The sequence below is a fragment of the Pinus tabuliformis genome, chromosome 9 (assembly GCF_031772625.1).
Source record: "Pinus tabuliformis cultivar Carrire ecotype Pingquan chromosome 9, CPIR1, whole genome shotgun sequence".
Classification (NCBI taxonomy): domain Eukaryota; kingdom Viridiplantae; phylum Streptophyta; class Pinopsida; order Pinales; family Pinaceae; genus Pinus; species Pinus tabuliformis.
In genome coordinates, this window is record NC_142307.1 from 537,103,677 (window position 1) to 537,323,737 (window position 220,061).

The 220,061-nt window shown below is 36.7% G+C and overlaps 4 protein-coding genes across 6 annotated transcripts; all 4 read left to right on the top strand.

Moving 5' to 3' along the window:
- The first annotated feature begins 76,092 nt into the window (after positions 1-76,092).
- LOC149149630 (uncharacterized) lies at positions 76,093-79,482 on the top strand. The gene is made up of 2 exons (XM_089438880.1): positions 76,093-78,167; positions 78,323-79,482. The coding sequence occupies exons 1-2, from the start codon at positions 78,091-78,093 to the stop codon at positions 78,867-78,869; spliced, it is 624 nt and encodes a 207-aa protein (XP_089295006.1). The 5' UTR covers positions 76,093-78,090; the 3' UTR covers positions 78,870-79,482.
- Positions 79,467-189,963, top strand: LOC149149631 (alcohol dehydrogenase 1-like). Of its 3 annotated transcripts, XM_089438877.1 has the most exons (11): positions 79,467-79,521; positions 79,617-79,702; positions 79,788-79,858; positions 184,711-184,796; positions 184,882-184,952; positions 185,041-185,120; positions 187,519-187,655; positions 187,970-188,016; positions 188,127-188,452; positions 189,501-189,622; positions 189,841-189,963. In XM_089438877.1, exons 3-10 carry the CDS (start codon positions 79,819-79,821, stop codon positions 189,557-189,559), a joined length of 846 nt encoding a protein of 281 aa, XP_089295003.1. In that variant the 5' UTR covers positions 79,467-79,521; positions 79,617-79,702; positions 79,788-79,818; the 3' UTR covers positions 189,560-189,622; positions 189,841-189,963. The 3 variants fall into 3 exon arrangements, with proteins under 3 accessions (XP_089295003.1, XP_089295004.1, XP_089295002.1); XM_089438876.1 differs by lacking the exons at positions 79,467-79,521; positions 79,617-79,702; positions 79,788-79,858 and adding exons at positions 183,625-183,956; positions 184,250-184,615; XM_089438878.1 differs by lacking the exons at positions 79,467-79,521; positions 79,617-79,702; positions 79,788-79,858; ... (6 more) ...; positions 189,501-189,622; positions 189,841-189,963 and adding exons at positions 181,188-183,261; positions 183,417-183,956; positions 184,250-184,588.
- LOC149149632 (uncharacterized) lies at positions 80,650-83,543 on the top strand. The gene is made up of 8 exons (XM_089439108.1): positions 80,650-80,758; positions 80,922-81,058; positions 81,163-81,233; positions 81,373-81,430; positions 81,475-81,529; positions 82,425-82,561; positions 82,876-82,922; positions 83,033-83,543. Exons 1-8 carry the CDS (start codon positions 80,650-80,652, stop codon positions 83,526-83,528), a joined length of 1,110 nt encoding a protein of 369 aa, XP_089295234.1. The 3' UTR covers positions 83,529-83,543.
- Positions 83,863-86,707, top strand: LOC149149633 (uncharacterized). The gene is made up of 6 exons (XM_089438875.1): positions 83,863-84,175; positions 84,748-84,869; positions 85,272-85,327; positions 85,680-85,883; positions 86,123-86,191; positions 86,307-86,707. Exons 1-6 carry the CDS (start codon positions 83,865-83,867, stop codon positions 86,397-86,399), a joined length of 855 nt encoding a protein of 284 aa, XP_089295001.1. The 5' UTR covers positions 83,863-83,864; the 3' UTR covers positions 86,400-86,707.
- Positions 189,964-220,061: the final 30,098 nt, after the last annotated feature.

The following is a 220,061-nucleotide window of genomic DNA, read 5'->3' on the forward strand; positions in this document are numbered from 1 at the left end:
TGTAACTAAGTAATTTTTTTTTTTGGAGTGAAGTTGATACAAATGGTATCAGAGCCCAGGCTCACATACTGAGACTTCTGGGTTATTTTAACAGTCAATTAAGTTATGATACTTTAATATTGATGAAAGAAAAATAAACTGAGTATGGTTGAATATGAACACAGAGTGAGAGAGTGAGAGATTGAGGTCAGCACCAAGGGTAAGATGCGGAGGAGCCCCAGATCACCAAACCAGCTGGAAGTGCCTTATGTGGAGGCCAACCCAAAATTATGGTACAACTGGGAGAAGAATCATGACAGGCTAATGCTGCCCTACTCGAAACAGTACAACAATTACGGGCAGAGATGATGAACCTAAGGATGAACAATGAACGGTTAAGGCAGGAAGGAACGAGAGAAGATTCTTAAAAGTCAGTTCGACTGACAAAATCAGTGGGGACTAGACCCCAGTAAAGAGAATAGGGAAAAGACCCAACTGCCCATAATGGGGAAGATAATGCAGAATCCACAGAAGGCCATAAAGAGGAAGAGAAGGGTGTTCATATAATGTTTCTGATCAAAGGAAGACTAAAAGATAGAAGATAGAGTTACAAGGCGAGTTCAAGAAAATTAAACCCTTGCCATTTGAAGGATAGTCTGAAGAAGCAACAGAAGCTTGGCTCATAGACATGGGAAAATATTTCAAGATTTATGAATATACTGTCAAGCTTAAAGCACGGCTAGAAGTTTACCAATTACGGGAAAAGGCCACCCTCTGGTGGGAGGAAATTAAAACCATGAGAAAGATTGATGAGGAACAAGTAATGTGGCAAGAATTCCAAAAACATTTAAAGATAAATATCTAATGGAACGTTACTATGATGAAAAGGCAAAAGAGTTCCATGAGTTAAGACTGGGAGCCTTGACCATGGACGAGTATGTAAAATGGTTTACTTCCCTACTATGATACGTTCCATATATGCAATAGGAGAAAGCTAAGAATTAGCAGTTATTAGCAGTTTGCCCAAATTCATGAAGGAAAACTAGAATTCGATTATCCTAGAACAATGGACGATGTAGTACAAAAAGCCACATTCTGTTATCAGCAGATGAAGTAGAAAAATTAAGGATCTAAGGAGCCATCGACAAGAAAATGAGAAAATTACCCCCAAAAAGTAGCAAAAAGTCATAAATGGCAGAAATAATCAACAAAGGACTTTGGAAAAATTTGCAAGAAATTTACCCAGAGCTCAGACATACACGGGAATAGACAACTTGAAGGAGTTAGCAGGACTGCTACTGAATAGCCACCAAAGCTGCCACTGCAATGTTGGGTATGTGGGGAAGCACATTATCACAAAAAACTAGCTGCAAAAAGCTCGAACTGAACAACTTTTGAACATGCAAGAAGCTTCTACAGTAGGAGATATCGCAAGGAGCATGCCCAGAATTAATGCTACCTTGGACGATCATCAGGCGGAATACCAACCCACCATGATCGAATGTGAAGGTATGATTGCTGATCAACTTGTTTCTATTTTGTTTGATCTCGATGCTAGCCTAAGCTACATTAGTCCTAAAGTGGTAGAAAAATGTCAGCTGCAAAGCAGTAAATTTAAGAAGTCTTGGCTAGTTCAACTAGCCACCGGAACAAAAAGGAAGGTGTCTGCAAAAACATAAAATTTCCCTATAACAGTTTCAGGACAACCCATCCAGGTTGATCTGAATATCCTTCCCCTGGGTTCATATGATGTATTAAAAGGGATGGACTAGGTGGAAGCTCGCTGGTCCTTGGTGGATTGCAAAGAAAATTTGGTAAGTTATCTTACCAAGTCAGGACAATGAAACGAAATTCAAGGAATCAAGAAAAATATCAAGTTATGCCCTATTATGGCTAACCAACTCAAAAGATGAATAAGGAAAGGTGCCAGATCTATGATGTCCAGGTAGGGTACAACAATGACAAAAATAAGATTACCTCCTTAGAGAATATTCCTGTAATTTAGGATTTCATAGACGTATTCCCTTAGTCCATTCTTGGGTTGCCACCAAGATGATATATCAAATTTAACATTGAGCTACTGCCTGGAGCAACCCCTGTTTTGAAAGCCCCCCACTGTATGAGAATTCTTGAGTTAACAGAACTTAAAATTTAACTTCAGGAGCTATTAGATAAAGGTTATATTCGCCCTAGTGTGTCCCCTTGTGGAGCCCCTGTGTTATTTGTACAAAAAAAGGATGAAATATTAAGATTTTGCATGGATTATCATTGGCTAAATAAGCTGACCATCAAGAATAAGTACCCTTTACCTTGTATCGATGATTTATTTGATCAAGTGCAGGGAGCTAGTGTGTTCTCAAAAATCGATTTAAGGTCTGGTTACCATTAGATCAGAATAAAGATGAAGATCTCTGTAAAACCGCATTCCGAACTTGTTATGGACATTATGAGTTCGTGGTACTGCCTTTCGGCCTTACCAATGCTCCAGCCACTTTCATGAGCCTAATGCATGACATTTTCCAGCCATTTCTAGATAAATTTGTACTAATTTTTATCGACGATATACTAATCTATTCAAAAAATCAAGAAGAACATGAGCAACACTTGAGAACAGTATTGTAGATTTTGCAAGATAACCAGTTGTACGCAAATTTTAGCAAGTGCGATTTTTATAAAAATCAAATCCAGTACCTAGGCCATGTTATATCAGCAGAAGGAATAACGGTGGATCCAGAGAAGATCAAAACTATTATGGAATGGACCACACCGAAAAATGTTGTTGATATAAGATCCTTCTTGGGCATGACAGGGTATTACCGCCAATTTATTAAAGGCTTTTCAAAAATATCCTTTTTGATGACTGCACTTCAGAAAAAGGGGCGTGCTTTCCATTGGATAGAAGAATGCCAGCAATGTTTTGAGCAGCTAAAACAACTGCTTACAACTGCTCTGGTGCTGAAAGTAGCAGATTCGAAAAAATATTTTGTGGTATGCACAAATGCAAGTAAGGACGGTGTCGGTGGAGTATTAACTCAGGAAGGAAAGGTCATTGCCTATGAGTCACGCAAATTGAAGGATTATGAACAACGCTACTCTGCTTACGATCTAGAGTTGACTGCAGTAGTGCATGCATTAAAAATGTGGCGACACTACCTTCTAGAGAAGAAATTTATGTTATTAATTGACCACAACAGTCTGATAAATTTCTTTAATCAGTCTAGTTTAAATGTGCGGCAGGCTAGATGAACTGCATTCTTAAGTGAATTTGACTTTGACATGAAGCATCTCAAAGGAAAAGAAAATCAGGTAGTAGATGCTTTCAATAGAAAATTACATTGCATCTATGAAGTACATTCCAGTCAAGCACAATCTAACCTACCAAAGGTTATCCGATAGACATCCCTCAAAGATCCAGAATCTTCATTCCTATGGCAGCAAGCTTCAGAATCTCAAGCAAAAGGGGAACAATGTGAGTATGCAATTAACCCCGACAAATTGTTAATATTCAGAAATAGAATCTATATTCCTAACCAAAGCTCTGTGAAGCAGATGTTATTAGGTGAGTTTCATAGGAAGCCTTACATCGGCCACCCAGGATACCAAAAACTGTTTTCAGCTATCAAGAAAAGTTATTTCTGGCAAAGCTTAAGAAAATATGTGGCTGGGTATTTATCCAAATGCTTAGAGTGCCAATTGGTGAAGGAGGAACATCAACATCCTGCGGGTCTGTTGCAACCATTACCCATTCCAGAATGGAAATGGGAGACAATCACTTTAGATTTTATCACTGGATTACCTCGTACTAAAATGAAACATGACTCAATCATGGTTGTGGTGGACAGGTTGAGCAAGGCCACTCATTTCATTCCTGTAAAATCCACCTATAAAATGGTGGAGATTCCAGACATATTTATGAGAGAAATCTTTTGACTACACGGGATACCCCAAGTGGTGATCTCTGATAGAGATGTAAAATTTACATCCACTTTCTAGAAAACTCTCTTTGTAGGGTTGGGTACACAAATCCATTTCAACACTACCTAACATCCCTAGATAAATGGTTAGACAAAGTGAGTGAATCAAGTCTTGGAAGACATGCTGAGAATTTTTTTAATGTAACAACCACAAAAATGGGAGGATTACCTCCACTTGGTAGAATTTTCCTACAATAATGAATATCATGAATCATTGGCTATGAGCCCTTTCGAAGTACTATATGGAAGAAAGTGTTGGGTACCCACAGACTAGAACATTCTAGATAATAAATTAGCATTGGGCCCTGATATGTTAGCAGAAATGAAGGCCACCATTAAGAAGGTTCTCCATAACTTAGAGGTGGTGTAGGAAAGGCAAAAGGTGTACGAAGATAGAAGAGGACTCATAAAGAATTCCAGTTGGGGGATCACGTGTATTTGAAGGTTAAACCCTGGAAGAGAACTTTACGATGGAAAGGTTGTGCCAAGTTGGCACCACGGTACTGTGGACCCTTTCAGATTTTAGAACGGATTAGGCTTGTGGCATACAAGCTAGCACTTCCAGGCCACATCTGAGTCCACAATGTCTTTCATGTATCCTTATTAAAAAAATACGTTTACGACCCTCGACATATTATTAACTGGGAAAGTATTCAGGTAATGATAAAATGGAATCAATATGTTAAGAATTATTGTTATAGGAATTTTTCTGACAACATATTATGAATGTGTAGGTAGAACTCGAGGGAGAATTTCTGGCAGAGCCTCTTTGTATCATCGATCGGAGAGAAACCACCTTGCGGAGGCGAGACATCACCCAAGTTAAAGTGTAGTGGAAGCACTTTGGCCTGGATGATTGGGAAGAAGAGGAAGCCGTGTGAAAAGCTTATGCTACACTGTTTACATAGAGGAAGAACACCAGGGATGATGTTCCTCTCGAGGGGAGGGATCTGTAACATACAGTGATACATCATCAATTGTTTTTACCAAGTTTAATCACCACTATTAATTTTATTTCTGATTTAATCTGAATTATTAAAACTATTAGGCTAAAAAGCCAAAAAAAATGTTGTTAAGCATTAATTAAAATATTTTGGATCAGTTTTTTAAAAGACTAGAGAAACAGTTGAATTAACTTCTAAGAACAGTTACAACTATTCCTTCACCCTTTTCCTTTAAGAGGAAAAGGGCAGAACCCTAGAGGAGGTTGGAGGAACTTGACTATGTTGAATTCTTCCTTGAACTGGGAAAACTTAACCAATGGGAAAGAAAACTGTGATAATAGTTGTGGGTACAAGACTTGAGGCTGGACAGAGTCCTGACACCCAAGGTACCCAACTGTTCATCACTGTCAGAAGTGGAAGAGCTCGGAGGGGGAATCTGGACGTAATTGCCAGTTCCGAGGCTGGGTGGTGAGACCTTCCAAAACAAAAGTTACATGCATAACAAGAAAACAGATAAGTGATATTACCATGTCAATCATTATTACTAAAATGGATAGATTGTTTACTGTTATAGCAGAAAAGTACATTAATAGACTAGCAAAAGTAATTAACATTTATCGATTCTGGATAGAGCAGGAAATACTGTCTTGATTCTATGCTTTATTAGCAGATATTTACTTATAATTAAAATATGCAAAAGTAGTGAATATACTAGATTACTAGGGAAGATATTTTCAGTAAACAATTTAATGATTAATTTCAGAAGAACATGTTAAACAAACGTTAAACCAATATTCCTTTCTGGTATTTCTGTAAATTTCTGTAACATTGAAATTTCACAGTTTGTGGAAAAAACTCACACCCACGCAAAATACAAATATCAGTTCTCAAAATGCACTCTCGTAATCTTTTTTATCATTGACAGAAGGAATTTTCATAAACACATAAACGATAATTACCCTATAGTTTACATTGCTTATAACAACAACCTAGGGTTTATTGGCCCTTAGATGAGTTTGGGAAGGAACTCACCAAGAACCAAGTACCCAGGTACTGATTAAACCCTAAACCTCTGAACTATTAAATATTAATTATACTTAAACATAAATTGAAAGACTTAGTTCCAGAACCCAGCATCGATGGCCATAACATGATATCACAGTTGAACTGGAAACATACAAAACCTTAAAATCAATTCATTTAAACTGATACGACATAGAACTGTATTTCATAAACAAAATTTATCAGAAGTCGAGTTACCGTGACAGACTTGATACATTAGTCTAAACATAGATAAATATACAAAACTTATGCCAAGAAATGTCCTGTAGATTTTCATAGAAGTAATGCAAGGAATTACTGAACCAGTCCCAGTACTGTGTTGGCATTTCCAAGGTCGACAGTCCCAAAAATAACATAAATACATTCTTTATTGAAAGAACACACTCCGACCGTAGCCTTAAACCCTAGCTATCAACATTCCGTGAAACTTATGTCATGGAAAAATTGGCTCGAAGAGCTCAAAGCACAAGATGAGTTTAGAATCCAAAACCCACCCGGGAAACAAAGAAAGAAGCTTGGTTTAGTAAGGTGGTCACATTCCACAAGCCACATGTTGAACGAGGGTTTAGAGCGATCATGAGTGGGCTTATCTACACAGGATAAGCTGATGGCCGGGACCCGAAATCATGCAAAGTCTAGAATACCATATGAAAACCTGTGATAGTGAGGTGGCTTACCTGAGCGGGCACTAGACATCCCTCAAAGCGGTGGTAAAAACTGCAAATGCATCAGGCAGCCTCAGGAAAAACGAAAATGGAGAATAAACTTTAAATGTCACTACTTTGGAATTGAATCATTTCTTACCTCTTGCTTCCGCAGAATCGACCCTCTCCACCGGGGTTTTAGAATCCATTCCGAAGACATTACACCTGTTCTAGAGCGGCCCAAAAACCCATCAGGAATCCTCATGAACCACCATAGTGCACCTTAGCATCGACAGAGGAATCTTAATGGAGAAATGTTGAGGTAACAGTAACAAGGGTTTGCAAAGCACCTGGAGTTTCGAACAAAAGCCTGACTGAGCGATGCACCAAGTCACCATAGCAGAGCCGAGAGCCAAGCTGGGTCATGAACAAATGAACCTCCCTCACCACTGGTAAGGACATTATACTTCCCTGCCAAACCTGAAGGATCGAGATTGTAGATCTTAACGGATCCAATGGCGGATGGAAAGCCAGGTGCAATACCTCGAGACCCTTACGGGAGGCTGTATTTAAGTGCATTAACACTGCACCAAATGGCCAGAACGGAGATGAACAAATATGGCAAGAGAGGACCTTGAGGCTCTCCTGCCTTAATGAGAAGGGGCCTACTCGAGGTCGATCAGCTCGAGGTAAGTTAATGCAAGTTACAGCATGGCGGTTTACGTGGAGTTCCAACGACGAGACCAAGCGGAACCACAACCACTTTGAACTTAAACCTTAAGTAGTCATCAATCAAACATTTGACATATCATTAATATCTTGTAAAAGTTTAATATATGAAAGGGTCTGGTCCACATTTGAGTAATTCATAGTTACATAACTAAGTAAAAAAAAAATTGGAGTGGAGTTTGTTACACATTTTTTTGTCTTTTCATATGTGGACTCTTTTGAGAGCAAACCCTATAACAAAATATATTTGTATATTTTCTTGTGCCTTCTTAAAAAAATGCATGAGTGTATTAGAAGATGTGTATATAAAAAAACAATATATAAGAGAAAGTAGATGAAGATAGGAGGAATATATATATATAGATATAGATATAGATATAGTATAGATATAGATATATATATATATATATATATATATATATATATATATATATATATATATATACCTTTTGAACTATTACAAGAGTTACATGCTATTGGAATGCTATAAAGCATTTAAAGTTTGTAATTTGTTATATGCCATTAGAATGTTATAACGACATTTATAGAATTATCATTTTTATTTTATTTGAAAAGACATATAATATATTAATTAGATATAGTCCATGGGGCTTTGGATTGATGGTGAATGGATGTACTGTTAAGGCACTACTTGTCTTAACTCAACTTGTGATAGGTCACCAGTTCAAATCCCCCGTGGGTGCTTAGGTACTATTATATAGAGAAATATATATATATATATATATATATATATATATATTTATTTCTCCAAATATTATTTCACCAAATAATATATATATATATATTATTTCACCAAATAGAATAACTATTTCATAAATTCCATAAGTGCTAGCTTACCACATGTCTTTGGAGACTTGAACCCACAACATATCTTTGGAAACTTGAACCCACTCCGCTAGGGAAATGAAACATGTGCTATACCACTGTAGCTAAGTTCCTTGGACTAAATTTCGGCATTGGATACAACATAATATGTCACCTTACTAACCTTAACGTGGGTGAGGAGGATAACAACTATTCCACTCAAAGAGCACTAAATTGACTCTAATAATAATTTTCTTTTTCTATTGATTTGAAACATAGAGATACATCATGTCACTTACAAGAATTGAACCTATATAAAAAGAATTCCATCTAACACTGCATATCATAACAATTAAGATACCCTTATAAAATAATTTTTTCATTAGAAAAAATAATTTTTAATTGATTAGAAATAATTTAATGAAAAAATAATTTTTAATTGATTAGAAATAATTTAATGAAAAAATAATTTTTAATTGATTAGAAATAATTTAAATTATTTTATAACATATTATTATAATAATATTGTTGAAAATTATATTTTTAATCAAAATATTTATTCTTTTCATAAAAATATTAATATAAAAATAAATATTACACCATATAAATATAATACAAACTAAAAAATTACTATATTTAATTTCAATTTCAAAATATTGTAATTTAATAAATTTTATAAAAAATATATTATTAAATTTAAAAATTATTATATTTAATTTTAATTTTAAAATATTGTAGTTTAATAAATTTTGTAAAAAATATATTATTAAATTAAAAATTACTATATTAAATTTCAATTTCGAAATATTGTTATTTAATAAATTTTATAAAAAATATATTATTAAAATTTTAATAAATAGAGAAAAACGAACAAAATCGCATGAACGAATTCTCTTAACGACTCCATGTCACGACCCATCGACAATATACAAAAATTTTAAAAAAATATTACAGAACTTATTACTTTTACTATTCATCCATCCGATCATAGAATAAATATGTATGCAAGGCATCGTTCTCCACTGCTATATTTACATATACGTATACCAACCCTGCTATAATAAGGTTTCTCCCTTGGTTTAATGTTACCTGACCCAATTGGCAACCTTTACGAAATTAAAGGCTAAGTTAATGGTTATTGCAATCACCGGTTGCTGCTCCGGCCAGCTCCAGCGCCAGGTGGTGAGCGTAATCTTAACTCACTTCACCTACCTTCGCCAGGTGGCTAGTGCCGTGCTGAGTCCACGTGATTCCTTGGTTGAAACGCTAGAGTTTACGCGCCAAGCTCCCAGTCGATTGAACGGTGAGGATTGCATGTTAAGATCTAAGGGCTTGAATTAGCCCAAGGGTTTAGTGGTGATTTATATACCACTGAGCTACTTCATTCGGTTCATTTGCACATGTTTCGGGAGGCTGAGTACTGCTCAGCTCGGCGGTGTCTTCCTCGCATCATCTACCAGGTCTGCAACGCTATTCCAGGTATTTCAATGACCATAGCCCGCCGATTACAGGTCTTTCCTCAGCTGTTTGGATTTATATATATATGTACAGTGCTTTTGTTTACTGCCCGGTTCATTAGTTCTGGGATACTTCAGTCATGAACTAATCTCAAATGCTTTCACTGTGTCAGGTGTTTACATCACGATCCTTCAGCCGTTCCAGAAGCGAATATGCGACCGTGGCACTTCCAGGTATTTACCCCATCATAAATTGATGCAGAGCTTGCGCTTCCACCTGATGGGTGAGGGTTTATTCTTATGCAGTATGTCTTATGTTGATTCTCTTAGCCTGAGGAGTTCCTCATGGCGGTTTCCCTTTAATGCTTCAGGGTTTCTTCACTCGGACAAACCCTGGATTCGAAACGTGGTCGGCCATTTCATGCCGGTGCCTGCGTTCTCTTTGATTTCTACAATCTTATGTTAAGAATCTGTTTGGGCAATATGCCAGGGTTGTATGTATGTTTATTTAAGAGTCCACGGCCTCCTAGCCGGGACCGAATCGACTCAATGAACTCAGGATATTTACTCCTCTCTGTTTCTCATATTGTCGAGAATGTTGAATATTAAATCACAAGTTTTTGTCTGTATTTATGGAGGAATGAGAGTCTTCTTCGGCTCTCTGGACACTTGGGTAATCATACTGTCTTTATACCCATCAGGGTTTCTGTTTATCATAAGGTTAATATATATTCCTTTGAATACGATGTATAAATTTGTTCATCTGATACAGTTGGCACTAGTGACCTGTCTTGTTTATACGCATATAATATTGACTCAAAGACATATTTGAGCTCGTCTTATATTAGAGGTTATCGTATTTCCTTTGGTTCACAGAGTTGCGTTTGTTTTATTTAAGGGTTTATGGTAACAGTCATATATTTGCTCATTATACATGACTTATAATACGGCGGTTGCATGGCCGTTTACCACAGCGGGGTTCTATTACCCGGGGACATCATGTCGCCTTTATGTGGATAATAGTATCAACCCCTGCACTCTGAGCCGAATGAGTTCTGGCGAGTGATAACACAGTGGTGACTTGTACTTGTTTTCGAATGTATATGACATGTAAACCCTTGTTTTCGAATATATGAAATGTAACCCTTGTTTTCGAATATATGAAATGTAAACCCTCGGTATAGGGTTTGACTAAATCTCTTTGTTACGGCTTCATTATATGTTATGAACAACAGTACTATTTCAGTATGTTATTCTTGTTTGCTCTAGAATCGCAATGATTCTCTTGGCCGTTCTGAGTTTTCTATAAATCATTCTACTGTTATAGTTTTCAGTGAATCTTTCCGCTGTTATACGGTTTAATGCATCTTTATATTATGCACTTAACTATCCTGCATACAGTTATGATCCTTCAGGACTCGTACGATTTTTATATGAATAACATGCTTCAGCTTCTACACAGATGGCATGCATTAGTTTCTATACTGTTAATATGCATCGGTTTTCATACAGTTAACTTGCAATGCATACAACAGATGGTTTCTGTTCTTTTGCTTTAATAACCAGTTCTAAATGCTCATAGAAACTGTTTCTAATATTAAACATTCTTTTACCTCTAGGGTGTGTTTTGGATCTGTATTCAATTTATGAGTGGACCAAAGTTTTTTTCTCACCCGGTCGATCCATTACCAGAGTTCAGCGAAGATGGTAGAAAAGAGTAAATACCACAACGCAGGTCACGACTAACATCGAACTGTGCTCTGCAGCGGAGTGGTGAAAAGTGTAAATACCACAACGCAGGTCACGAGTTCGATAGGCTTTACTACAGAATGCAAAGGCGGTACTTTATAGTACCCCACACCTTTTCATATATTAATTTTTATTTAATTTCTGCAATAGATCCTCTCTCGTACAATAATCCATAACATTGATCTAATTTTTATTTAATTTCTGCAATAGATTATTTAAGCATGCTGCTGGTAAATAGTTCCATTCTTTTAAATTGCTTGCCACTTTTTATTTTAGTTAACAGATTCCTAAATCAAGAAATTATTTGTTACCCTGTCTTGCCAGCCTTGTTCTAAATCTGATGTCATAGATTTTACAATCTTTTTGTTTATCCCTGTAGGGTAATCTTTACCACCATTCCTCGGTTGTAATTTTTAAAACAAGCTTAATAGGAATAATTTGATAACCGGAAAGAGCAGTCACCCAAACCTGTTCACCCAACACTTTACAGGTCCTTTCACGCGTAATGTGTACCACTCGTTCCCTGATATATAGGGATACATTTCTTAACCAAACAAAGAAGGCTGCATCGCAGCTAGTCCCTGCACATAATTCGTTTTATCTAGCCCATTTAGCTTCCGAGAATATAGCCTATTTCGTAGTGGCATTGGCATTGGCCTCAATTTTGCTTAGTTGAGTCGGCATAATAGCTAACACAAATATTTATGCTCTGTCATCAATAGTTATTCATACCATGCCTTGCTACGCAGTTAATAAATATGATGAGACCCCTTCGACGCCCTTAACACAAGCACAAGGGAATTTTTATTAGCATGGTTAAAACAATGTGTATCGTCCACCATACAATGTATATGTGATTCATCAACCTCGTTGTTATTTATAAAGAAATGTAAGACATTTCAAGTATGTCATTGACTTCACACTACGTGTTAAGTAATTGCGCACGCAGGAGGATCATACAACATGGGATATATCCACCATTGGGGTTATGAAGACGTGACATGCCTATAACTCGAGGAGGACATCGGAGAAAGAAACTAGAGGAAGGTAGTTAGAATGCCTGATTTCTCTTAGAAAAGGAGTTAAGATCTCCAAAAACAAATTTAAAAACTAAGCTCTCTCAAGTTCTCATCTCATTCCTGAACTACTTCTCATCGACAATTACTAATGGATTTGGAGAATACAATTCTTGTTGTAATAGATATGACATGAATTGACACCTGAAGTTTTGATTTGAAAAATATTAGATTTGCTTTTAATATGTGGATTGTGATAGATGGAGTTAATCCATTTCATGTTTTTTGTTCCCATCTTTTCCACTCTACCTTATTGGTCTGCATGCAAACAATTTGGTGTTTCTCTTCTCATTCCTTTCTAGAAGATGGCCTGCTTACCTGTATGTGCCATCTGTGTAATTTTTCGAATTCTCTACCTTTAGGTTATTGGCGTGCCTCAAAAATATGTGATAGGGCAAACCATGCCACCACCATGAGCCCTTGATGCAATAAGGTCAATAAGTTTACTTACCACAACAATTTTCTCTAGTCCCTTAGCACTCATATTCACATGGTATCGAGGGAATATCGCCCATATACTAGGTCTTTGTTTCAATATGCTCCACTAATGCTAAGCAAAGAGCCCGAGTCAGGGCACAAAATCATAAAACACAGTTTTATAAAGTCATGTGTTGTCCAGTCAAATAATGCCTCACCCAAGGCCACCACATGATCATCCGCGCATGCCTACTAATCAATTATTTCCTTAACCTATTATGTCGGCAATATTTCACAAAAATAAAGGTTTTTTTTTTTTTTTTAGCTTATATATGACAGAATGGTGGCCCTCTTAGCATATTTTTGATGAAGTATTCATACCTCTTGACTCGGCCCTATCACTTTTCTTTGCATAAATTATGATAGGAAATAGACCCATGCCATAACAAGCTTTGTGTAATCTCACTTTACTGCCCTATGCCTAACGCATATACATATATAATTTGTTTTATTTATGCTCATCCAACATTCCCTTAGATATTCAATCAACTACGAAAATCATTAGGTATCATAGAAACCTTTTAGTTGCCATATCCATGCACATCAATACTTTGTTTTATATGACTATGATAACTCTGACTAGGTAAAAAAGGATGAAACCAAAATAGAGCCCACTCACTCATAGTTAAAATTATTTGGGTGAAGTTTCTATTCCTCACCGATAGTTGCATGGTGGTATAACAAACACCATTAAAAGTCAAAGAAACAAAATATTCCCCCTATGCACAAAGGTCACTCCAGTCGAGACACATCATGAAGGATTGACTGATTGTTTTGGTAACATCATGTAGTTTTAACCTGCACCTTGTTGCCCATCTAGAATCTCAAGTCCACACTTGCTCATATGCACTCATTATTTCAATATACATTGTATCAAGTCTGATTTCACCATGTAAATGAATGTTTCCTTTTTCATTGTCGGGACTTGAAGTTTTTAATACTCATCCATATTTTGAGCCAACTTACCTTGACTCTCTTATGGTTAATTAACTGATTTTTTTTAATCCTTTTATTATGTCTCAGTAAAGCCCAAAATAAGAACTGATGCACAACAAGTTCTTTTCTACATCATACATAACACTTTCCACTTCCCATTTTGTAACAACATTCCATATTCAAATCATTTTTATAATCATCAAGCATAGTTATCTGCAAGTAAATGACCAATTTCACTTATGCATCTGCTCGCTATTTATAGTTAGTCTCTTACATAAATTCTTATTTGCATTGATATTTATGGATATTGTTTAAAAAAAAGGAGCTTTGAATATTGCCTTAACTTTTACTTTTTCACTCCCTTCTGTAAAATATATCTATGTTCCATATATGCATTGGTCATATCTTCCTTGTGGCATAACCAAAAGGGAAGACACCTCGAGATAAATTGTTTACATACTGCTCTCCCTTACAATTCCATGATTTTGATAAACAACTCATATCGACATAGAAATGTTTTAGTCCTCCTATTATGTTATTGTATCACCACACATGTTTTACTACACTAGTCTTAGATGCATGCATGTACAATTCCTTTCCCATTTTATTTCATATTTCGCTTATGTGTATATACAAACACTCCAGTATTATATCAAACATGATTATAAATAGTCTTTATTTTGCTATATTATAATTAGGGGTTTGATAGCTGCATAACAAAATTGTTTTGATTACAACACAACATGAGATTTTTTAACATAGGTTCAAGAGGAAATAGAAGGGGATGGAACAAACTAACTAACATGTCACGGATAGAGAGAGTAGAAACAAAAAGATCAAATTATCTATTATTTTTGATGCAAACTTTGAGGAATTTAACTACTTAACTCAAACTGAGTCACTTGTACCTTGGAGGTCCTCCTCCCCCTCCTCGTACTCCACATGCATCACATAATATGCCTTTGCCTCACCCAATATAATGTAATTTCCTAAACCTTAGGCTCCCCAACAACAACTATCTTAGAATGATGGATGGGAGGCCAACCCTACAAGTTTTGCCTCTAGATTTTCTCATTAGCTCATTTCTTCTAATCAATTTGTGCATATTATCATTACTCATCTTCATATACCATTTTATCTATTTCATGTTACATTATTTCATGATCAAGAACACCTTGACTCCCTTGCATAATTGGCTTGGGTAAATTTCATGCATATGTTATGCCTGTACACTCCCCTTTTGAGGCTACCTCATATAATACTTTATGGACAAAGTCGGGGACCCCACTTACTTTGAAAAATTAATCAATTAAAAGAATGATCCCTCCTAAATGCCTTCTCCCAATTAAAAAGAAAATACATTTATAATGATACACAATTAGTTAATAGACGGTTTTTCCTTGCAACTACTCAAGGGAGGTTTGAAACTAAATAGAAGGTAAGAAGGGAGGATGGAAAATGCTAGTGAGAAGAGTTATGCATAAATTCTGAAAGTTGTCTTTTTTCCTCTAATTCATTATTTCTATAGTACTAGAGCTTACTTGTTATGCTCACAATGAAAATACTTTCAAGAGCGACAAGGAGAAAAGTGAGGTCATCTAATTTCTAGTTCTTTTCAAAGGCTATTGTTTATTTCTTGCATCATTTACTATTGTTAGAAGGTCTGATATTTCTTTTGTATCAATGCTAATTGGAATAATTTTGTAGAAATCTTTGTTTTTCAATCTTATTAAAAGAGCTTGTGTTTCCCAACTTTGTATGAATTCTGTTAAATCTTAGACATTTTAAAGTGATTTCTTGTCCCAATTTTCACATAAATTAGTCGAAACAACATGTTGTACTCTCATTTTATTAATAAAATTAGTATTTTTGACTACTGATATTTTTAGCATATTTTCTCCAATGAATTTTCTTTATATATTTTTTATTTTTTCTTGCAAATTTCTTTGATATCAATAACATAAAATTATTATTAAATTCACATCAGATTTTACATACATACTTGTGCAACCTATGGATAGTAGGGCATGGTTTTTTAAAAATATGTCTGTAAATGTTGGCTGTTATTTTTTCTTGATTTCAAATTATTAACTTACACCAATAAATATAATCGTACATTCAATTTTCTTTTCGCTTATTCAACCATTGTAAACATTTTTTTTTTTTTTTTTTTTGCACAAATATGCTAAACAAATTTATCTTCTTCATTGTAAATAAAAGTTGTTGTAAATAAATTGTATTATAATTCTGGGCATTAAACCCTAGGGTTAGTCCCATTATCTCACTAGCCTAGTCATATTAGAGGGTGTTAGAAACATAGCATAAAAGCTTTGCTCGTCAACAAAGGGGACTCAGATCACAACCCTGTTCTTCTAGATATCAAGCCTTTTCCCTAACAACTCACCAACCGCTTCAAATTAAATCCCTCTTGGTTCAAAGAGCCTTCCCTTCATGAAGCTTTAAAACATCATTAGATCCCTTTCTCCTCCCTTATATCTGAATCCTCCTCCATTTAGTTTCAAAAAAACCTCAAATGGTCTAAACAAATAATATCCTAATGGGAAAAACACAATAGGAGGATGACACAAAAGCTTTGGCTGACATTGAGTCTAATCAGAAAGAATCATATGATCAAGGATTCTCTTGGGGTGCTTTAGTAGAACTCATGGAGGCTATCAAAGAAGTGGAAGAAAAGTAAATGAAGTTTTTCTTTAACAGAGAAAAGGAATGAAGGATGAAAAGTAGATCCCTTTGGCTTCAAGTAGGGATGAAACTAAATATTTTGATCAAATTTCAAACTAAAAAAGAAACTATAAATATTATTTGGGGTATAAAGAAATATAATGGCTCCTTAGCCACATCTTTTAATGAAATTTCCTCTTAAGGATGTATATACTTCAAATGGATATTTCAACAAGAAAATTGTGCTACAATTGTTGAAATTGTAGCAAGGAATCACTTATTTAACTTGCGCCTTAGTCAAATATGCTAATTCTAATTCAGTGTCGTAGATACTTGAGTTAGTTGTCAGCTAATAAGTGTGATGTGGCCTATCACTGAGTTATTGTTAGTAATTCAAGTTAGATGGCTTTTAGTGAGTTATGTACTAGTTGATAGCTAAAATTTAGCTATCTAGTGGAGTTAAACTCTAGTGTCTATCCGTTATCTAATCTCTAGTTCTAGAATAGAGATAGACTTGAGTTCTTGAGTTTAGTTGAGTAGTTTAACTATTGTTAACTCAACTGAATCTCAATTAACTAGTTGTAGCTACCAAATTTAGCCCTAGTAGGTCATGTAATTCAAATTTCCTATTGAGACTAGATGAAGCCACAAATCTATTTATTCATTGTACACAAGATGTTCTATGTGAGCTTGAGAATAAAGTAGAGAAATAGAGCTTGAGAAGCAGACAAAGAAATTATCTTAGGACTTGCATAAATAAATAGGATAAATTCCTGTTTTTTAGGGGCGGAATTACGCTAGGAAATAGGAGCTCCTAGCAGGCCTTATTTTCCTAAGTGTTGGGAAAGTCTTGTGTAGAGTTGATCAATATTGCAGGGAGCTTTAGGGTTGAAGAAAATTCTATGTAATAGGTCATATTTCTCATTTGATTTAATACAAGCAAGAGGGGTTTTTCCCAGTTGGGTTCCCCAGATAAATTTTGCGATCTATGTGTGATTGTGTTTCTATTCATCATTTTCCTTCTGCATAATTTTTGTTAGAGAAATATTGTGTCTTTTGTGATTAGTTTTCTCTCATTATTAGTTGCAAGGTTTCAAGTATTTTCTATATCGAATCAGAGAAAAAACAAGATAGAGACCGAGTTCCTTGATCAGATTCAAAGCGAGTTGAAGATTAGATTAGTTGGTGCATGAATTCTAAAGGTGCAGGAATGATGTCATCTTATGATTTGAGGATAGAGCATGCATGGGAAGGGAATTCAATTTTCTATGCATGGAAGGACATAATGGAGGTTGTGTTAGATGATAATGGGGTTTTGGAATACATCAAAACGGATATTCCTAAACCTCTTGCATTAGATGCACAACAACTGGCTCAATGGAAGAAGGACACTACTAAAACTAAGAGGATGATTCTAGAAGGATTCATGGATCATATTGTTCCAAATTTTCATGGAAAGGATATACCATTATGTATGTGAAAGGACCTTACTGATCTATTTGAAAGAAGTAGTGATTCCAGAGAAATTTCTTTGATGAACGAATTGAGGATTGAAGAAAAAGGGTATGATGTAGTATTTAGCAATGGGAAGGCCTACCTTTAGCATTTTTCTTTAAGTTAGGTCAAGTAGATTGGTGTCAGGATCATGAGCCTCTACAAATTGGAGGTTTTTTCATGTACAACCTTGAGGATCAAGGTAGATAATTCTCATAGTAGAGATGTGGTGGTTGAATGATAGCAGGATAGAACTATCAAGATCAATCCTTGGCTAGTATCTTAGTTTCATTCTAAGCTAGTTGGTAGTTGAGATGACTAGTAGGATGATGATGGAGACTAGTTAGAGACTTCAAGCATAAGGAGAGTTTGAGCCAAGTGGGCAGAGGATTTAGTTAAGGGAGCTCAAAAGAGAGTTGAGTCTCCGAACATCAAGAAGCAGACACCCAGATTCATAGGGTACATGGCACTCTCTAGTTAAGAGGGAGAAACTACAACATCAAATAACTTAACAGAGGTGAAGATAGATCCAAGTGGAGGAGGTTCTTCCAAGAAGCCCTTCCTCGCTAAGAGGGAGTGTTGAAATTGTGTTAGGTCCCTATATTACTAGTGTAGCCCCTTATTGTTATTAGTGAAACCTCCTTATTGTATTGTTGTGCCCATGTAGTCCCCATGTTGTTATTATTATGCCCCATAGAAGCCCACTATTGTTATTGTTGTGCCCCTACAATATTATTGTTATGTAGGCTCTGATTCTATTGGGACCCATTAGACACCTATATATAGAAAGGAGGTCTTTCATTTGTATCATCCAAGAATTATTCATTTGTGTAATGTAAAGGAGGTCATCCCATCGAAGAGGCTGATTCTGAAGACGTTAATCTATCTTTTCTTTTATCTTTCTGTGAGTTGGTTTCATAACATTTGGAATGAGAGCTTTAGATTCTAGGGTTTCGCTGCTTCCAGCAAGCCATCGTGAAATTTTCGCTATAACTTGTTTTCCACGAAGTTTTAGAATTTGAAATTAAAACCCATTTGATCCAAAATCATGTTGAACCTTGTATCCGAATTTTTAGATCTTTCGTCGCTATATTTTCAAATATATGATCTAAGGAAGTTATGGTTTTTTCAGACTCTGAATTCCATCTCAAACACGTGACCTTGGGAAAATCGTCATAACTTTCTATCTAAGCATCGGATTCAAATTTCGTAAAAACTAACAGAAAGAAGACAGACTGTAGTTTGTTGGGTACTGTTTTCAAGGTCGAAGGTTGTTAAAATTGGCAACTAGTGTCGAACTCCATGTGGGTCATCTTATTTTTGGCAACTGATATTTTTCTTGGATCCCTCTCATCGAGAGGTGTAGGATTGATCTAAAGATCATTCGATTCCGATAAGTATTCATGGAGTTATGAATTTATTTGTGTTATAAGAAAATTCGTCAAGGTTGGCCAACAACCAAATAAACCCCATGTCCTCAACGTTTTAGTATAAATAGAGGTGGCCTTCAAGTCATTTCAACACACTTGGGATCTCTTCCTCTCTCTACTTGTCTTTGGGTTTTAATAGGAGGAGATATCCTAAGGAATAGCGTTGCCCTGATCCAGAGGGCACAAAGTCGAAATTGCTGGAAAAGCCGAAACTGTTGGAAAAGCCGGAACAGCTGGAAAAGTTGAAACTGTCGGAAAAGCCGGAAAATCTGGAAAAGCCGGAACTGCCGGAAAATCCGGAATTGCCGAAAAAGCTGGAATAGTCAGAATTGCCGGAAAAGCTAGAACTGCTGGAAAATCCAGAAAAGCCGGAATTGCCGGAAAAGTTGGAACTGCTGGAAAAGTTAGAGTAGCTAGAAAATCTAGAAATGGAAGAATTTCCGGAACAGCCGAAACTACCGAAGAAGCTGGAATTTCCGATACAGCCGGAACTGCCGGGAGTTGCCGTAACCACCGGAGCATCTGTCTCTGAAGGAGAGCAGCATGCAAGGGACAACTAACTAACATTGGGACAGTTGTATGGTACTTATCAACAAATACACCAAGCATGCAATGTTACATCTAGCATGCAAGGGACAACTAGCATACTTTCGGAGCATCTGTCTCCAAAGGAGAGCAACATGCAAGGACAACTAACTAACATTGGGGTAGTTGTATGGTACTTAGCAGCAAATACACAAAGCATGCAATGTTACAGCTAGCATGTAAGGGACAACTAGCATGCAACAACAAGCATTCTAAGGACAACAAGCATGCTAGGGACAACAAGCAAGCAAGGGACAACAAGCAAGCATGCAACAACAAGCATTCTAAGGACAACAAGCATGCTAGGGACAACAAGCAAGCAAGGGACAACAAGCAAGCAAGATGTAGCCAACACATAGGCCAAGATGGCAACATGGTGTAGCAATGGCACATAATGCAGTACAATGATGGGTACAATCATGATTAATGAAGCATGATGAGATGCAACATAGTGATGATGGGTGTAGCATGGTGCTGCGCAGTGAGGTGTAGCATGATGACGAAATGCAGCATAATGATAGGTGAATGAGTTAGCTTGGAGAATTAGTTGAATCAGCATGTCTTCAACTGATCACATGTATCATCTTCTTAGAGATGATCTATGCTCTTGTCTAGATAAGTCAAAGTGTTGGCTTCTGTTGTAAATGTACTATCTCTCTCTCTCTCTGCTGAACTATTGAAGAACATATAAGAAGAATTGATCAACGGTTTCCCCAGATTGGGGTTTGTCCTTGGCTAGCGCCACATCTTGTGTCCTCTTGTCTTGGATTGTCTTTTGTGATTTATGTTTATGTTCTATCTGCAGTTTACTTTAATGCTCATGTGATTGCTAATCTGGAAAAGATATGGAGCTAACTGTGAAAATTGAAATAAATTTCTCTAAGCATAGAACATACCTGAAATTAACATGGTATCAAAGCTGAGGTGAAGAAAATGCCCAAGCAAGAGTGAAAGAGAAATCACCGAAGATAGTTGGGAAAGGACAAAAGGATCATTGGATTCCTCATCCCTCTTCAAATTTACCAAGGGTGAAGTCGAAGTAGAGAATATTATTAGAATGGCTCAGCGGAATATGCCCTACCTAAAGATCACTTCATTGGAAGACCGGATCTCAGGGTGGAAGGAAAGGTAGATAACTAGTTCGGCCATTATGCGAAGGAGTGTCCGAATGGCAGGGACACATCACTTGATGATGATAACAATCATTCCAGGGACATCTTCAATGATCAAAGGAATGACAGGTAATTCAGGTCATCAAGGAAATGGTCGAATCTTCATAGAAAGCAAGGAACCACAGGTATGAAGAATCAAATGTTGTTTCTGATAAGATAAACAAGCATTATCTTGTATTGGCCCTCTCCTTCAGATTCTTTGGGAATTTGGCTTATAAATTGTAGTGCTTCAAGGCACTTCATCAGATAGATGGGTGCACTCTCTAATTTGGTAGAGATGGAAACAATCATGGGATTATACTTGGAGCTTATGCCACATATCCCGGAAAGGGCGTAGGGAATGCTAACTCTCAATTGAATAAGGGTAACTCGATTCATTTACAGAATCTCTTTTATGTACCTGATCGCAAGAAGAACCTAGTGTCCATCTCAGAAATGGAAGTCAAAGGTTTTAGGGTGGCATTCATTGATGGAAAGGTACGTGTTAAAAAATATAATGTTCAAGTTGCAGGATGGTCCATTGGGGATCATGTCAATTGACATATCACATATATAACACCGGAGGTCTACCTATGGGGCCCTACCTGATGTGAGTCAAATGGTGATAGGGATGTCTGAATTCAAGTAGAGCATGAAGGTACATGTCTGAGATTTACCGAAGGAAAATCTTATAAGGGGACCATTCCCCTCATGCAGCAGGTCCACAGGTTTGGAACAACCTGAGGAGTTTGAGATTCATGATCGGGAATCTCATGTATACAGGTGGAAGAAAGCCCTCCATAGCTTGAAGAAAAACACCTCGGGCGTAGTATGAGAGGATTGATAGTTGTCTGATGAAGCTGAGATTCACTAGGAGTGAAACCGATCCAAACTGTTACCCAAAGGTTGTGGATGATAGACCTCTCATACCGGCACCTTATGAGGACAACCTATTTTTGATAGGTGCATACCCTATCATTTGCAGAAGTAAGAGGGAGTTGGATTCCGGATGTGGAACAATAAACTGCAAGCTTGTGACTACCTCAAGGATCTTAACTTTCAAAAGTTATATGGTAGTGATGTCAGACCAGATTTGGGAAATGCCTCTGAATTTCATAAACTCATTCGTGTTGATGTTCTTGGTGAACTTCCATCTGGACATATGTTTAGCAGTTAGCATGGTGAGCTCATATTTGGTTGAGCCTGACTGGATTGGTGCCAAGAATCTTCTGAGATATCTTTAGGGCACAATCTCTCATGGATTGAGATACACTGCTGGAAATATGAAACAGCATGATTATTCGAATGTTGATTAGGCAAGCAATGTGGAGGATCACTAGAACACTTCTCACTGCTGGTTCTCTTTGGATTCTGCTTCGATATCATGGATGAGCAGGAAACAGAAGTCAGTTGCTATAAGCACTGCCGAGACCGAATACATAGCTACGAGTGTGATCTAGTGTGAAGCTGCATGGTTGCAGAAGCTCTTAAGTGAGCTGTTTGTACACAAGATGAATAACATTGTGATTCTCTGTGACAACCAGAGGAGGGATTCGATTATTGAGGAATCCTGTATTTGATGATTGCTCTAGCAGATAGACATAAGATACTGCCTTATCTGCGATATGGTAAGTCGATGAGCAAGGAGGCTCCATTGCATTGAGACTGATGTACAGGTCACTGATATTTTGTCAAAGCCCTGGGGAAAGGTCAAATATGTGACTTTCCTGAACGACTTGGAGTCGTTGAGAGACATTATTATAAAGGTCCTACATGTTGCATGCATTGAGCTCTGGGAGCTCTGGGGGGCTTGGGGTACTTACTAGAGCAACATACGACCATAGGGAAACTCACCCTCCCCTGGTGGTGTTATATGAATAGGATGATTAGTTCTTCTGTGGGCCGGGATGATTAGTTTTCTTGTGGAAACTCTGGAACAAGATTATTAGTCATTCTGTGGGCATGGATGATTAGTTCTCTCGTGGCAACTATGGAACAGGATGATTAGTTCTCCTGTGGGCCAGGATGATTTGTTCTCCGTGGCGACTATGGAACATGATGATTAGTTCTCTTGTGGGCCACGATGATTTGTTCTCTGTGGCGACTGTGGAATGGGATGATTAGTTAACCTATGGGCTAGGATGATTAGTTCTCCATGGCATCCACTGACAGGATGATTCATTCTCCTGTTGACAGGATGATTCATTCTCCTATGGAGGCATCCTACCCATGTAGTCTAGGACTCATGGGAAGTACCTCTGATCTGATGAATGAGTAGGGAAATGAGGATAGGGACCATAGTAGTAATATAGATGGACGCATCGTTGTATCTATCATACTCCCTATGCTAGGATGACCTCCATTGATCTAGGATTAGTATGAGTGGTTTGAGACACTCTCTTGTGACATTGATTTGGGATCAATGAAACTGATCTGGGATCAATGAAACTGATCTGGGATCAGTATGAGTGGTTTGAGACACTCTCTTATATTGATATGGGATTAATAAAACTAACTTTCGGTTAGTAAGGGTGATGTGACACACTCTCTTCAGATGAAATTGACTTCGGGTCAGTAGAGAATGGTATGAGACATTCTCGATCAATTCTTCTTCTTCATGGTTCAGCAGAGCAGAGCGAAGCAGAGTAGAGCAAAGCTCAGCAGATCAAAGCAGAGCAGAGTAGAGCAGAGCAGAGCAATTCAGGGCACTAATGGCAGAGATAGTACAATCGGACATATGGATCAAAGGTTGGAGTTCTCCCTAGTTGAGAGGGAGTGTTAAAATTGGAAACTAGGGCCAAACTCCATGTGGGTCATCTTATTTATGGTAGCTGATATTTTTCTTGGATCCCTCTCATCGAGAGGTGTAGGATTGATCTAAAGATCATCCGATTCTGATAAGTATTCATGGAGTTATGAATTTATTTTCGTTATAAGACAATTCGTCAAGGTCAGAAAGCAACCAAATAAACCCCAGGTCCTCAACATTTTAGTATAAATATAGGTGGCCTTCAAGTCATTTAAACACACTTGGGATCTCTTCCTCTCTCTACTTGTCTTTGGGTTTTAATAGGAAGAGAGATCCTAAGGAATAACGTTTCCCTGATCCAGAGGGTAGAAAGTCGGAACTACTGGAAAAGTCAGAACTACCAGAAAAGCCGAAACTGCTGGAAAAGCTGAAACTACCGGAAAAGCTGGAAAAGCCAGAAATGCTGGAAAATTCAGAAAATCTGGAACTGCCAGAAAAGCCGAAATTGCCGGAAAAGCTGGAATTGCCGGAAAAGACGGAACTGTCGGAAAGGCCGAAACTGCTGGAAAAGCCAGAACTGCCGGAAAAGCCAGAAAAGCTGGAATTTCCAGAAAAGCCAGAACTACCAGAAAATCCGAAACTACCGGAAAAGTTGGAACTACAGAAAAAGCCGGAACTGTCGGAAAAGACAAAACAACCAGAAAAGTTGGAACTACTAGAAAACCCGGAACTGCCAGGACTATCGGAACTACCGGGACTGCCGGAACTGTCGAAACAGCCGGAGCATCTGTCTCCAAAGGAGGGAAGCATGCAAGGGACAACTAACTAACATTGGGACAGTTGTATGGTACTTAGCAGCAAATACACCAAGCATGCAATGTTACAACTAGCATGCAAGGGACAACTAGCATGCTTTCAGAGCATCTGTCTCCAAAGGAGAGCAACATGCAAGGGACAACTAACTAATATTGGGGTAGTTGTATGGTACTTAGCAGCAAATACACCAAGCATGCAATGTTCCAGCTAGCATGCAACAACAAGCATACTAAGGACAACAAGCATGCTAGGGACAACAAGCATGCTAGGGAAAACAAGTAAGCAAGGGATAACAAGCAAGCAAGGTGCAACCAACACATAGGTTAGGATGGCAACATGGTGCAGAAATGGCACATAATGCAGTACGGTGATGAGTATAATCATGATTAATGAAGCATGATGAGATGTAGCATAGTGATGATGGGTGTAGCATGGTGCAACGCAGTGAGGTGCAGCATGATGACGAAATGCAGCACAACGATAGGTGAAGGAGTCACCTTGGAGAATTAGTTGAAGCAACATGTCTTCAACTGATCTCATGTATCATCTTCTTAGAGATGATTTATGCTCTTATCTAGATAAGTCAAAGTGTTGACTTCTGTTGTAAATGTACTATCTCTCTCTCTCTCTATCTCTCTCTCTCTCTCTCTCTCTCTCTGCTGAACTATTGAAGAACATATAAGAAGAATTGATCAACGGTTTCCCTAGATTAGGGTTTGTCCCTAGCTAGCGCCATATCTTGTGTCCTCTTGTCTTGGCATGTCTTCTGCAATTTATGTTTATGTTCTATCTGCAGTTTACTTTAATGCTGATGTGATTGCTAATCTAGAAAAGATATGGAGCTAACTGTGAAAATTGAAATAAATTGCTCTAAGCATAGAACATACCTAAAATTAACAAAGGTTAAAAAAGTGACACGTGGAACTTCGTACAAGTTTGCTCTACTGAACGATTCTATAATCAGGTCATCATGGGAGATTGGGCATAACTATTTCTTGGAAAGAGGACTTAGAGATCGTACCAGGAAAGAAAAATGTGTGTATTTTTTAAAATTTTCTTAAGTTTTGTTTGAAAGATTAGTTTGAAGTGATTCAAAGGGAATAAGGAAGCATAAATATCATTAATTTACGACCTAAAGAAAGAAAATGGAAGCATCTAGTAAGTAACTCGAAATATCTACTATGACGCATGAAGAAGAGAAAGAAATGAAACATGATATATTAAAATTACATGGCCAAGTGCATCAAATTTCTCTCTCACAAAAAGTAACAGAAGCTAAGATGGATGGTTTGAAGAATCTGATGGAAGCTAATATAGAAGCTATAAAAAGGGACATGTCAATTTTTAATTATGGTTTGAAAGCAGACATAGAAGCAATGATGAGTGTCAACATAGGGGAGTTGAAGGAAGGTTTGGCAAAGTTGCTAGAAGAAAGTTGTCCCAGTGGTGACAAGGAAATCCATGAAAATCATGATGAAGACAAAAAAATATCAATTTTGATTTTAAAGATTCCAATGCAGTGTTTAAAAACCACCACATTTCAAAGATAGAGATGAGGAAGTTTGATGGAAAGGATCCGGTAACTTGGATACTACAAATGGAGCAATATTTTGATCTAATGATTTGCAACCCTCAGAAAATGTACGCATTGCATATTTATATTTAGAAACCAATTAGTTTGTATGGTATAAATTGCTTTGTTCTCATAAACCACTTGTCACCTCGTCAATTTTTACAGAGGAAATGATAATACATTATGAAGATAAAAAGAGAAACACCTTCTTTAGCCAATTGATAAATCTCAAACAAAAGGGTTCAATGGCGGATCACATAGAAGACTTCCAAAAATTGAATATTAGGGTAACCGATATTCCAGAGGGGCATAGGATTAATGTCTTCATAGGGAATTTAAAAGATAACATCCAACATGAGGTTCCCCTTTGGGAATCTGATTCATTGGATAAGGCATTCAGGGTGGCAAGAAAAGTTGAAAGCAAAATTATGGCAACAATGAAGTCTACCACTCACAACTATAAAGATGGAAGTGTTGTTGCTCCTAGTCTTCCACAACCTACAAGGTTGACACCACAATAATTGGAGGAAAAAAGAGAAAAAGGGCTTTGTTATAGTTGTGATAGCAAATACACTAAAGGTCATAAGTGTGCTGAGAAGAAATTATTCTACATTGATTGTGAAGAGGAGGAAGAAAAGGAACAAGAAACGTCAAAAGAGGAGGATATACACCAATAACTAACCCCAGTGAAAGAATAAATGATTTCGACCATATCTTGTTATGCATTGGCAGGAATTAACACTCCTAAAACTGTCAAGATAGAAGGATATACCAAGAAGAAAAGGATAATAGTGTTGATTGATTTATGTAGTGCCCATAATTTTATTCATTGTAAGATAGCCAAGGAATTAAATTGCTTCCTATATGAAACACCAGAGTGTCAAGTGATGGTTACAAATGGAGGAACTATAAATTTCTCTGAAAAGTGCCATAATATCAAGCTAACAATGGGGGAATATGTCTTGAATAGTCTAATTCTTTCCATTCCCATGGGTGGTGCTAATGTTGTACTAGGAGTCCAATGGTTACAATCTTTGGGGATGATAACTTTCAATTTTTAAGAACTTTTCTTCATTTGTTTTGGTAAGGAAAGGAAGTTGAATTAAGGGGTATCGCAAGGAAGCCAAGAAATATAATTAGATCTAATGGCATGACAAAGCTTCTGAAGAAAGAACAACGGGGAATAATTGCACAATTATGATCACTAGGGGTTCAAACATCAAAATAATATATTTCTCTAGATCTCCAAAAAGCCTTGGACAATCATTCCAAGGTGTTTGAGAATCCCAAAGGCCTCCCACCTATTTGTGATCAAGATAATGTGATTCACTTGATTCCATGAAGTGTTCCTCCAAACATTAGGCCTTACAGATATTCGTATGACCAAAAGAGTGAAATTGAACGTATGGTTGCAAAAATGCTAGAGGCTGGTATAATTTAGCCTATTCAAAGTTCTTTCTCTGTTCCAGTAGTATTGGTTCACAAGAAGGATGGATCATGGTGCATGTGTCCGGATTATAGGGATCTCAAGAAGCTCAATATTAAAGATAAATTTCCTATTCCTGTTATTGATGAATTGTTGGATGAATTACATGGAGCAATTTACTTCACCAAGTTGGATCTTCGTTCAAGATATCATCAAATTAGAATGAAGAATGAAGACATTCTGAAAAAAGCATTCAAAACTCATGAGGGTCATTACGAATTTTTGGTCATGCCTTTTGGCCTTACTAATGCAACTTCAACATTTCAAGGTTTAATGAATTCCATTTTCAAACCATTCCTTAGAAAATTTATATTAGTATTTTTTGATGATATACTAATCTACAACAAGTCTTGGAAGGATCATGTTCAACATGTTGACAGGGTGCTCAAATAGTTGGAGGAAAAACAATTGTATGAAAAAGCCTCCAAATGTTTCTTTGGAGTACAAGAGGTGGAATATTTGGGTCATATTGTATCTCATGAGGGTGTTAAGGTAGACCCTAACAAAATTAAAGCCATTAAGGAATGGAAAGTCCCCACAACCATAAACAATCTTCGAGGATTTCTCGGGTTGATATGTTATTATCACAAGTTTATCAAGAATTATGGGAGAATAGCAGCACCTATAAAATAATTATTGAAGAAAGATGCATTTTCTTGGAATCTAGAAGCAACTAAGGCCTTTGAACAGATTAAAGACGCAATGGTCCTGGCTATGCCAGACTTAAAAAAAACCTTTATTGTGGAATGTGATGCCTTAGGAAATGGAATTGGTGTTGTTTTAATGCAAGAAGGAAGACCCATTTCTTTTGAAAGTTGTCCAATCAAAGGAAAGTATTCACACAAACCTATTTATGAGAAGGAAATGTTGGCAATACTACATGCACTAAATAAATGGCGACCTTACCTAATGGTAAGACACTTCAAGGTAAAAACATATCATGATAGTCTTAAACACTTTTTGGAACAAAAATTATCTTTAGAAGAGCAGCAAAAATGGGTCACAAAGATGTTGGGTTATGGTTTTGTAGTCATCTACAAAGAAGTGAAGCAAAATGTTGTTGCAGATGCACTCTCAAGAATGGATGAGGATGTGGAAGGATTTGTTTGGGTCATTTCTATTACCCAATCAGATTGGATAACCGAAGCAAGTGTTGAATGGAAGAATGATGAAGAAGTGTGGATGCTCATTCAAAAGTTGCAGCAAGATCCTAGTATATCTGATACATTTAGCTGGAAAAATAATTCATTATGGTACAAATATCGCTTATATCTTTGTAAGAATTCCCAACCCAAACAAAATATTCTTTTTGAATTGCACTCCTCTCACTTAGGAGGGCACTCATGATTTTTAAAAACTTACCACAAGGTCAAGAAGGAATATTTTTGGGAAGGCCTTAAATCTGATGTTCAAAAGTTTGTGGTGGAATGTTTGGTTTTCCAAAAAGATAAAGTTGAGACAATTAAGACCCCAGGTATGTTACATCCTTTAGCCATTCCAAGTTAATGTTGGGAGGAGGTTTCAATGGATTTTATCACATGTTTACCCAAGTTCGAAGGAAAGAGTGTAATCATGGTGGTAGTTGATAGACTTACCAAGTATGCACATTTTTGTGCATTATCTCATCCATTTAAAGCCAGTACAGTTGCTACTACATTTATGGAAACAATTCAAAAGCTACATGGAAACCCAAAGATTATTATAAGCGAGAGAGATCCCATTTTCATTGGAAATTTTTGGACGAAATTATTTTCTTGTATGGGTACTCAATTATTTTTGGATGGAGATAGTGAAAAAATGTTTTGAAGGATATCTTTGTTGCTTTGTATATGATAAAAAAACATAATGGGTCAAGTGGTTACCTCTTCCTAAATGGTGGTATAACACTTCCTTGCATACGACAGCAAAAGTGACCCCATTTATGGCACTTTATTGATATCATCCACCATCCATCGCATCATCTCTAAGAGAAAATTCTAAGGTTCAAGCAGTGGAAGATCATATCGAGCATCAACAACAAGTTCTCCAAGTTTTAAAGGATAACCTTACTTTGGCACAAAATCAAATGAAACAAAAGTAAGATCAACATTGCAGCAAAATAAGTTTTGATGTAGGGGACTAGGTATTTTTACAGCTAAAACCATACAAACAAATTTCCCTCATGGAGCATACTCTCTAAAATTCAGATCCCTTGCTCTAGCATAGGAAAATGGAATTAATTAGTCCCCATGGGTGGGGAAAGGATATGGAAATTCAATTGCCTCCCAAATATAAACTTTTTATGTAGGTTTTACTCAAAAATAAAGCCCCAACATTGACAATCAACAAAAAAAATATTTTAGTGGGTTCAATATCTCACCCCTTTGTCAATTTTATTTAAAAAAAATGAACCATTTGTTCATTGGTTTTACCTTCACACACATAATATGGGGAGAAATTTGTCTTCCTGAAGACAATCATACACCTAGGAAGGTCTTTCTATAGATCTATGTTTCAAAATTTGGTTTATTAGGGACTCAAAAAGTACACCATAAATCTCTCCCACTTATCATCATATGGGGGACTTAGATGGAATGAAACAAAGCCATTTTTTAAGACAAGGCCTCATCCTCTTATAAAGGTTGGTCTCCATACTCTAGCTATTGCAATTTGTTTAAAGCAATAATATCCTCTAAAGCCTTGAAAAAATCTTTCAAAGATTGATATTCAGAAGGAATTCCCTTGAGCCATTTTTTATGGGGAAACCCAAGGCTCTCCCACTATCGATGGAGCAGGGGGTGTTCTACATACTCATGTTAACATTTTTTTGACTTTCTGCAAATGTTTGGATTGCTTCAAATAATTTTGTGGAATTATTTGCAATAAAGCTAATCATATAGTTAGCACATGAGCAAAAGATTACTCATCTACATATTTATGTGGACTCTCAAATTGTAATAAATTGGATAAAGGGAACAACATAAATAAAAAAATACTCTCTCCATCCCCTTTATAAAAAAATATGTTAATTGCTCCTTTTCCCCCTAAGATCACCTTCGACCATTTTTTAGGGCATAGGTATTCAGAAGAAGATGTAGCTTCTCAAAAGCTAGGATGGATATGGACCAAGACACATACAAGATCACTAAAAACAAATAAGGACAACAATATGAACTTCTTCTCAACCTTTGGGTCTAATTCACACTTCTCATACTAGCACACATTTTTTTCTGTCTTTTCATATGTGGACTCTTTTGAGGGCAAACATTGTAACAAGATATATTTGTATATTTCCTTGTGCCTTCTTATGAGAGTGCATGAGTGCATTAGAAGATATGTATATAGAAAAATGATATATAAGAGGAATTAGATGAAGATAGGAGGATTCCATAATTTTTGTTGACCTTATAAATAGTTACAAAAGCATTCACATTTTGTAATTTTGTTTATTTATCTAAAGAAAATATATATATATATTTTTTAAAGGAATATAATATATTAATTTAATATTATCATTCTTTTTTGTCTGAGGGGTAGTTCAATTGAGAGATCCAAGGTTCAAATCCCTTGGATTGTGACTCAGTTTACAGAGATGAGAACAAGCGGTAGATCCCATAAATTTACTAGTAGCTAAGTGTAAGATGGAAATTATTATCATTCTTTTTTAATACAATATTTGTCATTTTCCCTAAAAATATTAGTATAAAATATATACATTATACACTAAAAATGCAATACAAATTTGAAAATTATCATATTTAATTGCAGTTTTAAAATATGCAATTTAATAAATTTTATTAAAATTTCAGCAAAATTATATTATTAAATTTTAATAAATAGAAAAAGTAATGGAAAAAATTGGCACTATTTCATCAAATAAAACAACAATGTCATAAATAACATAAGTGCTAACTTAAATATTCCGAATATAAATATTAAAAAAAATTGAAATTTATCAATAAATAGACGAAATATGATCCAAGGCACATGCAAAATCACTCAAAATTAATAAGAACATTATTATAAACTTCTTCTCAACCTTTTGGTCTAATTGAAACTTTTCATAATAGCATACCATTTTGTAACAAACTTCACTCCAATTTTTCTTTTTACTTAGTTATGTAACTAAGTAATTTTTTTTTTGGAGTGAAGTTTGATACAAATGGTATCAGAGCCCAGGCTCACATACTGAGACTTCTGGGTTATTTTAACAGTAGATTAAGTTATGATACTTTAAGATACTTTAATATTGATGATAGAAAAATAAATTGAGTATGGTTGAATATGAACACAGAGTGAGAGTGAGAGATTGAGGTCAACATCAAGGGTAAGATGCGGAGGAGCCCCAGATCATCAAGCCAGCTGGAAGTGCCTCATGTGGAGGCCAACCCAAAACTATGGTACATCTCAGAGAAGAATCATGACAGGCTAATGCTGCCCTACTTGAAACAGTACAACAATTACGGGCATAGATGATGAACCTGAGGATGGACAATGAACGGTTAAGGCAGGAACAAGAGAAGATTCTTAAAAGTATGTTCGATTGACAAAATCAGTGGGGACCAGACCCCAATACAGAGAATAGGGAAAAGACCCCAACTGCCCATAATGGGGAAGATAATGCAGAATCCACAGAAGGCCATAAAGAGGAAGAAGAAGGGTGTTCAGATAATGTTTCTGATCAAAGGAAGACTAAAAGATAGAAGATAGAGTTACAAGGCGAGTTCAAGAAAATCAAACCCTTGCCATTTGAAGGAGAGTCTGAAGAAGCAACAGAAGCTTGGCTGATAGACATGGGAAAATATTTCAAGATTTATGAATATACTGACAAGCTTAAAGCACGGCTAGAAGTTTACCAATTACGGGGAAAGGCCACCCTCTGGTGGGAGGAAATTAAAACCATGAGAAAGATTGATGAGGAACAAGTAATGTGGCAAGAATTCCAAAAACATTTTAAAGATAAATATCTAATGGAACGTTACTATGATGAAAAGGCAAAAGAGTTCCATGAGTTAAGACTGGGAGCCTTGACCATGGACGAGTATGTAAAATGGTTTACTTCCCTACTATGATACGTTCCATATATGCAATAGGAGAAAGCTAAGATTTAGCAGTTTATTAGCAGTTTGCCCAAATTCATGAAGGAAAAACTAGAATTCGATTATCCTAGAACAATGGACGATGTAGTACAAAAATCCAGCATCTGTTATTAGCAGATGAAGTAGAAAAATTAAGGATCTAAAGGAGCCATTGACAAGAAAATGAGAAAATTACCACCAAAAAAGTAGCAAAAAGTCATAAATGGCAGAAATAATCAACAAAGGACTTTCGAAAAATTTGCAAGAAATTTACCCAGAGCTCAGACATACATCGGGAATAGACAACTTGAAGGAGTTAGCAGGACTGCTACTGAATAGCCACCAAAGCTGCCACTGCAATGTTGGGTATGTGGGGAAGCACATTATCACAAAAACTAGCTGCAAAAAGCTCGAACTGAACAACTTTTGAACATGCAAGAAGCTTCTACAGTAGGAGATATTGCAAGGAGCATGGCCAGAATTAATGCTACCTTGGACAATCATCAGGCGGAATACCAGCCCACCATGATCGAATGTGAAGGTATGATTGCTGATCAACTTGTTTCTATTTTGTTTGATCCCGATGCTAGCCTAAGCTACATTAGTCCTAAAGTGGTAGAAAAAATGTCAGCTGCAAAGCAGTAAATTTAAGAAGTCTTGGCTAGTTCAATTAGCCACCGGAAAAAAGAGGAAGGTGTCTGCAAAAACATAAAATTTCCCTATAACAGTTTCAGGACAACCTGTCCAGGTCGATCTGAATATCCTTCCCCAAGGTTCATATGATGTATTAATAGGGATGGACTGGCTGGAAGGTCACTGGTCCTTGGTGGATTGCAAAGAAAAATCTGTAAGTTATCTTACCGAGTCAGGACAACGAAAAGGAACTCAAGGAATCAAGAAAAATATCAAATTACGCCATATTATGGCTAACCAACTCAAAAGATGAATAAGGAAAGGCTGCCAGATCTATGATGTCCAGGAAGAGTACAACAATGACAGAAATAAGATGACCTCCCTTGAGAATATTCCTGCAATTTAGGATTTCATAGATGTATTCCCTTAGTCCATTCTTGGGTTGCCACCAAGATGATATATCAAATTTACCATTGAGCTACTGCCTCGAGCAACCCTTGTTTTGAAAGCCCCCCACTATATGAGAATTCTTGAGTTAACAGAACTTAAAATTTAACTTCAGGAGCTATTAGATAAAGGTTACATTCGCCCTAGTGTGTCCCCTTGTGGAGCCCCTGTGTTATTTGTACAAAAGAAGGATGAAATATTAAGATTTTGCATTGATTATCATTGGCTAAATAAGATGACCATCAAGAATAAGTACCCTTTACCTTGTATCGATGATTTATTTGATCAAGTGCAGGGAGCTAGCGTGTTCTCAAAAATCGATTTAAGGTCTGGTTACCATTAGATCAGAATAAAGGATGATGATCTCTGTAAAACCGCATTCCGAACTTGTTATGGACATTATGAGTTCGTGGTACTACCTTTCGGCCTTACCAATGCTCCAGCCACTTTCATGAGCCTAATGCATGATATTTTCGAGCCATTTGTAGATAAATTTGTACTAATTTTTATCGATGATATACTAATCTATTCAAAAAATCAAGAAGAACATGAGCAACACTTGAGAACAGTATTGTAGATTTTGCAAGATAACCAGTTGCACACAAAGTTTAGCAAGTACAATTTTTTATAAAAATCAAATCCAGTACCTAGGCCATGTTATATCAGCAGAAGGAATAACGGTGGATCCAGAGAAGATCAAAACTATTATGGAATGGACCACACAGAAAAATCTTGTTGATATAAGATCCTTCTTGGGCATGACAGGGTATTACTGCCAATTTATTAAAGGTTTTTCAAAAATATCCTTTCTGATGACTGCACTTCAGAAAAAGGGGCATGCTTTCCACTGGATAGAAGAATGCCAGCAATGTTTTGAGCAGCTAAAACAACTGCTTACAACTGCTCTGGTGCTGAAAGTAGCAGATTCGAAAAAATATTTTGTGGTATGCACAAATGCAAGTAAGGACGGTGTCGGTGGAGTATTAACTCAGGAAGGAAAGGTAATTGCCTATGAGTCACGCAAATTGAAGGATTATGAACAACGCTACTCTGCTTACGATCTAGAGTTGACTGCAGTAGTGCATGCATTAAAAATGTGGCGACACTACCTTCTAGAGAAGAAATTTATGTTATTAATTGACCACAACAGTCTGATAAATTTCTTTAATCAGTCTAGTTTAAATGTGCGGCAGGCTAGATGAACTGCATTCTTAAGTGAATTTGACTTTGACATGAAGCATCTCAAAGGAAAAGAAAATCAGGTAGTAGATGCTTTCAATAGAAAATTACATTGCATCTATGAAGTACATTCCAGTCAAGCACAATCTAACCTACCAAAGGTTATCCGATAGACATCCCTCAAAGATCCAGAATATTCATTCCTATGGCAGCAAGCTTCAGAATCTCAGGCAAAAGGGGAACAATGTGAGTATGCAATTAACCCCGACAAATTGTTAATATTCAGAAATAGAATCTATATTCCTAACCAAAGCTCTATGAAGCAGATGTTATTAGGTGAGTTTCATAGGAAGCCTTACATCGGCCACCCAGGATACCAAAAACTGTTTTCAGCTATCAAGAAAAGTTATTTCTGGCAAAGCTTAAGAAAATATGTGGCTGGGTATTTATCCAAATGCTTAGAGTGCCAATTGGTGAAGGAGGAACATCAACATCCTGCGGGTCTGTTGCAACCATTACCCATTCCAGAATGGAAATGGGAGACAATCACTTTAGATTTTATCACTGGATTACCTCGTACTAAAAGGAAACATGACTCAATCATGGTTGTGGTGGACAAGTTGAGCAAGGCCACTCATTTCATTCCTGTAAAATCCACCTATAAAATGGTGGAGATTCCAGACATATTTATGAGAGAAATCTTTTGACTACACGGGATACCCCAAGTGGTGATCTCTGATAGAGATGTAAAATTTACATCCACTTTCTAGAAAACTCTCTTTGTAGGGTTGGGTACACAAATCCATTTCAACACTACCTAACATCCCTAGATAAATGGTTAGACAAAGTGAGTGAATCAAGTCTTGGAAGACATGTTGAGAATTTTTTTAATGTAACAACCACAAAAATGGGAGGATTACCTCCACTTGGTAGAATTTTCCTACAATAATGAATATCATGAATCATTGGCTATGAGCCCTTTTGAAGTACTATATGGAAGAAAGTGTTGGGTACCCACAGACTAGAACAATCTAGATAATAAATTAGCATTGGGCCCTGATATGTTAGCAGAAATGAAGGCCACCATTAAGAAGGTTCTCCATAACTTAGAGGTGGTGTAGGAAAGGCAAAAGGTGTACGAAGATAGAAGAGGACTCATAAAGAATTCCAGCTGGGGGATCACGTGTATTTGAAGGTTAAACCCTGGAAGAGCACTTTACGATGGAAAGGTTGTGCCAAGTTGGCACCACGGTACTGTGGACCCTTTAAGATTTTAGAACGGATTAGGCCTGTGGCATACAAGCTAGCACTTCCAGGCCACATCTGAGTCCACAATGTCTTTCATGTATCCTTATTAAAAAAATACGTTTACGACCCTCGACATATTATTAACTGGGAAAGTATTCAGGTAATGATAAAATGGAATCAATATGTTAAGAATTATTGTTATAGGAATTTTTCTGACAACATATTATGAATGTGTAGGTAGAACTCGAGGGAGAATTTCTGGCAGAGCCTCTTTGTATCCTCGATCGGAGAGAAACCACCTTGCGGAGGCGAGACATCACCCAAGTTAAAGTGTAGTGGAAGCACTTTGGCCTGGATGATTGGGAAGAAGAGGAAGCCGTGTGAAAAGCTTATGCTACACTGTTTACATAGAGGAAGAACACCAGGGATGATGTTCCTCTCGAGGGGAGGGATCTGTAACATACAGTGATACATCATCAATTGTTTTTACCAAGTTTAATCACCACTATTAATTTTATTTCTGATTTAATCTGAATTATTAAAACTATTAGGCTAAAAAGCCAAAAAAAATGTTGTTAAGCATTAATTAAAATATTTTGGATTAGTTTGTTAAAAGACTAGAGAAACAGTTGAATTAACTTCTGAGAACAGTTACAACTATTCCTTCACCCTTTTCCTTTAAGAGGAAAAAGGGCAGAACCCTAGAGGAGGTTGGAGGAACTTGACTATGTTGAATTCTTCCTTGAACTGGGAAAACTTAGCCAATGGGAAAGAAAACTGTGATAATAGTTGTGGGGTACAAGACTTGAGGCTGGACAGAATCCTAACACCCAAGGTACCCAACTGATCATCACTGTCAGAAGTGGAAGAGCTCGGAGGGGGAATCTGGACGTAATTGCCAGTTCCGAGGCTGGGTGGTGAGACCTTCCAAAACAAAAGTTACATGCATAACAAGAAAACAGATAAGTGATATTACCATGTCAATCATTATTACTAGAATGGATAGATTGTTTACTGTTATAGCAGAAAAGTACATTAATAGACTAGCAAAAGTAATTAACATTTATCGATTCTGGATAGAGCAGGAAATACTGTCTTGATTCTATGCTTTATTAGCAGATATTTACTTATAATTAAAATATGCAAAAGTAGTGAATATACTAGATTACTAGGGAAGATATTTTCAGTAAACAATTTAATGATTAATTTCAGAAGAACATGTTAAACAAGAACGTTAAACCAATATTCCTTTCTGGTATTTCTGTAAATTTCTGTAACATTGAAATTTCACAGTTTGTGGAAAAAACTCACACCCACGCAAAATACAAATATCAGTTCTCAAAATGCACTCTCGTAATCTTTTTTATCATTGACAGAAGGAATTTTCATAAACACATAAACGATAATTACCCTATAGTTGACATTGCTTATAAAAATAGCCAAGGGTTTATTGGCCCTTAGATGATTTTGGGAAGGAACTCACCAAGAACCAAGTACCTAGGTGCTATTAAACCCGAAACCTCTCAACTATTAAATATTAATTATATTTAAACATAAATTGAAAAACATAGTTCCAGAACTTAGTATCGATGGCCATAACATGATATCACAGTTGAACTGGAAACATACAAAGCCTTAAAACCATTTCATTTAAATTGATACGAAATAAGACTGTATTTCATAAACAAAAGTTATCAGAAGTCGAGTTACTATGATGGAATTGATACATCAATCTAAACATAGATAAATATACTAAATTCATGCCAAGAAATGTCTTGTAGATTTCCACAGAAGTAATACAAGGAATTAATGAACTAGTTCCAGAACTGTCTTGGCATTTCCAAGGTCGACAGTTCCAAAAATAACTTTAAATACATTCTTTATTGAAGACATATACTTCAGTCGTAGCCTTAAACCCTAGCTATCAACATTCCGTGAAACTTATGTCATGGAAAAATTGGCTCGAAGAGCGCAAAGCACAAGATGAGTTTAGAATCCAAAACCCACCCGGGAAACAAAGAAAGAAGCTTGGTTTAGTAAGGTGGTGACATTCCACAAGCCACATGTTGAACGAGGGTTTAGAGCGATCATGAGTGGGCTTATCTACACAGGATAAGTTGATGGTCGGGACCCGAAATCATGCAAAGTCTAGAATACCATATGAAAACCTGTGATAGTGAGGTGGCTTACCTGAGCGGGCACTGGACATCCCTCAAAGTGGTGGTAAAAACTGCAAATGCATCAGGCAGCCTCAGGAAAAACGAAAATGGAGAATAAACTTTAAATGTCACTACTTTGGAATTGAATCATTTCTTACCTCTTGCTTCCGCCGAATCGACCCTCTCCACCGTGGTTTTAGAATCCATTCCGAAGACATTACACCTGTTCTAGAGCGGCCCAAAAATCCATCAAGAATCCTCATGAACCACCATAGTGCACCTAGCGTCCAAAGAGGAATCATAATGGATAATTGTTGAGGTAACAATAATAAGGGTTTGCAAAGCACCTGGAGTTTCGAACAAAAGCCTGCCTGAGCGATGCACCAAGTCACCATAGCAGAGCCGAGAGCCAAGCTGGGTCATGAACAAATGAACCTCCCTCACCACTGGTAAGGACATTATACTTCCCTGCCAAACCTGAAGGATCGAGATTGTAGATCTTAACGGATCCAATGGCGGATGGAAAGCCAGGTGCAATACCTCGAGACCCTTACGGGAGGCTGTAGTTAAGTGCATTAACACTGCACCAAATGGCCAGAACGAAGATGAACAAATATGGCAAGAGAGGACCTCGAGGCTCTCCTGCCTTAATGAGGAGGGGCCTACCCGAGGTCGATCAGCTCGAGGTAAGTTAATGCAAGTTACAGCATGGCGGTCTACGTGGAGTTCCAACGAGGAGACCAAGCGGAACCACAACCGCTTTGAACTTAAACCTTAAGTAGTCATCAATCAAACATTTGACATATCATTAATATCTTGTAAAAGTTTAATATATGAAAGGGTCTGGTCCACATTTGAGTAATTCATAGTTACATAACTAAGTAAAAAAAAAATTGGAGTGGAGTTTGTTACACATTTTTTTTTGTCTTTTCATATGTGGACTCTTTTGAGAGCAAACCCTATAACAAAATATATTTGTATATTTTCTTGTGCCTTCTTAAAAAAATGCATGAGTGTATTAGAAGATATGTATATAAAAAAACAATATATAAGAGAAAGTAGATGAAGATAGGAGGAATATATATATATATACCTTTTGAACTATTACAAGAGTTACATGCCATTGGAATGCTATAAAGCATTTAAAGTTTGTAATTTGTTATATGCCATTAGAATGTTATAACGACATTTATAGAATTATCATTTTTATTTTATTTGAAAAGACATATAATATATTAATTAGATATAGTCCATGGGGCTTTGGATTGATGGTGAATCGATGTACTGTTAAGGCACTACTTGTCTTAACACAACTTGTGATAGGTCACCAGTTCAAATCCCCCGTGGGTGCTTAGGTACTATTATATAGAGAAATATATATATATATATATATATATATATATATTTCTCCAAATATTATTTCACCAAATAATATATATATATATATTATTTCACCAAATAGAATAACTATTTCATAAATTCCATAAGTGCTAGCTTACCACATGTCTTTGGAGACTTGAACCCACAACATATCTTTGGAAACTTGAACCCACTCCGCTAGGGAAATGAAACATGTGCTATACCATTGTAGCTAAGTTCCTTGGACTAAATTTGGGCATTGGATACAACATAATATGTCACCTTACTAAACTTAACGTGGGTGAGGAGGATAACAACTATTCCACTCAAAGAGCACTAAATTGACTCTAATAATAATTTTCTTTTTCTATTGATTTGAAACATAGAGATACATCATGTCACTTACAAGAATTGAACCTATATAAAAAGAATTCCATCTAACACTGCATATCATAACAATTAAGATACCCTTATAAAATAATTTTTTCATTAGAAAAAATAATTTTTAATTGATTAGAAATAATTTAATGAAAAAATAATTTTTAATTGATTAGAAATAATTTAAATTATTTTATAACATATTATTATAATAATATTGTTGAAAATTATATTTTTAATCAAAATATTTATTCTTTTCATAAAAATATTAATATAAAAATAAATATTACACCATATAAATATAATACAAACTAAAAAAATTACTATATTTAATTTCAATTTCAAAATATTGTAATTTAATAAATTTTATAAAAAAATATATTATTAAATTTAAAAATTACTATATTTAATTTTAATTTTAAAATATTGTAGTTTAATAAATTTTGTAAAAAATATATTATTAAATTAAAAATTACTATATTAAATTTCAATTTCGAAATATTGTTATTTAATAAATTTTATAAAAAATATATTATTAAAATTTTAATAAATAGAGAAAAACAAACAAAATCGCATGAACGAATTCTCTTAACGACTCCAAAAATTGTGAATATACAAAATCAAAACTTTAGCATTGTTTCAGGTTGTTCTTAACTTTAGCATTGTTTTAGGTTGTTCTTTTCCTATGATAATAATAAATTATATATTGTATAGATAAAATGAGTTTTTCATCACAATTTTTTAGTTAATTTTAATTAATATTTAACAAAATTGAATTTAAGTGGTTTAATTCTATAATTAGAAAATTTAAATTTTTCAAAATATTAAATTTATTTATATATTTAAAAATATCTTCTACACTGTAAATTTAGCATTCTAATTAAAATTATATTGCAAAATTTCATTAGAAAAACACTATTTTTTTCTATCAATTAAATTAGACCTTATATCAATGTGCAATAACATCAAATAATTAAGTTAACTGGGTTGACAATATACTTGGTAAACTTCTCTCAACTATGTTTTGAGCGTTAGATTATTAAACTATTTTATTAAATTCAGAAAAAAAAAATATTTAATCAATTAACAATAATTAAAAAAAAAAACTTATCATTATAATTCTAAATTTATTAACATTAATTTCGCGGAATATGAAATATTCGAGAATCCTACAACTCACCTTCCATTTCAAAATTGCTCTTGCAATTCCCAGCGGCTTTAGGTTTTGGGCCAACTGGCATATCTGAATCGTTCAATAACCTCGCCAGGGTGTGTTTTGGATCCATCACCCGGTCGATCCATTACCAAAGTTTATTTCTCACCCGGTCGATCCATTACCAGAGTTCAGCGAAGATGGTAGAAAAGTGTAAATAACACAACGCAGGTCACGAGTAACATCGAACTGTGCTCTGCAGCGGAGTGGTGAAAAGTGTAAATACCACAACGCAGGTCACGAGTTCGAACTGTGGGTTTACTACAACAGATTGCAAAGGCGGTACTTTATAGTACCCCACACCTTTTCCTGGGAAAGTTGACTTGTGCGTCGGTAACATTTCTCAATTGAATTCTAAGAATTTCTTGGCTGTACCAAATGGTGTTTTCATTCCACATTTGTTTGTTTGTATCTAGAATCGAGTTTCGAAGAGGACCAGACCCAGACCCGACTTCTATTACGCTGTCTCAACCTCTTGGATCCTCTCTCGTACAATAATCCATAACATTGATCTAATTTTTATTTAATTTCTGCAATAGATTATTTAAGCATGCTGCTGGTAAATAGTTCTATTCTTTTAAATTGCTTGCCACTTTTTATTTTAGTTAACAGATTCCTAAATCAAGAAATTATTTGTTACCCTGTCTTGCCAGCCTTGTTCTGAATCTGATGTCATAGATTTTACAATCTTTTTGTTTATCCCTGTAGGGTAAACTTTACCACCATTCCTCGGTTGTAATTTTTAAAACAAGCTTAATAGGAATAATTTGATAACCGGAAAGAGCAGTCACCCAACACTTTACAGGTCCTTTCACGCGTAATGTGTACCACTCGTTCCCTGATATATAGGGATACATTGTATCAAGTCTGATTTCACCATGTAAATGAATGTTTCCTTTTTCATTGTCGGGACTTGAAGTTTTTAATACTCATCCATATTTTGAGCCAACTTACCTTGACTCTCTTATGGTTAATTAACTGATTTTTTTTAATCCTTTTATTATGTCTCAGTAAAGCCCAAAATAAGAACTGATGCACAACAAGTTCTTTTCTACATCATACATAACACTTTCCACTTCCCATTTTGTAACAACATTCCATATTCAAATCATTTTTATAATCATCAAGCATAGTTATCTGCAAGTAAATGACCAATTTCACTTATTCATCTGCTCGCTATTTATACTTAGTCTCTTACATAAATTCTTATTTGCATTGATATTTATGGATATTGTTTAAAAAAAAGGAGCTTTGAATATTGCCTTAACTTTTACTTTTTCACTCCCTTCCGCAAAATATATCTATGTTCCATATATGCATTGGTCATATCTTCCTTGTGGCATAACCAAAAGGGAAGACACCTCGAGATAAATTGTTTACATACTGCTCTCCCTTACAATTCCATGATTTTGATAAACAACTCATATCGACATAGAAATGTTTTAGTCCTCCTATTATGTTATTGTATCACCACACATGTTTTACTACACTAGTCTTAGATGCATGCATGTACAATTCCTTTCCCATTTTATTTCATATTTCGCTTATGTGTATATACAAACACTCCAGTATTATATGAAACATGATTATAAATAGTCTTTATTTTGCTATATTATAATTAGGGGTTTGATAGCTGCATAACAAAATTGTTTTGATTACAACACAACATGAGATTTTTTAACATAGGTTCAAGAGGAAATAGAAGGGGATGGAACAAACTAACTAACATGTCATGGATAGAGAGAGTAGAAACAAAAAGATCAAATTATCTATTATTTTTGATGCAAACTTTGAGGAATTTAACTAGTTAACTCAAGCTGAGTCACTTGTACCTTGGAGGTCCTCCTCCCCCTCCTCGTACTCCAAATGCATCACATAATATGCCTTTGCCTCACCCAATATAATGTAATTTCCTAAACCTTAGGCTCCCCAACAACAACTATCTTAGAATGATGGATGGGAGGCCAACCCTACAAGTTTTGCCTCTAGATTTTCTCATTAGCTCATTTCTTCTAATCAATTTGTGCATATTATCATTACTCATCTTCATATACAATTTTATCTATTTCATGTTACATTACTTCATGATCAAGAACACCTTGACTCCCTTGCATAATTGGCTTGGGTAAATTTCATGCATATGTTATGCCTGTACACTCCCCTTTTGAGGCTACCTCATATAATACTTTATGGACAAAGTCGGGGACCCCACTTACTTTGAAAAATTAATCAATTAAAAGAATGACCCCTCCTAAATGCCTTCTCCCAATTAAAAAGAAAATACATTTATAATGATACACAATTAGTTAATAGACAGTTTTTCCTTGCAACTACTCAAGGGAGGTTTGAAACTAAATAGAAGGTAAGAAGGGAGGATGGAAAATGCTAGTGAGAAGAGTTATGCATAAATTCTGAAAGTTGTCTTTTTTCCTCTAATTCATTATTTCTATAGTACTAGAGCTTACTTGTTATGTTGACAATGAAAATACTTTCAAGAGCGACAAGGAGAAAAGTGAGGTCATCCAATTTCTAGTTCTTTTCAAAGGCTATTGTTTATTTCTTGCATCATTTACTATTGTTAGAAGGTCTGATATTTCTTTTGTATCAATGCTAATTGGAATAATTTTGTAGAAATCATTGTTTTTCAATCTTATTGAAAGAGCTTGTGTTTCCCAACATTGTATGAATTCTGTTAAATCTTAGACATTTTAAAGTGATTTCTTGTCCCAATTTTCACATAAATTAGTCGAAACAACATGTTGTACTCTCATTTTATTAATAAAATTAGTATTTTTGACTACTGATATTTTTAGCATATTTTCTCCAATGAATTTTCTTTATATATTTTTTATTTTTTCTTGCAAATTTCTTTGATATCAATAACATAAAATTATTATTAAATTCACATCAGATTTTACATACATACTTGTGCAACCTATGGATAGTAGGGCATGGTTTTTTAAAAATATGTCTGTAAATGTTGGTTGTTATTTTTTCTTGATTTCAAATTATTAACTTACACCAATAAATATAATCGTACATTCAATTTTCTTTTCGCTTATTCAACCATTGTAAACATTTTTTTTTTGTTTTTTGTTGCACAAATATGCTAAACAAATTTATCTTCTTCATTGTAAATAAAAGTAGTTGTAAATAAATTGTATTATAATTCTGGGCATTAAACCCTAGGGTTAGTCCCATTATCTCACTAGCCTAGTCATATTAGAGGGTGTTAGAAACATAGCATAAAAGCTTTGCTCGTCAACAAAGGGGACTCAGATCACAACCCTGTTCTTCTAGATATCAAGCCTTTTCCCTAACAACTCACCAACCGCTTCAAATTAAATCCCTCTTGCTTCAAAGAGCCTTCCCTTCATGAAGCTTTAAAACATCATTAGATCCCTTTCTCCTCCCTTATATCTGAATCCTCCTCCATTTAGTTTCAAAAAAACCTCAAATGGTCTAAACAAATAATATCCTAATGGGAAAAACACAATAGGAGGATGACACAAAAGCTTTGGCTGACATTGAGTCTAATCAGAAAGAATCATATGATCAAGGATTCTCTGGGGGTGCTTTAGTAGAACTCATGGAGGCTATCAAAGAAGTGGAAGAAAAGTAAATGAAGTTTTTCTTTAACAGAGAAAAGGAATGAAGGATGAAAAGTAGATCCCTTTGGCTTCAAGTAGGGATGAAACTAAATATTTTGATCAAATTTCAAACTAAAAAAGAAACTATAAATATTATTTGGGGTATAAAGAAATATAATGGCTCCTTAGCCACATCTTTTAATGAAATTTCCTCTTAAGGATGTATATACTTCAAAGGGATATTTCAACAAGAAAATTGTGCTACAATTGTTGAAATTGTAGCAAGGAATCACTTATTTAACTTGCGCCTTAGTCAAACATGCTAATTCGAATTCAGTCTCGTAGATACTTGAGTTAGTTGTCAACTAATAAGTGTGATGTGGCCTATCACTGAGTTATTGTTAGTAATTCAAGTTAGATGGCTTTTAGTGAGTTATGTACTAGTTGATAGCTAAAATTTAGCTATCTAGTGGAGTTAAACTCTTGTGTCTATCTGTTATCTAATCTCTAGTTCTAGAATAGAGATAGACTTGAGTTCTTGAGTTTAGTTGAGTAGTTTAACTATTGTTAACTCAACTGAATCTCAATTAACTAGTTGTAGCTACCAAATTTAGCCCTAGTAGGTCATGTAATTCAAATTTCCTATTGAGACTAGATGAAGCCACAAATCTATTTATTCATTGTACACAAGATGTTCTATGTGAGCTTGAGAAGAAAGTAGAGCAATAGAGCTTGAGAAGCAAACAAAGAAATTATCTTAGGACTTGCATAAATAAATAGGATAAATTCCTGTTTTTTAGGGGCAGAATTACGCTAGGAAATAGGAGCTCCTAACAGGCCTTATTTTCCTAAGTGTTGGGAAAGTCTTGTGTAGAGTTGATCAATATTGCAGGGATCTTTAGGGTTGAAGAAAATTCTATGTAATAGGTCATATTTCTCATTTGATTTAATACAAGCAAGAGGGGTTTTTCCCAGTTGGGTTCCCCAGATAAATTTTGCGATCCATGTGTGATTGTGTTTCTATTCATCGTTTTCCTTCTGCATAATTTTTGTTAGAGAAATATTGTGTCTTTTGTGATTAGTTTTCTCTCATTATTAGTTGCAAGGTTTCAAGTATTTTCTACATGGAATCAGAGAAAAACCAAGATAGAGACCGAGTTCCTTGATCAGATTCAAAGCGAGTTGAAGATTAGATTAGTTGGTGCAAGAATTCTAAAGGTGCAGGAATGATGTCATCTTATGATTTGAGGATAGAGCATGCATGGGAAGGGAATTCAATTTTCTATGCATGGAAGGACATAATGGAGGTTGTGTTAGATGATAATGGGGTTTTGGAATCCATCAAAATGGATATTCCTAAACCTCTTGCATTAGATGCACAACAACTGGCTCAATGGAAGAAGGACACTACTAAAACTAAGAGGATGATTCTAGAAGGATTCATGGATCATATTGTTCCAAATTTTCATGGAAAGGATACACCATTATGTATGTGAAAGGACCTTACTGATCTATTTGAAAGAAGTAGTGATTCCAGAGAAATTTCTTTGATGAACGAATTGAGGATTGAAGAAAAAGGGTATGATGTAGTATTTAGCAATGGGAAGTCCTACCTTTAGAATTTTTCTTTAAGTTAGGTCAAGTAGATTGGTGTCAGGATCATGAGCCTCTACAAATTGGAGGTTTTTTCATGTACAACCTTGAGGATCAAGGTAGATAATTCTCATAGTAGAGATGTGGTGGTTGAATGATAGCAGGATAGAACTATCAAGATCAATCCTTGGCCAGTATCTTAGTTTCATTCTAAGCTAGTTGGTAGTTGAGATGACTAGTAGGATGATGATGGAGACTAGTTAGAGACTTCAAGCATAAGGAGAGTTTGAGCCAAGTGGGCAGAGGATTTAGTTAAGGGAGCTCAAAAGAGAGTTGAGTCTTCGGACATCAAGAAGCAGACACCCAGATACATAGGGTACATGGCACTCTCTAGTTAAGAGGGAGAAACTACAACATCAAATAACTTAACAGAGGTGAAGATAGATCCAAGTGGAGGAGGTTCTTCCAAGAAGCCCTTCCTCGCTAAGAGGGAGTGTTGAAATTGTGTTAGGTCCCTATATTACTAGTGTAGCCCCTTATTGTTATTAGTGAAACCTCCTTATTGTATTGTTGTGCCCATGTAGTCGCCATGTTGTTATTATCCTGCCCCATAGAAGCCCACTATTGTTATTGTTGTGCCCCTACAATATTATTGTTATGTAGGCTCTAATTATATTGGGACCCTTTAGACTCCTATATATAGAAAGGAGGTCTTGTCATTTGTATCATCCAAGAATTATTCATTTGTGTAATGTAAAGGAGGTTTCCCCCTTGAAGAGGCTAATTTTGAAGTCGTTTATCTATCTTTTCTTTTATCTTGTGAGTTGGTTGCATAACATTTGGAATGAGAGCTTTGGATTCTAGGGTTTCGCTGCTTCCAGCAAGCCATCGTGAAATTTTCGCTATAACTTGTTTTCCACGAAGTTTTAGAATTTGAAATTAAAACCCATTTGATCCAAAATCATGTTGAACCTTGTGTCCGAATTTCAGATCTTTCGTCGCTATATTTTCAAATATATGATCTAAGGAAGTTACGGTTTTTTCAGACTCCTGAATTCCATCTCAAACACGTGACCTTGGGAAAATCGTCATAACTTTCTATCTAAGCATCGGATTCAAATTTCGTAAAAAGTGACAGAAAGAAGACAGACTGTAGTTTGTTGCGTACTGTTTTCAAGGTCGAAGGTTGTTAAAATTGGCAACTAGGGTCGAAATCCATGTGGGTCATCTTATTTTTGGCAACTGATATTTTTCTTGGATCCCTCTCATCGAGAGGTGTAGGATTGATCTAAAGATCATCCGATTCCGATAAGTATTCATGGAGTTGTGAATTTATTTGTGTTATAAGAAAATTCGTCAAGGTTGGCCAGCAACCAAATAAACCCCATGTGCTCAACGTTTTAGTATAAATAGAGGTGGCCTTCAAGTCATTTCAACACACTTGGGATCTCTTCCTCTCTCTACTTGTCTTTGGGTTTTAATAGTAGGAGATATCCTAAGGAATAGCGTTGCCCTGATCCAGAGGGCACAAAGTCGAAATTGCTGGAAAAGCCGAAACTGTTGGAAAAGCCGGAACTGCTGGAAAAGTTGAAACTGGCGGAAAAGCCGAAAAATCTGGAAAAGTCGGAACTGTCGGAAAAGCCGGAATTGCCGAAAAAGCTGGAATAGTCGGAATTGCCGGAAAAGCTAGAACTGCCGGAAAATCCAGAAAAGCCGGAATTGCCGGAAAAGTTGGAACTGCTAGAAAAGATAGAGTAGCTAGAAAATCTAGAAATGGAAGAATTTCCGAAACAGCCGAAACTACCGAAGAAGCTGGAATTTCCGATACATCCGAAACTGCCGGGACTACCGGAATTGCCGGGAGTTGCCGTAACCACCGGAGCATCTGTCTCTGAAGGAGAGCAGCATGCAAGGGACAACTAACTAACATTGGGACTGTTGTATGGTACTTAGCAGCAAATACACCAAGCATGCAATGTTACATCTAGCATGCAAGGGACAACTAGCATACTTTCGGAGCATCTGTCTCCAAAGGAGAGCAACATGCAAGGACAACTAACTAACATTGGGGCAGTTGTATGGTACTTAGCAGCAAATACACAAAGCATGCAATGTTACAGCTAGCATGTAAGGGACAACTAGCATGCCACAACAAGCATTCTAAGGACAACAAGCATGCTAGGGACAACAAGCAAGCAAGATGTAGGCAACACATAGGCCAGGATGGCAACATGGTGTAGCAATGGCACGTAATGCAGTACAATGATGGGTACAATCATGATTAATGAAGCATGATGAGATGCAACATAGTGATGATGGGTGTAGCATGCTGCTGCGCAGTGAGGTGTAGCATGATGACGAAATGCAGCATAATGATAGGTGAATGAGTTACCTTGGAGAATTAGTTGAATCAACATGTCTTCAACTGATCTCATGTATCATCTTCTTAGAGATGATCTATGCTCTTGTCTAGATAAGTCAAAGTGTTGACTTCTGTTGTAAATGTACTATCTCTCTCTCTCTGCTGAACTATTGAAGAACATATAAGAAGAATTGATCAAGGGTTTCCCCAGATTGGGGTTTGTCCTTGCCTAGCGCCACATCTTGTGTCCTCTTGTCTTGGATTGTCTTCTATGATTTATGTTTATGTTCTATCTGCAGTTTACTTTAATGCTCATGTGATTGCTAATCTGGAAAAATATGGAGCTAACTGTGAAAATTGAAATAAATTTCTCTAAGCTTAGAACATACCTGAAATTAACATGGTATCAAAGCTGAGGTGAAGAAAATGCCCAAGCAAGAGTGAAAGAGAAATCACCGAAGATAGTTGGGAAAGGACAAAAGGATCATTGGATTCCTCATCCCTCTTCAAATTTACCAAGGGTGAAGTCGAAGTAGAGAATATTATTAGAATGGCTCAGCGGAATATGCCCTACCTAAAGATCACTTCATTGGAAGACCGGATCTCAGGGTGGAAGGAAAGGTAGATAACTAGTTCGGCCATTATGCGAAGGAGTGTCTGAATGGCAGGGACACATCACTTGATGATGATAACAATCATTCCAGGGACATCTTCAATGATCAAAGGAATGACATGTAATTCAGGTCATCAAGGAAATGGTCGAATCTTCATAGAAAGCAAGGAACCCTAGGTATGAAGAATCAAATGTTGTTTCTGATAAGATAAACAAGCATTATCTTGTATTGGCCCTCTCCTTCAGATTCTTTGGGAATTTGGCTTATAAATTGTAGTGATTCAAGGCACTTCATCAGATAGATGGGTGCACTCTCTAATTTGGTAGAGATGGAAACAATCTTGGGATTATACTTGGAGCTTTTGCCACATATCCCGGAAAGGGCGTAGGGAATGCTAAATCTCAATTGAATAAGGGTAACTCGATTCATTTACAGAATCTCTTTTATGTACCTGATCGCAAGAAGAACCTGGTGTCCATCTCAGAAATGGAAGTCAAAGGTTTTAGGGTGGCATTCATTGATGGAAAGGTACGTGTTAAAAAATATAATGTTCAAGTTGCAGGATGGTCCATTGGGGATCATGTCAATTGACATATCACATATATAACACCGGAGGTCTACCTATGGGGCCCTACCTGATGTGAGTCAAATGGTGATAGGGATGTCTGAATTCAAGTAGAGCATGAAGGTACATGTCTGAGATGTACCAAAGGAAAATCTTATAAGGGGACCATTCCCCTCATGCAGCAGGTCCACAGGTTTGGAACAACCTGAGGAGTTTGAGATTCATGATCGGGAATCTCATGTATACAGGTGGAAGAAAGCCCTCCATGGCTTGAAGAAAAACACCCCAGGCGTAGTATGAGAGGATTGATAGTTGTCTGATGAAGCTGAGATTCACTAGTGAAACCGATCCAAACTGTTACCCAAAGGTTGTGGATGATAGACCTCTCATACCGGCACCTTATGAGGACAACCTATTTTTGATAGGTGCATACCCTATCATTTGCAGAAGTAAGAGGGAGTTGGATTCCGGATGTGGAACAATAAACTGCAAGCTTGTGACTACCTCAAGGATCTTAACTTTCAAAAGTTATATGGTAGTGATGTCAGACCAGATTTGGGAAATGCCTCTGAGTTTCATAAACTCATTCGTGTTGATGTTCTTGGTGAACTTCCATCTGGACATATGTTTCAGTTTAGCAGTCAGCATGGTGAGCTCATATTTGGTTGAGCTTCACTGGATTGGTGCCAAGAATATTCTGAGATATCTTTAGGGCACAATCTCTCATGGATTGAGATACACTGCTGGAAATATGAAACTGCATGATTATTCGAATGTTGACTAGGAAAGCAATGTGGAGGATCACTAGAACACTTCTCACTGCTGGTTCTCTTTGGATTCTGCTTCGATATCATGGATGAGCAGGAAACAGAAGTCAGCTGCTATAAGCACTGACGAGACCGAATACATAGCTACGAGTGTGATCTAGTGTGAAGCTGCATGGTTGCAGAGGCTCTTAAGTGAGCTGTTTGTACACATGATGAATAACATTGTCATTCTCTGTGACAACCAGAGGAGGGATTCGATTATTGAGGAATCCTGTATTTGATGATTGCTCCAGTAGATAGACATAAGATACTGCCTTATCTGCGATATGGTAAGTCGATGAGCAAGGAGGCTCCATTGCATTGAGACTGATGTACAGGTCAATGATATTTTGTCAAAGCCCTGGGGAAAGGTCAAATATGTGACTTTCCTGAACGACTTGGATTCGTTGAGAGACATTATTATAAAGGTCCTACATGTTGCATGCATTGAGCTCTGGGAGCTCTGGGGGGCTTGGGGTACTTACTAGAGCAACACACGACCATAGGGAAACTCACCCTCCCCTGGTGGTGTTATATGAATAGGATGATTAGTTCTTCTATGGGCCAGGATGATTAGTTTTCTTGTGGAAACTGTGAAACAAGATTATTAGTCATTCTGTGGGCATGGATGATTAGTTCTCTCGTGGCAACTATGGAACAAGATGATTAGTTCTCCTGTGGGCCAGGATGATTTGTTCTCCGTGGTGACTATGGAACATGATGATTAGTTCTCTTGTGGGCCAGGATGATTTGTTCTCTGTGGCGACTGTGGAATGGGATGATTAGTTAACCTATGGGCTAGGATGATTAGTTCTCCATGGCATCCACTGACAGGATGATTCATTCTCCTGTTGACAGGATGATTCATTCTCCTATGGAGGCATCCTACCCATGTAGTCTAGGACTCATGGGAAGTACCTATGATCTGATGAATGAGTAGGGAAATGAGGATAGGGACCATAGTAGTAATATAGATGGACGCATCGCTGTATCTATCGTACTCCCTATGCTAGGATGACCTCCATTGATATAGGATTAGTATGAGTGGTTTGAGACACTCTCTTGTGACATTGATTTGGGATCAATGAAACTGATCTGGGATCAGTATGAGTGATTTGAGACACTCTCTTGTGATATTGATATGGGATTAATAAAACTAACTTTCGGTTAGTAAGAGTGATGTGACACACTCTCTTCAGATAAAATTGACTTCGGGTTAGTAGAGAATGGTATGAGACATTCTCAATCAATTCTTCTTCTTCATGGTTCAGCAGAGCAGAGCGAAGAAGAGTAGAGCAAAGCTCAGCAGATCAAAGCAGAGCAGAGTAGAGCAGAGCAGAGCAATGCAGGGCACTAATGGCAGAGATAGTACAATCGGACATATGGATCAAAGGTTGGAGTTCTCCCTAGTTGAGAGGGAGTGTTAAAATTGGAAACTAGGGCCAAACTCCATGTGGGTCATCTTATTTATGGTAGCTATTATTTTTCTTGGATCCCTCTCATCGAGAGGTGTAGGATTGATCTAAAGATCATCCGATTCTGATAAGTATTCATGGAGTTATGAATTTATTTTCGTTATAAGACAATTCGTCAAGGTCAGAAAGCAACCAAATAAACCCCAGGTCCTCAACATTTTAGTATCAATATAGGTGGCCTTCAAGTCATTTCAACACACTTGGGATCTCTTCCTCTCTCTACTTGTCTTTGGGTTTTAATAGGAGGAGAGATCCTAAGGAATAACGTTTCCCTGATCCAGAGGGTAGAAAGTCGGAACTACTGGAAAAGTCAGAACTACCAAAAAAGCCGAAACTGCTGGAAAAGCTAAAACTACCGGAAAAGCTGGAAAAGCCAGAAATGCTGGAAAATTCGGAAAATCTGGAACTGCCAGAAAAGCCGAAATTTCCGGAAAAGCTGGAATTGTCGGAAAAGATGGAACTGTCGGAAAGGCCGAAACTGCTGGAAAAGCTGGAAAAGCCAGAACTACCGGAAAAGCCAGAAAAGCTGGAATTGCCAGAAAAGCCAGAACTACCGGAAAATCCGAAACTACCGGAAAATTTGGAACTACAGAAAAAGCCGGAACTTTCGGAAAAGATAGAACAACCAGAACAGTTGGAACTACCAGAAAACCCGAAACTGTCGGGACTATCGGAACTACCGGGACTGCCGGAACTGTCGAAACAGCCAGAGCATCTGTCTCCAAAGGAGGGAAGCATGCAAGGGACAACTAACTAACATTGGGACAGTTGTATGGTACTTAGTAGCAAATACACCAAGCATGCAATGTTACAGCTAGCATGCAAGGGACAAATAGCATGCTTTCAGAGCATCTGTCTCCGAAGGAGAGCAACATGCAAGGGACAACTAACTAACATTGGGGTAGTTGTATGGTACTTAGCAGCAAATACACCAAGCATGCAATGTTCCAGCTAGCATGCAACAACAAGCATACTAAGGACAACAAGCATGCTAGGGACACAAGTAAGCAAGGGATAATAAGCAAGCAAGGTGCCACCAACACATAGGTCAGGATGGGAACATGGTGCAGAAATGGCACATAATGCAGTACAGTGATGAGTATAATCATGATTAATGAAGCATGATGAGATGTAGCATAGTGATGATGGGTGTAGCATGGTGCAACACAGTGAGGTGTAGCATGATGACGAAATGCAGCACAACGATAGGTGAAGGAGTCACCTTGGAGAATTAGTTGAAGCAACATGTCTTCAACTGATCTCATGTATCATCTTCTTAGAGATGATTTATGCTCTTATCTAGATAAGTCAATGTGTTTACTTCTGTTGTAAATGTACTATCTCTCTCTCCCTCTCTCTCTCTCTCTCTCTGCTGAACTATTGAAGAACATATAAGAAGAATTGATCAAGGGTTTCCCTAGATTAGGGTTTGTCCCTAGCTAGCGCCACATCTTGTGTCCTCTTGTCTTGGCTTGTCTTCTGCAATTTATGTTTATGTTCTATCTGCAGTTTACTTTAATGCTGATGTGATTGCTAATCTAGAAAAGATATGGAGCTAACTGTGAAAATTGAAATAAATTGCTCTAAGCATAGAACATACCTAAAATTAACAAAGGTTAAAAAAGTGACACATGGAACTTCGTACAAGTTTGCTCTACTGAACGATTCTATAATCAGGTCATCATGGGAGATTGGGCATAACTATTTCTTGGAAAGAGGACTCAGAGATCCTACCAGGAAAGAAAAATGTGTGTATTTTTTAAAATTTTCTTAAGTTTTGTTTGAAATATTAGTTTGAAGTGATTCAAAGGGAATAAGGAAGCATAAATATCATTAATTTACTACCTAAAGAAAGAAAATGGAAGCATCTAGTAAGTAACTCAAAATATCTACTATGACGCATGAAGAAGAGAAAGAAATGAAACATGATATATTAAAATTACATGGCCAAGTGCAACAAATTTCTCTCTCACAAAAAGTAACAGAAGCTAAGATGGATGGTTTGAAGAATGGAATGGAAGCTAATATAGAAGCTATAAAAAGGGACATGTCAATTTTTAATTATGGTTTGAAAGCAGACATAGAAGCAATGATGAGTGTCAACATAGGGGAGTTGAAGGAAGGTTTGGCAAAGTTACTAGAAGAAAGTTGTCCCAGTGGTGACAAGGAAATCCATGAAAATCATGATGAAGACAAAAAAATATCAATTTTGATTTTAAAGATTCCAATGCAGTGTTTAAAAACCACCACATTTCAAAGATAGAGATGAGGAAGTTTGATGGAAAGGATCCGGTAACTTGAATACTACAAATGGAGCAATATTTTGATCTAATGATTTGCAACCCTCGGAAAATGTACGCATTGCATATTTATATTTAGAAACTAATTAGTTTGTATGGTATAAATTGCTTTGTTCTCATAAACCACTTTTCACCTCGTCAATGTTTACAGAGGAAATGATAATACATTATGAAGATAAAAAGAGAAACACCTTCTTTAGCCAATTGATAAATCTCAAACAAAAGGGTTCAATGGCGGATCACATAGAAGACTTCCAAAAATTGAATATTAGGGTAACCGATATTCCAGAGGGGCATAGGATTAATGTCTTCATAGGGAATTTAAAAGATAACATCCAACATGAGGTTCCCCTTTGGGAACCTGATTCATTGGATAAGGCATTCAGGGTGGCAAGAAAAGTTGAAAGCAAAATTATGGCAACAATGAAGTCTACCACTCACAACTATAAAGATGGAAGTGTTGTTGCTCCTAGTCTTCCACAACCTACAAGGTTGACACCACAATAATTGGAGGAAAAAAGAGAAAAAGGGCTTTGTTATAGTTGTGATAGCAAATACACTAAAGGTCATAAGTGTGCTGAGAAGAAATTATTCTACATTGATTGTGAAGAGGAGGAAGAAAAGGAACAAGAAATGTCAAAAGAGGAGGATATACACCAATAACTAACCTCGGTGAAAGAATAAATGATTTCGACCATATCTTGTTATGCATTGGCAGGAATTAGCACTCCTAAAACTGTCAAGATAGAAGGATATACCAAGAAGAAAAGGATAATAGTGTTGATTGATTTAGGTAGTGGCCATAATTTTATTCATTGTAAGATAGCCAAGGAATCAAATTGCTTCCTATATGAAACACCAGAGTGTCAAGTGATGGTTGCAAATGGAGGAACTATAAATTTCTCTGAAAAGTGCCATAATATCAAGCTAACAATGGGGGAATATGTCTTGAATAGTCTAATTCTTTCCATTACCATGGGTGGTGCTAATGTTGTACTAGGAGTCCAATGGTTACAATCCTTGGGGATGATAACTTTCAATTTTTAAGAACTTTTCTTCATTTGTTTTGGTAAGGAAAGGAAGTTGAATTAAGGGGTATTGCAAGGAAGCCAAGAAATATAATTAGATCTAATGGCATGACAAAGCTTCTGAAGAAAGAACAACAGGGAATAATTGCATAATTATGATCACTAGGGGTTCAAACATCAAAATAATATATTTCTCTAGATCTCCAAAAAGCCTTGGACAATCATTCCAAGGTGTTTGAGAATCCCAAAGGCCTCCCACCTATTTGTGATCAAGATAATGTGATTCACTTGATTCCATGAAGTGTTCCTCCAAACATTAGGCCTTACAGATATTCGTATGACCAAAAGAGTGAAATTGAACGTATGGTTGCAAAAATGCTAGAGGATTTCTCGGGTTGATATGATCTTATCACAAGTTTATCAAGAATTATGGGAGAATAGCAGCACCTATAAAATAATTATTGAAGAAAGACGCATTTTCTTGGAATCTAGAAGCAACTAAGGCCTTTGAACATCTTAAAGACGCAATGGTCCTGGCTATGCCAGACTTCAAAAAATCCTTTGTTGTGGAATGTGATGCCTTAGGAAATGGAATTGGTGTTGTTTTAATGCAAGAAGGAAGACCCATTTCTTTTGAAAGTTGTCTAATCAAAGGAAAGTATTCACACAAACCTATTTATGAGAAGGAAATGTTGGCAATACTACATGCACTAAAGAAATGGCGACCTTACCTAATGGTAAGAAACTTCAAGGTAAAAAAATATCATGATAGTCTTAAACACTTTTTGGAACAAAAATTATCTTTAGAAGAGCAGCAAAAATGGGTCACAAAGATGTTGGGTTATGGTTTTGTAGTCATCTACAAAGAAGTGAAGCAAAATGTTGTTGCAGATGCACTCTCAAGAATGGATGAGGATGTGGAAGGATTTGTTTGGGCCATTTCTATTATCCAATCAGATTGGATAACCGAAGCAAGCGTTGAATGGAAGAATGATGAAGAAGTGTGGATGCTCATTCAAAAGTTGCAGCAAGATCCTAGTATATCTGATACATTTAGCTGGAAAAATAATTCATTATGGTACAAATATCGCTTATATCTTTGTAAGAATTCCCAACCCAAACAAAATATTCTTTTTGAATTGCACTCCTCTCACTTAGGAGGGCACTCATGATTTTTAAAAACTTACCACAAGGTCAAGAAAGAATATTTTTGGGAAGGCCTTAAATCTGATGTTCAAAAGTTTGTGGTGGAATGTTTGGTTTGCCAAAAATATAAAGTTGAGACAATTAAGACCCCATGTATGTTACATCCTTTAGCCATTCCAAGTTAATGTTGGGAGGTAGTTGATAGAGTGGTAGTTGATAGACTTACCAAGTATGCACATTTTTGTGCATTATCTCATCCATTTAAAGCCAGTACAGTTGCTACTACATTTATGGAAACAATTCAAAAGCTACATGGAAACCCAAAGATTATTATAAGCGAGAGAGATCCCATTTTCATTGGAAATTTTTGGACGGAATTATTTTCTTGTATGGGTACTCAATTATTTTTGGATGGAGATAGTGAAAAAATGTTTTGAAGGATATCTTTGTTGCTTTGTATATGATAAAAAAACATAATGGGTCAAGTGGTTACCTCTTCCTGAATGGTGGTATAACAATTCCTTGCATACGACAGCAAAAGTGACCCCATTTATGGCACTTTATTGATAACATCCACCATCCATCGCATCATCTCTAAGAGAAAATTCTAAGGTTCAAGCAGTGGAAGATCATATCGAGCATCAACAACAAGTTCTCCAAGTTTTAAAGGATAACCTTACTTTGGCACAAAATCAAATGAAACAAAAGTAAGATCAACATCGCAGCAAAATAAGTTTTGATGTAGGGGACTAGGTATTTTTACAGCTAAAACCATACAAACAAATTTCCCTCATGGAGCATACTCTCTAAAATTCAGATCCCTTGCTCTAGCATAGGAAAATGGAATTAATTAGTCCCCATGGGTGGGGAAAGGATATGGAAATTGAATTGCCTCCCAAATATAAACTTTTTATGTAGGTTTTACTCAAAAATAAAGCCCCAACATTGACAATCAACAAAAAAAATATTTTAGTGGGTTCAATATCTCACCCCTTTGTCAATTTTATTTAAAAAAAATGAACCATTTGTTCATTGGTTTTACCTTCACACACATAATATGGGGAGAAATTTGTCTTCCTGAAGACAATCATACACCTAGGAAGGTCTTTCTATAGATCTATGTTTCAAAATTTGGTTTATTAGGGACTCAAAAAGTACACCATAAATCTCTCCCACTTATCATCATATGGGGGACTTAGATGGAATGAAACAAAGCCATTTTTTAAGACAAGGACTCATCCTCTTATAAAGGTTGGTCTCCATACTCTAGCTATTGCAATTTGTTTAAAGCAATATTATCCTCTAAAGCCTTGAAAAAATCTTTCAAAGATTGATATTCAGAAGGAATTCCCTTGAGCCATTTTTTATGGGGAAACCCAAGGCTCTCCCACTATCGGTGGAGCAGGGGGTGTTCTACATACTCATGTTAACATTTTTTTGACTTTCTGCAAATGTTTGGATTGCTTCAAATAATTTTGTGGAATTATTTGCAATAAATCTAATCATACAGTTAGCACATGAGCAGAAGATTACTCATCTACATATTTATGTGGACTCTCAAATTGTAATAAATTGCATAAAGGGAACAACATAAATAAAAAAATACTCTCTCCATCCCCTTTATAAAAAAATATGTTAATTGCTCTTTTTCCCCCTAAGATCACCTTCGACCATGTGTATGGGCATAGGTATTCAGAAGAAGATGTAGCTTCTCAAAAGCTAGGCTGGATATGGACCAAGACACATGCAAGATCGCTAAAAACAAATAAGGACAACAATATAAACTTCTTCTCAACCTTTGGGTCTAATTGACACTTCTCATAGTAGCACACATTTTTTTCTGTCTTTTCATATGTGGACTCTTTTGAGGGCAAACATTGCAAGAAGATATGTATATAGAAAAATGATATATAAGAGGAATTAGATGAAGATAGGAGGATTCCATAATTTTTGTTGACCTTATAAATAGTTACAAAAGCATTCACATTTTGTAATTTTGTTTATTTATCTAAAGAAAATATATATATATATATATATATATTTTAAAGGAATATAATATATTAATTTAATATTATAATTCTTTTTTGTCTGAGGGGTAGTTCAACTGAGAGATCCAAGGTTCAAATCCCTTGGATTGTGACTCAGTTTACAGAGATGAGAACAAGTGGTAGATCCCATAAATTTACTAGTAGCTAAGTGTAAGATGGAAATTATTATCATTCTTTTTTAATACAATATTTGTCATTTTCCCTAAAAATATTAGTATAAAATATATACATTATACACTAAAAATGCAATACAAATTTGAAAATTATCATATTTAATTGCAGTTTTAAAATATGCAATTTAATAAATTTTATTAAAATTTCAGCAAAATTATATTATTAAATTTTAATAAATAAAAAAAGTAATGGAAAAAATTGGCACTATTTCATCAAATAAAACAACAATGTCATAAATAACATAAGTGCTAACTTAAATATTCCGAATATAAATATTAAAAAAAATTGAAATTTATCAATAAATAGACGAAATATGATCCAAGGCACATGCAAAATCACTCAAAATTAATAAGAACAATATTATAAACTTCTTCTCAACCTTTTGGTCTAATTGAAACTTTTCATAATAGCATACCATTTTGTAACAAACTTCACTCCAATTTTTCTTTTTACTTAGTTATGTAACTAAGTAATTTTTTTTTTGGAGTGAAGTTTGATACAAATGGTATCAGAGCCCAGGCTCATGCTCACATACTGAGACTTCTGGGTTATTTTAACAGTAGATTAAGTTATGATACTTTAATATTGATGATAGAAAAATAAATTGAGTATGGTTGAATATGAACACAGAGTGAGAGTGAGAGATTGAGGTCAACATCAAGGGTAAGATGCGGAGGAGCCCCAGATCATCAAGCGAGCTGGAAGTGCCTCATGTGGAGGCCAACCCAAAACTATGGTACATCTCGGAGAAGAATCATGACAGGCTAATGCTGCACTACTTGAAACAGTACAACAATTACAGGCAGAGATGATGAACCTGAGGATGAACAATGAACGGTTAAGGCAGGAACGAGAGAAGATTCTTAAAAGTCAGTTCGACTGACAAAATCAGTGGGGACCAGACCCCAGTAAAGAGAATAGGGAAAAGACCCCAACTGCCCATAATGGGGAAGATAATGTAGAATCCGTAGAAGGCCATAAAGAGGAAGAGAAGGGTGTTCAGATAATGTTTCTGATCAAAGGAAGACTAAAAGATAGAAGATAGAGTTACAAGGCGAGTTCAAGAAAATCAAACCCTTGCCATTTGAAGGAGAGTCTGAAGAAGCAACAGAAGCTTGGCTGATAGACATGGGAAAATATTTCAAGATTTATGAATATACTGACAAGCTTAAAGCACGGCTAGAAGTTGACCAAATACGGGGAAAGGCCACCCTCTGGTGGGAGGAAATTAAAACCATGAGAAAGATTGATGAGGAACAAGTAATGTGGCAAGAATTCCAAAAACATTTTAAAGATAAATATCCAATGGAACGTTACTATGATGAAAAGGAAAAAGAGTACCATGAGTTAAGACTGGGAGCCTTGACCATGGACGAGTATGTAAAATGGTTTACTTCCATACTATGATACGTTCCATATATGCAATAGGAGAAAGCTAAGATTTAGCAGTTTATTAGCAGTTTGCCCAAATTCATGAAGGAAAAACTAGAATTCGATTATCCTAGAACAATGGACGATGTAGTACAAAAAGCCAGCATCTGTTATCAGCAGATGAAGTAGAAAAATTAAGGATCTAAAGGAGCCATCGACAAGAAAATGAGAAAATTACCACCAAAAAAGTAGCAAAAAGTCATAAATGGCAGAAATAATCAACAAAGGACTTTCGAAAAATTTGCAAGAAATTTACCCAGAGCTCAGACATACACCGGGAATAGACAACTTCAAGGAGTTAGCAGGACTGCTACTGAATAGCCACCAAAGTTGCCACTGCAATGTTGGGTATGTGGGGAAGCACATTATCACAAAAACTAGCTGCAAAAAGCTCGAACTGAACAACTTTTGAACATGCAAGAAGCTTCTATAGTAGGAGATATCGCAAGGAGCATGGCCAGAATTAATGCTACCTTGGACAATCATCAGACGGAATACCAGCCCACCATGATCGAATGTGAAGGTATGATTGCTGATCAACTTGTTTCTATTTTGTTTGATCCCGATGCTAGCCTAAGCTACATTAGTCCTAAAGTGGTAGAAAAAATGTCAGCTGCAAAGCAGTAAATTTAAGAAGTCTTGGCTAGTTCAATTAGCCACCGGAGAAAAGAGGAAGGTGTCTGCAAAAACATAAAATTTCCCTATAACAGTTTCAGGACAACCTGTCCAGGTTGATCTGAATATCCTTCCCCAAGGTTCATATGATGTATTAATAGGGATGGACTGGCTGGAAGGTCACTGGTCCTTGGTGGATTGCAAAGAAAAATCTGTAATTTATCTTACCGAGTCAGGACAACGAAAAGGAACTCAAGGAATCAAGAAAAATATCAAATTACGCCATATTATGGCTAACCAACTCAAAAGATGAATAAGGAAAGGCGGCCAGATCTATGATGTCCAGGAAGAGTACAACAATGACAGAAATAAGATGACCTCCTTAGAGAATATTCCTGTAATTTAGGATTTCATAGATGTATTCCCTTAGTCCATTCTTGGGTTGCCACCAAGATGATATATCAAATTTACCATTGAGCTACTGCCTAGAGCAACCCCTGTTTTGAAAGCCCCCCACTGTATGAGAATTCTTGAGTTAACAGAACTTAAAATTTAACTTCAGGAGCTATTAGATAAAGGTTACATTCGCCCTAGTGTGTCCCCTTGTGGAGCCCCGGTGTTATTTGTACAGAAAAAGGATGAAATATTAAGATTTTGCATTGATTATCATTGGCTAAATAAGCTAACCATCAAGAATAAGTACCCTTTACCTCGTATCGATGATTTATTTGATCAAGTGCAGGGAGCTAGCGTGTTCTCAAAAATCGATTTAAGGCCTGGTTACCATTAGATTAGAATAAAGGATGAAGATCTCTGTAAAACCGCATTCCGAACTTGTTATGGACATTATGAGTTCGTGGTACTACCTTTCGGCCTTACCAATGCTCCAGCCACTTTCATGAGCCTAATGCATGACATTTTCCAGCCATTTCTAGATAAATTTGTACTAATTTTTATCGATGATATACTAATCTATTCAAAAAATCAAGAAGAACATGAGCAACACTTGAGAACAGTATTGTAGATTTTGCAAGATAACCAGTTGCACACAAAGTTTAGCAAGTACAATTTTTATAAAAATCAAATCCAGTACCTAGGCCATGTTATATCAGAAGAAGGAATAACGGTGGATCCAGAGAAGATCAAAACTATTATGGAATGGACCACACCGAAAAATGTTGTTGATATAAGATCCTTCTTGGGCATGACAGGGTATTACTGCCAATTTATTAAAGGCTTTTCAAAAATATCCTTTCTGATGACTGCACTTCAGAAAAAGGGGCGTGCTTTCCACTGGATAGAAGAATGCCAGCAATGTTTTGAGCAGCTTAAACAACTGCTTACAACTGCTCTGGTGCTGAAAGTAGCAGATTCGAAAAAATATTTTGTAGTATGCACAAATGCAAGTAAGGACGGTGTCGGTGGAGTATTAACTCAGGAAGGAAAGGTCATTGCCTATGAGTCACGCAAACTGAAGGATTATCAAAAACGCTACTCTGCTTATGATCTAGAGTTGACTGCAGTAGTGCGTGCATTAAAAATGTGGCGACACTACCTTCTAGAGAAGAAATTTATGTTATTAATTGACCACAACAGTCTGATAAATTTCTTTAATCAGTCTAGTTTAAATGTGCGGCAGGCTAGATGAACTGCATTCTTAAGTGAATTTGACTTCGACATGAAGCATCTCAAAGGAAAAGAAAATCAGGTAGTAGATGCTTTCAATAGAAAAATACATTGCATCTATGAAGTACATTCCAGTCAAGCACAATCTAACCTACCAAATGTTATTTGATAGACATCCCTCAAAGATCCAGAATCTTCATTCCTATGGCAGCAAGCTTCAGAATCTCAGGAAAAAGGGGAACAATGTGAGTATGCAATTAACCCCGACAAATTGTTAAGATTCAGAAATAGAATTTATATTCCTAACAAAAGCTCTGTGAAGCAGATGTTATTAGGTGAGTTTCATAGGAAGCCTTACATCGGCCACCCAGGATACCAAAAACTGTTTTCAGCTATCAAGAAAAGTTATTTCTGGAAAAGCTTAAGAAAATATGTGGCTGGGTATTTATCCAAATGCTTAGAGTGTCAATTGGTGAAGGAGGAACATCAACATCCTGCGGGTCTGTTGCAACCATTACCCATTCCAGAATGGAAATGGGAGACAATCACTTTAGATTTTATCACTGGATTACCTCGTACTAAAAGGAAACATGACTCAATCATGGTTGTGGTGGACAAGTTGAGCAAGGCCACTCATTTCATTCCTGTAAAATCCACCTATAAAATGGTGGAGATTCCAGACATATTTATGAGAGAAATCTTTTGACTACACGGGATACCCCAAGTGGTGATCTCTGATAGAGATGTAAAATTTACATCCACTTTCAAGAAAACTCTCTTTGTAGGGTTGGGTACACAAATCCATTTCAACACTACCTAACATCCCTAGATAAATGGTTAGACAAAGTGAGTGAATCAAGTCTTGGAAGACATGTTGAGAATTTTTTTAATATAACAACCACAAAAATGGGAGGATTACCTCCACTTGGTAGAATTTTCCTACAATAATGAATATCATGAGTCATTGGCTATGAGCCCTTTCGAAGTACTATATGGAAGAAAGTGTTGGGTACCCACAGACTAGAACAATCTAGATAATAAATTAGCATTGGGCCCTGATATGTTAACAGAAATGAAGGCCACCATTAAGAAGGTTCTCCATAACTTAGAGGTGGTGTAGGAAAGGTAAAAGGTGTACGAAGATAGAAGAGGACTCATAAAGAATTCCAGCTGGGGGATCACGTGTATTTGAAGGTTAAACCCTGGAAGAGCACTTTACGATGGAAAGGTTGTGCCAAGTTGGCACCACGGTACTGTGAACCCTTTCAGATTTTAGAATGGATTAGGCCTGTGGCATACAAGCTAGCACTTCTAGGCCACATTTGAGTCCACAATGTCTTTCATGTATCCTTATTAAAAAAATACGTTTACGACCCTCGACATATTATTAACTGGGAAAGTATTCAGGTAATGATAAAATGGAATCAATATGTTAAGAATTATTGTTATAGGAATTTTTCTGACAACATATTATGAATGTGTAGGTAGAACTCGAGGGAGAATTTCTGGCAGAGCCTCTTTGTATCCTCGATCGGAGAGAAACCACCTTGCGGAGGCGAGACATCACCCAAGTTAAAGTGTAGTGGAAGCACTTTGGCCTGGATGATTGGGAAGAAGAGGAAGCCGTGTGAAAAGCTTATGCTACACTGTTTACATAGAGGAAGAACACCAGGAATGATGTTCCTCTCGAGGGGAGGGATCTGTAATATACAGTGATACATCATCAATTGTTTTTACCAAGTTTAATTACCACTATTAATTTTATTTCTAATTTAATCTGAATTATTAAAACTATTAGGCTAAAAAGGAAAAAAAAATGTTGTTAAGCATTAATTAAAATATTTTGGATCAGTTTGTTAAAAGACTAGAGAAACAGTTGAATTAACTTCTGAGAACAGTTACAACTATTCCTTCATCCTTTTCCTTTAAGAGGAAAAAGGGTAGAACCCTAGAGGAGGTTGGAGGAACTTGACTATCTTGAATTCTTCCTTGAACTGGGAAAACTTAACCAATGGGAAAGAAAACTGTGATAATAGTTGTGGGGTACAAGACTTGAGGCTGGACAGAATCCTAACACCCAAGGTACCCAACTGTTCATCACTGTCAGAAGTGGAAGAGCTCAGAGGGGGAATCTGGACGTAATTGCCAGTTCCGAGGCTGGGTGGTGAGACCTTCCAAAACAAAAGTTACATGCATAACATTTAAACAGATAAGTGATATTACCATGTCAATCATTATTACTAGAATGGATAGATTGTTTACTGTTATAGCAGAAAAATACATTAATAGACTAGCAAAAGTAATTAACATTTATCGATTCTGGATAGAGCAGGAAATACTGTCTTGATTCTATGCTTTATTAGCAGATATTTACTTATAATTAAAATATGCAAAAGTAGTGAATATACTAGATTACTGGGGAAGATATTTTCAGTAAACAATTTAATGATTAATTTCAGAAGAACATGTTAAACAAGAACGTTAAACCAATATTCCTTTCTGGTATTTCTGTAAATTTCTGTAACATTGAAATTTCACAGTTTGTGGAAAAAACTCACACCCACGCAAAATACAAATATCAGTTCTCAAAATGCACTCTCGTAATCTTTTTTATCATTGACAGAAGGAATTTTCATAAACACATAAACGATAATTACCCTATAGTTGACATTGCTTATAAAAATAGCCAAGGGTTTATTGGCCCTTAGATGATTTTGGGAAGGAACTCACCAAGAACCAAGTACCTAGGTGCTATTAAACCCGAAACCTCTGAACTATTAAATATTAATTATATTTAAACATAAATTGAAAAACATAGTTCCAGAACTTAGTATCGATGGCCATAACATGATATCACAGTTGAAATGGAAACATACAAAGCCTTAAAACCATTTCATTTAAATTGATACGAAATAAGACTGTATTTCATAAACAAAAGTTATCAGAAGTCGAGTTACTATGATGGACTTGATACATCAATCTAAACATAGATAAATATACTAAATTCGTGCCAGGAAATGTCTTGTAGATTTCCACAGAAGTAATACAAGGAATTACTGAACTAGTTCCAGAACTGTCTTGGCATTTCCAAGGTCGACAGTTCCAAAAATAACTTTAAATACATTCTTTATTGAAGACATATACTTCAGTTGTAGCCTTAAACCCTAGCTATCAACATTCCGTGAAACTTATGTCATGGAAAAATTGGCTCGAAGAGCTCAAAGCACAAGATGAGTTTAGAATCCAAAACCCACCCGGGAAACAAAGAAAGAAGCTTGGTTTAGTAAGGTGGTCACAAGCCACATGTTGAACGAGGGTTTAGAGCGATCATGAGTGGGCTTATCTACACAGGATAAGCTGATGGTCGGGACCCGAAATCATGCAAAGTCTAGAATACCATATGAAAACCTGTGATAGTGAGGTGGCTTACCTGAGCGGGCACTGGACATCCCTCAAAGCGGTGGTAAAAACTGCAAATGCATCAGGCAGCCTCAGGAAAAACGAAAATGGAGAATAAACTTTAAATGTAACTACTTTGGAATTGAATCATTTCTTACCTCTTGCTTCCGCCGAATCGACCCTCTCCACCAGGGTTTTAGAATCCATTCCGAAGACATTACACCTGTTCTAGAGCGGCCCAAAAATCCATCAAGAATCCTCATGAACCACCATAGTGCACCTAGCGTCCAAAGAGGAATCATAATGGATAATTGTTGAGGTAACAATAATAAGGGTTTGCAAAGTACCTGGAGTTTCGAACAAAAGCCTGCCTGAGCGATGCACCAAGTCACCATAGCAGAGCCGAGAGCCAAGCTGGGTCATGAACAAATGAACCTCCCTCACCACTAGTAAGGACATTATACTTCCCTGCCAAACTTGAAGGATCGAGATTGTAGATCTTAACGGATCCAATGGCGGATGGAAAGCCAGGTGCAATACCTCGAGACCCTTATGGGAGGCTGTAGTTAAGTGCATTAACACTGCACCAAATGGCCAGAACGGAGATGAACAAATATGGCAAGAGAGGACCTCGAGGCTCTCCTGCCTTAATGAGGAGGGGCCTACCCGAGGTCGATCAGCTCGAGGTAAGTTAATGCAAGTTACAGCGTGGCGGTCTACGTGGAGTTCCAACGAGGAGACCAAGCGGAACCACAACCGCTTTGAACTTAAACCTTAAGTAGTCATCAATCAAACATTTGACATATCATTAATATCTTGTAAAAGTTTAATATATGAAAGGGTCTGGTCCACATTTGAGTAATTCATAGTTACATAACTAAGTAAAAAAAAAATTGGAGTGGAGTTTGTTACACATTTTTTTTTGTCTTTTCATATGTGGACTCTTTTGAGAGCAAACCCTATAACAAAATATATTTGTATATTTTCTTGTGCCTTCTTAAAAAAATGCATGAGTGTATTAGAAGATATGTATATAAAAAAACAATATATAAGAGAAAGTAGATGAAGATAGGAGGAATATATATATATATATATATATATATATACCTTTTGAACGATTACAAGAGTTACATGCCATTGGAATTATTTTCAATTGATTAGAAATAATTTAATGAAAAAATAATTTTTAATTGATTAGAAATAATTTAAATTATTTTATAACATATTATTATAGTAATATTGTTGAAAATTATATTTTTAATCAAAATATTTATTCTTTTCATAAAAATATTAATATAAAAATAAATATTACACCATATAAATATAATACAAACTAAAAAAATTACTATATTTAATTTCAATTTCAAAATATTGTAATTTAATAAATTTTATAAAAAATATATTATTAAATTTAAAAATTACTATATTGAATTTTAATTTTAAAATATTGTAGTTTAATAAATTTGGTAAAAAATATATTATTAAATTAAAAATTACTATATTAAATTTCAATTTCGAAATATTGTTATTTAATAAATTTTATAAAAAATATATTATTTAAATTTGAATAAATAGAGAAAAACGAACAAAATCGCATGAACGAATTCTCTTAACGACTCCAAAAATTGTGAATATACAAAATCAAAACTTTAGCATTGTTTCAGGTTGTTCTTAACTTTAGCATTGTTTCAGGTTGTTCTTTTCCTATGATAATAATAAATTATATATTGTATAGATAAAATGAGTTTTTCATCACAATTTTTTAGTTAATTTTAATTAATATTTAACAAAATTGAATTTAAGTGGTTTAATTCGTATAATTAGAAAATTTAAATTTTTCAAAATATTAAATTTATTTATATATTTAAAAATATTTGCTGCACTGTAAATTTAGCATTCTAATTAAAATTATATTGCAAAATTTCATTAGAAAAACACTATTTTTTTCTATCAATTAAATTAGACCTTATATCAATGTGCAATAACATCAAATAATTAAGTTAACTGGGTTGACAATATACTTGGTAAACTTCTCTCAACTATGTTTTGAGCGTTAGATTATTAAACTATTTTATTAAATTCAGAAAAAAAAATATTTAATCCATTAACAATAATTAAAAAAAAAACTTATCATTATAATTCTAAATTTATTAACATTAATTTCGCGGAATATGAAATATTCGAGAATCCTACAACTCACCTTCCATTTCAAAACTGCTCTTGCAATTCCCAGCGGCTTTAGGTTTTGGGCCAACTGGCATATCTGAATCGTTCAATAACCTCGCCAGGGTGTGTTTTGGATCCATCACCCGGTCGATCCATTACCAAAGTTTATTTCTCACCCGGTCGATCCATTACCAGAGTTCAGCGAAGATGGTAGAAAAGTGTAAATACTACAACGCTCACGAGTAACATCGAACTGTGCTCTGCAGCGGAGTGGTGAAAAGTCTAAACACCAGAACGGCAGGTCACGAGTTCGAACTGTGGGTTTACTACAACAGATTGCAAAGGCGGTACTTTATAGTACCCCACACCTTTTCCTGGGAAAGTTGACTTGTGCGTCGGTAACATTTCTCAATTGATTTCTAAGAATTTCTTGGCTGTACCAAATGGTGATTTCATTCCACATTTGTTTGTTTGTATCTAGAATCGAGTTTCGAAGAGGACCAGACCCAGACCCGACTTCTATTACCCTGTCTCAACCTCTTGGATCCTCTCTCGTACAATAATCCATAACATTGATCTAATTTTTATTTAATTTCTGCAATAGATTATTTAAGCATGCTGCTGGTAAATAGTTCTATTCTTTTAAATTGCTTGCCACTTTTTATTTTAGTTAACAGATTCCTAAATCAATAAATTATTTGTTACCCTGTCTTGCCAGCCTTGTTCTGAATCTGATGTCATAGATTTTACAATCTTTTTGTTTATCCCTGTAGGGTAATCTTTACCACCATTCCCAATTATACTTGCCCAGAATTATATTTTTTGTAAGCTATTCATGCTAAGAATAATTTAAGGCAGTAAGTTAACAAAACAGTAAGAACTGTCATGACATGATTTACAGCAAACAAATACGGTATTAATAGATCAAGGATGAATCGTTAACTGAACTGCCTTTCAAAGGGCCTAACTTGGACTAACCTCTCAATACTTGGCCTTTCAAATGAAAAGCTGCATTAGTTCTTTACTTGTAAGGACAAAGTAGGATAGATTGGAAATCTCAAATTTAAACTTTTAACTCTTGAATTACTTTCACAGGAAGCCTGCTGTATTGTTTTTGATCTTTGAGCCATCAAGCTACATTCCAAACTTCAAAGACACATTCAATCTGAATGAAAATTCTTTAATCACATTTGTTTCTTTAAAACAGCAACTATAAATGATTTAGATATTATGTGGAAAATACAAAAGAAAAGGCATATGTCTGCCTGCTGGTTGTGCCAGTTTCTGCATTTCTGGGCATTTCTGGGCATTATCTTTTTGTTTATCACCTTTTATTGAGTACTTGCCACACTCCCTTTCCTGGTTTTTTTGTTTTGTCCAGTATATGTTGGTTGATTATTGTTCTTCTAATACTGTTGTCAATCTAGGAGTGTATCAGTAATGAGTTTGTGCATTTCCAAACGTCTGCCTTGCAATTTTGAGATGCAGGACTGCAAATTCACATTTTTGGAGTTGATTGGGTTTATCTCTTATGTTTTTGTTATGTTTTTTTGTTGGGATTTTGGAATCAAATGAGTGGGCTTTTTGTCCATTATTTCGCTCTCTTTAAAAAGGCTTCTATGAACGCTTTCTCATCCAATTGCACAAACCTATTTTTTGGTTCATCTATATAAATGATACTAAATGAATTTTATGAAAAGCAACTTACAATTAGTTAATGTTTTAGTTATAGTGTGAACCACCAATGTAAGTGATTTGTTTTAATATTTGCAAATCTAATTCCCCGCTTTTCAATTACCATGTAAAACACTGTAATTTACTTTTCCGCTGGTACACGCTGGTCATCGTGGTTAGTGCCTTCGTCACTACTGAGCTTTATATATGCTTGCCTATCTATATAGGTTTCCTTCTTTTACTAATCCTATCGGCCTCTCTTTGTACCTTTTGTAGCAATTGTCCCAAAAGGTACAAAGAGAGGCCGATAGGATTAGTGAAAGGAAGAAAGGTCTATAGATAGTCAAGCATATATAAAGGTAAGTAATGACGAAGGCAATAACCACGTTGACCATCCTGTACCAGTACATTTTGATATTAGAAGAACAAAACCAAAACCAAACCATTCATATTAATATAGTAAGTGTAGAACGCGTTCATACTTAAAAGCTCAATAGGTTCAATAGATTATTGGCAGCACGGTTTTTTTCTAAATGAAAAGTAAATTACAACGTTGTACATGGTAAATGAAAAGTGGAGAAATTTGTGATTTGCAAATGTTAAAACAAATCACTTACATTACTCGTTGACAGTAGAACTAAAACATTAACATTATTAAAATTTTCAAACCGATTTTAAATTCATGTATTGTATTTTTCAAAGTATTTTGTTTTACATACTTAAGTCCTCAAATATAGTGGTTTTAGATTCCATTTTGGCAAACCCACCATTGAAAACAATATGTATTTCTCTGGCCCTCAAAGCAAGCTTTTACCACTTATTAATCTATGCTCTGTCCAAGATACAATTCAAACTTTCATTTTCAAGCATTTTAAGAGGCAAAACAGTGCAAATATTTTAAATGTTCTATTTACTTGTCTGAATTTCTACAAATAAAATATATATCTTACATCCCCACCCCACCTTTAAGGGGTTTAAAAGGAAGAAAGTTAAAAATTTACATCAAGAATTTGATTCTGGAAATTTCTGCAATCCCTACACATCCTTCCTTTAAAGGGCATTTTACAATTTGTCTTTCGAAAAATGGAAATAGTCAACCAAAATTTTCAGTTATACTTTAATCTGTGTCTCCAGATAACAATTCCCCATGATCGCCAATTCCCACAGAACATTGGTCACACACCAATTGCCCCCACTTAACACTGCTTATGCATCACTCATTCGCAATAGGTTAACAGGTTTCTTTGATATCCAATTCTAACAATAGTTTTAGACCATCTTTGTGTTTTGCTTCCTCACATAATCTGTGTCTCCAGATATTTTTCCTTCTACACTCCCATACTCCCATACACTCATTTTCCTTCTACTCAGACCAATCATCTTCAACTTTGATTTCAAACCAAGAAAGGGGTTCAAGGTTTCTACAATTTCAAATTCAATTAAAATGATTTCAGTTTCTTGGAATTTTCTCTGGAGCAATCTTTGCTGCCCCAAAACTGTTTATACCCTTTTCCATAAGTAGGATACATACGCAGCGACATTTTTCACTCAAACCCTGAAAAAGAACAAGCCTTCAGGGAATTTCGTCTGGATCTTTTATCATTAATGTAAACAAAGAAACACAATTTATAAATTCCCACTGTTTTCTTGAAAAAGGAATCAGAAGAATTTACATTTTAAATGGCAAATATGAATACTTTCGAAATTGTGATGAGTTTCTTCTTCCGTATCTATCACATAAGTAGTTTTAGTGCCACCCCATTGTTGGCCACTCTTCGCCGCTACATCTGTAACCTGGACACTTTGCCTACTTCAATCGCCCTGCACAGTTCAGATCTCTTTTGCTACAGGATCTACGCATCAATTCTGCACTCAATGGCTCCACAATTATAGCCCCAAGCATAATTTGTCAGGGATTACCCTAGATTTGTCACGGTAACAATCTAGAAAGCAAATACTCAAAACTAATTGATTGAATATATATATATAACAATAGTGTGGAGATATTTTCTCAGCCCATCGAAATAACTCATGATGTGGAATACAGTTCTTGCTTTCAGACCTTTATGGACCAACTGACCAACTGAACATATCCATTCATTACCAATAATGGATTCTATGATACATTATGTAATCCATTTGTGGCCTTCTTATCCTAAGAATTGAACATTTAGGAATTATCATACAAGCCTCATTCATCATCCAGGGGCCAGGAAAAACTCTCGTTCAGGAAGTAGTAGTAGTTTACAATTAGGGTTTTCATTCAGGGAGTAGTAGATCTGCATCTTGCAACAATTGCACAACTTCTTTCATAGAAGGCCGCAACGCTGGCAGTTTGTGTGTACAGGATATTGCAATTCTCAAAGTCTGAAGCATTTCTTCCTTAAATGAATTGGAAATCTTCGAGTCAAGAACCACAAGTGCATCTTCCTTCTCATATATTTTTTATGAAGTCCAATAAAGAATATCCTTGTTCTCCCAAACTCTTGTTCAATGGCTCATTTGCCAGTTATGAGCTCCAGCAAAACCACAACAAAACCGTAAACATCGTTTCTTTCTTGCGACCTTCAAGGAGTATGCATGTTCTACCAGGAAAATAGATAAACAAGGTGCAATTCAGGGTTCATCCATTTGCAGAACCTTGTGTGGGAAACATCAAGGAAAAAAATGGAACACATAGGCTAGGCAAAAGGGATGGTAAATTTACTAGGAGCAATGTAATCGTGAGTGCCTACAAAAATTGTTGAATCCCCTCCTCTGTTACAAGCTTGAAGAACTTTTGCAACACCAAAATCAGTAATCTTGGCCTCATAAAATTGATCCACCAAGATATTGGTAGACTTGACATCTCTATGAATAATTGCAGGGGAGCAATCGTGGTGAAGATAAGATAATCCATGAGCCGTCCTTAATGCAATCTTATGTCATGTTGGCCAATCCGAATTATTATTGCTATGCAAAGCTTGAAACAGGTTCCCATTAGGCATGTATTCATAGACCAACACATTAGACTGCCTGTTGGACATATAACAATAGAGCTTCACTATGTTTCTGTGGCGAATGGTTCCCAATGTTTCAACTTCTTCCTTGGACAATCGATGGTCATACTCTCACAGTAAATGCTTCCCACTTCGTTATTCTTCTTCTTATGTTTGTCCGTACTGAAATCATCTATATCCATTTTGGAGGTCGTCCAGAGGTGCTTCACTGCCACTGTTTCATTGTTGTGTATGTCAGCGCGATAAACCTTGCTGGATGCCCCACTTCCAATTACATTTGCTTTGTCTTTCAATAATAAAACCCTAGAAAGCTCTTCTGCATTGAAGCTCAAGTTATGAACATACCTCCAGCCTATCTGCTTGGTGACGAACATACCTCCGGAAAAATACAAGTCCAATGACGAATATTAATGCTGTTGTTATCGCTCAGAAATTGTCCTGGTTGTGGAAGGAGATCTCTGAGATAACCTTTTCAACCAATCTTTGGGTTGGAAACTGACCTTTCCAACCGAGGGGCTCCCTCTCTGAATCAACTACCCAATGTCACTTAGGCAGCTGCTCATGTAATTAAGCAATGGCCAGATCTTTGGTAAGTGAGATATTCAAAAGAAATTTGGTTGGGCAGGAGAGGGTATCCATTGGGCGATGGAGTCACAGGCTCTGGAAGATAACCAAAGGTTTGCTGGATGTTTGGTCGAATGAGCAAAGGCTTGACAGAGGCAAGGTAGAAAAATGTTTTCTTAGACATAAAATTTAAGATCAGTTAACAAATGAAAAGAGAAACACAATCCACTACAAAGGAGCACCTAACAGAGGGCGAATTCCAATGAAGTAGCTTTAGAAGGAAAAGCTTGCACGTATTGATTACTATATTTCAGAGCATCTAACTTGGACGAAATCTGAAATATTTTCCCTTAATAAGATACTGAAGAAAGATAATATGAATGGAAAACAATCACATGAAAGAACACAGACTAGAAAGCACTTTTCACATGAATCTCTATGGCCAAAGCTCTGGTACTTCTGATCCAGAGAATTTGATTAAAGTTCAGAAACACTGTTACAAAAATTGGCCCATGAAATTCCTCAGGACCCAACCCCTGACTATTACAAATCATCCCTTCAATAAACAAAATAATAACCATATGTTACTGGTTTACTGGAAAGAAAATCAATTAAAATCATAACAAATAAGCTAAAAATAAAAGTTGTTGCAATGGATTTGAATTGCTGTAGCTGCTGATGGATTTATCCTATGCCTGAAGATTTGGAACTTTTATTGCCACTTGTGTTTTGACTGCCAACTATGTCCTGCAAATCTGGAATTGCTGATTTGGTGCCAATCAATCATCAGTCCACAAAATTTGGAGTAAATTTTGACCTGCTAATTTCTCTTGGAATGCTTTGTCTTCGATGGATTTGAATGCTCATTTTGTGGCCTAGAATCTGCAGCAAGTTCTTATTTTATGTTCCTCAAAATCTAGAAACAATTTAAGTCTGATTTTATGCCTGGAAATGCTCAAATAATCTCTTTTTAGATGTACTGCCACCTGAGCCTGCCATTTGTTGCTGACAGCCTTTATCCATTTTAATGTGCTCTCGATTGTGCATGCCAAAACAGTCCCTTTAAAGTTAAAAAGGAAATATGACAAGAGAATAATCCTCTGCTTATTTCCAGCGAATTACCAAAGTCAATATTAGTTCGAAGGAATAAGAGTTAGCATAAAAATTTGGAGGAACTGATATCTTCAACAAAATTACTGTCACAATCTCCTCAATCATAGACATACATACTGCAAAGTGTGCAACAGAACAAACTGGTTGCATTCAATGACCCCATTTTTGCTGTCCATATCCTCCCTGTTGGATTAACATTCGATTGCAAATTTTTGTACTCCACTGAGTCAATCTTGCAAAACTATGGTCATATATTGGTCTAATTCAGCATGCACATGATTGGGCTTATCTTTTGGTCACAAATCTATTGAAGCTAACACTAAAGAAATTGGTTCCTTTGCTAGGAACTTTATCTCACCCTATATCTGAGTGAAGTGAAGAATGAAAAGTTCACAAAACAAGTCTCAAAAGGATCGAGAAGCATTCAAAACCCTTCCTCTTGAAGCTACAATTCTCAAAGTCCTCATAGAAAGCCGGATTCAAAATAGCTTCCAATTGATACATTCCAATTCTTGAAATCCTTAAAGTAATGTCAACTTCACAGGGTTGCAAAAGCGAGTTTGAACTTCTCCATTCCTTTATTATCACATTGTTTTTATAACAAGATAACAAGAAACTTGCATAATTGTCTCACTGCAACACTCGATTCTGCTACAAACTGGAGGAAGGATTGAACCATTGCCTCGAATGTTATAACTTTATGGCGATTATGACCCCATAGTTATTCAAACCAGACCTCTAGGAATTTGTAATACCACCATGAATTGTCTTCAAAACTTGTTAGTAAAAGTAAAAGTGCAATGCGCCCACCAATCAACTTTATTTGGCTATTATATCATCCTGTGAGCATGCTTGTATGATGTCTGCATTTAAACTCCTCAGAGAGCTCTATATTCCTGGTTTGGAACAAACAATCCTCAATAGCAAACACAACATATGTCAACAGGGGGTTTCACATGGGCTTTTCGCTTCAAAAGCATTCTGAAGTTTGTGACCAAAGTAGGAAGAACACTTGCAAACTAGGCGTTTTCCTTCATCTCTTCATCTGTCATAAATGCCCCTTAACTCAAATGACATCGAGTGCGTTTCTGACACAATTTCTTCCTGATGTAGAACCATCTCATATGAGAGAACATTTGTGGGACGATCTCTGTAGATATCACTGCAAAGGTCACAATAATTGGGCATTTGATATTTGTTTACAAACCCTGGGCATTGCAGTAAAATCTAGACTCCTTTAGAAAGATGCATACATGTCATTTGGCATTCAAATGCACTAATGGCGTTCCATATTGCTTGTAAACTGGCACATAGGGTTTTGAAAATTATCCTTCGCGGTCCATATATTAACACGAACCTTGCAACGCTTACTATGAAATCTGGATAGAAACCCTGTCCAGCTATTGTGGATCATGAGGCATTACTTTAAGAGACAATTACGAGATCAGTTTCAAAGCAGAGCTGTAGGAGATGGATCACACAACAGAGCAGAACTTTATGCTTTTTGGTAGATTCTGAAAATAGCAATAGAGAAAGGTTTAAATTGTCTACAGGTGATAACAGATTCCAAACACATTGCAGAGAGGTCAAATGGAAATTTCAATCAGGAAAATTTGCAGCTGGCCCATCATTGGACGGAATCAGAGAAGCAAGGAAAGATTCCATGTCATTATCTTTTCAGCATGTCTGCAAGGGATAAATATGAAGGCTGATATATTGTTCAAGTAAGCACTGAGGATGCAGAACAGATGGATGGAGATGATTGAATACAAAGGCATAATAAAATAAATAGCAGGCATTTGTGAAGGAAGCAAAATAGACTGTGAAGAGGAAACAAAATATACTGTCACCTTAATAAAATAAATAGCAGGCGAGCCTCTGAGAGTAACTTTAGGTTTATGGATGTTATCACGCCTATAGCATGAGAGTGACTGAGGCTTAATATATCCATAACATCAGTGGGACCTAGGAACATGATGTTTGAGTGGCTGACATGTCTTCTGAGGTTTTTGTTGCTAATGTGGATTGGTTAGTTGATGTGTTCCATCGATTCCACTTCATTAAGGTCACATAGGAGGTCGAATCCAATCATAGTAGCCTCTCGTTGCATGTTTACCCCGGTTGGATTGTTACTTGGGTAAGATGTGTGAGGAGGGTGTTACACATAGCCCCTTTATCTCATCATGACTAACCTACTTGGTAAATTTCCCGATGCGAGCCTCAACTCCACCAAAGAAATTAGACCATAGGGATAAAGAGAGTGGCTCATACAAAATAGTCTTAGGACCATGCTTGGAAAGAAGAAGTGGCCAACCCAAATAAGAATATCGATAACCAACCATAGGGGGGTATTATCCCAATTTCACCCCTCCACCATGTATCCTCCTCACCATAACCCACATACCCATAAAACGACCCCTAAAACCACTTGGTAAATATCCAATTACACACCTGAGGAAGACTGTGATTATGACCCCCCCTCTTGGATTGCACCGAAAACACTAAAGACAATGCTAAGGTGTCCCGACCTCTAAAGAACCATTTTCCACACAACCACAAACATAATAATAAGCCAAGAAAAGAACCAAACCAGCCACAACACAACAACAAGGTGAGAAAATAAAGATGGGGGCATTGGACTAGAGGGGAACATACCACAAAAAATTTCATATAATCGTTGTTTCTCCCAACTATTTCCCTGACCCCTAGCCACATAGTTACAAACACGCTCCCAAAATCTCCATGCAATCACTATAAAAAGCTCATGAACAAAATATAATCTCTAAAACATAAGAAGGAAACAATAAAAATATTCATTATAAAAAAATGGAAACCAAGGATTATACATCTTATATTCAAGCAAGAAAAGATCCTAATTCTATTGCAAATAGTAAAAAGGAGGGGTAGTGAACAAATACTAATAATGATAAGGAAAAATATGCAAGTTTCTATCCTACCCAGTTTCTCGTCCAGCGTTATTGCATATTAGCCAATTGAGCTTATGAAAACCAATTATGAGATTCCATTAATCTTTAACTTTAGTAAGGCAAAACCACCAAGGCTGGAAGCTAACTGCTACCACTCCTAGGTATATCCTTACCTAAGTTTGATGATCCCTCATGTTAAGCTGACTTTCGAAGCATCTTGCCTCCTAGATCCTTTCACATTTGGTCTTTTTCACTATAGGATGCAACCATATCTCACATAGATACTCGATAGCGTTATTTTTTACTGGAAAATATTTCAGAGCTTTTAAGCTCGCTAGAGCTGCTCCACAATTTGCGCTCAATTGGATTTAATTCTCTCCTACAATGCACATCTGGCATCCATATTGCGCGGGCTTCCGTTTATTCTCGGCGCCGAGAACTTCAGGTTTTCCGTCCGTTTGGTAAGTTTATTCATTCCGTGTTTCTCTTGCAGCAGCAACGCCTGTTAGTTAATCTGTGCATAATAATGCGGGCGGGGTTGCCGGTTAGTGTCGTTATTCTTCAATGGAATACCATTAGCTCTCAACAGGGTTTTCTTTTCCTCCTCCCACTGCAGTTTTCTTTTCCTCCTCCCACTGCAGAAACGATGCCGACTGGTTTCCTTCCCGCAGCCGGCCCCATTTATGGAAACCCTCCCCGGACCAAAATTTGGGAAAAAATTACATAGAGATACAGCACCAAAGTCATTTTACAGCCAAAGTCATTTTACGGACAAGAATTTGCCGATAACAGGGCTCGCCAGTGGGGATTCGATGGGAGCAATGGCTACAAAAGGGTTTTCGCAATCAACGGGCGGATTACATAGAAATAATAGCTGGTTCCACCGACATTTTCCACTGGCAGCCATTCTGCCGTCTCCAATGCGGTCTATGAGAGACTGGTTGGACGCACGCAGACAGCAGATCAAGCCTCCAGCGGCTCAGAATTGGGCTTCACAGGCCGAAGAAAGCTATAGTTTCCAGGTGGCTCTTGCGCTTCGTTTGACAGCTGCATCTTCATGGATGGATGACCTCCATGGCTTTCAAATACACAACTGTTGCAGCACCCCACTGTTCTCTTTTCGGAATACGTTAAAGCAACGGCATATCGCCTCTGGGTACTAGCTAGCCTCAACTAAAGCTTCACAGTATATTTTGTTTCCTCTTCACAGTCTATTTTGCTTCCTTCACAAATGCCTGCTATTTATTTTATTATGCCTTTGTCTAGATCACATCTGAACCAAAAATATCAAATCCCTTGAGATTGAGATACTAGGCTGATGCTAGAGATTCAATTATTATATAGATATATATTTACTTAATAGAGTGATTACTGTACAGCCAGTTTGAAATTGAAATTCGATGAGTTATACGGAATCCATCGACTGAAAATCCAAAATGGTGTGCGCAGTGACTTGACAAATCGACAACCCAACCGCCACAAATTCCTACATAAAACCAACAGGCGCAGGAACCTAGCCGCCGGTATGGCAGGGTGGTTTATACAGAATCCATAGAAAATTCGGTGCGCAGTGACTTGTCAAAACGGAAGAGAAGGAAGGAACCGCCTTCATGCCCACACACGCGTCAAAACGTACAAGTGCTGTGAAATGTTTTTTGATCCGTCGGATATAAATTAAAGGTCTCTGCCCTGCGCAGCTGCGCGAATTCTCTTTCATTACCTTCATACCACACTAAGCCAGAGAAGCATTTTGGTAGATCTATACTTGAAGCAAAATGATAAGCTTTACTGCAAGCGAAGTTAGCACATGCAAAGGTAATTAGTATTGTCCACTGTATAAAGGTCTCCATATGATTTTTTGTTCAGTAAGAGAAGGGTAACTCATTTTCAGTGATCCAATCCTTTTTCAGTGTTAAGCACAAGGGAAGGTCTGGGGAGATCGACCCTTCAAGGAAACCAGCAATCTTTACTGCAGGGCAAGTTCTCGCATGTAAAGGTAATTCAGACTGCCCCAATATCTAAATTCCATTTGGTTTGTTAAGAGAATGATAACCCATTTTTCAGTGTTGACTACATTTTAGACCATTTGGGGAGATCGATCCTTCAAGGAGAATGCCAGGGTCTACTGCAGGCGAAGTTGTCGAATGCAAAGGTATTTAAGAGTGCCCAAATTGTAATTTTCATACGATTTATCCAGTTAGGGAATTATAATCCATTTTCGGTTTTCAATCCATATCCAGTGCTCATGTTGAGAAGAAACCATTTGAGGACAAGGCCGATCCTGCAACCTCCATTGCAGGCGAAGTTATCACATGTAAAGGTAATTAGGACTGCCCACGTTCTAACAGTCTCCATATGATTTACATAGTAAGGAAATGATAATCGATTTTCAGTGTTCAGCACAGTGAATGCATATAGCTTAATTTCTGGCCCATAAGTTATAAATTGGCTTCAACTATATGGTTTGCCATATAGCCTTTTGGAAATGTTTTTAGGACTGTAACAACATACTATTGAAAAATTTGCTATCCTAGGACCTACACATTAGTTTCGAGGATTGGTCTGCTGTAGGATATAACCCATACATATCGTAACTGCAAATGATCTAACTTGTCCAGTATGCAGTAAAACGCTATGAACATAATAACAATAAAATAAACCCTCCTCGGTTGGTGAAGATGTATATCTTGCCAAAATGGGTAGTGTCTTTAGGGGTAGAGAGGATGGAGTAATGTCTTTACAAAATGTTAGATTGGTTAGATTCGTTGTGGGGTGAAATTTTTGAACTCCATATTGGTAGCCAAAATGTAATAGTGTCTCTTAGGTTTCTGAGGATGGATCTAGGTTAGCCAATAAGGCCGAAAAAATAAATCGGATCAGCCAGTGGGACAGAAAACTACTAACAGTGGAGTGCTGATTCTTAGTACTTACTACCATGAAACAATGGAGCAGGTTATTCTTAGTACTCACTACCATGGAACAATGGATTATGTTAGCCAACAGGGCAGAAAACAATGGAGTAGTGGTTCCTACCAACAGAATTTTGATTTTGGTTGGTTGTGAGGTGAAATATTCTTGCCATGTTAAACTTTGTGAAGATGGATATGGTTTGGTCAATAGGATAGTGTCTCTTACTTAATGTTAATGTTAATTGTTGGGGATGGAATTTGTTTGTCATATTAAACTCCGATATTTTTAATTTGATTTTGTTATAGCTGCCGTTGGTTGGGGACTGGGGCAGCCTCTGAAGATTGAAGAAGTGCAAGTGGCACCTCCACAGGCAATGGAAGTCAGAATCAAAGTGCATTATACTGCCTTGTGCCGTACAGACCTTGTATTTTGGGAAGCAAAGGTAAGTTATGAGAAATATTAGCAACTTGGTTTTAAGCACGATAGGTATAAAAAACGCTGGAGGAGCAAAACTTTTAGGTGTTTGATAGATCTATGGTATTTTAGTTTGATAGGCAGCTAGAGGTTTGCGTTTGGGTTGTTTGGATCCCTGTTAGTGCTTGCTTGGTAGATCTGAAGTATGTTTTATTAGGGTTACAAATACACAGAAATATGCAGACATAGACATTTTTCCACCTGGGCTCTAGAGCATCTAGCTTCTTTGGATGCAATTAAATTTTCTTCATAATGAAATGTCTATTATTGCTTTGGTTGCAGGGTCAAACGCCACTCTTTCCCCGCATCTTTGGACATGAAGCAGCTGGGTATCCACTCTGTTCTTGCCATAAAATTTTGTATTCAAAATCATAATTCAATTAGGAGGACAAGGCCGATCCTGCAACCTCCACTGCAGGCGAAGTTATCACATGTAAAGGTAATTAGGACTGCCCACGTTCTAACAGTCTCCATATGATTTACATAGTAAGGAAATGATAATCGATTTTCAGTGTTCAGCACAGTGAATGCATATAGCTTAATTTCTGGCCCATAAGTTATAAATTAGCTTCAACTATAAGGTTTGCCATATAGCCTTTTGGAAATGTTTTTAGGACTGTAACAACATACTATTGAAAAATTTGCTATCCTAGGACCTACACATTAGTTTCGAGGATTGGTCTGCTGTAGGATATAACCCATACATATCGTAACTGCAAATGATCTAACTTGTCCAGTATGCAGTAAAACGCTATGAACATAATAACAATAAAATAAACCCTCCTCGGTTGGTGAAGATGTATATCTTGCCAAAATGGGTAGTGTCTTTAGGGGTAGAGAGGATGGAGTAATGTCTTTACAAAATGTTAGATTGGTTAGATTCGTTGTGGGGTGAAATTTTTGAACTCCATATTGGTAGCCAAAATGTAATAGTGTCTCTTAGGTTTCTGAGGATGGATCTAGGTTAGCCAATAAGGCCGAAAAAATAAATCGGATCAGCCAGTGGGACAGAAAACTACTAACAGTGGAGTGCTGATTCTTAGTACTTACTACCATGAAACAATGGAGCAGGTTATTCTTAGTACTCACTACCATGGAACAATGGATTATGTTAGCCAACAGGGCAGAAAACAATGGAGTAGTGGTTCCTACTAACAGAATTTTGATTTTGGTTGGTTGTGAGGTGAAATATTCTTGCCATGTTAAACTTTGTGAAGATGGATATGGTTTGGTCAATAGGATAGTGTCTCTTACTTAATGTTAATGTTAATTGTTGGGGATGGAATTTGTTTGTCATATTAAACTCCGATATTTTTAATTTGATTTTGTTATAGCTGCTGTTGGTTGGGGACCGGGGCAGCCTCTGAAGATTGAAGAAGTGCAAGTGGCACCTCCACAGGCAATGGAAGTCAGAATCAAAGTGCATTATACTGCCTTGTGCCGTACAGACCTTGTATTTTGGGAAGCAAAGGTAAGTTATGAGAAATATTAGCAACTTGGTTTTAAGCACGATAGGTATAAAAAACGCTGGAGGAGCAAAACTTTTAGGTGTTTGATAGATCTATGGTATTTTAGTTTGATAGGCAGCTAGAGGTTTGTGTTTGGGTTGTTTTGATCCCTGTTAGTGCTTGCTTGGTAGATCCGAAGTATGTTTTATTAGGGTTACAAATACACAGAAATATGCAGACATAGACATTTTTCCACCTGGGCTCTAGAGCATCTAGCTTCTTTGGATGCAATTAAATTTTCTTCATAATGAAATGTCTATTATTGCTTTGGTTGCAGGGTCAAACGCCACTCTTTCCCCGCATCTTTGGACATGAAGCAGCTGGGTATCCACTCTGTTCTTGCCATAAAATTTTGTATTCAAAATCATAATTCAATTAGGCGTGTAGTATTTCCTCCTGATTAATTGCTGGCCAATTCTGGCACTGATTGACAGAGTTGTTGAGAGTGTTGGAGAAGGGGTAACTCACCTCAAGCCGGGTGACAAGGTGCTTCCGGTATTTACAGGAGATTGCAGGGAATGCAAACACTGCAAGTCAGAAGAGAGCAACATGTGTGATCTGCTTAGAATTAACACTGAGAGAGGGGTTATGATAAATGATGGAAAGTCAAGGTTTTCCATCAATGGGAAGCCGATTTACCACTTCCTTGGTACATCGACTTTCAGCCAATACACTGTTGTGCATGCGGGATGTGCGGCCAAAATTAGTGACGAGGCTCCTCTCGACCAAGTTTGTATTTTAAGCTGTGGTGTCTCTACAGGTAAATTACTTGTGGATCTTTTTTTTAATCATCTTTTCCATGCACATGTTCAGTATCAGCCATATTTAGTACTATATCTGTCCATATTAACTATAAGCATTATAGTAGACTGTGACCAAAACGTCCAAACAGATTGGTCAGTGCAGATGGCCGTACCTCCTCTTCTGTGAAAACAAATTTCACGACCTCCTAGGCTTTCTTTCCTTCTCTGACTTTGAACCAACTTCTTATCGGGGTTCACCTTTGCCCTAATAAGTTGGATAGCTTCTTTTTTCAAGAGACCTTGCTTGCCATATTCCACCAGTTCTGTGTGATATTTTCCTATTGAGATGGGCTTATGTAAGTTTCTACCTTTTCCCATTTATATGGTTTATATAAGCTTCTGCTGTAGATTTAAAATGACTTTTTTGTATTTTCTATCTTTTCCTTTTCTATGCCCAAATGCGAAGCCCTCTATTTCTGCTTGATGCCCAAAAGCTTGGTCTTAAAAATCCTCCAATGAGACCATGGTGATCTCTAAAGCCCGTGTCCGCCCTACCAGCTCTCCAAACAACCCCCACCTCATTCTTTCTTCACCATTGATCTCGCCTTTGCTCTGTTCAGAGGTTTCAACAGTCTCGCCCGCCATGGCTCGCGTCCTCGCCATTGTTCTGAGCACTTTGTTTTTGCTGGCCGTATCTGTATCTGCTGCCAGGTCGTTTGAAGAAACGGGGTATATTGATATGGTCACTGACAAGATCCAGAACCTGGAGTCCAATTTCGTTAAAATCTTGGGAACCAATCCCAAGTCTCTACAGTTTGCGGAGTTCGCTGTCAGGTCTGTGATGTGATTTATTCAAATGGTTCTGATAGCTGAGATCTCTTCTTATCTTATCTGTGTCTGATTGGGTTTTCTAGCTTTGTGTTAGAATCGCATTCATGGCCGCCTTGTAGCATGTACTGTTGCAATATGAATGGGAATAGATAGTTATGTATGGGGGTATTGAAGAGGTCGGTTAAAAATTGCATTCAGTGAAAGTTTGTAATACTTTTCTTTCAATCTTGTGCAGATATGGCAAGAGGTACGATTCTGTCCATCAGCTTGTGCATAGATTCAATGTTTTTGTGAAGAACGTGGAGCTGATCGAGTCAAGAAACAGAATGAAGCTTCCTTATACTTTGGCAATAAATGGTAATTTCGCCCTCTTTTACAGTTGTTTGCATCTGTACTGAAAATCTGGATAATAGTCTTAAAATTGGCGACAATTAATCACATAGGCGTTGCTGAATCCCGTCGCAGTAGGATATTATTCATAGAAAAACGCGGAATGACTATGGGGGTTTTGAAGAGGTCGGTTAAAAATTGCATTCAGTGAAAGTTTGTAATACTTTTCTTTCAATCTTGTGCAGATATGGCAAGAGGTACGATTCTGTCCATCAGCTTGTGCATAGATTCAATGTTTTTGTGAAGAACGTGGAGCTGATCGAGTCAAGAAACAGAATGAAGCTTCCTTATACTTTGGCAATAAATGGTAATTTCGCCCTCTTTTACAGTTGTTTGCATCTGTACTGAAAATCTGGATAATAGTCTTAAAATTGGCGACAATTAATCACATAGGCGTTGCTGAATCCCGTCGCAGTAGGATATTATTCATAGAAAAACGCGGAATGACTATGGGGGTTTTTAAAGCCCCGGTCGTTAGGAGAGTAGGGGCTTTACGTGGCGCTTAATCAATTGAAGCGTCAGGAGCAGTAGAAAAGAATATTTTTGGGGCATTTCTCAGTTCCACTGGACAGGGAAGAAGGGCCTGTATATTCTCACAGCTGCCTATATGGACCAGCTGACACTTGGATAACTAATTTTGGTTGTATCTAAATGAATGGTTAATTCCTGCTTTCCTGAAACTCAGCTCAGCCCTTCCTTTTTCATGCAGGTACAACTCTCTGTTTCCCAGGTTCTCAGAATTTCTCTGTTCTGTTTAAATTGCAGGTTAGTGCTCTCGAAAATGGGTAGGCTGAAAAAGAGTGCTCTCTGAATGGTTAAGCAGGTAGTTGAGATGAGTTGTTTTCCAATTGAAAGCAGTATACCCCACAACAGACAGGGGTTCACGTACTTGATAGAACAGTTCTCTGTGGTATGAACAAAGAATAATTGAGTACATCGTCCACTGCTCTGTGTTTTTCGTTGGTTAAATGCTCTGTGTTTTGCAATAAGAGAGAGCAGGTTGGGCTCTAGAGCCCAAATGGGAAGATTCCTTCTACATTAAACAACAAAAACATGTCAGCATTTTAGCCTTTCATCACATTCACATACTTCACTTTTATATCATTTGCATGTTCAGCTTTGGAAGATGCTCCAGACACTCACAATGGGTTGCACACTGCTATTAATCTGTATTCTATTACAAATGGGAGGCAGGAGGAATGTAACTGTGATGGCCTCTGTTGCTTTTCCTGGGATGAAAGAGCAGTATGAGACGCTGAGATTGAGCCCTGGGGCTTCTGAAAAAGATTTGAAGAGAGCCTACCGTCGCCTTGCGTTGCAGGTATGCAAGTATCCATTTGAAGCTATGTCTCTTACTTTCAAGATCAGATATTTTCAATAAATCTTCCATGTCTGAAGCAAATAGAAAAAGAGATATAGGTTTGAAATAGAAATTAAAAATGTCAGACTTCACACATTCTTGAGAATTTTTAAGAAAATTTGTTTGGCAATATCCCTGGTCATATATAATGTCAGAAAACATTAATATTGCACTCATATGTTGATATAATCTGCTTACAGTATCATCCGGATGTTTGCAAAGGAGATGTGCGTGGGGTTCAATTTCACAAGATCAATCAGGTTTATGAGGTAAATTGCCTGCCTAAGAGTAATCTTTATCTATATGCATTTTCATTCTGTAATATGGGACTCTTATGCAGGCCCACGGTTTTCTGATTGTTGTTACTTTTGTGATAATGAGCAGACGTTAATGTCCAGTTTAGCAAAGGCAAAGCAGCAAAGCTATTCTGCTGATTACTCTGTCGAGGGCATGATGGGAATCAATAACGCTTATTAGGACGAGTGGGAAGAATGGATGGGATAAGAAGGAGCTGGAACCCTTGATTATTCCTCTCATATTAACATTTATGCTTGATGAAATTTTATCATAGACTGTGTAGGTGTCTATTGTCCTACCTTGCAAACAGTTATGGCCTCTTCATTACCGATCCCATGTTGACTGTTATGGGCTATCTATAAAATTCCTGCTATTGGCAGAAAAACAACTGTTTAAGAAAGCCCATAAAGCTTCTTCATTCATCTCCTGGAAATACAATATGTTCTTCTAACTGTATAGTTGATTTTATTTATCTTCCGTTGGTTTTTTCTGAGTTGTCTCTCTTTTAGTGAGTCATTTGATTTGGTCATGGGTCCTGATTATTAGACTACCTGTACATATGTTTTGTTCATTTATACTCTCAACTACTTGTACATACCTGTGGGATATCTCTCTGGACCATGTGATTATTATGGGGATCTGCTCTTCATTAGAGAGCTCCTAACTATTCTTCCTGCAATTTGTAATGACACTCATTTAATGGAAACCATTATTTTGATTAAGAGATCTTTGATCATTGAGATGAAATGCTGCCGTTTCATTACGTAATGCAAAATTTCTACATATTTGATCCTTGAGACATAATGAAACCGTTTCATTCCATAATGAATTTTTCTATTGTATATCATCCTGAACAAGGCATTATTCTTGGCTGTAACTATAGGCAATCCCTGCCTGTACTTGCAGGATTCAAATGTTGTTGAGTTTTACCATTAATGTTAATTTTATATGTTTCATCTGGGACTGAGATATATTCAATCAATTAGTTTTGAGCATTTGTTTTCTAGATTGTTACCGTGACAAATCTAGGGTAATCCCTGACAAATTATGCTTGGGGCTATAATTGTGGAGCCATTGAGTGCAGAATTGATGCGTAGATCCTGTAGCAAGAGAGATCTGAACTGTGCAGGGCGATTGAAGTAGGCAAAGTGTCCAGATTAAAACTACTTATGTGATAGATACGGAAGAAGAAACTCATCACAATTTCGAAAGTATTCATATTTGCCATTTAAAATGTAAATTCTTCTGATTCCTTTTTCAAGAAAACAGTGGGAATTTATAGATTGTGTTTCTTTGTTTACATTAATGATAAAAAATCCAGACGAAATTCCCTGAAGGCTTGTTCTTTTTCAGGGTTTGAGTGAAAAATGTCGCTGCGTATGTATCCTACTTATGGAAAAGGGTATAAACAGTTTTGGGGCAGCAAAGATTGCAGAGAAAATTCCAAGAAACTGAAATCATTTTAATTGAATTTGAAATTGTGGAGTGTAGAAGGAAAAATATCTGGAGACAGATTATGTGAGGAAGCAAACACAAAGATGGTCTAAAACTATTGTTAGAATTGGATATCAAAGAAACCTGTTAACCTATTGCGAATGAGTGATGCATAAGCAGTGTTATGTGGGGGCAATTGGTGTGTGACCAATGTTCTGTGTGAACTGGCGATCATTCCATTGGTACAACATGGGGATATTTAATCTGTGCAGCAGTGGGAACTAAGTTACTAACACATCAATGCCTTGCTCACTACCATTTGCAAGTAAAGTTCCAGAAACAACTGCCATTGCATAAGCAGTGTTATGTGGGGGCAATTGGTGTGTGACCAATGTTCTGTGTGAACTGGCGATCATTCCATTGGTACAACATGGGGGATATTTAATCTGTGCAGCAGTGGGAACTAAGTTACTAACACATCAATGCCTTGCTCACTACCATTTGCAAGTAAAGTTCCAGAAACAACTGCCATTGAGGCAGTGTCACATGTGCTTATACTTCTCATACAAGCCTTCTTACAGAAATGCTCTTTGGCTTCACCAACCAGTCCACATACGGTGGATGCACCTTGGCAACAACAGTTTTTAACTATATCAGAGAAATTAGCTTCAGCAGAAAAAGTGTAGCAGGAGGTGGCAGATGAGGCCCACTTATCAACAACCTTGTACATTTCTCTTGCCCTTATTTGTTGCAATATTTCTAGCATAATCGGATCACTACATGAGTATTTGACCCAACTTTTAGCACATCCTCTGACGCAGTGACTGCCATCACTCTAAAATTGCAGGAGGAATGTTAACTATGATATGTGACTTGTGCCTATCATCTGCACAACTCACTTCTGAAATAGTGGTCATACTGTAGCAAATTTGTTGTTGAACTTCTCCTCAGAGAAAATTTACATTATCAAATGCCAAGCTTACTGTCCACATACACCTTTGACATCAATGCTGAAATCACCAACACGTCTCTTTCTCTTCAAGTTTTCTTTCATGCAGTCAATGTCAGATCTGGCAGGTTTGCTTAAGTGCTCGAGACAATTTATTTATCTCTCTTTTTCCAGTTAGTTCTACTTATTACAGGAGAGATCGGACTAGACTATGTTGAACAAGTGCACAAGAATATTACATGTTAAAGGCAGATCCCTGGCATATCTCTTTGGAGCAAAAGAAGCCCCGTCTCCTAGCTTTTAACTTCCTTAGGAAATTATCCAATTCACTTCTTCAAGGGACATCAACAAACAGCTATCAAGGATCATATAAAAGGGTCCCACTGCAGTGAATTGTTCTTCAAAGGACTCCCTTCTGCAGGTTATGGGCAATGAATAAGTTGTTGGTGACAACGAACAGGTACTGCCTCACAGTATAAATTTTACTTATTTTTTGTACATTGTCTTCAGATTCAGATCATAGATACTGTATGTACTTGTGTACCAGATGTAAGTCCCATCCTCTAGATCAATTATAATCATACATGGGTGTTCACGTAATATCCTTCATTCTCTTTAATCATTTATGAATGGTTTGTGGTGATTTGATTGCCCTTCATCCTCTTTTTGATGCAGGCATTGTCCAAGAGTTCCGTAAATTTTGGTGTGCATTCACTCACCATGAAACTTGGGACTTTTTTCACATCCTCCGGGGCACTGTGCAGCACTATGCTTGTTTCCATATTTACTTTAGAAAGTCAGAAATTATAATCATATTGCCTTCGTCACTACTTACATTTATATATGCTTGACTATCTATAGAACTTTCTTCCTTTCACTAATCCTATCGGCCTCTTTTTGTACCTTTTGGGACAATTGCTAGTTTGTTACCCTGTCTTGCCAGCCTTGTTCTGAATCTGATGTCATAGATTTTACAATCTTTTTGTTTATCCCTGTAGGGTAATCTTTACCACCATTCCTCGGTTGTAATTTTTAAAACAAGCTTAATAGGAATAATTTGATAACCGGAAAGAGCAGTCACCCAACACTTTACAGGTCCTTTCACGCGTAATGTGTACCACTCGTTCCCTGATATATAGGGATACATTGTATCAAGTCTGATTTCACCATGTAAACGAATGTTTCCTTTTTCATTGTCGGGACTTGAAGTTTTTAATACTCATCCATATTTTGAGCCAACTTACCTTGACTCTCTTATGGTTAATTAACTGATTTTTTTTAATCCTTTTATTATGTCTCAGTAAAGCCCAAAATAAGAACTGATGCACAACAAGTTCTTTTCTACATCATACATAACACTTTCCACTTCCCATTTTGTAACAACATTCCATATTCAAATCATTTTTATAATCATCAAGCATAGTTATCTGCAAGTAAATGACCAATTTCACTTATGCATCTGCTCGCTATTTATACTTAGTCTCTTACATAAATTCTTATTTGCATTGATATTTATGGATATTGTTTAAAAAAAAGGAGCTTTGAATATTGCCTTAACTTTTACTTTTTCACTCCCTTCTGCAAAATATATCTATGTTCCATATATGCATTGGTCATATCTTCCTTGTGGCATAACCAAAAGGGAAGACACCTCGAGATAAATTGTTTACATACTGCTCTCCCTTACAATTCCATGATTTTGATAAACAACTCATATCGACATAGAAATGTTTTAGTCCTCCTATTATGTTATTGTATCACCACACATGTTTTACTACACTAGTCTTAGATGCATGCATGTACAATTCCTTTCCCATTTTATTTCATATTTCGCTTATGTGTATATACAAACACTCCAGTATTATATGAAACATGATTATAAATAGTCTTTATTTTGCTATATTATAATTAGGGGTTTGATAGCTGCATAACAAAATTGTTTTGATTACAACACAACCTGAGATTTTTTAACATAGGTTCAAGAGGAAATAGAAGGGGATGGAACAAACTAACTAACATGTCATGGATAGAGAGAGTAGAAACAAAAAGATCAAATTATCTATTATTTTTGATGCAAACTTTGAGGAATTTAACTAGTTAACTCAAACTGAGTCACTTGTACCTTGGAGGTCCTCCTCCTCCTCCTCGTACTCCACATGCATCACATAATATGCCTTTGCCTCACCCAATATAATGTAATTTCCTAAACCTTAGGCTCCCCAACAACAACTATCTTAGAATGATGGATGGGAGGCCAACCCTACAAGTTTTGCCTCTAGATTTTCTCATTAGCTCATTTCTTCTAATCAATTTGTGCATATTATCATTACTCATCTTCATATACAATTTTATCTATTTCATGTTACATTACTTCATGATCAAGAACACCTTGACTCCCTTGCATAATTGGCTTGGGTAAATTTCATGCATATGTTATGCCTGTACACTCCCCTTTTGAGGCTACCTCATATAATACTTTATGGACAAAGTTGGGGACCCCACTTACTTTGAAAAATTAATCAATTAAAAGAATGATCCCTCCTAAATGCCTTCTCCCAATTAAAAAGAAAATACATTTATAATGATACACAATTAGTTAATAGACAGTTTTTCCTTGCAACTACTCAAGGGAGGTTTGAAACTAAATAGAAGGTAAGAAGGGAGGATGGAAAATGCTAGTGAGAAGAGTTATGCATAAATTCTGAAAGTTGTCTTTTTTCCTCTAATTCATTATTTCTATAGTACTAGAGCTTACTTGTTATGTTGACAATGAAAATACTTTCAAGAGCGACAAGGAGAAAAGTGAGGTCATCTAATTTCTAGTTGTTTTGAAAGGCTATTGTTTATTTCTTGCATCATTTACTATTGTTAGAAGGTCTGATATTTCTTTTGTATCAATGCTAATTGGAATAATTTTGTAGAAATCATTGTTTTTCAATCTTATTGAAAGAGCTTGTGTTTCCCAACATTGTATGAATTCTGTTAAATCTTAGACATTTTAAAGTGATTTCTTGTCCCAATTTTCACATAAATTAGTCGAAACAACATGTTGTACTCTCATTTTATTAACAAAATTAGTATTTTTGACTACTGATATTTTTAGCATATTTTCTCCAATGAATTTTCTTTATATATTTTTTATTTTTTCTTGCAAATTTCTTTGATATCAATAACATAAAATTATTATTAAATTCACATCAGATTTTACATACATACTTGTGCAACCTATGGATAGTAGGGCATGGTTTTTTAAAAATATGTCTGTAAATGTTGGCTGTTATTTTTTCTTGATTTCAAATTATTAACTTACACCAATAAATATAATCGTACATTCAATTTTCTTTTTGCTTATTCAACCATTGTAAACATTTTTTTTTTTTTTTGTTGCACAAATATGCTAAACAAATTTATCTTCTTCATTGTAAATAAAAGTTGTTGTAAATAAATTGTATTATAATTCTGGGCATTAAACCCTAGGGTTAGTCCCATTATCTCACTAGCCTAGTCATATTAGAGGGTGTTAGAAACATAGCATAAAAGCTTTGCTCGTCAACAAAGGGGACTCAGATCACAACCCTGTTCTTCTAGATATCAAGCCTTTTCCCTAACAACTCACCAACCGCTTAAAATTAAATCCCTCTTGGTTCAAAGAGCCTTCCCTTCATGAAGCTTTAAAACATCATTAGATCCCTTTCTCCTCCCTTATATCTGAATCCTCCTCCATTTAGTTTCAGAAAAACCTCAAATGGTCTAAACAAATAATATCCTAATGGGAAAAACACAATAGGAGGATGACACAAAAGCTTTGGCTGACATTGAGTCTAATCAGAAAGAATCATATGATCAAGGATTCTCTGGGGGTGCTTTAGTAGAACTCATGGAGGCTATCAAAGAAGTGGAAGAAAAGTAAATGAAGTTTTTCTTTAACAGAGAAAAGGAATGAAGGATGAAAAGTAGATCCCTTTGGCTTCAAGTAGGGATGAAACTAAATATTTTGATCAAATTTCAAACTAAAAAAGAAACTATAAATATTATTTGGGGTATAAAGAAATATAATGGCTCCTTAGCCACATCTTTTAATGAAATTTCCTCTTAAGGATGTATATACTTCAAAGGGATATTTCAACAAGAAAATTGTGCTACAATTGTTGAAATTGTAGCAAGGAATCACTTATTTAACTTGCGCCTTAGTCAAATATGCTAATTCGAATTCAGTCTCGTAGATACTTGAGTTAGTTGTCAGCTAATAAGTGTGATGTGGCCTATCACTGAGTTATTGTTAGTAATTCAAGTTAGATGGCTTTTAGTGAGTTATGTACTAGTTGATAGCTAAAATTTAGCTATCTAGTGGAGTTAAACTCTAGTGTCTATCCGTTATCTAATCTCTAGTTCTAGAATAGAGATAGACTTGAGTTCTTGAGTTTAGTTGAGTAGTTTAACTATTGTTAACTCAACTGAATCTCAATTAACTAGCTGTAGCTACCAAATTTAGCCCTAGTAGGTCATGTAATTCAAATTTCCTATTGAGACTAGATGAAGCCACAAATCTATTTATTCATTGTACACAAGATGTTCTATGTGAGCTTGAGAAGAAAGTAGAGCAATAGAGCTTGAGAAGCAGACAAAGAAATTATCTTAGGACTTGCATAAATAAATAGGATAAATTCTTGCTTTTTAGGGGCGGAATTACGCTAGGAAATAGGAGCTCCTAACAGGCCTTATTTTCCTAAGTGTTGGGAAAGTCTTTTGTAGAGTTGATCAATATTGCAGGGAGCTTTAGGGTTGAAGAAAATTCTATGTAATAGGTCATATTTCTCATTTGATTTAATACAAGCAAGAGGGGTTTTTCCCAATTGGGTTCCCCAGATAAATTTTGCGATCTATGTGTGATTGTGTTTCTATTCATCGTTTTCCTTCTGCATAATTTTTGTTAGAGAAATATTGTGTATTTTGTGATTAGTTTTCTCTCATTATTAGTTGCAAGGTTTCAAGTATTTTCTACATGGAATCAGAGAAAAAACAAGATAGAGACCGAGTTCCTTGATCAGATTCAAAGCGAGTTGAAGATTAGATTAGTTGGTGCATGAATTCTAAAGGTGCAGGAATGATGTCATCTTATGATTTGAGGATAGAGCATGCATGGGAAGGGAATTCAATTTTCTATGCATGGAAGGACATAATGGAGGTTGTGTTAGATGATAATGGGGTTTTGGAATACATCAAAATGGATATTCCTAAACCTCTTGCATTAGATGCACAACAACTGGCTCAATGGAAGGACACTACTAAAACTAAGAGGATGATTCTAGAAGGATTCATGGATCATATTGTTCCAAATTTTCATGGAAAGGATACACCATTATGTATGTGAAAGGACCTTACTGATCTATTTGAAAGAAGTAGTGATTCCAGAGAAATTTCTTTGATGAACGAATTGAGGATTGAAGAAAAAGGGTATGATGTAGTATTTAGCAATGGGAAGTCTTACCTTTAGCATTTTTCTTTAAGTTAGGTCAAGTAGATTGGTGTCAGGATCATGAGCCTCTACAAATTGGAGGTTTTTTCATGTACAACCTTGAGGATCAAGGTAGATAATTCTCATAGTAGAGATGTGGTGGTTGAATGATAGCGGGATAGAACTATCAAGATCAATCCTTGGCCAGTATCTTAGTTTCATTCTAAGTTAGTTGGTAGTTGAGATGACTAGTAGGATGATGATGGAGACTAGTTAGAGACTTCAAGCATAAGGAGAGTTTGAGCCAAGTGGGCAGAGGATTTAGTTAAGGGAGCTCAAAAGAGAGTTGAGTCTTCGGACATCAAGAAGCAGACACCCAGATACATAGGGTACATGGCACTCTCTAGTTAAGAGGGAGAAACTACAACATCAAATAACTTAACAGAGGTGAAGATAGATCCAAGTGGAGGAGGTTCTTCCAAGAAGCCCTTCCTTGCTAAGAGGGAGTGTTGAAATTGTGTTAGGTCCCTATATTACTAGTGTAGCCCCTTATTGTTATTAGTGAAACCTCCTTATTGTATTGTTGTGCCCATGTAGTCGCCATGTTGTTATTATCATGCCCCATAGAAGCCCACTATTGTTATTGTTGTGCCCCTACAATATTATTGTTATGTAGGCTCTAATTATATTGGGACCCTTTAGACTCCTATATATAGAAAGGAGGTCTTGTCATTTGTATCACCCAAGAATTATTCATTTGTGTAATGTAAAGGAGGTTTCCCCTTGAAGAGGCTAATTTTGAAGTCGTTGATCTATCTTTTCTTTTATCTTGTGAGTTGGTTGCATAACATTTGGAATGAGAGCTTTGGATTCTAGGGTTTCGCTGCTTCCAGCAAGCCATCGTGAAATTTTCGCTATAACTTGTTTTCCACGAAGTTTTAGAATTTGAAATTAAAACCCATTTGATCCAAAATCATGTTGAACCTTGTGTCCGAATTTCAGATCTTTCGTCGCTATATTTTCAAATATATGATCTAAGGAAGTTACGGTTTTTTCAGACTCCTGAATTCCATCTCAAACACGTGACCTTGGGAAAATCGTCATAACTTTCTATCTAAGCATCGGATTCAAATTTCGTAAAAAGTGACAGAAAGAAGACAGACTGTAGTTTGTTGGGTACTGTTTTCAAGGTCGAAGGTTGTTAAAATTGGCAACTAGGGTCGAAATCCATGTGGGTCATCTTATTTTTGGCAACTGATATTTTTCTTGGATCCCTCTCATCGAGAGGTGTAGGATTGATCTAAAGATCATCCGATTCCGATAAGTATTCATGGAGTTATGAATTTATTTGTGTTATAAGAAAATTCGTCAAGGTTGGCCAACAACCAAATAAACCCCATGTGCTCAACGTTTTAGTATAAATAGAGGTGGCCTTCAAGTCATTTCAACACACTTGGGATCTCTTCCTCTCTCTACTTGTCTTTGGGTTTTAATAGGAGAAGATATCCTAAGGAATAGTGTTGCCCTGATCCAGAGGGCACAAAGTCGAAATTGCTGGAAAAGCCGAAACTGTTGGAAAAGCCGGAACTGCTGGAAAAGTTGAAACTGTCGGAAAAGCCAGAAAATCTGGAAAAGCCGGAACTGCCGGAAAAGCCGGAATTGCTGAAAAAGCTGGAATAGTCTGAATTTCCGGAAAAGCTAGAACAACCGGAAAATCCAGAAAAGCCGGAATTGCCGGAAAAGTTGGAACTGCTGGAAAAGATAGAGTAGCTAGAAAATCTAGAAATGGAAGAATTTCCGGAACAGTCGAAACTACCGAAGAAGCTGGAATTTCCGATACAGCCGCAACTGCCGGGACTACCGGAACTGCCGGGAGTTGCCGTAACCACCGGAGCATCTGTCTCTGAAGGAGAGCAGCATGCAAGGGACAACTAACTAACATTGGGACAGTTGTATGGTACTTAGCAGCAAATACACCAAGCATGCAATGTTACATCTAGCATGCAAGGGACAACTAGCATACTTTCGAAGCATCTGTCTCCAAAGGAGAGCAACATGCAAGGACAACTAACTAACATTGGGGCAGTTGTATGGTACTTAACAACAAATACACAAAGCATGCAATCTTACAGCTAGCATGTAAGGGACAACTAGCATGCAACAACAAGCATTCTAAGGACAACAAGCATGCTAGGGACAACAAGCAAGCAAGGGACAACAAGCAAGCAAGATGTAGCCAACACATAGGCCAGGATGGCAACATGGTGTAGCAATGGCACGTAATGCAGTACAATGATGGGTACAATCATGATTAATGAAGAATGATGAGATGCAACATAGTGATGATGGGTGTAGCATGGTGCTGCGCAGTGAGGTGTAGCATGATGACAAAATGCAGCATAATGATAGGTGAATGAGTTACCTTGGAGAATTAGTTGAATCAGCATGTCTTCAACTGATCTCATGTATCATCTTCTTAGAGATGATCTATGCTCTTGTCTAGATAAGTCAAAGTGTTGACTTCTGTTGTAAATGTACTATCTCTCTCTCTCTCTGCTGAACTATTGAAGAACATATAAGAAGAATTGATCAAGGGTTTCCCAGATTGGGGTTTGTCCTTGGCTAGCGCCACATCTTGTGTCCTCTTGTCTTGGATTGTCTTCTGTGATTTATGTTTATGTTCTATCTGCAGTTTACTTTAATTCTCATGTGATTGCTAATCTGGAAAAGATATGGAGCTAACTGTGAAAATTGAAATAAATTTCTCTAAGCATAGAACATACCTGAAATTAACATGGTATCAAAGCTGAGGTGAAGAAAATGCCCAAGCAAGAGTGAAAGAGAAATCACCGAAGATAGTTGGGAAAGGACAAAAGGATCATTGGATTCCTCATCCCTCTTCAAATTTACCAAGGGTGAAGTCGAAGTAGAGAATATTATTAGAATGGCTCAGCGGAATATGGCCTACCTAAAGATCACTTCATTGGAAGACCGGATCTCAGGGTGGAAGGAAAGGTAGATAACTAGTTCGGCCATTATGCGAAGGAGTGTCTGAATGGTAGGGACATATCACTTGATGATGATAACAATCATTCCAGGGACATCTTCAATGATCAAAGGAATGACAGGTAATTCAGGTCATCAAGGAAATGGTCGAATCTTCATAGAAAGCAAGGAACCCTAGGTATGAAGAATCAAATGTTGTTTCTGATAAGATAAACAAGCATTATCTTGTATTGGCCCTCTCCTTCAGATTCTTTGGGAATTTGGCTTATAAATTGTAGTGCTTCAAGGCACTTCATCAGATAGATGGGTGCACTCTCTAATTTGGTAGAGATGGAAACAATCATGGGATTATACTTGGAGCTTATGCCACATATCCCGGAAAGGGCGTAGGGAATGCTAACTCTCAATTGAATAAGGGTAACTCGATTCATTTACAGAATCTCTTTTATGTACCTGATCGCAAGAAGAACCTGGTGTCCATCTCAGAAATGGAAGTCAAAGGTTTTAGGGTGGCATTCATTTATGGAAAGGTACGTGTTAAAAAATATAATGTTCAAGTTGCAGGATGGTCCATTGGGGATCATGTCAATTGACATATCACATATATAACACCGGAGGTCTACCTATGGGGCCCTACCTGATGTGAGTCAAATGGTGATAGGGATGTCTGAATTCAAGTAGAGCATGAAGGTACATGTCTGAGATGTACCGAAGGAAGGAAAATCTTATAAGGGGACCATTCCCCTCATGCAGCAGGTCCACAGGTTTGGAACAACCTGAGGAGTTTGAGATTCATGATCGGGAATCTCATGTATACAGGTGGAAGAAATCCCTCCATGGCTTGAAGAAAAACACCCCGGGCGTAGTATGAGAGGATTGATAGTTGTCTGATGAAGCTGAGATTCACTAGGAGTGAAACCGATCCAAACTGTTACCCAAAGGTTGTGGATGATAGACCTCTCATACCGGCACCTTATGAGGACAACCTATTTTTGATAGGTGCATACCCTATCATTTGCAGAAGTAAGAGGGAGTTGGATTCCGGATGTGGAACAATAAACTGCAAGCTTGTGACTACCTCAAGGATCTTAACTTTCAAAAGTTATATGGTAGTGATGTCAGACCAGATTTGGGAAATGCCTCTGAGTTTCATAAACTCATTCGTGTTGATATTCTTGGTGAACTTCCATCTGGACATATGTTTAGCAGTTAGCATGGTGAGCTCATATTTGGTTGAGCCTCACTGGATTGGTGCCAAGAATATTCTGAGATATCTTTAGGGCACAATCTCTCATGGATTGAGATACACTGCTGGAAATATGAAACTGCATGATTATTTGAATGTTGACTAGGCAAGCAATGTGGAGGATCACTAGAACACTTCTCACTGCTGGTTCTCTTTGGATTCTGCTTCGATATCATGGATGAGCAGGAAACAGAAGTCAGCTGCTATAAGCACTGCCGAGACCGAATACATAGCTACGAGTGTGATCTAGTGTGAATCTGCATGGTTGCAGAAGCTCTTAAGTGAGCTGTTTGTACACATGATGAATAACATTGTGATTCTCTGTGACAACCAGAGGAGGGATTCGATTATTGAGGAATCCTGTATTTGATGATTGCTCCAGCAGATAGACATAAGATACTGCCTTATCTGCGATATGGTAAGTCGATGAGCAAGAAGGCTCCATTGCATTGAGACTGATGTACAGGTCACTGATATTTTGTCAAAGCCCTGGGGAAAGGTCAAATATGTGACTTTCCTGAACGACTTGGAGTCGTTGAGAGACATTATTATAAAGGTCCTACATGTTGCATGCATTGAGCTCTGGGAGCTCTGGGGGGCTTGGGGTACTTACTAGAGCAACATACGACCATAGGGAAACTCACCCTCCCCTGGTGGTGTTATATGAATAGGATGATTAGTTCTTCTGTGGGCCGGGATGATTAGTTTTCTTGTGGAAACTGTGGAACAAGATTATTAGTCATTCTGTGGGTATGGATGATTAGTTCTCTCGTGGCAACTATGGAACAGGATGATTAGTTCTCCTGTGGGCCAGGATGATTTGTTCTCCGTGGTGACTATGGAACATGATGATTAGTTCTCTTGTGGGCCAGGATGATTTGTTCTCTGTGGCGACTGTGGAATGGGATGATTAGTTAACCTATGGGCTAGGATGATTAGTTCTCCATGGCATCCACTGACAGGATGATTCATTCTCCTGTTGACAGGATGATTCATTCTCCTATGGAGGCATCCTACCCATGTAGTCTAGGACTCATGGGAAGTACCTCTGATCTGATGAATGAGTAGGGAAATGAGGATAGGGACCATAGTAGTAATATATATGGACGCATCGTTGTATCTATCGTACTCCCTATGCTAGGATGACCTCCATTGATCTAGGATTAGTATGAGTGGTTTGAGACACTCTCTTGTGACATTGATTTGGGATCAATGAAACTGATCTGGGATCAATGAAACTGATCTGGGATCAGTATGAGTGGTTTGAGACACTCTCTTGTGATATTGATATGGGATTAATAAAACTAACTTTCGGTTAGTAAGAGTGATGTGACACACTCTCTTCAGATAAAATTGACTTCGGGTCAGTAGAGAATGGTATGAGACATTCTCGATCAATTCTTCTTCTTCATGGTTCAGCAGAGCAGAGCGAAGCAGAGTAGAGCAAAGCTCAGCAGATCAAAGCAGAGCAGAGTAGAGCAGAGCAGAGCAATTCAGGGCACTAATGGCAGAGATAGTACAATCGGACATATGGATCAAAGGTTGGAGTTCTCCCTAGTTGAGAGGGAGTGTTAAAATTGGAAACTAGGGCCAAACTCCATGTGGGTCATCTTATTTATGGTAGATGATATTTTTCTTGGATCCTTCTCATCGAGAGGTGTAGGATTGATCTAAAGATCATCCGATTCTGATAAGTATTCATGGAGTTATGAATTTATTTTCGTTATAAGACAATTCGTCAAGGTCAGAAAGCAACCAAATAAACCCCAGGCCCTCAACATTTTAGTATAAATATAGGTGGCCTTCAAGTCATTTAAACACACTTGGGACCTCTTCCTCTCTCTACTTGTCTTTGGGTTTTAATAGGAGGAGAGATCCTAAGGAATAACGTTTCCCTGATCCAGAGGGTAGAAAGTCGGAACTACTGGAAAAGTCAGAACTACCAGAAAAGCCGAAACTGCTGGAAAAGCTGAAACTACCGGAAAAGCTGGAAAAGCCAGAAATGCTGGAAAATTCGGAAAATCTGGAACTGCCAGAAAAGCCGAAATTGCCGAAAAAGCTGGAATTGCCGGAAAAGACGGAATTGTCGGAAAGGCCGAAACTGCTGGAAAAGCTGGAAAAGCCAGAACTGCCGGAAAAGCCAGAAAAGCTGGAATTGCCAGAAAAGCCAGAACTACCAGAAAATCCGATACTACCGGAAAAGTTGGAACTACAGAAAAAGCCGGAACTGTCGGAAAAGATAGAACAACCAGAAAAGTTGGAACTACCAGAAAACCCGGAACTGCCAGGACTATCGGAACTACCGGAACTGCCAGGACTATCGGAACTACCGGGACTGCCGGAACTGTCGAAACAGCCGGAGCATCTGTCTCCAAAGGAGGGAAGCATGCAAGGGACAACTAACTAACATTGCGACAGTTGTATGGTACTTAGCAGCAAATACACCAAGCATGCAATGTTACAACTAGCATGCAAGGGACAACTAGCATGCTTTTAGAGCATCTGTCTCCGAAGGAGAGCAACATGCAAGGGACAACTAACTAACATTGGGGTAGTTGTATGGTACTTAGCAGCAAATACACCAAGCATGCAATGTTCCAGCTAGCATGCAACAACAAGCATACTAAGGACAACAAGCATGCTAGGGACAACAAGCATGCTAGGGACAACAAGTAAGCAAGGGATAACAAGCAAGCAAGGTGCAACCAACACATAGGTCAGGATGGCAACATGGTGCAGAAATGGCACATAATGCAGTACAGTGATGAGTATAATCATGATTAATGAAGCATGATGAGATGTAGCATAGTGATGATGGGTGTAGCATGGTGCAACGCAGTGAGGTGCAGCATGATGACGAAATGCAGCACAACGATAGGTGAAGGAGTCACCTTGGAGAATTAGTTGAAGCAACATGTCTTCAACTGATCTCATGTATCATCTTCTTAGAGATGATTTATGCTCTTATCTAGATAAGTCAAAGTGTTGACTTCTGTTGTAAATGTACTATCTCTCTCTCTCTCTCTCTCTCTCTCTCTCTGCTGAACTATTGAAGAACATATAAGAAGAATTGATCAAGGGTTTCCCTAGATTAGGGTTTGTCCCTAGCTAGCGCCACATCTTGTGTCCTCTTGTCTTGGCTTGTCTTCTGCAATTTATGTTTATGTTCTATCTGCAGTTTACTTTAATGCTGATGTGATTGCTAATCTAGAAAAGATATGGAGCTAACTGTGAAAATTGAAATAAATTGCTCTAAGCATAGAACATACCTAAAATTAACAAAGGTTAAAAAAGTGACACGTGGAACTTCGTACAAGTTTGCTCTACTGAACGATTCTATAATCAGGTCATCATGGGAGATTGGGCATAACTATTTCTTGGAAAGAGGACTTAGAGATCCTACCAGGAAAGAAAAATGTGTGTATTTTTTAAAATTTTCTTAAGTTTTGTTTGAAAGATTAGTTTGAAGTGATTCAAAGGGAATAAGGAAGCATAAATATCATTAATTTACGACGTAAAGAAAGAAAATGGAAGCATCTAGTAAGTAACTCGAAATATCTACTATGACGCATGAAGAAGAGAAAGAAATGAAACATGATATATTAAAATTACATGGCCAAGTGCAGCAAATTTCTCTCTCACAAAAAGTAACAGAAGCTAAGATGGATGGTTTGAAGAATGGAATGGAAGCTAATATAGAAGCTATAAAAAGGGACATGTCAATTTTTAATTATGGTTTGAAAGCAGATATAGAAGCAATGATGAGTGTCAACATAGGGGAGTTGAAGGAAGGTTTGGCAAAGTTGCTAGAAGAAAGTTGTCCCAGTGGTGACAAGGAAATCCATGAAAATCATGATGAAGACAAAAAAATATCAATTTTGATTTTAAAGTTTCCAATGCAGTGTTTAAAAACCACCACATTTCAAAGATAGAGATGAGGAAGTTTGATGGAAAGGATCCGGTAACTTGGATACTACAAATGGAGCAATATTTTGATCTAATGATTTGCAACCCTCAGAAAATGTACGCATTGCATATTTATATTTAGAAACCAATTAGTTTGTATGGTATAAATTTCTTTGTTCTCATAAACCACTTGTCACCTCGTCAATTTTTACAGAGGAAATGATAATACATTATGAAGATAAAAAGAGAAACACCTTCTTTAGCCAATTGATAAATCTCAAACAAAAGGGTTCAATGGCGGATCACATTGAAGACTTCCAAAAATTGAATATTAGGGTAACCGATATTCCAGAGGGGCATAGGATTAATGTCTTCATAGGGAATTTAAAAGATAACATCCAACATGAGGTTCGCCTTTGGGAACCTGATTCATTGGATAAGGCATTCAGGGTGGCAAGAAAAGTTGAAAGCAAAATTATGGCAACAATGAAGTCTACCACTCACAACTATAAAGATGGAAGTGTTGTTGCTCCTAGTCTTCCACAACCTACAAGGTTGACACCACAACAATTGGAGGAAAAAAGAGAAAAAGGGCTTTGTTATAGTTGTGATAGCAAATACACTAAAGGTCATAAGTGTGCTGAGAAGAAATTATTCTACATTGATTGTGAAGAGGAGGAAGAAAAGGAACAAGAAACATCAAAAGAGGAGGATATACACCAATAACTAACCCCAGTGAAAGAATAAATGATTTCGACCATATCTTGTTATGCATTGGCAGGAATTAACACTCCTAAAACTGTCAAGATAGAAGGATATACCAAGAAGAAAAGGATAATAGTGTTGATTGATTTAGGTAGTGCCCATAATTTTATTCATTGTAAGATAGCCAAGGAATTAAATTGCTTCCTATATGAAACACCAGAGTGTCAAGTGATGGTTGCAAATGGAGGAACTATAAATTTCTCTGAAAAGTGCCATAATATCAAGCTAACAATGGGGGAATATGTCTTGAATAGTCTAATTCTTTCCATTCCCATGGGTGGTGCTAATGTTGTACTAGGAGTCCAATGGTTACAATCTTTGGGGATGATAACTTTCAATTTTTAAGAACTTTTCTTCATTTGTTTTGGTAAGGAAAGGAAGTTGAATTAAGGGGTATCGCAAGGAAGCCAAGAAATATAATTAGATCTAATGGCATGACAAAGCTTCTGAAGAAAGAACAACGGGGAATAATTGCACAATTATGATCACTAGGGGTTCAAACATCAAAATAATATATTTCTCTAGATCTCCAAAAAGCCTTGGACAATCATTCCAAGGTGTTTGAGAATCCCAAAGGCCTCCCACCTATTTGTGATCAAGATAATGTGATTCACTTGATTCCATGAAGTGTTCCTCCAAACATTAGGCCTTACAGATATTCGTATGACCAAAAGAGTGAAATTGAACGTATGGTTGCAAAAATGCTAGAGGCTGGTATAATTTAGCCTATTCAAAGTTCTTTCTCTGTTCCAGTAGTATTGGTTCACAAGAAGGATGGATCATGGTGCATGTGTCCGGATTATAGGGATCTCAAGAAGCTCAATATTAAAGATAAATTTCCTATTCCTGTTATTGATGAATTGTTGGATGAATTACATGGAGCAATTTACTTCACCAAGTTGGATCTTCGTTCAAGATATCATCAAATTAGAATGAAGAATGAAGACATTCTGAAAAAAGCATTCAAAACTCATGAGGGTCATTACGAATTTTTGGTCATGCCTTTTGGCCTTACTAATGCAACTTCAACATTTCAAGGTTTAATGAATTCCATTTTCAAACCATTCCTTAGAAAATTTATATTAGTATTTTTTGATGATATACTAATCTACAACAAGTCTTGGAAGGATCATGTTCAACATGTTGACAGGGTGCTCAAATAGTTGGAGGAAAAACAATTGTATGAAAAAGCCTCCAAATGTTTCTTTGGAGTACAAGAGGTGGAATATTTGGGTCATATTGTATCTCATGAGGGTGTTAAGGTAGACCCTAACAAAATTAAAGCCATTAAGGAATGGAAAATCCCCACAACCATAAACAATCTTCGAGGATTTCTCGGGTTGATATGCTATTATCACAAGTTTATCAAGAATTATGGGAGAATAGCAGCACCTATAAAATAATTATTGAAGAAAGATGCATTTTCTTGGAATCTAGAAGCAACTAAGGCCTTTGAACATCTTAAAGACGCAATGGTCCTGGCTATGCCAGACTTAAAAAAAACCTTTATTGTGGAATGTGATGCCTTAGGAAATGGAATTGGTGTTGTTTTAATGCAAGAAGGAAGACCCATTTCTTTTGAAAGTTGTCCAATCAAAGGAAAGTATTCACACAAACCTATTTATGAGAAGGAAATGTTGGCAATACTACATGCACTAAAGAAATGGCGACCTTACCTAATGGTAAGACACTTCAAGGTAAAAACATATCATGATAGTCTTAAACACTTTTTGGAACAAAAATTATCTTTAGAAGAGCAGCAAAAATGGGTCACAAAGATGTTGGGTTATGTTTTGTAGTCATCTACAAAGAAGTGAAGCAAAATGTTGTTGCAGATGCACTCTCAAGAAAGGATGAGGATGTGGAAGGATTTGTTTGGGCCATTTCTATTATCCAATCAGATTGGATAAACGAAGCAAGTGTTGAATGGAAGAATGATGAAGAAGTGTGGATGCTCATTCAAAAGTTGCAGCAAGATCCTAGTATATTTGATACATTTAGCTGGAAAAATAATTCATTATGGTACAAATATCGCTTATATCTTTGTAAGAATTCCCAACCCAAACAAAATATTCTTTTTGAATTGCACTCCTCTCACTTAGGAGGGCACTCATGATTTTTAAAAACTTACCACAAGGTCAAGAAGGAATATTTTTGGGAAGGCCTTAAATCTGATGTTCAAAAGTTTGTGGTGGAATGTTTGGTTTTCCAAAAAGATAAAGTTGAGACAATTAAGACCCCAGGTATGTTACATCCTTTAGCCATTCCAAGTTAATGTTGGGAGGAGGTTTCAATGGATTTTATCACATGTTTACCCAAGTTCGAAGGAAAGAGTGTAATCATGGTGGTAGTTGATAGACTTACCAAGTATGCACATTTTTGTGCATTATCTCATCCATTTAAAGCCAGTACAGTTGCTACTACATTTATGGAAACAATTCAAAAGCTACATGGAAACCCAAAGATTATTATAAGCGAGAGAGATCCCATTTTCATTGGAAATTTTTGGACGAAATTATTTTCTTGTATGGGTACTCAATTATTTTTGGATGGAGATAGTGAAAAAATGTTTTGAAGGATATCTTTGTTGCTTTGTATATGATAAAAAACATAATGGGTCAAGTGGTTACCTCTTCCTAAATGGTGGTATAACACTTCCTTGCATACGACATCAAAAGTGACCCCATTTATGGCACTTTATTGATATCATCCACCATCCATCGCATCATCTCTAAGAGAAAATTCTAAGGTTCAAGCAGTGGAAGATCATATCGAGCATCAACAACAAGTTCTCCAAGTTTTAAAGGATAACCTTACTTTGGCACAAAATCAAATGAAACAAAAGTAAGATCAACATCGCAGCAAAATAAGTTTTGATGTAGGGGACTAGGTATTTTTACAGCTAAAACCATACAAACAAATTTCCCTCATGGAGCATACTCTCTAAAATTCAGATCCCTTGCTCTAGCATAGGAAAATGGAATTAATTAGTCCCCATGGGTGGGGAAAGGATATGGAAATTCAATTGCCTCCCAAATATAAACTTTTTATGTAGGTTTTACTCAAAAATAAAGCCCCAACATTGACAATCAACAAAAAAAATATTTTAGTGGGTTCAATATCTCACCCCTTTGTCAATTTTATTTAAAAAAAATGAACCATTTGTTCATTGGTTTTACCTTCACACACATAATATGGGGAGAAATTTGTCTTCCTGAAGACAATCATACACCTAGGAAGGTCTTTCTATAGATCTATGTTTCAAAATTTGGTTTATTAGGGACTCAAAAAGTACACCATAAATCTCTCCCACTTATCATCATATGGGGGACTTAGATGGAATGAAACAAAGCCATTTTTTAAGACAAGGCCTCATCCTCTTATAAAGGTTGGTCTCCATACTCTAGCTATTGCAATTTGTTTAAAGCAATATTATCCTCTAAAGCCTTGAAAAAATCTTTCAAAGATTGATATTCAGAAGGAATTCGCTTGAGCCGTTTTTTATGGGGAAACCCAAGGCTCTCCCACTATCGGTGGAGCAGGGGGTGTTCTACATACTCATGTTAACATTTTTTTGACTTTCTGCAAATGTTTGGATTGCTTCAAATAATTTTGTGGAATTATTTGCAATAAAGCTAATCATATAGTTAGCACATGAGCAAAAGATTACTCATCTACATATTTATGTGGACTCTCAAATTGTAATAAATTGGATAAAGGGAACAACATAAATAAAAAAATACTCTCTCCATCCCCTTTATAAAAAAATATGTTAATTGCTCTTTTTCCCCCTAAGATCACCTTTGACCATGTGTATGGGCATAGGTATTCAGAAGAAGATGTAGCTTCTTAAAAGCTAGGCTAGATATGGACCAAGACACATGCAAGATCACTAAAAACAAATAAGGACAACAATATGAACTTCTTCTCAACCTTTGAATATGAACTTCTTCTCAACCTTTGGGTCTAATTGACACTTCTCATAGTAGCACACATTTTTTTCTGTCTTTTCATATGTGGACTCTTTTGAGGGCAAACATTGTAACAAGATATATTTGTATATTTCCTTGTGCCTTCTTATGAGAGTGCATGAGTGCATTAGAAGATATGTATATAGAAAAATGATATATAAGAGGAATTAGATGAAGATAGGAGGATTCCATAATTTTTGTTGACCTTATAAATAGTTACAAAAGCATTCACATTTTGTCATTTTTGTCTGAGGGGTAGTTCAATTGAGAGATCCAAGGTTCAAATCCCTTGGATTGTGACTCAGTTTACAGAGATGAGAACAAGCGGTAGATCCCATAAATTTACTAGTAGCTAAGTGTAAGATGGAAATTATTATCATTCTTTTTTAATACAATATTTGTCATTTTCCCTAAAAATATTAGTATAAAATATATACATTATACACTAAAAATGCAATACAAATTTGAAAATTATCATATTTAATTGCAGTTTTAAAATATGCAATTTAATAAATTTTATTAAAATTTCAGCAAAATTATATTATTAAATTTTAATAAATAGAAAAAGTAATGGAAAAAATTGGCACTATTTCATCAAATAAAACAACAATGTCATAAATAACATAAGTGCTAACTTAAATATTCCGAATATAAATATTAAAAAAAATTGAAATTTATCAATAAATAGACGAAATATGATCCAAGGCACATGCAAAATCACTCAAAATTAATAAGAACAATATTATAAACTTCTTGTCAACCTTTTGGTCTAATTGAAACTTTTCATAATAGCATACCATTTTGTAACAAACTTCACTCCAATTTTTCTTTTTACTTAGTTATGTAACTAAGTAATTTTTTTTTTGGAGTGAAGTTGATACAAATGGTATCAGAGCCCAGGCTCACATACTGAGACTTCTGGGTTATTTTAACAGTAGATTAAGTTATGATACTTTAATATTGATGATAGAAAAATAAATTGAGTATGGTTGAATATGAACACAGAGTGAGAGTGAGAGATTGAGGTCAACATCAAGGGTAAGATGCGGAGGAGCCCCAGATCATCAAGCCAGCTGGAAGTGCCTCATGTGGAGGCCAACCCAAAACTATGGTACATCTCGGAGAAGAATCATGACAGGCTAATGCTGCCCTACTTGAAACAGTACAACAATTACGGGCAGAGATGATGAACCTGAGGATGAACAATGAACGGTTAAGGCAGGAACGAGAGAAGATTCTTAAAAGTCAGTTCGACTGACAAAATCAGTGGGGACCAGACCCCAGTAAAGAGAATAGGGAAAAGACCCCAACTGCCCATAATGGGGAAGATAATGCAGAATCCACAGAAGGCCATAAAGAGGAAGAGAAGGGTGTTCATATAATGTTTCTGATCAAAGGAAGACTAAAAGATAGAAGATAGAGTTACAAGGCGAGTTCAAGAAAATTAAACCCTTGCCATTTGAAGGATAGTCTGAAGAAGCAACAGAAGCTTGGCTCATAGACATGGGAAAATATTTCAAGATTTATGAATATACTGTCAAGCTTAAAGCACGGCTAGAAGTTTACCAATTACGGGGAAAGGCCACCCTCTGGTGGGAGGAAATTAAAACCATGAGAAAGATTGATGAGGAACAAGTAATGTGGCAAGAATTCCAAAAACATTTTAAAGATAAATATCTAATGGAACGTTACTATGATGAAAAGGCAAAAGAGTTCCATGAGTTAAGACTGGGAGCCTTGACCATGGACGAGTATGTAAAATGGTTTACTTCCCTACTATGATACGTTCCATATATGCAATAGGAGAAAGCTAAGATTTAGCAGTTTATTAGCAGTTTGCCCAAATTCATGAAGGAAAAACTAGAATTCGATTATCCTAGAACAATGGACGATGTAGTACAAAAAGCCAGCATCTGTTATCAGCAGATGAAGTAGAAAAATTAAGGATCTAAAGGAGCCATCGACAAGAAAATGAGAAAATTACCCCCAAAAAAGTAGCAAAAAGTCATAAATGGCAGAAATAATCAACAAAGGACTTTGGAAAAATTTGCAAGAAATTTACCCAGAGCTCAGACATACACCGGGAATAGACAACTTGAAGGAGTTAGCAGGACTGCTACTGAATAGCCACCAAAGCTGCCACTGCAATGTTGGGTATGTGGGGAAGCACATTATCACAAAAAACTAGCTGCAAAAAGCTCGAACTGAACAACTTTTGAACATGCAAGAAGCTTCTACAGTAGGAGATATCGCAAGGAGCATGGCCAGAATTAATGCTACCTTGGACAATCATCAGGCGGAATACCAGCCCACCATGATCGAATGTGAAGGTATGATTGCTGATCAACTTGTTTCTATTTTGTTTGATCCCGATGCTAGCCTAAGCTACATTAGTCCTAAAGTGGTAGAAAAAATGTCAGCTGCAAAGCAGTAAATTTAAGAAGTCTTGGCTAGTTCAATTAGCCACCGGAAAAAAGAGGAAGGTGTCTGCAAAAACATAAAATTTCCCTATAACAGTTTCAGGACAACCTGTCCAGGTTGATCTGAATATCCTTCCCCAAGGTTCATATGATGTATTAATAGGGATGGACTGGTTGGAAGGTCACTGGTCCTTGGTGGATTGCAAAGAAAAATCTGTAAGTTATCTTACCGAGTCAGGACAACGAAAAGGAACTCAAGGAATCAAGAAAAATATCAAATTACGCCATATTATGGCTAACCAACTCAAAAGATGAATAAGGAAAGGCTGCCAGATCTATGATGTCCAGGAAGAGTACAACAATGACAGAAATAAGATGACCTCCTTAGAGAATATTCCTGTAATTTAGGATTTCATAGATGTATTCCCTTAGTCCATTCTTGGGTTGCCACCAAGATGATATATCAAATTTAACATTGAGCTACTGCCTGGAGCAACCCCTGTTTTGAAAGCCCCCCACTGTATGAGAATTCTTGAGTTAACAGAACTTAAAATTTAACTTCAGGAGCTATTAGATAAAGGTTATATTCGCCCTAGTGTGTCCCCTTGTGGAGCCCCTGTGTTATTTGTACAAAAAAAGGATGAAATATTAAGATTTTGCATGGATTATCATTGGCTAAATAAGCTGACCATCAAGAATAAGTACCCTTTACCTTGTATCGATGATTTATTTGATCAAGTGCAGGGAGCTAGTGTGTTCTCAAAAATCGATTTAAGGTCTGGTTACCATTAGATCAGAATAAAGGATGAAGATCTCTGTAAAACCGCATTCCGAACTTGTTATGGACATTATGAGTTCGTGGTACTACCTTTCGGCCTTACCAATGCTCCAGCCACTTTCATGAGCCTAATGCATGACATTTTCCAGCCATTTGTAGATAAATTTGTACTAATTTTTATCGATGATATACTAATCTATTCAAAAAATCAAGAAGAACATGAGCAACACTTGAGAACAGTATTGTAGATTTTGCAAGATAACCAGTTGCACACAAATTTTAGCAAGTACAATTTTTATAAAAATCAAATCCAGTACCTAGGCCATGTTATATCAGCAGAAGGAATAACGGTGGATCCAGAGAAGATCAAAACTATTATGGAATGGACCACACCGAAAAATGTTGTTGATATAAGATCCTTCTTGGGCATGACAGGGTATTACCGCCAATTTATTAAAGGCTTTTCAAAAATATCCTTTTTGATGACTGCACTTCAGAAAAAGGGGCGTGCTTTCCATTGGATAGAAGAATGCCAGCAATGTTTTGAGCAGCTAAAACAACTGCTTACAACTGCTCTGGTGCTGAAAGTAGCAGATTCGAAAAAATATTTTGTGGTATGCACAAATGCAAGTAAGGACGGTGTCGGTGGAGTATTAACTCAGGAAGGAAAGGTCATTGCCTATGAGTCACGCAAATTGAAGGATTATGAACAACGCTACTCTGCTTACGATCTAGAGTTGACTGCAGTAGTGCATGCATTAAAAATGTGGCGACACTACCTTCTAGAGAAGAAATTTATGTTATTAATTGACCACAACAGTCTGATAAATTTCTTTAATCAGTCTAGTTTAAATGTGCGGCAGGCTAGATGAACTGCATTCTTAAGTGAATTTGACTTTGACATGAAGCATCTCAAAGGAAAAGAAAATCAGGTAGTAGATGCTTTCAATAGAAAATTACATTGCATCTATGAAGTACATTCCAGTCAAGCACAATCTAACCTACCAAAGGTTATCCGATAGACATCCCTCAAAGATCCAGAATCTTCATTCCTATGGCAGCAAGCTTCAGAATCTCAAGCAAAAGGGGAACAATGTGAGTATGCAATTAACCCCGACAAATTGTTAATATTCAGAAATAGAATCTATATTCCTAACCAAAGCTCTGTGAAGCAGATGTTATTAGGTGAGTTTCATAGGAAGCCTTACATCGGCCACCCAGGATACCAAAAACTGTTTTCAGCTATCAAGAAAAGTTATTTCTGGCAAAGCTTAAGAAAATATGTGGCTGGGTATTTATCCAAATGCTTAGAGTGCCAATTGGTGAAGGAGGAACATCAACATCCTGCGGGTCTGTTGCAACCATTACCCATTCCAGAATGGAAATGGGAGACAATCACTTTAGATTTTATCACTGGATTACCTCGTACTAAAATGAAACATGACTCAATCATGGTTGTGGTGGACAGGTTGAGCAAGGCCACTCATTTCATTCCTGTAAAATCCACCTATAAAATGGTGGAGATTCCAGACATATTTATGAGAGAAATCTTTTGACTACACGGGATACCCCAAGTGGTGATCTCTGATAGAGATGTAAAATTTACATCCACTTTCTAGAAAACTCTCTTTGTAGGGTTGGGTACACAAATCCATTTCAACACTACCTAACATCCCTAGATAAATGGTTAGACAAAGTGAGTGAATCAAGTCTTGGAAGACATGCTGAGAATTTTTTTAATGTAACAACCACAAAAATGGGAGGATTACCTCCACTTGGTAGAATTTTCCTACAATAATGAATATCATGAATCATTGGCTATGAGCCCTTTCGAAGTACTATATGGAAGAAAGTGTTGGGTACCCACAGACTAGAACATTCTAGATAATAAATTAGCATTGGGCCCTGATATGTTAGCAGAAATGAAGGCCACCATTAAGAAGGTTCTCCATAACTTAGAGGTGGTGTAGGAAAGGCAAAAGGTGTACGAAGATAGAAGAGGACTCATAAAGAATTCCAGTTGGGGGATCACGTGTATTTGAAGGTTAAACCCTGGAAGAGAACTTTACGATGGAAAGGTTGTGCCAAGTTGGCACCACGGTACTGTGGACCCTTTCAGATTTTAGAACGGATTAGGCTTGTGGCATACAAGCTAGCACTTCCAGGCCACATCTGAGTCCACAATGTCTTTCATGTATCCTTATTAAAAAAATACGTTTACGACCCTCGACATATTATTAACTGGGAAAGTATTCAGGTAATGATAAAATGGAATCAATATGTTAAGAATTATTGTTATAGGAATTTTTCTGACAACATATTATGAATGTGTAGGTAGAACTCGAGGGAGAATTTCTGGCAGAGCCTCTTTGTATCATCGATCGGAGAGAAACCACCTTGCGGAGGCGAGACATCACCCAAGTTAAAGTGTAGTGGAAGCACTTTGGCCTGGATGATTGGGAAGAAGAGGAAGCCGTGTGAAAAGCTTATGCTACACTGTTTACATAGAGGAAGAACACCAGGGATGATGTTCCTCTCGAGGGGAGGGATCTGTAACATACAGTGATACATCATCAATTGTTTTTACCAAGTTTAATCACCACTATTAATTTTATTTCTGATTTAATCTGAATTATTAAAACTATTAGGCTAAAAAGCCAAAAAAAATGTTGTTAAGCATTAATTAAAATATTTTGGATCAGTTTTTTAAAAGACTAGAGAAACAGTTGAATTAACTTCTGAGAACAGTTACAACTATTCCTTCACCCTTTTCCTTTAAGAGGAAAAAGGGCAGAACCCTAGAGGAGGTTGGAGGAACTTGACTATGTTGAATTCTTCCTTGAACTGGGAAAACTTAACCAATGGGAAAGAAAACTGTGATAATAGTTGTGGGGTACAAGACTTGAGGCTGGACAGAATCCTAACACCCAAGGTACCCAACTGTTCATCACTGTCAGAAGTGGAAGAGCTCGGAGGGGGAATCTGGACGTAATTGCCAGTTCCGAGGCTGGGTGGTGAGACCTTCCAAAACAAAAGTTACATGCATAACAAGAAAACAGATAAGTGATATTACCATGTCAATCATTATTACTAAAATGGATAGATTGTTTACTGTTATAGCAGAAAAGTACATTAATAGACTAGCAAAAGTAATTAACATTTATCGATTCTGGATAGAGCAGGAAATACTGTCTTGATTCTATGCTTTATTAGCAGATATTTACTTATAATTAAAATATGCAAAAGTAGTGAATATACTAGATTACTAGGGAAGATATTTTCAGTAAACAATTTAATGATTAATTTCAGAAGAACATGTTAAACAAACGTTAAACCAATATTCCTTTCTGGTATTTCTGTAAATTTCTGTAACATTGAAATTTCACAGTTTGTGGAAAAAACTCACACCCACGCAAAATACAAATATCAGTTCTCAAAATGCACTCTCGTAATCTTTTTTATCATTGACAGAAGGAATTTTCATAAACACATAAACGATAATTACCCTATAGTTGACATTGCTTATAAAAATAGCCAAGGGTTTATTGGCCCTTAGATGAGTTTGGGAAGGAACTCACCAAGAACCAAGTAACCAAGTACTATTAAACCCTAAACCTCTGAACTATTAAATATTAATTATACTTAAACAAAAACTGAAATACTTAGTTCCAGAACCCAGCATCGATGGCCATAACATGATATCACAGTTGAACTGGAAGCATACAAAACCTTAAAATCAATTCATTTAAATTGATACGAAATAAGACTGTATTTCATAAACAAAATTTATCAGAAGTCGAGTTACCATGACAGACTTGATACATCAGTCTAAACATAGATAAATATACAAAACTTATGCCAAGAAATGTCCTGTAGATTTCCACAGAAGTAATGCAAGGAATTACTGAACCAGTCCCAGTACTGTGTTGGCATTTCCAAGGTCGACAGTCCCAAAAATAACATAAATACATTCTTTATTGAAAGAACACACTCCGATCGTAGCCTTAAACCCTAGCTATCAACATTCCGTGAAACCCTTTTGTCATGGAAAAACTGGCTCGAAGAGCTCAAGGCATAAGATAAGTTCAGAATCCAAAACCCACCTGGGAAACGAAGAAAGAAGCATGGTTTAGTAAGGTGGTCACCTTCCAAAAGCCACATGTCGAACGAGGGTTTCGAGCGATCATCAGTGGGCTTACCTACACAGGATAAGCTGATGGCCGGGACCCGAAATCATGCAAAGTCTAGAATACCATATGAAAACCTGTGATAGTGAGGTGGCTTACCTGAGCGAGAACTGGACATCCCTCAAAGCGGTGGTCAAACCTGCAAATGCATCAGGCAGTCTTAGCAAAATGAAAGTGGAGAATAAACTTTTAATATCAATACTTTGAAAATGAATCATTGCTTACCTCTTGCTGCCGCAGAATCGACCCTCTCCACCGGGGTTTTGGAACCCATGCCGTAGACATTACACCTGTTCCACAGCGGCCCAAAAACCCATCAGGCATCCTCATGAACCACCATAGTGCACCTTAGCATCGACAGAGGAATCTTAATGGAGAAATGTTGAGGTAACAGTAACAAGGGTTTGCAAAGCACCTGGAGTTTCGAACAGAAGCCTGACTGAGTGATGCACCAAGTCACCATTGCAGAGCCGAGAGCCGAGTCAGGTCATGAACAAATGAACCTCCCTCACCACTGGTAAGGACATTATACTTCCCTGCCAAACCTGAAGGATCGAGATTGTAGATCTTAACGGATCCAATGGCGGATGGAAAGCCAGGTGCAATACCTCGAGACCCTTACGGGAGGCTGTATTTAAGTGCATTAACACTGCACCAAATGGCCAGAACGGAGATGAACAAATATGGCAAGAGAGGACCTTGAGGCTCTCCTGCCTTAATGAGAAGGGGCCTACTCGAGGTCGATCAGCTCGAGGTAAGTTAATGCAAGTTACAGCATGGCGGTTTACGTGGAGTTCCAACGACGAGACCAAGCGGAACCACAACCACTTTGAACTTAAACCTTAAGTAGTCATCAATCAAACATTTGACATATCATTAATATCTTGTAAAAGTTTAATATATGAAAGGGTCTGGTCCACATTTGAGTAATTCATAGTTACATAACTAAGTAAAAAAAAAATTGGAGTGGAGTTTGTTACACATTTTTTTGTCTTTTCATATGTGGACTCTTTTGAGAGCAAACCCTATAACAAAATATATTTGTATATTTTCTTGTGCCTTCTTAAAAAAATGCATGAGTGTATTAGAAGATGTGTATATAAAAAAACAATATATAAGAGAAAGTAGATGAAGATAGGAGGAATATATATATATATATATAGATATAGATATAGATATAGATATAGATATATATATATATATATATATATATATATATATATATATATATATATATATACCTTTTGAACTATTACAAGAGTTACATGCTATTGGAATGCTATAAAGCATTTAAAGTTTGTAATTTGTTATATGCCATTAGAATGTTATAACGACATTTATAGAATTATCATTTTTATTTTATTTGAAAAGACATATAATATATTAATTAGATATAGTCCATGGGGCTTTGGATTGATGGTGAATGGATGTACTGTTAAGGCACTACTTGTCTTAACTCAACTTGTGATAGGTCACCAGTTCAAATCCCCCGTGGGTGCTTAGGTACTATTATATAGAGAAATATATATATATATATATATATATATATATATATATTTATTTCTCCAAATATTATTTCACCAAATAATATATATATATATATTATTTCACCAAATAGAATAACTATTTCATAAATTCCATAAGTGCTAGCTTACCACATGTCTTTGGAGACTTGAACCCACAACATATCTTTGGAAACTTGAACCCACTCCGCTAGGGAAATGAAACATGTGCTATACCACTGTAGCTAAGTTCCTTGGACTAAATTTCGGCATTGGATACAACATAATATGTCACCTTACTAACCTTAACGTGGGTGAGGAGGATAACAACTATTCCACTCAAAGAGCACTAAATTGACTCTAATAATAATTTTCTTTTTCTATTGATTTGAAACATAGAGATACATCATGTCACTTACAAGAATTGAACCTATATAAAAAGAATTCCATCTAACACTGCATATCATAACAATTAAGATACCCTTATAAAATAATTTTTTCATTAGAAAAAATAATTTTTAATTGATTAGAAATAATTTAATGAAAAAATAATTTTTAATTGATTAGAAATAATTTAATGAAAAAATAATTTTTAATTGATTAGAAATAATTTAAATTATTTTATAACATATTATTATAATAATATTGTTGAAAATTATATTTTTAATCAAAATATTTATTCTTTTCATAAAAATATTAATATAAAAATAAATATTACACCATATAAATATAATACAAACTAAAAAATTACTATATTTAATTTCAATTTCAAAATATTGTAATTTAATAAATTTTATAAAAAATATATTATTAAATTTAAAAATTATTATATTTAATTTTAATTTTAAAATATTGTAGTTTAATAAATTTTGTAAAAAATATATTATTAAATTAAAAATTACTATATTAAATTTCAATTTCGAAATATTGTTATTTAATAAATTTTATAAAAAATATATTATTAAAATTTTAATAAATAGAGAAAAACGAACAAAATCGCATGAACGAATTCTCTTAACGACTCCATGTCACGACCCATTGACAGCTATACAAAAAATTTTAAATAAATATCACAGAACTTACTACTTTTACTATTCATCCATCCAAGCATAAAATAAATATGATGCAAGGCATCGTTCTCCAAAGTATAAAGGTGCTGCTGTAATTACACATATGTATACCTATCCCTGCTATACTAAGGTTTCTCCCTTGATTAATGTTCATGACCCAATTGGAAACCTTTACGAAATTGAAGGCTAAGTTAATGGTTGTTAAAGTCACCGGTTGCTGCTCCGGTCAGCTCCGGAGCCAGATGGTGAGCGGGATCTTAACTCACCTCACCTACCATCGCCAGGTGGCTAAAGCTGTGCTGAGTCCACGTGATTCCTTGGTTGAAGCGTTAGAGTTTACGCGCCAAGCTCCCAATCGATTGAACGGTGTGGATTACAAGTTAAGATCTAAGGGTCTGAATGCGCCCAAGGGTTTAGTGGTGGTTTATATACCACTGAGCTACTTCTTTTGGTTCATTTGCACATGTTTCGGGAGGCTGGGTACTGCTTAGCTCGGCGGTGACCTCCTCGCATCAACTACCAGATCTGCAACGCTAATTCCAGGTATTCTCAATGACCATAGCCCGCCGATTACAGGTTCTTCCTCAACTATTTGGATTTATAAATATATGCACAGTGCTTTTGTTTACTGCCGGTTCATTAGTTCTGGTATACCTCTGTCATGAACTAATCTCAATGCTTTCACTGTGTCAGGTGTTTACATCACGATCCTTCAGCCATTCAAGAAGTTAATATGCGACCGTGGCACCTCCAGGTATTTACCCCATCATAAATTGATGCAGAGCTTGCGTTTCCGTCTGATGGGTGAGGGTTTATTCTTATGCAATGTCATATGTTGATTCTTTTAGCCTGAGGAGTTCCTCATGGCGGTTTTTTCTTTAATGTCTCAGGGTTTCTTCACTCAGTCAAACCCTGGTTTCGATTCGCGGTCGGCCATTCCATGCCGGAACCTGCGTTCTCTTTGATTTATACAATCTTATGTTAAGTATCTATTTTGGCAATATGCCAGGGTTGTATGTATGTTTATTTAAGAGTCCACGGCCTCCTAGCCGGGACCGAATCGACTCAATGAACTCAGGATATTTACTCCTCTCTGTTTCTCATATTGTCGAAAATGTTGAATATTAAATCACAAGTTTTTGTCTGTATTTATGGAGGAATGAGAGTCTTCTTCGGCTCTCTGGACACTTGGGTAATCATACTGTCGTTATACCCATCGGGGTTTCTGTTTATCATAAGGTTAATATATATTCCTTTGAATACGATGTATAAATTTGTTCATCTGATACAGTTGGCACTAGTGACCTGTCTTGTTTATACGCATATAATATTGACTCAAAGACATATTTGAGCTCGTCTTATATTAGAGGTTATCGTATTTCCTTTGGTTCACAGAGTTGCGTTTGTTTTATTTAAGGGTTTATGGTAACAGTCATATATTTGCTCATTATACATGACTTATATTACGGCGGTTGCATGGCCGTTTACCACAGCAGGGTTCTATTACCAGGTGACACCATGTCGCCTTTATGTGGATAATAGTATCAACCCCTGTACTCTGAGCCGAATGAGTTCTGGCGAGTGATAACACAGTGATGACTTATACTTGTTTTCGAATATAATGAAATGTAAACCCTTGTTTTCGAATATATGAAATGTAACCCTTGTTCTCGAATATAATGAAAGGTAAACCCTTGGTACAGGGTCTGACTACATCCCTTGTTACGGCTTCATTATATGCTATGAACAACAGTACTATTTCAATATGTTTTTCTTGTTCGCTCTAGAACTGCAATAATTCTCTTTGCCGTTCTGATTTTTCTATAAATCATTCTACTGTTATAGTTTTCAGTGAATCTTCCCGCTGTTATAGGGTTTAATGCATCTTTATATTATGCACTTAAATATTCGGCATACTGTTATGGTCTTCCAGGACTCGTACGGTTTTTATATAGATAACATGCTTCAGTTTCTATACAGATGGCATGCATTGGTTTCTATACTGTTAATATGCATCGGTTTTCATATAGTTAGCATGCAATGCATACAGTAGATGGTCTCTGTTCTTTTGCCTTAATAACCAGTTCTAATGCTCATAGAAACTGTTTCTAATATTAAACATTCTTTACCTCTAGGGTGTGTTTTGGATCTGTATTCAATTTATGAGTGGACCAAAGTTTTTTTCTCACCCGGTCGATCCATTACCAGAGTTCAGCGAAGATGGTAGAAAAGAGTAAATACCACAACGCAGGTCACGACTAACATCGAACTGTGCTCTGCAGCGGAGTGGTGAAAAGTGTAAATACCACAACGCAGGTCACGAGTTCGATAGGCTTTACTACAGAATGCAAAGGCGGTACTTTATAGTACCCCACACCTTTTCATATATTAATTTTTATTTAATTTCTGCAATAGATCCTCTCTCGTACAATAATCCATAACATTGATCTAATTTTTATTTAATTTCTGCAATAGATTATTTAAGCATGCTGCTGGTAAATAGTTCCATTCTTTTAAATTGCTTGCCACTTTTTATTTTAGTTAACAGATTCCTAAATCAAGAAATTATTTGTTACCCTGTCTTGCCAGCCTTGTTCTAAATCTGATGTCATAGATTTTACAATCTTTTTGTTTATCCCTGTAGGGTAATCTTTACCACCATTCCTCGGTTGTAATTTTTAAAACAAGCTTAATAGGAATAATTTGATAACCGGAAAGAGCAGTCACCCAAACCTGTTCACCCAACACTTTACAGGTCCTTTCACGCGTAATGTGTACCACTCGTTCCCTGATATATAGGGATACATTTCTTAACCAAACAAAGAAGGCTGCATCGCAGCTAGTCCCTGCACATAATTCGTTTTATCTAGCCCATTTAGCTTCCGAGAATATAGCCTATTTCGTAGTGGCATTGGCATTGGCCTCAATTTTGCTTAGTTGAGTCGGCATAATAGCTAACACAAATATTTATGCTCTGTCATCAATAGTTATTCATACCATGCCTTGCTACGCAGTTAATAAATATGATGAGACCCCTTCGACGCCCTTAACACAAGCACAAGGGAATTTTTATTAGCATGGTTAAAACAATGTGTATCGTCCACCATACAATGTATATGTGATTCATCAACCTCGTTGTTATTTATAAAGAAATGTAAGACATTTCAAGTATGTCATTGACTTCACACTACGTGTTAAGTAATTGCGCACGCAGGAGGATCATACAACATGGGATATATCCACCATTGGGGTTATGAAGACGTGACATGCCTATAACTCGAGGAGGACATCGGAGAAAGAAACTAGAGGAAGGTAGTTAGAATGCCTGATTTCTCTTAGAAAAGGAGTTAAGATCTCCAAAAACAAATTTAAAAACTAAGCTCTCTCAAGTTCTCATCTCATTCCTGAACTACTTCTCATCGACAATTACTAATGGATTTGGAGAATACAATTCTTGTTGTAATAGATATGACATGAATTGACACCTGAAGTTTTGATTTGAAAAATATTAGATTTGCTTTTAATATGTGGATTGTGATAGATGGAGTTAATCCATTTCATGTTTTTTGTTCCCATCTTTTCCACTCTACCTTATTGGTCTGCATGCAAACAATTTGGTGTTTCTCTTCTCATTCCTTTCTAGAAGATGGCCTGCTTACCTGTATGTGCCATCTGTGTAATTTTTCGAATTCTCTACCTTTAGGTTATTGGCGTGCCTCAAAAATATGTGATAGGGCAAACCATGCCACCACCATGAGCCCTTGATGCAATAAGGTCAATAAGTTTACTTACCACAACAATTTTCTCTAGTCCCTTAGCACTCATATTCACATGGTATCGAGGGAATATCGCCCATATACTAGGTCTTTGTTTCAATATGCTCCACTAATGCTAAGCAAAGAGCCCGAGTCAGGGCACAAAATCATAAAACACAGTTTTATAAAGTCATGTGTTGTCCAGTCAAATAATGCCTCACCCAAGGCCACCACATGATCATCCGCGCATGCCTACTAATCAATTATTTCCTTAACCTATTATGTCGGCAATATTTCACAAAAATAAAGGTTTTTTTTTTTTTTTTAGCTTATATATGACAGAATGGTGGCCCTCTTAGCATATTTTTGATGAAGTATTCATACCTCTTGACTCGGCCCTATCACTTTTCTTTGCATAAATTATGATAGGAAATAGACCCATGCCATAACAAGCTTTGTGTAATCTCACTTTACTGCCCTATGCCTAACGCATATACATATATAATTTGTTTTATTTATGCTCATCCAACATTCCCTTAGATATTCAATCAACTACGAAAATCATTAGGTATCATAGAAACCTTTTAGTTGCCATATCCATGCACATCAATACTTTGTTTTATATGACTATGATAACTCTGACTAGGTAAAAAAGGATGAAACCAAAATAGAGCCCACTCACTCATAGTTAAAATTATTTGGGTGAAGTTTCTATTCCTCACCGATAGTTGCATGGTGGTATAACAAACACCATTAAAAGTCAAAGAAACAAAATATTCCCCCTATGCACAAAGGTCACTCCAGTCGAGACACATCATGAAGGATTGACTGATTGTTTTGGTAACATCATGTAGTTTTAACCTGCACCTTGTTGCCCATCTAGAATCTCAAGTCCACACTTGCTCATATGCACTCATTATTTCAATATACATTGTATCAAGTCTGATTTCACCATGTAAATGAATGTTTCCTTTTTCATTGTCGGGACTTGAAGTTTTTAATACTCATCCATATTTTGAGCCAACTTACCTTGACTCTCTTATGGTTAATTAACTGATTTTTTTTAATCCTTTTATTATGTCTCAGTAAAGCCCAAAATAAGAACTGATGCACAACAAGTTCTTTTCTACATCATACATAACACTTTCCACTTCCCATTTTGTAACAACATTCCATATTCAAATCATTTTTATAATCATCAAGCATAGTTATCTGCAAGTAAATGACCAATTTCACTTATGCATCTGCTCGCTATTTATAGTTAGTCTCTTACATAAATTCTTATTTGCATTGATATTTATGGATATTGTTTAAAAAAAAGGAGCTTTGAATATTGCCTTAACTTTTACTTTTTCACTCCCTTCTGTAAAATATATCTATGTTCCATATATGCATTGGTCATATCTTCCTTGTGGCATAACCAAAAGGGAAGACACCTCGAGATAAATTGTTTACATACTGCTCTCCCTTACAATTCCATGATTTTGATAAACAACTCATATCGACATAGAAATGTTTTAGTCCTCCTATTATGTTATTGTATCACCACACATGTTTTACTACACTAGTCTTAGATGCATGCATGTACAATTCCTTTCCCATTTTATTTCATATTTCGCTTATGTGTATATACAAACACTCCAGTATTATATCAAACATGATTATAAATAGTCTTTATTTTGCTATATTATAATTAGGGGTTTGATAGCTGCATAACAAAATTGTTTTGATTACAACACAACATGAGATTTTTTAACATAGGTTCAAGAGGAAATAGAAGGGGATGGAACAAACTAACTAACATGTCACGGATAGAGAGAGTAGAAACAAAAAGATCAAATTATCTATTATTTTTGATGCAAACTTTGAGGAATTTAACTACTTAACTCAAACTGAGTCACTTGTACCTTGGAGGTCCTCCTCCCCCTCCTCGTACTCCACATGCATCACATAATATGCCTTTGCCTCACCCAATATAATGTAATTTCCTAAACCTTAGGCTCCCCAACAACAACTATCTTAGAATGATGGATGGGAGGCCAACCCTACAAGTTTTGCCTCTAGATTTTCTCATTAGCTCATTTCTTCTAATCAATTTGTGCATATTATCATTACTCATCTTCATATACCATTTTATCTATTTCATGTTACATTATTTCATGATCAAGAACACCTTGACTCCCTTGCATAATTGGCTTGGGTAAATTTCATGCATATGTTATGCCTGTACACTCCCCTTTTGAGGCTACCTCATATAATACTTTATGGACAAAGTCGGGGACCCCACTTACTTTGAAAAATTAATCAATTAAAAGAATGATCCCTCCTAAATGCCTTCTCCCAATTAAAAAGAAAATACATTTATAATGATACACAATTAGTTAATAGACGGTTTTTCCTTGCAACTACTCAAGGGAGGTTTGAAACTAAATAGAAGGTAAGAAGGGAGGATGGAAAATGCTAGTGAGAAGAGTTATGCATAAATTCTGAAAGTTGTCTTTTTTCCTCTAATTCATTATTTCTATAGTACTAGAGCTTACTTGTTATGCTCACAATGAAAATACTTTCAAGAGCGACAAGGAGAAAAGTGAGGTCATCTAATTTCTAGTTCTTTTCAAAGGCTATTGTTTATTTCTTGCATCATTTACTATTGTTAGAAGGTCTGATATTTCTTTTGTATCAATGCTAATTGGAATAATTTTGTAGAAATCTTTGTTTTTCAATCTTATTAAAAGAGCTTGTGTTTCCCAACTTTGTATGAATTCTGTTAAATCTTAGACATTTTAAAGTGATTTCTTGTCCCAATTTTCACATAAATTAGTCGAAACAACATGTTGTACTCTCATTTTATTAATAAAATTAGTATTTTTGACTACTGATATTTTTAGCATATTTTCTCCAATGAATTTTCTTTATATATTTTTTATTTTTTCTTGCAAATTTCTTTGATATCAATAACATAAAATTATTATTAAATTCACATCAGATTTTACATACATACTTGTGCAACCTATGGATAGTAGGGCATGGTTTTTTAAAAATATGTCTGTAAATGTTGGCTGTTATTTTTTCTTGATTTCAAATTATTAACTTACACCAATAAATATAATCGTACATTCAATTTTCTTTTCGCTTATTCAACCATTGTAAACATTTTTTTTTTTTTTTTTTTGCACAAATATGCTAAACAAATTTATCTTCTTCATTGTAAATAAAAGTTGTTGTAAATAAATTGTATTATAATTCTGGGCATTAAACCCTAGGGTTAGTCCCATTATCTCACTAGCCTAGTCATATTAGAGGGTGTTAGAAACATAGCATAAAAGCTTTGCTCGTCAACAAAGGGGACTCAGATCACAACCCTGTTCTTCTAGATATCAAGCCTTTTCCCTAACAACTCACCAACCGCTTCAAATTAAATCCCTCTTGGTTCAAAGAGCCTTCCCTTCATGAAGCTTTAAAACATCATTAGATCCCTTTCTCCTCCCTTATATCTGAATCCTCCTCCATTTAGTTTCAAAAAAACCTCAAATGGTCTAAACAAATAATATCCTAATGGGAAAAACACAATAGGAGGATGACACAAAAGCTTTGGCTGACATTGAGTCTAATCAGAAATAATCATATGATCAAGGATTCTCTTGGGGTGCTTTAGTAGAACTCATGGAGGCTATCAAAGAAGTGGAAGAAAAGTAAATGAAGTTTTTCTTTAACAGAGAAAAGGAATGAAGGATGAAAAGTAGATCCCTTTGGCTTCAAGTAGGGATGAAACTAAATATTTTGATCAAATTTCAAACTAAAAAAGAAACTATAAATATTATTTGGGGTATAAAGAAATATAATGGCTCCTTAGCCACATCTTTTAATGAAATTTCCTCTTAAGGATGTATATACTTCAAATGGATATTTCAACAAGAAAATTGTGCTACAATTGTTGAAATTGTAGCAAGGAATCACTTATTTAACTTGCGCCTTAGTCAAATATGCTAATTCTAATTCAGTGTCGTAGATACTTGAGTTAGTTGTCAGCTAATAAGTGTGATGTGGCCTATCACTGAGTTATTGTTAGTAATTCAAGTTAGATGGCTTTTAGTGAGTTATGTACTAGTTGATAGCTAAAATTTAGCTATCTAGTGGAGTTAAACTCTAGTGTCTATCCGTTATCTAATCTCTAGTTCTAGAATAGAGATAGACTTGAGTTCTTGAGTTTAGTTGAGTAGTTTAACTATTGTTAACTCAACTGAATCTCAATTAACTAGTTGTAGCTACCAAATTTAGCCCTAGTAGGTCATGTAATTCAAATTTCCTATTGAGACTAGATGAAGCCACAAATCTATTTATTCATTGTACACAAGATGTTCTATGTGAGCTTGAGAATAAAGTAGAGAAATAGAGCTTGAGAAGCAGACAAAGAAATTATCTTAGGACTTGCATAAATAAATAGGATAAATTCCTGTTTTTTAGGGGCGGAATTACGCTAGGAAATAGGAGCTCCTAGCAGGCCTTATTTTCCTAAGTGTTGGGAAAGTCTTGTGTAGAGTTGATCAATATTGCAGGGAGCTTTAGGGTTGAAGAAAATTCTATGTAATAGGTCATATTTCTCATTTGATTTAATACAAGCAAGAGGGGTTTTTCCCAGTTGGGTTCCCCAGATAAATTTTGCGATCTATGTGTGATTGTGTTTCTATTCATCATTTTCCTTCTGCATAATTTTTGTTAGAGAAATATTGTGTCTTTTGTGATTAGTTTTCTCTCATTATTAGTTGCAAGGTTTCAAGTATTTTCTATATCGAATCAGAGAAAAAACAAGATAGAGACCGAGTTCCTTGATCAGATTCAAAGCGAGTTGAAGATTAGATTAGTTGGTGCATGAATTCTAAAGGTGCAGGAATGATGTCATCTTATGATTTGAGGATAGAGCATGCATGGGAAGGGAATTCAATTTTCTATGCATGGAAGGACATAATGGAGGTTGTGTTAGATGATAATGGGGTTTTGGAATACATCAAAACGGATATTCCTAAACCTCTTGCATTAGATGCACAACAACTGGCTCAATGGAAGAAGGACACTACTAAAACTAAGAGGATGATTCTAGAAGGATTCATGGATCATATTGTTCCAAATTTTCATGGAAAGGATATACCATTATGTATGTGAAAGGACCTTACTGATCTATTTGAAAGAAGTAGTGATTCCAGAGAAATTTCTTTGATGAACGAATTGAGGATTGAAGAAAAAGGGTATGATGTAGTATTTAGCAATGGGAAGGCCTACCTTTAGCATTTTTCTTTAAGTTAGGTCAAGTAGATTGGTGTCAGGATCATGAGCCTCTACAAATTGGAGGTTTTTTCATGTACAACCTTGAGGATCAAGGTAGATAATTCTCATAGTAGAGATGTGGTGGTTGAATGATAGCAGGATAGAACTATCAAGATCAATCCTTGGCTAGTATCTTAGTTTCATTCTAAGCTAGTTGGTAGTTGAGATGACTAGTAGGATGATGATGGAGACTAGTTAGAGACTTCAAGCATAAGGAGAGTTTGAGCCAAGTGGGCAGAGGATTTAGTTAAGGGAGCTCAAAAGAGAGTTGAGTCTCCGAACATCAAGAAGCAGACACCCAGATTCATAGGGTACATGGCACTCTCTAGTTAAGAGGGAGAAACTACAACATCAAATAACTTAACAGAGGTGAAGATAGATCCAAGTGGAGGAGGTTCTTCCAAGAAGCCCTTCCTCGCTAAGAGGGAGTGTTGAAATTGTGTTAGGTCCCTATATTACTAGTGTAGCCCCTTATTGTTATTAGTGAAACCTCCTTATTGTATTGTTGTGCCCATGTAGTCGCCATGTTGTTATTATCGTGCCCCATAGAAGCCCACTATTGTTATTTTTGTGCCCCTACAATATTATTGTTATGTAGGCTCTAATTATATTGGGACCCTTTAGACTCCTATATATAGAAAGGAGGTCTTTTCATTTGTATCATCCAAGAATTATTCATTTGTGTAATGTAAAGGAGGTTTCCCCCTTGAAGAGGCTAATTTTGAAGTCGTTGATCTATCTTTTCTTTTATCTTGTGAGTTGGTTGCATAACATTTGGAATGAGAGCTTTAGATTCTAGGGTTTCGCTGCTTCCAGCAAGCCATCGTGAAATTTTCGCTATAACTTGTTTTCCACGAAGTTTTAGAATTTGAAATTAAAACCCATTTGATCCAAAATCATGTTGAACCTTGTATCCGAATTTTTAGATCTTTCGTCGCTATATTTTCAAATATATGATCTAAGGAAGTTATGGTTTTTTCAGACTCTTGAATTCCATCTCAAACACGTGACCTTGGGAAAATCGTCATAACTTTCTATCTAAGCATCGGATTCAAATTTCGTAAAAACTAACAGAAAGAAGACAGACTGTAGTTTGTTGGGTACTGTTTTCAAGGTCGAAGGTTGTTAAAATTGGCAACTAGTGTCGAACTCCATGTGGGTCATCTTATTTTTGGCAACTGATATTTTTCTTGGATCCCTCTCATCGAGAGGTGTAGGATTGATCTAAAGATCATTCGATTCCGATAAGTATTCATGGAGTTATGAATTTATTTGTGTTATAAGAAAATTCGTCAAGGTTGGCCAACAACCAAATAAACCCCATGTCCTCAACGTTTTAGTATAAATAGAGGTGGCCTTCAAGTCATTTCAACACACTTGGGATCTCTTCCTCTCTCTACTTGTCTTTGGGTTTTAATAGGAGGAGATATCCTAAGGAATAGCGTTGCCCTGATCCAGAGGGCACAAAGTCGAAATTGCTGGAAAAGCCGAAACTGTTGGAAAAGCCGGAACAGCTGGAAAAGTTGAAACTGTCGGAAAAGCCGGAAAATCTGGAAAAGCCGGAACTGCCGGAAAATCCGGAATTGCCGAAAAAGCTGGAATAGTCAGAATTGCCGGAAAAGCTAGAACTGCTGGAAAATCCAGAAAAGCCGGAATTGCCGGAAAAGTTGGAACTGCTGGAAAAGTTAGAGTAGCTAGAAAATCTAGAAATGGAAGAATTTCCGGAACAGCCGAAACTACCGAAGAAGCTGGAATTTCCGATACAGCCGGAACTGCCGGGAGTTGCCGTAACCACCGGAGCATCTGTCTCTGAAGGAGAGCAGCATGCAAGGGACAACTAACTAACATTGGGACAGTTGTATGGTACTTATCAACAAATACACCAAGCATGCAATGTTACATCTAGCATGCAAGGGACAACTAGCATACTTTCGGAGCATCTGTCTCCAAAGGAGAGCAACATGCAAGGACAACTAACTAACATTGGGGTAGTTGTATGGTACTTAGCAGCAAATACACAAAGCATGCAATGTTACAGCTAGCATGTAAGGGACAACTAGCATGCAACAACAAGCATTCTAAGGACAACAAGCATGCTAGGGACAACAAGCAAGCAAGGGACAACAAGCAAGCATGCAACAACAAGCATTCTAAGGACAACAAGCATGCTAGGGACAACAAGCAAGCAAGGGACAACAAGCAAGCAAGATGTAGCCAACACATAGGCCAAGATGGCAACATGGTGTAGCAATGGCACATAATGCAGTACAATGATGGGTACAATCATGATTAATGAAGCATGATGAGATGCAACATAGTGATGATGGGTGTAGCATGGTGCTGCGCAGTGAGGTGTAGCATGATGACGAAATGCAGCATAATGATAGGTGAATGAGTTAGCTTGGAGAATTAGTTGAATCAGCATGTCTTCAACTGATCACATGTATCATCTTCTTAGAGATGATCTATGCTCTTGTCTAGATAAGTCAAAGTGTTGGCTTCTGTTGTAAATGTACTATCTCTCTCTCTCTCTGCTGAACTATTGAAGAACATATAAGAAGAATTGATCAACGGTTTCCCCAGATTGGGGTTTGTCCTTGGCTAGCGCCACATCTTGTGTCCTCTTGTCTTGGATTGTCTTTTGTGATTTATGTTTATGTTCTATCTGCAGTTTACTTTAATGCTCATGTGATTGCTAATCTGGAAAAGATATGGAGCTAACTGTGAAAATTGAAATAAATTTCTCTAAGCATAGAACATACCTGAAATTAACATGGTATCAAAGCTGAGGTGAAGAAAATGCCCAAGCAAGAGTGAAAGAGAAATCACCGAAGATAGTTGGGAAAGGACAAAAGGATCATTGGATTCCTCATCCCTCTTCAAATTTACCAAGGGTGAAGTCGAAGTAGAGAATATTATTAGAATGGCTCAGCGGAATATGCCCTACCTAAAGATCACTTCATTGGAAGACCGGATCTCAGGGTGGAAGGAAAGGTAGATAACTAGTTCGGCCATTATGCGAAGGAGTGTCCGAATGGCAGGGACACATCACTTGATGATGATAACAATCATTCCAGGGACATCTTCAATGATCAAAGGAATGACAGGTAATTCAGGTCATCAAGGAAATGGTCGAATCTTCATAGAAAGCAAGGAACCACAGGTATGAAGAATCAAATGTTGTTTCTGATAAGATAAACAAGCATTATCTTGTATTGGCCCTCTCCTTCAGATTCTTTGGGAATTTGGCTTATAAATTGTAGTGCTTCAAGGCACTTCATCAGATAGATGGGTGCACTCTCTAATTTGGTAGAGATGGAAACAATCATGGGATTATACTTGGAGCTTATGCCACATATCCCGGAAAGGGCGTAGGGAATGCTAACTCTCAATTGAATAAGGGTAACTCGATTCATTTACAGAATCTCTTTTATGTACCTGATCGCAAGAAGAACCTAGTGTCCATCTCAGAAATGGAAGTCAAAGGTTTTAGGGTGGCATTCATTGATGGAAAGGTACGTGTTAAAAAATATAATGTTCAAGTTGCAGGATGGTCCATTGGGGATCATGTCAATTGACATATCACATATATAACACCGGAGGTCTACCTATGGGGCCCTACCTGATGTGAGTCAAATGGTGATAGGGATGTCTGAATTCAAGTAGAGCATGAAGGTACATGTCTGAGATTTACCGAAGGAAAATCTTATAAGGGGACCATTCCCCTCATGCAGCAGGTCCACAGGTTTGGAACAACCTGAGGAGTTTGAGATTCATGATCGGGAATCTCATGTATACAGGTGGAAGAAAGCCCTCCATAGCTTGAAGAAAAACACCTCGGGCGTAGTATGAGAGGATTGATAGTTGTCTGATGAAGCTGAGATTCACTAGGAGTGAAACCGATCCAAACTGTTACCCAAAGGTTGTGGATGATAGACCTCTCATACCGGCACCTTATGAGGACAACCTATTTTTGATAGGTGCATACCCTATCATTTGCAGAAGTAAGAGGGAGTTGGATTCCGGATGTGGAACAATAAACTGCAAGCTTGTGACTACCTCAAGGATCTTAACTTTCAAAAGTTATATGGTAGTGATGTCAGACCAGATTTGGGAAATGCCTCTGAATTTCATAAACTCATTCGTGTTGATGTTCTTGGTGAACTTCCATCTGGACATATGTTTAGCAGTTAGCATGGTGAGCTCATATTTGGTTGAGCCTGACTGGATTGGTGCCAAGAATCTTCTGAGATATCTTTAGGGCACAATCTCTCATGGATTGAGATACACTGCTGGAAATATGAAACAGCATGATTATTCGAATGTTGATTAGGCAAGCAATGTGGAGGATCACTAGAACACTTCTCACTGCTGGTTCTCTTTGGATTCTGCTTCGATATCATGGATGAGCAGGAAACAGAAGTCAGTTGCTATAAGCACTGCCGAGACCGAATACATAGCTACGAGTGTGATCTAGTGTGAAGCTGCATGGTTGCAGAAGCTCTTAAGTGAGCTGTTTGTACACAAGATGAATAACATTGTGATTCTCTGTGACAACCAGAGGAGGGATTCGATTATTGAGGAATCCTGTATTTGATGATTGCTCTAGCAGATAGACATAAGATACTGCCTTATCTGCGATATGGTAAGTCGATGAGCAAGGAGGCTCCATTGCATTGAGACTGATGTACAGGTCACTGATATTTTGTCAAAGCCCTGGGGAAAGGTCAAATATGTGACTTTCCTGAACGACTTGGAGTCGTTGAGAGACATTATTATAAAGGTCCTACATGTTGCATGCATTGAGCTCTGGGAGCTCTGGGGGGCTTGGGGTACTTACTAGAGCAACATACGACCATAGGGAAACTCACCCTCCCCTGGTGGTGTTATATGAATAGGATGATTAGTTCTTCTGTGGGCCGGGATGATTAGTTTTCTTGTGGAAACTCTGGAACAAGATTATTAGTCATTCTGTGGGCATGGATGATTAGTTCTCTCGTGGCAACTATGGAACAGGATGATTAGTTCTCCTGTGGGCCAGGATGATTTGTTCTCCGTGGCGACTATGGAACATGATGATTAGTTCTCTTGTGGGCCACGATGATTTGTTCTCTGTGGCGACTGTGGAATGGGATGATTAGTTAACCTATGGGCTAGGATGATTAGTTCTCCATGGCATCCACTGACAGGATGATTCATTCTCCTGTTGACAGGATGATTCATTCTCCTATGGAGGCATCCTACCCATGTAGTCTAGGACTCATGGGAAGTACCTCTGATCTGATGAATGAGTAGGGAAATGAGGATAGGGACCATAGTAGTAATATAGATGGACGCATCGTTGTATCTATCATACTCCCTATGCTAGGATGACCTCCATTGATCTAGGATTAGTATGAGTGGTTTGAGACACTCTCTTGTGACATTGATTTGGGATCAATGAAACTGATCTGGGATCAATGAAACTGATCTGGGATCAGTATGAGTGGTTTGAGACACTCTCTTATATTGATATGGGATTAATAAAACTAACTTTCGGTTAGTAAGGGTGATGTGACACACTCTCTTCAGATGAAATTGACTTCGGGTCAGTAGAGAATGGTATGAGACATTCTCGATCAATTCTTCTTCTTCATGGTTCAGCAGAGCAGAGCGAAGCAGAGTAGAGCAAAGCTCAGCAGATCAAAGCAGAGCAGAGTAGAGCAGAGCAGAGCAATTCAGGGCACTAATGGCAGAGATAGTACAATCGGACATATGGATCAAAGGTTGGAGTTCTCCCTAGTTGAGAGGGAGTGTTAAAATTGGAAACTAGGGCCAAACTCCATGTGGGTCATCTTATTTATGGTAGCTGATATTTTTCTTGGATCCCTCTCATCGAGAGGTGTAGGATTGATCTAAAGATCATCCGATTCTGATAAGTATTCATGGAGTTATGAATTTATTTTCGTTATAAGACAATTCGTCAAGGTCAGAAAGCAACCAAATAAACCCCAGGTCCTCAACATTTTAGTATAAATATAGGTGGCCTTCAAGTCATTTAAACACACTTGGGATCTCTTCCTCTCTCTACTTGTCTTTGGGTTTTAATAGGAAGAGAGATCCTAAGGAATAACGTTTCCCTGATCCAGAGGGTAGAAAGTCGGAACTACTGGAAAAGTCAGAACTACCAGAAAAGCCGAAACTGCTGGAAAAGCTGAAACTACCGGAAAAGCTGGAAAAGCCAGAAATGCTGGAAAATTCAGAAAATCTGGAACTGCCAGAAAAGCCGAAATTGCCGGAAAAGCTGGAATTGCCGGAAAAGACGGAACTGTCGGAAAGGCCGAAACTGCTGGAAAAGCCAGAACTGCCGGAAAAGCCAGAAAAGCTGGAATTTCCAGAAAAGCCAGAACTACCAGAAAATCCGAAACTACCGGAAAAGTTGGAACTACAGAAAAAGCCGGAACTGTCGGAAAAGACAAAACAACCAGAAAAGTTGGAACTACTAGAAAACCCGGAACTGCCAGGACTATCGGAACTACCGGGACTGCCGGAACTGTCGAAACAGCCGGAGCATCTGTCTCCAAAGGAGGGAAGCATGCAAGGGACAACTAACTAACATTGGGACAGTTGTATGGTACTTAGCAGCAAATACACCAAGCATGCAATGTTACAACTAGCATGCAAGGGACAACTAGCATGCTTTCAGAGCATCTGTCTCCAAAGGAGAGCAACATGCAAGGGACAACTAACTAATATTGGGGTAGTTGTATGGTACTTAGCAGCAAATACACCAAGCATGCAATGTTCCAGCTAGCATGCAACAACAAGCATACTAAGGACAACAAGCATGCTAGGGACAACAAGCATGCTAGGGAAAACAAGTAAGCAAGGGATAACAAGCAAGCAAGGTGCAACCAACACATAGGTTAGGATGGCAACATGGTGCAGAAATGGCACATAATGCAGTACGGTGATGAGTATAATCATGATTAATGAAGCATGATGAGATGTAGCATAGTGATGATGGGTGTAGCATGGTGCAACGCAGTGAGGTGCAGCATGATGACGAAATGCAGCACAACGATAGGTGAAGGAGTCACCTTGGAGAATTAGTTGAAGCAACATGTCTTCAACTGATCTCATGTATCATCTTCTTAGAGATGATTTATGCTCTTATCTAGATAAGTCAAAGTGTTGACTTCTGTTGTAAATGTACTATCTCTCTCTCTCTCTCTCTCTCTCTCTCTCTCTCTCTCTCTCTGCTGAACTATTGAAGAACATATAAGAAGAATTGATCAAGGGTTTCCCTAGATTAGGGTTTGTCCCTAGCTAGCGCCACATCTTGTGTCCTCTTGTCTTGGCTTGTCTTCTGCAATTTATGTTTATGTTCTATCTGCAGTTTACTTTAATGCTGATGTGATTGCTAATCTAGAAAAGATATGGAGCTAACTGTGAAAATTGAAATAAATTGCTCTAAGCATAGAACATACCTAAAATTAACAAAGGTTAAAAAAGTGACACGTGGAACTTCGTACAAGTTTGCTCTACTGAACGATTCTATAATCAGGTCATCATGGGAGATTGGGCATAACTATTTCTTGGAAAGAGGACTTAGAGATCGTACCAGGAAAGAAAAATGTGTGTATTTTTTAAAATTTTCTTAAGTTTTGTTTGAAAGATTAGTTTGAAGTGATTCAAAGGGAATAAGGAAGCATAAATATCATTAATTTACGACCTAAAGAAAGAAAATGGAAGCATCTAGTAAGTAACTCGAAATATCTACTATGACGCATGAAGAAGAGAAAGAAATGAAACATGATATATTAAAATTACATGGCCAAGTGCATCAAATTTCTCTCTCACAAAAAGTAACAGAAGCTAAGATGGATGGTTTGAAGAATCTGATGGAAGCTAATATAGAAGCTATAAAAAGGGACATGTCAATTTTTAATTATGGTTTGAAAGCAGACATAGAAGCAATGATGAGTGTCAACATAGGGGAGTTGAAGGAAGGTTTGGCAAAGTTGCTAGAAGAAAGTTGTCCCAGTGGTGACAAGGAAATCCATGAAAATCATGATGAAGACAAAAAAATATCAATTTTGATTTTAAAGATTCCAATGCAGTGTTTAAAAACCACCACATTTCAAAGATAGAGATGAGGAAGTTTGATGGAAAGGATCCGGTAACTTGGATACTACAAATGGAGCAATATTTTGATCTAATGATTTGCAACCCTCAGAAAATGTACGCATTGCATATTTATATTTAGAAACCAATTAGTTTGTATGGTATAAATTGCTTTGTTCTCATAAACCACTTGTCACCTGGTCAATTTTTACAGAGGAAATGATAACACATTATGAAGATAAAAAGAGAAACACCTTCTTTAGCCAATTGATAAATCTCAAACAAAAGGGTTCAATGGCGGATCACATTGAAGACTTCCAAAAATTGAATATTAGGGTAACCGATATTCCAGAGGGGCATAGGATTAATGTCTTCATAGGGAATTTAAAAGATAACATCCAACATGAGGTTCACCTTTGGGAATCTGATTCATTGGATAAGGCATTCAGGGTGGCAAGAAAAGTTGAAAGCAAAATTATGGCAACAAGGAAGTCTACCACTCACAACTATAAAGATGGAAGTGTTGTTGCTCCTAGTCTTCCACAACCTACAAGGTTGACACCACAACAATTGGAGGAAAAAAGAGAAAAAGGGCTTTGTTATAGTTGTGATAGCAAATACACTAAAGGTCATAAGTGTGCTGAGAAGAAATTATTCTACATAGATTGTGAAGAGGAGGAAGAAAAGGAACAAGAAACGTCAAAAGAGGAGGATATACACCAATAACTAACCCCAGTGAAAGAATAAATGATTTCGACCATATCTTGTTATGCATTGGCAGGAATTAACACTCCTAAAACTGTCAAGATAGAAGGATATACCAAGAAGAAAAGGATAATAGTGTTGATTGATTTATGTAGTGCCCATAATTTTATTCATTGTAAGATAGCCAAGGAATTAAATTGCTTCCTATATGAAACACCAGAGTGTCAAGTGATGGTTACAAATGGAGGAACTATAAATTTCTCTGAAAAGTGCCATAATATCAAGCTAACAATGGGGGAATATGTCTTGAATAGTCTAATTCTTTCCATTCCCATGGGTGGTGCTAATGTTGTACTAGGAGTCCAATGGTTACAATCTTTGGGGATGATAACTTTCAATTTTTAAGAACTTTTCTTCATTTGTTTTGGTAAGGAAAGGAAGTTGAATTAAGGGGTATCGCAAGGAAGCCAAGAAATATAATTAGATCTAATGGCATGACAAAGCTTCTGAAGAAAGAACAACGGGGAATAATTGCACAATTATGATCACTAGGGGTTCAAACATCAAAATAATATATTTCTCTAGATCTCCAAAAAGCCTTGGACAATCATTCCAAGGTGTTTGAGAATCCCAAAGGCCTCCCACCTATTTGTGATCAAGATAATGTGATTCACTTGATTCCATGAAGTGTTCCTCCAAACATTAGGCCTTACAGATATTCGTATGACCAAAAGAGTGAAATTGAACGTATGGTTGCAAAAATGCTAGAGGCTGGTATAATTTAGCCTATTCAAAGTTCTTTCTCTGTTCCAGTAGTATTGGTTCACAAGAAGGATGGATCATGGTGCATGTGTCCGGATTATAGGGATCTCAAGAAGCTCAATATTAAAGATAAATTTCCTATTCCTGTTATTGATGAATTGTTGGATGAATTACATGGAGCAATTTACTTCACCAAGTTGGATCTTCGTTCAAGATATCATCAAATTAGAATGAAGAATGAAGACATTCTGAAAAAAGCATTCAAAACTCATGAGGGTCATTACGAATTTTTGGTCATGCCTTTTGGCCTTACTAATGCAACTTCAACATTTCAAGGTTTAATGAATTCCATTTTCAAACCATTCCTTAGAAAATTTATATTAGTATTTTTTGATGATATACTAATCTACAACAAGTCTTGGAAGGATCATGTTCAACATGTTGACAGGGTGCTCAAATAGTTGGAGGAAAAACAATTGTATGAAAAAGCCTCCAAATGTTTCTTTGGAGTACAAGAGGTGGAATATTTGGGTCATATTGTATCTCATGAGGGTGTTAAGGTAGACCCTAACAAAATTAAAGCCATTAAGGAATGGAAAGTCCCCACAACCATAAACAATCTTCGAGGATTTCTCGGGTTGATATGTTATTATCACAAGTTTATCAAGAATTATGGGAGAATAGCAGCACCTATAAAATAATTATTGAAGAAAGATGCATTTTCTTGGAATCTAGAAGCAACTAAGGCCTTTGAACAGATTAAAGACGCAATGGTCCTGGCTATGCCAGACTTAAAAAAAACCTTTATTGTGGAATGTGATGCCTTAGGAAATGGAATTGGTGTTGTTTTAATGCAAGAAGGAAGACCCATTTCTTTTGAAAGTTGTCCAATCAAAGGAAAGTATTCACACAAACCTATTTATGAGAAGGAAATGTTGGCAATACTACATGCACTAAATAAATGGCGACCTTACCTAATGGTAAGACACTTCAAGGTAAAAACATATCATGATAGTCTTAAACACTTTTTGGAACAAAAATTATCTTTAGAAGAGCAGCAAAAATGGGTCACAAAGATGTTGGGTTATGGTTTTGTAGTCATCTACAAAGAAGTGAAGCAAAATGTTGTTGCAGATGCACTCTCAAGAATGGATGAGGATGTGGAAGGATTTGTTTGGGTCATTTCTATTACCCAATCAGATTGGATAACCGAAGCAAGTGTTGAATGGAAGAATGATGAAGAAGTGTGGATGCTCATTCAAAAGTTGCAGCAAGATCCTAGTATATCTGATACATTTAGCTGGAAAAATAATTCATTATGGTACAAATATCGCTTATATCTTTGTAAGAATTCCCAACCCAAACAAAATATTCTTTTTGAATTGCACTCCTCTCACTTAGGAGGGCACTCATGATTTTTAAAAACTTACCACAAGGTCAAGAAGGAATATTTTTGGGAAGGCCTTAAATCTGATGTTCAAAAGTTTGTGGTGGAATGTTTGGTTTTCCAAAAAGATAAAGTTGAGACAATTAAGACCCCAGGTATGTTACATCCTTTAGCCATTCCAAGTTAATGTTGGGAGGAGGTTTCAATGGATTTTATCACATGTTTACCCAAGTTCGAAGGAAAGAGTGTAATCATGGTGGTAGTTGATAGACTTACCAAGTATGCACATTTTTGTGCATTATCTCATCCATTTAAAGCCAGTACAGTTGCTACTACATTTATGGAAACAATTCAAAAGCTACATGGAAACCCAAAGATTATTATAAGCGAGAGAGATCCCATTTTCATTGGAAATTTTTGGACGAAATTATTTTCTTGTATGGGTACTCAATTATTTTTGGATGGAGATAGTGAAAAAATGTTTTGAAGGATATCTTTGTTGCTTTGTATATGATAAAAAAACATAATGGGTCAAGTGGTTACCTCTTCCTAAATGGTGGTATAACACTTCCTTGCATACGACAGCAAAAGTGACCCCATTTATGGCACTTTATTGATATCATCCACCATCCATCGCATCATCTCTAAGAGAAAATTCTAAGGTTCAAGCAGTGGAAGATCATATCGAGCATCAACAACAAGTTCTCCAAGTTTTAAAGGATAACCTTACTTTGGCACAAAATCAAATGAAACAAAAGTAAGATCAACATTGCAGCAAAATAAGTTTTGATGTAGGGGACTAGGTATTTTTACAGCTAAAACCATACAAACAAATTTCCCTCATGGAGCATACTCTCTAAAATTCAGATCCCTTGCTCTAGCATAGGAAAATGGAATTAATTAGTCCCCATGGGTGGGGAAAGGATATGGAAATTCAATTGCCTCCCAAATATAAACTTTTTATGTAGGTTTTACTCAAAAATAAAGCCCCAACATTGACAATCAACAAAAAAAATATTTTAGTGGGTTCAATATCTCACCCCTTTGTCAATTTTATTTAAAAAAAATGAACCATTTGTTCATTGGTTTTACCTTCACACACATAATATGGGGAGAAATTTGTCTTCCTGAAGACAATCATACACCTAGGAAGGTCTTTCTATAGATCTATGTTTCAAAATTTGGTTTATTAGGGACTCAAAAAGTACACCATAAATCTCTCCCACTTATCATCATATGGGGGACTTAGATGGAATGAAACAAAGCCATTTTTTAAGACAAGGCCTCATCCTCTTATAAAGGTTGGTCTCCATACTCTAGCTATTGCAATTTGTTTAAAGCAATATATCCTCTAAAGCCTTGAAAAAATCTTTCAAAGATTGATATTCAGAAGGAATTCCCTTGAGCCATTTTTTATGGGGAAACCCAAGGCTCTCCCACTATCGATGGAGCAGGGGGTGTTCTACATACTCATGTTAACATTTTTTTGACTTTCTGCAAATGTTTGGATTGCTTCAAATAATTTTGTGGAATTATTTGCAATAAAGCTAATCATATAGTTAGCACATGAGCAAAAGATTACTCATCTACATATTTATGTGGACTCTCAAATTGTAATAAATTGGATAAAGGGAACAACATAAATAAAAAAATACTCTCTCCATCCCCTTTATAAAAAAATATGTTAATTGCTCCTTTTCCCCCTAAGATCACCTTCGACCATTTTATAGGGCATAGGTATTCAGAAGAAGATGTAGCTTCTCAAAAGCTAGGATGGATATGGACCAAGACACATGCAAGATCACTAAAAACAAATAAGGACAACAATATGAACTTCTTCTCAACCTTTGGGTCTAATTGACACTTCTCATAGTAGCACACATTTTTTTCTGTCTTTTCATATGTGGACTCTTTTGAGGGCAAACATTGTAACAAGATATATTTGTATATTTCCTTGTGCCTTCTTATGAGAGTGCATGAGTGCATTAGAAGATATGTATATAGAAAAATGATATATAAGAGGAATTAGATGAAGATAGGAGGATTCCATAATTTTTGTTGACCTTATAAATAGTTACAAAAGCATTCACATTTTGTAATTTTGTTTATTTATCTAAAGAAAATATATATATATTTTTTTAAAGGAATATAATATATTAATTTAATATTATCATTCTTTTTTGTCTGAGGGGTAGTTCAATTGAGAGATCCAAGGTTCAAATCCCTTGGATTGTGACTCAGTTTACAGAGATGAGAACAAGCGGTAGATCCCATAAATTTACTAGTAGCTAAGTGTAAGATGGAAATTATTATCATTCTTTTTTAATACAATATTTGTCATTTTCCCTAAAAATATTAGTATAAAATATATACATTATACACTAAAAATGCAATACAAATTTGAAAATTATCATATTTAATTGCAGTTTTAAAATATGCAATTTAATAAATTTTATTAAAATTTCAGCAAAATTATATTATTAAATTTTAATAAATAGAAAAAGTAATGGAAAAAATTGGCACTATTTCATCAAATAAAACAACAATGTCATAAATAACATAAGTGCTAACTTAAATATTCCGAATATAAATATTAAAAAAAATTGAAATTTATCAATAAATAGACGAAATATGATCCAAGGCACATGCAAAATCACTCAAAATTAATAAGAACAATATTATAAACTTCTTCTCAACCTTTTGGTCTAATTGAAACTTTTCATAATAGCATACCATTTTGTAACAAACTTCACTCCAATTTTTCTTTTTACTTAGTTATGTAACTAAGTAATTTTTTTTTTGGAGTGAAGTTTGATACAAATGGTATCAGAGCCCAGGCTCACATACTGAGACTTCTGGGTTATTTTAACAGTAGATTAAGTTATGATACTTTAAGATACTTTAATATTGATGATAGAAAAATAAATTGAGTATGGTTGAATATGAACACAGAGTGAGAGTGAGAGATTGAGGTCAACATCAAGGGTAAGATGCGGAGGAGCCCCAGATCATCAAGCCAGCTGGAAGTGCCTCATGTGGAGGCCAACCCAAAACTATGGTACATCTCAGAGAAGAATCATGACAGGCTAATGCTGCCCTACTTGAAACAGTACAACAATTACGGGCATAGATGATGAACCTGAGGATGAACAATGAACGGTTAAGGCAGGAACGAGAGAAGATTCTTAAAAGTCAGTTCGACTGACAAAATCAGTGGGGACCAGACCCCAATAAAGAGAATAGGGAAAAGACCCCAACTGCCCATAATGGGGAAGATAATGCAGAATCCACAGAAGGCCATAAAGAGGAAGAGAAGGGTGTTCAGATAATGTTTCTGATCAAAGGAAGACTAAAAGATAGAAGATAGAGTTACAAGGCGAGTTCAAGAAAATCAAACCCTTGCCATTTGAAGGAGAGTCTGAAGAAGCAACAGAAGCTTGGCTGATAGACATGGGAAAATATTTCAAGATTTATGAATATACTGACAAGCTTAAAGCACGGCTAGAAGTTTACCAATTACGGGGAAAGGCCACCCTCTGGTGGGAGGAAATTAAAACCGTGAGAAAGATTGATGAGGAACAAGTAACGTGGCAAGAATTCCAGAAACATTTTAAAGATAAATATCTAATGGAACGTTACTATGATGAAAAGGCAAAAGAGTTCCATGAGTTAAGACTGGGAGCCTTGACCATGGATGAGTATGTAAAATGGTTTACTTCCCTATTGTGATACGTTCCATATATGCAAGAGGAGAAAGCTAAGATTCAGCAGTTTATTAGCAGTTTGCCCAACTTCATGAAGGAAAAACTAGAATTCGATTATCCTAGAACAATGGATGATGCAGTACAAAAATCCCGCATCTGTTATCAGCAGATGAAGCAGAAAAATGAAGGATCTAAAGGAGCTATCGGCAAGAAAATGAGAAACTTACCACCAAACAAGAAGCAAAAAGTCATAAATGGCAGAAATAATCAACAAAGGACTTTCGAAAAATTTGCAAGAAATATATCCAGAGCTCAGACATACACCGAGAATAGACAACCTGAAGGAGTTAGCAGAACTGCTACTGAATAGCCACCAAAGCTGCCACTGCAATGTTGGGGATGTGGGGAAGCACATTATCACAAAAACTAGCTGCAAAAAGCTCGAACTGAACAACTTTTGAACATGCAAGAAGCTTCTACAGTAGGAGATATCGCAAGGAGCATGGCCAGAATTAATGCTACCTTGGACAATCATCAGGCGGAATACCAGCCCACCATGATCGAATGTGAAGGTATGATTGTTGATCAACTTGTTTCTATTTTGTTTGATCCCGATGCTAGCCTAAGCTACATTAGTCCTAAAGTGGTAGAAAAAATGTCAGCTGCAAAGCAGTAAATTTAAGAAGTCTTGGCTAGTTCAATTAGCCACCGGAAAAAAGAGGAAGGTGTCTGCAAAAACATAAAATTTCCCTATAACAGTTTCAGGACAACCTGTCCAGGTTGATCTGAATATCCTTCCCCAAGGTTCATATGATGTATTAATAGGGATGGACTGGCTGGAAGGTCACTGGTCCTTGGTGGATTGCAAAGAAAAATCTGTAAGTTATCTTACCAAGTGAGGATAACGAAAAGGAACTCAAGGAATCAAGAAAAATATCAAATTACGCCATATTACAGCTAACCAACTCAAAAGATGAATAAGGAAAGGCTGCCAGATCTATGATGTCCAGGTAGAGTACAACAATGACAAAAATAAGATGACCTCCTTAGAGAATATTCCTGTAATTTAGGATTTCATAGATGTATTCCCTTAATCCATTCTTGGGTTGCCACCAAGATGATATATCAACTTTACCATTGAGCTATTGCCTGGAGCAGCCCTTGTTTCGAAAGCCCCCTACTGTATGAGAATTCCTGAGTTAACAGAACTTAAAATGCAGCTTCAGGAGCTATTAGATAAAGGGTACATTCGCCCTAGTGTGTCCCCTTGGGGAGCCCCTGTGTTATTTGTACAAAAAAGGATGAAATATTAAGATTATGCATTGATTATCATTAGCTAAATAAGCTGACCATCAAGAATAAGTACCCTTTACCTCGTATCGATGATTTATTTGATCAAGTGCAGGGAGCTAGCGTGTTCTCAAAAATCGATTTAAGGTCTGGTTACCACTAGATCAGAATAAAGGATGAAGATATCTGCAAAACCGCATTCCAAACTCGTTATGGACATTATGAGTTCGTGGTACTACCTTTCGGCCTTACCAATGCTCCAGCCACTTTCATGAGCCTAATGCACGACATTTTCCAGCCATTTCTAGATAAATTTGTACTAATTTTTATCGATGATATACTAATCTATTCAAAAAATCAAGAGGAACATGAGCAACACTTGAGAACAGTATTGCAGATTTTGCAAGATAACCAGTTGTATGCAAAGTTTAGCAAGTGCAATTTTTATAAAAATCAAATCCAGTACCTAGGCCATGTTATATCAGCAGAAGGAATAGCGGTGGATCCAGAGAAGATCAAAACTATTATGGAATGGACCACACCGAAAGACGTTGCCAACATAAGATCCTTCTTGGGCTTGGCAGGGTATTACTGCCGATTTATTAAAGTTTTTTCAAAAATATCCTTTCTGATGACTTCAATTTAGAAAAAGGTGCGTGCTTTCCACTGGATAATGGAATGCCAACAAAGTTTTGAGCAGCTAAAACAACTGCTTACAACCGCTCCAGTGCTGAAAGTAGCAGATCCGGAAAAATATTTTGTAGTATGCACAGATGCAAGTAAAGAGGGTGTCGGTGGAGTATTAACTCAGGAAGGAAAGGTCATTGCCTATGAGTCACGCAAACTGAAGGATTATGAACAACGCTACTCTGCTTACGATCTAGAGTTGACCGCAGTAGTGCATGCATTAAAAATGTGGCGACACTACCTTCTAGGGAAGAAATTTATGTTATTAACTGACCACAACAGTCTGATCAATTTCTTTAATCAGTCTAGTTTAAATGTGCGGCAGGCCAGATGAACTGCATTCTTAAGGGAATTTGACTTTGACATGAAGCACCTCAAAGGAAAAGAAAATCAGGTAGTAGATGCTTTCAATAGAAAAATACATTGCATCTATGAAGTACATTCCAGTCAAGCACAATCTAACCTACCAAAGGTTATCCGATAGACATCCCTCAAAGATCCAGAATCTTCATTCCTATGGCAGCAAGCTTCAGAATCTCAGGCAAAAGGGGAACAATGTGAGTATGCAATTAACCCCGACAAATTGTTAATATTCAGAAATAGAATTTATATTCCTAACCAAAGATCTGTGAAGCAGATGTTATTAGGTGAGTTTCATAGGAAGCCTTACATCGGCCACCCAGGATACCAAAAACTGTTTTCAGCTATCAAGAAAAGTTATTTCTGGCCAGGCTTAAGAAAATATGTGGCTGAATATTTATCCAAATGCTTAGAGTGCCAATTGGTGAAGGAGGAACATCAACATCCTGCGGGTCTGTTGCAACCATTACCCATTCCAGAATGGAAATGGGAGACAATCACTTTAGATTTTATCACTGGATTACCTCGTACTAAAAGGAAACATGACTCAATCATGGTTGTGGTGGACAAGCTGAGCAAGACCACTCATTTCATTCCTGTAAAATCCACCTATAAAATGGTGGAGATTCCAGACATATTTATGAGAGAAATCTTCTGACTACACGGGATACCCCAAGTGGTGATCTCTGATAGAGATGTAAAATTTACATCCACTTTCTAGAAAACTCTCTTTGTAGGGTTGGGTACACAAATCCATTTCAACACTACCTACCATCCCTAGATAGATGGTCAGACAGAGTGAGTGAATCAAGTCTTGGAAGACATGTTGATAATGTTTGTAATGTAACAACCACAAAAATGGGAGGATTACCTCCACTTGGTAGAATTTTCCTACAATAATGGATATCATGAATCATTGGGTATGAGCCCTTTCGAAGTACTATATGGAAGAAAGTGTTGGGTACCCATGGACTAGAACAATCTAGATAATAAATTAGCATTGGGCCCTGATATGTTAGCAGAAATGGAGGCCACCATTAAGAAGGTTCGCCATAACTTAAAGGTGGTGTAGGATAGGCAAAAGGTGTACGCAGATAAGAAGAGGACTCATAAAGAATTCCAGCTGGGGGATCACGTGTATTTGAAGGTTAAACCCTGGAAGAGCACTTTACAATGGAAAGGTTGTGCCAAGTTGGCACCACGGTACTGTGGACCCTTTCAGATTTTAGAACGGATTGGGCCCGTGGCATACAAGCTAGCACTTCCAGGCCACATCTGAGTCCACAATGTCTTTCATGTATCCTTATTAAAAAAATACGTTTACGACCCTCGACATATTATTAACTGGGAAAGTATTCAGGTAATGATAAAATGGAATCAATATGTTAAGAATTATTGTTATAGGAATTTTTCTGACAACAGATTATGAATGTGCAGGTAGAACTCGAGGGAGAATTTCTGGCAGAGCCTCTTTGTATCCTCGATCGGAGAGAAACCACCTTGCGGAGGCGAGCCATCACCCAAGTTAAAGTGTAGTGGAAGCACTTTGGCCTGGATGAGGCTACTTGGGAAGAAGAGGAAGCCGTGTGAAAAGCTTATCCTACACTGTTTACATAGAGGAAGAACACCAGGGATGATGTTCCTCTCAAGGGGAGGGAGCTGTAACATACAGTGATACATCATCAATTGTTTTTACCAAGTTTAATTATCACTATTAATTTTATTTCTGTTTTAATCTGAATTATTAAAACTATTAGGCTAAAAAGCCAGAACAAATGTTGTTAAGTATTAATTAAAATATTTTGGATCAGTTTGTTAAAAGACTAGAGAAACAGTTGAATTAACTTCTGAAAACAGTTACAACTGTTCCTTCACCCTTTTCCTTTAAGAGGAAAAAGGGCAGAACCCTAGAGGGGGTTGGAGGAACTCGACTATGTTGAATTCTTCCTTGAGCTGGGCAAAAAAAACTTAACCAGTGGGAAAGAAAACTGTGATAATAGTTGTGGGGTACAAGACTTGAGGCTGGACAGAGTCCTGACACCCAAGGTACCCAACTGTTCATCACTGTCAGAAGTGGAAGAGCTCGGAGGGGGAATCTGGACGTAATTGCCAGTTCCGAGGCTGGGTGGTGAGACCTTCCAAAACAAAAGTTACATGCATAACAAGAAAACAGATAAGTGATATTACCATGTCAATCATTATTACTAGGAAGGGATAGATTGTTTACTATTATAGTAGAAAGTACATTAATAGACTAGCAATAGTAATTAACATTTATTGATTTCTGAATAGAGTAGGAAATACTGTCTTGATTCTATGCTTTATTAGCAGATATTTACTTATAATTAAAATATGCAAAAGTAGTGAATATACTAGCTTACTGGGTAAGATATTTTCAATAGACAATTTAATGATTAAATTCAGAAGAACATGCTAAGCAAGAACATTAAACTAATATTCCTTTCTGGTCTTTCTATATTTTCTATAACACTGAAATTGCACAGTTCGTGGACAAAACACACACCCACACAATATACAAATATCAGTTCTCAGAATGCACTCTCGTAATCTTTCTTTATCATTGACAGAAGGAATTTTTATAAAAACATAAACGATAATTACCCTACAGTTTACATTGCTTATAACAACAACCTAGGGTTTATCGGTCCTCAGATGAGTTTGGGAAGGAACTCACCAAGAACCAAGTAACTAGGTACTGATTAAACCCTAAACCTCTGAACTATTAAATATTAATTATACTTAAACAGAAACTGAAAGACTTAGTTCCAGAACCCAACATCGATGGCCATAACATGATATCACAGTTGAACTGGAAACATACAAAACCTTAAAATCAATTCATTTAAACTGATACGACATAGAACTGTATTTCATAAACAAAATTTATCAGAAGTCGAGTTACTATGATGGACTTGATACATCAATCTAAACATAGATAAATATACTAAATTCATGCCAAGAAATGTCTTGTAGATTTCCACAGAAGTAATACAAGGAATTACTGAACTAGTTCCAGAACTGTCTTGGCATTTCCAAGGTCGACAGTTCCAAAAATAACTTAAATACATTCTTTATTGAAGACATATACTTCAGTCGTAGCCTTAAACCCTAGCTATCAACATTCCGTGAAACTTATGTCATGGAAAAATTGGCTCGAAGAGCTCAAAGCACAAGATGAGTTTAGAATCCAAAACCCACCCGGGAAACAAAGAAAGAAGCTTGGTTTAGTAAGGTGGTCACATTCCACAAGCCACATGTTGAACGAGGGTTTAGAGCGATCATGAGTGGGCTTATCTACACAGGATAAGCTGATGGCCGGGACCCGAAATCATGCAAAAGTCTAGAATACCATATGAAAACCTGTGATAGTGAGGTGGCTTACCTGAGCGGGCACTGGACATCCCTCAAAGCAGTGGTAAAAACTGCAAATGCATCAGGCAGCCTCAGGAAAAACGAAAATGGAGAATAAACTTTAAATGTCACTACTTTGGAATTGAATCATTTCTTACCTCTTGCTTCCGCCGAATCGACCCTCTCCACCGGGGTTTTAGAATCCATTCCGAAGACATTACACCTGTTCTAGAGCGGCCCAAAAATCCATCAAGAATCCTCATGAACCACCATAGTGCACCTAGCGTCCAAAGAGGAATCATAATGGATAATTGTTGAGGTAACAATAATAAGGGTTTGCAAAGCACCTGGAGTTTCGAACAAAAGCCTGCCTGAGCGATGCACCAAGTCACCATAGCAGAGCCGAGAGCCAAGCTGGGTCATGAACAAATGAACCTCCCTCACCACTGGTAAGGACATTATACTTCCCTGCCAAACCTGAAGGATCGAGACTGTAGATCTTAACGGATCCAATGGCGGATGGAAAGCCAGGTGCAATACCTCGAGACCCTTACGGGAGGCTGTAGTTAAGTGCATTAACACTGCACCAAATGGCCAGAACGGAGATGAACAGATATGGCAAGAGAGGACCTCGAGGCTCTCCTGCCTTAATGAGGAGGGGCCTACCCGAGGTCGATCAGCTCGAGGTAAGTTAATGCAAGTTACAGCATGGCGGTCTACGTGGAGTTCCAACGAGGAGACCAAGCGGAACCACAACCGCTTTGAACTTAAACCTTAAGTAGTCATCAATCAAACATTTGACATATCATTAATATCTTGTAAAAGTTTAATATATGAAAGGGTCTGGTCCACATTTGAGTAATTCATAGTTACATAACTAAGTAAAAAAAAAATTGGAGTGGAGTTTGTTACACATTTTTTTTTGTCTTTTCATATGTGGACTCTTTTGAGAGCAAACCCTATAACAAAATATATTTGTATATTTTCTTGTGCCTTCTTAAAAAAATGCATGAGTGTATTAGAAGATATGTATATAAAAAAACAATATATAAGAGAAAGTAGATGAAGATAGGAGGAATATATATATATATATATATATATAGAACTATTACAAGAGTTACATGCCATTGGAATGCTATAAAGCATTTAAAGTTTGTAATTTGTTATATGCCATTAGAATGTTATAACGACATTTATAGAATTATCATTTTTATTTTATTTGAAAAGACATATAATATATTAATTAGATATAGTCCATGGGGCTTTGGATTGATGGTGAATCGATGTACTGTTAAGGCACTACTTGTCTTAACACAACTTGTGATAGGTCACCAGTTCAAATCCCCCGTGGGTGCTTAGGTACTATTATATAGAGAAATATATATATATATATATATATATATATATATATATATATATATATATATCCAAATATTATTTCACCAAATAATATATATATATATATTATTTCACCAAATAGAATAACTATTTCATAAATTCCATAAGTGCTAGCTTACCACATGTCTTTGGAGACTTGAACCCACAACATATCTTTGGAAACTTGAACCCACTCCGCTAGGGAAATGAAACATGTGCTATACCACTGTAGCTAAGTTCCTTGGACTAAATTTCGGCATTGGATACAACATAATATGTCACCTTACTAAACTTAACGTGGGTGAGGAGGATAACAACTATTCCACTCAAAGAGCACTAAATTGACTCTAATAATAATTTTCTTTTTCTATTGATTTGAAACATAGAGATACATCATGTCACTTACAAGAATTGAACCTATATAAAAAGAATTCCATCTAACACTGCATATCATAACAATTAAGATACCCTTATAAAATAATTTTTTCATTAGAAAAAATAATTTTTAATTGATTAGAAATAATTTAATGAAAAAATAATTTTTAATTGATTAGAAATAATTTAATGAAAAAATAATTTTTAATTGATTAGAAATAATTTAAATTATTTTATAACATATTATTATAATAATATTGTTGAAAATTATATTTTTAATCAAAATATTTATTCTTTTCATAAAAATATTAATATAAAAATAAATATTACACCATATAAATATAATACAAACTAAAAAATTACTATATTTAATTTCAATTTCAAAATATTGTAATTTAATAAATTTTATAAAAAATATATTATTAAATTTAAAAATTACTATATTTAATTTTAATTTTAAAATATTGTAGTTTAATAAATTTTGTAAAAAATATATTATTAAATTAAAAATTACTATATTAAATTTCAATTTCGAAATATTGTTATTTAATAAATTTTATAAAAAATATATTATTAAAATTTTAATAAATAGAGAAAAACGAACAAAATCGCATGAACGAATTCTCTTAACGACTCCAAAAATTGTGAATATACAAAATCAAAACTTTAGCATTGTTTCAGGTTGTTTTTAACTTTAGCATTGTTTCAGGGTGTTCTTTTCCTATGATAAAAATTAAATTATATATTGTATAGATAAAATGAGTTTTTCATCACAATTTTTTAGTTAATTTTAATTAATATTTAACAAAATTGAATTTAAGTGGTTTAATTCCTATAATTAGGAAATTTAAATTTTTCAAAATATTAAATTTATTTATATATTTAAAAATATCTTCTACACTGTAAATTTAGCATTCTAATTATAATTATATTGCAAAATTTCATTAGAAAAAACACTATTTTTTTCTATCAATTAAATTAGACCTTATATCAATGTGCAATAACATCAAATAATTAAGTTAACTGGGTTGACAATATACTTGGTACTCCTCATTCTCTCTTTGTCGTTTCAGCCTTTTTCTTTCACGATCCTTCCTCTGTTTTTCTTCCCTCTGATCATCAGTCATTTGTTGCCTTCGTAATCTTTCCTGCTCATTTTTTTGTATCCTCTTGTGCTCTCTTTCCATTTCAATAAGTTCTGCCATATGATTTACTCGTCTTCTAGCTCTTTGTCTCTGTTCACTTCTTATTTCTTCAATGTTCTTATTATTCCTTTCTCCATTACTAATACTCATAATGTTATATTCCTGTAAAAAAAACAAACATATAAATTAACAATAATTAATATATATGTTTCTTTCAAATTGGTTTTATTTCAATGAAAAACTAAAAAAAAACCTACATAAATATTGAGTGCAACATATATGAAATAGGGATATTGTTCTTTATAAATTTAAACACAAACCTTTAAAATTCTTAAGTATTTAAATTAACCCGTCTAACAGGCCTGAGTTACACCTTTTAAAGTTAAATTTGGCATGAATTTTAGTAGGTTAAAATTTCATTTATATTTGTTTCATGTTAATTGACGCGAAGAAATCCAACTAAGTAAATCCGTAAAAACAATCTATGTTAATCGAACTGTGCTTTGCAGCGGAGTGGTGAGAAGTGTAAATACCACAACGCAGGTCACGAGTTCGATATGCTCTACTACCGAATGCAAAGGCGGTACTTTATAGTACCCCACACCTTTTCCTGGGAAAGTTGACTGGTATATTTATGCTCTGTCATCAATAGTTATTCATACCATGCCTTGCTACGCAGTTAATAAATATGATGAGACCCCTTCGACGCCCTTAACAAAGCACAAGGGAATTTTTATTAGCATGGTTAAAACAATGTGTATCGTCCACCATACAATGTATATGTGATTCATCAACCTCGTTGTTATTTATAAAGAAATGTAAGACATTTCAAGTATGTCATTGACTTCACACTACGTGTTAAGTAATTGCGCACGCAGGAGGATCATACAACATGGGATATATCCACCATTGGGGTTATGAAGACGTGACATGCCTATAACTCGAGGAGGACATCGGAGAAAGAAACTAGAGGAAGGTAGTTAGAAGGCCTGATTTCTCTTAGAAAAGGAGTTAAGATCTCCAAAAACAAATTTAAAAACTAAGCTCTCTCAAGTTCTCATCTCATTTCTGAGAACAAAAAAACATGAAATGGAGTTAATCCATTTCATGTTTTTTGTTCCCATTTTTTCCACTCTACTTTATTGGTCTGCATGCAAACAATTTGGTGTTTCTCTTCTCATTCCTTTCTAGAAGATGGCCTGCTTACCTGTATGTGCCATCTGTGTAATTTTTCCAATTCTCTACCTTTAGGTTATAGGCGTGCCTCAAAAATATGTGATAGGGCAAACCATGCCACCACCATGAGCCCTTGATGCAATAAGGTCAATAAGTTGACTTACCACAACAATTTTCTCTAGTCCCTTAGCACTCATATTCACATGGTATCGAGGGAATATCGCCCATATACTAGGTCTTTGTTTCAATATGCTCCACTAATGCTAAGCAAAGAGCCCGAGTCAGGGCACAAAATCACAAAACACAGTTTTATAAAGTCATGTGTTGTCCAGTCAAATAATGCCTCACCCAAGGCCACCACATGATCATCCGCGCATGCCTACTAATCAATTATTTCCTTAACCTATTATGTCGGCAATATTTCACAAAAATAAAGGTTTTTTTTTTTTTTTTTAGCTTATATATGACAGAATGGTGGCCCTCTTAGCATATTTTTGATGAAGTATTCATACCTCTTGACTCGGCCCTATCACTTTTCTTTGCATAAATTATGATAGGAAATAGACCCATGCCATAACAAGCTTTGTGTAATCTCACTTTACTGCCCTTTGCCTAACGCATATACATATATAATTTGTTTTATTTATGCTCATCCAACATTCCCTTAGATATTCAATCAACTACGAAAATCATTAGGTATCATAGAAACCTTTTAGTTGCCATATCCATGCACATCAATACTTTGTTTTATATGACTATGATAACTCTGACTAGGTAAAAAAGGATGAAACCAAAATAGAGCCCACTCACTCATAGTTAAAATTATTTGGGTGAAGTTTCTATTCCTCACCGATAGTTGCATGGTGGTATAACAAACACCATTAAAAGTCAAAGAAACAAAATATTCCCCCTATGCACAAAGGTCACTCCAGTCGAGACACATCATGAAGGATTGACTGATTGTTTTTTGTAACATCATGTAGTTTTAACCTGCACCTTGTTGCCCATCTAGAATCTCAAGTCCACACTTGCTCATATGCACTCATTATTTCAATATACATTGTATCAAGTCCGATTTCACCATGTAAATGAATGTTTCCTTTTTCATTGTCGGGACTTGAAGTTTTTAATACTCATCCATATTTTGAGCCAACTTACCTTGACTCTCTTATGGTTAATTAACTGATTTTTTTTAATCCTTTTATTATGTCTCAGTAAAGCCCAAAATAAGAACTGATGCACAACAAGTTCTTTTCTACATCATACATAACACTTTCCACTTCCCATTTTGTAACAACATTCCATATTCAAATCATTTTTATAATCATCAAGCATAGTTATCTGCAAGTAAATGACCAATTTCACTTATGCATCTGCTCGCTATTTATACTTAGTCTCTTACATAAATTCTTATTTGCATTGATATTTATGGATATTGTTTAAAAAAAAGGAGCTTTGAATATTGCCTTAACTTTTACTTTTTCACTCCCTTCTGTAAAATATATCTATGTTCCATATATGCATTGGTCATATCTTCCTTGTGGCATAACCAAAAGGGAAGACACCTCGAGATAAATTGTTTACATACTGCTCTCCCTTACAATTCCATGATTTTGATAAACAACTCATATCGACATAGAAATGTTTTAGTCCTCCTATTATGTTATTGTATCACCACACATGTTTTACTACACTAGTCTTAGATGCATGCATGTACAATTCCTTTCCCATTTTATTTCATATTTCGCTTATGTGTATATACAAACACTCCAGTATTATATGAAACATGATTATAAATAGTCTTTATTTTGCTATATTATAATTAGGGGTTTGATAGCTGCATAACAAAATTGTTTTGATTACAACACAACATGAGATTTTTTAACATAGGTTCAAGAGGAAATAGAAGGGGATGGAACAAACTAACTAACATGTCATGGATAGAGAGAGTAGAAACAAAAAGATCAAATTATCTATTATTTTTGATGCAAACTTTGAGGAATTTAACTACTTAACTCAAACTGAGTCACTTGTACCTTGGAGGTCCTCCTCCCCCTCCTCGTACTCCACATGCATCACATAATATGCCTTTGCCTCACCCAATATAATGTAATTTCCTAAACCTTAGGCTCCCCAACAACAACTATCTTAGAATGATGGATGGGAGGCCAACCCTACAAGTTTTGCCTCTAGATTTTCTCATTAGCTCATTTCTTCTAATCAATTTGTGCATATTATCATTACTCATCTTCATATACCATTTTATCTATTTCATGTTACATTATTTCATGATCAAGAACACCTTGACTCCCTTGCATAATTGGCTTGGGTAAATTTCATGCATATGTTATGCCTGTACACTCCCCTTTTGAGGCTACCTCATATAATACTTTATGGACAAAGTCGGGGACCCCACTTACTTTGAAAAATTAATCAATTAAAAGAATGATCCCTCCTAAATGCCTTCTCCCAATTAAAAAGAAAATACATTTATAATGATACACAATTAGTTAATAGACAGTTTTTCCTTGCAACTACTCAAGGGAGGTTTGAAACTAAATAGAAGGTAAGAAGGGAGGATGGAAAATGCTAGTGAGAAGAGTTATGCATAAATTCTGAAAGTTGTCTTTTTTCCTCTAATTCATTATTTCTATAGTACTAGAGCTTACTTGTTATGCTCACAATGAAAATACTTTCAAGAGCGACAAGGAGAAAAGTGAGGTCATCTAATTTCTAGTTCTTTTCAAAGGCTATTGTTTATTTCTTGCATCATTTACTATTGTTAGAAGGTCTGATATTTCTTTTGTATCAATGCTAATTGGAATAATTTTGTAGAAATCATTGTTTTTCAATCTTATTGAAAGAGCTTGTGTTTCCCAACTTTGTATGAATTCTGTTAAATCTTAGACATTTTAAAGTGATTTCTTGTCCCAATTTTCACATAAATTAGTCGAAACAACATGTTGTACTCTCATTTTATTAATAAAATTAGTATTTTTGACTACTGATATTTTTAGCATATTTTCTCCAATGAATTTTCTTTATATATTTTTTATTTTTTCTTGCAAATTTCTTTGATATCAATAACATAAAATTATTATTAAATTCACATCAGATTTTACATACATACTTGTGCAACCTATGGATAGTAGGGCATGGTTTTTTAAAAATATGTCTGTAAATGTTGGCTGTTATTTTTTCTTGATTTCAAATTATTAACTTACACCAATAAATATAATCGTACATTCAATTTTCTTTTCGCTTATTCAACCATTGTAAACATTTTTTTTTTTTTTTTGTTGCACAAATATGCTAAACAAATTTATCTTCTTCATTGTAAATAAAAGTTGTTGTAAATAAATTGTATTATAATTCTGGGCATTAAACCCTAGGGTTAGTCCCATTATCTCACTAGCCTAGTCATATTAGAGGGTGTTAGAAACATAGCATAAAAGCTTTGCTCGTCAACAAAGGGGACTCAGATCACAACCCTGTTCTTCTAGATATCAAGCCTTTTCCCTAACAACTCACCAACCGCTTCAAATTAAATCCCTCTTGGTTCAAAGAGCCTTCCCTTCATGAAGCTTTAAAACATCATTAGATCCCTTTCTCCTCCCTTATATCTGAATCCTCCTCCATTTAGTTTCAAAAAAACCTCAAATGGTCTAAACAAATAATATCCTAATGGGAAAAACACAATAGGAGGATGACACAAAAGCTTTGGCTGACATTGAGTCTAATCAGAAAGAATCATATGATCAAGGATTCTCTGGGGGTGCTTTAGTAGAACTCATGGAGGCTATCAAAGAAGTGGAAGAAAAGTAAATGAAGTTTTTCTTTAACAGAGAAAAGGAATGAAGGATGAAAAGTAGATCCCTTTGGCTTCAAGTAGGGATGAAACTAAATATTTTGATCAAATTTCAAACTAAAAAAGAAACTATAAATATTATTTGGGGTATAAAGAAATATAATGGCTCCTTAGCCACATCTTTTAATGAAATTTCCTCTTAAGGATGTATATACTTCAAATGGATATTTCAACAAGAAAATTGTGTTACAATTGTTGAAATTGTAGCAAGGAATCACTTATTTAACTTGCGCCTTAGTCAAATATGCTAATTCTAATTCAGTGTCGTAGATACTTGAGTTAGTTGTCAGCTAATAAGTGTGATGTGGCCTATCACTGAGTTATTGTTAGTAATTCAAGTTAGATGGCTTTTAGTGAGTTATGTACTAGTTGATAGCTAAAATTTAGCTATCTAGTGGAGTTAAACTCTAGTGTCTATCCGTTATCTAATCTCTAGTTCTAGAATAGAGATAGACTTGAGTTCTTGAGTTTAGTTGATTAGTTTAACTATTGTTAACTCAACTGAATCTCAATTAACTAGTTGTAGCTACCAAATTTAGCCCTAGTAGGTCATGTAATTCAAATTTCCTATTGAGACTAGATGAAGCCACAAATCTATTTATTCATTGTACACAAGATGTTCTATGTGAGCTTGAGAATAAAGTAGAGCAATAGAGCTTGAGAAGCAGACAAAGAAATTATCTTAGGACTTGCATAAATAAATAGGATAAATTCCTGTTTTTTAGGGGCGGAATTACGCTAGGAAATAGGAGCTCCTAGCAGGCCTTATTTTCCTAAGTGTTGGGAAAGTCTTGTGTAGAGTTGATCAATATTGCAGGGAGCTTTAGGGTTGAAGAAAATTCTATGTAATAGGTCATATTTCTCATTTGATTTAATACAAGCAAGAGGGGTTTTTCCCAGTTGGGTTCCCCAGATAAATTTTGCGATCTATGTGTGATTGTGTTTCTATTCATCGTTTTCCTTCTGCATAATTTTTGTTAGAGAAATATTGTGTCTTTTGTGATTAGTTTTCTCTCATTATTAGTTGCAAGGTTTCAAGTATTTTCTACATCGAATCAGAGAAAAAACAAGATAGAGACTGAGTTCCTTGATCAGATTCAAAGCGAGTTGAAGATTAGATTAGTTGGTGCATGAATTCTAAAGGTGCAGGAATGATGTCATCTTATGATTTGAGGATAGAGCATGCATGGGAAGGGAATTCAATTTTCTATGCATGGAAGGACATAATGGAGGTTGTGTTAGATGATAATGGGGTTTTGGAATACATCAAAACGGATATTCCTAAACCTCTTGCATTAGATGCACAACAACTGCTCAATGGAAGAAGGACACTACTAAAACTAAGAGGATGATTCTAGAAGGATTCATGGATCATATTGTTCCAAATTTTCATGGAAAGGATACACCATTATGTATGTGAAAGGACCTTACTGATCTATTTGAAAGAAGTAGTGATTCCAGAGAAATTTCTTTGATGAACGAATTGAGGATTGAAGAAAAAGGGTATGATGTAGTATTTAGCAATGGGAAGGCCTACCTTTAGCATTTTTCTTTAAGTTAGGTCAAGTAGATTGGTGTCAGGATCATGAGCCTCTACAAATTGGAGGTTTTTTCATGTACAACCTTGAGGATCAAGGTAGATAATTCTCATAGTAGAGATGTGGTGGTTGAATGATAGCAGGATAGAACTATCAAGATCAATCCTTGGCCAGTATCTTAGTTTCATTCTAAGCTAGTTGGTAGTTGAGATGACTAGTAGGATGATGATGGAGACTAGTTAGAGACTTCAAGCATAAGGAGAGTTTGAGCCAAGTGGGCAGAGGATTTAGTTAAGGGAGCTCAAAAGAGAGTTGAGTCTCCGAACATCAAGAAGCAGACACCCAGATTCATAGGGTACATGGCACTCTCTAGTTAAGAGGGAGAAACTACAACATCAAATAACTTAACAGAGGTGAAGATAGATCCAAGTGGAGGAGGTTCTTCCAAGAAGCCCTTCCTCGCTAAGAGGGAGTGTTGAAATTGTGTTAGGTCCCTATATTACTAGTGTAGCCCCTTATTGTTATTAGTGAAACCTCCTTATTGTATTGTTGTGCCCATGTAGTCGCCATGTTGTTATTATCGTGCCCCATAGAAGCCCACTATTGTTATTTTTGTGCCCCTACAATATTATTGTTATGTAGGCTCTAATTATATTGGGACCCTTTAGACTCCTATATATAGAAAGGAGGTCTTTTCATTTGTATCATCCAAGAATTATTCATTTGTGTAATGTAAAGGAGGTTTCCCCCTTGAAGAGGCTAATTTTGAAGTCGTTGATCTATCTTTTCTTTTATCTTGTGAGTTGGTTGCATAACATTTGGAATGAGAGCTTTAGATTCTAGGGTTTCGCTGCTTCCAACAAGCCATTGTGAAATTTTCGCTATAACTTGTTTTCCACGAAGTTTTAGAATTTGAAATTAAAACCCATTTGATCCAAAATCATGTTGAACCTTGTATCCGAATTTCAGATCTTTCGTCGCTATATTTTCAAATATATGATCTAAGGAAGTTACGGTTTTTTCAGACTCCTGAATTCCATCTCAAACACGTGACCTTGGGAAAATCGTCATAACTTTCTATCTAAGCATTGGATTCAAATTTCGTAAAAAGTGACAGAAAGAAGACAGACTGTAGTTTGTTGGGTACTGTTTTCAAGGTCGAAGGTTGTTAAAATTGGCAACTAGTGTCGAACTCCATGTGGGTCATCTTATTTTTGGCAACTGATATTTTTCTTGGATCCCTCTCATCGAGAGGTGTAGGATTGATCTAAAGATCATCCGATTCCGATAAGTATTCATGGAGTTATGAATTTATTTGTGTTATAAGGAAATTTGTCAAGGTTGGCCAACAACCAAATAAACCCCATGTGCTCAACGTTTTAGTATAAATAGAGGTGGCCTTCAAGTCATTTCAACACACTTGGGATCTCTTCCTCTCTCTACTTGTCTTTGGGTTTTAATAGGAGGAGATATCCTAAGGAATAGCGTTGCCCTGATCCAGAGGGCACAAAGTCGAAATTGCTGGAAAAGCCGAAACTGTTGGAAAAGTCGGAACAGCTGGAAAAGTTGAAACTGTCGGAAAAGCCGGAAAATCTGGAAAAGCCGGAACTGCCGAAAAAGATGGAATTGCCGAAAAAGCTGGAATAGTCGGAATTGCCGGAAAAGCTAGAACTGCCGGAAAATCCAGAAAAGCCGGAAAAGTTGGAACTGCTGGAAAAGTTAGAGTAGCTAGAAAATCTAGAAATGGAAGAATTTCTGGAACAGCCGAAACTACCGAAGAAGCTGGAATTTCCGATACAGCCGGAACTGCCGGGACTACCGGAACTGCCGGGAGTTGCCGTAACCACCGAAGCATCTGTCTCTGAAGGAGAGCAGCATGCAAGGGACAACTAACTAACATTGGGACAGTTGTATGGTACTTAGCAGCAAATACACCAAGCATGCAATGTTACATCTAGCATGCAAGGGACAACTAGCATACTTTCGGAGCATCTGTCTCCAAAGGAGAGCAACATGCAAGGACAACTAACTAACATTGGGGCAATTGTATGGTACTTAGCAGCAAATACACAAAGCATGCAATGTTACAGCTAGCATGTAAGGGACAACTAGCATGCAACAACAAGCATTCTAAGGACAACAAGCATGCTAGGGACAACAAGCAAGCAAGATGTAGCCAACACATAGGCCAAGATGGCAACATGGTGTAGCAATGGCACATAATGCAGTACAATGATGGGTACAATCATGATTAATGAAGCATGATGAGATGCAACATAGTGATGATGGGTGTAGCATGGTGCTGCGCAGTGAGGTGTAGCATGATGACGAAATGCAGCATAATGATAGGTGAATGAGTTACCTTGGAGAATTAGTTGAATCAGCATGTCTTCAACTGATCTCATGTATCATCTTCTTAGAGATGATCTATGCTCTTGTCTAGATAAGTCAAAGTGTTGGCTTCTGTTGTAAATGTACTATCTCTCTCTCTCTCTGCTGAACTATTGAAGAACATATAAGAAGAATTGATCAAGGGTTTCCCCAGATTGGGGTTTGTCCTTGGCTAGCGCCACATCTTGTGTCCTCTTTTCTTGGATTGTCTTCTGTGATTTATGTTTATGTTCTATTTGCAGTTTACTTTAATGCTCATGTGATTGCTAATCTGGAAAAGATATGGAGCTAACTGTGAAAATTGAAATAAATTTCTCTAAGCATAGAACATACCTGAAATTAACATGGTATCAAAGCTGAGGTGAAGAAAATGCCCAAGCAAGAGTGAAAGAGAAATCACCGAAGATAGTTGGGAAAGGACAAAAGGATCATTGGATTCCTCATCCCTCTTCAAATTTACCAAGGGTGAAGTCGAAGTAGAGAATATTATTAGAATGGCTCAGCGGAATATGGCCTACCTAAAGATCACTTCATTGGAAGACCGGATCTCAGGGTGGAAGGAAAGGTAGATAACTAGTTCGGCCATTATGCGAAGGAGTGTCCGAATGGTAGGGACACATCACTTGATGATGATAACAATCATTCCAGGGACATCTTCAATGATCAAAGGAATGACAGGTAATTCAGGTCATCAAGGAAATGGTCGAATCTTCATAGAAAGCAAGGAACCCCAGGTATGAAGAATCAAATCTTGTTTCTGATAAGATAAACAAGCATTATCTTGTATTGGCCCTCTCCTTCAGATTCTTTGGGAATTTGGCTTATAAATTGTAGTGCTTCAAGGCACTTCATCAGATAGATGGGTGCACTCTCTAATTTGGTAGAGATGGAAACAATCATGGGATTATACTTGGAGCTTATGCCACATATCCCGGAAAGGGCGTAGGGAATGCTAACTCTCAATTGAATAAGGGTAACTCGATTCATTTACAGAATCTCTTTTATGTACCTGATCGCAAGAAGAACCTGGTGTTCATCTCAGAAATGGAAGTCAAAGGTTTTAGGGTGGCATTCATTGATGGAAAGGTACGTGTTAAAAAATATAATGTTCAAGTTGCAGGATGGTCCATTGGGGATCATGTCAATTGACATATCACATATATAACACCGGAGGTCTACCTATGGGGCCCTACCTGATGTGAGTCAAATGGTGATAGGGATGTCTGAATTCAAGTAGAGCATGAAGGTACATGTCTAAGATGTACCGAAGGAAAATCTTATAAGGGGACCATTCCCCTCATGCAGCAGGTCCACAGGTTTGGAACAACCTGAGGAGTTTGAGATTCATGATCGGGAATCTCATGTATACAGGTGGAAGAAAGCCCTCCATAGCTTGAAGAAAAACACCCCGGGCGTAGTATGAGAGGATTGATAGTTGTCTGATGAAGCTGAGATTCACTAGGAGTGAAACCGATCCAAACTGTTACCCAAAGGTTGTGGATGATAGACCTCTCATACCGGCACCTTATGAGGACAACCTATTTTTGATAGGTGCATACCCTATCATTTGCAGAAGTAAGAGGGAGTTGGATTCCGGATGTGGAACAATAAACTGCAAGTTTGTGACTACCTCAAGGATCTTAACTTTCAAAAGTTATATGGTAGTGATGTCAGACCAGATTTGGGAAATGCCTCTGAATTTCATAAACTCATTCGTGTTGATGTTCTTGGTGAACTTCCATCTGGACATATGTTTAGCAGTTAGCATGGTGAGCTCATATTTGGTTGAGCCTCACTGGATTGGTGCCAAGAATCTTCTGAGATATCTTTAGGGCACAATCTCTCATGGATTGAGATACACTGCTGGAAATATGAAACTGCATGATTGTTTGAATGTTGATTAGGCAAGCAATGTGGAGGATCACTAGAACACTTCTCACTGCTGGTTCTCTTTGGATTCTGCTTCGATATCATGGATGAGCAGGAAACAGAAGTCAGTTGCTATAAGCACTGCCGAGACCGAATACATAGCTACGAGTGTGATCTAGTGTGAACCTGCATGGTTGCAGAAGCTCTTAAGTGAGCTGTTTGTACACATGATGAATAACATTGTGATTCTCTGTGACAACCAGAGGAGGGATTCGATTATTGAGGAATCCTGTATTTGATGATTGCTCCAGCAGATAGACATAAGATACTGCCTTATCTGCGATATGGTAAGTCGATGAGCAAGGAGGCTCCATTGCATTGAGACTGATGTACAGGTCACTGATATTTTGTCAAAGCCCTGGGGAAAGGTCAAATATGTGACTTTCCTGAACGACTTGGAGTCGTTGAGAGACATTATTATAAAGGTCCTACATGTTGCATGCATTGAGCTCTGGGAGCTCTGGGGGGCTTGGGGTACTTACTAGAGCAACATACGACCATAGGGAAACTCACCCTCCCCTGGTGGTGTTATATGAATAGGATGATTAGTTCTTCTGTGGGCCGGGATGATTAGTTTTCTTGTGGAAACTGTGGAACAAGATTATTAGTCATTCTGTGGGTATGGATGATTAGTTCTCTCGTGGCAACTATGGAACATGATGATTAGTTCTCCTGTGGGCCAGGATGATTTGTTCTCCGTGGTGACTATGGAACATGATGATTAGTTCTCTTGTGGGCCAGGATGATTTGTTCTCTGTGGCGACTGTGGAATGGGATGATTAGTTAACCTATGGGCTAGGATGATTAGTTCTCCATGGCATCCACTGACAGGATGATTCATTCTCCTGTTGACAGGATGATTCATTCTCCTATGGAGGCATCCTACCCATGTAGTCTAGGACTCATGGGAAGTACCTCTGATCTGATGAATGAGTAGGGAAATGAGGATAGGGACCATAGTAGTAATATATATGGACGCATCGTTGTATCTATCGTACTCCCTATGCTAGGATGACCTCCATTGATCTAGGATTAGTATGAGTGGTTTGAGACACTCTCTTGTGACATTGATTTGGGATCAATGAAACTGATCTGGGATCAATGAAACTGATCTGGGATCAGTATGAGTGGTTTGAGACACTCTCTTGTGATATTGATATGGGATTAATAAAACTAACTTTCGGTTAGTAAGAGTGATGTGACACACTCTCTTCAGATAAAATTGACTTCGGGTCAGTAGAGAATGGTATGAGACATTCTCGATCAATTCTTCTTCTTCATGGTTCAGCAGAGCAGAGCGAAGCAGAGTAGAGCAAAGCTCAGTAGATCAAAGCAGAGCAGAGTAGAGCAGAGCAGAGCAATTCAGGGCACTAATGGCAGAGATAGTACAATCGGACATATGGATCAAAGGTTGGAGTTCTCCCTAGTTGAGAGGGAGTGTTAAAATTGGAAACTAGGGCCAAACTCCATGTGGGTCATCTTATTTATGGTAGATGATATTTTTCTTGGATCCTTCTCATCGAGAGGTGTAGGATTGATCTAAAGATCATCCGATTCTGATAAGTATTCATGGAGTTATGAATTTATTTTCGTTATAAGACAATTCGTCAAGGTCAGAAAGCAACCAAATAAACCCCAGGCCCTCAACATTTTAGTATAAATATAGGTGGCCTTCAAGTCATTTAAACACACTTGGGACCTCTTCCTCTCTCTACTTGTCTTTGGGTTTTAATAGGAGGAGAGATCCTAAGGAATAACGTTTCCCTGATCCAGAGGGTAGAAAGTCGGAACTACTGGAAAAGTCAGAACTACCAGAAAAGCCGAAACTGCTGGAAAAGCTGAAACTACCGGAAAAGCTGGAAAAGCCAGAAATGCTGGAAAATTCGGAAAATCTGGAACTGCCAGAAAAGCCGAAATTGCCGAAAAAGCTGGAATTGCCGGAAAAGACGGAATTGTCGGAAAGGCCGAAACTGCTGGAAAAGCTGGAAAAGCCAGAACTACCGGAAAAGCCAGAAAAGCTGGAATTGCCAGAAAAGCCAGAACTACCAGAAAATCCGATACTACCGGAAAAGTTGGAACTACAGAAAAAGCCGGAACTGTCGGAAAAGATAGAACAACCAGAAAAGTTGGAACTACCAGAAAACCCGGAACTGCCAGGACTATCGGAACTGCCAGGACTATCGGAACTACCGGGACTGCCGGAACTGTCGAAACAGCCGGAGCATCTGTCTCCAAAGGAGGGAAGCATGCAAGGGACAACTAACTAACATTGCGACAGTTGTATGGTACTTAGCAGCAAATACACCAAGCATGCAATGTTACAACTAGCATGCAAGGGACAACTAGCATGCTTTTAGAGCATCTGTCTCCGAAGGAGAGCAACATGCAAGGGACAACTAACTAACATTGGGGTAGTTGTATGGTACTTAGCAGCAAATACACCAAGCATGCAATGTTCCAGCTAGCATGCAACAACAAGCATACTAAGGACAACAAGCATGCTAGGGACAACAAGCATGCTAGGGACAACAAGTAAGCAAGGGATAACAAGCAAGCAAGGTGCAACCAACACATAGGTCAGGATGGCAACATGGTGCAGAAATGGCACATAATGCAGTACAGTGATGAGTATAATCATGATTAATGAAGCATGATGAGATGTAGCATAGTGATGATGGGTGTAGCATGGTGCAACGCAGTGAGGTGCAGCATGATGACGAAATGCAGCACAACGATAGGTGAAGGAGTCACCTTGGAGAATTAGTTGAAGCAACATGTCTTCAACTGATCTCATGTATCATCTTCTTAGAGATGATTTATGCTCTTATCTAGATAAGTCAAAGTGTTGACTTCTGTTGTAAATGTACTATCTCTCTCTCTCTCTCTCTCTCTCTCTCTCTGCTGAACTATTGAAGAACATATAAGAAGAATTGATCAAGGGTTTCCCTAGATTAGGGTTTGTCCCTAGCTAGCGCCACATCTTGTGTCCTCTTGTCTTGGCTTGTCTTCTGCAATTTATGTTTATGTTCTATCTGCAGTTTACTTTAATGCTGATGTGATTGCTAATCTAGAAAAGATATGGAGCTAACTGTGAAAATTGAAATAAATTGCTCTAAGCATAGAACATACCTAAAATTAACAAAGGTTAAAAAAGTGACACGTGGAACTTCGTACAAGTTTGCTCTACTGAACGATTCTATAATCAGGTCATCATGGGAGATTGGGCATAACTATTTCTTGGAAAGAGGACTTAGAGATCCTACCAGGAAAGAAAAATGTGTGTATTTTTTAAAATTTTCTTAAGTTTTGTTTGAAAGATTAGTTTGAAGTGATTCAAAGGGAATAAGGAAGAATAAATATCATTAATTTACGACGTAAAGAAAGAAAATGGAAGCATCTAGTAAGTAACTCGAAATATCTACTATGACGCATGAAGAAGAGAAAGAAATGAAACATGATATATTAAAATTACATGGCCAAGTGCAGCAAATTTCTCTCTCACAAAAAGTAACAGAAGCTAAGATGGATGGTTTGAAGAATGGAATGGAAGCTAATATAGAAGCTATAAAAAGGGACATGTCAATTTTTAATTATGGTTTGAAAGCAGACATAGAAGCAATGATGAGTGTCAACATAGGGGAGTTGAAGGAAGGTTTGGCAAAGTTGCTAGAAGAAAGTTGTCCCAGTGGTGACAAGGAAATCCATGAAAATCATGATGAAGACAAAAAAATATCAATTTTGATTTTAAAGATTCCAATGCAGTGTTTAAAAACCACCACATTTCAAAGATAGAGATGAGGAAGTTTGATGGAAAGGATCCGGTAACTTGGATACTACAAATGGAGCAATATTTTGATCTAATGATTTGCAACCCTCAGAAAATGTACGCATTGCATATTTATATTTAGAAACCAATTAGTTTGTCTATTCTCAACCTTTGGGTCTAATTGACACTTCTCATAATAGCACACATTTTTTTCTGTCTTTTCATATGTGGACTCTTTTGAGGGCAAACATTGCAAGAAGATATGTATATAGAAAAATGATATATAAGAGGAATTAGATGAAGATAGGAGGATTCCATAATTTTTGTTGACCTTATAAATAGTTACAAAAGCATTCACATTTTGTAATTTTGTTTATTTATCTAAAGAAAAAAAAAAAAAAAAAATATATATATATATATATATATATATATATATATTTTTAAAGGAATATAATATATTAATTTAATATTATAATTCTTTTTTGTCTGAGGGGTAGTTCAACTGAGAGATCCAAGGTTCAAATCCCTTGGATTGTGACTCAGTTTACAGAGATGAGAACAAGTGGTAGATCCCATAAATTTACTAGTAGCTAAGTGTAAGATGGAAATTATTATCATTCTTTTTTAATACAATATTTGTCATTTTCCCTAAAAATATTAGTATAAAATATATACATTATACACTAAAAATGCAATACAAATTTGAAAATTATCATATTTAATTGCAGTTTTAAAATATGCAATTTAATAAATTTTATTAAAATTTCAGCAAAATTATATTATTAAATTTTAATAAATAAAAAAAGTAATGGAAAAAATTGGCACTATTTCATCAAATAAAACAACAATGTCATAAATAACATAAGTGCTAACTTAAATATTCCGAATATAAATATTAAAAAAAATTGAAATTTATCAATAAATAGACGAAATATGATCCAAGGCACATGCAAAATCACTCAAAATTAATAAGAACAATATTATAAACTTCTTCTCAACCTTTTGGTCTAATTGAAACTTTTCATAATAGCATACCATTTTGTAACAAACTTCACTCCAATTTTTCTTTTTACTTAGTTATGTAACTAAGTAATTTTTTTTTTGGAGTGAAGTTTGATACAAATGGTATCAGAGCCCAGGCTCATGCTCACATACTGAGACTTCTGGGTTATTTTAACAGTAGATTAAGTTATGATACTTTAATATTGATGATAGAAAAATAAATTGAGTATGGTTGAATATGAACACAGAGTGAGAGTGAGAGATTGAGGTCAACATCAAGGGTAAGATGCGGAGGAGCCCCAGATCATCAAGCGAGCTGGAAGTGCCTCATGTGGAGGCCAACCCAAAACTATGGTACATCTCGGAGAAGAATCATGACAGGCTAATGCTGCACTACTTGAAACAGTACAACAATTACAGGCAGAGATGATGAACCTGAGGATGAACAATGAACGGTTAAGGCAGGAACGAGAGAAGATTCTTAAAAGTCAGTTCGACTGACAAAATCAGTGGGGACCAGACCCCAGTAAAGAGAATAGGGAAAAGACCCCAACTGCCCATAATGGGGAAGATAATGTAGAATCCGTAGAAGGCCATAAAGAGGAAGAGAAGGGTGTTCAGATAATGTTTCTGATCAAAGGAAGACTAAAAGATAGAAGATAGAGTTACAAGGCGAGTTCAAGAAAATCAAACCCTTGCCATTTGAAGGAGAGTGTGAAGAAGCAACAGAAGCTTGGCTGATAGACATGGGAAAATATTTCAAGATTTATGAATATACTGACAAGCTTAAAGCACGGCTAGAAGTTGACCAAATACGGGGAAAGGCCACCCTCTGGTGGGAGGAAATTAAAACCATGAGAAAGATTGATGAGGAACAAGTAATGTGGCAAGAATTCCAAAAACATTTTAAAGATAAATATCCAATGGAACGTTACTATGATGAAAAGGAAAAAGAGTACCATGAGTTAAGACTGGGAGCCTTGACCATGGACGAGTATGTAAAATGGTTTACTTCCATACTATGATACGTTCCATATATGCAATAGGAGAAAGCTAAGATTTAGCAGTTTATTAGCAGTTTGCCCAAATTCATGAAGGAAAAACTAGAATTCGATTATCCTAGAACAATGGACGATGTAGTACAAAAAGCCAGCATCTGTTATCAGCAGATGAAGTAGAAAAATTAAGGATCTAAAGGAGCCATCGACAAGAAAATGAGAAAATTACCACCAAAAAAGTAGCAAAAAGTCATAAATGGCAGAAATAATCAACAAAGGACTTTCGAAAAATTTGCAAGAAATTTACCCAGAGCTCAGACATACACCGGGAATAGACAACTTCAAGGAGTTAGCAGGACTGCTACTGAATAGCCACCAAAGTTGCCACTGCAATGTTGGGTATGTGGGGAAGCACATTATCACAAAAACTAGCTGCAAAAAGCTCGAACTGAACAACTTTTGAACATGCAAGAAGCTTCTATAGTAGGAGATATCGCAAGGAGCATGGCCAGAATTAATGCTACCTTGGACAATCATCAGACGGAATACCAGCCCACCATGATCGAATGTGAAGGTATGATTGCTGATCAACTTGTTTCTCTTTTGTTTGATCCCGATGCTAGCCTAAGCTACATTAGTCCTAAAGTGGTAGAAAAAATGTCAGCTGCAAAGCAGTAAATTTAAGAAGTCTTGGCTAGTTCAATTAGCCACCGGAGAAAAGAGGAAGGTGTCTGCAAAAACATAAAATTTCCCTATAACAGTTTCAGGACAACCTGTCTAGGTTGATCTGAATATCCTTCCCCTAGGTTCATATGATGTATTAATAGGGATGGACTGGCTGGAAGGTCACTGGTCCTTGGTGGATTGCAAAGAAAAATCTGTAATTTATCTTACCGAGTCAGGACAACGAAAAGGAACTCAAGGAATCAAGAAAAATATCAAATTACGCCATATTATGGCTAACCAACTCAAAAGATGAATAAGGAAAGGCGGCCAGATCTATGATGTCCAGGAAGAGTACAACAATGACAGAAATAAGATGACCTCCTTAGAGAATATTCCTGTAATTTAGGATTTCATAGATGTATTCCCTTAGTCCATTCTTGGGTTGCCACCAAGATGATATATCAAATTTACCATTGAGCTACTGCCTAGAGCAACCCCTGTTTTGAAAGCCCCCCACTGTATGAGAATTCTTGAGTTAACAGAACTTAAAATTTAACTTCAGGAGCTATTAGATAAAGGTTACATTCGCCCTAGTGTGTCCCCTTGTGGAGCCCCGGTGTTATTTGTACAGAAAAAGGATGAAATATTAAGATTTTGCATTGATTATCATTGGCTAAATAAGCTAACCATCAAGAATAAGTACCCTTTACCTCGTATCGATGATTTATTTGATCAAGTGCAGGGAGCTAGCGTGTTCTCAAAAATCGATTTAAGGCCTGGTTACCATTAGATTAGAATAAAGGATGAAGATCTCTGTAAAACCGCATTCCGAACTTGTTATGGACATTATGAGTTCGTGGTACTACCTTTCGGCCTTACCAATGCTCCAGCCACTTTCATGAGCCTAATGCATGACATTTTCCAGCCATTTCTAGATAAATTTGTACTAATTTTTATCGATGATATACTAATCTATTCAAAAAATCAAGAAGAACATGAGCAACACTTGAGAACAGTATTGTAGATTTTGCAAGATAACCAGTTGCACACAAAGTTTAGCAAGTACAATTTTTATAAAAATCAAATCCAGTACCTAGGCCATGTTATATCAGAAGAAGGAATAACGGTGGATCCAGAGAAGATCAAAACTATTATGGAATGGACCACACCGAAAAATGTTGTTGATATAAGATCCTTCTTGGGCATGACAGGGTATTACTGCCAATTTATTGAAGGCTTTTCAAAAATATCCTTTCTGATGACTGCACTTCAGAAAAAGGGGCGTGCTTTCCACTGGATAGAAGAATGCCAGCAATGTTTTGAGCAGCTTAAACAACTGCTTACAACTGCTCTGGTGCTGAAAGTAGCAGATTCGAAAAAATATTTTGTAGTATGCACAAATGCAAGTAAGGACGGTGTCGGTGGAGTATTAACTCAGGAAGGAAAGGTCATTGCCTATGAGTCACGCAAACTGAAGGATTATCAAAAACGCTACTCTGCTTATGATCTAGAGTTGACTGCAGTAGTGCGTGCATTAAAAATGTGGCGACACTACCTTCTAGAGAAGAAATTTATGTTATTAATTGACCACAACAGTCTGATAAATTTCTTTAATCAGTCTAGTTTAAATGTGCGGCAGGCTAGATGAACTGCATTCTTAAGTGAATTTGACTTCGACATGAAGCATCTCAAAGGAAAAGAAAATCAGGTAGTAGATGCTTTCAATAGAAAAATACATTGCATCTATGAAGTACATTCCAGTCAAGCACAATCTAACCTACCAAATGTTATTTGATAGACATCCCTCAAAGATCCAGAATCTTCATTCCTATGGCAGCAAGCTTCAGAATCTCAGGAAAAAGGGGAACAATGTGAGTATGCAATTAACCCCGACAAATTGTTAAGATTCAGAAATAGAATTTATATTCCTAACAAAAGCTCTGTGAAGCAGATGTTATTAGGTGAGTTTCATAGGAAGCCTTACATCGGCCACCCAGGATACCAAAAACTGTTTTCAGCTATCAAGAAAAGTTATTTCTGGAAAAGCTTAAGAAAATATGTGGCTGGGTATTTATCCAAATGCTTAGAGTGTCAATTGGTGAAGGAGGAACATCAACATCCTGCGGGTCTGTTGCAACCATTACCCATTCCAGAATGGAAATGGGAGACAATCACTTTAGATTTTATCACTGGATTACCTCGTACTAAAAGGAAACATGACTCAATCATGGTTGTGGTGGACAAGTTGAGCAAGGCCACTCATTTCATTCCTGTAAAATCCACCTATAAAATGGTGGAGATTCCAGACATATTTATGAGAGAAATCTTTTGACTACACGGGATACCCCAAGTGGTGATCTCTGATAGAGATGTAAAATTTACATCCACTTTCAAGAAAACTCTCTTTGTAGGGTTGGGTACACAAATCCATTTCAACACTACCTAACATCCCTAGATAAATGGTTAGACAAAGTGAGTGAATCAAGTCTTGGAAGACATGTTGAGAATTTTTTTAATATAACAACCACAAAAATGGGAGGATTACCTCCACTTGGTAGAATTTTCCTACAATAATGAATATCATGAGTCATTGGCTATGAGCCCTTTCGAAGTACTATATGGAACAAAGTGTCGGGTACCCATAGACTGGAACAGTCCAGATAATAAATTGGCATTGGGCCCGATATGCTAACAAAAATGGAGGCCATCATTAAGAAGGTTCTCCAGAACTTAAAAGTGACGCAAGATAGGAAAAAAGGTGTACGTAGATAAGAAGAGGACTCATAAAGAATTCCAACTGGGGGATCACGTGTATTTGAAGGTTAAACCCTGGAAGAGCACTTTACGATGGAAAGGTTGTGCCAAGTTGGCACCACGGTACTGTGGACCCTTTCAGATTTTAGAATGGATTGGGCCTGTGGCATACAAGCTAGCACTTCTAGGCCACATTTGAGTCCACAATGTCTTTCATGTATCCTTATTAAAAAAATACGTTTACGACCCTCGACATATTATTAACTGGGAAAGTATTCAGGTAATGATAAAATGGAATCAATATGTTAAGAATTATTGTTATAGGAATTTTTCTGACAACATATTATGAATGTGTAGGTAGAACTCGAGGGAGAATTTCTGGCAGAGCCTCTTTGTATCCTCGATCGGAGAGAAACCACCTTGCGGAGGCGAGACATCACCCAAGTTAAAGTGTAGTGGAAGCACTTTGGCCTGGATGATTGGGAAGAAGAGGAAGCCGTGTGAAAAGCTTATGCTACACTGTTTACATAGAGGAAGAACACCAGGAATGATGTTCCTCTCGAGGGGAGGGATCTGTAATATACAGTGATACATCATCAATTGTTTTTACCAAGTTTAATTACCACTATTAATTTTATTTCTAATTTAATCTGAATTATTAAAACTATTAGGCTAAAAAGGAAAAAAAAATGTTGTTAAGCATTAATTAAAATATTTTGGATCAGTTTGTTAAAAGACTAGAGAAACAGTTGAATTAACTTCTGAGAACAGTTACAACTATTCCTTCATCCTTTTCCTTTAAGAGGAAAAAGGATAGAACCCTAGAGGAGGTTGGAGGAACTTGACTATCTTGAATTCTTCCTTGAACTGGGAAAACTTAACCAATGGGAAAGAAAACTGTGATAATAGTTGTGGGGTACAAGACTTGAGGCTGGACAGAATCCTAACACCCAAGGTACCCAACTGTTCATCACTGTCAGAAGTGGAAGAGCTCAGAGGGGGAATCTGGACGTAATTGCCAGTTCCGAGGCTGGGTGGTGAGACCTTCCAAAACAAAAGTTACATGCATAACATTTAAACAGATAAGTGATATTACCATGTCAATCATTATTACTAGAATGGATAGATTGTTTACTGTTATAGCAGAAAAATACATTAATAGACTAGCAAAAGTAATTAACATTTATCGATTCTGGATAGAGCAGGAAATACTGTCTTGATTCTATGCTTTATTAGCAGATATTTACTTATAATTAAAATATGCAAAAGTAGTGAATATACTAGATTACTGGGGAAGATATTTTCAGTAAACAATTTAATGATTAATTTCAGAAGAACATGTTAAACAAGAACGTTAAACCAATATTCCTTTCTGGTATTTCTGTAAATTTCTGTAACATTGAAATTTCACAGTTTGTGGAAAAAACTCACACCCACGCAAAATACAAATATCAGTTCTCAAAATGCACTCTCGTAATCTTTTTTATCATTGACAGAAGGAATTTTCATAAACACATAAACGATAATTACCCTATAGTTGACATTGCTTATAAAAATAGCCAAGGGTTTATTGGCCCTTAGATGATTTTGGGAAGGAACTCACCAAGAACCAAGTACCTAGGTGCTATTAAACCCGAAACCTCTGAACTATTAAATATTAATTATATTTAAACATAAATTGAAAAACATAGTTCCAGAACTTAGTATCGATGGCCATAACATGATATCACAGTTGAAATGGAAACATACAAAGCCTTAAAACCATTTCATTTAAATTGATACGAAATAAGACTGTATTTCATAAACAAAAGTTATCAGAAGTCGAGTTACTATGATGGACTTGATACATCAATCTAAACATAGATAAATATACTAAATTCGTGCCAGGAAATGTCTTGTAGATTTCCACAGAAGTAATACAAGGAATTACTGAACTAGTTCCAGAACTGTCTTGGCATTTCCAAGGTCGACAGTTCCAAAAATAACTTTAAATACATTCTTTATTGAAGACATATACTTCAGTTGTAGCCTTAAACCCTAGCTATCAACATTCCGTGAAACTTATGTCATGGAAAAATTGGCTCGAAGAGCTCAAAGCACAAGATGAGTTTAGAATCCAAAACCCACCCGGGAAACAAAGAAAGAAGCTTGGTTTAGTAAGGTGGTCACAAGCCACATGTTGAACGAGGGTTTAGAGCGATCATGAGTGGGCTTATCTACACAGGATAAGCTGATGGTCGGGACCCGAAATCATGCAAAGTCTAGAATACCATATGAAAACCTGTGATAGTGAGGTGGCTTACCTGAGCGGGCACTGGACATCCCTCAAAGCGGTGGTAAAAACTGCAAATGCATCAGGCAGCCTCAGGAAAAACGAAAATGGAGAATAAACTTTAAATGTAACTACTTTGGAATTGAATCATTTCTTACCTCTTGCTTCCGCCGAATCGACCCTCTCCACCAGGGTTTTAGAATCCATTCCGAAGACATTACACCTGTTCTAGAGCGGCCCAAAAATCCATCAAGAATCCTCATGAACCACCATAGTGCACCTAGCGTCCAAAGAGGAATCATAATGGATAATTGTTGAGGTAACAATAATAAGGGTTTGCAAAGTACCTGGAGTTTCGAACAAAAGCCTGCCTGAGCGATGCACCAAGTCACCATAGCAGAGCCGAGAGCCAAGCTGGGTCATGAACAAATGAACCTCCCTCACCACTAGTAAGGACATTATACTTCCCTGCCAAACTTGAAGGATCGAGATTGTAGATCTTAACGGATCCAATGGCGGATGGAAAGCCAGGTGCAATACCTCGAGACCCTTATGGGAGGCTGTAGTTAAGTGCATTAACACTGCACCAAATGGCCAGAACGGAGATGAACAAATATGGCAAGAGAGGACCTCGAGGCTCTCCTGCCTTAATGAGGAGGGGCCTACCCGAGGTCGATCAGCTCGAGGTAAGTTAATGCAAGTTACAGCATGGCGGTCTACGTGGAGTTCCAACGAGGAGACCAAGCGGAACCACAACCGCTTTGAACTTAAACCTTAAGTAGTCATCAATCAAACATTTGACATATCATTAATATCTTGTAAAAGTTTAATATATGAAAGGGTCTGGTCCACATTTGAGTAATTCATAGTTACATAACTAAGTAAAAAAAAAATTGGAGTGGAGTTTGTTACACATTTTTTTTTGTCTTTTCATATGTGGACTCTTTTGAGAGCAAACCCTATAACAAAATATATTTGTATATTTTCTTGTGCCTTCTTAAAAAAATGCATGAGTGTATTAGAAGATATGTATATAAAAAAACAATATATAAGAGAAAGTAGATGAAGATAGGAGGAATATATATATATATATATATATATATATACCTTTTGAACGATTACAAGAGTTACATGCCATTGGAATTATTTTCAATTGATTAGAAATAATTTAATGAAAAAATAATTTTTAATTGATTAGAAATAATTTAAATTATTTTATAACATATTATTATAGTAATATTGTTGAAAATTATATTTTTAATCAAAATATTTATTCTTTTCATAAAAATATTAATATAAAAATAAATATTACACCATATAAATATAATACAAACTAAAAAAATTACTATATTTAATTTCAATTTCAAAATATTGTAATTTAATAAATTTTATAAAAAATATATTATTAAATTTAAAAATTACTATATTGAATTTTAATTTTAAAATATTGTAGTTTAATAAATTTGGTAAAAAATATATTATTAAATTAAAAATTACTATATTAAATTTCAATTTCGAAATATTGTTATTTAATAAATTTTATAAAAAATATATTATTTAAATTTGAATAAATAGAGAAAAACGAACAAAATCGCATGAACGAATTCTCTTAACGACTCCAAAAATTGTGAATATACAAAATCAAAACTTTAGCATTGTTTCAGGTTGTTCTTAACTTTAGCATTGTTTCAGGTTGTTCTTTTCCTATGATAATAATAAATTATATATTGTATAGATAAAATGAGTTTTTCATCACAATTTTTTAGTTAATTTTAATTAATATTTAACAAAATTGAATTTAAGTGGTTTAATTCGTATAATTAGAAAATTTAAATTTTTCAAAATATTAAATTTATTTATATATTTAAAAATATTTGCTGCACTGTAAATTTAGCATTCTAATTAAAATTATATTGCAAAATTTCATTAGAAAAACACTATTTTTTTCTATCAATTAAATTATACCTTATATCAATGTGCAATAACATCAAATAATTAAGTTAACTGGGTTGACAATATACTTGGTAAACTTCTCTCAACTATGTTTTGAGCGTTAGATTATTAAACTATTTTATTAAATTCAGAAAAAAAAATATTTAATCCATTAACAATAATTAAAAAAAAAACTTATCATTATAATTCTAAATTTATTAACATTAATTTCGTGGAATATGAAATATTCGAGAATCCTACAACTCACCTTCCATTTCAAAACTGCTCTTGCAATTCCCAGCGGCTTTAGGTTTTGGGCCAACTGGCATATCTGAATCGTTCAATAACCTCGCCAGGGTGTGTTTTGGATCCATCACCCGGTCGATCCATTACCAAAGTTTATTTCTCACCCGGTCGATCCATTACCAGAGTTCAGCGAAGATGGTAGAAAAGTGTAAATACTAGAATCGAGTTTCGAAGAGGACCAGACCCAGACCCGACTTCTATTACCCTGTCTCAACCTCTTGGATCCTCTCTCGTACAATAATCCATAACATTGATCTAATTTTTATTTAATTTCTGCAATAGATTATTTAAGCATGCTGCTGGTAAATAGTTCTATTCTTTTAAATTGCTTGCCACTTTTTATTTTAGTTAACAGATTCCTAAATCAATAAATTATTTGTTACCCTGTCTTGCCAGCCTTGTTCTGAATCTGATGTCATAGATTTTACAATCTTTTTGTTTATCCCTGTAGGGTAATCTTTACCACCATTCCCAATTATACTTGCCCAGAATTATATTTTTTGTAAGCTATTCATGCTAAGAATAATTTAAGGCAGTAAGTTAACAAAACAGTAAGAACTGTCATGACATGATTTACAGCAAACAAATACGGTATTAATAGATCAAGGATGAATCGTTAACTGAACTGCCTTTCAAAGGGCCTAACTTGGACTAACCTCTCAATACTTGGCCTTTCAAATGAAAAGCTGCATTAGTTCTTTACTTGTAAGGACAAAGTAGGATAGATTGGAAATCTCAAATTTAAACTTTTAACTCTTGAATTACTTTCACAGGAAGCCTGCTGTATTGTTTTTGATCTTTGAGCCATCAAGCTACATTCCAAACTTCAAAGACACATTCAATCTGAATGAAAATTCTTTAATCACATTTGTTTCTTTAAAACAGCAACTATAAATGATTTAGATATTATGTGGAAAATACAAAAGAAAAGGCATATGTCTGCCTGCTGGTTGTGCCAGTTTCTGCATTTCTGGGCATTATCTTTTTGTTTATCACCTTTTATTGAGTACTTGCCACACTCCCTTTCCTGGTTTTTTTGTTTTGTCCAGTATATGTTGGTTGATTATTGTTCTTCTAATACTGTTGTCAATCTAGGAGTGTATCAGTAATGAGTTTGTGCATTTCCAAACGTCTGCCTTGCAATTTTGAGATGCAGGACTGCAAATTCACATTTTTGGAGTTGATTGGGTTTATCTCTTATGTTTTTGTTATGTTTTTTTGTTGGGATTTTGGAATCAAATGAGTGGGCTTTTTGTCCATTATTTCGCTCTCTTTAAAAAGGCTTCTATGAACGCTTTCTCATCCAATTGCACAAACCTATTTTTTGGTTCATCTATATAAATGATACTAAATGAATTTTATGAAAAGCAACTTACAATTAGTTAATGTTTTAGTTATAGTGTGAACCACCAATGTAAGTGATTTGTTTTAATATTTGCAAATCTAATTCCCCGCTTTTCAATTACCATGTAAAACACTGTAATTTACTTTTCCGCTGGTACACGCTGGTCATCGTGGTTAGTGCCTTCGTCACTACTGAGCTTTATATATGCTTGCCTATCTATATAGGTTTCCTTCTTTTACTAATCCTATCGGCCTCTCTTTGTACCTTTTGTAGCAATTGTCCCAAAAGGTACAAAGAGAGGCCGATAGGATTAGTGAAAGGAAGAAAGGTCTATAGATAGTCAAGCATATATAAAGGTAAGTAATGACGAAGGCAATAACCACGTTGACCATCCTGTACCAGTACATTTTGATATTAGAAGAACAAAACCAAAACCAAACCATTCATATTAATATAGTAAGTGTAGAACGCGTTCATACTTAAAAGCTCAATAGGTTCAATAGATTATTGGCAGCACGGTTTTTTTCTAAATGAAAAGTAAATTACAACGTTGTACATGGTAAATGAAAAGTGGAGAAATTTGTGATTTGCAAATGTTAAAACAAATCACTTACATTACTCGTTGACAGTAGAACTAAAACATTAACATTATTAAAATTTTCAAACCGATTTTAAATTCATGTATTGTATTTTTCAAAGTATTTTGTTTTACATACTTAAGTCCTCAAATATAGTGGTTTTAGATTCCATTTTGGCAAACCCACCATTGAAAACAATATGTATTTCTCTGGCCCTCAAAGCAAGCTTTTACCACTTATTAATCTATGCTCTGTCCAAGATACAATTCAAACTTTCATTTTCAAGCATTTTAAGAGGCAAAACAGTGCAAATATTTTAAATGTTCTATTTACTTGTCTGAATTTCTACAAATAAAATATATATCTTACATCCCCACCCCACCTTTAAGGGGTTTAAAAGGAAGAAAGTTAAAAATTTACATCAAGAATTTGATTCTGGAAATTTCTGCAATCCCTACACATCCTTCCTTTAAAGGGCATTTTACAATTTGTCTTTCGAAAAATGGAAATAGTCTCAACCAAAATTTTCAGTTATACTTTAATCTGTGTCTCCAGATAACAATTCCCCATGATCGCCAATTCCCACAGAACATTGGTCACACACCAATTGCCCCCACTTAACACTGCTTATGCATCACTCATTCGCAATAGGTTAACAGGTTTCTTTGATATCCAATTCTAACAATAGTTTTAGACCATCTTTGTGTTTTGCTTCCTCACATAATCTGTGTCTCCAGATATTTTTCCTTCTACACTCCCATACTCCCATACACTCATTTTCCTTCTACTCAGACCAATCATCTTCAACTTTGATTTCAAACCAAGAAAGGGGTTCAAGGTTTCTACAATTTCAAATTCAATTAAAATGATTTCAGTTTCTTGGAATTTTCTCTGGAGCAATCTTTGCTGCCCCAAAACTGTTTATACCCTTTTCCATAAGTAGGATACATACGCAGCGACATTTTTCACTCAAACCCTGAAAAAGAACAAGCCTTCAGGGAATTTCGTCTGGATCTTTTATCATTAATGTAAACAAAGAAACACAATTTATAAATTCCCACTGTTTTCTTGAAAAAGGAATCAGAAGAATTTACATTTTAAATGGCAAATATGAATACTTTCGAAATTGTGATGAGTTTCTTCTTCCGTATCTATCACATAAGTAGTTTTAGTGCCACCCCATTGTTGGCCACTCTTCGCCGCTACATCTGTAACCTGGACACTTTGCCTACTTCAATCGCCCTGCACAGTTCAGATCTCTTTTGCTACAGGATCTACGCATCAATTCTGCACTCAATGGCTCCACAATTATAGCCCCAAGCATAATTTGTCAGGGATTACCCTAGATTTGTCACGGTAACAATCTAGAAAGCAAATACTCAAAACTAATTGATTGAATATATATATATAACAATAGTGTGGAGATATTTTCTCAGCCCATCGAAATAACTCATGATGTGGAATACAGTTCTTGCTTTCAGACCTTTATGGACCAACTGACCAACTGAACATATCCATTCATTACCAATAATGGATTCTATGATACATTATGTAATCCATTTGTGGCCTTCTTATCCTAAGAATTGAACATTTAGGAATTATCATACAAGCCTCATTCATCATCCAGGGGCCAGGAAAAACTCTCGTTCAGGAAGTAGTAGTAGTTTACAATTAGGGTTTTCATTCAGGGAGTAGTAGATCTGCATCTTGCAACAATTGCACAACTTCTTTCATAGAAGGCCGCAACGCTGGCAGTTTGTGTGTACAGGATATTGCAATTCTCAAAGTCTGAAGCATTTCTTCCTTAAATGAATTGGAAATCTTCGAGTCAAGAACCACAAGTGCATCTTCCTTCTCATATATTTTTTATGAAGTCCAATAAAGAATATCCTTGTTCTCCCAAACTCTTGTTCAATGGCTCATTTGCCAGTTATGAGCTCCAGCAAAACCACAACAAAACCGTAAACATCGTTTCTTTCTTGCGACCTTCAAGGAGTATGCATGTTCTACCAGGAAAATAGATAAACAAGGTGCAATTCAGGGTTCATCCATTTGCAGAACCTTGTGTGGGAAACATCAAGGAAAAAAATGGAACACATAGGCTAGGCAAAAGGGATGGTAAATTTACTAGGAGCAATGTAATCGTGAGTGCCTACAAAAATTGTTGAATCCCCTCCTCTGTTACAAGCTTGAAGAACTTTTGCAACACCAAAATCAGTAATCTTGGCCTCATAAAATTGATCCACCAAGATATTGGTAGACTTGACATCTCTATGAATAATTGCAGGGGAGCAATCGTGGTGAAGATAAGATAATCCATGAGCCGTCCTTAATGCAATCTTATGTCATGTTGGCCAATCCGAATTATTATTGCTATGCAAAGCTTGAAACAGGTTCCCATTAGGCATGTATTCATAGACCAACACATTAGACTGCCTGTTGGACATATAACAATAGAGCTTCACTATGTTTCTGTGGCGAATGGTTCCCAATGTTTCAACTTCTTCCTTGGACAATCGATGGTCATACTCTCACAGTAAATGCTTCCCACTTCGTTATTCTTCTTCTTATGTTTGTCCGTACTGAAATCATCTATATCCATTTTGGAGGTCGTCCAGAGGTGCTTCACTGCCACTGTTTCATTGTTGTGTATGTCAGCGCGATAAACCTTGCTGGATGCCCCACTTCCAATTACATTTGCTTTGTCTTTCAATAATAAAACCCTAGAAAGCTCTTCTGCATTGAAGCTCAAGTTATGAACATACCTCCAGCCTATCTGCTTGGTGACGAACATACCTCCGGAAAAATACAAGTCCAATGACGAATATTAATGCTGTTGTTATCGCTCAGAAATTGTCCTGGTTGTGGAAGGAGATCTCTGAGATAACCTTTTCAACCAATCTTTGGGTTGGAAACTGACCTTTCCAACCGAGGGGCTCCCTCTCTGAATCAACTACCCAATGTCACTTAGGCAGCTGCTCATGTAATTAAGCAATGGCCAGATCTTTGGTAAGTGAGATATTCAAAAGAAATTTGGTTGGGCAGGAGAGGGTATCCATTGGGCGATGGAGTCACAGGCTCTGGAAGATAACCAAAGGTTTGCTGGATGTTTGGTCGAATGAGCAAAGGCTTGACAGAGGCAAGGTAGAAAAATGTTTTCTTAGACATAAAATTTAAGATCAGTTAACAAATGAAAAGAGAAACACAATCCACTACAAAGGAGCACCTAACAGAGGGCGAATTCCAATGAAGTAGCTTTAGAAGGAAAAGCTTGCACGTATTGATTACTATATTTCAGAGCATCTAACTTGGACGAAATCTGAAATATTTTCCCTTAATAAGATACTGAAGAAAGATAATATGAATGGAAAACAATCACATGAAAGAACACAGACTAGAAAGCACTTTTCACATGAATCTCTATGGCCAAAGCTCTGGTACTTCTGATCCAGAGAATTTGATTAAAGTTCAGAAACACTGTTACAAAAATTGGCCCATGAAATTCCTCAGGACCCAACCCCTGACTATTACAAATCATCCCTTCAATAAACAAAATAATAACCATATGTTACTGGTTTACTGGAAAGAAAATCAATTAAAATCATAACAAATAAGCTAAAAATAAAAGTTGTTGCAATGGATTTGAATTGCTGTAGCTGCTGATGGATTTATCCTATGCCTGAAGATTTGGAACTTTTATTGCCACTTGTGTTTTGACTGCCAACTATGTCCTGCAAATCTGGAATTGCTGATTTGGTGCCAATCAATCATCAGTCCACAAAATTTGGAGTAAATTTTGACCTGCTAATTTCTCTTGGAATGCTTTGTCTTCGATGGATTTGAATGCTCATTTTGTGGCCTAGAATCTGCAGCAAGTTCTTATTTTATGTTCCTCAAAATCTAGAAACAATTTAAGTCTGATTTTATGCCTGGAAATGCTCAAATAATCTCTTTTTAGATGTACTGCCACCTGAGCCTGCCATTTGTTGCTGACAGCCTTTATCCATTTTAATGTGCTCTCGATTGTGCATGCCAAAACAGTCCCTTTAAAGTTAAAAAGGAAATATGACAAGAGAATAATCCTCTGCTTATTTCCAGCGAATTACCAAAGTCAATATTAGTTCGAAGGAATAAGAGTTAGCATAAAAATTTGGAGGAACTGATATCTTCAACAAAATTACTGTCACAATCTCCTCAATCATAGACATACATACTGCAAAGTGTGCAACAGAACAAACTGGTTGCATTCAATGACCCCATTTTTGCTGTCCATATCCTCCCTGTTGGATTAACATTCGATTGCAAATTTTTGTACTCCACTGAGTCAATCTTGCAAAACTATGGTCATATATTGGTCTAATTCAGCATGCACATGATTGGGCTTATCTTTTGGTCACAAATCTATTGAAGCTAACACTAAAGAAATTGGTTCCTTTGCTAGGAACTTTATCTCACCCTATATCTGAGTGAAGTGAAGAATGAAAAGTTCACAAAACAAGTCTCAAAAGGATCGAGAAGCATTCAAAACCCTTCCTCTTGAAGCTACAATTCTCAAAGTCCTCATAGAAAGCCGGATTCAAAATAGCTTCCAATTGATACATTCCAATTCTTGAAATCCTTAAAGTAATGTCAACTTCACAGGGTTGCAAAAGCGAGTTTGAACTTCTCCATTCCTTTATTATCACATTGTTTTTATAACAAGATAACAAGAAACTTGCATAATTGTCTCACTGCAACACTCGATTCTGCTACAAACTGGAGGAAGGATTGAACCATTGCCTCGAATGTTATAACTTTATGGCGATTATGACCCCATAGTTATTCAAACCAGACCTCTAGGAATTTGTAATACCACCATGAATTGTCTTCAAAACTTGTTAGTAAAAGTAAAAGTGCAATGCGCCCACCAATCAACTTTATTTGGCTATTATATCATCCTGTGAGCATGCTTGTATGATGTCTGCATTTAAACTCCTCAGAGAGCTCTATATTCCTGGTTTGGAACAAACAATCCTCAATAGCAAACACAACATATGTCAACAGGGGGTTTCACATGGGCTTTTCGCTTCAAAAGCATTCTGAAGTTTGTGACCAAAGTAGGAAGAACACTTGCAAACTAGGCGTTTTCCTTCATCTCTTCATCTGTCATAAATGCCCCTTAACTCAAATGACATCGAGTGCGTTTCTGACACAATTTCTTCCTGATGTAGAACCATCTCATATGAGAGAACATTTGTGGGACGATCTCTGTAGATATCACTGCAAAGGTCACAATAATTGGGCATTTGATATTTGTTTACAAACCCTGGGCATTGCAGTAAAATCTAGACTCCTTTAGAAAGATGCATACATGTCATTTGGCATTCAAATGCACTAATGGCGTTCCATATTGCTTGTAAACTGGCACATAGGGTTTTGAAAATTATCCTTCGCGGTCCATATATTAACACGAACCTTGCAACGCTTACTATGAAATCTGGATAGAAACCCTGTCCAGCTATTGTGGATCATGAGGCATTACTTTAAGAGACAATTACGAGATCAGTTTCAAAGCAGAGCTGTAGGAGATGGATCACACAACAGAGCAGAACTTTATGCTTTTTGGTAGATTCTGAAAATAGCAATAGAGAAAGGTTTAAATTGTCTACAGGTGATAACAGATTCCAAACACATTGCAGAGAGGTCAAATGGAAATTTCAATCAGGAAAATTTGCAGCTGGCCCATCATTGGACGGAATCAGAGAAGCAAGGAAAGATTCCATGTCATTATCTTTTCAGCATGTCTGCAAGGGATAAATATGAAGGCTGATATATTGTTCAAGTAAGCACTGAGGATGCAGAACAGATGGATGGAGATGATTGAATACAAAGGCATAATAAAATAAATAGCAGGCATTTGTGAAGGAAGCAAAATAGACTGTGAAGAGGAAACAAAATATACTGTCACCTTAATAAAATAAATAGCAGGCGAGCCTCTGAGAGTAACTTTAGGTTTATGGATGTTATCACGCCTATAGCATGAGAGTGACTGAGGCTTAATATATCCATAACATCAGTGGGACCTAGGAACATGATGTTTGAGTGGCTGACATGTCTTCTGAGGTTTTTGTTGCTAATGTGGATTGGTTAGTTGATGTGTTCCATCGATTCCACTTCATTAAGGTCACATAGGAGGTCGAATCCAATCATAGTAGCCTCTCGTTGCATGTTTACCCCGGTTGGATTGTTACTTGGGTAAGATGTGTGAGGAGGGTGTTACACATAGCCCCTTTATCTCATCATGACTAACCTACTTGGTAAATTTCCCGATGCGAGCCTCAACTCCACCAAAGAAATTAGACCATAGGGATAAAGAGAGTGGCTCATACAAAATAGTCTTAGGACCATGCTTGGAAAGAAGAAGTGGCCAACCCAAATAAGAATATCGATAACCAACCATAGGGGGGTATTATCCCAATTTCACCCCTCCACCATGTATCCTCCTCACCATAACCCACATACCCATAAAACGACCCCTAAAACCACTTGGTAAATATCCAATTACACACCTGAGGAAGACTGTGATTATGACCCCCCCTCTTGGATTGCACCGAAAACACTAAAGACAATGCTAAGGTGTCCCGACCTCTAAAGAACCATTTTCCACACAACCACAAACATAATAATAAGCCAAGAAAAGAACCAAACCAGCCACAACACAACAACAAGGTGAGAAAATAAAGATGGGGGCATTGGACTAGAGGGGAACATACCACAAAAAATTTCATATAATCGTTGTTTCTCCCAACTATTTCCCTGACCCCTAGCCACATAGTTACAAACACGCTCCCAAAATCTCCATGCAATCACTATAAAAAGCTCATGAACAAAATATAATCTCTAAAACATAAGAAGGAAACAATAAAAATATTCATTATAAAAAAATGGAAACCAAGGATTATACATCTTATATTCAAGCAAGAAAAGATCCTAATTCTATTGCAAATAGTAAAAAGGAGGGGTAGTGAACAAATACTAATAATGATAAGGAAAAATATGCAAGTTTCTATCCTACCCAGTTTCTCGTCCAGCGTTATTGCATATTAGCCAATTGAGCTTATGAAAACCAATTATGAGATTCCATTAATCTTTAACTTTAGTAAGGCAAAACCACCAAGGCTGGAAGCTAACTGCTACCACTCCTAGGTATATCCTTACCTAAGTTTGATGATCCCTCATGTTAAGCTGACTTTCGAAGCATCTTGCCTCCTAGATCCTTTCACATTTGGTCTTTTTCACTATAGGATGCAACCATATCTCACATAGATACTCGATAGCGTTATTTTTTACTGGAAAATATTTCAGAGCTTTTAAGCTCGCTAGAGCTGCTCCACAATTTGCGCTCAATTGGATTTAATTCTCTCCTACAATGCACATCTGGCATCCATATTGCGCGGGCTTCCGTTTATTCTCGGCGCCGAGAACTTCAGGTTTTCCGTCCGTTTGGTAAGTTTATTCATTCCGTGTTTCTCTTGCAGCAGCAACGCCTGTTAGTTAATCTGTGCATAATAATGCGGGCGGGGTTGCCGGTTAGTGTCGTTATTCTTCAATGGAATACCATTAGCTCTCAACAGGGTTTTCTTTTCCTCCTCCCACTGCAGTTTTCTTTTCCTCCTCCCACTGCAGAAACGATGCCGACTGGTTTCCTTCCCGCAGCCGGCCCCATTTATGGAAACCCTCCCCGGACCAAAATTTGGGAAAAAATTACATAGAGATACAGCACCAAAGTCATTTTACAGCCAAAGTCATTTTACGGACAAGAATTTGCCGATAACAGGGCTCGCCAGTGGGGATTCGATGGGAGCAATGGCTACAAAAGGGTTTTCGCAATCAACGGGCGGATTACATAGAAATAATAGCTGGTTCCACCGACATTTTCCACTGGCAGCCATTCTGCCGTCTCCAATGCGGTCTATGAGAGACTGGTTGGACGCACGCAGACAGCAGATCAAGCCTCCAGCGGCTCAGAATTGGGCTTCACAGGCCGAAGAAAGCTATAGTTTCCAGGTGGCTCTTGCGCTTCGTTTGACAGCTGCATCTTCATGGATGGATGACCTCCATGGCTTTCAAATACACAACTGTTGCAGCACCCCACTGTTCTCTTTTCGGAATACGTTAAAGCAACGGCATATCGCCTCTGGGTACTAGCTAGCCTCAACTAAAGCTTCACAGTATATTTTGTTTCCTCTTCACAGTCTATTTTGCTTCCTTCACAAATGCCTGCTATTTATTTTATTATGCCTTTGTCTAGATCACATCTGAACCAAAAATATCAAATCCCTTGAGATTGAGATACTAGGCTGATGCTAGAGATTCAATTATTATATAGATATATATTTACTTAATAGAGTGATTACTGTACAGCCAGTTTGAAATTGAAATTCGATGAGTTATACGGAATCCATCGACTGAAAATCCAAAATGGTGTGCGCAGTGACTTGACAAATCGACAACCCAACCGCCACAAATTCCTACATAAAACCAACAGGCGCAGGAACCTAGCCGCCGGTATGGCAGGGTGGTTTATACAGAATCCATAGAAAATTCGGTGCGCAGTGACTTGTCAAAACGGAAGAGAAGGAAGGAACCGCCTTCATGCCCACACACGCGTCAAAACGTACAAGTGCTGTGAAATGTTTTTTGATCCGTCGGATATAAATTAAAGGTCTCTGCCCTGCGCAGCTGCGCGAATTCTCTTTCATTACCTTCATACCACACTAAGCCAGAGAAGCATTTTGGTAGATCTATACTTGAAGCAAAATGATAAGCTTTACTGCAAGCGAAGTTAGCACATGCAAAGGTAATTAGTATTGTCCACTGTATAAAGGTCTCCATATGATTTTTTGTTCAGTAAGAGAAGGGTAACTCATTTTCAGTGATCCAATCCTTTTTCAGTGTTAAGCACAAGGGAAGGTCTGGGGAGATCGACCCTTCAAGGAAACCAGCAATCTTTACTGCAGGGCAAGTTCTCGCATGTAAAGGTAATTCAGACTGCCCCAATATCTAAATTCCATTTGGTTTGTTAAGAGAATGATAACCCATTTTTCAGTGTTGACTACATTTTAGACCATTTGGGGAGATCGATCCTTCAAGGAGAATGCCAGGGTCTACTGCAGGCGAAGTTGTCGAATGCAAAGGTATTTAAGAGTGCCCAAATTGTAATTTTCATACGATTTATCCAGTTAGGGAATTATAATCCATTTTCGGTTTTCAATCCATATCCAGTGCTCATGTTGAGAAGAAACCATTTGAGGACAAGGCCGATCCTGCAACCTCCACTGCAGGCGAAGTTATCACATGTAAAGGTAATTAGGACTGCCCACGTTCTAACAGTCTCCATATGATTTACATAGTAAGGAAATGATAATCGATTTTCAGTGTTCAGCACAGTGAATGCATATAGCTTAATTTCTGGCCCATAAGTTATAAATTGGCTTCAACTATATGGTTTGCCATATAGCCTTTTGGAAATGTTTTTAGGACTGTAACAACATACTATTGAAAAATTTGCTATCCTAGGACCTACACATTAGTTTCGAGGATTGGTCTGCTGTAGGATATAACCCATACATATCGTAACTGCAAATGATCTAACTTGTCCAGTATGCAGTAAAACGCTATGAACATAATAACAATAAAATAAACCCTCCTCGGTTGGTGAAGATGTATATCTTGCCAAAATGGGTAGTGTCTTTAGGGGTAGAGAGGATGGAGTAATGTCTTTACAAAATGTTAGATTGGTTAGATTCGTTGTGGGGTGAAATTTTTGAACTCCATATTGGTAGCCAAAATGTAATAGTGTCTCTTAGGTTTCTGAGGATGGATCTAGGTTAGCCAATAAGGCCGAAAAAATAAATCGGATCAGCCAGTGGGACAGAAAACTACTAACAGTGGAGTGCTGATTCTTAGTACTTACTACCATGAAACAATGGAGCAGGTTATTCTTAGTACTCACTACCATGGAACAATGGATTATGTTAGCCAACAGGGCAGAAAACAATGGAGTAGTGGTTCCTACCAACAGAATTTTGATTTTGGTTGGTTGTGAGGTGAAATATTCTTGCCATGTTAAACTTTGTGAAGATGGATATGGTTTGGTCAATAGGATAGTGTCTCTTACTTAATGTTAATGTTAATTGTTGGGGATGGAATTTGTTTGTCATATTAAACTCCGATATTTTTAATTTGATTTTGTTATAGCTGCCGTTGGTTGGGGACTGGGGCAGCCTCTGAAGATTGAAGAAGTGCAAGTGGCACCTCCACAGGCAATGGAAGTCAGAATCAAAGTGCATTATACTGCCTTGTGCCGTACAGACCTTGTATTTTGGGAAGCAAAGGTAAGTTATGAGAAATATTAGCAACTTGGTTTTAAGCACGATAGGTATAAAAAACGCTGGAGGAGCAAAACTTTTAGGTGTTTGATAGATCTATGGTATTTTAGTTTGATAGGCAGCTAGAGGTTTGCGTTTGGGTTGTTTGGATCCCTGTTAGTGCTTGCTTGGTAGATCTGAAGTATGTTTTATTAGGGTTACAAATACACAGAAATATGCAGACATAGACATTTTTCCACCTGGGCTCTAGAGCATCTAGCTTCTTTGGATGCAATTAAATTTTCTTCATAATGAAATGTCTATTATTGCTTTGGTTGCAGGGTCAAACGCCACTCTTTCCCCGCATCTTTGGACATGAAGCAGCTGGGTATCCACTCTGTTCTTGCCATAAAATTTTGTATTCAAAATCATAATTCAATTAGGAGGACAAGGCCGATCCTGCAACCTCCACTGCAGGCGAAGTTATCACATGTAAAGGTAATTAGGACTGCCCACGTTCTAACAGTCTCCATATGATTTACATAGTAAGGAAATGATAATCGATTTTCAGTGTTCAGCACAGTGAATGCATATAGCTTAATTTCTGGCCCATAAGTTATAAATTAGCTTCAACTATAAGGTTTGCCATATAGCCTTTTGGAAATGTTTTTAGGACTGTAACAACATACTATTGAAAAATTTGCTATCCTAGGACCTACACATTAGTTTCGAGGATTGGTCTGCTGTAGGATATAACCCATACATATCGTAACTGCAAATGATCTAACTTGTCCAGTATGCAGTAAAACGCTATGAACATAATAACAATAAAATAAACCCTCCTCGGTTGGTGAAGATGTATATCTTGCCAAAATGGGTAGTGTCTTTAGGGGTAGAGAGGATGGAGTAATGTCTTTACAAAATGTTAGATTGGTTAGATTCGTTGTGGGGTGAAATTTTTGAACTCCATATTGGTAGCCAAAATGTAATAGTGTCTCTTAGGTTTCTGAGGATGGATCTAGGTTAGCCAATAAGGCCGAAAAAATAAATCGGATCAGCCAGTGGGACAGAAAACTACTAACAGTGGAGTGCTGATTCTTAGTACTTACTACCATGAAACAATGGAGCAGGTTATTCTTAGTACTCACTACCATGGAACAATGGATTATGTTAGCCAACAGGGCAGAAAACAATGGAGTAGTGGTTCCTACTAACAGAATTTTGATTTTGGTTGGTTGTGAGGTGAAATATTCTTGCCATGTTAAACTTTGTGAAGATGGATATGGTTTGGTCAATAGGATAGTGTCTCTTACTTAATGTTAATGTTAATTGTTGGGGATGGAATTTGTTTGTCATATTAAACTCCGATATTTTTAATTTGATTTTGTTATAGCTGCTGTTGGTTGGGGACCGGGGCAGCCTCTGAAGATTGAAGAAGTGCAAGTGGCACCTCCACAGGCAATGGAAGTCAGAATCAAAGTGCATTATACTGCCTTGTGCCGTACAGACCTTGTATTTTGGGAAGCAAAGGTAAGTTATGAGAAATATTAGCAACTTGGTTTTAAGCACGATAGGTATAAAAAACGCTGGAGGAGCAAAACTTTTAGGTGTTTGATAGATCTATGGTATTTTAGTTTGATAGGCAGCTAGAGGTTTGTGTTTGGGTTGTTTTGATCCCTGTTAGTGCTTGCTTGGTAGATCCGAAGTATGTTTTATTAGGGTTACAAATACACAGAAATATGCAGACATAGACATTTTTCCACCTGGGCTCTAGAGCATCTAGCTTCTTTGGATGCAATTAAATTTTCTTCATAATGAAATGTCTATTATTGCTTTGGTTGCAGGGTCAAACGCCACTCTTTCCCCGCATCTTTGGACATGAAGCAGCTGGGTATCCACTCTGTTCTTGCCATAAAATTTTGTATTCAAAATCATAATTCAATTAGGCGTGTAGTATTTCCTCCTGATTAATTGCTGGCCAATTCTGGCACTGATTGACAGAGTTGTTGAGAGTGTTGGAGAAGGGGTAACTCACCTCAAGCCGGGTGACAAGGTGCTTCCGGTATTTACAGGAGATTGCAGGGAATGCAAACACTGCAAGTCAGAAGAGAGCAACATGTGTGATCTGCTTAGAATTAACACTGAGAGAGGGGTTATGATAAATGATGGAAAGTCAAGGTTTTCCATCAATGGGAAGCCGATTTACCACTTCCTTGGTACATCGACTTTCAGCCAATACACTGTTGTGCATGCGGGATGTGCGGCCAAAATTAGTGACGAGGCTCCTCTCGACCAAGTTTGTATTTTAAGCTGTGGTGTCTCTACAGGTAAATTACTTGTGGATCTTTTTTTTAATCATCTTTTCCATGCACATGTTCAGTATCAGCCATATTTAGTACTATATCTGTCCATATTAACTATAAGCATTATAGTAGACTGTGACCAAAACGTCCAAACAGATTGGTCAGTGCAGATGGCCGTACCTCCTCTTCTGTGAAAACAAATTTCACGACCTCCTAGGCTTTCTTTCCTTCTCTGACTTTGAACCAACTTCTTATCGGGGTTCACCTTTGCCCTAATAAGTTGGATAGCTTCTTTTTTCAAGAGACCTTGCTTGCCATATTCCACCAGTTCTGTGTGATATTTTCCTATTGAGATGGGCTTATGTAAGTTTCTACCTTTTCCCATTTATATGGTTTATATAAGCTTCTGCTGTAGATTTAAAATGACTTTTTTGTATTTTCTATCTTTTCCTTTTCTATGCCCAAATGCGAAGCCCTCTATTTCTGCTTGATGCCCAAAAGCTTGGTCTTAAAAATCCTCCAATGAGACCATGGTGATCTCTAAAGCCCGTGTCCGCCCTACCAGCTCTCCAAACAACCCCCACCTCATTCTTTCTTCACCATTGATCTCGCCTTTGCTCTGTTCAGAGGTTTCAACAGTCTCGCCCGCCATGGCTCGCGTCCTCGCCATTGTTCTGAGCACTTTGTTTTTGCTGGCCGTATCTGTATCTGCTGCCAGGTCGTTTGAAGAAACGGGGTATATTGATATGGTCACTGACAAGATCCAGAACCTGGAGTCCAATTTCGTTAAAATCTTGGGAACCAATCCCAAGTCTCTACAGTTTGCGGAGTTCGCTGTCAGGTCTGTGATGTGATTTATTCAAATGGTTCTGATAGCTGAGATCTCTTCTTATCTTATCTGTGTCTGATTGGGTTTTCTAGCTTTGTGTTAGAATCGCATTCATGGCCGCCTTGTAGCATGTACTGTTGCAATATGAATGGGAATAGATAGTTATGTATGGGGTATTGAAGAGGTCGGTTAAAAATTGCATTCAGTGAAAGTTTGTAATACTTTTCTTTCAATTTTGTGCAGATATGGCAAGAGGTACGATTCTGTCCATCAACTTGTGCATAGATTCAATGTTTTTGTGAAGAACGTGGAGCTGATCGAGTCAAGAAACAGAATGAAGCTTCCTTATACTTTGGCAATAAATGGTAATTTCGCCCTCTTTTACAGTTGTTTGCATCTGTACTGAAAATCTGGATAATAGTCTTAAAATTGGCGACAATTAATCACATAGGCGTTGCTGAATCCCGTCGCAGTAGGATATTATTCATAGAAAAACACGGAATGACTATGGGGGTTTTGAAGAGGTCGGTTAAAAATTGCATGCAGTGAAAGTTTGTAATACTTTTCTTTCAATCTTGTGCAGATATGGCAAGAGGTACGATTCTGACCATCAGCTTGTGCATAGATTGAATGTTTTTGTGAAGAACGTGGAGCTGATCGAGTCAAGAAACAGAATGAAGCTTCCTTATACTTTGGCAATAAATGGTAATTTCGCCCTCTTTTACAGTTGTTTGCATCTGTACTGAAAATCTGGATAATAGTCTTAAAATTGGCGACAATTAATCACATAGGCGTTGTTGAATCCCGTCGCAGTAGGATATTATTCATAGAAAAACGCGGAATGACTATGGGGGTTTTTAAAGCCCCGGTCGTTAGGAGAGTAGGGGCTTTACGTGGTGCTTAATCAATTGAAGCGTCAGGAGCAGTAGAAAAGAATATTTTTGGGGCATTTCTCAGTTCCACTGGACAGGGAAGAAGGGCCTGTATATTCTCACAGCTGCCTATATGGACCAGCTGACACTTGGATAACTGATTTTGGTTGTATCTAAATGAATGGTTAATTCCTGCTTTCCTGAAACTCAGCTCAGCCCTTCCTTTTTCATCCAGGTACAACTCTCTGTTTCCCAGGTTCTCAGAATTTCTCTGTTCTGTTTAGATTGCAGGTTAGTGCTCTCGAAAATGGGTAGGCTGAAAAAGAGTGCTCTCTGAATGGTTAAGCAGGTAGTTGAGATGAGTTGTTTTCCAATTGAAAGCAGTATACCCCACAACAGACAGGGGTTCACGTACTTGATAGAACAGTTCTCTGTGGTATGAACAAAGAATAATTGAGTACATCGTCCACTGCTCTGTGTTTTTCGTTGGTTAAATGCTCTGTGTTTTGCAATAAGAGAGAGCAGGTTGGGCTCTAGAGCCCAAATGGGAAGATTCCTTCTACATTAAACAACAAAAACATGTCAGCATTTTAGCCTTTCATCACATTCACATACTTCACTTTTATATCATTTGCATGTTCAGCTTTGGAAGATGCTCCAGACACTCACAATGGGTTGCACACTGCTATTAATCTGTATTCTATTACAAATGGGAGGCAGGAGGAATGTAACTGTGATGGCCTCTGTTGCTTTTCCTGGGATGAAAGAGCAGTATGAGACGCTGAGATTGAGCCCTGGGGCTTCTGAAAAAGATTTGAAGAGAGCCTACCGTCGCCTTGCGTTGCAGGTATGCAAGTATCCATTTGAAGCTATGTCTCTTACTTTCAAGATCAGATATTTTCAATAAATCTTCCATGTCTGAAGCAAATAGAAAAAGAGATATAGGTTTGAAATAGAAATTAAAAATGTCAGACTTCACACATTCTTGAGAATTTTTAAGAAAATTTGTTTGGCAATATCCCTGGTCATATATAATGTCAGAAAACATTAATATTGCACTCATATGTTGATATAATCTGCTTACAGTATCATCCGGATGTTTGCAAAGGAGATGTGCGTGGGGTTCAATTTCACAAGATCAATCAGGTTTATGAGGTAAATTGCCTGCCTAAGAGTAATCTTTATCTATATGCATTTTCATTCTGTAATATGGGACTCTTATGCAGGCCCACGGTTTTCTGATTGTTGTTACTTTTGTGATAATGAGCAGACGTTAATGTCCAGTTTAGCAAAGGCAAAGCAGCAAAGCTATTCTGCTGATTACTCTGTCGAGGGCATGATGGGAATCAATAACGCTTATTAGGACGAGTGGGAAGAATGGATGGGATAAGAAGGAGCTGGAACCCTTGATTATTCCTCTCATATTAACATTTATGCTTGATGAAATTTTATCATAGACTGTGTAGGTGTCTATTGTCCTACCTTGCAAACAGTTATGGCCTCTTCATTACCGATCCCATGTTGACTGTTATGGGCTATCTATAAAATTCCTGCTATTGGCAGAAAAACAACTGTTTAAGAAAGCCCATAAAGCTTCTTCATTCATCTCCTGGAAATACAATATGTTCTTCTAACTGTATAGTTGATTTTATTTATCTTCCGTTGGTTTTTTCTGAGTTGTCTCTCTTTTAGTGAGTCATTTGATTTGGTCATGGGTCCTGATTATTAGACTACCTGTACATATGTTTTGTTCATTTATACTCTCAACTACTTGTACATACCTGTGGGATATCTCTCTGGACCATGTGATTATTATGGGGATCTGCTCTTCATTAGAGAGCTCCTAACTATTCTTCCTGCAATTTGTAATGACACTCATTTAATGGAAACCATTATTTTGATTAAGAGATCTTTGATCATTGAGATGAAATGCTGCCGTTTCATTACGTAATGCAAAATTTCTACATATTTGATCCTTGAGACATAATGAAACCGTTTCATTCCATAATGAATTTTTCTATTGTATATCATCCTGAACAAGGCATTATTCTTGGCTGTAACTATAGGCAATCCCTGCCTGTACTTGCAGGATTCAAATGTTGTTAAGTTTTACCATTAATGTTAATTTTATATGTTTCATCTGGGACTGAGATATATTCAATCAATTAGTTTTGAGCATTTGTTTTCTAGATTGTTACCGTGACAAATCTAGGGTAATCCCTGACAAATTATGCTTGGGGCTATAATTGTGGAGCCATTGAGTGCAGAATTGATGCGTAGATCCTGTAGCAAGAGAGATCTGAACTGTGCAGGGCGATTGAAGTAGGCAAAGTGTCCAGATTAAAACTACTTATGTGATAGATACGGAAGAAGAAACTCATCACAATTTCGAAAGTATTCATATTTGCCATTTAAAATGTAAATTCTTCTGATTCCTTTTTCAAGAAAACAGTGGGAATTTATAGATTGTGTTTCTTTGTTTACATTAATGATAAAAAATCCAGACGAAATTCCCTGAAGGCTTGTTCTTTTTCAGGGTTTGAGTGAAAAATGTCGCTGCGTATGTATCCTACTTATGGAAAAGGGTATAAACAGTTTTGGGGCAGCAAAGATTGCAGAGAAAATTCCAAGAAACTGAAATCATTTTAATTGAATTTGAAATTGTGGAGTGTAGAAGGAAAAATATCTGGAGACAGATTATGTGAGGAAGCAAACACAAAGATGGTCTAAAACTATTGTTAGAATTGGATATCAAAGAAACCTGTTAACCTATTGCGAATGAGTGATGCATAAGCAGTGTTATGTGGGGGCAATTGGTGTGTGACCAATGTTCTGTGTGAACTGGCGATCATTCCATTGGTACAACATGGGGATATTTAATCTGTGCAGCAGTGGGAACTAAGTTACTAACACATCAATGCCTTGCTCACTACCATTTGCAAGTAAAGTTCCAGAAACAACTGCCATTGCATAAGCAGTGTTATGTGGGGGCAATTGGTGTGTGACCAATGTTCTGTGTGAACTGGCGATCATTCCATTGGTACAACATGGGGGATATTTAATCTGTGCAGCAGTGGGAACTAAGTTACTAACACATCAATGCCTTGCTCACTACCATTTGCAAGTAAAGTTCCAGAAACAACTGCCATTGAGGCAGTGTCACATGTGCTTATACTTCTCATACAAGCCTTCTTACAGAAATGCTCTTTGGCTTCACCAACCAGTCCACATACGGTGGATGCACCTTGGCAACAACAGTTTTTAACTATATCAGAGAAATTAGCTTCAGCAGAAAAAGTGTAGCAGGAGGTGGCAGATGAGGCCCACTTATCAACAACCTTGTACATTTCTCTTGCCCTTATTTGTTGCAATATTTCTAGCATAATCGGATCACTACATGAGTATTTGACCCAACTTTTAGCACATCCTCTGACGCAGTGACTGCCATCACTCTAAAATTGCAGGAGGAATGTTAACTATGATATGTGACTTGTGCCTATCATCTGCACAACTCACTTCTGAAATAGTGGTCATACTGTAGCAAATTTGTTGTTGAACTTCTCCTCAGAGAAAATTTACATTATCAAATGCCAAGCTTACTGTCCACATACACCTTTGACATCAATGCTGAAATCACCAACACGTCTCTTTCTCTTCAAGTTTTCTTTCATGCAGTCAATGTCAGATCTGGCAGGTTTGCTTAAGTGCTCGAGACAATTTATTTATCTCTCTTTTTCCAGTTAGTTCTACTTATTACAGGAGAGATCGGACTAGACTATGTTGAACAAGTGCACAAGAATATTACATGTTAAAGGCAGATCCCTGGCATATCTCTTTGGAGCAAAAGAAGCCCCGTCTCCTAGCTTTTAACTTCCTTAGGAAATTATCCAATTCACTTCTTCAAGGGACATCAACAAACAGCTATCAAGGATCATATAAAAGGGTCCCACTGCAGTGAATTGTTCTTCAAAGGACTCCCTTCTGCAGGTTATGGGCAATGAATAAGTTGTTGGTGACAACGAACAGGTACTGCCTCACAGTATAAATTTTACTTATTTTTTGTACATTGTCTTCAGATTCAGATCATAGATACTGTATGTACTTGTGTACCAGATGTAAGTCCCATCCTCTAGATCAATTATAATCATACATGGGTGTTCACGTAATATCCTTCATTCTCTTTAATCATTTATGAATGGTTTGTGGTGATTTGATTGCCCTTCATCCTCTTTTTGATGCAGGCATTGTCCAAGAGTTCCGTAAATTTTGGTGTGCATTCACTCACCATGAAACTTGGGACTTTTTTCACATCCTCCGGGGCACTGTGCAGCACTATGCTTGTTTCCATATTTACTTTAGAAAGTCAGAAATTATAATCATATTGCCTTCGTCACTACTTACATTTATATATGCTTGACTATCTATAGAACTTTCTTCCTTTCACTAATCCTATCGGCCTCTTTTTGTACCTTTTGGGACAATTGCTAGTTTGTTACCCTGTCTTGCCAGCCTTGTTCTGAATCTGATGTCATAGATTTTACAATCTTTTTGTTTATCCCTGTAGGGTAATCTTTACCACCATTCCTCGGTTGTAATTTTTAAAACAAGCTTAATAGGAATAATTTGATAACCGGAAAGAGCAGTCACCCAACACTTTACAGGTCCTTTCACGCGTAATGTGTACCACTCGTTCCCTGATATATAGGGATACATTGTATCAAGTCTGATTTCACCATGTAAACGAATGTTTCCTTTTTCATTGTCGGGACTTGAAGTTTTTAATACTCATCCATATTTTGAGCCAACTTACCTTGACTCTCTTATGGTTAATTAACTGATTTTTTTTAATCCTTTTATTATGTCTCAGTAAAGCCCAAAATAAGAACTGATGCACAACAAGTTCTTTTCTACATCATACATAACACTTTCCACTTCCCATTTTGTAACAACATTCCATATTCAAATCATTTTTATAATCATCAAGCATAGTTATCTGCAAGTAAATGACCAATTTCACTTATGCATCTGCTCGCTATTTATACTTAGTCTCTTACATAAATTCTTATTTGCATTGATATTTATGGATATTGTTTAAAAAAAAGGAGCTTTGAATATTGCCTTAACTTTTACTTTTTCACTCCCTTCTGCAAAATATATCTATGTTCCATATATGCATTGGTCATATCTTCCTTGTGGCATAACCAAAAGGGAAGACACCTCGAGATAAATTGTTTACATACTGCTCTCCCTTACAATTCCATGATTTTGATAAACAACTCATATCGACATAGAAATGTTTTAGTCCTCCTATTATGTTATTGTATCACCACACATGTTTTACTACACTAGTCTTAGATGCATGCATGTACAATTCCTTTCCCATTTTATTTCATATTTCGCTTATGTGTATATACAAACACTCCAGTATTATATGAAACATGATTATAAATAGTCTTTATTTTGCTATATTATAATTAGGGGTTTGATAGCTGCATAACAAAATTGTTTTGATTACAACACAACCTGAGATTTTTTAACATAGGTTCAAGAGGAAATAGAAGGGGATGGAACAAACTAACTAACATGTCATGGATAGAGAGAGTAGAAACAAAAAGATCAAATTATCTATTATTTTTGATGCAAACTTTGAGGAATTTAACTAGTTAACTCAAACTGAGTCACTTGTACCTTGGAGGTCCTCCTCCTCCTCCTCGTACTCCACATGCATCACATAATATGCCTTTGCCTCACCCAATATAATGTAATTTCCTAAACCTTAGGCTCCCCAACAACAACTATCTTAGAATGATGGATGGGAGGCCAACCCTACAAGTTTTGCCTCTAGATTTTCTCATTAGCTCATTTCTTCTAATCAATTTGTGCATATTATCATTACTCATCTTCATATACAATTTTATCTATTTCATGTTACATTACTTCATGATCAAGAACACCTTGACTCCCTTGCATAATTGGCTTGGGTAAATTTCATGCATATGTTATGCCTGTACACTCCCCTTTTGAGGCTACCTCATATAATACTTTATGGACAAAGTTGGGGACCCCACTTACTTTGAAAAATTAATCAATTAAAAGAATGATCCCTCCTAAATGCCTTCTCCCAATTAAAAAGAAAATACATTTATAATGATACACAATTAGTTAATAGACAGTTTTTCCTTGCAACTACTCAAGGGAGGTTTGAAACTAAATAGAAGGTAAGAAGGGAGGATGGAAAATGCTAGTGAGAAGAGTTATGCATAAATTCTGAAAGTTGTCTTTTTTCCTCTAATTCATTATTTCTATAGTACTAGAGCTTACTTGTTATGTTGACAATGAAAATACTTTCAAGAGCGACAAGGAGAAAAGTGAGGTCATCTAATTTCTAGTTGTTTTGAAAGGCTATTGTTTATTTCTTGCATCATTTACTATTGTTAGAAGGTCTGATATTTCTTTTGTATTAATGCTAATTGGAATAATTTTGTAGAAATCATTGTTTTTCAATCTTATTGAAAGAGCTTGTGTTTCCCAACATTGTATGAATTCTGTTAAATCTTAGACATTTTAAAGTGATTTCTTGTCCCAATTTTCACATAAATTAGTCGAAACATGTTGTACTCTCATTTTATTAACAAAATTAGTATTTTTGACTACTGATATTTTTAGCATATTTTCTCCAATGAATTTTCTTTATATATTTTTTATTTTTTCTTGCAAATTTCTTTGATATCAATAACATAAAATTATTATTAAATTCACATCAGATTTTACATACATACTTGTGCAACCTATGGATAGTAGGGCATGGTTTTTTAAAAAATATGTCTGTAAATGTTGGCTGTTATTTTTTCTTGATTTCAAATTATTAACTTACACCAATAAATATAATCGTACATTCAATTTTCTTTTTGCTTATTCAACCATTGTAAACATTTTTTTTTTTTTTTTGTTGCACAAATATGCTAAACAAATTTATCTTCTTCATTGTAAATAAAAGTTGTTGTAAATAAATTGTATTATAATTCTGGGCATTAAACCCTAGGGTTAGTCCCATTATCTCACTAGCCTAGTCATATTAGAGGGTGTTAGAAACATAGCATAAAAGCTTTGCTCGTCAACAAAGGGGACTCAGATCACAACCCTGTTCTTCTAGATATCAAGCCTTTTCCCTAACAACTCACCAACCGCTTAAAATTAAATCCCTCTTGGTTGAAAGGACCTTACTGATCTATTTGAAAGAAGTAGTGATTCCAGAGAAATTTCTTTGATGAACGAATTGAGGATTGAAGAAAAAGGGTATGATGTAGTATTTAGCAATGGGAAGTCTTACCTTTAGCATTTTTCTTTAAGTTAGGTCAAGTAGATTGGTGTCAGGATCATGAGCCTCTACAAATTGGAGGTTTTTTCATGTACAACCTTGAGGATCAAGGTAGATAATTCTCATAGTAGAGATGTGGTGGTTGAATGATAGCGGGATAGAACTATCAAGATCAATCCTTGGCCAGTATCTTAGTTTCATTCTAAGTTAGTTGGTAGTTGAGATGACTAGTAGGATGATGATGGAGACTAGTTAGAGACTTCAAGCATAAGGAGAGTTTGAGCCAAGTGGGCAGAGGATTTAGTTAAGGGAGCTCAAAAGAGAGTTGAGTCTTCGGACATCAAGAAGCAGACACCCAGATACATAGGGTACATGGCACTCTCTAGTTAAGAGGGAGAAACTACAACATCAAATAACTTAACAGAGGTGAAGATAGATCCAAGTGGAGGAGGTTCTTCCAAGAAGCCCTTCCTTGCTAAGAGGGAGTGTTGAAATTGTGTTAGGTCCCTATATTACTAGTGTAGCCCCTTATTGTTATTAGTGAAACCTCCTTATTGTATTGTTGTGCCCATGTAGTCGCCATGTTGTTATTATCATGCCCCATAGAAGCCCACTATTGTTATTGTTGTGCCCCTACAATATTATTGTTATGTAGGCTCTAATTATATTGGGACCCTTTAGACTCCTATATATAGAAAGGAGGTCTTGTCATTTGTATCACCCAAGAATTATTCATTTGTGTAATGTAAAGGAGGTTTCCCCTTGAAGAGGCTAATTTTGAAGTCGTTGATCTATCTTTTCTTTTATCTTGTGAGTTGGTTGCATAACATTTGGAATGAGAGCTTTGGATTCTAGGGTTTCGCTGCTTCCAGCAAGCCATCGTGAAATTTTCGCTATAACTTGTTTTCCACGAAGTTTTAGAATTTGAAATTAAAACCCATTTGATCCAAAATCATGTTGAACCTTGTGTCCGAATTTCAGATCTTTCGTCGCTATATTTTCAAATATATGATCTAAGGAAGTTACGGTTTTTTCAGACTCCTGAATTCCATCTCAAACACGTGACCTTGGGAAAATCGTCATAACTTTCTATCTAAGCATCGGATTCAAATTTCGTAAAAAGTGACAGAAAGAAGACAGACTGTAGTTTGTTGGGTACTGTTTTCAAGGTCGAAGGTTGTTAAAATTGGCAACTAGGGTCGAAATCCATGTGGGTCATCTTATTTTTGGCAACTGATATTTTTCTTGGATCCCTCTCATCGAGAGGTGTAGGATTGATCTAAAGATCATCCGATTCCGATAAGTATTCATGGAGTTATGAATTTATTTGTGTTATAAGAAAATTCGTCAAGGTTGGCCAACAACCAAATAAACCCCATGTGCTCAACGTTTTAGTATAAATAGAGGTGGCCTTCAAGTCATTTCAACACACTTGGGATCTCTTCCTCTCTCTACTTGTCTTTGGGTTTTAATAGGAGAAGATATCCTAAGGAATAGTGTTGCCCTGATCCAGAGGGCACAAAGTCGAAATTGCTGGAAAAGCCGAAACTGTTGGAAAAGCCGGAACTGCTGGAAAAGTTGAAACTGTCGGAAAAGCCAGAAAATCTGGAAAAGCCGGAACTGCCGGAAAAGCCGGAATTGCTGAAAAAGCTGGAATAGTCTGAATTTCCGGAAAAGCTAGAACAACCGGAAAATCCAGAAAAGCCGGAATTGCCGGAAAAGTTGGAACTGCTGGAAAAGATAGAGTAGCTAGAAAATCTAGAAATGGAAGAATTTCCGGAACAGTCGAAACTACCGAAGAAGCTGGAATTTCCGATACAGCCGCAACTGCCGGGACTACCGGAACTGCCGGGAGTTGCCGTAACCACCGGAGCATCTGTCTCTGAAGGAGAGCAGCATGCAAGGGACAACTAACTAACATTGGGACAGTTGTATGGTACTTAGCAGCAAATACACCAAGCATGCAATGTTACATCTAGCATGCAAGGGACAACTAGCATACTTTCGAAGCATCTGTCTCCAAAGGAGAGCAACATGCAAGGACAACTAACTAACATTGGGGCAGTTGTATGGTACTTAACAACAAATACACAAAGCATGCAATCTTACAGCTAGCATGTAAGGGACAACTAGCATGCAACAACAAGCATTCTAAGGACAACAAGCATGCTAGGGACAACAAGCAAGCAAGGGACAACAAGCAAGCAAGATGTAGCCAACACATAGGCCAGGATGGCAACATGGTGTAGCAATGGCACGTAATGCAGTACAATGATGGGTACAATCATGATTAATGAAGAATGATGAGATGCAACATAGTGATGATGGGTGTAGCATGGTGCTGCGCAGTGAGGTGTAGCATGATGACAAAATGCAGCATAATGATAGGTGAATGAGTTACCTTGGAGAATTAGTTGAATCAGCATGTCTTCAACTGATCTCATGTATCATCTTCTTAGAGATGATCTATGCTCTTGTCTAGATAAGTCAAAGTGTTGACTTCTGTTGTAAATGTACTATCTCTCTCTCTCTCTGCTGAACTATTGAAGAACATATAAGAAGAATTGATCAAGGGTTTCCCAGATTGGGGTTTGTCCTTGGCTAGCGCCACATCTTGTGTCCTCTTGTCTTGGATTGTCTTCTGTGATTTATGTTTATGTTCTATCTGCAGTTTACTTTAATTCTCATGTGATTGCTAATCTGGAAAAGATATGGAGCTAACTGTGAAAATTGAAATAAATTTCTCTAAGCATAGAACATACCTGAAATTAACATGGTATCAAAGCTGAGGTGAAGAAAATGCCCAAGCAAGAGTGAAAGAGAAATCACCGAAGATAGTTGGGAAAGGACAAAAGGATCATTGGATTCCTCATCCCTCTTCAAATTTACCAAGGGTGAAGTCGAAGTAGAGAATATTATTAGAATGGCTCAGCGGAATATGGCCTACCTAAAGATCACTTCATTGGAAGACCGGATCTCAGGGTGGAAGGAAAGGTAGATAACTAGTTCGGCCATTATGCGAAGGAGTGTCTGAATGGTAGGGACATATCACTTGATGATGATAACAATCATTCCAGGGACATCTTCAATGATCAAAGGAATGACAGGTAATTCAGGTCATCAAGGAAATGGTCGAATCTTCATAGAAAGCAAGGAACCCTAGGTATGAAGAATCAAATGTTGTTTCTGATAAGATAAACAAGCATTATCTTGTATTGGCCCTCTCCTTCAGATTCTTTGGGAATTTGGCTTATAAATTGTAGTGCTTCAAGGCACTTCATCAGATAGATGGGTGCACTCTCTAATTTGGTAGAGATGGAAACAATCATGGGATTATACTTGGAGCTTATGCCACATATCCCGGAAAGGGCGTAGGGAATGCTAACTCTCAATTGAATAAGGGTAACTCGATTCATTTACAGAATCTCTTTTATGTACCTGATCGCAAGAAGAACCTGGTGTCCATCTCAGAAATGGAAGTCAAAGGTTTTAGGGTGGCATTCATTTATGGAAAGGTACGTGTTAAAAAATATAATGTTCAAGTTGCAGGATGGTCCATTGGGGATCATGTCAATTGACATATCACATATATAACACCGGAGGTCTACCTATGGGGCCCTACCTGATGTGAGTCAAATGGTGATAGGGATGTCTGAATTCAAGTAGAGCATGAAGGTACATGTCTGAGATGTACCGAAGGAAGGAAAATCTTATAAGGGGACCATTCCCCTCATGCAGCAGGTCCACAGGTTTGGAACAACCTGAGGAGTTTGAGATTCATGATCGGGAATCTCATGTATACAGGTGGAAGAAATCCCTCCATGGCTTGAAGAAAAACACCCCGGGCGTAGTATGAGAGGATTGATAGTTGTCTGATGAAGCTGAGATTCACTAGGAGTGAAACCGATCCAAACTGTTACCCAAAGGTTGTGGATGATAGACCTCTCATACCGGCACCTTATGAGGACAACCTATTTTTGATAGGTGCATACCCTATCATTTGCAGAAGTAAGAGGGAGTTGGATTCCGGATGTGGAACAATAAACTGCAAGCTTGTGACTACCTCAAGGATCTTAACTTTCAAAAGTTATATGGTAGTGATGTCAGACCAGATTTGGGAAATGCCTCTGAGTTTCATAAACTCATTCGTGTTGATATTCTTGGTGAACTTCCATCTGGACATATGTTTAGCAGTTAGCATGGTGAGCTCATATTTGGTTGAGCCTCACTGGATTGGTGCCAAGAATATTCTGAGATATCTTTAGGGCACAATCTCTCATGGATTGAGATACACTGCTGGAAATATGAAACTGCATGATTATTTGAATGTTGACTAGGCAAGCAATGTGGAGGATCACTAGAACACTTCTCACTGCTGGTTCTCTTTGGATTCTGCTTCGATATCATGGATGAGCAGGAAACAGAAGTCAGCTGCTATAAGCACTGCCGAGACCGAATACATAGCTACGAGTGTGATCTAGTGTGAATCTGCATGGTTGCAGAAGCTCTTAAGTGAGCTGTTTGTACACATGATGAATAACATTGTGATTCTCTGTGACAACCAGAGGAGGGATTCGATTATTGAGGAATCCTGTATTTGATGATTGCTCCAGCAGATAGACATAAGATACTGCCTTATCTGCGATATGGTAAGTCGATGAGCAAGAAGGCTCCATTGCATTGAGACTGATGTACAGGTCACTGATATTTTGTCAAAGCCCTGGGGAAAGGTCAAATATGTGACTTTCCTGAACGACTTGGAGTCGTTGAGAGACATTATTATAAAGGTCCTACATGTTGCATGCATTGAGCTCTGGGAGCTCTGGGGGGCTTGGGGTACTTACTAGAGCAACATACGACCATAGGGAAACTCACCCTCCCCTGGTGGTGTTATATGAATAGGATGATTAGTTCTTCTGTGGGCCGGGATGATTAGTTTTCTTGTGGAAACTGTGGAACAAGATTATTAGTCATTCTGTGGGTATGGATGATTAGTTCTCTCGTGGCAACTATGGAACAGGATGATTAGTTCTCCTGTGGGCCAGGATGATTTGTTCTCCGTGGTGACTATGGAACATGATGATTAGTTCTCTTGTGGGCCAGGATGATTTGTTCTCTGTGGCGACTGTGGAATGGGATGATTAGTTAACCTATGGGCTAGGATGATTAGTTCTCCATGGCATCCACTGACAGGATGATTCATTCTCCTGTTGACAGGATGATTCATTCTCCTATGGAGGCATCCTACCCATGTAGTCTAGGACTCATGGGAAGTACCTCTGATCTGATGAATGAGTAGGGAAATGAGGATAGGGACCATAGTAGTAATATATATGGACGCATCGTTGTATCTATCGTACTCCCTATGCTAGGATGACCTCCATTGATCTAGGATTAGTATGAGTGGTTTGAGACACTCTCTTGTGACATTGATTTGGGATCAATGAAACTGATCTGGGATCAGTATGAGTGGTTTGAGACACTCTCTTGTGATATTGATATGGGATTAATAAAACTAACTTTCGGTTAGTAAGAGTGATGTGACACACTCTCTTCAGATAAAATTGACTTCGGGTCAGTAGAGAATGGTATGAGACATTCTCGATCAATTCTTCTTCTTCATGGTTCAGCAGAGCAGAGCGAAGCAGAGTAGAGCAAAGCTCAGCAGATCAAAGCAGAGCAGAGTAGAGCAGAGCAGAGCAATTCAGGGCACTAATGGCAGAGATAGTACAATCAGACATATGGATCAAAGGTTGGAGTTCTCCCTAGTTGAGAGGGAGTGTTAAAATTGGAAACTAGGGCCAAACTCCATGTGGGTCATCTTATTTATGGTAGATGATATTTTTCTTGGATCCTTCTCATCGAGAGGTGTAGGATTGATCTAAAGATCATCCGATTCTGATAAGTATTCATGGAGTTATGAATTTATTTTCGTTATAAGACAATTCGTCAAGGTCAGAAAGCAACCAAATAAACCCCAGGCCCTCAACATTTTAGTATAAATATAGGTGGCCTTCAAGTCATTTAAACACACTTGGGACCTCTTCCTCTCTCTACTTGTCTTTGGGTTTTAATAGGAGGAGAGATCCTAAGGAATAACGTTTCCCTGATCCAGAGGGTAGAAAGTCGGAACTACTGGAAAAGTCAGAACTACCAGAAAAGCCGAAACTGCTGGAAAAGCTGAAACTACCGGAAAAGCTGGAAAAGCCAGAAATGCTGGAAAATTCGGAAAATCTGGAACTGCCAGAAAAGCCGAAATTGCCGAAAAAGCTGGAATTGCCGGAAAAGACGGAATTGTCGGAAAGGCCGAAACTGCTGGAAAAGCTGGAAAAGCCAGAACTGCCGGAAAAGCCAGAAAAGCTGGAATTGCCAGAAAAGCCAGAACTACCAGAAAATCCGATACTACCGGAAAAGTTGGAACTACAGAAAAAGTCGGAACTGTCGGAAAAGATAGAACAACCAGAAAAGTTGGAACTACCAGAAAACCCGGAACTGCCAGGACTATCGGAACTACCGGGACTGCCGGAACTGTCGAAACAGCCGGAGCATCTGTCTCCAAAGGAGGGAAGCATGCAAGGGACAACTAACTAACATTGCGACAGTTGTATGGTACTTAGCAGCAAATACACCAAGCATGCAATGTTACAACTAGCATGCAAGGGACAACTAGCATGCTTTTAGAGCATCTGTCTCCGAAGGAGAGCAACATGCAAGGGACAACTAACTAACATTGGGGTAGTTGTATGGTACTTAGCAGCAAATACACCAAGCATGCAATGTTCCAGCTAGCATGCAACAACAAGCATACTAAGGACAACAAGCATGCTAGGGACAACAAGCATGCTAGGGACAACAAGTAAGCAAGGGATAACAAGCAAGCAAGGTGCAACCAACACATAGGTCAGGATGGCAACATGGTGCAGAAATGGCACATAATGCAGTACAGTGATGAGTATAATCATGATTAATGAAGCATGATGAGATGTAGCATAGTGATGATGGGTGTAGCATGGTGCAACGCAGTGAGGTGCAGCATGATGACGAAATGCAGCACAACGATAGGTGAAGGAGTCACCTTGGAGAATTAGTTGAAGCAACATGTCTTCAACTGATCTCATGTATCATCTTCTTAGAGATGATTTATGCTCTTATCTAGATAAGTCAAAGTGTTGACTTCTGTTGTAAATGTACTATCTCTCTCTCTCTCTCTCTCTCTCTCTCTGCTGAACTATTGAAGAACATATAAGAAGAATTGATCAAGGGTTTCCCTAGATTAGGGTTTGTCCCTAGCTAGCGCCACATCTTGTGTCCTCTTGTCTTGGCTTGTCTTCTGCAATTTATGTTTATGTTCTATCTGCAGTTTACTTTAATGCTGATGTGATTGCTAATCTAGAAAAGATATGGAGCTAACTGTGAAAATTGAAATAAATTGCTCTAAGCATAGAACATACCTAAAATTAACAAAGGTTAAAAAAGTGACACGTGGAACTTCGTACAAGTTTGCTCTACTGAACGATTCTATAATCAGGTCATCATGGGAGATTGGGCATAACTATTTCTTGGAAAGAGGACTTAGAGATCCTACCAGGAAAGAAAAATGTGTGTATTTTTTAAAATTTTCTTAAGTTTTGTTTGAAAGATTAGTTTGAAGTGATTCAAAGGGAATAAGGAAGCATAAATATCATTAATTTACGACGTAAAGAAAGAAAATGGAAGCATCTAGTAAGTAACTCGAAATATCTACTATGACGCATGAAGAAGAGAAAGAAATGAAACATGATATATTAAAATTACATGGCCAAGTGCAGCAAATTTCTCTCTCACAAAAAGTAACAGAAGCTAAGATGGATGGTTTGAAGAATGGAATGGAAGCTAATATAGAAGCTATAAAAAGGGACATGTCAATTTTTAATTATGGTTTGAAAGCAGATATAGAAGCAATGATGAGTGTCAACATAGGGGAGTTGAAGGAAGGTTTGGCAAAGTTGCTAGAAGAAAGTTGTCCCAGTGGTGACAAGGAAATCCATGAAAATCATGATGAAGACAAAAAAATATCAATTTTGATTTTAAAGATTCCAATGCAGTGTTTAAAAACCACCACATTTCAAAGATAGAGATGAGGAAGTTTGATGGAAAGGATCCGGTAACTTGGATACTACAAATGGAGCAATATTTTGATCTAATGATTTGCAACCCTCAGAAAATGTACGCATTGCATATTTATATTTAGAAACCAATTAGTTTGTATGGTATAAATTTCTTTGTTCTCATAAACCACTTGTCACCTCGTCAATTTTTACAGAGGAAATGATAATACATTATGAAGATAAAAAGAGAAACACCTTCTTTAGCCAATTGATAAATCTCAAACAAAAGGGTTCAATGGCGGATCACATAGAAGACTTCCAAAAATTGAATATTAGGGTAACCGATATTCCAGAGGGGCATAGGATTAATGTCTTCATAGGGAATTTAAAAGATAACATCCAACATGAGGTTCCCCTTTGGGAACCTGATTCATTGGATAAGGCATTCAGGGTGGCAAGAAAAGTTGAAAGCAAAATTATGGCAACAATGAAGTCTACCACTCACAACTATAAAGATGGAAGTGTTGTTGCTCCTAGTCTTCCACAACCTACAAGGTTGACACCACAATAATTGGAGGAAAAAAGAGAAAAAGGGCTTTGTTATAGTTGTGATAGCAAATACACTAAAGGTCATAAGTGTGCTGAGAAGAAATTATTCTACATTGATTGTGAAGAGGAGGAAGAAAAGGAACAAGAAACATCAAAAGAGGAGGATATACACCAATAACTAACCCCAGTGAAAGAATAAATGATTTCGACCATATCTTGTTATGCATTGGCAGGAATTAACACTCCTAAAACTGTCAAGATAGAAGGATATACCAAGAAGAAAAGGATAATAGTGTTGATTGATTTAGGTAGTGCCCATAATTTTATTCATTGTAAGATAGCCAAGGAATTAAATTGCTTCCTATATGAAACACCAGAGTGTCAAGTGATGGTTGCAAATGGAGGAACTATAAATTTCTCTGAAAAGTGCCATAATATCAAGCTAACAATGGGGGAATATGTCTTGAATAGTCTAATTCTTTCCATTCCCATGGGTGGTGCTAATGTTGTACTAGGAGTCCAATGGTTACAATCTTTGGGGATGATAACTTTCAATTTTTAAGAACTTTTCTTCATTTGTTTTGGTAAGGAAAGGAAGTTGAATTAAGGGGTATCGCAAGGAAGCCAAGAAATATAATTAGATCTAATGGCATGACAAAGCTTCTGAAGAAAGAACAACGGGGAATAATTGCACAATTATGATCACTAGGGGTTCAAACATCAAAATAATATATTTCTCTAGATCTCCAAAAAGCCTTGGACAATCATTCCAAGGTGTTTGAGAATCCCAAAGGCCTCCCACCTATTTGTGATCAAGATAATGTGATTCACTTGATTCCATGAAGTGTTCCTCCAAACATTAGGCCTTACAGATATTCGTATGACCAAAAGAGTGAAATTGAACGTATGGTTGCAAAAATGCTAGAGGCTGGTATAATTTAGCCTATTCAAAGTTCTTTCTCTGTTCCAGTAGTATTGGTTCACAAGAAGGATGGATCATGGTGCATGTGTCCGGATTATAGGGATCTCAAGAAGCTCAATATTAAAGATAAATTTCCTATTCCTGTTATTGATGAATTGTTGGATGAATTACATGGAGCAATTTACTTCACCAAGTTGGATCTTCGTTCAAGATATCATCAAATTAGAATGAAGAATGAAGACATTCTGAAAAAAGCATTCAAAACTCATGAGGGTCATTACGAATTTTTGGTCATGCCTTTTGGCCTTACTAATGCAACTTCAACATTTCAAGGTTTAATGAATTCCATTTTCAAACCATTCCTTAGAAAATTTATATTAGTATTTTTTGATGATATACTAATCTACAACAAGTCTTGGAAGGATCATGTTCAACATGTTGACAGGGTGCTCAAATAGTTGGAGGAAAAACAATTGTATGAAAAAGCCTCCAAATGTTTCTTTGGAGTACAAGAGGTGGAATATTTGGGTCATATTGTATCTCATGAGGGTGTTAAGGTAGACCCTAACAAAATTAAAGCCATTAAGGAATGGAAAATCCCCACAACCATAAACAATCTTCGAGGATTTCTCGGGTTGATATGCTATTATCACAAGTTTATCAAGAATTATGGGAGAATAGCAGCACCTATAAAATAATTATTGAAGAAAGATGCATTTTCTTGGAATCTAGAAGCAACTAAGGCCTTTGAACATCTTAAAGACGCAATGGTCCTGGCTATGCCAGACTTAAAAAAAACCTTTATTGTGGAATGTGATGCCTTAGGAAATGGAATTGGTGTTGTTTTAATGCAAGAAGGAAGACCCATTTCTTTTGAAAGTTGTCCAATCAAAGGAAAGTATTCACACAAACCTATTTATGAGAAGGAAATGTTGGCAATACTACATGCACTAAAGAAATGGCGACCTTACCTAATGGTAAGACACTTCAAGGTAAAAACATATCATGATAGTCTTAAACACTTTTTGGAACAAAAATTATCTTTAGAAGAGCAGCAAAAATGGGTCACAAAGATGTTGGGTTATGTTTTGTAGTCATCTACAAAGAAGTGAAGCAAAATGTTGTTGCAGATGCACTCTCAAGAAAGGATGAGGATGTGGAAGGATTTGTTTGGGCCATTTCTATTATCCAATCAGATTGGATAAACGAAGCAAGTGTTGAATGGAAGAATGATGAAGAAGTGTGGATGCTCATTCAAAAGTTGCAGCAAGATCCTAGTATATTTGATACATTTAGCTGGAAAAATAATTCATTATGGTACAAATATCGCTTATATCTTTGTAAGAATTCCCAACCCAAACAAAATATTCTTTTTGAATTGCACTCCTCTCACTTAGGAGGGCACTCATGATTTTTAAAAACTTACCACAAGGTCAAGAAGGAATATTTTTGGGAAGGCCTTAAATCTGATGTTCAAAAGTTTGTGGTGGAATGTTTGGTTTTCCAAAAAGATAAAGTTGAGACAATTAAGACCCCAGGTATGTTGCAACCTTTATCCATTTCAAGTTAATGTTGGGAGGAGGTTTCAATGGATTTTATCACATGTTTACCCAAGTTCGAAGGAAAGAGTGTAATCATGGTGGTAGTTGATAGACTTACCAAGTATGCACATTTTTGTGCATTATCTCATCCATTTAAAGCCAGTACAGTTGCTACTACATTTATGGAAACAATTCAAAAGCTACATGGAAACCCAAAGATTATTATAAGCGAGAGAGATCCCATTTTCATTGGAAATTTTTGGACAGAATTATTTTCTTGTATGGGTACTCAATTATTTTTGGATGGAGATAGTGAAAAAATGTTTTGAAGGATATCTTTGTTGCTTTGTATATGATAAAAAAACATAATGGGTCAAGTGGTTACCTCTTCCTAAATGGTGGTATAACACTTCCTTGCATACGACATCAAAAGTGACCCCATTTATGGCACTTTATTGATATCATCCACCATCCATCGCATCATCTCTAAGAGAAAATTCTAAGGTTCAAGCAGTGGAAGATCATATCGAGCATCAACAACAAGTTCTCCAAGTTTTAAAGGATAACCTTACTTTGGCACAAAATCAAATGAAACAAAAGTAAGATCAACATCGCAGCAAAATAAGTTTTGATGTAGGGGACTAGGTATTTTTACAGCTAAAACCATACAAACAAATTTCCCTCATGGAGCATACTCTCTAAAATTCAGATCCCTTGCTCTAGCATAGGAAAATGGAATTAATTAGTCCCCATGGGTGGGGAAAGGATATGGAAATTCAATTGCCTCCCAAATATAAACTTTTTATGTAGGTTTTACTCAAAAATAAAGCCCCAACATTGACAATCAACAAAAAAAATATTTTAGTGGGTTCAATATCTCACCCCTTTGTCAATTTTATTTAAAAAAAATGAACCATTTGTTCATTGGTTTTACCTTCACACACATAATATGGGGAGAAATTTGTCTTCCTGAAGACAATCATACACCTAGGAAGGTCTTTCTATAGATCTATGTTTCAAAATTTGGTTTATTAGGGACTCAAAAAGTACACCATAAATCTCTCCCACTTATCATCATATGGGGGACTTAGATGGAATGAAACAAAGCCATTTTTTAAGACAAGGCCTCATCCTCTTATAAAGGTTGGTCTCCATACTCTAGCTATTGCAATTTGTTTAAAGCAATATTATCCTCTAAAGCCTTGAAAAAATCTTTCAAAGATTGATATTCAGAAGGAATTCCCTTGAGCCATTTTTTATGGGGAAACCCAAGGCTCTCCCACTATCGGTGGAGCAGGGGGTGTTCTACATACTCATGTTAACATTTTTTTGACTTTCTGCAAATGTTTGGATTGCTTCAAATAATTTTGTGGAATTATTTGCAATAAAGCTAATCATATAGTTAGCACATGAGCAAAAGATTACTCATCTACATATTTATGTGGACTCTCAAATTGTAATAAATTGGATAAAGGGAACAACATAAATAAAAAAATACTCTCTCCATCCCCTTTATAAAAAAATATGTTAATTGCTCTTTTTCCCCCTAAGATCACCTTTGACCATGTGTATGGGCATAGGTATTCAGAAGAAGATGTAGCTTCTCAAAAGCTAGGCTAGATATGGACCAAGACACATGCAAGATCACTAAAAACAAATAAGGACAACAATATGAACTTCTTCTCAACCTTTGGGTCTAATTGACACTTCTCATAGTAGCACACATTTTTTTCTGTCTTTTCATATGTGGACTCTTTTGAGGGCAAACATTGTAACAAGATATATTTGTATATTTCCTTGTGCCTTCTTATGAGAGTGCATGAGTGCATTAGAAGATATGTATATAGAAAAATGATATATAAGAGGAATTAGATGAAGATAGGAGGATTCCATAATTTTTGTTGACCTTATAAATAGTTACAAAAGCATTCACATTTTAATTTTGTTTATTTATCTAAAGAATATTATATAATATAATATATTAATTTAATATTATCATTTTTTTCTCTGAGGGGTAGTTCAATTGAGAGATCCAAGGTTCAAATCCCTTGGATTGTGACTCAGTTTACAGAGATGAGAACAAGCGGTAGATCCCATAAATTTACTAGTAGCTAAGTGTAAGATGGAAATTATTATCATTCTTTTTTAATACAATATTTGTCATTTTCCCTAAAAATATTAGTATAAAATATATACATTATACACTAAAAATGCAATACAAATTTGAAAATTATCATATTTAATTGCAGTTTTAAAATATGCAATTTAATAAATTTTATTAAAATTTCAGCAAAATTATATTATTAAATTTTAATAAATAGAAAAAGTAATGGAAAAAATTGGCACTATTTCATCAAATAAAACAACAATGTCATAAATAACATAAGTGCTAACTTAAATATTCCGAATATAAATATTAAAAAAAATTGAAATTTATCAATAAATAGACGAAATATGATCCAAGGCACATGCAAAATCACTCAAAATTAATAAGAACAATATTATAAACTTCTTCTCAACCTTTTGGTCTAATTGAAACTTTTCATAATAGCATACCATTTTGTAACAAACTTCACTCCAATTTTTCTTTTTACTTAGTTATGTAACTAAGTAATTTTTTTTTTGGAGTGAAGTTTGTTACAAATGGTATCAGAGCCCAGGCTCACATACTGAGACTTCTGGGTTATTTTAACAGTAAATTAAGTTATGATACTTTAATATTGATGAAAGAAAAATAAACTGAGTATGGTTGAATATGAACACAGAGTGAGAGAGAGAGATTGAGGTCAACACCAAGGGTAAGATGCGGAGGAGCCCCAGATCATCAAGCCAGCTGGAAGTGCCTTATGTGGAGGCCAACCCAAAACTATGGGTACAACTAGGAGAAGAATCATGACAGGCTAATGCTGCCCTACTTGAAACAGTACAACAATTACGGGCAGAGATGATGAACCTGAGGATGAACAATGAACGGTTAAGGCAGGAACAAGAGAAGATCCTTAAAAGTCTGTCCGACTGACAAAATCAGTGGGGACCAGACCCCAGTACAGAGAATAGGGAAAAGACCCCAACTGCCCATAATGGGGAAGATAATGCAGAATCCACAGAAGGCCATAAAGAGGAAGAAGAAGGGTGTTCATATAATGTTTCTGATCAAAGGAAGACTAAAAGACAGAAGACAGAGTTACAAGGCGAGTTCAAGAAAATCAAACCCTTGCCGTTTGAAGGAGAGTCTGAAGAAGCAACAGAAGCTTGGCTGATAGACATGGGAAAATATTTCAAGATTTATGAATATACTGACAAGCTTAAAGCACGGCTAGAAGTTTACCAATTACGGGGAAAGGCCACCCTCTGGTGGGAGGAAATTAAAACCATGAGAAAGATTGATGAGGAACAAGTAATGTGGCAAGAATTCCAGAAACATTTTAAAGATAAATATCTAATGGAACGTTACTATGATGAAAAGGCAAAAGAGTTCCATGAGTTAAGACTGGGAGCCTTGACCATGGACGAGTATGTAAAATGGTTTACTTCCCTACTATGATACGTTCCATATATGCAATAGGAGAAAGCTAAGATTTAGCAGTTTATTAGCAGTTTGCCCAAATTCATGAAGGAAAAACTAGAATTCGATTATCCTAGAACAATGGACGATGTAGTACAAAAAGCCAACATCTGTTATCAGCAGATGAAGTAGAAAAATTAAGGATCTAAAGGAGCCATCGACAAGAAAATGAGAAAATTACCACCAAAAAAGTAGCAAAAAGTCATAAATGGCAGAAATAATCAACAAAGGACTTTCGAAAAATTTGCAAGAAATTTACCCAGAGCTCAGACATACACCGAGAATAGACAACCTGAAGGAGTTAGCAGAACTGCTACTGAATAGCCACCAAAGCTGCCACTGCAATGTTGGGGATGTGGGGAAGCACATTATTACAAAAACTGCCTGCACAAAGCTCGAACTGAACAACTTTCGAACATGCAAGAAGCTTCTACGGTAGGAGATATCGCAAGGAGCATGCCCAGAATTAATGCTGCCTTGGACAATCATCAGGCGGAATACCAGCCCACCATGATCGAATGTGAAGGTATGATTGCTGATCAACCTGTTTCTATTTTGTTTGATCCCGGTGCTAGCCTAAGCTACATTAGTCCTAAAGTGGTAGAAAAATGTCAGCTGCAAAGCAGTAAATTTAAGAAGTCTTGGCTAGTTCAACTAGCCACCGAAAAAAAAGGAAGGTGTCTGCAAAAACATAAAACTGCCCTATAACAGTTTCAGGACAACCCATCCAGGTTGATCTGAATATCCTTCCCCTAGGTTCATATGATGTATTAATAGGGATGGACTGGCTGGAAGGTCACTGGTCCCTGGTGGATTGCAAAGAAAAATCTGTAAGTTATCTTACCGAGTCAGGACAACGAAAAGAAATTCAAGGAATCAAGAAAAATATCAAATTACGCCCTATTATGGCTAACCAACTCAGAAGATGCATAAGGAAAGGCTGCCAGATCTATGTTGTCCAGGTAGGGTACAACAATGACAGAAATAAGATGACCTCCTTAGAGAATATTCCTGTAATTCAGGATTTCATAGACGTATTCCCTGAATCCATTCTTGGGTTGCCACCAAGATGAGATATCAACTTTACCATTGAGCTAGTGCCTGGAGCAACCCCTGTTTTGAAAGCCCCCTACCGTATGAGCATTCCTGAGTTAACAGAACTTAAAATGTAGCTTCAGGAGCTATTAGATAAAGGGTACATTCGCCCTAGTGTGTCCCCTTGGGGAGCCCCTGTGTTATTTGTACAAAAAAAGGATGGAACCTTAAGATTGTGCATTGATTATCATTAGCTAAATAAGCTGACCATCAAGAATAAGTACCCTTTACCTCGTATCGATGATTTATTTGATCAAGTGCAGGGAGCTAGTGTGTTCTCAAAAATCGATTTAAGGTCTGGTTACCACTAGATCAGAATAAAGGATGAAGATATCTGCAAAACCGCATTCCGAACTTGTTATGGACATTACGAGTTCGTGGTACTGCCTTTCGGCCTTACCAATGCTCCAGCCACTTTCATGAGCCTAATGCACGACATTTTCCAGCCATTTCTAGATAAATTTGTACTGATTTTTATCGATGATATACTAATCTATTCAAAAAATCAGGAGGAACATGAGCAACACTTGAGAACAGTATTGTAGATTTTGCAAGATAACCAGTTGTACGCAAAGTTTAGCAAGTGCAATTTTTATAAAAATCAAATCCAGTACCTAGGCCATGTTATATCAGCAGAAGGAATAGCGGTGGATCCAGAGAAGATCAAAACTATTATGGAATGGACCACACCGAAAAACGTTGTTGACATAAGATCCTTCTTGGGCTTGGCAGGGTATTACTGCCAATTTATTAAAGGCTTTTCAAAAATATCCTTTCTGATGACTGCACTTCAGAAAAAGGGGCGTGCTTTCCACTGGATAGCAGAATGCCAGCAAAGTTTTGAGCAGCTAAAACAACTGCTTACAACTGCTCTGGTGCTGAAAGTAGCAGATTCGAAAAAATATTTTGTAGTATGCACAAATGCAAGTAAGGAGGGTGTCGGTGGAGTATTAACTCAGGAAGGAAAGGTCATTGCCTATGAGTCACGCAAACTGAAGGATTATGAACAACGCTACTCTGCTTACGATCTGGAGTTGACCGCAGTAGTGCATGCATTAAAAATGTGGCGACACTACCTTCTAGGGAAGAAATTTCTGTTATTAACTGACCACAACAGTCTGATAAATTTCTTTAATCAGTCTAGTTTAAATGTGCGGCAGGCTAGATGGACTGCATTCTTGAGCGAATTTGACTTTGACATGAAGCACCTCAAAGGAAAAGAAAATCAGGTAGTAGATGCTTTAAGTAGAAAAATACATTGCATCTATGAAGTACATTTCAGTCAAGCACAATCTAACCTACCAGAGGTTATCCGAGAGGCATCCCTCAAAGATCCAGAATATGCATTCCTATGGCAGCAAGCTTCAGAAGCTCAGGCAAAAGGGGAACAATGTGAGTATGCAATTAACCCCGACAAATTGTTAACATTCAGAAATAGAATTTATATTCCTAACCAAAACTCTGTGAAGCAGATGTTATTAGATGAGTTTCATAGGAAGCCTTACGTCGCCCACCCAGGATACCAAAAACTGTTTTCAGCTATCAAGAAAAGTTATTTCTGGCCAGGCTTAAGAAAATATGTGGCTGAATATTTATCCAAATGCTTAGAGTGCCAATTGGTGAAGGTGGAACATCAACATCCTGCGGGTCTGTTGCAACCATTACCCATTCCAGAATGGAAATGGGAGACAATCACTTTAGATTTTATCACTGGATTACCTCGTACTAAAAGGAAACATGACTCAATCATGGTTGTGGTGGACAAGCTGAGCAAGACCACTCATTTCATTCCTGTAAAATCCACCTATAAAATGGTGGAGATTGCAGACATATTTATGAGAGAAATCTTTTGACTACACGGGATACCCCGAGTGGTGATCTCTGATAGAGATGTAAAATTTACATCCACTTTCTAGAAAACTCTCTTTGTAGGGTTGGGTACACAAATCCATTTCAACACTACCTAACATCCTCAGACAGATGGTTAGACAAAGTGAGTGAATCAAGTCTTGGAAGACATGTTGAGAATGTTTGTAATGCAACAACCACAAAAATGGGAGGATTACCTCCACTTGGTAGAATTTTCCTACAATAATGGACATCATGAATCATTGGGTATGAGCCCTTTCGAAGTACTATATGGAAGAAAGTGTTGGGTACCCACGGACTAGAACAGTCTAGATAATAAATTAGCATTGGGCCCTGATATGTTAGCAGAAATGGAGGCCACCATTAAGAAGGTTCGCCAGAACTTAAAGGTGGTGCAGGATAGGCAAAAGGTGTACGCAGATAAGAAGAGGACTCATAAAGAATTCCAGCTGGGGGATCACGTGTATTTGAAGGTTAAACCCTGGAAGAGCACTTTACAATGGAAAGGTTGTGCCAAGTTGGCACCACGGTACTGTGGACCCTTTCAGATTTTAGAACGGATTAGGCCCGTGGCATACAAGCTAGCACTTCCAGGCCACATCTGAGTCCACAATGTCTTTCATGTATCCTTATTAAAAAAATACGTTTACGACCCTCGACATATTATTAACTGGGAAAGTATTCAGGTAATGATAAAATGGAATCAATATGTTAAGAATTATTGTTATAGGAATTTTTCTGACATCAGATTATGAATGTGCAGGTAGAACCCGAGGGAGAATTTCTGGCAGAGCCTCTTCGTATCCTCGATCGGAGAGAAACCACCTTGCGGAGGCGAGCCATCACCCAAGTTAAAGTGTAGTGGAAGCACTTTGGCCCGGATGAGGCTACTTGGGAAGAAGAGGAAGCCGTGTGAAAAGCTTATCCTACACTGTTTACATAGAGGAAGAACACTAGGGATGATGTTCCTCTCAAGGGGAGGGAGCTGTAACATACAGTGATACATCATCAATTGTTTTTACCAAGTTTAATTATCACTGTTAATTTTATTTTGTTTTAATCTGAATTATTAAAACTATTAGGCTGAAAAGCCAGAAAAAATGTTGTTAAGTATTAATTAAAATATTTTGGATCAGTTTGTTAAAAGACTAGAGAAACAGTTGAATTAACTTCTGAAAACAGTTACAACTGTTCCTTCACCCTTTTCCTTTAAGAGGAAAAAGGGCAGAACCCTAGAGGAGGTTGGAGGAACTAGACTATGTTGAATTCTTCCTAGAGCTGGGAAAACTTAACCAATGGGAAAGAAAACTGTGATAATAGTTGTGGGGTACAAGACTTGAGGCTGGACAGAGTCCTGACGCCCAAGGTACCCAACTGTTCATCACTGTCAGAAGTGGAAGAGCTCGGAGGGGGAATCTGGACGTAATTGCCAGTTCCGAGGCTGGGTGGTGAGACCTTCCAAAACAAAAGTTACATGCATAACAAGAAAACAGATAAGTGATATCACCATGTCAATCATTATTACTAGGAATGGATAGACTGTTTACTGTTACAGCAGTAAAGTACATTAATAGACTAGCAGTAGTAATTAACGTTTATTGATTCCTGAATAGAGTAGGAAATAATGTCTTGATTCTATGCTTTATTAGAAGACATTTACTTATAATTGAAATATACAAAAGTAGTGAATATACTAGCTTACTGGGTAAGATATTTTCAATAGGCTGTTTAATGATTAAATTTAGAAGAACATGCTAAGAAAGAACATTAAACCAATATTCCTTTCTGGTCTTTCTGTATTTTCTATAACACTGAAATTGCACAGTCCGTGGACAAAACACACACCCACACAACATACAAATATTAGTTCTCAGACTGCACTCTCGTAATATTTCTTTATCATTGAAAGAAGGAATTTTTATAAAAACATAAACGACAATTACCCTACAGTTTACATTGCTTATAACAACAACCTAGGGTTTATTGGTCCTCAGACGAGTTTGGGAAGGGACTCACCAAGAACCAAGTAACTAGGTACTGTTTAAACCCTAAACCTCTGAACTATTAAATATTAATTATACTTAAACAGAAACTGAAAGACTTAGTTCCAGAACTGAGCATCGATGGCCATAACATGATATCACAGTTGAACTGGAAACATACAAAACCTTAAAACCATTTCATTTAAATTGATACGAAATAAGACTGTATTTCATAAACAAAAGTTATCAGAAGTCGAGTTACTATGATGGACTTGATACATCAATCTAAACATAGATAAATATACAAAACTTATGCCAAGAAATGTCATGTAGATTTCCATAGAAGTAATGCAAGGAATTATTGAACTAGTTCCAGAACTGTCTTGGCATTTCAAGGTCGACAGTTCCAAAAATAACTTTAAATACATTCTTTATTGAAGACATATACTTCAGTCGTAGCCTTAAACCCTAGCTATCAACATTCCGGGAAACTTATGTCATGGAAAAATTGGCTCGAAGAGCTCAAAGCACAAGATGAGTTTAGAATCCAAAACCCACCCGGGAAACAAAGAAAGAAGCTTGGTTTAGTAAGGTGGTCACATTCCACAAGCCACATGTTGAACGAGGGTTTAGAGCGATCATGAGTGGGCTTATCTACACAGGATAAGCTGATGGCCGTGACCCGAAATCATGCAAAGTCTAGAATACCATATGAAAACCTGTGATAGTGAGGTGGCTTACCTGAGCGGGCACTGGACATCCCTCAAAGCGGTGGTAAAAACTGCAAATGCATCAGGCACCCTCAGGAAAAACGAAAATGGAGAATAAACTTTTAATGTCAATACTTTGAAAATGAATCATTGCTTACCTCTTGCTGCCGCGGAATCGACCCTCTCCACCGGGGTTTAGAATCCATTCCGAAGACATTACACCTGTTCTAGAGTGGCCCAAAAACCCATCAGGAATCCTCATGAACCACCATAGTGCACCTAGCGTCAAAGAGGAATCATAATGGATAATTGTTGAGGTAAAAGTAACAAGGGTTTGCAAAGCACCTGGAGTTTCGAACAGAAGCCTGACTGAGCGATGCACCAAGTCACCATTGCAGAGCCGAGAGCCAAGCCGGGTCATGAACAAATGAACCTCCCTCACCACTGAAAAGGTCATTATACTTCCCTGCCAAACCTGAAGTATCGAGACCGTAGATCTAAACGGATCCAACGGCGGATGTAAAGCCAGGTGCAGTACCTCGAGACCTTTCCGGGAAGCTGTAGTTAAGTGCATTAACGCTGAACCAAATGGCCAGCACGGAGATGAACAGATATGGCAGGAGAGGACCTCGGGGCTCTCCTGCCTTAATGAGGAGGGGCCTACCCGAGGTCGATCAGCTCGAGGTAAGTTATTGCAGGTTACAGCATGGCGGTCTACGTGGAGATCCAACGAGGAGACCAAGCGGAACCACAGTCGCTTTACACTTAAACCTTAATTAGTCATGCAATCAAACGTTTGATATAACATTAATATCTTGTATGAGTTTAACATATGAAAGGGTCTGGTCCACATTTGAGTAATTCATAGTTACATAACTAAGTAAAAAAAAAATTGAGTGGAGTTTGTTACACATTTTTTTTTGTCTTTTCATATGTGGACTCTTTTGAGAGCAAACCCTATAACAAAATATATTTGTATATTTTCTTGTGCCTTCTTAAAAAAATGCATGAGTGTATTAGAAGATATGTATATAAAAAAACAATATATAAGAGAAAGTAGATGAAGATAGGAGGAATATATATATATATATATACCTTTTGAACTATTACAAGAGTTACATGCCATTGGAATTATTTTCAATTGATTAGAAATAATTTAATGAAAAAATAATTTTTAATTGATTAGAAATAATTTAAATTATTTTATAACATATTATATAATAATATTGTTGAAATTATATTTTTAATCAAAATATTTATTCTTTTCATAAAAATATTATATAAAAATAAATATTACACCATATAAATAAAATAAAAACAAACTAAAAAAATACTAAATTTAATTTCAATTTCAAAATATTGTAATTTTAATTAAATTTTATAAAAAATATATTATTAAATTTAAAAATTACTATATTGAATTTTTAATTTTAAAATATTGTAGTTTAATAAATTTGGTAAAAAAATATATTATTAAATTAAAAATTACTATATTAAATTTCAATTTCGAAATATTGTTATTTAATAAATTTTTTATAAAAAATATTTATAAAATTTGAATAAATAGAGAAAAACGAACAAAATCGCATGAACGAATTCTCTTAACGACTCCCAAAATTGTGAATATACAAATCAAACTTTAGCATTGTTTCAGGTTGTTCTTAACTTTAGCATTGTTTCAGGTTGTTCTTTTCCTATGATAATAATAAATTATTATTGTATAGATAAAATGAGTTTTCATCACAATTTTTTTAGTTAATTTAATTAATATTTAACAAAATTGAATTTAAGTGGTTTAATTCGTATAATTAGAAAATTTAAATTTTTCAAAATATAAAATTTATTTATATATTTAAAAATATTGCTGCACTGTAAATTTAGCATTCTAATTAAAATTATATTGCAAAATTTCATTAGAAAAAAACACTATTTTTTTCTATCATTAAATTAGACCTTATATCAATGTGCAATAACATCAAATAATTAAGTTAACTGGGTTGACAATATACTTGGTAAACTTCTCTCAACTATGTTTTGAGCGTTAGAATATTAAACTATTTTATTAAATTCAGAAAAAAAATATTTAATCAATTAACAATAATTAAAAAAAATACTTATCATTATAATTCTAAATTTATTAACATTAATTTCGCGGAATATGAAATATTCGAGAATCCTACAACTCACCTTCCATTTCAAAACTGCTCTTGCAATTCCCAGCGGCTTTAGGTTTTGGGCCAACTGCATATCTGAATCGTTCAATAACCTCGCCAGGGTGTGTTTTGGATCCATCA

Excerpts from the sequence above, each read along its gene's own strand:
- LOC149149633 (XM_089438875.1), top strand. The coding sequence starts at position 83,865 with ATGGTGATCTCTAAAGCCCGTGTCCGCCCTACCAGCTCTCCAAACAAC. Across the intron at positions 84,176-84,747 it reads TTTGCGGAGTTCGCTGTCAG|ATATGGCAAGAGGTACGATT; the intron begins GTCTGTGATGTG and ends AATCTTGTGCAG. Across the intron at positions 86,192-86,306 it reads AGATCAATCAGGTTTATGAG|ACGTTAATGTCCAGTTTAGC; the intron begins GTAAATTGCCTG and ends GATAATGAGCAG.
- LOC149149631 (XM_089438877.1), top strand. The coding sequence starts at position 79,819 with ATGCCAGGGTCTACTGCAGGCGAAGTTGTCGAATGCAAAG. Across the intron at positions 184,797-184,881 it reads GCAAGTTCTCGCATGTAAAG|ACCATTTGGGGAGATCGATC; the intron begins GTAATTCAGACT and ends ACTACATTTTAG. Across the intron at positions 187,656-187,969 it reads TTGTATTTTGGGAAGCAAAG|GGTCAAACGCCACTCTTTCC; the intron begins GTAAGTTATGAG and ends CTTTGGTTGCAG.
- LOC149149632 (XM_089439108.1), top strand. The coding sequence starts at position 80,650 with ATGGAGCAGGTTATTCTTAGTACTCACTACCATGGAACAATGGATTAT. Across the intron at positions 81,234-81,372 it reads GCTTGCTTGGTAGATCTGAA|GGTCAAACGCCACTCTTTCC; the intron begins GTATGTTTTATT and ends CTTTGGTTGCAG. Across the intron at positions 82,562-82,875 it reads TTGTATTTTGGGAAGCAAAG|GGTCAAACGCCACTCTTTCC; the intron begins GTAAGTTATGAG and ends CTTTGGTTGCAG.
- LOC149149630 (XM_089438880.1), top strand. The coding sequence starts at position 78,091 with ATGCACATCTGGCATCCATATTGCGCGGGCTTCCGTTTATTCTCGGCG. Across the intron at positions 78,168-78,322 it reads TCAGGTTTTCCGTCCGTTTG|TTTTCTTTTCCTCCTCCCAC; the intron begins GTAAGTTTATTC and ends CTCCCACTGCAG.